The sequence below is a fragment of the Chiloscyllium plagiosum genome, unplaced genomic scaffold (assembly GCF_037043375.1).
Source record: "Chiloscyllium plagiosum isolate Xiang-an unplaced genomic scaffold, Cpla_swu_hap1 HiC_scaffold_5, whole genome shotgun sequence".
Classification (NCBI taxonomy): domain Eukaryota; kingdom Metazoa; phylum Chordata; class Chondrichthyes; order Orectolobiformes; family Hemiscylliidae; genus Chiloscyllium; species Chiloscyllium plagiosum.
In genome coordinates this window covers 3,368,050-3,597,558 of record NW_028270143.1, presented here as the reverse complement: position 1 = coordinate 3,597,558, position 229,509 = coordinate 3,368,050, and the positions used below count along the sequence as shown (strand labels likewise).

At 40.8% G+C, this 229,509-nt stretch overlaps 1 protein-coding gene and 1 long non-coding RNA gene across 4 annotated transcripts; one reads left to right on the top strand and one right to left on the bottom strand.

Moving 5' to 3' along the window:
* The first annotated feature begins 9,253 nt into the window (after window positions 1–9,253).
* On the top strand, window positions 9,254–58,526 carry LOC122549669 (uncharacterized). The gene is made up of 4 exons (XR_006311633.2): window positions 9,254–9,367; window positions 15,099–15,235; window positions 56,268–56,320; window positions 58,483–58,526. It is a non-coding gene; the product is annotated as an uncharacterized LOC122549669 (long non-coding RNA).
* cmc1 (C-x(9)-C motif containing 1) lies at window positions 41,492–119,348 on the bottom strand. 3 transcript variants are annotated; one of them, XM_043689496.2, is made up of 4 exons: window positions 119,282–119,348; window positions 98,390–98,482; window positions 58,776–58,866; window positions 41,492–41,930 (listed from the first exon to the last, which is right to left on the bottom strand). In XM_043689496.2, the coding sequence occupies exons 1-4, from the start codon at window positions 119,298–119,300 to the stop codon at window positions 41,810–41,812; spliced, it is 324 nt and encodes a 107-aa protein (XP_043545431.1). In that variant the 5' UTR covers window positions 119,301–119,348; the 3' UTR covers window positions 41,492–41,809. The 3 variants fall into 3 exon arrangements, with proteins under 3 accessions (XP_043545431.1, XP_043545430.2, XP_087843054.1); XM_043689495.2 differs by lacking the exon at window positions 119,282–119,348 and adding an exon at window positions 119,218–119,238; XM_087986928.1 differs by lacking the exons at window positions 98,390–98,482; window positions 119,282–119,348 and adding an exon at window positions 61,861–62,234.
* Between the last annotated feature and the right edge of the window lie 110,161 nt (window positions 119,349–229,509).

Here is a 229,509-nt window from a genome sequence, read left to right as displayed (position 1 = left end):
TATAATGGAACCAAACTTAATCTACATATATAAGGAAGTCAGAGGTTTGGTTTACATAATAATTTACTTACTTGTAGTAATGCTTCACAGTCTTTTCTTGTACTGAAATTTAACATTTTAAAGCTTGTAAAGAACTTGATTGTTAAAAGATTCAAAATCTCATCATATACAGCATCACCATAATTTTTATTGTCTTGAACTGAAATTGAGTAACAATAATCAACCTTTTTAACTTGGATATCAAAATCAGATAATATTCCACAATGTAAGGCCACTTTTAGAATACTGCGTACAATTCTGGTTGCCCTTCTACAGGAACAATGTTGTTAAATGTGAGAGGGTTCTGAAACGATTTGACCACGCCTAATTGCCCATAGTGTCACAGGGATTTGCAGGCTAGGTGAATTAACCAGGGGAAATGCAAGGTTACAGGGATGGGGTGGATCTGAGTGGGACGCTCTTTGGAGGGTCAGCGTGGACTCAATAGGCCAAATGGCCTGTTCCAGACTGTAGGAATTCTATGACACTATAAATAGACAACAGACCTTTACTGCTTCCAACTTTAGATGATGGGAAATATGCTTATTTTGTTCTTGAGTTTTCAGTAGGTTAACAAATGGATCATTTTTTTCACAGCCTGGAAAAGATGTTGAAAATCTCCACAGTTAACCCCATTGGACATATTCCTGCTCAAATAAACCATCAACCACTTGCTTTCCCCAAATAAGACCAGAACAGTTTGCAAGTTATTATTCCATTGGCACAATTAGTAATCTCACTGCTTACCAGATTACTTGGTGTGTGAAAATCTGAAATAATTCATACATGTGAGGAAACAGTGGAGAGTAGCTGACATTGAATTTTAGATTTGAATGGCTGGACACCAACTGCTTTTAGACTGAACTGAGTAGAGTGAACTTTCAACTTTGGCCTCCAATTAAGCAGGAAAGCGTGGCATATGAAATGAGCGTTTATTTGCCTTTTTTCTACAGTGACCTAATTAACATTCTCTGAATGTTGAATGTACAGGCAAGAGGAGGAGCAGGAACCAATTTTCACATCTTGTCTTCAGCTGACCTAAAACCAGTTTTTGGGAAGGAGCAAAAAGCTTTGACGGGTTCCTTGGCAATAAGGCCTGAAACAGAAGATGGGTACCTCCTGCTACTCTGCTCTTTTTTGTGAATGGTGTCAGAATGTTGATTTGTTGGTCCAAAAATTGTTTTCAAAGATCAATGTACTGCTGTAGTCTTTAAGCTTTTTAGTGGTAGAGCAAATATTGTAAAATGGAAATCTTAATCTTCTTCCTCTGTGTGACAACAAGGATGTTGCCAGGATTGGAGGGTTTGAACTATAGGGAGAGGCTGAATAGGCTGGGGCTACTTTCCCTGCAGTATTGGAGCCTGAGGGGTCACCTTATAGAGGTTTATAAAATCATGAGGGTCATGGATAGGCTAAGTAGACAAGGTATTTTCCCTGGAGCAGGGGGAGTCCAGAGCTAGAAGGCATAAGTTTAAGATGAGAGGGGAAAAATTTAAAAGGGACCTAAGGGGCAACTTTTTCAAGCAGTGGGTGGTACAAGTATGTAATGAGCTGCCAGAGGAAGTGGTGGAGGGCTGATACAGTATTTAAAAGGCACCTGGATGGGTACATGAATAGAAAGGGTTTAGAGGGATATGGGCTAAGTGCTGGCAAATGGGACTAGTTTAATTTAGGATATCTGGTCGGCATGGATGTGTGGATCGAAGGGTCTGTTTCCATGCTGTACATCTTTATGACCATAACAGTCTGGAAATGCAAAGGTAAAGGAGGAAAACATCCAAGTCCTGGGAACAAAATAAGCAAATTGTAAGCAAAGAACAATACTGCACAGGAATAGGCCTTCCAGCCCGTCAAGCCTACGCCAATTCTTACTTCTTATTTAGACCTGATACCTATTGCCTATACATGGTTTTTATCCCTTTGTTTGCCTCCTATTCATGTATTTATCAAAATACACCTGAAACACTGCTAATGTGCCTTTTTACACTACCTCCACTGGCAGTACAATCCAGGCACCCACCACCCTCTGTGTGGAAAATTTTCTCTACAATTCTCCCCCCCCTCCCCGTCACCTTGAACCTGTTTCTTCTTATAGTTGGGAAAAGCCTCTGACCCTATCTATGCCTCTCATATATTTATAGATCTCTATCAGGTCACCTTTCAGCCTCTGTCTTTCGGGTGAAAACAAACAGAATTTGTCCAACCTCTCCTCATATCTGAACCCTCCAGGAGAAAGTGAGGTCTGCAGATGCTGGAGATCAGAGCTGAAAATGTGTTGCTGGAAAAGTGCAGCAGGTCAGGCAGCATCCAGGGAACAGGAGAATCGATGTTTCCTGAAGAAGGGCTTATGCCCGAAACGTCGATTCTCCTGTTCCCTGGATGCTGCCTGACCTGCTGCGCTTTTCCAGCGACACATTTTCAGCTCTGAACCCTCCAGACCAGGCAACATCCTCATAAACCTCTGAACCCTCTCCAAAGCATCCATGTCCTTCTGGTCGTGTAGCAGTCATAACTGCATGCAATATTCCAAATGGGACCTAACTAAAGTTTTATACAGTTGGAACGTTTATATTCAATGCCCCAACCAATAAAGGCAAGCATACTGTATGCCTTTGTAGTGATTTTAATGAGGTCAGCCAGATGGACCTCAGAGTATGAGTTCCCTGATTGGGGCTGTTACTCGGTTTCAATCAGGGAGCCCTGGCTGACAGATATAAACAGGATTGTCAGAGGTTCTGTTCTCTCTGAAAACTGGGTTTGAGGGAGCTGGATCAGTGTTAGGACTTTCCACATAAAAATTAAGCATGACTTGGTGATGGGGTATCAGACTTTGTGGATTTGTTTCAGAGGCAACAAGAGTGGAATTAATTATATAATTTTGCAAAAGCTGAAGCCCACATGACTTCAAACAGGCGGCGAGTGGAATATATGAGTTGCAGGGTGTTCTGATGGGAGTGGACACCTTCACCAGGCCGACTGAGCTAGGGAACACCACTTGAGTAAAGTCAATTGCATAGCCTCACTCAGGACATTTCCTGAAGTGAGGGACTCTAGGTCAGCCCACAGCAAAACCCAAAACAAAGCCAAGTCATGGCCAAGTGGTTAACCTTTTCTTCAGGATCCAGGTCAGCAAGCCATTGTAGTTGCTGCCAGCATGCAGACTCGAAGCAGCAAGAATCCCACTAGACCTAAATTAAGTAAGAGAACTCATAGACCATTATCTAGGATAATGCACACCGTGGAAAATCAACTTACATCTGGTTTAGAACACTTAAATTGCTGAGCCACATCCAAATCAGAACCAATTGAAACAAACATCTAGGTAAATGGTCACATGGTTCTGTTGGAGGTTGAAAGTGGCGCAGCCGTTTCAGTGATTGCAGAACCAATTAACAAACTTTGCTCTGGACTCCAACCTTTAAGTTTGCATAAGACCTTGGCTAGACTGAGAACCTATACTGGGGACCCTTTCCAGATTAAGGGTACAACTTCAGTTCCGGTCTCGTATGAGAAGCAGCTGGTTCAGTTACCACTCATTGTACTGAAAGGCTTGGGCTGGAGCTTGATGAGGTGAAATTGTTTGAGAAAGATTCACTTGGATTGGCTCAACATTTTTGGAAGTTGGATGTCTGAGTGAAATCCTAATTAAATACCTGGAAGTCTTTCAGGAAGATTTAGGGACTATCATTCGTTTGGCCAAACTGGTCCTCACCCTTAACAATTTCTCCTTCGAATACTCCCACTTCCTCCAGACCAAAGGGCACCCGTATGGGCCCCAGCTATGCCTGTCTCTTTGTTGGCTACATAGAACACCCGAGTTCCAAACTTCCAGCTCAGCACTGTCCCCATGACTTGTCCGGACTTGTCCTACCTGCCTATCTCCTTTTCCACCTATCCACTCCACCCTCTCGTCCCTGACCTATCACCTTCATCCCCTCCCCCACTCACCCATTGTACTCTATGCTACTCTCTCCCCACCCCCACCCTCCTCTAGCTTATCTCTCCACGCTTCAGGCTCACTGCCTTTGTTCCTGATGAAGGGCTTTTGCCCGATTTCGAAGCTCCTTGGATGCTGCCTGAACTGCTGTGCTCTTCCAGCACCACTAATCCAGAATCTGGTTTCCAACATCTGCAGTCATTGTTTTTACCTACGTAGAACAGTTGATCTTCCATAATTACACTGGCACCACTCCCCACCTCTTCCTCCGCTACATTGATGACTGCATTGGCGTCACCTCGTGCTCCCGCGAGGAGGTGGAGCAATTCATCAACTCCACCAACACATTTCACCCTGACCTTAAATTTACCCGGACCATCTCTGACACCTCTCTCCCCTTCCTGGACCTCTCCATATCCATTAATGACAACCGACTTGACACTGACATTTTTACAAACCCACCGACTCCCACAGCTACCTGGATTACACCTCTTCCCACTATACCTCCTGCAAAAATGCCATCCCGTATTCCCAATTCCTCCGCCTCAGCCATATCTGCTCCCAGGAGGACCAGTTCCACCACAGAACACACCAGATGGCCTCCCTTCCCACATGGTTAAAGATGCCGTCCAACACATCTCGTTCACATCCTGCACCTCCGCCCTCAGACCCCACCCCTCCAATCGTAACAAGGACAGAATGCCCCTGGTGCTCACCTTCCACCCTACCAACCTTCGCATAAACCAAATAATTCACCGGCATTTCTGCCACCTCCAAACGGACCCCACCACCAGGGATATATTTCCCTCCCCACTGCTTTCCGCCTTCCACAAAGACCGTTCCCTCCATGACTACCAGGTCAGGTCCATGTCCCCCCCCATGTCCACCCTCCCATCCTGGCACCTTCCACTGCCACCGCAGGAACTATAAAACCTGCGCCCATACCTCCTCCCTCACCTCTATCCAAGGCCCTAAAAGAGCCTTCCACATGCATAAAAGTTTTACCTGCACATCCACTAATATCATTTATTGTATCCATTGCTCCTGATGGGGTCTCCTCTACATTGGGGAGACTGGACGCCTCCTAGCAGAGCGCTTTAGGGAACATCTCTGGGACACCCGCACCAATCAACCACACTGCCCCGTGGCCCAACATTTCAACTCCCCCTCCCACTCTGCCCAAGACATGGAGGTCCTGGGCCCTCCTTCACCGCCACTCCCTCGCCACCCGACGCCTGGAGGAAGAACGCCTCATCTTCCGCCTCGGAACACTTCAACCCCAGGGCATCAATGTGGACTTCAACAGTTTCCTCATTTCCCCTTCCCCCAACTCAGTTCCAAACTTCCAGCTCAGCACTGTCCCCATGACTTGTCCTACCTGCCTATCTTCTTTTCCACCTATCCACTCCACCCTCCCCCCCAACCTATCACCTTCATCCCCTCCCCCACTCACCTATTGTACTCTATGCTACTTTCTCCCCACCCCCTCCCTCCTCTCATTTATCTCTCCACCCTTCAGGCACTCTGCCTGTATTCCTGATGAAGGGCTTTTGCCCGAAACGTTGATTTTATTGCTCCTCGGATGCTGCCTGAACTGCTGTGCTTTTCCAGCACCACTCTAATCTAGACTCTGGTATCCAGCATCTGCAGTCATTGTTTTTACCCAAACTACCAAAGGAGCCAAGGTCACCTTGCAGGCTGACCAGGAAGCAATTCCCTGATTCGGTAAGGCCCGCCCAGTGCCGTTTGCCTTGTAGGCAAAAGTAGAGACAGAAATCAGGAGGCTGGACAGCAAAGGAATCATCAAACCAAAGTGGGCGGCACGGTGGCACAGTGGTTAGCACTGCTGCCTCACAGCGCCTGAGACCCGGGTTCAATTCCCGACTCAGGCGGCTGACTGTGTGGAGTTTGCACATTCTCCCCGTGTCTGCGTAGGTTTCCTCCGGGTGCTCCGGTTTCCTCCCACAGTCCAAAGATGTGCCGGTCAGGTGAATTGGCCATGCTAAATTGCCCGTAGTGTTAGGTTAAAGGGGTAAATGTAGGGGTATGGGTGGGTTGCGCTTCGGCGGGTCGGTGTGGACTTGTTGGGCCGAAGGGCCTGTTTCCACACTGTAAGTAATCTAATCTAAAAAAAAAACAGTCCAGTTTGTGGAATGGGCAGCACCAGTCATACCAACTGTGAAACCCAGTGGATGGATTTGCCTTTGTGGGGCTTTTCAACAAATGCTAAACCACTTTTTGCAACTGGATAAACACCCAATCCCTCACATAGAGGATTTATACATAAACTGGCAGGGGCCTGTCCTTCACGAAGCTGGACAGAGCCAAGCCTAATTGTATTGGCAATTCGATGAGGATTTCCAGAAGTATGCTATAATTAATAATCCTAAGGGTTTGTACCAATACACAAGACTGCCATATGGAGTATGGTGAACCTGTGCAGTTCTTCAGTGGATGATGGAGAACATTTTACAAGGTCACCATTTATCTAGATGACGTGCTAATAAGAGACAAGATGAATAAGGAGCACCTAGTGAACTTGGACATAGTCCTTAGATGTTTCTTCTTCCTTGGGTGTATGCCTTAGAATGCAAAATGGTGTATTTTAGGCACCTCGAGCGACTTACTTGGGCTACAGAGTCAACACGACTGGGTTACGTCCATTGGAAGATGAAGTGAGGGTGATCAAAGGTGCCCCAGCTCCCACGTCTGTATTGAAACTTAGGTTTTCCTTAGGTTGGTGAACTATTACGGAAAGTTCAGACATAACCTTGCCTCCATCCTGGCATCTTTGCCATCAAAAAGAAAGGCTCAGTTTTGGACATGGTTGTGTAGCCAAGTCATTGCTTTCAAGCAAGTGAAAAAAACAGCTCTCATCCTCTAAGGTGTTGACACCATGATCCCAAGCAAGATCTGATACTGACATGCGATGATGTCCTATCTGGCATCAGGCTAGTGTTAGCTTATCAGTACACCAATGGAGAGGAATGTCCAATCGCCAATGCATTCAGGACTTTGGCTAATGCAGAAAGTAAATACGCCCAGGTAGAGAAGGAAGATTTGGCGGTCATATTTGGAGTCAGGAAGTTCCACCAATACCTTTACAGGCATAAATCTATAATAATAATGGACCACAAACCCCTGCTAGGTCTACTTAAAGAGAACAAGGCAGTGCCACACATAGTTTCAGGCCAAATTCAGCAGTGGGCTCTAATATTAAATGCGTATAACTACAAGTTGGAATACTGTCTGGGAGGCCAAGTAGCAAATGCAGATGCATTGAGCTGCCTCCTGCTGGCAGATACACCCCCGGTGGTACCACCACTGGAAGAGTCTGTGATGGTTTTACATTGCCTGGACATGCTTCCAGTCACAGCTGACAATATCAGACTTTGGATGCAGAAAGATCCAGTCTTGTCAAAACTGAAACAGCCGGTGGTGATGGGGGAAAACAGCCAGTTGTTTGAGCCATAGCAACCAGAACTGAAGCCTTTTTGGCCCCGGAGAGACTAAACCACAGTAGAGGAAGGCATATTACTATAGGGAGCAAGAGTGACTGCCCTGAACAAAGGTCGCTGCCAGACACTGACTGAACTCCGTCAGAGTCATCCAGGGGTCTCCAAAACAAAGATGTTGGTGAGAAGTTATGTCTGATGGCCAGGATTGGATGCAGACATAGCAGCATTGGTGGCGCAGTGCCCAGAGTGGCAACGAGGAGAAACATTACCGCTAGCAGCTCCCCCATATTTGTGGTAATGCCCAGGTAAACCCGAGACTCGGTTTCACATTGACTATGCAGGTCCTTTCAAGGGCTCACCATTCTCGGTCATTGTGGATGCCAGGATGTGCATAGAGTTCATTCCTTATTAGAACATTTTGTCATGTTATTCCCCCTTTGATCACATAAATTTCAAGCATGGCTGTGTCAGTGGTGGAGTCTACATCTCAGGCCCTGCTCAGAATTTGAGGGCTGTATCAGTTTTAAGAGAATTTTTCTCACAAACTCCCATGGTATACATGAACTGGTTACCTCATGTACACCTGCCCTGGGGAACACAAAACAGATAAAGACCTTTTTGTGGACCATGGCAGCTCCGTGTAATCACCAAGGGGAACCACCAAGAAACGAAGCTTTAGGTGATCATCACATTTCAAAAAATAAAGCAAGGTTACACTGAAGTCATCCTATGAACTACATTAGTGCTGTCAATTTGGTATTCAATAGCATATAAGCAGATGAACAGCAGGCAAAGCTCCTACAATATTGTCTGTTCAATCTCCTTGCCACTGTTCACTGTCTTAATCCCCTATTTGCTCTACGTCGACACCTTGTTGGATGATCTAGAATAGTGGCCAGACTGTATTATAGTGTGGCCCCTGAATTAGCTGTGCATCTAAATTCAGCCTTAACATACTAATGCTGTGTTCTACAATGATGCTGATAGATGCATCCAACTCAACAAGAGAAAGACTGCAGACTGTACAAAGGGGACACACTGAATAATAGTAATTACCTGAGTGTGTAAAACAAAAATAGCAAATGACCTTCAATATGCAAAGGAAGGAAATGGGTGACATGTATCCATAGGTAAAAATGTCTAATGTGGTGAAGTTGAAAGAGACACAGTAGTACCAATGATCCATAGTTGATTTTAACCTGCCGTCAGCATAAAACCAACATTGCAGATGGGCTGTCAATCATAGAAAACAATCCAATTCTATAATGGGCAGGTTTAGAATTAGAAAACAGGCCCTTTGGCCCAAAAAGTCCACACCAACCCTCCAAAGAGTAACCCGCCCAGACACATTCCCCGATCCTATTTTTGCCCCTGACTAATGCACCTAACCTACACATCCCTATGGGCAATTCAGCATGGCCAATTGATCTAGCCTGCATATCTTTGGACTGTGGGAGGAAACCCATGCAGACACAAGGAGAATGTGCAAATTCCACACAGACAGTCACCCGAGGCTGGAATCGAACCCAGGTTCCTAGCGCTGTGAGGCAGCAGTGCTAATCACTGAGCCACCATGCCACCCCTAGTGACCTACAAGCCAAGTTTCATGCCCAATGACATCAAAAACCGACCTTAACAATTCCAACTGATATAGAGCAGGAATCAATAAAGCCAGTAGACAGTTGAACTACTTAGCCAAAGCAGTAGCTACCAATCAGGAAGTTGTGATCAAACTGTAGTTCTCTAGTCAGACCACATCTTGAGTTCTGTGCTCACTTAGGTCACTGAAACACAGAGAGACATTCACGTATTTGGGGCCATACAGAGTAGAATCACAAGCCTCGTCCCTAGCAAACGTGGACAGTGAGGAAAGACTGGAGAAATGGGGGCTATTCATTCATGAAAGGAGGCTCTGACAGGTGATCTTAAAGAGGTATGTAAAACTGCAAACTATAAATCCACAATTTATTTTAATTTGAGTTGGGAGAACAAGTCAATAGGTTACAGTTCAAATTAAAGGTCAAATTAGGACTAATATCTAAACATTTTAAGAATAAAGAATTTACAATACAGAAGTGAACTTCTAGCTAGAGCTGTAGCATAGACCTCCAGGAAGTATTTACAGCCAAATGGATTGAAATGAGGTGATAGAGGCAGCTTGAGGGTCTTTCTTGATGGATGAACTAAAATGAGTTTGCTCATTGTACTTATCGTGTAACGGAAGGAGAAAGAAATGGACTAGTGAAAGTACTGATCCTTGGACTAGACATCAGGTATCCATAGTATGCCAAGCAGTTCTGTATCTGGTGTGTACAGGATCATGCAAACAGAGGGAGTGATGGATTGATCTCAGACAGAGCAGATAAATATATTTTAATAGAGGACAATGGTCTTTCAAATTGATGGAGCTCTGCTTTGCGGAATGCAAAACAAATATTAAATATAAACAGAGCATTGTAGTTTAGCATATTAGTCACATATGGAAATTGTTAAAGTGCAGTCTTTACTCATTTTTAAGCTGTCCAATAGTTGTGTTTGTTTCTCATCTTAGTTAGTCAGATTTAAATTACAGTGATAATAATGAAGCAGCATTTTCTGATTTTGCTCCAGTATAATTTTAATAAGATCAGATCAGATATGGTTTGGACAGAATAGAAAGGGAGCAGATACTTTCAGGCAAACTTGTCTCAGAACTGTGGGACCCATGAAGGAAATATCATGCCAATGATATGTTAGCCCATTGCCGATAACAATAAACCTCTGAAATGCTTCCACATTTTTTATATTCTTCCTTAAATAAGGAGACAAATACTGTGCACAGTACTCCAGCTGTGATATCATTAATGCCTAGTATAATTAGTGTATAACCTCCCTACTTTTGTACTCCATTACCCTCGCAATAAAGAGTAACATTTCAGTATCTTTCCTAATCACTTGCTGAACCTGCATTCTAAAGTTATATTATTTATGCACTAGGACATCTAGATCCCTTGTCTCATTGCTATTTTCTCTGGCCCTTGGCCACCAACACTGTTGTCATTTAATCTCTCCTCTTTCAGTCTACCATCGAGCTTTCCTGTTGTTCTTTCTCTAAACTTCTTCCCTTTCACTTGTTTGAAACCTCAAATATCTCTAACTGCTCTCAGTTTTGACAAAGGTCATTGAGCTGCAACTTAAGCTCTGTTTTCCTCAACTCTGGCTGACTTGTTGAGTATTTCCAACATTTTCTGCTGTTGCTCCTGTATAATTTGAATACGGTCAGATCAGATGGTTTAGCCAGAGTGGAATGGGACCTGATACTTTCAGGCAAATCTGTCTCAGTACAATGGGATTCAAGAAGGAAATATTGAGAGTAAAAGGCCACCATGTTCCAATGAAGACAAAGGGCTGGACCATCAAATATTGTGAACCCTGATAGATTAAGAGGAAAAGGGAGGTTTGTGACAGATTCCAAATACTCAAAGCAGCAGAAGCTGGAGATGAATATAATATGTGCAAGAGGGAACTTTAAAAGATTAGGAGGCCAAAAAGGAGACATGAAAGGATATTGGTAGGTGAAATAATAGAAATTCTTAAGTTGTTTTACAAATACATTAAGATAAAAGGATAAAGGAGTAGGACCCATTAAGGATCAGCAGTAATTTGTGCATTGAGCCAGGGGATGTAGGAGAGTTCTAAATGAATAACTAGTGTGTGGTGCTCACTGGTGAGATGATGGTATAAGTATAGAAATCAGGGAAAAGATCTGTGATACAATTTTTAAAATTAGCATAGACAGGGAGAGGTTTCTGAGTGGGCTGACAGGCTTAAAAGTAGATGAATCTCCATGGTCAAATGTCTTGTATCCCAGGTTGTTGAGAGAAGAAAGGGAGAAAATAGTATGGATGACTTGCAAAAATTTTCAATTCCTGTCTGGTGTCAGGAGAGGTGCTGAAGGACAGCCAATGTGGTACCATTATTCAAGAAGGCAACAAGGTATAAACTAGGAAGTTACAGGCCAATCAGTCTAACCTCAGTGGTGGAGAAATTATTGGAAGAATTCCTGAGGAACACAATTAATGTGCATTTGGAGAGGCAGGGATGAATCAGGAAGAGCCAGCATGGTTTTGTTAAGGGGAGGTCATGTCTGACCAGCTTTTTAGATTAAATTAGATTCCCTACAGTATGGAAACAGGCCCTTCGGCCCAACAAGTCCACAACAACACTCGAAGAGTAACCTATCCATACCCATTCCCCTACCCTATATTTACCCCTGACTAATGCACTTAACACTGTGGGCAATTTAGCATGGCCAGTTCACCTGACCTGCACATTTGTCTGAAGTTTTGGAAGTGTTGACCAGGTGTGTATAAGAGGACAGTGCTTTTGATATAGTCTACTTGGACTTCAGCAAAGCTTTTGATAAGGTCCTGCATGGGAGACTTGTAGCTAAGAGCCTGTGGGATCTAAGGAAATTTGGTAAAACTGGATCCATAATTGCCTGAGTGGCAGGAAAGCAGAGCGTGATGGTGGAGGGAGATTTCTCTGACTGGAAGTCTGTGTCTAGTGGAATACCACAGGGATCAGTGTTGGGATCCATGCTATTTGTGGCTTACATAAATGATTTAGACTTTTAATGTAGGAAGGTTGGTCAGTAAGTTCACAGATAATACAAAAATTGCTGGGTGGTAAATAATGAGGAAGATAGTCTTAGATTGCAGGAGGATATGGATGTTCTGGTCAAACTGGGCTGATCAGTGACAAATGGAATTCAATGGGAGAAGTGTGAGGTGATGCAATTGGACAGGACAAACAAGGCAAGGGAATACATGAAGAGCATTAGGATTCTGGGAAGAATTGAGGATCAGAGGGACCTTGATGTGTATGTCGCCTGGAACTTTAAGGTATCAGGCAAGGTGGATAAAGTGGTTAAGAAAGCATATAGTATACTTGCCTTTATTAGCAAAGACACAGAGTTTAAGAGCTGGGGTGGTTATGCTGGAACTGCATAAAATGTTGCTTAGGCCTCAGCTGGATTTTTGTGTGCAGTACTGGAATCCACATTAAAGGAGGGATGTGATTGCACTGGAAAGGGGGCAAAGGAGATTTACCAGGATGTTTTCTGGGCTGGAGACTTTCCGTTATGAAGAGTGATTGGACACACTGGGGTAATTTTTCTTTGGAACAGACGAGGGGACACAATTAAGATGTATAAAATTATGAGGGACATAGATAGGGTAGACAGAAAGAAATATTTCCCTCGGCGGAGGGATCAGTAACACAGATAAAGATTTAAAGTAAGAGGATGTGAGGAAAAGCCTTTCCTCCCAGAGGGTGTTGCGGATCTGGAACTCATTGTTTGTAAGGGTGGTTGACGCAGAAACTCCTACAATATTTAAGAAGTTATTTCGATGTGCATTTGTGATGCCAAGGCATACAAGGCTATGGGCCTGGTGCTGGTAAATGGGATTAGAATATTTAGGTGGTTGTTTTTGATCAGCGTGGCTATGATGGGCTGAAGGACCTTTTCTCTGTGCTGCCGACCTCTATAACTCTAACTTCTATTACTACTATTTTGTTTGATTGATGTTGTTGTTGTCAACTGGCTCTGTATAAGATTCAGGGCACCTTTCTAACTAAAGGGAGTGACAAGAAAAGGTTAACACTTGATGGTGGTTACACCACTTGTTGCAATATTTAGCTCAGAAATGTGTATCTTTTACTATTATGCAATATACAGAAACTATTATTGCTTATTGCTTAACACTTATCTAACCACCTGTGATTGCATCACAATCATTAACCTTCTCATAAATGCCAGTGTGCTTTGGCTTATAGTTGTTCTTAGCTGCCACCTACCTTGTAAGCAGTAAACAGATTAAACAGGAAATGAAATAAAAATGGCTTCTTAAATTTTGCAGTATGAGTTGAAAAAGAATTTCTTTTTTTTTTCTGCAGTAACTTCGAGAGAGCAAGTATCTGGTCTCGCTGATGCCTGAAATTTATTTGAATTTTGATTACACAGATTGTGCCCTTTCATTGTTAGAATAAGATTGAAGCTTCAAAAATCACATTTATTTTCCTCTTTGTAATCAGATACATGGACTGCTTTGATATCAGGGTGTTGCTGATCATTAGACTAGATAAAAATATGTTGTAAAGCTGTTTCATTATATAATATATTGGATTATTTACAGTACTGTATAAGATTAGTGATCAGAGTTTTAGCAGCTAATAGCTTCTATACAATATATGTCATTGTATAAACACTGTCATGTAATCTTCTTCATTTATACAGCATGTTTCATGCAATGAAGCAAATCAAGGTGTTTTTCAGGGGGAACCAAAAGGGAAGTAGGGGGGAAATTGGGGAGTTTGTTGAAATCTAATCATTCAACTGTTGACTTTTGCTTTTACAATTTCAACTGATCACTTCTATTGAAGGATAGACCCAGTGTGAAAAGCAACCTCCCACAGATCTGAAAAACACATCATCTGACTCAATTTATCTCTCATTTTGAAACTTGGCCACATTAGTCAATGCATGGACTTCCATCACTAATACACAAAGTGTTAATTTATGGTTCTTCATAAATATTAAAAGAATGACTAAGAATATTTTCCACACAAATGGCAATGGTAAACATACTGTAATGTCATAAATGTTTCCATTTTAGAAGAGGCCTTCTCTACTTTTGTCAAACAGCAAGTAGTTTCAATAGATTACCCACAAAGAGAATCCTCTAACCTGGACACTGTGTAGAAATCCAATTCATAAAATTTCAATTTTCTTTAAAGAGAAGAAGCAGGAACATTGATACTGATTTCCAGTAGAACTCCATGCTTGTCAATGCATGATAATGACAATCTATTGACTGATGAGCCATTAATCAATGAAGTTCTATAGCACAATGGGCAATTTTCTGTTTGGTCATACTGGACAGGAAGATTCCAGGTGTGCGCTAGCTTGGCTGATCATAGCCAAACTATCAGCAGAATCTTACATTTATTCACAGTGCCACTGGACTTTGGAGGAGGGAACCACTACTAGTATTTTATGCCTCTGTCAAGAAAGAAAACTGTGCATAAAATAACAGTAAACTGACAACTGATTAGATTATGAGATGTTTACACTGTATTAAAAGCATTTGGTTAACAGTTAAAAGCAAGAAATATGGACAGCGGGGTGGATCTTGTGGACTCTATGCCTGCTTCATTATTCAATCTCAACTCTACTTTCCATTAACTTCTCCATAGCCATTGATTTCATGAGAGATCAAAAGTTCCTCCATTGTTGCTTCGAACATAATCAGCGTTAGAGCATCCAGAAGCCTCTGGGTTAAAAGTCTAAAGATCCACAATATTTTGAGTGAAGAAAATTCTCCTCATTTCAATCCTAAATAATAAATCTCTTATCCTGAGATGGTGGACCCACCGTGTTCTAGATTTCCCAGCCTGTCAGGAAACATCCTGTCTGTCTTTAGCCCATTGGGCCCTTTCAGTTAGACCCGCAAATGAATTGTAGAACGATTACTGTACAGATCAAAGTCATTCATGCCAGCTCCCTGGAAGAATGTCTGTCTTGTCTAATTCCTTCTGAAAGTCATTGTTTGATCGGTTTTGTATCACACTGTCATAATCATGTATGTTTCAATGAGATTTCCTCTCATTCTTCAAACCTCCAGCCTTTCATCATAGTTGAACTGTACCATCCCAGGATCTAATCTAGTGAACATTTCATACCACAATCAGGGCAAGCATCTCCCGAGTGACCAAAACTGTGCACAGTTTTGTGGCATAGACGAAGGCCTGTACAATTGAGGTAAGACTGTCTGGTTCTTTTACTGCAGCTCCTTACAATAAAAACCATGTCATTTGCCTTTTTAATTGCTAATAACATCACACTTCCTCATGTTATACTCCTTCTGTCACCTTGTTACTTACTCACTGTATCTACATCTCTGTAGCCTCCTCACAACTTACAATCATGATTAATATTGTATCTTTAACAAACTTAAATATTTTACTCAGTCTCTTTTTTTAAAAGTAATCGATTAGATTGTAAAATAGCTAGGCCTTAGCACTATGACTATGATCAGTTTGGTCCCCTTATTTAAGAAAAGATATTATTTCATTGGAGCCATTTCAAATAAGATTCACTGGTATGATCCCTGATGTCTTGGATTTTCTTATCAGCGAAGGTTAAACAGGATGGGATTCTAGTCATTGGAGTTTAAAAGCACGAGAGGTAATCTCATTGAAACATATAGGATTCTTAAGGGGCTTGAGAGGGTAAATGCCAAGAGGATGTTTCCCCTCATGGGAAAGTCGAGGACCAGAGGCATAATCTCAGAATTAAGTGGTGTCTCAGAATTTAAGGCTGAGACAGATCCTTGATCAAAAGGGGAATCAATAGTTATGGAAAAGGGCAGGGATGGTTATAGAACCGGAAAGTATTGGTAAACCATAACCAGTTCATCCACTATCTCTGCAATGCTTTCTTTTAGAACTCTAAGATATAGGACATCACAGTCTGCGATTCAGTTAGATTTTAGACCTTAACTTATGCCAATACATTTTCTCTGCAAATGTTAATTATCTAAATTTCCATACCCTTATTACTCACTTGGTTATCTTCTTCTGGTATATAATTAATGCCTTCTACTATGGAGACCTCACAAAGTATTAGTTCCATGTCTCTCTATATTTTGTTTCTCTTCTCGCTATCTCTAAGGGATCATTATTTTAGCTACTCTTTTTTATTTACTTCTAAAAGTTCTTACATTCCTTGCTAGTTTATTCTCAATTATTCTTTTCCTTTCTTATCAAATTTTTGGTTGTCCTTTGCTATCTTCTAAAACTCTCTCAAATCTCAGGCCTAATACTGTTCTTCGCAATATTATAATCCAATACTACCTTTAACTCCGCTTCTAAAGTACACACAGATCTCTCTCACTGAGGCTTTATTTTGAATGGAACATATTTTAGATAAACATTTAGAATCAAGTTTGGAATAGTTTCCCTAAATATTTTCCACTGTTAATTTATTACCATGCCTTTAAATGTATTTGTCCAATCAACATTAGCTGACAATCCTCTATGTAGTTGGATTTGTTCATACTTACAACTCCTATTCTACGAGTGACTTAAGAATGTCACTCAAACTTCATACAAAATTAAACTGTACTGTGATCATTTTTCCTCCAGAGGCCCTTTTAGTATTATATTATTAATTAAACTAAGCTCATTACACAGTAGTTTATCTAAAATATTTTTGTTTCTCTATGGTTTCACAGAGTTGATTCTGGGAAGATCTCATGAAAGCATTACATAAACTCATTTTTGCCAAATTGGTTTTTAGAGTTAAAATAAAGATTATTGCATTGCATTTGTTACAAGCTGCAATTATTTCTTGCTGATCGCTCTGCGCGACAGCACAATTAAATTGGCTTATAAATTAGTCTCACCAATATTTTCTGGCCCTTGTTATTCCTAATATCCATCTATACTGGTTCTACTTGCTCATCCTATGAGCCAGGATTCCTTCTCATTACTGTCCTAACGTTATTCCTTATTGTAAAGGCTACTCTTCCTCCTTTTAACTGCCTTTTGATGTTGTTCATTGTGCACACTTGAATATTTCTTTCCTAACTATAAATACTTTGCAGTCAGGTTCCTATAATGATGATGATTAGCCCTAAATCATTTATTTGTGCCAGTAGATTGTATCTTTTATAATGAATGCTTTCAGTTAAAGAGATGGTAGTTTTATATTTTTAGGATTCTTTGCACGGACCTTAGCGTTGACAGGTTCTGTCTCATTCTGCTTGTATTTATGTAAATTGCTACACCTCTATTTTGCCTTAAAATACTTCTTTCAATTTCCAAATTTCCCTTCACTTACCCCCTTTTAATTTAAAGCTCTCTTCATCAGTCCAATTCCATGACTTACAGGACTCAATTGTTGCTCATTTGTATGGTGTCTGCCTGAACAGGGTGTTAAGGTAAATCATATTTAATATTTTTGTGGGCTTGAGATTGATACCTAGATTGCTTTTTTAAAAGGTCAGTGAAAAGATACATCAGAACTATATTATTGTACAAGGCATTTCTTGGAAACCACATGGTTCCAGATAATTACTAGTGTTGTTTGTTTGAACTCATTTCAGGGAAAACACCTAGCTGTTTGTACTGGGTTTATGATGGTATGGTGGTGGTGTCTGGTTTGGATATTGTTTGGGCTGAGTGTTGAATGTCTGTTGAAGAAGAGCTACCCAGTTGTCCAGACCCCTTTCTGGAAAAAATTCGTCTTTGTGAACCTAATGAAAAACCTGATTGTTCTCTGTCAGAGAGTTCAGGAGAATCCTCGATAGTGTGTTCCCTGAGGAAGATCTCAAACATAACTGCATGTGCTTGGTGGCAGCACTTATACATGTCAGAACGCCAGAACAACAGTCATCTGAACGTTCAGCACCCTGTCCTTTTATTTTCCTTCAAGATCTAACCCTCATTGGCCGAAAGTATTTTTTAAGTGAATCTCTGCATTTATATTTTCATATTACAAACTCTGTGTGCCTTGTTAATTAATAGTGGCATTAGCACAACAGAGACTGGCGATCTAAGTTCCAGAAACCAAGATGTGGAAACAGTTTTGATAGCCTAGGTTAGGAGCTTATAGAGATTTTCAGGATACATTTCTTAGAGCAGAGTACTCTGGAGCTAATCAGACATCAGACCACACTAGACCTAGCATTGTGCAATGAAAAAGGATTATATAATCTCACATTAAAGGCATCCTTAGGTAGCAACTACCATAATAAAATTAAATTTACAATCAGTTTGAGGGAGAAGAGTGGATATGAGACTATTTTTTAAAACTTAAAAAAGGGCTGGAAAGCACAGAATTAGCAATATAGGTTGGGCTGACAAGTGGCAAATCATATTTGTGCCACACAATTGCCAAGCAATGACCATATCCAATAAGAAACAACCTAACCACTGCCCCTTGACATTCAATGATGTTACTATCACTGAATCCCCCGCTATCAACATCCTTTGGGTTACGATTGACCAGAAACTCAACTGGACTCACCACATAAACACAGTTACACCCGAAATATTGACTTCACCCCCTGATGCTGCCTGCCTTGCTCTGTTCTTCCTGCCTCCTGCTTGTCTACAATGGATTCCAGCATCTACAGTTGTTTTTTTGTCTCTAACAGTGGCTACAAGAGCAGGTCAAAGGCTAGGAATAGTGTGGCCAGTAAATCACCTCCTGACTCCCCAAAACCTGCCCATTACCTACAAGGCATAAGTCAGGATTGTGATGGAATACTTCTCACTTGCCTGGAATTTTCACACCATCCAGGACAAACCAGCCCACTTGTTCAGCACCTGATCCACAAACATTTACTCCCTCCACCACCGATGTGTAGTAACTGCAATGTGTGCTATTCGCCAACGATCCTTAGACAGCACCTTCCAAACACATAACCACTTCTATCTAGAAGCACAAGGGTAACAGAAACATGGGAACACCACCACTTGCAAGCTCCCATCCAAACCACTCACTAGCCTGACTTGGAAATATATCACCATCCCTGGATCAAAATCCTGGAATTATCTCCCTGACGGCCCAGTGAGTGGGCCCAGTGTGGATTCATGTCACTCAGTGAGTGGGCCCAGTGTGGACTCATGTCACTCAGTGAGTGGGCCCAGTGTGGACTCATGGCACTAAGTGAGTGGGCCCAGTGTGGACTCGTGATATTCTGAGCAGGCCCAGCACGGACCTGTGGCAGTGGTGGTGGAGGTGAATTGGTGTTCCTGGCTGTGTCCAGTGCAGATTCATGGAGCCAGTGGTGCAGGTGGGTGTGGGTCCACTATAAGACTCTGCAGCATCAGCAGTGGCTGCATTGGTGAGGTGGGCCTGAAGCAGACTCATGGCGGTAGCAGAGTTGGGTTTGTGCCCGTGCGGTTACAGCAGCATCGGTGGTGTCTGCACTGGTGAGGTCTAGTGCGGACATGTTGTGGTGAGGGCATCAGTGGAGGCAAGATGGTGCTGAAGAGTGGCAGTTCAGAGTCCAGGGGTGACAGTACCTGGCCACCTGACCTATTGTGGAGCACTTAACAAGAACAGCTTTAAGGTTGAACACATTTTCTTTATTCTTCTGCCTTTAGATTCTATGTTTTGGTTTATTTTTCTATGTTTTAAGATGGTGCCGGAGAGTGGCAACACTTATCACAGTATTTTGTAACAAAATATATGTGACAGTAAATAAGTCCAAACAAATCAAATATTAATAAGGATGAAAATACATCACCATTCCTTCACTGTCGCTGGGTGAAAATCCTGGGATTCCCTCCATAAGGACTTTATGAGTAAACCTACAGCATGTGGATTGCAGCAGTTCAAGAAGGCAGCTCACCACAAGCTTCTCAAGGTCAACCAGGAATGGGTAATAAATACCAGTGCCTGTCAGTGTCACCCACATCCAAAGAGAGAATGAAGAAAACAAATGGTACCTAGTGAATTATTAGAGGTGTAGGAGGACAAGATTGGATCTTGGTGGACTTCATCTTGGCATCTTAAAAGAAGTGGCTAATGAGAGTTGCTGCTCTGGTTTAATTTTCCAAAGCGACCCTGATTCGGGAATGGTGCCATTAGATTGGTGCCATGGATATAATTAATTTATTCAAACAGGGAGAGAACCAGAAAGTAGGAAACTACAGGCCAATTTGTTTAACCCAGGGAAAATGTTCAAAGCTATTAGTGAAGCGATTATAGCAGGGCACATAGATTAGTTCAAAGTATTCCAGGCATAATCAACATGGTTTTGTGAAAGGGAAGTCATGTTGGACCGGTCTGTTGGAGCTTTGTGAGGAGGTAAGATACAGGAATACGGTAGTGGTGTGGGCCCTAGGTGCGATGCTGTTCGAAAAATCAGTGTGGACCTGATGGGCCACATCCTGGAGGGATCCCAACTCTGTAGGGACTCTATGATTCTATATAAATACTCTGGACAAATGAAAAGATATGGTTATCAACTTTACAAATGAAATTTGAAAAGAAAGTTATGAAGAGGACACCACGCAGTTGCAAAAATATATAGGTATGTTATGTGAGTGGTCAAGATGTTCAACAATGGAATATTATGTGGGAAATGGCAAAATTGTCCATTTTTAACAGATAAAACTGAAAAGAAGCATACAATGCAAATGGTGAGAGATTGCAGAACTTGGATACAGCGTGATCTGGATGTCGAAATGCATGGATTACTAAAGGTTAGCATGCAGGTACAGCAAGTAACTGGGAAAGCTATATTGTCAGTGATCATGTAGGAAATTCAGTGCAAAAATAGGAAGATTATGCTTCCGTTATACAGGGCACAGCTGAGGCCATCGGTCACTTTATTTAAGAATGGATATCAATGTGTTGGAAGTAGTTTATAGAAAAGTGTGTAATAACAGTTCTGAACAGGTTGAGTGGGGGGAAAAAAAATCAGTGAATAACAAACAAAAGCCCAGTGAGTTGAAACTTTATTGCTGGAGCAGCACAGCAGGTCAGGCAGCATCCAGGGAACAGGAGATTCGACGTTTCGGGCACAGGCCCTTCTTCAGGAATGAGCACAGAGTGTTCAGCAGGAGAAGATAAAAGGTAGGGAGGAGGGACTTGGAGGAGGGGCGTTGGAAATGTGATAGGTGGAAAGAGGTCAAGGTGAGGGTGATAGGTCGGAGTAGGATGGAGGCGGAGAGGTCAAGAAGAAGACTGCAGGTCAGGAAGGCGGTGCCGGGCTGGAGGGATTCGGCTGAGACAAGGTGGGGGGAGGGGGGATGAAGAAACTGGTGAAGTCCAAGTTCATCCCCTGTGGTTGGAGGGTTCCCAGTCGGAAGATAAGACGCTCCTCCTCCGACCGTCGCGTTGTTGTGGTTTGGCGGTGGATGAGTCTAATGACCTGCATATCCTCGGTGGAGTGGGAGGGGGAGTTGAAATGCTGTGCTACAGGGTGGTTGGGTTGGTTCGTCTGGGTGTCCCAGAGGTGCTCTCTGAATCGCTCCGCAAGTAGGCGGCCTGTCTCCCCAATATAGAGGAGGCCACACCGGCTGCAGCGGATGCAGTAGATGATGTGGGTGGAGGTGTAGGTGAATCTGTGGCGGATATGGAAGTTTCCTTTGGGGCCTTGGAGAGAAGTGAGGGGGGAGGTGTGGGCGCAAGTGTTGCACCTCCTGCGGTTGCAGGGGAAGGTGCCGGGAGTGGAGGTTGGGTCGGTGGGGGGTGTGGATCTGACAAGGGAGTCGCGGAGGGAGTGGTCTCTACGGAAAGCTGATAGGGGAGGGGAGGGAAATATATCCTTGGTGCTGGGGTCTGTTTGGAGGTGGCGGAAGTGACGGCGGATGATGCGCTGTACATGGAGATTGGTGGGGTGGTAGGTGAGGACCAGTGGGGTTCTGTCCTGGTGGCGGTTGGAGGGGCGGGGCTCAAGGGCGGAGGAGTGGGAAGTGGAGGAGATGCGGTGGAGGGCACCGTCGACCACGTCGGGGGGGAAATTGCGGTCCTTGAAGAAGGAGGCCATCTGTGTTGTACGTATTTTGAACTGGTCCTCCACACAAAAGCCCAGTGAGGTCAAGGAGACAGAGCAGCTACATTGAAAAGTTCCAGGAATTTTTCCTTTGTGTATAGTGGCCTGAAGAATAGCTATACAAAGTCCATCATTAGAGGTAAAACAGATTTGTTAACCTGAAATATCATCTGGGGATTTGGATAATCTGAAGGTGGTGTTCAATAAGTCTTCTCTGCCTGAGGGTCAACAAGCCAAGAGTTAAGTAAAGTAGCCCAATGGATTCAAAGTGAAGTTTAAGCTGAGGGAACTCCAGAATGCTGCCATATTAGAAGTGGCAGTCTAGTGAGGAAGTGGAAGCCTTCCCCTAGACCTGCAGACCAAGAGTGATAGTGCTTCACTATACTACTCAAATATCAAGACACCGTGAGAATGACCCATGAAATTCCTATGGCAGTTTATAGGAATCTGGAAGGTCCAAGTATTTATAGGGCCTGAGGAAGAATCAGTGCGGTTTGTAAAACGTCGCCATATGTATCAGATGGTTGGAAAACCACTACATGCAGTCTAATCAACAGCTCTAGTTCCCATTCCAGTTCTTGGGTAGCCACTTAATAGCGTTTCATTAGACTGTGTGGGACCATTACCAGAAACAAAACAAGACCCTGGTGTGTTCTTACCATTGTGAATATGGCTACTCAATTCCCAGAGGCAACTCTTTTGACAACAGGTAGTGGTAGAGAAGTTAACTCAATTCTTCACTCAATGTGGATCAATTATAGAGATCAAGGCAGATCAAGGTTCCAATTTATATCTAAAAGATTGAAGGAAATTATGACAGTTAAGGTCATGAGCATTGCACCCACAGGCACTAGGTGTTTAAGAGTGTACCATTAAGCCCTCAAAATGAAGATGAGGGAACACTATAATGAATATCCTCATGATTGGGGACCGAGAGCTGGAAATCTTTGTTTGCCACCTAAGATTCACCAAATCGGTCAACCGGGTTTAGTCCTTTCAAATTAGTTTCTGGACACGAACAAGACTCTGATGAAGAATCAACTAGACTCAAAATGTTAGCTAGCTCTCTCTCCTCGCATGCTGCCTGACCCAGCATTTCTTGTTTTCAATCATGAATGAGGCCCTCTGAAACTCAGCAACCATTGAAATCACAGTTCAGAATCCATAGAGTGTCAAAATGATTGCTAAAGTAGTGATTGACACGGCAGATGGCCTGAAAAAGGATAGATTACATCATGTGTTGAAGCATGATTGTCAACGTGTCAGGGAGGAAGGACAGTGGGGTCTGAGAGGGATGGTAAGGATGAAGAAGGACGAGACAATTCTTAAATTAAACCACCTCCTATCCAGTTAGCTAACACTGAACTGTCAGGGAGGTTAGACCCATGCTTTTAGTTAGAGCTGGAAGAACATGAAGACCCTAACAAAGGAATTAGAGTCACAGAGTTGAAAGGCGTCTGTAGAGACAAACCAGACTGTAATAACATGATGGAGACAAGTGAGTCCTGTACTACAAAACAAGATCTTTAATGGTCAGGTCCAGAGAAACTGGCCCAGGTGAAAATAGAAATCTGAAACATGTTGCAAACTTGAACCAAGTCAGTGTGTACACGTTCATAGTGCTGTTAGTGCCTAAACCCGATAGTCCAACCAGATTCTACATTAAATACAGAAGTCAATTCCTACCCAGTTTCTCACTCCGATGATAAACAGGGCCAGATTTCTTAGTAACAGATTTGTTAAGGAGATACTGGTAGGCATCACTAAATTAAGCAGGGACCAGCCTTTGTCACATCAGACAGTCTTTTCGAATGCTGAATGATGCCATTTGAGTTAAAACATTCCCCAGCAGCATTCTAGTAACCGATAAACAAATGGGAACCAGTGTTCATAACTATATAGTTTACCTTGACCATGTACTGGTGAAACTTAGAAGGACCACTTGGAACAATTAGAAGCTCTATTTAAAAAGTTACAATCAACTGATTTAGTCAGAAACCTTGCCCAAAATTGATGTACAAAAATGTGAGTAACCCACCTGCGGGGGGGGGGGGGGGCAAGGAAAATGCTGCCAAGAACAGCAACTGTCCAAGTATTAGTGGAGTTTCCTGCTCTGAAAGCTGAAAGAGAAATCACAGACGTAATGGTGTAGAAGGAGAGCATTTGGATCATTGTGTCTCTACTGCCTGTCTAATGAGCAGAATTCCTGCCTTTTTGGTTCCACATTGTTTCTATTCAAATAATCATCTAATATCCTCTTAAATGCCTCAATTGACTCTGCCTCCACCATATTTCCCGGCAGTGTGTTCCAGGTCCAAACCACTCATGTTGTGAACATATTTCTTCTTACCTCACGTTGATGACGGTTGCATGTCACTTTACATCTGTGCCCATTCATTCTTGATCATTTTATAAGAGGGAAAGGTTTCCCCTGATCCACTATATCCAACCCCCACAAGATTTGAAAACTTCAGTCCCAAAGTCTTCATTCTATCTGATCACTGACATTTCTCATCCCTGGAACCATTTTTATAAATCTCTTCTGTACCCTTACAAATGCAAATGCTTCCTGTTAATGTGAAGTCCAGAACTGTACACAATTCTGCAGCTGAGGTCTACAAAAATATAAATTCAATATCACCCCTTTCTCCTGTATTGCATGCCTCTATTCGTAGAACTCAGGATCCTTTATACTTTATTAACTACTCCCAACTCCTGCAAGTGAGGCAAGATATCAATCTGAGACGGGTACAGTTGAGAACAGAAGTGAGTCAAACAGTCAGGGCAGGCAGGGACAAGATAGGGCTAATAAATCAAACTGCATTTATTTCAATGCAAGGGGTCAAACAGGGAAGGCAGATGAACTCAGGCCATGGTTAGGAACATGGGACTGGGATATCATAGCAATTACAGAGACATGGCTCAGGGATGGGCAGGTCTGGCAGCTTAATGTTCCAGGACACAAATGCTACAGGAAGGATAGAAAGGGAGGCAGGAGAGGAGGGGGAGTGGCATTTTAGATAAGGGATAGCATTACAGCTGTGCTGAGAGAGGATATTCCTGGAAATACATCCAGGGAAGTTATTAGGGTGGAACTGAGAAATAAGAAAGGGTATGATCATCTTATTGGGATTGTATTATAGACCCCCGAACAATTAGAGGGAAACTGAGAAACAAACAGGGTGGTTATGGTAGGAGATTTTAATGTAGACTGCAACTGCCATAGTGTGAGGGGTTTGGATGGAGAGGAATTTGTTAAGTGTGTACAAGAAAATTTTCAGATTCAGTATGTGAATTTACCTACTAGAGAAGGTGCAAAACCTGACCTATTCTTGGGAAATAAGGCAGGGCACGTGATTGAGGTATCAGTGGGGGAGCACTTTGGGGCCAGCAATCATAATTCTATTAGTTTTAAAATAATGTTGGAAAAGGATAGACCAGATCTAAAAGATGAAGTTCTAAATTGGAGAAAGGCCAATTTTGACGGTATTAGGCAAGAACTTTCAAAAGTTGATTCGGGGCAGATGTTCGCAGGTAAAGGGACGGCTGGAAAATGGGAAGCCTTCAGAAATGAGATAACAAGAATCCAGAGAAAGTATATTCCTGTCAGGATGAAAGGAAACGCTGGTAGGTGTAGGGAATGCTGGATGACTAAAGAAATTGAGGTTTTGGTTAAGAAAAAGAAGGAAGCATATGTCAGGTATAGACAGGATAGATCGAGTGAATCCTTAGAAGAGTATAAAGACAGTAGGAGTATACTTAAGAGGGAAATCAGGAGGGCAAAAAGAGGACATGAGATAGTTTTGGTAAATAGAATTAAGGAGAATCCAAAGAGTTTTTACAAATACATTAAGGACCAAAGGGTAACTTGGGAGAGAATAGGGCCCCTCAAAGATCAGCAAGGTGGCCTTTGTGTTGAGCCACAGAAAATGGAGGAGATACTAAACGAGTATTTTGCATCAGTATTTACTGTGGAAAAGAACATGGAAGATATAGACTGTAGGGAAATAGATGGTGACATCTTGCAAAACGTCCATATTACAGAGGAGGAAGTGCTGGATGTCTTGAAACGGTTAAAAGTGGATAAATCCCCAGGACCTGATCAGGTGTATGCGAGAACTCTGTGGGAAGCTAGAGAAGTGATTGCTGGGCCTCTTGCTGAGATATTTGTATCATCGATAGTCACAGGTGAGGTGCCGGAAGACTGGAGGTTGGCTAACGTGGTGCCACTGTTTAAGAAGATTGAGTTTTTTGAAGAAGTAACAAAGAAGATTGATGAGGGCAGAGCAGTAGATGTGATTTATATGGACTTCAGTAAGGTGTTCGACAAGATTCCCCATGGGAGACTGATTAGCAAGGTTAGATCTCACAGAATACAGGGAGAACTAGCCATTTGGATACAGAACTGGCTCAAACATAGAAGACAGAGTGGTGGAGGGTTGTTTTTCAGACTGGAGCCCTGTGACCAGTGGAGTGCCACAAGGATCAGTGCTGGGCCCTCTACTTTTCGTCATTTATATAAATGATTAGGATGCGAGCATAAGAGGTACAGTTAGTAAGTTTGCAGATGACACCAAAATTGGAGGTGTAGTGGACAGCAAAGAGGGTTACCTCAGATTGCAATAGGATCTTGGTCGGATGGGCCAATGGGCTGAGAAGTGGCAGATGGAGTTTAATTCAGATAAATGTGAGGTGCTGCATTTTGGGAAAGCAAATCTTAGCAGGACTTAATGGTAAGGTCCAAGGGAGCATTGCTGAACAAAGAGACCTTGGAGTGCAGGTTCATAGCTCTTTGAAAGTGGATTCGCAGGTAGATAGGATAGTGAAGAAGGCATTTGGTATGCTTTCCTTTATTGGTCAGACTATTGAGTACAAGAGTTGGGAGGTCAGGTTGCGGCTGTACAGGACATTGGTTAGGCCACTGTCGGAATATTGCATGCAATTCTGATCTCCTTCCTATCAGAAAGATGTTGTGAAACTTGAAAGGGTTCAGAAAAGATTTACAAGGATGTTGCCAGGGTTGGAGGATTTTAGCTATAGGGAGAGGCCGAACAGGCTGGGGCTGTTTTCCCTGGAGCGTCAGAGGCTGAGGGGTGACCTTATAGAGGTTTACAAAATTATGAGGGGCATGGATAGGATAAATAGACAAAGTCTTTTCCCTGAGGTGGGGGGAGTCCAGAACTATAGGGCATAGGTTTAGGGTGAGAGGGGAAAGTTATAAAAGAGACCTAAGGGGCAACATTTTCACGCAAAGGATGGTATGTGTATGGAATGAGCTGCCAGAAGTAGTGGTGGAGGCTGGTACAATTGCAACATTTAAAAGGCATTTGGATGAGTATATGAATAGGAAGGGTTTGAGGGGATTTGGGTCGGGTACTGGCAGGTGGGACTAGATTGGATTGGGATATCTGGTCAGCATGGACGGGTTGGACCGAACGGTCTGTTTCCATGCTGTACATCTCTATGATTCTCTCTCTTTAATTATTCCACCCCATTGGTTTATGGAGCTTGTCCATGCTCTTCCTACCCAAATACATCACCTCACCCTTCTTTGTGTGGACCTATATCAGGCTGGGTATTGGGATCAGGCAGAGATCTATATTGGGCTGGGTGTTGGGATCGAGGTGGGGGAGTTTAGGGCTGGAGGTTGGGATTGGGTTGGGGGGTCTGTTTAGAGTTGGGTGTTGGGATTGGGGTAGACAGGGTTTGTACTGGGATGGGACTTTGGTTGGAATCTGCATTCCTACATGGCAGAGTACAGATTCCAAACAAAACCCCAACAGAAACATAATCAAAAGGTTAATGGAAACTTATAAAAATGAATGCAAGCTGATTGAATCAGAACTGATCTTCATTCTTGGCAGCAGTTTTCTTGCCCTACTCTTTGCCCTAGGTGGATTACCCACATCTTTGTTCACCAATCTTTGGCAAGATTTATGACTAAACCAGTTGATTGTAACTTTTTAAATCTGTTATGATTTAATCTGTTTACATTCATTTTTATACATTCCCATTAACCATTTGATTGTGTTTTTGTTAGACTGTCCCATCAGGGGCTGTGTAACCAGTTGAGGATTTGTTGTTTTAAAATAAACAAGAGGAATCCACTTGGGGCATCTCAGGCCTTCAGTAACTGGTGGGAACATCGGGTCGGGGGTGAATGATCATATCCCCAAATGACATTTTAATGTATACTGGTAAGTTTCTATCATAATTTTCCCCTTTATTCAGGAGCACTTCAGGGCCTGAAAGTCCTATGTTTATTTAATTTGGATAACTACTTTGCTTTAAAATAAAATAGAAAGGGGTTTGGTGTCAGTCCTCTACCTCAACAATAAGCCCTTTTCCCCTAGTGGTTGGTGCTGCATCAGAGAACAAACAGGCACAAACTGCCTCTTATACCTGTCTGCTTTCTGCTTCCTTTTGCAGATAATCTCAGTCTTTTTTTTAAAATGGGGAATTATGTTTCAACTCAAATTTGTGAGAAACTAACAAGAGATTAATCCTGAACTCTAATCCTGAACTCGTTTTGAATGACTGAGACACAGTCATTTTGCTATCATTAGTGATGAACAAGTTTCAGATAGCAACTTCAGTTCTTGGATGGTGACACCTAACCCAATTAGTGAAATTTCCCTTCCTATGATCACATATTTGAACAAGGTGATGTTCCGTTGTTAATATGGACTTCACTCTATATTACATGTACTGCTGCACTAAATTCTGAAATGTTGAAATGCTGAGGTCACTTCAGCAATATTATGGAAATAACTTGATCCACAGTCTTGATGATAATAAAGGTGTCTAACCCACTTGAAGTTTAGCAACTTTTTCCTTTTGAAGTGCGATGGAAACATTTCTATTTGAGTTCAGCTGAGAATAAATGCTATAATTTTCTGCCCAAGGCCTCCCCTCTCGATCCAAACCCATTCACACTGCAGTGTATTTTACAGTATGGTGTCTACACTATCTGCTGTCACAGAACAATTTCAGACCTTTTTATCTTTGCCATTTCTCATCTCTGTATAGTCAGTTGAACACTGGATCTCAAAACACAAATGGCTAATCACTGGATTTGTGGAAAACACTAAATCGGGGGAAAGGGGTTGGGGGTAAGGGAGGAGATAATACTGACAATTGCAACAGAAGGCCACTAAAAAGCTCAAATGGATATTTAAGTTGCAAATGAATTTCAACATAGATAAATTATGAGCTATTATACACTGGCAAAAGGTTGAATATTTAAAAAAAGCTAAGTGAGGTCACAGAACGAGGTGATCTGGAACTATACAAATCTCTACAAATAACGACACGGGTAAACATAGTCATTATTAAAACTAAGCACTAGGGCTTCTCTTACAGTGATGGAACTGTGATGTAAAGAACTTGTGTTAAATAAGTACTGAACCTTGGTCAGATCATATCTGGATTCAATTCTAGTCACCATACTATAAAAAAAGGCAAAGAGGAACCTTTCTCTTGAGAGATGACCTAATAGAGGTCCCCACGTAGCTAAAGTTTTCTTGAGTAGGCATGTGAAGAATATATCCACTTTTTGGGAGTGAGATTATCACCAAGTCAAATATTAAACTCTGAAGGGAATTCTTTATCCTGTGTGTGGTGAGAAAATGGAAATTGCTACCAGGGGAGTGGATGAAGAAGTTATTATAGCTGCATTTATGGTGGGCTAATAACATGAGCAAGAAGGGAACAGAGGATTATACTCGGAGAGAGGGATTAGATTCCCTACAATGTGGAAACAGGCCCTTCGGCCCAAAACGTCCACACCGACTCTCTGAAGACCCAGACCCATTTCCCTCTGACTAATGCACTGTTGGCAATTTAGCATGGCCAATTCACCTGACCTGCACAGCTTTGGACTGTGGGAGGAAACTGGAGCACCCGGAGGAAACCCACACAGACAGGGGGAGAATGTGCAAACTCCACACAGACAGTCACCTGAGGCTGGAATTGAACTCAGGTCCCTGGCGCTGTGAGGCAGCAGTGCTAACCACTGAGCCACTGTGCCGCCACATAGGTGGCAGCATTAATGATGGCATCAACTGGTTGGCCTGTTGCTGTACTATGTAATATAATTCAGGTTATGTACTGTACAAATGATTTAAAATTGATCAAAATTTCAGCTGTCATTAAAGATTCTGCCTGTGAATAATTTATATTCAGTTCAATACACAGCTTCCAAATTAAAGAGGGAAGAAATTGAAATTTTGTAATTAATTTCACAAAACTTTTAAGAAGAATCAGATAATGATACTTCAAAGAGTTACCTCTGTCCTAAAAATAAGTTTTAAAATATAGGTGTGTCATCTGATCAGCAATGAACTCAGGCAGGTGTTTGTAAGTCTCATTCCCATTAGGCTGATACCTAATGAAAGTGGTTTCTGCGTAAATAATTCCTTACACAATAGGGAGTGTTTCAGTATGAAATGCCTAATTCTGCATGTAACTTCTTTCTTCAAGGCTGAAAGTTTCACCTGAAAATCTACATCAGACCACAAGACCATAAGAAATAGGCTCAAGAGTAAGGCATTCAGACCCTTGAGCCTGTTCTGCCATGCTTTAAGGTCATGGCTGACATTCATCATCTTGCTTGAGGATTACCTGCTTTTCCAATTGCATTTACCAGTGTATATACCTCACCATTGATCATGTGATGCAGAAGCAGAATAATCACATGTGTTTTATTCTGCGATTATTTGGCCAGTCCTTAATAAAATTGTTTTCCTGGTGTTGAAAGTATTTACCAACCCACTGAGTAATTCTGCCTGCAGTCACCAATCTTCATAATTCAAAGGGGAGTTATCCACTCTGTTACAAACAATAGTGGGAATGACATTAATTTTGACAAAATACAACAGGTCATTGATTAAGACAAAGAAATCAAATGGACCCAAGCACAGTTATTCTTAGTCAAGGCTGCCAATGGCATATGTTTTAAAGATGATGATTCAAAGAGCATCACAGTACATTCATATCAAACATGGCAGCAATCTGCCAGAGTAGATCAGTCGCCTGGCTAATATGCATAGTTTGAAAATCAGGCAGTTGTAACAGACAGGTAACACAGACACTGAAGAGGAAAATTTACCTTGTCTTTCATAATTCCACGTAAAAACTGCCTTCCATTTAAAACATACCTCAACACATCTTTCAAAAATGCATGAATGATTCACACACACAGTGGATCACTGAGGTGCAGTGACTCATATGAGCAATACTACATAGACTGAATTGAAATCTTTCCTGCCAAGATCCAATTAAAAAACGTAGAATTCAGCGTGTTTATAAGCTGTAAGAAAGATTTGTGGGCAAATTTTGAAGCATTTATCATGTCATTGCTTACCTCTAGTACATTTTGCAAAAAGCTGGTGAATGTTAAAAGGTTGTTTTGCAGAACTGACTTTTTACAGTTTTAATGTGCAATCTGCCTGGGCCAGCGCAAGCCATACTGTTGCTTTCTCACATTTAGTATGCAGTGGCATAGCTGTACATATTAAAGTTAGAAGCATAACTTGAGAAAGGAAAATTATGCAGCTTGCAAGTCAATTAATCATCAAATTGTCAGCATTAATGACCAGAACAAATGCAAATACTTCAAAATAAATCACTATTTTTAGTTTATTTGTGCCACTGATTCAACCTAGAGTTACATTCACTAAACTAAAATATGCATTTAAAAAAAATATCAGATTTCACCTGTGGATACTTTTGGAAATGTTATCACGGGTGTTGGTGTGAAAGCTTAGACTTCACAAGGAGGCGTTACTTAAGTGTAAATTTATCACTCGGAACAGACTGGAACACTCCATGCAGCTGCCATAGATTGCAGAATTATTGTTGAGCTTTTAAATCACCCCCTTCTATCTCAGACATGCAGACAAATGTGTATCTGTAATTGTTACATAAACTGGACATGTCAGTTTTATAGTGGGGTTGAATTTGGTTTGGAAAACTGTCCTTTCAAATGTGTGCGTTTTTGGAGGGGAGGGAGCTTGCAACTTTCCCTACTCCTAAACATTACTTCAGGTTGATTTCAGGTCAAGGCATGCCTTTTCTGATGGGCATGCAACTTAATGCTAACATTCTGCAAGAATCAGGTTTTCATCATCCAACGAGACACATCATTACAGAGCATTACCTGAGTTCACACCAAGGATACAGTTTTGTCAGTTCACTCCATTCCCAATCGTGGAACTAAAAGTGTCCACTACTTGTGTTTTTCCTTCCCCTACTCAATTAGTTAAAATTTACAGTCCCATTGGTGTGCATGGAAGAGATATGCAATTCCATAGTTGGGATACTCTTCAGTGATGAAATCTGCCATCTGCTTACAATATGGCAGCAGCAAATAGATAAATAAATCTCCTGGTCAAACAGAGTGACCTGTGCATTGTGGCCAAACTCTGTCCAACTCCATTAGAACATAGAACAATACAGCACAGAACATTTGTCCTCGCTTAAGCACCTATCCATGTACATATCCAATTGCCGCTTAAAGGTCACCAATGATTCTGACTCCGCCACTCCCACAGGCAGTGCATTCCATGCCCCCACCACTCTCTGGGTAAAGAACCTACCCCTGACATCCCCACTATACCTTCCATCCTTCACCTTAAATTTATATCCCCTTGTAACACTGTTGTACCCGGGGAAAAAGTCTCTGACTGTCTACTCTATCTATTCCCCTGATCATCTTATAAACCTCTATCAAGTCACCCCTCATTCTTCGCCGTTCCAATGAGAAAAGTCCTAGCACTCTCAACCTATCCTCATACGACCTATTCTCCATTCCAGGCAACATCCTGGTAAATCTCCTCCGCACTCTATCCAAAGCTTCCACATCTTTCCTAAAATGAGGCGACCAGAACTGCACACAGTACTCCAAATGTGGCCTTACCAAGGTCCTATACAGCTGCAACATCACCTCACGACTCTTGAAATCAATCCCTCTGCTAATGAACGCTAATACACCATAGGCCTTCTTACAAACTCTATCCACCTGAGTGGCAACTTTCAAAATCTATGAACATAGACCCCAAGATCCCTCTGCTCCTCCACCTTACTAAGAACCCTACCGTTAACCCTGTAGTCCGCATTCTTATTTGTCCTTCCAAAATGGACAACCTCACACTTGACATGGTTGAACTCCATCTGCCACTCCTCAGCCCAGCTCTGCATCATATCCAAGTCCCTTTGCAGCCGACAACAGCCCTACTCACTATCCACAACTCCACCAATCTTCGTATCGTCTGCAAATTTACTGACCCACCCTTCAACTCCCTCTTCCAAGTCATTAATAAAAATTACAAACAGCAGAGTACCCAGAACTGATCCCTGCGGAACTCCACTTGTAACTGGGCTCCAGGCTGAATATTTACCATCTACCACCACTCTCTGACTTCGACCGGTTAGCCAGTTCTCTATCCAACTGGCCAAACTTCCCACTATCCCATGCCTCCTGACTTTCCGCATAAGCCTACCATGGGGAACCTTATCAAATGCCTTACTAAAATCCATGTATACTACATCCACTGCTCTACCCTCATCCACATGCTTGGTCACCTCCTCAAAGAATTCAATAAGACTTGTAAGGCAAGACCTATCCCTCACAAATCCGTGCTGGCTGTCCCTAACGAAGCAGTGTCTTTCCAGATACTCGTTAATCCTATCCCTCAGTACCCTTTCCATTACTTTGCCTACCACCGAAGTAAGACTAACTGGCCTGTAATTCCCGGGGTTATCCCTATTCCCTTTTTTGAACAGGGGCACAACATTCACCATTCTCCAGTCCCCTGATACCACCCCCGTTGACAGTGAAGATGAAAAGATCATTGCCAACTGTTCTGCAATTTCCTCTCTTGCTTCCCACATAATCCTAGGATATATCCCGTCAGTCCCTGGGGACTTGTCTATCCTCAGGTTTTTCAAAATGCCCAACACATCTTCCTTCCTAACAAGTATCTCCTCTAGCTTACCAGTCTGTTTCATACTCTCCTCTTCAACAATACGGTCCCTCTCGTTTGTAAATACTGAAGAAAAGTACTCATTCAAGACCTCTCCTATCTCTTCTGACTCAATACAGAATCTCCCACTACTGTCCTTATTCGAACCTACCCTCGTTCTCGTCATTCTCATGTTTCTCACATACGCATAAAAGGCCTTGGGGTTATCCTTGATCCTACCTGCCAAAGATTTTTCATGCCCTCTCTTAGCTCTCCTAATCCCTTTCTTCAGGTCCCTTCTGGCTATCCTGTATCCCTCCAGCGCTCTGCCTGAACCTTGTTTCCTCAACCTTATGTAAGCCTCCTTCTTCCTCCTTCCAAGACATTCAACCTCCTTCGTCAACCAAGGTTCCCTCACACGACCATCTCTTTCCTGCCTGACAGGTACATACATATCAAGGACACGTCGTATCTGTTCCTTGAAAAAGTTCCACATTTCAACGACATCCTTCCCGGACAGCCTATGCTCCCAATTTATGCTCCTCAGATCCTGTCTTGCAGCATCATATTTACCCTTCCCCCAATTGTAAAACCTGCCCTGTTGCACGCACCTATCTCTCTCCATAACCAAGGTGAAAGTCACAGAATTGTGGTCACCATCACCAAAATGCTCACCCACTAACAAGCCCATCACTTGTCCCAGTTCGTTACAGAGTACCAAATCCAATATGGCCTCCCCTCTGGTCGGACAATCTACATACTGAGTTAGAAAAGCTTCCTGGACACACTGCACAAACACCGCCCCTTCCAATCTACTTGATCTAAAGAGCTTCGAATCAATATTTGGAAAGTTGAAATCACCCATGACTACTATCCTGTGGCTTCTGCATCTTTCCAAAATCTGTTTCCCAATCTGTTTCTCCACATCTCTGCTGCTATTTGGGGGCCTATAGTAAACACCCAACAAGGTGACTGCACCTTTCCTATTTCTGACTTCAGCCCATACTACCTCCAAAGGCAGATCCCCCTCGAACTGCCTTTGGTGAGACTGGAGGCTTAATTCAGCGCCCTTGGCCCGCTTGGCCACACTACCAGACCCTCCATTGCTACATAAAGATTTATTGGAAGCATAAAATAGTCCTGCTGTTTTTCAAAATTTAATGTCAGTTATTGCTACATTGATTTTACTTTATTCATATGTGCATCATCACTATTTATTGGTACTTAGAGAGCTAGATGCACTTATATGTTTCATAATTGGTATGGACTGATTGTTACAAGTGAATGAAGGGCATTTCCTTCATTGTGGGAAAAGCAATATTGCGATTTTTTGTTTACTTTATAGCAAATGTTCAAGCTAGTATCATACTCTCTACTCTGTGGGGCATGGTTGAACTCAAGAGTTTCAGCTGGCCTAGCCTTCTATGCATTGTAAATACTGTTAGCCAAGATCACTCTGTGGGATAACTGAACTGTTACATGCTGACCTCAGAGCCCTGTAAGAATCAACAACAACCTGAGATACTCAGACATTTGGATAGCGCTGGCACTGCTTTGCATATCAAAAAGTGTGGTGCTGGAAAAACACAGTGGGTCAGGCAGCATCTAAGGAGCAGGAGAGTGCTGTGTTTTTCCACACCACACTTTTTGTCTCTGATCTCCAGAATCTACAGCCCTCTCTGCCTTTCATGTATTGACTGACTAACCCCATCACCCCATCATTCAAAGGGTGTCAAACCCTCACTCCTCCTGAACCCACCCCACATTCATCCCAAACCCCATGACTGACTCACCATTGCCAGTTATAGCACATAGAACATTATAGCATAGTACAGTCCCTTCAGCCCTCAATGTTGCACCGACTTGTGAAACCAATCTGAAGTCCAGCTAACCTACACTATTCCATTCTCGTCCATATGCTTATCCAATGACCATTTAAATGCCCTTAAAGTTGGTAAGTCTACCACTGTTGCAGGCAGTGTGTTCCACGCTCCTATGACTCTGACATCTGTCCTATATCTATCACCCCTCAATTTAAAGCTATGTCCCCCTCGTGCTAGCCAACGTGATCCGAGGAAAAAGGCTCTCACTGTCCACCCTATCTAACCTTCTGATTATCTTATGTCTCAATTAAGTCACCTCTTAACCTTCTTCTCTCTAACGAAAATAGCCTCAAGTCCCTCAGCCTTTCCCCGTAAGACCTCCACTCCATACCAGGCAATATTCTTGTAAATCTCCTCTGCACCCTTTCCAAAGCTTCCACATCCTTCTTATAATGCGGTGACCAGAACTGTACACACTACCTCAAATATGGCCCTCAGCAGAGTTTTGTACAGCTACAGCATGATCACATGGTTCCGAAACTCAATCCCTCCACTAATAAAAGCTAGCACACCGTATGACTTCTTTACAACCCTATCAAACTGGGTGGCAACTTTCAAGGATCTATGTACGTGGACACCGAGATCTCTCTGCTCATCTACAGTACCAAGAATCTTACCATTAGCCCAGTACTCTTTATTCCTGTTGATCCTTCCAAAGTGAATCACCTCACACTTTTCTGCATTAAACTCCATTTGCCACCTCTCAGCACAGCTCTGCAGCTTATCTATGTCCCTCTGTAACCTACAACATCCTTTGTCACTATCCACAACTCTATCGACCTTACTGTCATTCGCAAATTTACTAACCCATCCTTTTCTGCTCTCATACAGGTCATTTATAAAAATGACAAACAACAATGGACTCAAAACAGATCCGTGCGGTACCCCACTAGTAACTGAACTCCAGGATGAATATTTCCCATCAACCACCACCCTGTCTTCTTTTAGCTAGCCAATTTCTGATCCAAATCGCTAAATCACCCTTAATCCCATGCCTCCATATTTTGTGCAATAGCCTACCGTGGGGAACCTTGTTAAATACTTTACTGAAATCCATATACCCTCGTTCCCCATTTGGTCACCTTCTCAAAGAACTCAATAATGTTTGTGAGACACGACCTACCCTTCACAAAACCATGTTGACTATCCCTAATCAAATTATTCCTTTCTAGATGATTATAAATCCTATCTCTTATAACCCTTTCCAACACTTTACTCACAACCAAAGTAAGACTCACAGGTCTATAATTTCCAGCGTTGTCTCAATAGACAATAGGTGCAGAAGTAGGCCATTCAGCCCTTCGAGCCTGCACCACCATTCAATATAATCATGGCTGATCATTCCTAATCAGTATCCTGTTCCTGCCTTATCTCCATAATCCTTGATTCCACTATCTTTGAGAGCTCTATCCAACTCCTTCTTTAATGAATCCAGAGAGTGGGCCTCCACTGCCCTCTGTCTCTACCCCGCTTCTTATCCAAGGGAACATTTGCTATCCTCCAGTCTCCTGGCACTATTCCTATAGACAATGACAACATAAAGATCAAAGCCAAACGCTCGGCAATCTCCTCCCTGGCTTCCCAGAGAATCCTAGGATAAAACCCACCCAGCCCAGGGGACTTATCTATTTTTACACTTTCCAGAATTGTTAACACCTCCTCCTTACGCACCTCAATCCCATCTAGTGAGTAGCCTGTATCTCAGTAGTCTCCTCGACCACATTGTCTTTTCTAGTGTGATTACTGACAAAAAGTATTCATTTGTAAAGTAAGCATTTTCCCATCTCCTCTGACTCCACGCACAACTTCCCACTATTATCTTTAATTGGCCCTAATCTTATTCTAGTCATTCTTTTATTCCTGATATACCTATAGAAAGCCTATCCGCCAACAACTTCTCATGTCCCCTCCTGGCTCCTCTTAGCTCTCTGTTTAGGCCTTTCCTGGCTAATTTGTAACTCTCAAGCATCCTAACTGAACCATCACATCTCATCGAATATAAGCTGCCTTCTTCCTCTTGACAAGAGATTTATCTTTCTTAGTAAACCATAGCTCCTGTGCTTGACCACTTCCTTCCTGCCTGACCTGTATATCCTTATCAAGGACCTGCATTAGCTGATATTTGAATAAGCTCCACATTTCAATAGTGCCCATCCCCTGCAGTTTCCTTCCCATCCTATGTCTTGCCTAATTGCCTTTCCCCCAGCTATAACTCTTGCCCTGTGATATATACGTATCCCTTTCCATCACTAAAGTAAACACAACTGAATTGTAGTCACTATCACCAAGTGCTCACCTACCTCCAAATCTAACACCTGGCCAGGTTCATTACCCAGTATCAAATCCAATGTGGCCTTGCCCCTTGTTGGCCTGTCTCCATACGGTGTCTCCATACGGTCTCCTGCACACATTGGACAAAAACTGACCCATCTAAAGTACTTGAACTAGAGTATCCCCAGTCAATATTTGGAAAGTTAAAGACACCATAACAACTACCCTGTCACTCTCACTATCGAGGATCATCTTTGCTATCCTTTCCTCTGCCTCTCGGGAACTATTCAGAGGCCTATAGAAAACTTCCAACTGGGTAATCTCTCCTTTCCTGTTTCTAATCTCAGCCCATACTATCTCAGTAGATGAGTCCTCAAATGTCCTTTCTGCAACCGTAATACTGTTACAATGCCACACCTCCCCCTCTTTTACCATTTTCTCTGTTCTTCACGAAGCATCTTATGATGCTTCATGCAAACTGCAATTCTCCCCTTTTTCATGCTGTAGAGGTCAATAAGGAAAATTGCAGATCTCAGATAAAGTTACACAAAACCAATGGGTGCACACCACTTTTACATTAAGGCAAACTAGATGGCACAAGATTCTCATGCACTGCTATTATTTTCTTGAGGGTAGAACTTGATTTTAAAAAGAACTTGATTATGCATTCATAACTATTCATAGCATGTAAATGTGTTACACTTAAGAGCCCACCACATACTTGTGTAAAGCCTGATATATACTGAAACTATACCACAGACTTTGCATCTGCATCTCAACCCACTGTTGGAAAATCGCTATTTTTTACCTAGTTCAATGTGTAGGCTGCACATTCTGCTCTTGCAGATTCCATAAAATCTCTCTAATCCCCCACAAACAAATGAGCGTTCCTTTTCCTAAAAGACTATCATGGCACATGGAACGATACATGAGAAATTTGCAAAAATTTCAAAAATATTTATTTTATTCAAAGAAAATCAAAATTTATCAATGGTGCAACTTTCAACATTTTCTTACCTGGTCTTGCCCCTCGTGCCTAACTCGGTCTTCTTCACCCCTCTCTCAGGTTGTGTGGAAGGGCTAGGTGCACATTTGGCTTCTTAGGTTGTACAAAAGGATCAGGGGCTAAGGCAGGCCCCACCTAATGGCAACTGACTCAAAGAGCTAATGATGGCTGCACCTCTGCAGGATGTCCTGTGCAGCCTGTCTTCACCCCCCACCAAATGTGTCAGGGCACTCTGAGGTGGAATAGGCAAAGTTCTCGTATATACTGCTGTCATGATATACAGCACCATGGCCAACTATGGACTTGAGCTATTACCATCTGACATTTGTACGTCATTATTCCTCCCCCTGTACACATCCCCTTCCCCCCACCCTCATCCACACACAGAGACTGGAGGGGAGCTAGTAATAGAGATAGCGGTCAGGGTGGAAACCGGAGGGTTTGGCTTTGAGCATTAGGTCAACAGTGCTCTATGGTCTGGTTGTTTTGTCTCTCTTTTTCTATTTCACCCTCTGGTGATTGTCTGACCTCAAGACCTCCTTTAGTGCTGCCTTATGTAAACTCATATTACAGTTGGGAAACTGTAACGATGGGATGGCAGAAGGTACCTCAGAACAAAGCTAAAGAGGCTGACGTTTGTGTCTTATGGCGATAAAGCAGTTAGTTGAGTTGCATGTGACAGTTGTGCCAAGAGGTGGAGTGAAGCAAATGGTGTGCAAAGATGTGAAAGTGCACAAAAGTGTTTTGCATTTATTAGTTATCCATAGAATCCCTAAAGTGTGGAAACAGGCCCTTCGGCCCTACAAGTCCACATGGATCTTCTGAAGAGTATCCCACCCAAACCCATTTCCCTTTACTCTATTTTTGCCCCAACCTACACATTCCTGAACACTATAGGCCAATTCACCTGACCTGCACATCTTTGGACTGTGAGAGGAAATTGGAGCACCCGGAGGAAACCCACACAGACACGGGGAGAAGGTGCAAACTCCACACAGTCACCCGAGGCTGGAATCGAACCCAGGTCCCTGGCGCTGTGAGGCTGCAGTGCCAATCACTGAGCCACCACGCCACCCTGTAAGGGATTTGTTAGGGACTTGCAGGTGCCCTTACACAAAGTGTTGGTAGGTCGAATATTGATTTTGAGGGTGAAATGACAAATTGTTGCCTGGGGTCAGTGAGGAGGAAAGGCTAGTGATCACTTCTGGCTGTCATGAAATATTTTCTGCAGTGTTTAATCAGTGTTGAATGGCTGTGAAGGAGTTGGGAGTTCGTGCCATGGCCAACTCTCTGCAAACAGGATAACTAATGTTAAATGCCCTGTTTGGCAAAAGAAAAACCCAGTATTCTAAGAGTCAGATTTCCTACTACTTCTGCCTATTATTTGGCATTGCTCCCAGTGGGCACAGCTAAGCACGATGGTGTCAGTCTGGACTGATGCTGTGGGTGAGCGATGCTTTCAAAGCATTTGGTAATAATTGCCAGCAATCAAGTTGAACAGACTGCTGTTGATCACTGTCCAGCTGAGCTGTCCCTTGTTGAAGTTTATACAGAATCACATTCTTCCTGTTTCTCAGGGAGAATGGTAGGTACAATATCTATACTCAAATATCATCAGGGTTGCAGCAAAAACATTTAAACTGACTTAGGCAAGAGACTTTGTGGAACCATACCTAATGAAGTAATAACAGTACAGTCAGACTGAAATTGACAAAGAAATTCAAATAATTCCTCCCTCATAAAGTAAGATCAAATCCTAAGTGAAACTGAGAATACCATATAAGGGCACAGCAAGTTCAGCAAAGAGAAGTCATTCCTCTCCAATGATCTACTTCTCCAAGGTGCAATGTTGGTTGGATTCATGGACATCCTGCTTAAAGTTCCAATGGCTGAGCATATGGGGTCCTAACATTGAGTGATACAGGGTGAGTTTGGACTACTGGTTTTTATTGCAGCAAAATCCCCATCTCAAAACAACTGAAGCAATGAGATCTGTCTATACAAAAGGGAAAAAAAAAGTTATGGAGTAAATGAATAAGTCACTCAAGTAAGCAGCAGTTACAAGGTAGTAATGACAAAGCTTTGGTACCTTCTGCCTGCCAAAAACTGAGAGATTGATTGGCTGAACAACTTGGGGATGTGAACTGCATAGTGAGAAGCCTCCAGATCTCCACCAACTCAGGAGTTCTCACATTTCTCTATGGTAAAGTGTACAGTAAAACTTTCTTCCTGAAGATAACCAGTTTATCTTTCCTTCAGCAGTTGCTGTAACCAGTGACTTTTAATTAATATGCCAGAGATCCTTTTAGGAGTGTGAACCAGCCAACATGTACCTCTTGCAAAACAGTGAAAGCATCCAGTGAAAAAAGACAGAGAAGCTACATTCTGATCAGCACAAGATATACTGACATTTAGACAATTTAATTGAATCACATGCCTTAGTCTATAATTATGGAATTCTGCATGAAAGAAACAATGTAAAATAAATTTAAGAAATATATGCTATAAAATTTGAAAAGTGCTGAATCTACAAACAGTAATAGTTCAATTTTCTAATTTAAAAAATTCCAAAAATCAATCTGACATAATATAGCAATTATAAAACTGTATTTGTCAAACATGATGAATGATTCTTCACAATGAACAGATTTCTGTAAATGTTCCCTCTTCAGTTCTGGCTTCTTCAATTGGCTTATTCTACATGCTGCTGGGTACTTTCTGCTGCCTTTTCTTAGAAGGAATTCCAGTTTGACGGAATTCTTCCCTCTCCTTTAGGTATTCTTGTTTACATTCTTCATATAATGCTGAATCTTTATAACTTGTAAGAACGAGAAAAACAACATCCGTGTAAGATTAATTTATCGTAAAATGAAATGAAAATTAAACTGAAAATATACATGTAGACCATATGACTGTGAAACATGCTTTTAAGATATAAAAGAACTTCACATTGTGCACGCAGCACTGAAAGTGCTTTCCCTGTTTTACCAAAAATACCATTTTCCAGGAACTGTATTTTGGAAATCCACACATTCAATTAAATTAGCAATTTGGTTGCAGAAAAAGAATCCAGGTGAAGAAGTCTTCAGGTAACAAAGTGGCAGTCAGAGTGTTAGATGGTATCTAGCATTCTCACCGCTACTACTGATAAATCTTGACCCATCACATGCCAATAATCAGAGCTTACGCTTCTCAGCGAATCACAGGTCTTGAAACAGTTGCTCTGGATTGTCATAAATTGTTCACGAATCAGAGGCTTGCAGCCTCTGGGTACTGAAGACCAGGGAGGTGACAGATTAAAGTCCTAAGTGGCCATTAATTAGCAACTTAATGATCTTAATTAGTGTCAGGTCAAAAGTCACCAGGATCTTATTTCCCAGAATGTAATTAGTGAGGTGGAAATGAAAGTGTGAGCTTCTCTCGAGGGCCAACTCCCCCTCTTCAGGGAGGGAAAAATCACGCCTTCAGAGAGTTACACACCACAAACTAAAAATAAAAAGCGTCTGAATAGTGAAAATCAAAACAATTATGACAGTCATGGGTAGACACGTTTTATATGCCATGCACAGTAACATATTGTATGCTGAATACATGCAATAGATGGTATGGCAATGAATGGATTTCATAAATGTCAAGGCATATTACATATTATCTCTCAAAAATGAGCAGCATGCAAGTACCATGAGAATCTGAAATTTGGACTCCATTTGATTTCAAAATACAGTGAAGCTAATGGGCTTGCTATTATTTATGAAAGAATGGTAAAGCTACTTTAGAAAAGGGGTGATGTATGATTAAATCTGTATATCCAGAAATTGGTGTCCAAGTTGCACTATTACATTGTAAAACCACATCGTGTGCTCCTACCTCAATGCTGACATCCAGTAAACGCCATTAAGTGGCTGTAATATTAACAACCAAACACACCACAAAAAAAACCTCATGTAATTGTCATTTTAATTGTCAGCCTTAATTACTATCAATCAATTTCTATGGCCCTGAAAAATTAACTATTACAAATGTGAATTCGCATTCCTTCAGTTTTAATTGTTGAGACAAAAAGCATACATTTTTGATTTAAAAAAAAAATGTTCCTGTCTTTTACTTTTGTCTCCTCAGCCAGTCTTACATTTCCACCTTTTTTTTTACTTCTGAATCAATATTAAATTCACCTATTTTAGTTTACACATCATTTCAGTCCTTGCATTGCTTCTTTCCTAATTCTATTAGCTGACTGGTTATGGAGGTACACAGTTGCTTTCCATGTTCCCTGTAGTTCCAGATGCTGTTTCTACCATTATCACACTTCCAACATTCCATGTAAAACCATTTTAGAGTCAGAATGTCCACGGACAAGAAGAATTAATGGAAGGCACCATATTACACTTCTTTATTCAGATCTCCATTTTTAAAATTTTCAATGTGTCAGATAGTTATTTTGTACTCCAAAGTGCATTAATATTGCACTACATTTTAATGAGGAGTTCCAATATCAAAACTTATCCAGCAGGGCAGAAGATATTTGAATTTAGGCTGGAAAGACTCAAATCAAAAGAAAATCAATTTTCTATAATGTCTATCTTTTATATCATTCACTATGCCATGATTAATTTTAAAATAACTTGAAAATTTCCTAACCCTCAAGTGTAATGCAGACTTCACTCTTGGTCAGAAACTAACAAGGACCACTACTGATTTTCAAAATTATGAACTACAATATTTGTACAATGTGAATACATCTCAAAATTTTCATGTGCATTACAATTGCTATCTATGAAAAGGGGTTAAATTAGACTGGTTCAAGAAAACTAGCTCATGTAAGTGAAGTGTTAAAATTACTTATCACTTTTTAACACGTAACATTCTCCTAATAAAAAAGATATTTTAAGAAAATGTGATCCAACAAGGTGACAGCTGTTGCACGAAAACCAACTTTAATCCTTATTTACAGTCTGATTAAATTGTTATTTAAATTAGAGACTTGCAACAATATTAATCCTTCCAGGATATTTGAGCCACATTCAAAATGGTATAGCACAAATAATGGGATTCACAAAGATGATTTGCATTGATTCTAAAAATTGAATTGAGAGCACCTTACTGGATATATTTTTGCTGACAGTCACGGGTTACCTCCTTACCACGGGGTGGGATGGTGACTCAGCACTGCGGTTTCACAGTGCCAGGGACCCAGGTTCGATTCCAGCCTCGGGCGACTGTCTGTGTGGAGTTTGCACATTCTCCCTGTGTCTGCGTGGGTTTCCTCTGGGTGCTCCAGTTTCCTCCCACAGTCCAAAGATGTGCAGGTCAGGTGAATTAACCATGCTAAAAATTGCCCGTAGTGTTAGGTGAGGGGTAAATGTAGGGGTATGGGTGGTTTGCGCTTCGGCGGGTCAGTGTGGACTTGTTGGGCCGAAGGGCCTGTTTCCACACTGTAATGTAATTTAATCTAATCTAATCTAATCTAATCTAATCTGTAATGTATGTAGACCTTATTTTAATTTTCTTTCACTTTTTGAATTCAAGTCAAGGCTACTGACTAAATAAAAATAAATAATTATTCAACTGTAAAGATGTAACTTTTTCAGTTTTACTACTCTTTGCTTTTCTCCCTTTTCTGCTGAAAGCAGAGTGCATTCTAATTCTTGAGTCCAGAAGCCTCTATTCCAGTGGTTGCCCCAACAGGAGTGGAGACACTGGTGTAATGCACTGGACGAGACATTCAAAGGCTCAGGCTAGTGTTCTGGGGACCTGAGATCCAATACCGTTACAACAAACAATGGAAATTAAATTCAACTGAAAACTGATATATAAAGTTGGCATGACAATTACCATCAATTGTTGCAAACACCTATCTGATTCACTAATATTCTGTTGGGGAAGGAAATCCACCACCCCTATCTGGTCCAGCCTAGATGGGACTCCAGATGCGTAGCAATACAGTTGACTCTTAACTGCCTTTCGAAATGGCCAATCAAGGGCAATCAGGGATGGGTAACAACTGCTGCCCATGTCAGTGATGTCCACCCGTCATGGAACAAGAGAGAAAAGAAACATTTGCTTTAAAGATAGCTTCCCAAAAGACTGGAATTATGAAAATAATAACACTTCAACACGTTAAAATGTATTTGGTCATGGAATACAGTTCAGACTGATATGTGGATGTTACAATAGTTTTGATAATGAAGTAGTTGGCATTCACCATTGTTAAAAACCTGTAACTGACAGGCTTGTCATACAGACATAGAAACGGACCTTTCAGTCCAACTCTTCCTGCCAACCAAATACCCCAACCCAATCTAGTCCCACTTGCCAGTACTTAGCACATACCCCTCTAAACTCTTTCTATTCATATACCCAAGTGCCTTTTAAATGTTGCAATTGTACCAGCCTCCACCACATCCTCTGGCAGCTCATTCCATACACACACCACCCTCTGCGTGAAAAAGGTGCCCCTTAGGTCTCTTTTTGTATCTTTCCCCTCTCATCCTAAACCTATGTCCTCTAGTTCTGGACTCCCCGACCCCAGGGAAAATACCTGGTCTATTTACCCTATCTATGCCCCTCATGATTTTATAAACATCTCAGCCTCCGACACTCCAGGGAAAACAGCCCCAGCCTATTCAGCCTCTCCCTGTAGCTCAAATCCTCCAACCCTGGCAACATCCTTGTAAATCTTTTCTGAACCCTTTCAAGTTTCACAACAAAAAACAAACACAATGGATGCGATAAATCTGAAATAAAGAGAGAAAATGCTGGAACTGCTCAGCAGGTCTGACAAAATCCATGGAGAAAGAAACAGAGTCAATGTTTCCGGTTGAGGACCAGAATTTCTAGAGTTAGACATTTGCATTTGAATGTGGGAATCCAGAAGATGTCATTAGTGATTCAGCACTCTCCCAGAAGGTGCACTGTTGAAAAGCCCCCAGACAACAATTAGTTAGCAATCACCACATGGACAAATCTGCCACTGTTAGCCTCTTAGCTTGCCTGTAAAAAAACGTTTTACAAAATCTTTACACTTTGCTGAATGAGGTATAACTTGGGGTTTATGGAATTCTAAGTTCAGACTACTGCTAAGCAACTTCACTGCCCCTGAAAGAGCAACTGTATATTTGTTGTCAATGTCACAACGATTTAAGAAAATCCACATCTTAAATGTTTCTTATAATCTTATTTTACTTTGCATTGTGACATCATATGCATGTCTCAATCATTTATTTTGCATACCAGAGCAACTTAAAAATTAAAAGCAAAGGAATTTTAGTGTTTTTCTTTACTTCCTGGTTTGCTTTCTAAGGTAATACTTGCTGGTGGATGTTTGGAGATCCCCTTAGTATCACATTCAAATTGATATCAGGAATCGGGAAGTGTGTGCCAAAGATGTTTAGATCTTAGTGGTTAGCTCTCTTCAAGGATAGTGACAAGTGCCATTACTTTGCCAGTAACTACAAAATCCAAATCACTGCATTTACCAACAAGACCATAAGAAAGAGGTACAGGAGAAAGGCTGTTTGGCTCCTTGTGCCTGCTCTGTTATTCAATAGGATCACGGATAACCCAACATTCCTCATGTCCACTTTCCAGTATTTTCCCTCGATTACCCCTCTGATCAAGAATTTATCTCAACCTTAAAGGTACACAAGGACTCTGCCCCCAAGGTCTCTGTGGTAAGGAGCTCCAAAGACACACAAAGCTCTGAGAGAAAGAATTCTAGCTCATCTCAGAGGTCATCTCAAATTGGCACCCTTTCATTCTGAAACAATGACCTCTGGTCCTAGATTCCAAACTCAGTTGGGGTATCAGCAGGTTAGGAGCAGAATGAAGCTAACTGGGGTGGGGTGGGGTGGGGAGAAAAGCCTGAGGTGTGAGGCCCAGCACAAGCCCAGTCGGCTCAGCACAAGCTCAGTCACAGCAGCAGCTCGACATCAGTGGAGCAAACCTTCACTGAATCCAGAAGTGGAGCTCCTTAGATGACAGGAGGGTTCAAAAACTGACACAAGGCTAGAGGATTAGCTGCTTAGGAAGCACCTTTAGGCACTGAGTAAGTAATACTGGGAGGGGGAGAGAGTGCGAGCATCTGGGTAATGTCCTTATTTTTGTATTTGTTGTTTGTTAGGAATAGACAGCAAGAAATCTGATCTGATCAATAGTAGGTAAAGTTAAATACTTTGTTCCTAGTTTATTGTTTGTATTTGGTAAAGTTCACAATGCCAGAAGAATTAAGCCCTGTGGAATACTCCCCTTGCAATATGTGGGAGATGTTTGTGTCGCAGCTTTCATAAGTTTTTCTCCATTTAAATAATATTCTTGTCTTTTGTTCTGCCTTCCAAAATGAACAACTTCACATTTTCCCACTTTACACTTCATGTGCCAACCTTTCACCCACTTAAATTTTGAATACCTCTGTATAAACTGTTTGTATCACACTTATAACCTGTCTTTCCACCTGTTTTTATGTCATCTGCAAATCTGGCTACAGTACATTTGTTTCCTTTCTTCAAATCGTTTTTATTGTAAATAGTCATGATCCCAGCAATGATTCCTGTGGAACCCCACTGTTCACAGGTCACCACGCGGATTAAAAAAAAATCCTTATCCCCACTTGCTGTTCACTGCCCATGAGCCAAATCTCTATCCATACCAATATACTACCTCCAACAAGGTGGGCTCTTTTCTTATGACTTAACCTTTTGTGAGGAACTTTGTCAAATGCGTTCTGGAAGCCCATCAGAAGACATCTACTGATTCCCCTCTATCCATTCTGATTGAGACTTCCTGGAAAAACTCTAAGAAATTAGTCAGACACGATTGTCCTTTCATGAAGCCATGTTAACTTCTGCTTAATTAGATTATGATTTTCCAAATGTTCTGATTTTGCTTCCTTAATAATTGATTCCAATACTTTTTCAACAACAGATGTTTGGCTGATCAGCCAATAGTTGCCTGCTTTTTGACTCCCTACCTTTCTGAATAGGGGTGCCACGTTAGCAGCTTTCCAATCCTCTGGTACTTCTCCAGATGTTCCCAGTAGTGTGGGAGTCAAGTTTAGCAAGGGTCATAGTTTAAGAGTAAGGGGTAAACTTTTTAGACTGAGCTGAGGAGAGATTTCTTCGCCCAGAGAGTGGTGAGACTGTGGAATTCAGTACTACAGCAAGTAGTTGAGATGAAAACATTGCATTTTAAAGAAGGGGTTGGATATAGCTCTTGTAGCTAAAGGGGTCAGCCATGTAGGAGGGAAAGCAGGATGAGGGTATTGAGCTTGATAATCTACTATGATCATATTGAGTGGCAGAGCAGGCTCGGGGAGTCAAATGTCCTACTCCTGCTCCCGCCTTCTATGTTTCTATGAGAAGGGAAACAAAATGACAGTTGCTGTTTAGCTGGTGTGTGAATCAAAAAATTCATAATCCTGTGAAGTATTTGATTTGTTGCACAGAATGGAAGGAGCCATATTTTGGATTTTGCCACATTAGACTTGATCTCAGAATACTTCAAATTCAATATTCCTGTCTGACTTAAAATTCATGCAGGTCTGCAGGGTAGAAGAGAACAAAACTACCATCAAAAACATTGTTGAGAAATCTTATTATCAATTATTTTGTGTAGTATATAATATATCCACAGAAAACACAGGCACAGTATAGTACATAATGAAAAGCTATTTCTCAAAAACTGGTTGTAAATAAGAAAATCTGATTTTAATAGCAACATAGTTTTGAACAGACAAAGAGAAAAAATGCATACGTTGGGTTTCACACCATATCAAAGTTGCATCACACACTTCAACCTCTTTTGACACTGGCAATGCTCCTTTGCTGGATTCTGTATGCAAAGTGAAAGTTTCTCATTTCTGGCCATTTGCAGACAATAGAAATTTCATACATTTTCTCCTTACTGTCTCACACCTGGTTAACCTTTTTACAAAGCCTTTACTATTCATGTGATTGAAAGCAGTTACATTTTTCACACTTTTTAAAACCTCTCAACATAAAATTTCAGAACTAACCAGGATTTATAAGTTCAGTATTTTTAACCTTTAGCCTGGTGAACTGCAAACCAGAAATATGCATTTAGCAGATTGTACATGAAGTAAATGTGTAATTCTAATCAGCATACAATTCAAGCACAGAATTTAAAATGTAGGGAAAATGGTTAAAAGCTCTTTGTTAATGAAGAAAAATCCTAAAGGGAAAAACACCATTCTATTTTTGTGCTTCAAATGACAACGTTTCAATAAAATACAATGGTCTCGACAGGGACAAAGTATTCCATGAGTGAAGCGTGAGTTCTGTAAAGAGAGTCTCTACTATCATCTATCAAACTCACAATGTTAATTTTAAATTAATGATTCCACAACCAGATGAAGTAATCTTTTCATAGTCACTGCCATCAAACCCACTCATAATAGGAGAAATTCCTAATAGAGTTCTTAACTTTACAAGCAGAAATAGTCCCTGTACTGTCGTTTAGTTCTGAGGAAACTAAAACGATTCCGTTTTTATGGAAAACTACTATCTGGATTTTTTTTTACATCAATGAAGAATGATTGGTGCTCACTCTTCATTATACTTACACTTAATCTCAGAATCTTGGTAGACATTAGACAGCTTAAATAGTGCAGCAGCTCTGCAGTGGTTCTGCCACCATATGAGCAAGTCAAGCAACAATGTGTCTCCTCTAAAGTGAATGCAGAATGCAAAAGCTGAACTAGAAAACTAAAGTTAGAATGTTTCATTTTCTACAAAATCATGCACAGAAAGCAAATACAGGCTCAAAGAAATCAAAGTTAGAGACAAAGAAAAACTGTAGATGCTGGCATCCAAAGTAGACAAACAGGAGGCTGGATGAACACAGCAATCCAAACAGCATCAGGAAATGGGGAAGTCAACGTTTCAAGTATAACCCTTCTTCAGTCCTGAAGGAGGGTTATACTCAAAATGTTGACTTCTCCACTCTCTGATGCTGCCTGGCTTACTGTGTTCTTCCAGCCTCATGTTTGTCCACCTTAAAGAAATCTATGAGATAACTTAAGGGGAGACAGTGATTTAATGATAATGTCACTGAAACAGTAATCTAGAGACTGAGGTTAATATTCTGGGGATCAGAGTTTGAATCTCATCACAAGACCATACTACATAGGCCAATTAAGTCTGTTCTGTCCTGAATAAGATCACAGCTGACTCAATAACTCTTAACTCCACTTTCCCTTAATTCTCTTACTGATTAAATATATTTGAAGAGCTGAATTAGATTTTCAATGAACAAGTCTCTACAGTTCTCTGCAGTAAAGAATTCCACAGATTCTCTATCCAAAATGGGTAACCCCTAACATTGAGATCATACCCTTTGGTGTTAGATTTCTCACAGGGACCAACAACTTCTTTTCATTGATCCTATCAAGCCCCCTCAGAATCTTATACGTTTCAATAAGGTCTCCTCTCATTCTTCTAAACTCCAGTAAATACAGGCCCAGCCTATTCAACTAATCCTCATAAGAAAATCCCTCCCACACTCTGAATCGACCTAGTGAAACTTCTCTGGACTGTCACCAATGCCAATATATCTTTCTTGAGAGAAGAGAATACTGTTCACAGTTTTCCAGGTGCTTTGTGTGGTTTTAAAAAAGCTTGACTATATTTATACTCTATTCCCTTGAAATAAAGGCTAACAGCCTGCTTGCCTTCTCTATTATCTGCTGAACTTGGACGTCAGCTTCTTGCGATTCATGCACAAGAACCTTACATTTCTGTAGTCTCTCTACATTGCAAATACTTTGGTTCTTCTTCCTGCCAAAGTGCATAAACTCACATTTTCCCACATTGTATCTCATCTGCCAAGACTTTTCCCAATCTTAATCTGTGGGTCCCTCTGCAAGACTCTATGTGTCAACCTTACTATTTGCCTTCCTGCCTATTTTTGTGTCATTCCACAAATTTGGCGACAGTACATTCACTTCTGTCATTCCAAGTCATTAATATGTATTGTAAATATATTAAGCCCCCTCAGCAGTGATCCCTCTGGCACTCCACTAGTTACAGGTTGCCATCTTAAAAATGCCCCCTTTATCCCAACTTTGTGTCTGCCTGTCTGCCACAGCAGATGCTGGAATTTGAATTCTAAATAGTTAGGAATCATAAGTCTGATCTTGACCATGGAAGCAAAGTCAATTATGCAAAAACCCATTTGGGTCACTAATGTCCTTTTAGGGAAGGTATTCTGCCACCTCTTACCAGGTCTGGCCTACATGGGATTCCGCATTCACATCAATATGATTGACTCTTAACTACCTACTGTTATGGCCTTTGTAACCCAATCAGTTCAAGGGCAACAAGGTATGAGGTACAAATGCCAGCCTGGCCAGTGACACCCACATCCACACAAGAATGATGGAAAAGGTAATCTAAAAAAAAATTGCAATAGTTGAAATCTGAAGGAATGAGACTCCACACTTACAAAAGTTAATTTTCCGTGTTGGAGAATTTGTTTGTCAATAGTTAGAGCTAGTCACACTGTTCATTAAAAAAAAAGCACTAACATTTGAACAGATACCTGCTAACCTTTTCTCTGGCACGTTTAGTGTGTATCAAATGCTAAAGTGCCATAACTTTGTCGGCTATGTAATTCAATAGTGAGTCATTTAATGAAATAATGTCAGAGCAAAGCTTATGGAGGGACATTGTACCTGTGACAGCTACTGCCTGATTTTCACATTTAACTATGTATGTATGGTTGCTGAAAATTGCTGTCCAATTTTCTGCATATTAACACCACTGATAGCCTCCTATTGTTCTCTTGACAAAATCCAGCCTATCCGTTTATTCTTATCATTGCTCATCTACACTACTATATTTAATCTCATTACAAAAGAAACTTCTCAGATGTAAGTGAACAGTTCTCACAATAGTGGTGATTATGTCGATATGTCCAGATTCTGGGAGCCACTTCTAGTGCAGTTAGTTCAAACTTAAAAATCACACAACACCAGGCTATAGTCCAACAGGTTTAATTGGAAGCACACTAGCTTTCGGAGTGACGCTTCTTCATCAGGTGATTGACAATCACCTGATGAAGGAGCGTCGCTCCGAAAGCTAGTGTGCTTCCAATTAAACCTGTTGGACTATAACCTGGTGTTGTGTGATTTTTAACTTTGTACACCCCAGTCCAACACCAGCATCTCCAAATCATTAGTTCAAATTGAAATTCTTAATTGCCAAGATAGTCTTCCCCCAAATCAAAATTCTTAGTTTCATTTACATTCTCATACTCTATCGCCATATTCTTTTTCTTTGAGTGAGTGCAAAAGGATTGCAATTTCTATTTTTCATAACTCAATAATATTTCAAAGAGATGCATGTTCATGTTAGCTACTATTAGAAATATCATAGCTGGGTAGTGACAGTGAATCCCTGACTGCGTTAAAGTTTCAGTCCCAAGCTAAGCAATTCTATTCCAGGAAATCCCAGATGTTCTCCTACTTCAAGGACCGCAATTATCAACAATGCCTTCCACCACATCTCCTCCATTTCTTGCACCTCTGCCCTCAAACAACAACCCCCCAACCACAACAAGGACACAGTGCCCCAGGTCCTTGAATTCCACAACTAATCTCCAAGTTCAATGCATCATCCTCCACCATTTCTGCCACCAGCAGTCTAACCTCACCACCAAAATAGTATTTCCCTCCCCACCCTTATTCACTTTTCATAGGGACCATTCCCTCCGTGATTCCGTCGTTAGGTCTACACTCCCCACCAACCCCGCCTCTGCACCTGGAACCTTCCTCGATAGCAGCAGGGAGGTGCAAATCCTGACCCCACACCTCCCCGTCACCTCCGTCCAAAACCCCAAAGAATCATTCTATGTCAGCAGAGATTTGCGTGCATCTCCTGTACATTGGAGAGACCGAACGCAAACTTGGGAACCAGTTCAAGGAATATTTATGGTCCGTACATTCCAATCAACCCTACCTTCCAGTTGCCAGCCATTTCAACTCTCAAGGGCCCCGACAACATATTCATCCTGGGCCTCCTCCACCCTCAAGGCCACATGCAAACTGGAGGAAACACTGCATCTCCCACCTCAGGAGCTTACAACCATACGGCCTTAACGTAGAATTCAGCAGTTTGCAAATCTCCCCACCTCCCACTTCAGTCGAGACCCAGCCCTCCCTCTCCACCCCGCCCCCCCCCCCCCTTAACCTGACCCTACCTATCGATCTTCCTTCCATACTATCCGCTCCACCCTTCCCACTGACCAATCACAGCCACTTCCTACCTGCATTCACCTATTGTCATCCCTCCCACCCTTCCCTCAGCCCACCCCCTCCCTCTATTTATTTCACACCCCCTTCCCCTCCCTAAGTGCTGATGAAAGGTTCCAACCTGAAATGTCGACTCCCCTTCTCCTCTCATGCTGCTTGACTTGCTGTGCTTTTTAATGTGTTGCTGGAAAAGCGCAGATCAGGCAGCATCCAAGGAGAAGAATCGATGATTATGGATAAGCCCTTCTTCAGGAATGAGGAGGGTATGCCAAGCAGGCTAAGAGAAAAGGTAGGGAGGAGGGACTTGGGGGAGGGGCGTTGGGAATGCGATAGGTGGAAGGAGGTTAAGGTGAGGGTGATACACCGGAGAGGAGGAGGGGGCGGAGAGGTCAGGAAGAACATTGCAGGTCAAGAAGGCGGTCCTGAGTCCGAGGGTTGGGACTGAGATAAGGTGAGGGGAGGGGAAATGAGGAAGCTGGAGAAATCTGCATTCATCCCTCGTGGTTGGAGGGTTCCTAGACGGAAGATGAGGTGCTCTTCCTCCAGGCGTCATGTTGCCATGGTCTGGCGATGGAGGAGGCTAAGGACCTGCATATCCTTGGTGGAGTGGGAGGGGGAGTTAAAGTGTTCAGCCACAGGGTGGTTGGGTTGGTTGGTCCGGGTGTCCCAGAGGTGTTCTCTGAAACGTTCCGCAAGTAGGCGGCCTGTCTCCCCAATGTAGAGGAGGCCACATCGGGTGCAGCGGATGCAGTAAATGATGTGTGTGGAGGTGCAGGTGAATTTGTGGCGGATATGGAAGGACCCTCTGACTCAGCACCGCCTTCTTGACCTGCAATCTTCTTTCTGACCTCTCCGTCCCCACCCCCTCTCCGGCCTATCACCCTCACCGTAACCTCCTTCCACCTATCGCATTCCCAACGCCCCTCCCCCAAGTCCCTCCTCCCTACCTTTTATCTTCGCCTGCTTGGCACACTTCATTCCTGAAGAAGGGCTTATACCTGAGGTCGATTCTCCTGCTCCTTGGATGCTGCCTGACCTGTTGCGCTTTTCCAGCAACACATTTTTCAGCTCTGATCTCCAGCATCTGCAGTCCTCACTTTCTCCTTGCTGTGCTTTTTTCCAGCTTCACTCTTTATCCGCTCTGACTCTCTAGCATCTGCAGTTCTCACTATCTCCCACTAATTTAAACATCAGCCACCTCAATAAGACTAGACTGGAAGCAAGAGTGGTCACAAGTCTTTTCAAGTTATTAGGTAATTGCTTATAATCTTCGACAAATTTTAGTTTTGCGCATGAAAGGAGCAAGGGAGAAGGACACTCAAAACATCTTTAACATAATGAAGAAAAATTATTTTTCAATTTATTTTCCAAATAGCATCAGGAGAAAGACTAATGTATTAAATCCATCCTTCACATGAACTGGGTGTGTCACTGGAACAGTAGTCCTTTCACCTGTGAGACATGGATTTGTACCTAATAAGACCTGGATAGGTTGGATGAAAATCTAACTTAGATGAATAGTTTGTATTTGACAAGTGCTGTATAATAACAATCCATTTTTTTATTTTGATCTATAGTACCGAGTGGCCAAATTTCCACGGCTATTCTCACTGACAGATTGCATAATTTTAGTGCGTAAAATAGAAATGACTTTGTGCTGCAACAAGGAATGCAGAACATACAGATCTGGAAAAGATCAAGTGGGTGCATCATTGCTCAGAAGGACAACTTAGTTTGAAAACATTTTTAGTTTCCAAAATAATGTCCTCTACCTACCTCTTCCTTTCAGTCCATGCAACAGGTGCTAGTCAAAGAAAAAAGCCACACAAAATAGAAGACTGTCTGGGTCAGTAAGAGTTACGAGAATAAATTCAGAGTGTGCTGCTATAAACCATCGAAAATCTGAAAACCCAAATGAATACACTTAGGTTCCTCATAGAATGTAGAGAAAGGACTCTGATCTCAGACCGGCCTCAGCTAAAATCCACATTAAAGCCTTGAATCTTGTACATAAACTCAAGTCTCAAATGCCTACAATCATATTTGTGTTCTCTAAAGCCATTTTATACATTTGTTTATACCACACTTATTGTTGGGCAACATCAGTGCATGAAGACTTCTGGCCTTGCACTGGGAACAATGAAGGTTTGGGAACTGGAGCAGTTTGTTTCTTTTCAACCTCTGGTGCTTAGTTGAATTAGGGACCTAAGGGAAGTCTAATCAAATACAGTCATCTTTCTTTGTCTGTGTAAAAGGCTCCAGCCTTGGGGATGAGAGCTTTTAAAAGGAATGGACTACTCACAAGGGGTATCAGTCTTCAGATCCAGATGATCTGATCTGGAACTGCCCCATATCTGCTTCAGAAAATTGAAGATGCACTCTTAAATATAGCTTACAAACAACAATGCTAGCCTATCTACTCATAAACAGTACCCAGAAGCAACTAGTTGGTTGCTGCAGAATGGCAAGAATGTTTGTCACATGTCCTAGAACAGTGTCTGGATTATTTTTTAATCCTCATTCACAGAGCATTTGAGTTGCTGACAATAGCAGTAGGCAGTGAAGAATTGGCAATATATTTCCAAGATGATTGTGACTAGATGGGGAACGTGCAGTTTGTGGTGTTCTCATGGATCTGCTGTCCTTATTCTTCTAGTTGATTAATGTTATGGATTCGGAATTTTCTGTTGAAGGAATATGGAGTTATAGCAGTTCATCATCCAGATGGTAAACATTATTGTCACTGTGTGCTGGTGTTGGAGAAAATGAATGTTTAAGGTGATAGATGGTGTGCCAATTTTGCTTTTATAGAGCTTCGCGAAAGTTATTAGAGTTGACCTCATCTGGGCAAATCAGAAGTATTCCATCGCGCTCCTGACTTTTGTTTTGCAGACAGTGGACAAGATTTGAAGTGTCATGTGACAGAACTTCGTAGTCTTCTGCAGGTGGGTGGTCTGTTAAATTCTGTGGGCGCCTTCCTTGCTGTGTACATTTCACTCCCCAACCTGAGCATGTAAGGACCACACCCCACCCAGCCACCAATGTTTGGCCAGAATAAGTGGGCAATGGGTCAGATGCCTGGCACATATGCTGGCTTGGGCTTCAGTGTGAAAGACTGGAGAGGGGTATGTCTCATTTATGGGCACCCTTTCCTGATTGGATATCTCTCATAAGGACTGTTTGCCACATCCTCCTGACTGAATACCACTGCACTTTCATCTTGGTGAGTGGGGGGGGGGGGGGGGGGGCTCTATCCTGCTGATGCACAGGCCAAAACCAAAGAATGATGACAGAGGTGTCTGTGCCTTTAGATTCAAAACTTCTCACCATATTGTTCATGGTCCAGTCTGTGGGACAATTGTCCCAATTTTGTGAAACGGTAGTGAAGAGGATTTACAGGGTTAACTGCGCAAAATGTGCCATCATTGTTGTGACTGAACTCACATCTCCACTGTATTAATCCAGGCATTTGGATTACTAATTTAGTAATTGAACCACTCTGCTGTGATCCATCCAGGAACATGCAGGAGGATACAGCTTCTGGCTTCAGCCCTTCCAGGAGTATTCTGGTATAAAGAATGCAATGTACTATACTTCTGAGATACGTACAAGTTGAGACTGTTGAGCTAGGTGTTTCCCAGGCTGCCACACAAGAAACAGGGAGAATGCATCATCAGCTAAACTGGCTGCTCCACAGTAATTTGACACTTCAAAGAGTTAATTGGTTGGCAGATAGGACTTCCAGCCTTCCCATGGGAAGGAAGTCACACCTCAATAGAGTTGTCAGCCAATCTAATTGACTTCAACTCTGTAGTCTTAGTAGTGCCACAAACATCAGTGGACAGGAATAGGCCTGCAAATAATCCTCAGGGTGTAATTACCAAGACCATGTCAAGTATGAAAATCTCAGATTGAGGAGCGGAGGTGAGGCCAGAGGGAGTTGGAGATTGGGAATGGAGGGGAATTAGCGAAAAGAGGTGTTTGTGTAGTTGCGTGCTTCAACTGCAGGAGCCAGACATAGTCTAAGGGGCTGGCTGATGCTGGAAAGAAACCAGTGTCAGACACAACCCCAATCTCATTTTGGCTGAGTCCTCAGAAGGATCATGTTCCAATCATCTCCCCTTATCAATAAACTTATTCTGCCAGCCTCAATACAGAGGCCTCCAAGAAATGGTCCTTAAAATGATCCTTAATTGGCCACTTAAAGGCAGAGGTCAGTGGGCCAACTTAAGCTGTGCCCATTGTACCACTATATTGCAAGAGGCCTATGGGGGAAAACTCCCACCTGCAAATTCACCAACAGGGGGAAATGTAATATTCTGCCTTTTAAGTAGAATTAATATTCTAATTCGGATAGTAGTGTTGAGGAGATTTTATCTCAGTTTGCTATCACATTTTCTATGCTAGTATAAAGAGCCATATTGATCTGCTGAATACACTAGGGAATGAAGGTAGCAATGTGTGTGGTTAGCCTACAGCAGATTCTGTAAGGCATTTCTGATAAAATGTTATCCAAGATTGAGAAGGGGTCAGTCTAAGTTTTGTGGATGATCCCTTTTCTATTCACAGGTAGTTCTCCTATAACATGTGATTACTAAATGCAAATTGGCTGTAACAGGATTAGTGAACTGCAGACTTTTTAAAAATAAAACTACCTCCTGTTCGCTGTTATGCAATTTCATCTCTGACACTTACCTGAACAGCAAAGCACAGCCTCACGATCCTCTGTCTGCAAAATGCAACTTCAGTGTGTTCAGCTAAAACAGGAATACAATCAGTTCTACAAGCCTTGAAACTGAGCTTGAAACTGGGAATTGTAGTCTACATTTAAAAGGAACTTAATTTCAAACCGGGACAGGGGAGGGGGGAGTCTTGAGGAGAACTGGACTTTTGCATCAGCATCACGTGATCAGTCAGCATGTGCACTTTCTGGTGAAGAGATTTGTGAAGAGGTACAGTGCTGTAGTCAATGATTTTAGTGTTAAAGTGTCAAACTTTACTGTATTATTTCATTAAAATATATGATTTCAAGATATACTTAGACGGTGCAATTGTTTGCGTTAGGCTAACTATTATTTGTTTCGATTTTTACTGATATTTTTGGCAGTTCACCCCAAACATTATAAATATTGGGACCTGTGGGAAAATAACGTACAATTTTCCACAATATGGTGTTGCACAGGAACGTAACTACCATGTTACAGGAGAACTACCTGTACAAGATGTCAAGATCAACCATTCTCTTCAGAGTATAATGGAAAACGGATTCAAATAATAACAGATTTGCATGCAAGTATTAAAAACACAACAAATATATTTACTATGATGGTGAGATATTGAAGCAGTATTCTTGATAACATTGTTAAACATTAATCTATCATCGCACAGTATAATACTCACTGGTAAGTAAGACATTCCTTAAGTGCAGCATTTTCTTCTCTGCATTTTATAACCATTAAAAATCCTTTCTCCTTGCAGCATTTGGTAAACGCTGTAATGACATAGGAAGTTTTAGTCAGTCAAAATATTAATGCATTGGTTCTTGTGATATTTATAACAGATATAAGTTAAGATGTTATCTTAAAGTTGATAATGTGTATGGATGAACTTTTAAAGGGGCTGATGGGTCAAATGCAGCCTTAAGTATTATAATTCGGAAAAAGGGAACATGTGAAAATCTTTCTTTTGCTTCTACATTGATTTAGATGGTAACTAAGTCCTTGTTTGGGGCTATTATTAATTCAAGGAAAGTATCAGTTTGATTTAGGTATTTTACAACACTGACTTGTGCAAGGTAGATGATGGACAGGCATGGGTGGGGTGGGGGTGGGGGTCAGGGCTGACGTAGAAGAGTTACTTTCCAGAAAATTCCTAAGTTCTGACCTGCTCTTACCGTCACAGAAATTACATGGCTAACCAAGAACAATTTTTGTCAACAGAAATCTGCAGAATTTTAATACTGGGTGATTCAACCATGGCAATGTCATCGAATGTCAAGGGATGATGTCAAGAGTCTCTTGGTTTACATGGTAAATGCTTGGCACTTTTGTGGCATAAATGTTACTTTCCATTCATCAGCCTAAGCAAGGATTTTGTCCTTTGGTTTGCATATGGGCACTGGCTGCTTCAGTATCGTGACTGGTGCTGAACACTGCAATCACCTCTGAACATCCCACTTCTGACAATAACCACAAACATCTTCATTTGTACCAGATCATTTAATGTCTTTTGCATAAAGATGTTTTTGATGGCGACTATTTATACACGAATCACTCATGATTGTAGTTTCGAAATTCCAACTGTGTTTTCATTCTCCATTCACCACACTATTTCTACAACGACTGACATATTCAACAACACCTTCGCTTTCATCACTGATGAACTCTTTTCTGTTAAAACCATTATTCTTTTTCCACTGGACATTCTTGTAAGTACAGCCATTATTTCTACTCCCAAACATGAAGAATGGATATTTGAATAAGTATGATTGACAGCTAGTTTAGCTCTCCACCATCTGGATCACCATCAGGTACTGCTTGTCAGCCAAAACTACTCACGATTTAATTTTCATCCAGGAACACGAAGAAAATCTCTAAACCATAGTCTTAAACTCCTCTACTATCTCCTTGACTCTTACATCAAGGAATTCAAGGAACTTGTGGATTCTGTTGTCACTAAGATTAAAATCATTTAATCAATTGATACTCTACTAGCCCACTGGGTTAAACTTTTTCTAAGGCATAAGACCTTCACACCTTTATCTATCTCCTCATGCCCTTTCCAAATTCATTGTGCAACTGGAATCCAACTCCTGCATCTGACAGTCTATTCTGTCCAAACTACTGACCACCCAACTTCCATTCCTGGCTCCCAACTTACCTTACATAGTCAATTGTTCTCTCTTCCTTCAGGTACTATTCCCCCTTTTTAAAAACATGTCATAACCATCCCTCACTTCCAATTTAATATTTGAGCCTACTGTTCCTACGTATTACTGCCCCACTTCAAACTTCATTTCCTCTTCAAAGTCTTTGAGCATCTGCAAAATCCAAATGCATCTCCCTTGGAACTCAATGATTGAATACCTCCAATCAATCTTTCTAGTGTTGCTCATGCCATGGTACAGAATTGAATCTCATAGGTGCAAATGACATTTTGTGTAACTGTAAAAAAGGTAAACAAGCCTCCTCATCGTCCTCCATCTGCCTACAGACATTGACACAGTTGACTACAGCATTGTTCTGCAAAGTCTCTTCAACATCATCCAGCTGTGTGGATTGATGCATAGCTGGTTCTCATCTAAGCTAATCATAAGCCATACTCAAGAGTGTCACCTACAATAGTTTCTCTTTTTGATCCCATACCATTACCTCAGGTGTTTCCCAAGGATTTATTCTTGGCCCCTATGATTTCTCACCTACAAGCTGCCTCCAGAGATATCATCAGAAAATAAATTATCTGAAAACAGGTTGCTGATAATAGCTATCTCCACAGCATCAGCAACCTCAATGCCTACACTGTTTTCAATAGTCAACAGAAACATTGTTCCCCAGAAAATAACTCCAATCCTCTTCCCTAGCAACTGTTTGAACCAATTCTTTGTCACTTTGGTGACACATTTAGTCCTCAGGAGAGCCGTCGAGTACATATCTGCAACATCCCCCAATTTCCACATTAACTTATCTCTTAAAAATTCCATTACATCTTTGAATGGTTAAATAAATGAAAGCATACAAATTCATTTTAACATTAAAATAAAATTCACATTATTTCTTATATTTTAGGGTATTTTCATTTTGTTGGGAAATGCATTTTAAGTCAATTTATGTGGTCAGTTAAAAAGTCACGAGTCAAAGCTCATAAATACAGAATTTACATATTTTGAATTATCCTTTAGCTCAAATTTGGACAGTGTAATAAAAAAACCTCCTGCATTATTTAATCAACTTGTGGACCTTGAACTACTGAATAATTCAAATGATGTTTCATGCAAAAACAACTTTGAATTAACAATAATTATGTAACGTACATCCACAATCAATCATTCCTTTCGCATATTTGTTCTAGTGTCTTCTTTGTGCAAATACATGCACTAACATTGAATTACCCATCTGATTCAATTTTCATACTTGGAAAGACAATATTATAAAACTTTTAATGACCTAGTTAATACTGTGTATATGCCAACAGCAGATTTTAAGCCTTAAATTAGCTATTATCAATGTTTTGTCACTTGTTTAACAAGAGGCTTTTAATTAGATTTTTTCAGTAATCTGATAATTCGTTTGCTTGAAGATGCAACAAGACTGTAAACCAATTACCAAGATTATACACTCCATGTTAATCCAATTTAAAATCCAGCAAATTAATTGCTGTCTGATTAATAAAGAATGCTAACAAATCATGTAGTTTCCATGTCATTTACTAACAGTGTTCTTATTGCTTCTTTCCTTCTTACACTTCTCCTAATTTCATCCAAATTTACCTGAATAAGGCAATCTATTCTGGACCTCTGACATTGAAATAAATGGAGGAGTAACAAACAGAGCAGGCTGATTTTTTTGCCAGTTTCCTCAAGTTCCTTTTGTTGGTCACCTCCTTTTGGTGACCATACCAGAGGAGTATTGAACAACGTGAAGTTATTTGTGTGATCAAGACATTTTTCTTAAAGAGTTTGTAAAATTCATCCAATTTAAAAAAAGCTCAAGCAGGAGTGTACAACCATAGCTATGATCCACACTCATTGTATAGACTTTTGCGTGAGAATGGCTACTTGGAGATACCAAAAAATCATCATTGTCTGGAAGTCTTTGCAAGATTTACTGCTAGTTTCTCATTTTCACTGAAATGAAGGAAAGCAAGAATTAGCAACCATTATTATACAGTAATTTTCAACCAGTATTACAAACAGAAGGAAATTCAATTCAGTCAGGATAAAGTTCTGACATTGGGATAATGATGAAAAACAATATTCTTCCATTCTATTGTCCCCTAGTGTCATTTACTGTTAATTACAGATCTTTCGATTCAATTTAAAGCAACGAAAGCTTTTGTAAGTAGCTCTTGATATAAATTTCCCTTTCTTTAAATTTACGTCTCACCTGTACCTGATATTATTTACCAAAACAGAACTCCAACTACAACACCAGACAAGTCATTGCTTTCTTTTAGGTGTCAAATTTAATAAAAATCCACAATTCCTAATTTAAAATACAATATTTAATATACATGGGCTATAAAAATACACAATTTACATATTAATTCAAATGTGTGAAATATGGAATTTATTTCACATGCAAGGTTACGATTTGATAAGAACTAATTTCCTGCATGGCGTTGACAGTTTAAAAATATCAACCAGCTGCAAGTGCATTATTTACAACGAAGGGAACATGTTTTTTCCTTTATAATTTGAAACTTAATATCTATTTCTTTCACCAAGAGGGAACGGAATATGCCATTAAATACATCATTCATTCAGTCTGCTACAAGGATAATCTTACAAAATATGAAAGTGAATTTTTTTTTAAATGCAGTACCAAACTGACAGTTTGTACCTACCTGATCATACCTTGGAAATTTGGGAAAACTACTGGAAATTCGGTTACCTGACTGGCTTTATACTAACCGCACTTCCTCTGATCCTCACTTATAGTGCTGGATGCATGAAAAAAAAATGCACTGGATTATTATTATTTTTAATAACTTATCTAAAAAATAAGTTATTACTTCTCATGCAAAATTCATAGAAGTGTGTTCACAAGGGGAAAGCGGTAAACACCAAGTATTAAGTAAAAGAATTTTGAAGACAATAGCACAAAGAACAAGTTTTTAAAAATGTTTTTTGCAGAATATTGACCATTTTACGTGGCTGGCAAAGATTGTACAACTGAGACAAAGTAGAAAGATTTGAAAACAAGGATCTTGAAGTTGACTCACTGGGACACAGGTCCCAATAAAAGTAGATGAAAATGACTATGCAGGACTTCAGGGAATAATAAATGCACAGGAATTTATACAAAGAATCGTACTATGTGAAGGATAAAGGCTGACGAGAATGCATTTTAGTTCTTCAAGGTCAATTAGGGCACAGTAATGGTTTCAGCAGCAGTAGTAGTTTGGGAGGACATTAAGTGAATACTAAGCCGGATGTGGTAACCAGCAGCTTTGGTGACAGACAGAATAAGAGGTAGAAAGCTTGCTTCAGGATGAAACATTGTAAGACAATGAGGTTAGCCTAGATATGTAGCCTAGAAGTGTGGTGCTGGAAAAGCACAGCTGGTCAGGCAGCATCCAAGGAGCAGGAAAGTCGACATTTCAAGAATAAGCTCTTCATCAGGAATGAGGGGGTGGCCCAAGGGGACTGAGAGATAAATGGGAGGGGGTGGGCTGGGGCACATCTTCACCACTTCCCACACCGCTGCCCTTGAACCTCACCCCTCCAATCACAACAAGACAGATCTCTCCTCGTCCTCACCTTCCTCTGGATACAATGCATCACCTCCACCATTTCAATTACCTACAAGCAGACCCCACACCAAGGATGTACTTCCCTCCCCACCCCTAGCTATGTTCCGCAGAGACCATTCCCTCCGCGACTCCTTTGTTAGGTCCATGTCCCCCCCACCAACCCACCCTCCACTCCCGGCACCTTTCCTTGCCACCGCAAGAAGTGCAAAACCTGTGACCTCACCTACCCCTCACCTTTGTCCAAGGCCCCAAAGGAGCCTTCCACATCCGACAGATTCTCCTGCACCTCCAAACACACCATCTACTGTGTCCATTGCTCTCGATGTGATCTCCTCTACATCGGGGAGACAGGACACCAACTTGCGGAATGTTTCAGAGGAACACACGCACTAAACTACCCCACCACCCTGTGGTGGAACACTAACTTCTCCTCCCACTCCACCAAGGATATGCAAGTCCTGGGCCACCTCCATCACCAAACTCTAGCCATCAAACGCCTGGAGTAAGAATGCCTCATCTGCCACCTTGACACCTCCAACCACACAGGATCAATATCAATTTCACCAGTTTCCTCATTTCCCCTCCCCCCACCTTATCCCAGATCCAACCTTCCAACTCAGCACAGCCCTCTTGATCTGTCCTACCTGTCCATCTTCCTTCCCATCTATCTGCCTCACCCTCCTCTCCGACCTATCACCTTCAACCCCCCCCCCCACCCCACCCACCCCCCACCCCACCTTCATCTATCGCATTCCCAACTACCTTCCCCTCAGCCTAACCCCCTTCCATTTATCTCTCAGACCCCTTTGGCCATCCCCTCATTGCTAATGAAGAGCTTATGCTCAAACCATCGACTCTCCTGCTCCTTGGATGCTGCCTGACCTGCTGTGCTTTTCCAGCACCACACTTTTCGACTCTGATCTCCAGCATCTGTACTCCTCAATTTCTCCTCAATGTGTAGCCAAACAGCATTGAAGTCTGAGGCACAAGCCTGTTGGCAACTGCTTACAAAATTACTTAGCTATGTTTAAATATGATGATTCAATTTTAATATTTCACACATACGAAATAAAACAATTCTTTCCCATTTTGGATCTTCAGCCTAAATATAAGAAAATACTTAGAATGATTTCAAAACAGTGACAATCGACAGATACACTCTGACAGCATTGAAACAGTATAATTCTCAAGATTATATTCATACTCAGCCAGAATTTGGGCAGGGAGCATTTACAGATTCAACCACTAATTCACGTATAGTGGAGTGGTTTCACAAGTTATACTTGTAAAATAATATCAGTGCAAAAAAGGCCACCACATACCAATTTCCTTGCTGCACACAGGAGGTACAGATTCTGTTCCCACAATTGTCAATTTAAAAAACAAAATTAAGGTAGCAGGGAGACAATCATAAGATTCGCCAAAGATTTAAGTTTTGACAAAGTTTTTAAATAAAGAAGAGTTTAGGGAGGGCATTATAAATAATAACATCCATGCAGAAGATGGGTCTGTCATCAATGATGGGCCAAAGGTTGAGGAATAAAGCGTATGACAGAGTCAGAGGAACAGAATTTCAGAGTAGTATATAAGGTCAGTGGAAATTGCAGAGATGGGATGAAAAAGGACTTATAAAAAATAGATTTATTAAAAGCATGACTTCTAAATTAAAGTAAGGCAAACAGGAATTAGCTCAATGAGGAAAATGGGTGATCAGAGTAAATGTGTTTTAGTCAAGTTGAATCTTAGAGGTTGCAAGTGACACGAGGAAAAAGGAGAGGAGCTTGATGTTTGGCTTGGTGGATATGGCAAAGGGACATGCAGCAGAGCCATTTAAATAGATGGTCTCAATTTTAGTGGCATAGAGTAAATGCACTGCTTGTATTTGATTCTGAAGCGAAGGGGCATGTGATTGAGGGGGACAGTTTACAATGGAGAAAGGAAGCCAGGGTCTGTCTTTTTATTCAGGATAGTCCTGAAATATTGAATGGATTCTGCTGAAGACAGCACAGCCCCAGAGTGTTTGATGTGATCCAGTCAGATCAAGAGGTGCATGGTCAAGTCAGCTTTGTAGCAGATGAGTTTTACCTGTGTCTTGTGAACACAGCAGTGCAAAGAGGCAGGGTCACGTTAGGGGTACAACAGAGTGGGAGGAAGTAAGAATTTTGCTCTGCACACAGGCATTGCAGATGGAATAAAGCAAATGTTTGTGGATAACAAAAAAAAGGACCAAAAGCTAGACAGTTAGAAGCTTGCAAGTGACTTGGGAAAAGTCCTTTTTTTTCCAGGAGAGCGCCCAGACATACATTTGAAGAGGGTGTATGTGACTGGAGCAACTGTATCTGTGATTAAGGTGTTTGTACAGATGCATGGCAGAGTTAACAGAGAAAACTGTAAAATTAGGAGGTGGTAAGGTAAGTTGAAATGGCGATTGAAATCAATGAAGATGAGGAGATGATCGTAAGGGGAAGTTGGTGGAAGAAAAGTCAAAACATATTGAAGATGCGCCTGGAGTTTTGGGAGCATGCAAAAGAGAAAAGATTTTAAAGAAGTGAAACGGGGTGGAATGACGCAAGGTCTTTGAAGGAAAAGACACTATCAGACAGAGACCAGATGAAGCTGCAATTCAATGATAAGGGTCACAACCTCCATTGCAACAGTTTTCGAGTCAGAAACACCAGGAGATACACGGACAGTATTGCCACCTATCAGCCAAATTTAATTCATTGACAGGAAACTGAAGAACTAATTGATTGTTACTCAACAGATAGTCTAAGACAGCAGTGAAGACTTGGTGAAATGTGAAGGGAAGATATGTGGATATGTCAGCGAGACAGAGGAAATGGGCCATTTGGTTTGAAGTTCATAAGAAAATAGAGACTGCTGCCAGATAGGCACCATGGAGAATGCTTTGAGAGATACAGATGGCAACCACAGGTGCATCAGTCAGATAATGATCCCACTTAATGGTGTGAGTGGACAAGTCAGATCCCAGAATGAAATCTGGCTTGATTGACTTTTTCGGAGTTAACGTGGTGGTAGGTACCTGAAACAGCATTGCATGTAATTGCATAGTTTCTTTAACACCAGAAGTTTATTAAACAAAAGAAGAAATAATCTTAAAAAATATAATATAACAAAATTTTCAACTTATTTCCCCACACCATCAATTCATAGGGATTCAAATCCAGACAAAGTACATCCGATCTCTCGGTTACTTAACTGACTCACAACAGTTTCTCTGCAGGAACATGAAAGCAATTCAATTATTCTTGCAAAAAGAACTTTCACACATGTAACCAACATATGCCACTATTTTGAATTCCAAACTCTCAAAATAATAAATATATTAATCTATGTAAGTATATAAATATGTATAAATCACACACCTTTCATCACAATAGGACATTTGAGACTTGACCAGCTTCGGAGAGGAGAATGGCAAAGGAGTAATGATGAATTGGCAAAACAATTAGGCCTGACAAAGTTCACAAGGACGAAGTAATGAGAGATGACAATGACATATTAACAGGAAGGGGAGGAGACTGTTCACAAGGTTCCCAAGCAAAATCAAGAGTGTGATAATAAGAAGGGCATAGACTGAGTCCATAAAGGCAAAAATATACAGAAGATTTGGGAATTTGGCATGGCAGGGTTTAAAAAACACTTATCCTAGTTATGAACACCAAAAATTAAGGTAATATATATTCTGCAAAATAATTACAGATGGGCATTTGTAAATCAAGCTGCCAACAATGGCACAACTTTTTCCTTAAATGTGTTAAACTAGATGATCAGAAGTAAGCCATTCGATGCAACAAGGCCGCAGCTCTGCCATCATTGAGATCACGGCTGATCAATCCTCAGTGCCACTTTTTTGCACTTTCCCCAGACCTGGGATTCCCTTTCTAATTAAAATTCTGTGAATCTCAGCCTTGAATAGTTTTAACGATTGCGCTTGATAGCTCTGTGCTATACATAATTCCACAGATTCACTATCCTGAGAAACTCCTCCTCATCTTTGTTTAAATGGGTAACTCTTTACTTTTAGAGATTATGCCCTCTGGTCCTAGCACCTCCAAAAAGGTAAAACATCCTCTGAATCCACTGTCAACCTCCGCTATATTTCAATAAGGTTGTCTCACAATGTCTTCTCATAAGAAAATCTCTCCATAGCCAGAATCAACCTATTGAACCTTTTCTGGACTGCCATCAATGCCAATATATCAACAAGGAGTATGTGCTAGAAAAACTAAAAGGTCTGAAGGCGGATAAATCACCTGGACCAGATGGACTACATCCCAGAGTTCTAAAGGAGACAGCTGAAGAGATAGTGGCGGTGTTAGTGATCATATTTCAGGAATTACTAGAGTCAGGGAGCATCCCAGAGGACTAGAAAATTGCTAATGTGACACCCCTGTTTAAAAAGGGAGCAAGGTAAAAGATGGAAAATCACAGGCCGATTAGCCTAATCTTAGTCGTAGGTAAGATTTTGGAGTTCATTGTGAAGGATGAGATTTCAGAATATTTGGGAGTGTATGGTAAAATACAGCAAAGTCAACGTGGTTTCATCATGCCTGACAAATCTGTTAGAATTCCTTGAGAAAATAATAAACAGGTTAGACCAAGGAGAGCCAATGGATGTTATCTACCTGGCCTTTGACAAGGTGCTGCACAGGAGGCTGCTGAGTCGTGACCCATGGTGTTATCATGGCAAAAACAGAGAGTGGGGATAAAAAGGTCTTTCTTAGGATGGCAACCAGTGACAAGTAGCGTTCCACAAGAGTCAGTGTTGGGACCACAACTTTTCATTTTATACATTAATGATCTAGATGAAGGAACTAAGGGCATTCTGGGTAAGTTTGCAGACAATACAAAGATAAGTAGAGAGACAGGTGGTACTGAGGATGTGGGGAGGCTGCAGAAGGATTTCGGCAGGTAAGGAGAGTAGGCAAAGAACTGGCCGATGATGTATAATGTGGGAAAGTGTGAAGTCATGCACTTTAGTAAGAGGAATAGAAGCATAGACTATTTTCTAAATGGGAAGAAAATTCAGAGGTTTGAAGTGCAAAGGGACTTGGGAGTTCTAGTCCAGGATTCTCTTGAGGTAAGCTTGCAGGTTGAGTTAGTAGTTAGGAAGGCAAATGTAATGTAGGCATTATTTTGAGAGGACTTGAATATAAAAGCAGGGATGTACTCCAAAGGCTCTATATGGCTCTGGTCAGACCACATTTGGAATATCGAGCGGTTTTGGGCCCCATATCTCAGGAAGGATGTACTGGCCCAGGAGCGTGTTCAGAGGAGGTTCACGAGAATGGTCCCAGGAATGAAAAGCTTAACACATGAGGCATGTTTAAAAACTCTGGGTTTATACTCGATGGAGTTTGGAAGGATGAGTGAGGGTCGAATTGAAACTTTCAGAATACTGAATGGCCTGGACAGAGTGGATGTTGGAAAGATCTTTTCATTGGTAGGAGAGACTAGAACCAGAGGGCACAGCCTTAGAGTAAAGGGAACACCTTTTAAAATAGAGAGAAGAAGAAACTTCTTCAGCCAGAGAGTGGTGAATCCATGGAATTCACTGCCACAGAAGAGTGTGGAGGCCAGGTCATTGAGTGCATTTAAGACAGGGATAGGTAAGTTCTTGATTGTCAAGGGGATCAAGGGCTATGGGTAGAGAGCGAGAGAATGGTGTTGTGAAAATTATCAGCCATGATTGAACGGTCTTGAAAGACAAAAAAAAACTGCAGAAGTTGGGAATCCAAAATGGACAGGCAAGAGGCAGGAAGAACACAGCAAGCCAGGCAGCATCAGGAGGTAGAGAAGTCGACTTTTCAGGGGTAACCCTTCTTCACGACTGGGGGTGGGTGTGGGGAGAGCTGCAGATAAGGGGGAAGGCAGGGGCAGGGTGGTGAAGCAGGGAAGCGAGGCAGGGGAACTTCTGCCTCACTTGGAAGGACTGTTTGGGGCCCTGGATGGAGGTGGGGTGTGCTGGTGTACTAGCAGGTTTTGCATCTTTTCCGGTTGCAGGGGAATGTACCTGGGGGTTCGGGGGGTAAGTGGGGAAGAGTGGTGCAAACCAAGGACTGTCGAAGGGAACGGTCCTTGTGGAAGGCAGAGAGAGGTGGGTAAGGGAAGATGTTCTTGGTGGTGGGGTCTAGTTTGAGTTGGTGGAAGTGTTTAAGGATGATGCATTGGATACAGAGACTGGTGGAGTGGTAGGTGAGGACAAAGGTGACTCTGTCTTTATTGCATTGGGAGGGGGGTGATTTTATCTCCACTGCTCTAAACCCCAACATGACCAACCTTGGCCTCCTCCATTGCCACAATGAACCAAATGACAAATTGGAGGAACAACAGCTCATCTTCCACCTGGGAAGACTACATCCCAGAAGACTCAACATTGAGTTCTCTATTTTTAAATAACCTCTCTTCTATCCCCCAACTCCCTTCCAAGCCTTCCACTGCTCCCTGCCACCAACCGGATTCATTCCTCCTACTGACCAACCAGGTCGTACCCTCTACCTGTCTTCCCCTATATCCACTTCACCACCCTGTCCCTGCTACCCCCTTTATCTGCAACTCCCCCTACACCCACCCCCAGTCCTGAAGAAGGGTTACACCCGAAACATCGACTTCTCCACCTCCTGATGTTGCGTGGCTTGCTGCGTTCTTCCAGCCTCCTGCCTATGATTGAATGGTGGAGCAGACTTGATGGGCTGAATGGCCTAATTTCTGTTCCTATCCCTTACGGTCTTATCTTTCCTTAGATAAGGGGACCAAAACTGTTCACACTACACCGAGTGTGGTCTAAACAGTGCCTTAAATTACTTTAGCAAGACTTGCTAATTTTTCTACTCTATTTCAAAAAGGCCAATACTTCCTTTGTTTTCCCCATTAATCTCTGAACTTGGATGGTAGCTTTTTGTGATTCATTCACAAGGGCCCCCTAAATCCCTCAATGCTGCAGCTTTTTGCAGTCTTTCTCCATTGAAGTAATATTCAGCTCCTCTATTCTTCCTGCCATTTTCAACATTCCATTCCATTTGCCAAATGTTTACCCACTTACTGAACCTGTCTATATCCCTCCATGGAACCTTTGGCTCATATAACCTTTATCCCAAATGTGTCTTCTGTTAGCTAATTCTCTATAGTATTCCCAACATTCTGTATGGGTTCCATGTGAATTTTGACCTCTCTCTTCCCTCTTATACATATATAAAGAAGCCCTTATTCTCTGTTTTGTATCATTTGCTAGTTTACCCCTAGTTTATTTTCTTCCTCTATTTTTCTTTCGTCATCTTCACCTAGCTTTTAAACCAGCCGTGAAGTCAGTGCAGTAGACTTTACTCATGATCTAGAACAAAGACCAAGTATCACAGCATATCCGAGCCAGACATTTAAGCTAGAAATTCAATACATAAATGGTGTATGTAAAGCACAAATGCTACTTGAAGATTTGTATGCTTAATAGTGTTCTGAGAATATCTCATTAAATCAAAGAGGATTATAATTAAATATTTAAACACAAAACTGAATTCAAGAATCTCAAAGTAGTATACTAAATATTTTATTAACTTATATGCTCAATTGAGAGTTTACAAATCAACTACAGTAAATGCTTCATCATAAACATCTTGGATCTTGAATTCAATTCATTTAATTGTTTCATCTTGCATTGTTACATCATTCAGTCTTGCAACTACTGATAAGTAGCAGCATCATAAATCTGGGAATAATTCTTTCATTGTACTACCTGATGGACTAATGATAATACGAGATCAAAAATTATGATTGCACTGCTTACATTCTGCGTACTAAAATACTATTTATTAACTTAAACAGCCTGAGTGCATATAATTTAACTTTAAAAACAAAAGGTATATTTCAGGATAATGAGCGAAACTTAGCATTCTCAAAGAACGCACTTAAAACGGTCTCAAGTTTGAAACTGTTCTGTTTTGATGCTTAAAACTTGCAATACTAAAAAGGTGTACATCTTGCTGAATGATAAATTTGTTGGGTTTAAACAATCCGTAGTTCAACTCATACATTACATTGTTACATTACAGGGACAATACCCCCAAAGTATTCAAGTTGCTGTAAAGCACATGGGGCTTCCAAGGTCATCAAAACTCCCACATAAAGCAAGGTTTGCATTCTTAACCATGAAACCTTATTAATAGCAGCAAATAGTGCCAAATAAGCACTTTTTAAAAAAAACAGCATTAAGCCATCTTTTGAGTGATTTCTGAATGGCTAAAACACCAGACGCACTTTACATTTTGCTTTTCTCTCCACTGGAAATGATTGCTTTGCCAAGGCAGAGGCTACCAAAGAACATGATTGCAGTCAGTGGTTTATTAGCACCCTTACCTAACTAATTTACAATGTTATGATTCTACTTATGTTGACTGATCTTCTTTCTCCTACATATACTTTCTCCTATAGAGTTTTGAGAAGATTTGTAGCTCAGCTTAAGGTTTTGGATGTAGGTTTGCTCGCTGAGCTGAGAGGTTCACTTCCAGGCATTTCGTCACCCTACTAGGTAACATCTTCAGTGGGCCTCAGGCGAAGCGCTGCTGATAATTCCTGCTTTCTATTTATATGTTTGGGTTTCTTTGGGTTGGTGATGTCATATCCTGTGGTGAAGTCACTTCCTGTTCCTTTTCTCAGGGGGTGGTAGATCGGGTCTAACTTGATGTGTTTGTTGATAGAGTTCCGGTTGGAATGCTATGCTTCTAGGAATTCTCATCTGTGTCTTTGTTTGGCTTGTCCTAGGATGGATTAAGCAGACCTCGTAATAGAGAAGAAGTGAAATGGTAATTAAAGCAGCAGCTTCTCCTATGTTGGGATAAGTCTGGGTGGAAGTTAAAAGAAAAATGAACTTCGATTCCACTCAATCAATTTCACACATTGAGGAATGGGACAATGAACTAGTGAATCTTACTTGTTGCATCACTGACAAGGTGGTGGTTAGTAAAAGATTCTGTATCTCAGCCTGGCTATAGCCACATTGTTCTTATACGCGCATTCCCTGCTGACAAACCATCCCATTTATGACAGATAGTTTAGTAAGAAATAAAATGCTGATATCTTAAAAGAGCAGATTGTTTTGGAAACATTTCTGTACATTTAGAATGTTTGATATATTGTGTTCCACAAGTTTTAAAATGACCTTCTAATTTTAACTAAATTAATAGCTATGGGCAATAGAAATGGGCTTAGAGCATTTCAGAATGCAATCTGTTCTTGAACTAACAACTTAATTCTTATTCCCATCAGCGACACCCCAATCCAGTGAAACCTGCAATATGATCCTGTCTTTTAAAAGCTGTTTATAGCAAAACTTCCGCACAACAGGAGGTCTCTTTTGCTTGTTAAGTAGAACTGGACCTCCTCCCCAGTCTCGACTATATGGCTGTGCTTCCACCACAAACAAGGCCCAAGACAATACATTTGCTCTTCATCTCCAGAAGGCACTGGCTGTTGGTAAATAATCGAGACTGTATAGAAGCTGATCACCCAATGAGTTTCAGATCATTAAAACATGATAAAACACCTCCAAGCTATAAAGGAAAATAATAATCAATGTCTCCTAAAAAAGGATGCATGCTGCAGCATACAAACTCCCTGCTGCTTTAATTACTCATTTCACCACTTCTCTATTACGAGGCATGCTTAATCCATCAGATGGTGGCTGAGGAACAATCATTGTAAAATGAGCTCATTAACAAATGGTAATCAGTAGTCAAGAGGCTAGGGCAAGCCGATGAAATATCACATGGCAGAACAGACTTATTTTATCCAGAATATTTATTTATTTCATGAATTAACAAAATCATAACTGCTGCTCACAATTAGAAATCTACCTAATGTCTTTTCATCTAATGGATTCATCATCAAAATGTGAATTGTAATGACCCAAGAAGAACAAAACCTCTATATCAAATAAGATACTCCAAACCTGCAAATAATTTAAGTACTCCGCACAAAATGTTTCCATTTGATGCTCTCAGTATAAAAACATATTGACACTTCTGACAAAATGTGTTTGCAGTGATAAGTGAATAAATTTCACTAGTTCATAATTTTGGCTGTTTTTCCCATCAGGTTATGCATCTCAACATTTCTTTATGAGAAAGGATTGTATTACTATTCTTAATGTTATTAAATTGCATTTAAACACCACAAATAATTTTCAACAATATTTATATTGCTATACTAAATTCTGCATAGCCACTTGATATAGGGAGCCAGTCATTTACAGCGGAAATGAACTGCACTAAGTTAATAGTGAGACTTTAATTTACAATGTATATCATTTACTTAAAGATCACCTGCTAACAAATACTGCACCTAGTTAGAGGCTGAAAAACAAAGTTTTAAAATATAAAAAAAATGTTGTTGATCAAGTTTCTCCACGCTAAGTGCTTTAGTGGAATGATTTAAATAAATAATAAACTAGCTTCAGAATATTTTTTTAAAATTTACCCACTAATTTAAAAGTGACATGGCGCTTACTGAAGAAACACAAAAAATAATTACCGCTGGCCCATAAGGTACTAATACATGAACGATTATTACATACTACACCGCAGAAGCTATTTGGCATTTACAATGCAACAACAATCATAGCTTCTCGATTGATCAAGGTTCAGTTAACATCACTGAATATTTAATACTCAGAGTGTATTAATTCTCACCTGATGAAAAACAAGAAGATATTCAAACTAAATCAGCTCTCCAGTCAAGTAGAAAAGGATATTTCTGATCTGGCTTTTAAATTAACAAATAATATCTGCTTGTTTGGTATGGCTTGAATGGTGTTTCCTATTTTAAGTTATCATAACATGCATAAAGCTTATTACAAGACTGAAAGCTAATTTGAAACAGAATGAAAGACCAGAAGAAAAGACTAATTTGATTGAATACAAAAACAGAATTGTTACACTCATCATGCAAAGAGCCAAAGCAGAAAATTAATAATAAATCCAACTGTGCTTATGACAAATAAATCTCATGTAAATAAGGTAACTTCATCGTTACCAAACATTCTAGCTTCTCAAAAACCAATTAATATTCAATAGGTAATGATAGGAGCTGCACTGTTTATTCTCAGTAGCATTTTTACTAAAATACACCCCAGTGAGAATTTCTAAACTAAAATTCAATTGTTAAGAGGACGAAAAACAACATTTTAACCTTCAATATTTCAATTAATATTGAAGGGAAAATGATGAATTTGGGTGAGAATATTTTTATGGCTCACCTTAAATAACTTATTTTAAATACAAATTCTTACTTATCCTTTTTTGATAACCAGATATTCCAAACTTACTATTTAATGAAGTTAAAAATTTGAAGGGGGTTGTGGTATACCCCTAAACATATCATATCACATTGCATAATAAATAGAACAATTAAGCTAGCACAATTTGCATACACACTAATTATAATTTAGCCTAGTTCGAAACTGAATCAACTCATGGCTAATTTTTTTTCCAAAAGGTGCCATTTCATAAATAATCTATGCCAGGAATCAGTTTAATACAAAATAACATATCAATTTCAGTTATGTTTCAGCTTGTATAATCAAAAATTAATTTTCCAAAAAATATAACTTTACAACTGCAGAATTGAATGAAGGTATGTTACAAATACCTATCTAGATCCATTTGGAAGCTTGAATTTTTTTCAGTAATTTTTAGATGTTTGTAAAGCATCTTTAGGTTACCTCAACCCAAGTACAAGAGGACAAGCGGGAACACTGCTCAAGGCCTCAGCTACTCTAATAGGTAAAAACAATGACTGCAGATGCTGGATACCAGAGTCTAGATTAGAGTGGTGATGGAAAAGCACAGCAGTTCAGGCAGCATCCGAGAAGCAGTAAAATCGACGTTTCGGGCAAAAGCCCTTCATCAGGAATACACAGCTGCTCTAATACCAAGATTCAATCTACGTGCAAGGTATGCACCGTTTGGATTTCATTTGTGTTTTTAAAAGGAAACTACCTGTTCCCTATTTATCCTCCCCTCAATTTCAAAAACAAAGTTCAATAGAGGTTAGAAATACACTGGCATCTACCATACGTCTTCCTTAGCCATATGTAATTTTACCTTTTTTTATAGAAAACATCTTCAAAATTATTTTTCACCCTTTAATAAAGTATTCAGTGCTATGTATGTTAAATAATAAAGCATTATAAGCTGGCTGTTAATACAAAAATAGAATGCTGGTGAGACAGAATAGGTCTAACAGCATCTATACAGACAAAATAGAGTTAACATTTCAAGTCCAATCATCCCTCATGAGAATGCTTCCAATTCCAGAATTACCTATCTGACTAGCTGGAAAAATCTCCAACAACAATGCATTGTATTTAACATCTCACTGAGAAGGGAACACTTGCCACAATGCAAGACTTCTCAATTACTGAATCTAAAGCGCCCATACTATTAAAAGCTCAAGTCCACAGGGGAACTCAAAATAAAAACCCCTTTCTGAAGGCATTTTTAAAAATTCATTTAAAGGATAAGGGCATCACTGGCTAGGCAGCATTTATTGCCCTCCCCAGTTCCCTAGAGGTCAGTTAAGAGTCAATCACATTGTTGTGGGTCTGGAGTCACATGTAGGCCATTGTCTTCTCCAATGGCACAGAGTGTAGATTGACGTAAGCATACACTGTAGACTGACACTGTTGTAGTGTTGACATAGTTATGTACTCTCACAATACTATCCCTCAGAGGACATGTTAAATTTCTTTTTGCCCTCGTGGGTAGACAAGAGTGACAAATGACCATAAAGCCCATACACGTCATGGACACTGCAACTACATACATCATTCAGACCTTTTCTAATTATGTCCAATTGAGCTAAGCTGAGTTAAGCCCACTTATTCCATATAGTTTACTGTGAACTCCTGGAATTTATCTGATTGACTTAGAGTGAAGGAAAAATAATTTTTTTTGAGTTTTTTTTCTTAATTGGCTAATTTTCAATAAATAAGTTATAGTTTTTTTGCCCCCAGATAAAGCTTGAATCTACGACCTTCACACAAAGTCAAATGTACTACATCAGAGTGAAGGCAGGTAGTTATCTGGGCTGAACTATGAGACGTAACAGGCAATGCATTGACATCGAGTTTTTTGCCCTTCGGAGTTCACATGGTGTGCTAGTCAAGATTAATTCCTCAATTTGGCACTTTTTAAAATCGCGACATATTATCTTTTGTGGAAAGTTAGTATATCAAATTGATTTTGCCTTGTTTACTACAATAAATACACTTCAAAAGTACTAAATTTCACTATGAAACACTTTGTGCATTCCAAGGATGTGAAAAGTGTTAAATAAATTAAGTTTTTTCTTAACACTAGCTACATGGGTGCAAGTGCATCACAAGCTCAGGCAATTAAGTGTGTGAGAAGCATATTGCAATATTCATTTAGTGACAGACAAAGTTTGCTGATAATCAGAAAAACAAGCTTACTGTATGTTCTTGTGTGATGTGTTGTGTATAGAAATCACTTTTTTTAAATCAGAGATGAGCAGATAACTGCTGGGTCCCTTGCTGAGATATGTGTCTCATGGACAGTTACAGGTGAGGTGCTAGAAGACTGGAGGTTGGCTAACATTGTGCTACTATTTAAGAAATGTGGTAAGGACAAGTCAGAGAACTATAGACCAGTGAGCCTGACGTCGGTGGTGGGCAAGTTGTTGGAGGGAATCCGGAGGGTCAGGATGTACATGTATTTGGAAAGGCAAGGACTGATTAGGGATAGTCAGCATGGCTTTGTGCGTGGGAAATCATGTCTCACAAACTTGATTGAGTTTTTTGAAGTAGTAACAAAGAGGATTGATGAGGGCAGAGCAGTGTACGTGATCTACATGGACTTCAGTAAGGCATTCGACAAGGTTCCCCATGGGAGACTGATTAGCAAGGTTAGATCTCATGGAATACAGGGAGAACTAGCCATTTGGATACAGAACTGGCTCAAAGGTAGAAGACAGAGGGTGGTGGTGGAGGGTTGTTTTTCAGACTGGAGGACTGTGACCTGTGGTATGCCACAAGAATCGGGTGCTGAGTCCATTGCTTTTTGTCATATATATAAAAATGATTTGGATGTGAACATCGGAGATATAGTTACTAAATTTGCAGATGACACCAAAATTAGAGGTGCAGTGGACAGTGAAGGTTACCTCAATTGGATCTTGATCAGATGGGCCAATGGGCAGAGGGGGGCAGATGGAGTTTAATTTATATAAATGTGAGGTGCTGCATTTTGGAAAAGCAAAAAAGAGCACTTAAAGGTAAGGTCCGAGGGAGTGTTGCTGAACAAAGAGATCTTGGAGTGCAGGTTCATAGCTCCTTGAAAGTAGAGTTGCAGGTAGATAGGATAGTGAAGAAGGCATTTGGTATGCTTTCCTTTATTGGTCAGAGTATTGAGTACAGGAGTTGGGAGGTCATGCTGTGGCTGTACAGGATATTGGTTAGGCCACTGTTGGAATATTGCGTGCAATTCTGGTCTCCTTCCTATCGGAGAGATGTTGTGAAACTTGAAAGGGTTCAGAAAAGAATTACAAGGATATTGCCAGGGTTGGAGGATTTGAGCTATAGGGAGAGGCTGAATAGGCTGAGGCTGTTTCACCTGGAGCGGAGGAGGCTGAGGGGTGACCTTGCAGAGGTTTATAAAATCATGAGGGGTATGGATGGGATAAACAGACAAGGTTTTTTCTTTGGTCTGGGGGAGTCCAGAACCAGAGGGCATAGATTTAGGGTGAGAGGGGAAAGATATAAAAGGGACACAAGGGGCAACTTTTTTCATGCAGAAGGTGATGAGTGCATGGAATGAGCTGCCAGAGGAAGTGGTGGGGGCTGGTACAATTACAGCATTTAAAAGGCATCTGGATGGGTATATGAATAGGAAGGGTTGAGAGGGATATGGGCCATGTGCTGGCAAATGGGACTAGATTGAGATAGAATTTCTAGTTGGCATGGGCAAGTTGGACCAAAGGGTCTGTTTCCGTGCTGTACGTCTCTATGACTAGAACACCACTATAGAGCTTTTCATGTGAACAAATCAAATTATTCAAATAGTGACATATGTAGTTGCGCATCCATCTAAACAGGTTTCCTAGACTGTGATCAATTTTTTAAGACAAGAGAAAACTGTTTCTAATGACTGGTTGTACATATTCTTAATATAGGCCTTGATAATCCAGGAGAATCGACGTTTCGGGTATGAGCCCTTCTTCAGGAAGCCATTCCTGAAGAAGGGCTCATGCCCGAAACGTCGATTCTCCTGCTCCTTGGATGCTGCCTGATCTGCTGTGCTTTTCCAGCAACACATTTTCAGCTCTGATCTCCAGCATCTGCAGTCCTCACTTTCTCATTGATAATCCAGGAGTCTAATTTCAGCAAATGTATATAGCTAGTCATTGCATTGCCTAATCTATGACAAAAGCATAAAACAACTTACAATACAAATCTTAGATTATCCAAAGGATTTTGATAGGTGCTTAAACATTCAACTCCTTGCTCTGACATACACCATCAGGTTCACGGAATCATGTTTGGGCTAATACTTTTCTCCATATTAATTCCTGCTGTAATCCGACTAACGTGTACACATTTTGTGGAGCGAGAACTAACTAACTGCATCAACCTCAGCATGAATGGCAAAAAGAAGCAGCTCAATCATTTCAATATTTAATGCTGAAATATTTCTTCTGCAAAATAATCTACAGGGGACTAAATTAAGAAAATCTCCAATTCTTTATTATTGATGATGCTATTACATTTTCATTGGAGAAAAAGTTTATTTCATTATCAAAGCTTTTTAGAAATAGTCAGTTGCTTATTCTCAATAATTTATTTTGCTTATTGAAGGCATTGCTCAATCCAACTAGTTGGATGAGCAGGCAAACGTTAGCCTTAGTGGGCCCAGAATTTGAAAACTGCAGAGCAAAGAGAGTACAACTCTCAGATATTGACCTTTTAAATTATAAAGGAAGCATAGAACGCCTTTCAAACTAGCTGTTAACAGTTCAAATATAATCCTCTTCAACATGTGACGTGTCTATTCACAGCATAAAGAGCGTTCTCCCTCTTTTCTTTGCCATCAGTAACTTCTCCAAACTAACCTGGCTTTTTTTAATGACAGTCACCAGTATAGATCATCGCATAAGGAGCTTTTTTAATTGTTTATGGTATTAGCTAGTATAAAAGAAGGGAATTGTTCATTGCAATTTTTAAATTCAAAGACGTGTAGGTGAATTTTACTTTAAGCAGTATTAAAGGAAAGTTGCTTGAAAAACCTTGAGAAATACAGATGATGGCAGAGTAAGACACTCCTGCCAGAGCTCCTCTGTTCCACCTGCTTTTTTTTTTCCCTTTTTTTCTCTTTTACTCTCCCCTGAGCCCTGGAGGCAAATCCCCGAGCAGCGGCAGGCGTGGGCATCGAGCCCCCACAGCAATGAGTCATAGAGGTGTACAGCATGGAAACAGACCCTTCGGTCCAACCTATCCATGCCGACCAGATATCCCAACCCAATCTCGTCCCACCTGCCAGCACCCGGCCCATATCCCTCCAAACCCTTCCTATTCATATACCCATCCAAATGCCTCTTAAATGTTGCAATTGTACCGGCCTCCACCACATCCTCTGGCAGCTCATTCCATACACGTACCACCCTCTGTGTGAAAAAGTAGCCCCTTAGGTCTCTTTTATATCTTTCCCCTCTCACCCTAAACCTATGCCCTCAGATCCTCCAACCCTGGCAACATCCTTGTAAATCTTTTCTGAACCCTTTCAAGTTTCACAATATCTATCCGATAGGAAGGAGACCAGAATTGCACGCAATATTCCAACAGTGGCCTAACCAATGTCCTGTACAGCTGCAACATGACCTCCCAACTCCTGTACTCAATACTCTGACCAATAAAGGAAAGCATACCAAACGCCTTCTTCACTATCCTATCTACCTGCGACTCCACTTTCAAGAAGCTATGAACCTGCACTCCAAGGTCTCTTTGTTCAGCAACACTCCCTCGGACCTTACCATTAAGTGTATAAATCCTGCTTAGATTTGCTTTCCCAAAATGCAGCACCTCGCATTTATCTGAATTAAACTCCATCTGCCACTTCTCAGCCCATTGGCCCATCTGGTCCAGATCCTGTTGTAATCTGAGGTAACCCTCTTTGCTGTCCACTACACCTCCAATTTTGGTGTCATCTGCAAACTTACTAACTGTATCTCTTATGCTCGCATCCAAATCATTTATGTAAATGACAAAAAGTAGAGGACCCAGCACCGATCCTTGTTGCACTCCACTGGTCACAATCCTCCAGTCTGAAAAACAGTCCTCAACCACCACCCTCTGTCTTCTACCTTTGAGCCAGTTCTGTATCTAAATGGCTAGTTCTCCCTGTATTCCATGAGCTCTAACCTTGCTAATCAGTCTCCCATGGGGAACCTTGTCGAACGCCTTACTGAAGTCCATATAGATCACATCTATTGCTCTGCCCTCATCAATCTTCTTTGTTACTTCTTCAAAAAACTCAATCAAGTTTGTGAGACATGATTTCCCACGCACAAAGCCGTGTTGACTATCCCGAATCAGTCCTTACCTTTCCAAATATATGTACATCCTGTCCCTCAGGATTCCCTCCAACAACTTGCCCACCACCGAGGTCAGGCTCACCGGTCTATAGTTCCCTGGCTTGTCTTTACCACCCTTCTTAAAGAGTGGCACCACGTTTGCCAACCTCCAATCTTCCGGCACCTCACCTGTGACTATCAATGATACAAATATCTCAGCAAGAGGCCCAGCAATCACTTCTCTAGCTTCCCACAGAGTTCTCGGGTACACCTGATCAGGTCCTGGGGATTTATCCACCTTTAACCGTTTCAAGACATCCAGCAATTCCTCCTCTGTAATCTGGACATTTTGCAAGATGTCACCATCTTTTTCCCTACAGTCTATATCTTCCATATCCTTTTCCACAGTAAATACTGATGCAAAATATTCATTTACTATCTCCCCCATTTTCTGTGGCTCCACACAAAGGCCGCCTTGCTGATCTTTGAGGGGCCCTATTCTCTCCCTAGTTACCCTTTTGTCCTTAATATATTTGTAAAACCCGTTTGGATTCTCCTTAATTCTATTTGCCAAGCTATCTCATGTCCCCGTTTTGCCCTCCTGATTTCCCTCTTAAGCATATTCCTACTTCCTTTATTCTCTAAGGATTCACTCGATCTATCCTGTCGTACCCGAGTTAATTGTTAATAGTTGTTTTAAGTCTGTCCAAAAGAAAGGCTGCAATAGTGGGTACAGTGGATTCTTTGAAGAGAAAATGAGGTCTGCAGATGCTGGAGATCAGAGATGGAAATGTGTTGCTGGAGAAGCGCAGCAGGTCAGGCAGCATCTAGGGAACAGGAGAATCGACGTTACGGGCAGCCTGCTGGACAAACTTTCCTCATTCCTGAAGAAGGGCTTCTCCAGCAACACATTTCCATCACAGTGGATTCTTTCTTGATTATATGTTTTTGGAGGTAAGTCTCTTGATTAAACTTAAAATATAAGCCATAGCTATTAATTTAACCTGGGGCACTGTTTGTAGAGGAATAAGACGGTGTTATTTTCTGGGTCTGTAGATTGTGAAGGAGCAAAAATGGCCTTTGCAGTGATATGTACTTCTTGTCAGATGTGGGAGTTTAAAGAGAGTTTAAGGGTTACTGCGAATTATATCTGCCATAAATGCTGTTGGATGCGAATCTTATCAGATCGAGAGTATGGGAAAGATCGGCATGGGGGAAGCATTCCCGGAACCTACCTGAGAGCAGCCGAGTGCCATTACAGAGCAGCCTGGAAGCTAGGAACGGAGCGGGGACGGCTGTTGGACTGGAGTCTGGCAGAGGTGGTCAGACCACGTGCAGAGGCCCTGTGCTGAGCTGCTACAATGTAATATTTATTTGAAATTTTCTTTTAACCTGGCTGTATAGTCAATTCTTTAACAATGTCTTACTTCTAACTTATTTCTTTAAACTCTATGAAATAATGCAACTACCTCTTATTCCTCTTTTATATCCAAGATTTGGACAAAGGTACTTGTACCCAAGATGGTGCCATAAAGCAGACATTGTAAAAGCTTTTCATTGTACTTCTACAACGGAGTACACGTGATAATAAAGGACTTTCTATTGTATTCTATTCAATAATATGAGGGGAAGAATTTTTGTTGATTGCACTGCCTGGTATGATCATAAACTTGAATATTTCATAACTCATGACCAAAGAACATGGTTGAAAATGCTCCCATTACTGAGAACTCAATGCAAATAGTAATGATAGCAAGTGATAATTAATCAAAAACCATACATAGAAGTGACATGTAAAATAAGGTAGGGAAGAACGCACAAAAGTAGGAATGTCTTCTTTAAAAATTAGGTACCCTAGAACTTAGTTCCTAGTTGAACTAAAAATTCTCAAAATTATGAAAATAATGATGAAGGCAGAAAATTTGAAACAAGTAGAAAGTCGGATTTTTAAATATATTCTATTCCTATAAAGAAATTACTGCTTTCTAGTCAGCATTTTTGAAGGAGAAAGGTTTCACTAATCTAGAATCATCATACATTTTCTGTGCATAAAATATTGACTCTCGTGTACTTTTTGGAGGGAGGAGTGTGTTCTGGTGCTATATTACACATCATAAAGGATAAAATTTAATTTCCTAACCCCTCTAAGATAACATCATTTTTAAAAAATCAACGAACAACATTTTACCCTGCAATATTAATGGGAATCTTTTAAAAAACTACAATTTGGTACCTTTCCATTCATGTTATTCTAAAGTGGCAACTTTCTTACAAAGAATTCTGAGCAGTATTTCCTGACAACAACAGCAATGTTGTCTTCTGAGGTAAAGGGTGGGGATTTCCTGTATATCATAAATACCCATGTCACTAATTGCACAATGTGCCCATCGCTGCAGACCTAGGCTCACTTTTTTTTTTCAATGACTTAGAGTTTAGTTTTGTCTTTCCATTAAGTAATGAAAGTGTTGAGCATCATTTGCACCTGCGGATCCTGCTCTGTTTGGCAAGTTTGGTACAGCACACATCATAAAGGTCCAATGCAAAATATTTCTACTCCTTGAAGTTATTTATTCATCCTTAGTCAAGAACTTAGTGACAAATATATTTTCAAGCATTTTCAATTCTGGGCTGGGCTAGCATCCCAGAGTGAAAGGAGAAAAACTCGACCTTCGATCTTTTTAAAAATTTATTCAGGGTGTTGCTGATTAGGCCAACATTTATTGCCAGTCTCTAATTTCCCCAGAGGGCAGTTAAGACCCAACCACATTGCTGTAGGTCAGGAGTCACACGTAGGCCACATCAGGTGGCAGTTTCCTTTTCGAAAGGACATTAGTGAACCAGATGGAATTTTCCTGACAATAGACAATGGATTTATGGTCGTCATTGGACCCTTAATTCCAGATTTTTTTGCAGTTCAAATTCCACCGTCTGCTATAGCAGGATTCGAACCTGGATCTGCAAAACATTCCTGGGTCTCTGGATTAACAGTCCAAAGATATCATTACTAGGCCATCACCTCTAGCTTTCCTAGCTGAAAAAATAAAAAATAAACTGCTTTCATCACCACCATACTTTCATTTTCCAAAATACAGATTCTTAAATATCAATTTTTGTGTGCGCTTAATACATTTTCTGTGCAAAATTTATCCAACACACCAGCAAAAAAACATTGTTAAGAACATTTATTGATGCTGCAACTACTAGGTAATCACCTGTTTTTTTTTTGCTCTCTAATTTTATTTTGTGCACATAAAATATGTTTGAGACTAATTTGAAAACATGTTTCTGTTAAAAAGTAACGATGATTCCCTGGTTATTAAGGTAAAATATGTCTGTTGCTACATTTTATTGTAGGAAATGCTATTGCGCCACATTGCCCCCAGAGGGCAACAGAGGATCAGTTGTTTGTGTTCCTCAGTTTTTGCTTCTGAGCCGTGCCAAGTTTTCAGCAAATATTTTACGATTTATCGAAATTAACGTCTCAAATGATTAGATTAGATTAGATTAGATTACTTACAGTGTGGGATAAATTCTCATACATCATAAAAATGTCGCATCTTTCTATTAAGTACATGTAAGATATCTTGCAGGAGAAAGTGAGGACTGCAGATGCTGGAGATCAGAGCTGAAAATGTGTTGCTGGAAAAGCGCAGCAGGTCAGGCAGCATCCAGGGAGCAGGAGGATCGACGTTTCGGGCATGAGCCCTTCTTCAGGAATGAGGAAAGTGTGTCCAGCAGGCTAAGATAAATGGTAGGGAGGAGGGACTTGGGGGAGGGGCGTTGGAAATGCAATAAGTGGAAGGCAGTTAAGGTGAGGGTGATAGGCCGGAGTGGGGGTGGGGGTGGGGGAGGAGAGGTCAGGAAGACGATTGCAGGTCAAGAAGGCGGTGCTGAGTCAGAGGGTCCTTCCATATCCATCACAAATTCACCTGCACCTCCACACACATCATTTACTGCATCCGCTGCACCCGATGTGGCCTCCTCTATATTGGGGAGACAGGCCGCCTACTTGCGGAACGTTTCAGAGAACACCTCTGGGACACCCGGACCAACCAACCCAACCACTCCGTGGCTCAACACTTCAACTCCCCCTCCCACTCCACCAAGGACATGCAGGTCCTTGGACCCCTCCATTGCCAGACCATAGCAACACGACGGCTGGAGGAAGAGCGCCTCATCTTCCGCCTAGGATGAACTCAGATTTCTCCAGTTTCCTCATTTCCCCTCCCCCCACCTTGTCTCAGTCAAATCCCTCGAACTCAGCACACCTTCCTAACCTGCAATCTTCTTCCTGACCTCTCCGCCCCCACCCCCACTCCGGCCTATCACCCTCACCTTGACCTCCTTCCACCTATCGCATTTCCAATGCCCCTCCCCCAAGTCCCTCCTCCCTACCTTTTATCTTAGCCTGCTTGGCACACTTTCCTCATTCCTGAAGAAGGGCTCATGCCCGAAACGTGGATTCTCCTGCTCCTTGGATGCTGCCTGACCTGCTGTGCTTTTCCAGCAACACATTTTCAGCTAAGATATCTTGAAGTCAATCACTGGCTGAATACTGATAACATATTCACTTCTTTTTTGTAATTTAAGGTTTAATGCAGTCTGAAGTCTTAGGGAGAGCAATGTTTAATATAGTACTGTGCCTTTGTTAGACCACATTCCAAGTTAGAAAATGAAAAAAATTTCAGAAATGCATTTCCATTGCAAAAATATATTAAATTTTATACTGCGATTTGAACATCTGTTTCAAAATCATTTGAGAAAATTTACAGTATCCAGACTTAGCCCCCTATTTACAAATACAATAATTCTAAAAATTAAAAATGTTGGCCTTTCAGCTCTAAAGTCAAAAAGATCACCCAATGGGGCAAGTTGATTTAAAATATTTTCTCAGAAGTTTTGTCGCAAAAGAAAAATCAAGACTTCAACAATAATAGAGAAAACAAAACAGTGAAAAATGCAACCAAAATTCATTGCAAGGGCAAGGCCACTGAAACAAACCTTTACCAATGGTCAGTGCCACATATTTACGATAAATAAATCAGTCTAATTCCATGTGTAATAAATTGAATTTTTAAGCAATGTTTAGGATTGTATTGTCAATGTTCACAATCATGTGTTATGAAGGCTGAAAACCAAAGACAAAGGGTCTAAATTCAAAACAATTACATCTACAGTTTCTTTTTTCTGTCTAAAGATGCTAACGAGCTTGCAGAATCAAATCTCAGTAGATCTACTGCCATGCAGGTTATATTCATATATGCGAGCAGTGACTTTTAGTGACTGCAAGTCTATAGTTGTCAGAGGAATCTTCAGCCTAAACATCAGCTTATCTGCATTTAGTGCAAGACACCACCTTGATAAAGGGTTAGAATGCTTGAAGGCTTGGTAAGGGACTAATTTCTGAATTAAACTGACTGTTAGTATTCATAAAAATATCTGGTCCATAACTCGTCTTAAAATATAACCTTTAATTTAGGAATTAATTTTATTAACTGTACGTAAATAGCAGTACCTAGTTAAGAAATCAGGGAAGATCTCAAATGAATACACTTCAAATAAGTGTGAAATTAATTAGTTAAAAGCTGATAGATGCTTATAAGGTCTAAGATGGAAATATAAAACTTAAAACAAGCAATGATCCATTTCTGGACTTGCAATGGAGTCAGAACTTCTACATTTATGTCAATAGAATTCTTAAAATTTAGCCTGCGGTTCCCAGAATAAAGCAAATTAAAAACAGATTACATACATCAGAGCTCCTTAACAGAATCAGCATGTTTGAGAGAGAAGTTTGTAAAATTTCCCTTCGGAAAATAAATTATTCATGAGTTGAAAAATCAAAGAGTTGTGTTGAAGGTAAAATAATTGCTATTTGAAACATACCAGTTTTCTGTATTGCCATGTGGATGGGCTAAGAAAGTAGAGGTTTTTTTTTGTTTAGACTATACGTTTGTTTGATTGTATGCATGTGTGTGCACCTATTTACATGTGAGGACAGAAGTAGGCAGATCAATTGGGGACAGAGGCAACTATGGCTTTGCTTTATTAATAGACTGCCTCAAACCAAATTGAGAGATCCAATAAGTGTCAGTTAGGCTGCCACAAGCAAAGAAAACACTAACTTAATTGCTCACTACAGAGAACATTGGTTCTTATTTTGACTTAGATTTCATGAGAGAAAAGCAGAAGATCTACTCTAATTTGAAGTAAATGCATTCAGCCAAGATCTGCTGCCTGACAGTCAACACAAGCAAATATTCTTCTCACTATGTTGATGAGGTAGATGTCTCAATAGGTGGTGCAATCACTGTAGTTGCTCTTGCACAGAGTCTCAATGTTTGTGTCACACACATGCCGGGGAACTCTCCCCTCCTTCCGTAGACAAGTGCCAGTTTCCTGCACTTAAGGGTTTAGATGCATCCACATCTGGGCTTTATCCATTATCAGTGAGTGAGTTAGTACTTAGCTTAGCTCCTCTCCTGTGGGTTCAATATTCTTCTCAGCTGTGACAGACAGGCTTTCTACGGTGTTAAGAGTTTTCTTGGTGACCATGTTCTCCCTAGTGTATCTAGCAAAGGTGGTGCTCCATCCATCTCTCCAAAGGTTTGCTACAATCAGTACTGATCTCACCCCTGCCTTTGCTTTTAATGAAATTGCTTTTTTTGCTGGTGGACCTGTGGTCTTTTGATCCAGCTGCACAAAACTGTGCCTAATCATCACGTGAGTGTGAAATCTGCAGATGTCTAGTTTAGCACCGCCGGGCAAATTATGGTAACCAGCAATTAGGACCAAAATTGTGTGCAGATTTCAGATTTTCAAACAGGCTAGTCTTATTATCACAGTGCCCATTTAACACCTGCTTTCACCCTTTGGCCAAAATAACAAAGGATATAAATTTTTAAAAGAAGCATGGCTTCTGTTATTTACAATTTTATTCTCTAATTTATCTATACAGATGTGTCATAAATCCCATTATTTTGAAATGCAAGGTACAGTGTTCACTAAAATCTTGTAAGCAATTTCTGTTTGCTTGTTTTGACAAGCTGTATCCTTGGTTGTAAGATGGAATTAACTTATGGATCTAGCCATTGAGGTTTTGAGTTAAATTCGCGATTTGCACCCATAATAATCATTGATTGAGATGAGTCAATGATTTAACAACGTTGGAATATGGATTCTGTTGGTGGTTTGCTCCTATTCACCATCCAAAGTTTTCTGGAAAGTCTGTATTAAATAACAAAAAAATTAAGGAATGCTAAATTCTACTCAGCAAGGCTGAAAATTGTAACAGTGAAAACATAAAGCAGTTATTTGAAACAGCACCTGAAGCTTAAAGCCTGATATTGTGGAGAACAGGGAAGACTAAGTGAAATAAGAAGTTTTATAGTTCTGAAGGAAAAGAGAAAATACAGAAAGAATTGAGCTATAAATGTGTATTCACTGTTGACAGCTGAAAAACAACACAGCCTCTGTAGCAGATGTAATTCTTGTTAAATTTCTTAAATGCAGTGGAGATGCCTCCCAACACAATCTCATTAGCCTCATCTGAAATTCACCCAAGATCTTTAGACAGGTTCTTAGAGAGCACCTTCCAAATCCCTAACAACGTCCATCTAAAAGGACAAGGGCAGCAGATATATGGGAACACCATCACCTGGAAGATTCTTCTTCACACTCAGTGGCATCCCTCTGGGATGCCCGCACCAATCAACCACACCGCCCTGTGGCCCAACAGTTCAACTCCCCCTCCCACTCTGCCGAGGACATGGAGGTCCTGGGCCTCCTTCATCACCGCTCCCTCACCACCCGACGCCTGGAGGAAGAACGCCTCATCTTCCGCCTCGGAACACTTCAACCCCAGGGCATCAATGTGGACTTCAACAGTTTCCTCATTTCCCCTTCCCCCACCTCACCCCAGTTCAGCACTGTCCCCATGACTTGTCCTACCTGCCTATCATCTTTTCCACTCCACCCCCTCCTTCCCCCTGACCTATCACCTTCATCCCCTCCCCCACTCACCTACTGTACTTTATGTTACTTTCTCCCCACCCCCACCCTCGTCTCATTTATCTCTCCACCCTTCAGGCTCTCTGCCTGTATTCCTGATGAAGGGCTTTTGCCCGAAACGTTGATTTTCCTGCTCCTCGGATGCTGCCTGAACTGCTGTGCTTTCCAGCACCATTCTATAAGACCATAAGACCATAAGACATAGGAGTGGAAGTAAGGCCATTCGGCCCATCGAGTCCACTCCGCCATTCAATCATGGCTGATGCGCATTTCAGCTCCACTTACCAGCGTTCTCCCCGTAGCCCTTAATTCCTCTAGACAACAAGAATCTATCAATCTCGGCCTTGAAGACATTTAGCATCCCGGCTTCCACTGCACTCCGTGGCAATGAATTCCACAGGCCCACCACTCTCTGGCTGAAGAAATGTCTCCGCATTTCTGTTCTGAAATGACCCCCTCTAATTCTAAGGCTGTGTCCACGGGTCCTAGTCTCCTCGTTTAACTGAAACAATTTCCTAGCATCCACCTTTTCCAAGCCATGTATTATTTTGTACGTCTCTATTAAGTCTCCCCTTAATCTTCTAAACTCCAACGAATACAATCCCAGTATCCTCAGCCGTTCCTCATATGTTAGACCTGTCATTCCAGGGATCATCCGTGTGAATCTCCGCTGGACACGTTCCAGTGCCAGTATGTCCTTCCTGAGGTGTGGGGACCAAAACTGGACACAGTACTCCAAATGGGGCCAAACCAGAGCTTTATAAAGTCTTAGTAGTACATCTCTGCTTTTATATTCCAACCCTCTTGAGATAAGAGACAACATTGCATTCGCTTTCTTAATCACGGACTCAACCTGCATGTTTACCTTTAGAGAATCCTCGACTAGCACTCCCAGATCCCTTTGTGCTTTGGCTTTATTAATTTTCTCACCATTTAGAAAGTAGTCTATGCTTTTATTCTTTTTGCTCACGTTAAATTCCATCAGCCATTTCCTGGACCACTCTCCCAACCTGTCTAGATCCTTCTGTATCCTCCCCACTTCCTCAGTACTACCTGCCTGTCCACCTAACTTCGTATCATCGGCAAACTTCGCTAGAATGCCCCCGGTTCCCTCATCCAAATCATTAATATATAATGCGAACAGCTGTGGCCCCAGCACAGAACCCTGCGGGACACCGCTCGTCACCGGCTGCCATTCTGAAAAAGAACCTTTTATCCCAACTCTCTGCCTTCTGTTAGACAGCCAATCCTCAATCCATCCCAGCAGCTCACCTCTAACACCATGGGCCCTCACCTTGCTCAGCAGCCTCCCGTGTGGCACCTTATCAAAGGCCTTTTGAAAGTCTAGATAGACCACATCCACTGGGTTTCCCTGGTCTAACCTACTTGTTACCTCTTCAAAAAATTCCAACAGGTTTGTCAGGCATGACCTCCCTTTACTAAATCCATGTTGACTTGTTCTAATCAGACTCTGCTCTTCCAAGAATTTAGAAACCTCATCCTTAATGATGGATTCTAGAATTTTACCAACTGAGGTTAAGCTGATTGGCCTATAATTTTCCATCTTTTGCCTTGATCCTTTCTTGAACAAGGGGGTTACAACAACCATCTTCCAATCATCCGGGACCTTTCCTGACTCCAGTGACTCTTGAAAGATCTCAACCAATGCCTCTGCTATTTCCTCAGCCACCTCTCTCAGAACTCTAGGGTGTATCCCATCGGGGCCAGGAGATTTATCAATTTTAAGACTTTTTAACTTTTCTAGCACTATCTCTTTCGTAATGGCAACCATACTCAACTCAGCCCCGTGACACCCTTTAATTTTTGGGATATTACTCATGTCTTCCACTGTGAAGACTGACGCAAAGTACTTGTTAAGTTCTCCTGCTATTTCCTTATCTCCCATCACTAGGCTTCCTGCATCAGTTTGAAGTGGCCCAATGTCTACTTTTGCCTGTCGTTTGTTTCTTATGTACTGAAAGAAACTTTTACTATTATTTCTAATATTACTGGCTAGCCTACCTTCATATTTGATCCTCTCCTTTCTTATTACACTCTTTGTTATCCTCTGTTTGCTTTTGTATCCTTCCCAATCTTCTGATTTCCCACTGTTCTTAGCCACTTTATAGGATCTCTCTTTTTCTTTAATACATTTCCTGACTTCCTTTGTCAGCCAAGGTTGTCTAATCCCTCCCCGGTTAATCTTTCTTTTCTTGGGAATGAACCTCTGTACAGTGTCCTCAATTATACCTACAAACTCCTGCCATTTTTTCTCTACTGTCTTCCCGGTTAGCCTCTGCTTCCAGTCTATTTTAGTCAGTTCCTCTCTCATGCCCTCATAATTACCTTTATTCAACTGTAACACCATTACATCCGATTTTGCCTTCTCCCTTTCAAACTCCAGACTGAACTCTATCATATTATGGTCGCTACTTCCTAAGGGTTCCCTTACTTTAAGATCTTTTATAGAGTCTGGTTCATTGCAAAGCACTAGGTCCAGAATAGCCTGCTCTCTTGTGGGCTCCATGACAAGCTGTTCCAAAAAGCCATCCTGTAAGCATTCCATGAATTCCCTTTCTTTAGATCCACTAACAACATTATTTACCCAGTCCACCTGCATATTGAAGTCTCCCATGATCAATGTAACCTTGCCTTTCTGACATGCCTTCTCTATTTCCCAGTACATGTTGCGTCCCTGGTCCTGACCACTGTTAGGAGGTCTATACACAACTCCAATTATGTTTTTTTTGCCTTTGTGGTTCCTCAATTCCACCCACACAGACTCCACATCATCCGACGCTATGTCATTCAATACTCTGACGCTATGTCATTCAATAATCTAGACTCTGGTTTCCAGCATGTGCAGTCATTGTTTTTACCTAGTCACGAATCCCCACTATCAACATCGCGGTGGTTACCACTGACCATAACAATCTAGGATGCATTGTGATAACCCATCAGAAAAGTAAAACCTTTTTGACAATTTTTCCAGATTCTTACTGAGGTTAACATGAAAGGAGCTCTTCTATTGTTATGTTCCTTTATTCTTCATAAGTGAACAACTATCTCCCAAACCCTAAGTAATCCGTACCTTTCGAGACAGTGATCAGTCATAGGTAAAGTTAAGAGTATCTTAGAATATGTGGTCATAATGACATCACTGTCAGTGGGAGCTTTTGGAGTTTAAATTAGCACTTGCCTTTCCTAGTACAACAGCGATTACATTTTAGAAAGTACTTAACTTTTAATAAAACTCCTTTGTAAAGGAATTAAGTTACTTTATAATATTATGGAAAATATGTGAATGAGTTTAAGCACAATGACTGAATTTAAAATATATAAAATGATGTGGACAGGACATAATACACCTGTTCTCAGTAGATAACAAAAGCAAAATAAAAGGTAAAGTCCCCAGTCCTGCTCTCATTAGAAAGAGTGAATGCTGGTGGTTTAGAGAGGGATTGAGAAAGACAGCCCTTCGTGGTAACTTCACTGAGCCCACACTGCATCACAAATCAGCTATCCAGCCAACTGAGCTAACCTGCATGCTTCTTCATTGGCAGTTCGGAGGGTAGTATTTTATCAGATTCTGACCATCACTAATTTGGGACAGTGAAACCAAGATTTCGCTGTTTCAATAGGAAGGGATTGTGAAGGAGTTTGTACAAGCTCATCTCAAAGTGATATTGATATTTGTTTTTTATCGATTGTCCAGGTAATTTTTTTTAAAAGAAGAGTGTATGTGAAAGAGAAAAAAAATGGACTGCAATAATTTCAACCTCTTTTCCACTTTTTGGCTTTTATATTTCTGAATTTAACAGAATAGGAAAAATAAGTGTCTTTCACAATCAGTTCAATTTTGACTGAAAGCTTCCATTAATAAACTAATTATTAATTGTGCTTTGTTCATACATGTAAAAGTTAAATTACTGATCAATGAACACAGCAAGGACATAAAGAAATACTTCAAAGATTCAATCATAAAGCTAAATTTAATAATTATAGAGATCTTTTACTGTGATACAAACTACCAAACTATTGGTCTCATTGTTCTACTTTACCCCACCCCCAGTGCCATACATCAAATCAACTCTGCCACCCTAAACAACCATTTCCCAAACAGTTTCCTCACCTTCCCAAAATGAAGTTCATGCTCTCCACCCCTTCACAAAACATGGATTGTTCTATCCCATGTTTCCTGGAAGCACCCCTAGTCTCTGCCTTCTACCTGAGGACACATCCTCTCAGCCTCAAACGCCCAACTTTTCAGCATCCACTCTTGTTCTTTTTCTTTCTCAAGATGCCAGGACTTTCCAGGATTTGTTCTCAACTTGTGCATTATTAAAATGTCAATCCTTGGTCCCAACTGGTTGTATTGTTACAAAAGATTCTACGGGATTCACAGACTCTTTCCAAGAAAGGCAAATAAAATTTTCAAAGGAAAGAGACCTCATTACTGCACTCAGCAGCAATTACTGGGTATCAAAGGCGTTCAGTTACCACCGCTGGAAGGTATTGATTTTGACTTCATTTAATTTGTTAGCATTAATTAGTTTCTTTGTAATGCAGACAGTTGACGTTCACAGTCATAGCTAGGGTAACCTAATTAGGATTGAGATTGGAGGACAAAACAAGGTAAAGTGTAAGCCTTTATGCTTTCAGAGAACACCAGCTGGTAAGGTTCAAAAACACCAAATGCAGCCTTTTCATTTTGAGAGTGCCCTAATGAATACATATCAGCAGATTTTAGCCAAATATTACAAGGCGCTTACATTCAAAAGTGATTTTATTCCCTCAATTTAATCCTGTTACATTAAATGAAAGTCAAACCTTGATTATAGGGTTTTCTTCTTTTAAACATTTACATGAAAAATAATTGTACCTAAATAGAATTCTCAGACAAAAATACCTGTATTTGTTTAGAAAACTATATGCTAATATTACAATAGTAGTATAATGATGCAATGCATTAGATCACATGCTGTATGGTAGACAGTCATCCTGTCAACTCCCCATGAATAATTTTACATTCTTAAATGTCCTACAATAGAATGGTGTCAAGCAAATGCACTTCCAAACAGAGAAAGCTAACTCCTTGATAACCTAATAACTGGCTTTAGAGCACCACTGACAGAGGCCTCCTAGTAAATCTTTTATCGAACCTCATGGCTATCATGAGTTTGGGAATCTGAGCAACTCTGGGATTGAAATGGGGATGGTTGCTGGAATCAAAGATGACAAAAAATGTTTTAAAAGGAATTCCAAATATATATTGGCATTATTATATGTTTTATATTCTTGATCTTTCTAATGGTTCTTTTACTTTTTTTTATTTGGTATGAAAGTATAAAGGCTCATAAGTTTTTGAACAAAGTTCTTTCAGAGGGTACAGACTTCGCTGGCCAGGCCAGCATTTATTGCCCACCCACAAGTGTCCTTGAGAAGTCAGTGATGAGCTGCTACCTTGAACTTCTACAGTCCATGCAATGTAGGAACTTAGAATTTGTACTTTGAATTAGTTATATGTGGGATTCGGTCAGTGTATATGAAGGGGTTTAAAGATTAACTTGTATGGCTTGAGATACTTGATCTCCAAAGATAATAATATTTATTTGTGTCAGTATGATGCAAATGAGCAGGGCATTTTCCACTGGACTCCGACTAGTCCTAATTTTGCTACAGTTCCTTGCTGACATACTTGTTCAAATGCTGCTTCAATGTCAAGGACAGAGACCTTCATTTCCCCTCTTGAGTTCAGCTCTTATGGCAGGTTTAGACCAAGGCTGTAAATGAGGTCAGGATATGAGTGGGTTGGATGCAATCCAAACGGAGCGTCAGTGAGCAGGTTCTTGCTGAGTAAGTTACACTTAATAGTACTGGCAATGACACCTTTCATTATTTCACTAATGATTGAGAGTAGACTGAGGTAATAGTGATTGATCAGGTTGGGTTCATCCTGTTTTTTGAAGGTAAGATTCACGTTAGCTGGGTAGATGTCAGTGTTGTGACTGTGCTACAGTAGCTTAGCTAGGGGACAGCTCCCAGTCATCCTCCCTTGCTCCAGGGACTCATGCCCAGTACCCCCTCACCCTACTCCTGGGCTGCAACCACACCCCATTCACAGCCACAACTTGTTTAAGCCTGAACACAAATCTGTCAAAATGTGCAAATTTATGCAGTGCATAGCATGCATATGTTGGTGTGAGCAAATGCAAACCTAAACTGATAGCATTCTTTCCTTTTTGTCTATCCCTCCCAAATCTAGAATATCCTTACACATTCAGCTTCCAATCTCAGTTACCTATAGCCATGTCTCTGAAATACTAGTTAAATCATATCAGTTGACCTCAACTTGAGTATTCAAACCAAATGTTTTGAAATACTACATGTTGAGATAGAGGACCTTTAATTCAGCCTTTTCACTTTATTCTCCATTTTTTATTCTATTTCATGCTTGACATTGCTCCAACTATCCTCTGGTTTTGCTTTCTACTCACCTACTTCCTTTTGTTAGTTTTGTTTCCTTTGAATCGGAGCTCAGTCTTAGGGTCCCTTCACTGCCAATTCAGTTTAAACCTCCCCAAAAGCATTAGCAAATTTTCATGAAAGCAGACAAGCCACATTCCTACCACAATGTAACCTACCCATCTTGTACATGCTTTATCTGCACCAGAACCAGTCCAGTGACTCAGAAATCTGATGCCCTCCCTTCTACATTAATTTCCCAACCATACATTCAATTACTCAACTCTACACTCGCAATTGGAGATTCTGCTTATCAATCTCCTTCTTGCTCCCCGAAATCTTCTTTCATGACCTCATCCTTCTTCCTGCCTAAGCCACTGTTACCAATATGGGCTTTTCACCCAGAAGAATGCTCTGCAGTCATTTGGTGACATCTTTGTCACTGGCACCAAAGAGGCAACTTATGCTCGAGTCACATTTTATAACTACAAAATTTCTGTCTGTTTCCTTAACTAAAGAATCGCCTAGCAATAATAGGCTTTGTATCTTCTAATTTTGCTTCTGACTCCTGCACTACTTTCCTGGTTCCCTTGGACAGTCTGGCAGTCGCCCAGGCCTTATCTGACTGCACATCCCTAAGCTGCAGAATGACTATCTTCCTAAATGTGCTGTCCAAATAGACTTCTGCCTCGGGGATGCATAACACTAATGATCTCATAGTAAAGGATTTTCTCAGTAAAACTGATCAGAACAATAAAAAGGTTTCATATTAAGTTTGAAGATGAGAGACTTGGGTCTGAGGCTAGTAGCTTAAAGCGAAGTAACTGCAATCATAAATGTATGATGACAGCGCTGGCAACGTAGACTGGGAATTGCTAAAAGGTAAGGCAGTAGCTAAATAGCAGCAGATATTTAGGATATCTCATGCTGATCTTTTGAATCATTTCCCTCAAGAAACAGTTGAAACTGGGTCAATGAACATAGAATCGAGACAGTGTGGAAACAGGCCATTCGGCCCAACAAGTACTCACTGACCCTCCAACGAGTAACCCACCCAGACCCATTCCCTGACATCTACTCCTGACTAATGCACCTGACCTACACATCCCTGAACACTATGGGCAATTTAGCACGGCCCATTCACCTAACCTGCACATCTTTCAATTTTGGGAAGAAACCGGAGCACCTGGAGGAAACCCAAGCAGATACGGGGAGAATGTGCAAACTCCACACAGTCGCCCCGAAGCTAGAATTGAACCCAGGGCCCTGGTACTGTGAGGCAGCATGCAGACTTTGATTTATGTAGGAGTCAAGTTATGGGAATCTGGCAGGAAAGTGAAGTTCAAACTACAATCAGATTATCCACGAATCTTACTGAATGGCAAAGGCCAAACAGTCTATGTCTGCTCCGATTTCTTGAGTTTGTGTGTTCTTAATGAAGGAACATGATGCAAGTTATGACAACAGCTTTAGATTACAAAGCTAAAAAGAGAGAACATGGCCAGAGAGACTTGAAATTGTTGAATCTGGAGATTACAGCTTGAATGAGGGTTTCTATAGCAAAGAAGCGGTGACGAGCAGAGATAGGTCTTAGTAATGGGAAAAATATGGGATCGAAAACTCAGAAGTTCAAATAAGATACCAAGATTGAGAATAATTTTGATAACTTTGAAGAAGTAGCGAGGGACGTAGATAAAAATCAATGAGAAAAAGGAATGGAGTTGGTGGCAGGGACTGAAGAAAACAATTTCAGTGTTCCTAACTTTGGAGGAAGCTACAACTCACCCATCCCTGAATACTGGGCAGGGCAAGCTGGCTGAACAAAAGTGGAGGGATTGAGAGATGTGACATGAGACACACAACTGGATATAATATGTGGAACCTGACAGCATACCTTCAGAAGTTGTCATCAAGGGATAACCAGTCATCAAGAATGCAAATTCTGGCTGATTTTTTTTCCCCTCCTTAAGCCTCCCACCTGTCTAAGATGAGGCACTGAGTGGTGGTGTTCCAACTGTCACACTGATTGAGAACAGCGAGACCAAATATCCAGGAATGGATGTGTATGACTCAACATCTCATCACAGTGTGCACTTATAAATATGGTCATGGAACCTTTTAATGTTGTTGTTGAATAATTTAGCATTGAGTCACAGTAATGTGATAAATATTACACCTTGCTTTATTAGTGCTACTGTTTCAATACACTGCATACAACTAACATAGAAATACAGTCAAAGGATTAATTATGAGCAGGAAGGTAAGCACGATTGGTGGATGGCCAGAGCGATGTTCAGAATAATGCCAAGAATGTAGTTTTGATTCTTGTTCCCTGTCTGATATCTGAGATGGCAAACCATTGACAAAAAAAAATTGACAAGTAAACAGCTCAGGCCGAAGCATCAGCTGACAATGAGCCAAGGCCCTGCATTCAGGCATATCTCACATGACATAACATGATAAATCATTACCTTCAACCTTATCTGAACAGAGTTCTCTGGCCTTCTCTCTCACCATTTTGGGAATAAGAACATCTTTCTCCACATGCCGAAGTTGATTCCTCTCTGGAAGATATAAAATTGGAATCCTTAGTGCCAATTTAGTAGATAGCAGAAAGTGGATGATTACTGGGACATTCTCTAACATTTGGATTTGCTAATTAGGATACTGAGATTAGTAAATCATAGACCAGATACTCAAATATAGCTTCACAACCACACTGAAGGGAAGTCAGCCATTATCCTGTTCATCATAAAAGTTTCAATAATCTTTTACTGGATTGTCTTTCCAGCCCACCATCATCTCATCCACTTAAAAATCCCAAAGACTCAGTGAGGAGCATTTGTGACCAAAAGAACCAAGTACTTTTTCTCCTGTGATAATTACTCATCTGAACTCTATTTCAAGGTTTTTCTAAGTTCCAGGAGCTGGACAAAAAGTGACTTTCAAAATATATCAATAAAAATAATGAATTTTAATGATTGCATAAAACATAATACATTGGATTAAATATGTAGATAGATATAGCAGGATATGAAACTGGAGCATTGTGTGGTGTGCATTATATTGACTTACAGATCAGGCAGGGTGATTATATATCTCTGAAGTGCACAAATCCTTGAAACACAAGTGCAATCCTTGAAACACAACGGTGCACAGCTAAAGAGTCAACTGGGTGGACATTTGGAAGATAACACATTTTCTGGGGCTGATGTTTCATTCTTCATTAGGTTACCTGGGATAATATAAGCTATTAAAGGACACTGGTGAGTACCTTTACATAGAGGTTAGGGAACAACAAGAAACAACATATGAAGGTCAAAAGGAGCTAGATCTGTCCAATGTATATACCTATTTATGTGGCAGTAATGTGAAATAAAAGGTGATGTACAGAGGAAGTATAATTCATCTGTAAAAACTACAGATGAATGAATAGGTTAACAATGATTGTAGGGAATTCTACTGTCAATGGCTATATAACATCCTCTGGTCAATGAGATCCATAGTCTCAAATGGTACGTCGTTTCCCAGGTGCTATGATTTGAACTATCACAAAATAAACATGAAAGGCTTTGGGATGTGAAGACTAAGGAAGTATGCTTCAAGCCTAGTCACAGATGCAGTGCAGAAAATGTGGCAGCCTCAGCTGGAAATTGTTTCCAATTTTGCATAGCCCCACTTCGGAATGATGTGTAGGCACCAAGGATGAGATTTTTTCAAGTACACAGATAGATTAACTAAGCTGAGGCTGTTCTCCTTAGGAGATGTTTGAGGGGAGATTTGATTTTGTTGTTAAAAATAATGAGAGATCTAGACAGAGTAAGTAGGGAGAAACTATTCTCAGTGCTGGAAGAGTGGAGAATCAGAAGACGCCAATTTAAGGTGAGTGGTGGAAAAAAACACTTTTTATGCAATGAGTGGTTAGCAGCTGGAATTAAATACCTAGAGAATTGCAGCTTTTAAAATGGAATTGCATAATTAACTGAACAGATAAGAATTGCAGAGCAGACAGCTAACAGAGACACAATGGGCCAAATGGCCTTCTTTTGCACCGTCACCATTCTGTGATTCCAGTGTGTGGTTCATTTGGAAACTAAGGTCATAGATAAGAGTAAGTTTGAAGATCTGCAAAAGAACTTCAAAATCTTAAGGCCACATTGTAGGTTTGCAAATTTTATTAAGATACGGAGATATAGACAGACATTCAGAGGTTCTTCACAACAGGACTGCTGGCATATGACAATGCATAATGACATTAAAACATTGTGTGGCCAGTGGAAAACTCGCCACCACAGTAACATGACAAAAACAGACAGTGCTAAGAAACACTTCATAATTGATTTATCTTAAAGAAGGAGTTCCAAGTCAGTGCCTGTGGGAGACAAAACCATCTCCACTGCTAAACAAAGGCAGGAAATCTGAGGCCAAGAAGGGCTTATGCCCGAAACGTCGATTCTCCTGTTCCCTGGATGCTGTCTGACCTGCTGCGCTTTTCCAGCAACACATTTTCAGCCAAGAAAAGGAATAGCCCTGCCTGGACATTTTTAGAGGTAGTGAAGCTCACCTTTTCTACAATGAGCCAAGAATCGTTCAGGCTTGCAATCTTTCAACTACCAAAGTCAGAATTGAAAATAGAAGTGACATTTTGAATGCTTAGTCAATCTCAGTGCATTACCTCTTTTCTTGGAATTGGAACCTACCTACCATTTTTAATGGGTTCCCGAGTCACCCCAATTTGACGAAAGTTGAGATCTTTACTTTGTGCTTTATTTGACACTGAATTACATAGTCTTTCTAATAATTCCTGGTTCAAGCTTCAGGTTGCTCATGAATAACTCTTCTCTCTGATTCATTAAGGAGATACATAGTTACTTCCTCTTGCACAGATTCTCCAGAAGCTTTGGAGAGGATGCTCCAACCTTTGGCTAGGAACTTGCAATGCAAAGCTCAAAGACAATGGGGAGCAGCAGTATGACATTCACTGCTGACCGCTATAATCTGGCCCCAGGTGTTTTGCAGCCAACGAGGAATCTAGACACACTAGAATTAATAACAGATAATGGGCCAAAATTAATTGACAATCTGACAGTTGCAGTATATCTTACACATAACCACCACATGACGACTGACTTGGATGTTATACTTGAGAGGAAAGGAGAATCATCACCAAGGTTTCCAAATTTAAGCTTCTTAGTATGAGAAATGAATTAACCTCTGTAAATGATGTAGACTGTCAAACAGCAAATCTACAAATGTCAGGATATACTCAAAGAAATATTTTTAAAATTATACAAAAATCTATAAATATGCTTAAGAGATAAGGTAGTTAAGTAACTGTAGTGAACTAATGAGGAGGTGATAATATTACACTAAAAATGTTCACAAGAGTGTTGCAAGCTGGGACTGAGAAGTCAGAAGGGATATCAAAAGCAACAACAAACACTCTTATAAAATGTATTGAGAGAAAATAAATTGAAAAGGAAATATTCTATTAAATGTAGTTATAGGAAAGCCTATAGTAAATTATAAGGAAACTTATTTTTGTTAATTGAGTATTCAATCTGTTTTACAATGAAAGTAACAAACAATCAGGAGCACACGGGAATCTGGAATAAATTCATGGGAGAAAGCGATGAATTTAATAAGTAAATAAAATGGTGTTGTAGGTAATAATGGAAGTCAAGATTGACAAATCTACATGAAGAAAACAAAGGGTGGTGGTAGAGGGTTGCTTTTCAGACTGGAGGATTGTGACAGCAGTGGTGCTGCAAGGAGCAATGCTGGGTCCACTGCTTTTCATCATTTATATAACTGATTAAGATGCTAACCGTATCTCCTATGTTTACTAGTGTTCAGATGACACCAAAATTGGAGGTGTGGTGGACAGAGAAGAGGTTACCACAGAGTACAACAGGACCTTGATCAGATGGGCCAATGGGCTGAGAAGTGGCAGATGGAATGTACTTTAGATGCATACATAGATGAGGTGTTGCATTTTGGAAAGGCAAATCAGGTCAATACTCGTATATTTAATGGTAAGGTCCTGGGGAGTGCTGCTGAACAAAGAGGCCTTGAAGAGCAGGTTCATAGCTCCTTAAAAGTGGAGTTGAAGGTAGACAAGATTGTGAAGGCAGTGTTTGGTATGCTTTCCTTTCTTGGTCAATGCATGGAGTATAAGAGTTAAGAGATATTGTTGCGACTGTATAGGACATTGATTGGGTCACTTTTGGAACAGTGTGTGCAATTCTGGTCTCCCTGCTGTAAGAATGTTGTGAAACTTGAAAGGGTTCAGAAAAGATTTACAAAGATGTTGCCAGGGTTTGAAGGTTTGAGCTATAGGGAGATGCTGAATAAACTGAAGCTATTTTCCCTGAAGCATTGGAGGCTGAAGGGTGACCTTGTAGAGGTTTATAAAATCATGAGGGCACAGATAGGTTGAGTATCCAAGGTCTTTTCCCAGGTGGGGGAGTTCAAAACTAGAAGTCATAGGTTTAAGGTTAGAGTGGAAAGAATTAAAAAGGGAACCAATGGGCAACGTTTTCATGCAGAGGGTGGTGTATGTATGGAATGCGCTGCCAGAAGAAATAATGGAGGTGCATACAATTGCAACATTTTAAAAAGGCATCTGGATGGATAAATGAACAGGAAGAGTTCAGAGGGATATGGGCCAAATGCTGGCAAATGGAACTAGAATAATTTAGAAAATCTGGTTGGCATGGATGAGTTGGACCGAAGGGTCTGTTTCTGTGCTGTACACGCCGTTCTGCTAGAATGTGACAATTGTGTTGTTCTGCAACCTCGCGCTATATAAAATCCCGCTGTTGAAAACTGCTATGGAAAATCACCCTGTAGAAGATCGCTAATAGGAAATAGCTATATCTGTTCAGTAGAAAGTTCACGTTATAGCAGAATTATCTGTACTGTTGGAGGGCCATGTTGTTGTCACCCATGTTAAAAGACTGCAAAGGCATTCAGAAAGATGAGAGGAATAGCTTACAGTGATCAAAGCAGTGTCATGTGTGACTTTAATACAAGAAATTCCAGACCTGTTGTGGCATTAGAAACCTGGCCATTGGGATCAAAGAGTTTTGGAGAAGGTGGTGATGGATCTGGGAGGCAACAACAGGTTCAAGGACTTTAGAGGGAAAATGGAACATGAAGATGGTGTGGCAATTTGTAAGAATATGGGGAAAAGAATGTTTTCATTGGAGGACTGATAATGGCAGATTTATTGGGAAGGAATAAAATACCTGAAATGTGAGAAAACTAGGAATGACATTGGCTAACATGATACCTGTAAGAAAAATTGGAAGAACAGCAATTTAGTGGAAATAGGGTAAAGTAGTAGGAGGTTGGTCTCTCAAACAAGATGAGTTTCAAGAATAAATGAGGGAGGCAGAATTAAAAGCTATACAAACTTACAAATGCACAGCTAAGATGGGGGAGAGAGTTTAGAACATGTTTGGTCTAATGGAAGGGAGGGATATGGCAGAGCCAGCTGTCTAAGTTCTAGGCAAACTAGTGGTATAGAAATATTTGAACTTAATGTGGAGGTAAAGATGGAAGAGGGCTTTAAGATGATGTCCTGAAGTGGCAATTTTTTTGAAAAACTAACTGTATTTGTGTATTAGTCATCCATTATACTAAGTTAGGATTTATGTGCTCATGTGATAAAGGTTATTGGGTACCAATCAAACTCACCCAAAAAGGAAACTTCTTTTGAAACTGTTCAGTCTCATTTTCCAAAAAAAATTTTTTTCTTACATTCTCCTTCTCACCTTTTCTTCCTCTCTCAACCTAATCTTTCTTTCTCTAACTGTATTTTTCTTTCCGTACCTGATCTGAATTCTAATTTATACCCTTTTTCTTTTTAATTTTATACAATTCTAACTCAATTAAGACCTTTATGCCCCATTGGTTAAAGACACTGTCGGTTCACTCAGTAGGCTCCTAGATGTTCTATTATCCCCACCACACTACTTTCAGTATATATCTAGCAAAGTATAGGAAAAATTATACTTTCCAGCTAAAGGGTGCAAGAAATGGTCTAACATCACAGTCTAAAACATACTCCCAGTCCTGCAAGGTTTGGTCTATGATCCCATGTCATAGATTACAACTTCAATCAAACACAAAGTATCAATGCTTCACTTCCCACTCTAATATAATACATATTTATGATGTTCAAGAGTACTTTTTGACAATATACTTTGTCCAAGCAATTTTTTCCCCATTTTGCTCAAGACAGTTTTCAGAATGGTTCATAAGCAAAACTATTGTTAGATATTACAACCAAATGGTTGTTGCTTTCATGTATGTTTAGATAGTATGAACTGACAGGTTATTGGTATTAACTACAAAGAGCTACTCCTGATAATTTGCTCAGTAATCAGTTGCTTGCACTTTTGAAGGGAGAAGTGGAGATCATTGCTGGTTTTCTCTTCCCAAAGCAAGCAAATTTTGATTGGTGATGCTATTCAGCATTTCAACTACTACCAAGATGAGATTAGCTAACTCAGGCAAACCAAGACCTTCTTACATGGCTAACTATCACGTTGTAAGGGCTTATATACAAGAGGCATTAGGTATGAAAATTCAATTTTAACTCAACAATATAAAACTGAAGTTTGTCAAATTGACAAACTGGCACACTTCATGAACCAAACTACCATCAGCACATTTGAAGAATATACAAACTGAATTCATTCAAACATTTTAAAGTGCAATGTACACAATTTAGAAACTGGGGATGAGGAGAAAAAAACACAAGTTTTGAACTAACCTTAGATATACAGCATTACAAAAACTGCAGTCCATAGAATTATCCAGTACAGAAGAGGCTCTTTGGCCCATCAAATCAGTACTGCCAAAAATATATGACCTAGTGTACTAGTCTCACTTTCCTAAACTAGGCTCAGTGTCTTGTTAGTCTTTGAGTACCCATTATCTTATTAATTCTTCCATGAATTCAAAGTCACCAAAAAATACAAAGAAACGCAGAGCATCTATTCATCCATGAGCAATGGTGGTTCTTGGTACTGTTACTAAATTCCATGTTCAAGCAAAATAATGAAATATGACTGGTAAACATTTTACACTTACTCAAATGATGTAAATAATGCTTTACAGTGCAAATATTGATCTGACAGGGTTTAAAAATAGTAGGAAAAGCCAATTACTCAAAAAATGAATGTGGCAGACAACTTTAAAAAAGTTAAATAAAAATAAACTCAGCAGGTCTGGCAGCATTGATGGAGAGAGAAACAGAATAAATATCATGTCCATAACTCTTCTTCCTAACTACTGCAGTTATTTTCATAGAAACAAGAGTGGTGTCCTGTCTTACTAGCTGTATTCCCTTCTTCTTGATTTTACATTTGCTTACTGCCTAACTTTGCCTGCATGTGCACAGTATTCGTTTTTGTTTCTTTAAAGCATTGTGCAATAGTTTACTACATTAAAAGTGTAAATACACGATGGAGAAAGTAAAGAAAGGAAGAAAAAAAAATCTACTGTTTTGTTATGACTCTCAGGATGTGCCTTTGTACTTAAAAGGCACCCAAGAAATTATTTAAAATTAATTTCTAGTAACTTCTCAAAATATATAAATGCAAGTGATTGTAATTCTATAGAAAAAAAATAAAGAAACTCATTTCCTTTTTAGAAAACTAATTTGTGTAGCATTTAAATTGCTACATTTTAATTAACAGAAGTGATATAGGCAGCAGTTACAGTGCGAATACTCTCAGAGGAACAGGTTTATGTTGCATTGATGCGCTCACAGTTCCTTGTTTATTATTCATAGCTAGGGTAAGTATTTTTAATTTAAACTGATCTAAAAAAATGCATCCAGGAGAAATGGTAGACAAACTTCATTTAGCGGTGATCAAAATGACTTAAATGCATAGTGCTGAGGAGAGAGATGACTGGAAAACAGAATACAGTCACAAATCAAAAAATAATTGTTTTTAAGTCATCTCTAAAATGACCAGTCACCATGATGTGGTCTTACTAATAGGAACAACTTGGTATTTTGTCACTCCATGTAAACAAAAGATTCTACTGATAACATTCTTTTAAAGCAGCTCACCAGAGAGAAACACTAAATAATTAAAGAGATGACTAAAAAATGGAAACCTAAAACAGAAAATGCTAATAATGTAGAAGGAAGTTGATAAATATTGCAAAGGCGAAGCTAAATTACAATTTCATCAGGTGAACACCTAAATTCAAGATCTTATTTAAACAGTACCATTGCTTGCTGTGAATTTTCAGAAAACTTAAAAAAGTGTGCAATTAGATGTGATCCATTTTTTTAAATTCAGCGAGCATTCATAATTGCTCTGCCAATACTACTAAATTCACTTGGTGAATGTTAAAACAACAATCCATAAGTGTTAATTTTATCATTTAACAGTCTGTACCACTTCCAATGTTCTGGAATTAATTTAAACATGATGTGAACAATTCCCATGACATAAACTGTGTGTCATGATTGGTGATTTTCCTTGATGGATGTTGATTAAGATAAATAAAGTTAGTTTATTGTTTCATAAAGTGACTTTATGATATTCATTTTTAAAAGGTATTTTTAATAAATGCTAAATACTCTAATGAACATTGTACACCATGCAGCACACACTGTAAAACTATATTGTCAAACTGTAGAAACATTTCATAGAACTCAAATTAATTACCACTTAATCATCACTTTCAATCAAATTTTCACCTTTCTCAGTACTGAATGTATTACATATCTCGTTCTGAAGGAGATCCATAATTTGGTCAAAAATAGATCTTGACTATCCTCAACCTAACTCAGCAAAGTGTTCAACTTTGTACAAAACACTTTCAGAATGTGCTCAAATGACAATTTAAGGATCAAATTGATTTTATAAGGATGATTATTTAAAGTGACATCTAGATTGGTTTAATATTCAATAGGGGAAGCAAATCCAGTTAGTGAAATTACAGAAAAGCCTCCCTGCTGTCGATCACATGGAAGATCATTGCCAGGATCCTCCTCAACTGCCCCTTCCCAATAGCTGGAAGCTCTTCAAGAATTACAGTGCAATTTCCACCTATCAAGAGGCACCGCTGACAGATACAATCTTCATTGCATAGTAAAATAAAAAAATGCAAAGAACAGCACCACGTACATGTCCTTTCTTGAGCTAACAAAAGCTTTTGACTCCTGTCAGACATGAGGAATAATGGAGTGTCCTTGTTCAGTTTGGCTGTCCTCAGAAATTTGTGACTACCTGCAGTGCATGGCATAAAAGCCATGGACCTCACATATGGAAACACTGCAGAACTTGCAATACTGTACCTCACCTCCAAATTCCATGTAAACATGCAAATAATTTACAAAACAAGCAGCAAATTGTTCAACAAATATTTTCTACAATCTACAACCAAAGTCACTAACTTCAAATCATTGAGCTTCAACAAGCTTGTCTGCTCACTGAAAAACTGACCTCCAGATCATTGTCCAATTTTTCTCTGAAGCATAAGAAAATGGACCTTCTCCCTAAACACCTAAAAAACTTAAGTTCCTTTTTACAATCAGTTCCCACAGTACAAGATTACCCTGATGGATTTATATCAAAAAGGAGAACCTGGAAAATGTAATCCATTTTCTGTATTTCTGAACAATCTCTCAACAAAGGCAGATAATTGCAACAAAATTCATCACCACCTTCAGACTTGGTTCACCACCCCAAGACTAAGATCAAAGCTTACCAGGAGGACTGATGCCTGCACTCTTAGTTCTTCAGAGACTTGAGTAACTTACAGCAGACACCTCAAGCATTGGGGGAGTACCATAGGTCCTTTCGCAAGATCCTTCAAATTCAGCGAGAAGAAATATAGTCCAATTGCAATACCCTCTATCAAACCAACATGCCATGCTCAGCATCAATTTGTTAAATCACTCAAAGCCAGGTGAACTGGACAAAACATGTCACACCTAAAACTAGACTCTTGAAGCAATCTTCCCCATTTGGAACTGGGTTGCAGTAGTAGACTCCCAGTAGACATGCAAACATTTTAGGAATGTTCTCAAAGTGTCTTTGAAGACATCAAAATTCCTGTGTCGCACTGAAATTTCTGACTTGTGATCAAAGAGGAGGTGGTTAGTTTGGAAAGGCACCAAAAACATTAGAGGTTTGTTAGAAATACAAGTGGGGTGAAGTTGGGAAGTTGGAGAGAATTCGTAAAACTCCAAATAACTCATCCACTTGCGCCATCTTAGGCAGTGTGCAGATCATGCATTGAACTCATTACCAATCGTACCAACCAGAGTGAAGCAAGTCATCCTCAATCCAGAAAGGATGCCAAAGAGAAGAAAAAAAAACTCATTTCCTCACAAATGGAATAAATGAGTAGTTAAGGAGATATTTAAAAATTGTGTAAGGAAATGAAGACAACTTACAAAATTAACATGTGTTATTATATTTACCAAACCACAATTAAATGCAAAAAACAAAAAGGAGCTTTGCTTCACAAAACATTCTGGCCTTCAATAGGTTTTGCCAAATACAAAAGGCATAACATATAATGCAAAGAATGAACTTGCACTTAAATAATGTCTGTCTGAGGATAGTACGTCAATGCTAAAAATGCTTTTTGAAGTCTAGCCACCATCTTTACGTTGCAGTCAACTTATAGACAGCACAATTTCACAGACTGTAATATGGTAAATGAGCAATGAAATCATTTTATTTATTTTGTGCTAATTACTGCAGAACTACATATTTTTCAGGGTAAAACAAAAGCAATTTAATGGAGGCTTAAGGTAGAAGAAAAGCAGTTAACGTACTACATGTAATATTGAATCTCAACTCATATGACATCATGAGGTTGCAATGACACCAAATTTACAGAGTCCAATGTTACCATTCACAATATCGCTTGTATAAGTCCAAGTATTTGGAGGGGTGGGATATGGAGAGTTTCTCACAGAATCTTTAATTTCAATATATAAAGTACAGAAACTAGTTTTTTTTCTGGTTCTAGTGTAGTTATGGTAAGTTATGTAGTGTCAAGAAATATAAACTTTGCAAAAATATGTTTTTGCAGTCCAAATGTTAGGTCAGGAAATAAGGAAACATGTCTTTTGGCCAAAAACGAATACCAAGCCATTACAATATTAGTTTGATATTCCAGGGCAATCCTGGCTGGCTTATGAAGGATTCCCAAACACAGAAAGGGTCAGTGTCAGAGGCTGGAGTAACCTACCAAAGTGAGTATCAGCAATGTACTAAATGGTACTTTCAAAGCATCAGCTTGGGAACACAATAGGTTAGTAACTTTACCACAGATTTTAAGACTTCACCAAAAATAAAACAGTTTAAATATAGACAGAGCTTCCTGTGGCTTTCTTGACATTAGTGATCATGTCAAACTGTCACTAACCTAGCAAGCACCAGGTCTCATCATGAAGCATATTCATCCTTTCACTCTTTGTTAGTCACACACACAGCTTTCTATGAATCTTCTCAGAACACTAGTTCCCTGGGGAACAGGTGCAAAGATAAGACCGAACAACTGATTTGTGCTCTGCATCGAATATGTATCTTGCATAACCTACTGAAATGAAAAATACTAAATTTATTCAAATGTATCCCTACACATAATATATTTATAATGAAAATTTCTAGTAGGACACCTGCTTTAAAACATGTTAATAACTGAAGAGAAAGAAAATAGAAGTCTATCCAAAAAATAGTTTCTTATTACAGCAGTACAATAAGATGTACTCACATTAAACTTTCAGGTTTACTACTTGTAAATTGCTTCCAACTATAACATTCTCAAAAGAAAATATTAAATGATGATAAAGTATTATTTTGTGCTTAAGAAAATCTGAGTTGACTAAATTCCTAAATTGAATTTACTGACAGCAAATAGCTTACTTTAAAAAGGTGGTGGGTCCTTAAGAAAATGCATGTTCTCGAGGTTTCAGACTCTTCACTAGCATATAATCAAATTCATTAATTCCTTTGCATCAAACGGAATGATTCGCTCAAAGTTATCAGCTGAATTGCAAACATATTCTTTAGGTTCTAAAACTGTCAGTGATTTAAAAGACAGTTGGTACCTGAAAGAGTTATCTAAAATTCTAAGATAGGCTTTGCCTGTCAGGATAGAAAGGACTGTTCCTGAGAGAAGCTAACCAGCACTTTGCCAATGTCAATTGACCAGAGTTGCAGTGATTCCATTTTCTGAGATGTAGACCAGAATGTGTCAGCAACAGAAACGTGTAATTATTATTAAGTTGAGCCTAATGTATCACAAGGGATCATCATATGTCTTAGATATTAAGTAGATTTTATTTCTCTTTATTCTTTCACATAATATGGGCATTACTGACAAAGTGTAGATTAGAGTGATGCTGGAAAAGCACAGCAGCTCAGGCAGCATCCGAGCAGTAAAATCGACATTTCGGGCAAGAGCCCTTCATCAGAAATACAGGGCTTTTGCCCGAAACATCGATTTTCCTGCTCCTCGGATGCTGCCTGAACTGCTGTGCTTTTCCAGCACCACTCTAATCTAAACTCTGGTTTTCAGCATCTGCAGTCATTGTTTTTACCGCATTACTGACAAAGACAGCATTGATTGCCCATAAACTGAATGGCTTGCTAAGACATTTCAGAGCGCAGCTAAGAATCAATCACATCATTGTGGGTCTGGACTCTCACGTAGGCCAGGCCCAATTAGGATGGTGGAGATGGGTGAACCAGATGGATTTTTTTCCTAATCACATTTGAAATAATTCCTGGTCACAATTACTGAGGCTAGCTTTCAATTCCAAATATATTAAATTAATTTAAATTCCACCATTTGTAGTAGAATTTGAACTGATGTCACCAAAGTATTAACCAGGGCCTCTGGATTATTAGTCAGGTGAAATTATTATGTCAACAGCCACACCAAATCACAGCTGGTGACATTGGTGTGGATTTTACCCAATTATTAAAAATGATATTATAAAAATTATAATTTTTAACATTATAAACATTTAAATAGGTGGGAGAAATTGTGGATATTTCAAGATTAGCTTTGGGGATAGGAAAATTAAGGATATTCTCTCTATATCTATACTATATAAGCTTTGTTATTATGCCATATTTTATTATAATGGCATATTATGCCACACAGTGCTCATACTAGAATTATAATATTGGAAGTGAACAAAATGATGGAACATAATAAAGGCTTAAGATACAAGATCCAAAAGTGAACTTTGAAGTGTAAATGAAGCCTAATGACTTACATTCTGTCATTTAAATATAGGATGTAGCATTCTGTATATCAAAAAAGGGTGTGGGCGAGTGTTGTCAAACTCAAACCACCACTGTTCATTCTAAATAAACCAAATAACCTGAATACAGCATTTAAACAAGATAATTTAACACGTCGAGATATCTTAAGTGATACTATTTACAAAATTCATAGATATCAGTGCAATGGCACGCAATGTGGAATGAGTTATAACGTTGTCCCTTTATGCAAAAGCAATATGTCACATTTTTCAGGAGGACAGTTAGGCACAAATAAAAACGTAGGAGCTTGAGATCACTTAGCGTGTTAATTTCATCGTTGGATGACTAAACCGCTGTGTTTGCTATTTACATTTCAGATTGAATCTACAACACCACTATTTCCCAACCTCAGGCGACTGACTGTGTGGAGTTTGCACATTCTCCCTGTGTCTGCGTGGGTTTCCTCCGGGTGCTCCGGTTTCCTCCCACAGTCCAAAGATGTGCAGGTCAGGTGAATTGGCCATGTTAAATTGCCCGTAGTGTTAGGTAAGGGGTAAAGGTAGGGGTATGGGTGGTTTGCGCTTCGGCGGGGCGGTGTGGACTTGTTGGGCCGAAGGGCCTGTTTCCACACTGTAAGTAATCTAATCTAATCTAACCATGGAGATCACAATGGATCAAAACCTAAATAGAACAATCAAATCAATACCAAAGAATCTACAAGGAGAAAACGTAGGTTGCGAGGTGCAACGGTTTAGGGAGGGAATTCAAGAGCTTAGGGTTGAGGCAACTTAAACACACACCATTGATACAGCATTTAAAATTGGGGATGCTCGAATGACCAGATTCCAGGAAATGTAGATATCTCAAAGGGTTTTGGACCTGAGGAAATTAAAGTTAGGAGAGTTAAGCCATGGATGGATTTGAAATCAAGAATGAGAATTTTAAAAGTGAGATGTTGCTTAATGGAAGCTAATTCAGGCCATGAGGACGATGAAAATGAACAGGACTTGGTGAGAGTAAGGACATCGGGGAAACTTCATGTTTTCAGAGGGTAGAATGTGGAAGCTCACACAGAAATGCAATGTTACCTTTCAATGCGACTATTACAAAGACATGGACAAGGGTTTCTGCAGCATGAAAAATGTCAGTTGCAGAATTAAGCAATGTTACAGAGGTACGAATAGCCATTTTGTGGTCACGTGATTACATAGCCGAAAACAGTCTGGTTCAGCCTCAGACAGCTTTGATCTTCCAAATATTTAGTTAGATGAAACTCCTGTTCATTTGGTCAGACTAGCAATCTGCTAATTCAGAGACAGCAGTAGAACTGAGAAAGATAGTGGTGATGTGGAGCTGAGTATCATCAACATTCACATGGAATCAGACTGTGTTTTGGATGGCATTGCCAAAATCAGTACCTAGATGAGAAATGAGAGGTGATCGAGGATAGGATCTTTGGCAATGTGCACAGCTAAGAAGAGAAACAATCAAAACAGACACTCTAGCTGTGATTAAATAAGTCAAAATGGTACCAAGCGATCACAATCTCAACCTCTTGAGCACAGCTGGAAAGATGGCATGGTCAACCATGTCACAGACTGCAGACAGGTTGAGGAGAACAACAACACTGTGTACTTTGGTTGCAGTGGCAATTAGAACTCTAAACCTCAGCATAAAATCAACTTTATTTTCAGTATAACTGGCAAAACATAAAAGCAAAATTGAATGCCGAAAATCTGGAATAGAAAATATGCAGCAGTTCTAACAGCATCTGTGGAGAGAGAAACTGAGGTACATTTCTGATGAAGTCACAGACCTGAAATATTAACTTGGTCTCTCGCACAAGTGCTGTCAGTGCTAGAGTGTTTACAGTTTTTATTATTATTGACCAGTACCTGTAACAATCAACTCAATATCCAGTACCTCCACTGTGTCTTATTCACCAAGCAAGAGTTTGATGACAGCTCAATCCCACACCTCAAACATGGAGAAGGGCAATAGTATCAATATCAGCAAAATCTTTTAATGCACAATCTATCCTGACTTGTATGCCTTCATTACTGCTTGGTTAAAGTTTTGCCCTTTTCTCCTTATTGTTACTTTCGGAGCTCTAATTAAAGATCAGCAGCTATTCTAGGAAGTCGAGCAGCACCTCGGGTGGATTTGAAATTGGCTATAAATGAGTCATTGCCAATACTGCCCATGTCTCAAGAACAAAACCAATCTGCTGTACTTTCAGCTGGTTTCCTTTCTTCTTCCTTTATCTTTTTTTTCTCACTTTGTTACTATTTGGGCCTTTTTCATGTCTTCTCATCTTTCAGTATTTTGTTTTGCACTTGTGTCAGGCTAACCCACAGATGGCCTTTTATTTTATTTAATGAAATTTGAGATGAGTTATTAATAGAGAAATTTGACAAAAGTATTCAAATTCATGAAGGGTCAGCATAGAGTAGATAGGTAGGCTACTGTTGGGAAAAGAAAATCGAGAATGGGAAGGCATAGATTTAAGATAACCAAGAACAGAAGAAATTGCAACATGGGGAGTTCTTTTTTTATTCAGCAAATACTTGACATTGTAATGGAGGCAGGATTATTCAAGGCATTCAAGGAGGAATTTAATTGCTATCTGCAAAGGAAGGATGTGCAAGGTGACAGGGAGATGGAGAAGCACTAGGTAAATTGCTATTCTGAAGAGCTAATACAGACAGGGTGGACCAAACAATCAACTTCTATGCTGTAACTATTCTGTATTTCAATTATAGGATGTCTTCTCTTAAAACCACAATACTGGTTATTGAAAATCTTGATTTAAAATAAAATGACGAAGCCAAACATGGTTTCCCATAAGAATCTATGTTAAAGCCATGTTATATTTCTGAGGACATTTTTTGCTTGGAAAAGCCAATCTACAAAGTATAATAAATAGTAAAACATAAAAGGTTACACATATGCAGCACCAATCATTCCAAGCTAAATTCACCTGCAAAGCTTCAGTGAAGGAAGCAGGTTACTTGCTTGCAGACAAGTCTTCAAAGTAACTTACAGTACAACTACATATTCCTCAACCATTATATCTCCAGATGTAGAATACTGTACAGTACAGCAGAAAATTACTTTTAAGAAACAAAGGTCGACAGCAGTTCATTTACCAGTGCAGGTAAAACAGAACACAAATTTAAAAATCAAAGACTAAAAAAAAGTCTATTACTTGAGCAGGGAACGGTTTAAAAAAAATGATTATTGACTGCAGGATGCACATACAATGGGACCAAATTCAGAGGCAAAATCAGGGTACCTTACTGATAGAGATAACACATGGGGCACAATGCCACAATAAATGATCAGGAAGTAAGGAATGTTAAAATGAGGATGAATGAGGAGATAGGACATGAAAAAAATTAAAGTGAAAAAAAATTTTTAAAAGGGAGCCTTGCAGTAACTTCTCACACAGTGGAGAAAGTGAGGACTGCAGATGCTCGAGATCAGTCGAGAATGTGTTGCTGGAAAAGCACAGCAGGTCAGGCAGCATCCAAGCAGCAGGAGAAACGACGTTTCAGGCATAAGCCCTTCATTAGGATTCATTAGGAATGAGCATTCCTGATGAAGAACTTCTGCCCGAAACATTGATTCTCCTGCTCTTCAGATGTTGCCTGACTTGCTGTGCTTTTCCAGCACCACACTCTCATCCCTGTACATAGTAGTTGGTAATTCACATTTCACTTGCTCGCTATGATTGATGCTTTTATTAATTCTTCCCCTTTCCCTAATCATATTTTCTCTCAACGTTTTATTACAAAATGTAATTGTGTGAAACACTATTTGCATCTCTGTGAAATTTTCACTTTGTACCAGCTCAAAGCGTAGAACGCAACAACCTCTACAAAAGTAGTTTTCTGGAATACAGCATACTAATGTCACTTGCAACATGACTATTTATAAAATATAGTCATGTTAAAAAACTAACTAAATTAAATTATGGCTCAATACACAACATCACCATATCATGTGTATTTAGAACCTCAGAACCATTGAAATGCTACAGCACAGAAGGGGCCCATCAGTCTCATCTTGTCCCTGCCAACCCAGGAGCACTTTCTAATCCCAACTTCCTGGACACAACCGATTTAACATTTATTAACTTTTGCTGTCATTTCCAAACATGTACATTCTGAAGACATCTGTTTTGATGGATTAACAATCATCTACACAAGTTTGTTTTACTAATCTACAGTACTGTAATCCAATTTGCAGCACAGAGCAAGAGACTACTTTTTTTTGTAACAAGCAGAAGCGGAAGTTGGAATGGTATATAACTGAAATACAAGGATGTTGCCAGGGTTGGAGGATTTGAACTAAAGGAAGAGGTTGAATAGGCTGGGGCTGTTTTTCCTGGAGCATCAGAGGCTGAGGTATATAAACCTTATAGAGGTTTATAAAATCATGAGGGGCATAGATAGGATAAGTAGACAAAGTCTTTTCCCTGAGGTGGGGGAGTCCAGAACTAGAGGGCATAGTTTTTGGGTGAGAGGGGAAAGATATAAAAGAGACCTAAGAGGCAACCTTTTCACTCAGAGGGTGGTACATGTATGGAATGAGCTGCCAGAGGAAGTGGTGGAGGCTGATACAATTGCAACATTTAAAATCTGATTTAATATGCATTGTTTATTATGTTGCAATCTTAAAATGTGTTATTTAAGACTGTAAAATGCTCAGATCAAGCTGAGGAAGGATTTGCGATGGCAGAACACTGTTCACATTAACCTATTTCTTAAGATATGATTTCCTGACCACTGGGGTGGCATCTGGTAGAAACAAATCACATTCTTCCCCAGCTATTGTGTTTATGGTGACTCTCTGCAAGAACTCAGCAATTATGTACACACTTATCTTTTATTATAAAATGGAGATGTAACTTTATCATTGTCTCAATAAGCCATGAGGGTACTCAGCAAAATTGAAGTTCAATCATTGGTCTTCTCTTAGCTGATCTCAGCCAGCGTAGCAATAGGAAATTTTTTAACTGATTTTAGTGGACCTTGGTTAGGAGTTGGTGGGAATACAGAAAAGTAGGGAGTGATTGGAGGTTTGGGAAAAGGGTGTGGACCATACAAAGTTCTTCCTCTCAAATGTTATCTAATTACTTTGACTAGGAAGTACTTGCGAGTTGATGTTCTCGAAGAAGTCAGCATTCTATGCTGATGTGTGTCAAAAAGATTAATGCATGACATTAATAGCCAGGTACTCGAGATCGGATGGTTCATAGAACAGCAACCAACATAAGGTATTACATTTCCCACTAAAAGGAAGAAACTTGGAAAAACCTAGAATTTCAACAAGTTAATGTTAGATAAATGAGGAACAGCATTCCTTTAACTTGAGGTAGAACCAAAAATAGTGACGTATTTATCATTTTAAGTGATAAATATTATAACAGAATCATAGAAAAAACTACAGCACAGAAGGAGGCTTTTTGGCCCACATTTTGCTTTCAGATAATTAACCACTCCCTTTTGACAACCACCACTGAACCTACTTCATCAACATTCTCCAGTTAGGGCATGGCGGGGGAGGGACTAAGGTGCCAGGTAAGATGTCATTTCGTTAGGGTGCAAGGTAAGTGATGCGATGTTTAGGTTAGGTCAGGTGGATTGTAGATGTTCGTCCAGTGGGGTGGGAGGCAAGGGGGGTGGGGTTTAGTGTCAGGCCTGGTCTGCAGAGAGTTTCAGGCTTGGTCCACGGATCTGGTGCTAGTGCCATGTCAAGTAAGGTCCAACAACAGGGATGAGGAGCATTAGGTTAGGTCAGGCAGAGGGGGGGCCATCCTGGTGGGGCATTGTATTGGGTCAGGTCCAGTCCAAATGGGGAGTAAAGGGCACTGGGTCATAGGATGAGGGTGAGGTTCTAGGATATGGGGGTGAAAGGGGTCTGGGTGAGTGTAATTGAGGGTGGTTGATGTACATATGGGTTCAGATGAAATAGTTACTCAGCAGTCATCTATTTAATGCACTAATGTTTCCTGAGTAACTATTTTACTTAATTTCATTGGAACCAATAGGTCTCCTATTGAAATGAAGACTTATAGAGGAAGTGCCCAGCAGAAAGTTCAATTTCCTGGGCAATTCAAAGTCAGTGATAGGAAATCTGGAGGGTCTCCATGGACAACACCCATCAACACTGACGTAATGGCTGGCCAGTGGAAATCTTAGCAACAGTACAAATATGTTCTTCATTTTTCCTCAGGTTCTTTTGCCAATCACTTTAAATCAACATCCTTTAGTTATTGGCATTCTAAAAATGGGTAGTTGACTTATCTACTTTCCTCAGATTCCACTTGGAACACCTCTTAAACATTTCAAAAGAAGCTACTCCCAGTTTCAGCAAAGTACCAGGTAAGTGAATTTTCGTTCCTAATGCTTCCATATCCTTCCAAAAGCAAGGGAGGATACTCAGAATTGGCCACAACATGAGGCTGTAACATCTACTTCTTATCAGTAAAAAGACTTCAAGACTACTCCATTGGTTATAAAGCATATTGGGACATCATACGTTCTCTAAAAATTATCAAAAAATGCGAGTTCTTTCTTATTCATAAGTAAACCACAACCGGGAAGATACATGATCGAACTGCATCAATATAGAGAGAATTGTATTCAGACCCCAGTGGGGATAGGGGGCTGGAAAGGGGGGGCGGAGAGAGACAAGGACTGGCAGAGGGTGGGAGTGTGGGGACGAGGACTGGCAGAGGGGGCGGTGGGTGGGGACAAGAACTGGTAGGCGGGGGTGTGTGTGGGGGACGAGGACTGGCAGGTGGGGGGGGGGAGGAGTGTGGGGGACAAGGACTGGCAGGCGGGGGGGGGGTGTGGGGGACAAGGACTGGCAGGCGGGGAGGGGGTGGGGGATGAGGATTGGCAGGCGGGGGGGGGGTGTGGGGGACGAGGATTGGCAGGCGGGGGGGTGTGGGGGACGAGGACTGGCAGGCGGGGAGGGGGTGGGGGACGAGGACTGGCAGGCGGGGAGGGGGTGGGGGACGAGGACTGGCAGGCAGGGAGGGGGTGGGGGACGAGGACTGGCAGGCGGGGAGGGGGTGGGGGACGAGGACTGGCAGGTGGGGAGGGGGTGGGGGACGAGGACTGGCAGGCGGGGTGGGGGTGGGGGACGAGGACTGGCAGGCGGGGTGGTGGGGGTGGGGGACGAGGACTGGCAGGCGGGGTGGTGGGGGTGGGGGACGAGGACTGGCAGGCGGGGTGGTGGGGGTGGGGGTGGGGGACGAGGACTGGCAGGCAGGGTGGTGGGGGTGGGGGACGAGGACTGGCAGGCGGGGAGGGAGTGGGGGACGAGGACTGGCAGGCGGGGAGGGGGTGGGGGAGGAGGACTGGCAGGCGGGGAGGGGGGTGGGGGACGAGGACTGGCAGGCGGGGAGGGGGTGGGGGACGAGGACTGGCAGGCGGGGGGGTGGGGGACGAGGACTGGCAGGCGGGGAGGGGGTGGGGGTGGGGGACGAGGACTGGCAGGCGGGGAGGGGGTGGGGGACGAGGACTGGCAGGCGGGGAGGGGGTGGGGGACGAGGACTGGCAGGCGGGGAGGGGGTGGGGGACGAGGACTGGCAGGCGGGGAGGGGGTGGGGGACGAGGACTGGCAGGCGGGGGGGTGGGGGTGGGGGACGAGGACTGGCAGGCGGGGAGGGGGGGGTGGGGGACGAGGACTGGCAGACGGGGGGGTGGGGGTGGGGGACGAGGACTGGCAGACGGGGAGGGGGTGGGGGACGAGGACTGAGGACGGTCCTTTGGAGGGAATAAGGACATGGGGGGGGCAGCAGAATGGGGTCACTCCCGTGGTGGTGGTGGTGGTGAGAGGAGGATGAAGTCACTGCGCGCTGTGGGGTGAATGAGGAAAGTCCAGGAGGGGTTCATGAGGACCACTCCTTTACCGCCACCGCCACGTGCCGGCGGCGCCCACATTTAAATAGCCGGCTGTGGGATCTTAACTTCCGTGTAACTACCGTGGGGTGGGGGGGGGAAACCGCCCTAATTCACCGTGAAAGGCGTGTCGGCCGTGCCCAAAGCCGGGCTCCAGCTCACAGGGAAGACTCCGCTTTACCTTCAGCGCCGGCATCCATGACCCCTCGGCGGCGGCGGCGGCGGCGGGCCCCGCCCCTTCACCTTTCACCCTGGTAACCGGGCCCCCACTTCCGGTGTGAGCGACCGACCCTCGCGCTGTGCCCGCTGCCTCAGGTCTGCGGCTGATTTTCTGATCCCGCGGTGTTTGTGCTGGCTCAGGGGGAAACTGTTCCGAGTTAATTTTAATCTCTGTCGGAGGGCAGAAAATGGAGCAGCTGAAAGTCTGGGCCGAGGGCTGGGGCTGGGGCTGGGGCTGGGGTTTGGGCTGGGGTTTAGGTGTGTGGGTCGTCCTGTGACACACGCAGCTCAGGACCTGGCTCAGGACTATAGCAATAATCAAAACACAACACAATGTGAAATGTAAATCTGAAACAAAAACAGAAGACGCTGGTCACACCCAGCGGGACTGGCAGCCCGAAAACAATTATATTTAAAGTCATGATTTGGAGATCAATTTTTCAATGTATAATTTCAGTTACATCACACTGTAAATTTTTGCTATAAATTCTGTTTTTTGCTATAAATTCCACTACCACCTGATGAAGGAGCGTCGCTCCGAAAGCTAGTGTGCTTCCAATTAAACCTGTTGGACTATAACCCTGGTGTTGGGTGATTTTTAAATATTTAAGGTCGTTGACCTTTCAGCAGAAATTGGATAAGTTGGAATGCAATACACATTCAGCATTTTTAAGGATGGAGTGGGGATAAGATGAAAGAGAAAGTCTGCAGTAGGGTGAAAGACTTCTCAACAGTTTTTAAATTCCTGGCACTGTCTCCTTCTCACCATCGATGTGCCTCTTTCTGCACCTCCATCTCTCACTACCAACCAATGCACCATTGAGCTCCACTTGGCTAAATTCTTTCTCATTTTGAATAACTTCTTCAATTCTACTCGCTACAGCTATAAGGTGATCCGATAGCTAACACACATGGATCTTAGATCACATCTTGTTTTCATGATTGTTCCTTGTCTCATTCCTAATCAGGGCCTCTCAAATTTTTTTGTACGTTGTTGATTGCATTGGTACTGTTTCTTCACAATAAAATGGAAAATTTGAACTTTGCTTCCATGCTTCGTTTCCTATTCTTTCTTAACCGTTTCTTTTATATCTCTTGTGGGCGGCACGGTGGCACAGTGGTTAGCACTGCTGCCTCACAGCGCCAGAGACCCGGGTTCAATTCCCGACTCAGGCGACTGACTGTGTGGAGTTTGCACATTCTCCCTGTGTCTGCATGGGTTTCCTCCGGGTGCTCCGGTTTCCTCCTACAGTCCAAAAGATGTGCAGGTCAGGTGAATTGGCCATGCTAAATTGCCCGTAGTGTTAAGTAAGAAGGGGTAAATGTAGGGGTATGACCCGCTTCGGCGGGTCAGTGTGGACTTGTTGGGCTGAAGGGCCTGTTTCCATACTGCAAGTAATCTAATCTCTGTTTCTATTTCAGGGATAAATTATCAATAAATATTTATTATAAATTGGTTTCTATTTCACTTTATCACATCCTACTTCCTGTGAGGGCATTGAAAAAATTTTTCAGTTTCTCTCTTTTTCACATCTGTTCTAATGATGCATTCATAGAAGAATACAGCACAGTACAGGCCCTCGATATTGCGCCAATCTGTGGAACCAATCTAAGGCCCATCTAACCTACACTATTCCATTGTCATCTATATATTTATGCAATGACCATTTAAATTCCCTTAAAGTTGGCAAGTCTACTCCTGTTGCAGGCAGGGCATTCCTCGTCCTTGCTACTCTCTGAGTAAAGAATCTACCTGTGACATCTATCCTGTACCTATCACTCCTCAGTTTAAAGCTATGTCCCCTTGTGATAGCCTTCACCATCCAAGGAAAAAGGCTCTCACTGTCCACCCTATCTAATCCTCTGATTATTTTGTATGTCTCTATTACATCACCTCTTCAACCTTCTTCTCTCTAACAAAAACAGCCTCGAGTCCCTCATCCTTTCCTCATAAGACCTTCCCTCCATACCAGGCAACATCCTGGTAAATCTCCTCTGCACCCTTGCTTAAAAACACTTCCTAGTTTTGAGGGATCATAAGAAAAATTTGACAGTATTTTTTATCAAGCTTTGGAAAGTGGATAAGGGGGTTAGTTCAAGGTTGTTTTGGATATGTTCACTATAATTTTCAACGTTGTAGCTGATTCAAGGTTAAGCAGTGGCTTATTGTTAAATCAGGGACAACAGGCATACTCCCTAAGCTGGAGAATCAACAGGAGGCATCTATACCAGCTGAGGTGGGGTCTACTGATTTGTAGATGGAGAAACAGGGAGAAAGCCAGGCCAACATGGACCAATGGCATGGCTGACTGAGAATCCCAGGTAGGGCACAGCTAGGCCTTAATAGATCCTGTAATTCTCCGTGGTTAACTGCCTGCCAGAAATCCAGACCTGAGCACCCTCATTGAAAATTTGTGCCAAAGGCAGAATCATTACAGCAAACCAGTGTTGCTGTAAGGCAAATCATTACAGCAGTGCCAAATTGTGTGCCTACATTCTTTTGATTTGGACCTCATAATAATTTAAAATTTCTGGCCACTACTCCTTGCACTCCACAGGTGCTGCCAGACCTACAAAGCATAGGAATTTGTTCCAACACTTTCAGATTTCCAACATTTGTAGTACTGTATTTTATTTTTGTGAAAGGTTAAGGAATTGAATGTTGATTGGATTTGACAAAGATTAAAACATAATTTGAGCCACCTTGCTCTCCATAACCTATATAAATTATTTGATTTTTGAGACCATAGTGTCTGATAGAAAACCTGTTAATACTATCTCCGTGGATGGGGTTGGGGATGATATTGTTTGGCAAACTTTAACAAATATGATGTAAGCAGGTCAGGAAAACAAACAAAAACAAAAATTGCTCAACAGATCTTGCAGCATCTGTGAAGAGGCATCAGAGTTGACATTTCAGGTCCAGTGATCCTTCCTTAGAACAGGGAAACAAGATGATGTTTGGAACGTACAGTTCACCATCAAAAAGTGAAATGATCCAGTTGGAGAGGAAGAACAACGTGGTAGTAGAAACCACCTGGAAAACTATTTAAAGTAGCAAATCAGCAAAACGATAAGGTATTAAAAATGCAGATAGGCACAGCCACAAAAAAGAAGGCAACAGTATTTTGGATTTTATAAATAGTGGTGTAAAGTACATGGATAGTCATATCCAGTTGTGGTTATGCCCCAATTAGCAAGAAGAGGAACTTGAGCAACTGTAATTATTTCACAGAAACAAAGCAGGCTAACAAGAAATGACCTTAACTATGAAGGGTTTTGACCCGGTGAAGACAGAAAAACCTCCCCAGGATGGGTGTCAATTATCAGGGTCAATTGAAAAATAAGGGAAAGGTTGGGAGAAGGTTCTTTCTCAGAGTTTTTGGAGTAGGAAATGTTTTGCTGAAAGGGGTATGTTAAGACAAATATCACTTTGTCAATTAAGAAAAAAGTTTTTAAAAATCAAAGAAGTTTTTAAGATAAGACAGCAGAGAAGTAAGGTTAATTTTTTGTTACTGCATCAAAGAACCAGCACTAACATTATAGAGTCGTAGAGATGTGCACATTGGAAACAGACCCTTTGGTCCAACTTGTCCATGTCGACCAGATATCCTAACCTAATCTAGTCCCATTTGCCAGCACTTGACCCATATTCCTCTAAACCCTTCCTATTCATATACCCATCGAGATGCCTTTTAAATGCTGTAATTGTACCAGCCTCCACCACTTCCTCTGGCAGCGCATTCTATACACACATCACCTTCTGTGTGAAAAAGCCGCACGTTACGTACCTTTTAAATTATCCCTCTCTAATCTTAAACTTATGCCCTCCAGTTCTGGACTCCCCACCCCAGGCAAAAAACCTTGTCTATTTACCCTAGCCATGCCACTCATGATTTTATAAACCTCTATAAGGTCACCCCTCAGCCTGTGACGCTCCAGGGAAAACAACCCCAGCCTATTCAGCTTCTTCCTATAGCTCAAACCTTCCAACCCTGGCAACATTCTTGTCAATCTTTTCTGAACCCTTTCATGTTTCGCAACTTCCTTCCAATAGGAACAAGACTAGAATTGCGCACAATATTCCAAAAGTGGCCTAACCAAATGTCCTACACAGCTGCAACATGACCTCCCAACTCCTATACCCAATGCTCTGACCAATAAAGGAAAGCAAACCAAACGCCTTCTATCTACCCCTGTGACTCCATTTTCAAGGAGCTATGAACCTGCACTCCCAGGTCTCTTTGTTCAGCAACACTCCCCATTAAAAAGCCAAAATGTATAATTTACTGCTGTAAACAATTTTGATTCCTGAAGTGGAATATGTGATAACTATAACCCCAATGGAAATGTGCCTCACTTCAAATATATGTAAGTTCAACAAATTGTAATATTTCAATGGCAAATCAGTTATTCTTCCGCAATAAGAATTCAATGTTTCCTTCATTATAGAATATGTAGTTTACATTTTCTTCTTGTTTTAGAGACATGGCAGACATTATTGGAGGAGGAGTTATGTCTAGACATGTTTTGCTAGTTCGCTATTTCTTAGCAAATCTTGTTGCATCTACATCACCACAAGCTACACTTCTGCAAATAGTTGCAGGAAAGGGAGTAAAACAAAGGAAAAGGAGAAAGTTTACCAAATCATCATCCAATAAAAACATTTTTAAGAAAAAGCACTTGACTTAAATGTTTGCAATCAGTACTGTAGACTGAGATTTCATTCAAAACACAACATTCCGAGCTATTTACTGAATTATTATTAGTTCATCTTTTTGTGGAGTTCAGGAATCTTAGTTTTTGTATTTAGTTCTTTGGACTCACTTGAACTACTGGCTAAATTACATGACATTGAGGCAACAGGTTGGTGTTCATACCATGTTTCTTGTTGTACTTGAATGATACCACAAAAGGTTGGTGCCTATCCCTCCCAAACGTCCCTGCAAAAGTGACTACTTTCACAAAGTGTTCTAAGTCAATTACTCTGAGCAACTGAACACCTTCATTCTAGAATAAAATGTGCTTTGCATTCCTCTGTTGATGTCAAAGCATGCCAGCCTCCTGAAACAATCAGTGCAGAAGCTGTATACATTGGTTCTAAATCCAAAAAGGTTGATTGGAAAATATCTAGAACACATTGTGTACGTGATTCTCTATCAAGGTATTTTTGAGGGTATTTAGTACTGGTATTTACAATTACAACTCTGTGAGCAAGAAAGCATCAAAAGTTCCCAGTGTCAGCTGCCTGGCACCTAGGGTAAAAATCCAGACCTATTCCCCATGTAGTTGATAGACACGGACTAATTCATGCTTGATAAGTTTGCTACCAAGCACAAATGTGCTGATAATCACAGACTACTTCATGAAAAACATTTTGGCATTGCCAGCCAAGAACCAGATGGTCACGATCACAGCCAAGGGCCAGTGGTCACACATCTTCCAACCGTATGTTTGCCCAGTGTAGTTGAATTCCGACTGACACAAAATTGAAATTGAAGCCCAATGATTTCCCCAGTTGCACTGTAAAAATATACAATATATATAAGTCCATTGATATCCTCCTGTAGTTTCCGGTTATCCTCCTCATTAGTTACTACTCTACCATTTGCAGGCTGTCTGTACACTTATTGATCATGCCCTCTACATTTAAGTTCAATCATTAATGAACACTGCAGACAGCAAGGGCCCCAGTGTGATGGCCTGCAGAACCTACAAGTGACCTCCACTAACACAAAAACATCCCTCTGGCATTATCCTTTGCTTCTTGCCTTTCAGCCAATTTTAAATCCAATGTGTCACTTTGCCTTTGATTCCATTCGATCTTACTTTTGGGACCAGTCTGCTATGAGTTCCCTTTTTAAAAGCCTTGCTGAAGTCCATGTTGACCACACCAAATGCTTCTGATTACTTTCTCAAAAGGATAGATCAAATTTGTCAAACATAACCTTCTTTTAATAAGTCCATACTGACAATCCCTGATTAATCTCTGTGAACTTTGAATAAAACCTTAATTTCTGTAGCAATGCTGGGAGAAGCCTGGATAGTTTGAGAATCAGCACACTTTCCCAAGTAGATTGTAACAGTATAAGTTCTTTTTTTCCTCTGTATATCAACCTGTGAACTCGTGAGGGAATACACATGCTAGGCAAGCCTGCACCTCCTAAAACAATGCTGTATTCAGCAAAGTAATGTAAGCTTTTGGGTTGAAAGCTAGAATGTAAGGATTATGTGCATTGGCAAGAACAATGATCAACTTTCCACAGGAAGTGTATGCAAGACATCGCAGGTTGACTTTGAGCTACATAAGCTTGGTGTCAATATTATTGCTTGACAGGAAACCAAATTAGCTGACATAGGATTTATTGATGAGGTTACTTACACTTTCTACTGGCTTGCAAAGAGGGCTGAAGATCAGCGTGAGCATGATCCAAGCTTCACAGTCAAGGTCAGTTGAACAGTCAATGGCAACCTTGGAGGACCTCAGCTTTCTGCAGCTATCTCATTATAGAGTTGCAGTCAACATCATATACCCCTATGCACCAAGTTGTACACCAGCACCACAGTAAAAGCAGATTCTTCATGACTCTACATGACATTGTGATGAAATTTCCAAATATTGAGAGGATATTAATCCCAAGCATTGTCTTAAATCTGTTGAAAGCCTTTTTCATTTTTTTTTTAAAAGGTGGCTAAACAAATGCCAGTGACCATGTGGGTTTTGTTGATCCAAACGAAACTTGTAAGTAGAGCTAGTGAGGTATTTGCATCATTATCAGAAAAGGTATCTTGGACACAAGTGGAGGTGAAGAAAGCCTCCTTAAGTGCATACGACCTTGTGCCAGAAACCTACAGACAACGTTTCAGGAATCTAAGGAGGCACCTTGGTCAAATTTACATTGAGTTTGAAAGGATCAAACAGTAATTTTGATGGGTGGACAAAGGCATTAAAATCAGAGCAAATCTATGATCCTCTTGGAGAGATGATTAATTTGGAGGAGTTTAAAAATTCACTTCCTGAAGTAGTGAGAACTCATGTGGAAGACCAGAGAGTGAAATCGGCAGGATTATCAGCTGAAATGGCTGATGATTATGAGTTGGTCCATAAATCAAAGTTAAGCTTCCACAATCAATTTCAATCCAAGAGAGATAGAAACTGGGGAAAAGAGAAATCCTCATGTGGAAAAGGAAAGGTAGATCTCAATGGAGATCATAAGGATAATTTACCACAGAGTAAAAAGGAAACCCTTGAAGGGGGGAAGAGAAAGTAAAAAGCCCTGTGTTTTCACTGCAATAAAGTAAGCCACATGAAATCACAGTGTTGGCGGATTAAGAGAAACACTGGGAAGCCAGATATAGGAAAACAGGATAAGCCAGTGAATTTTGTTGGAGTGGTAATGGAAACCAAAGTGGTGGCTAGAAAGCTGCACCAGAATGTACAAGCTGGTTGCAGGTTGGTTAAGGAGGAAGTGCCAGATCTTCACAAACCATAAATGCGAAGGTAAAGTTTATTTGCATAGGCCAGTAGCAGCAGATAAGGAGGTTACAGTATTAAGTGATACAGGATCCTCTTAATCTGTGATATTGAAAGATGAGGAGATATGTACCTCTGAAATACATTGCTAGAAAAGGAACGAGTAACAGGAATTCACTGAGACAAGAAGCGCTTAGTTGTGTAAAGTGAGGTTACAGTGTCCAGTGAAGACTGGAGAAGTCGTGGTAGGAGTACTGGACAAACTCTCAGCTCCAGGAATATAATTTGTCCTTGCTAATTATATAGCTAGTTCACAGGTAAGAGTGATGTCTAGTGTAATTGAAAAGCCAGTAGAAACTCAGGCAACTGAACTATTGCAGGACACATCCTGAGATTTTTCCTGACTGTGTGGTAACGAGGTCACAAAGTCACCAGTTTAACCTTCTGATTAGATTATCTTCTGATTAGATTACTTACAGTGTGGAAATAGGCCCTTTGGTCCAACAAGTCCACACCGACCCTCCGAAGAGCAACCCACCCAGACTCATTCCCCTACATTTACCCCTTCACCTAACACTACGGGCAATTTAGCATGGTCAATTCACCTAACCTGCACGTTTTTGGACTGTGGGAAGAAACCGGAGCACCTGGAGGAAACTCACGCAGACACGGGGAGAATGTGCAAACTCCACACAGACAGTTGCCTGAGGCGGGAATTGACCCAGGTCTCTGGCACTGTGAGAGAGACCCGTTTGATCAGATGGTGGAGACAAACCAGGAACACATAGTTGAAAATTTAAAACAATTGTATCAAAAAGCATATGTAGAAAAAGAATCTGAATGTTATTATCTTATAAATGATATCTTAATGAGGAAATGGAGACCATCACATATTCAGTGGATGAGAAATAGGCAGAAGTTCATCAAGTCGTATTGCCAGTAAGTTATAGAATGGGGGTGTTGCAAGTGACGCACGAGCTACCACTAGGGGTCATTTAGAAGTGAGAAAAACTCAAGCAAAAATACAAAAACATTTTTACTGCACAAGGATGTAGTTGGATTTTGCCAGACATATCATATGTGTCAGGTAATTGGAAAATTACAGGCAGTAGTAAAATCTGCACTTTTAATACCTCTTCCTGAATTTGAGGAACCTTTTTACAAGAGTCTTGATTGACTGCATTGGACCCCTATTTAAAACAAAAAGTGGGAATCAGTATTTGTAAACAATAATGGCCGTGTCTACTAGATTTCCAGAGGCTGTTTCATTACACAATATTTGAGGAGAAAGTGAAGTCTGCAGATGCTGGAGATCAGAGCTGAAAATGTGTTACTGTAAAAGCGCAGCAGGTCAGGCAGCATCCAGGGAACAGGAGAATCGACGTTTCGGGCATAAGCCCTTCTTCAGGAATGAGGAAAGTTTGTCCAGCAGGCTAAGATAAAAGGTAGGGAGGAGGGACTTGGGGGACGTCGATTCTCCTGCTCCCTGGATGCTGCCTGATCTGCTGCGCTTTTCCAGCAACACATTTTCAGCTCATTACACAATATCGCAGGTAAAAGGATTGTAGAGGAGTCATTCAAATTTTTCACAAGATATGGACTACCCACTGAGATACAATCAGATCAGGGGTCAAACTTTGCATCAAAACTTATTCAAGGAATTTACAGACAGCTTAGAAATAAAACAATTCAAATCTACTGCGTACCATCCAGAATCACAGGGAGTGCTCGAAAGATGGCCTCAGACATTAAAGACCATGTTGATGGCTTATAGTCAAGACTATCCAGATGATTAGGATAAAGGAATTCCATTTGTGCTTTTTCTGATCAGACATGTATCAAATGAATCTACCAAATTCAGTCCATTTGAATTAGATTTTAGGCATGAAGTGAGAGGACCGCTAAAATTGACTAAGGAGAAATTGGTAAGTCAGAATTCAGAGACCACATATTTGGACTATGTGTAAAATATTCAGGAATGATTAAATAGAGCAGGGGAATTGGCGAGACAGCATTTAAAAGTATCATAGCATACAATGAAACAGGAAGCAGACAAGACATCAAAAACTTGCAATTTTGCTATCGTGAATAAGATTTTAGTGTTACTTCTGGTGATAGGTGAACCTTTAAACGCAAGGTTTAGTGGACCTTATCAAGTCGAAAGGAAATTGAGTGAGATGAACTATTTGACAAGGGCTCCAGACAGAAAGAAATCTCACAGTGTGTGTCATGTGAATATGCTGAAAAGGTATTTTGACAGGAAAGGAAAGTCAAAGGAGACTGTGTTATTGGTTACAACACAGAGGGAAGAACCAAGTTCAGAGGATTCTGAATTGAACATTCCTCAAATTAAATTGGACAATGAGGAGGTTGTCAAAAATTGGAATAAATTCAGGATGTAAGTTTGCTCGCTGAGCTGGAAGTTTCATTTTCAGACGTTTCGTCACCATACTAGGTAACATCTTCAGTGAGCCTCCAGATAAAGTACTGGTGGTATAGCCCATTTTTTATTTATATATTTGGGTTTTTTTGGGTTGGTGATGTCATTTCCTATGGTGACTTCATTAGCTCTGGTGATGTCATTTCCTGTTCTTTTTCTCAGGGGGTGGTAAATGGAATCCAAGTCAAAGTGTTTGTTGATAGAGTTCTGGTTGGAATTCCATGCTTCTAGGAATTCTCGTGCATGTCTCTGTTTGGCTTGTCCTAGGATGGATGTGTTGTCTCAGTCAAAGTGGTGTCCTTCCTCATCTGTATATAAGGATACTAGTGCGAGTGGGTATTAAAAAAGAATGGGTACCCAATGAACACAGACTGCCGAATTCTCAGCAACAAGCCCAAACAAGCAGACAAAACACATCCAGAAACCCGAGCCACTCTCCCCTACATCAAAGACATTTCAGAGATGGCTGCCAGATTACTCAGACCCTTGGCATTATGGTAGCCCACCAACCCACCAACACACTAAAACAGGAACTAGTGAACTTGAAAGACCCTATATAGACAACAAACAAAACTAATATAATTTACAAAATACCTTGCAAGAACTGTAACAAACATTACAGAAAATTAGCCACCAGGACACATGAACATCAGCTAGCCACGAAAAGATGTGACCCACTCTCACCAGTATCCTTACATACAGATAAGGAAGGACACCACTTTGACTGGGACAACACATCCATCCTAGGACAAGCCAAATAGAGACACACACGGGAATTCCTAGAAGCATGACATTCCAATCGAACTCTATCAACAAACACATTGACCTGGATCCCATTTACCACCTGCAAGCGGGCATCAGAGCCGCCCCACATTTGCCACGGGACTATGCCTACATCGGTAAAACTATAGGAATTCATTTTGTGTTTTAAAAACGGCAGCCGCAGCTTAAACCCACAGAACTCAACAGCTGCCGGTCCGCCCACGTGACTGGGAGATGGGAGCCAGAGGACAGATCAAATCCACACTAGGCCAGACACTAACCATGACTCATAGACCGAAACTCCGGACCTAATTAATATGGAAACCCATCTCCTAATCAAATCAAGAGACTGACTGAAACACACCCATATTCATCAATACAGAACCATCCTGACACAAAGGACAGGCATCCACCAGACAGGAACGAACAGACTAATACACACCAGGACCCGAAGAGAACAAAGGGGGGTGCTAGCCCCTAGCCCTCACAGAGAGAGACAAGCAGATACTACCCGGACCCGTATACATAATCCAATTAGCACCCTATTGTGTGTACACTGCAACTCTCCTGGGACGGCAGGAAACCCACCATTTGCACCTACTCCAGCGATGATGGGGAACTATCATCCCGTTCATACTCAAAATCCTCACATCCTGACAAAGAAAGGTATATAATGTGTAGCAGCGCGCGGGAACAGCAGAACAGCCGAGATTCGGACCTCGGTTGGTCTCCGCCGGAGTTACTGTATCAATAAACGTTACCGATTGTTGAACCGCACTCTGGGCTCGGACTGATATCATTTCATCCGTGCTAACACCACCCCTAAGAAAAAAAACAGGAAATGACATCACCAGAGGAAATGACATCATCACATGAAATTACATCACCAACCCAAGGAATCCCAAATACATAAATAGAAAGCTGGCTATACCACCAGTACTTCATCTGGAGGCTCATTGAAGATGTTATCTCGTATGGTGATACAACGTCTGAAATCGAACCTTCCAAGGCCCCGGGGAATGTTGCTGAACAAAGAGACCTTGAAGTGCAGGTTCATAGCTTCTTGAAAATGGAGTCGCAGGTAGATAGGATAGTGAGGAAGGTGTTTGGTATGCTTTCCTTTATTGGTCAGAGTATTGAGTACAGAATTGGGAGGTCATGTTGCAGCTGTACTAGGCATTGGTTAGGCCAGTTTTGGAATATTGCATACAGAAGAATGTTGTGAAACTTGAAAGGATTCAGAACATTTACAAAGATGCTGCCAGGGTTGGAGGATTTGAGCCATAGGGTGAGGTTGAATAGGCTGGGGCTGTTTTCCCTGGAGCGTTGGAGGCTGAGGGGTGACCTTATAGAGGTTTATAAAATCATGAGGGACATGGATAGGATAAATAGACAATGTCTGTTCCCTGGGGTGGGGGTGTCCAGAACTAGAGGACATAGGTTTAGCGTGAGAGGGGAAAGATATAAAAGAGACCTGAGGGGCAACTTTTTCACACAGAGGGTGGTACATGTATGGAATGAGCTGCCAGAGGAAGTGATGGAGACTGGTACAATTGCAACTTTTGAAAGGCACCTGGATGGGATATGAATAGGAAGGGTTTGGAGGGATATGGGCCGGGTGCTGAGATTGCAAAAGACTCAGACTCCAAAAAGTCTTAATTTAGTAGGGTTTTAGGTCCAGTTTGATTATAGCTAACAGATAGTGCCTCAGTCAAACGGTTTTCAAGTTTTAAATAAGCACTTGTACAATGAAAGGGGAGTTGCTGGTTCTCCCAGCTCAACATTTCTCTGGTTTGATTTGGGTTTTGGCAGTCTGGTTATTCACTGAAAGCAGTCAGGCAGGTTTTGAAGCTGCTGGACCCAATGAAGTAGGTCCACGCTAGTACTCTCTCTCTCTGACTTCTCTTCTGTAAGACATTGTGTTTGATTTTACCTTTTGTGCCAATCTGTGTTTATAGGTATTGTTGCAAGCATTTGGAATAGCATCATTAAGTTGGTATAATCTATTTTGTTTTTAGACAGGTTAAATTATTCGGTATTCTGTTCTCATTTGTTTGTGTTTCACTCAGTAATCTTGTAAATAAATTCTGTTTTGTTTGAAACTAAGTGGTTTGATCAGTTGCATCCCTCCTGGAATGTACGTGTGAGGCCTGCTTAAAACGACTAGCAAAGTCAGAGTCTGGGCTACTTTCTTGAAATGTTTTGAGGGGCTCTGGCCTGGTCCGTAACAGACTGCATCAAGCTTTTTTTTTTAAAACATCCTCTTATTTCTTCCTTAATATCGACATTTTCCAGCAACAGATTTTAGGCTACCTGTCCTATAGTTCCATGCTTTTAGCTTCCCTCCGTTCTTGACTAGGGACATCACATTAGCAGTTTTGCAAATCACTGGAACACGCACCGGAATCCAGTGAGTTATGGAATATTTCAACCAGTGCTAGCTCTGCAGCCACTTCCTTGAGCCCTTTGAATCATAGATCCCTACATTGTGGAAACAGGCTATTCAGTGCATCAAGTCCACACTGACCCTCTGAAGAGCATCCCACCCAGACCTACCCACCTTGTTGGACCTCATTAGGTGAGAATCCCTCCAAAAAACCTAATGCAACAAACTTCAGACCAAAAAAGTAAATTGCAGCCTATGTTTGTTGTTTTCTAGGGGATCTTTTACTAATGATAATTTAGGAGATCAGAGTCGAGAATGCGCTGCTAGAAAAGCACAGCAAGTCAGGCAGGATCCAAGGAGCATAAGCCCTTCATTAGGAATTACATTCCTGATGAAGGGCTTATGGCCTGACTGATGATCATTTATTATAGCTGCCTTATTACCAATTCCTATATCAAAAATAACTTGATCTCTGGTTGGATCTACATGATATTCTAGGAAACTGTCCAACATGCACTCAGTCGACTATTCCTCGTGACTACCTCTGCCAATTTGTATTTTCTGATGTATATGCAAATTAATTTCATCCATGATTAATGTGCTGCCTTTTTACATGCCTTCATTATCTCCTAATATATTTTCTATTCTACTGTAGCTACTTAAGGCATATAGACTGCTCCTAATAGTGTCTTCTTCTCTGTTATTTCTTACATCCACCCATATGGCGTCTTCATTTCTGATCTAAGATTATTTCTTGGCATTGTACTTATTCACCCCATTTTCTTTTCTGCTATCCTTTTGAAAAGTCACATACCCCTGGAAATTTAGTTCCCAGCTTTGATCTCCCTGAAATCATGTCTCTGTAACAGTTATAAGATCATACCCATTAACCTCTACTTGTTCCATTACTTTATTTATTTTGCTCCTAATGCTATGTACAGTTAGAATTAGAGTCAAACAGCACGGAAACAGACACTTCAATCCAATTTATCCACGCCGACTAGATGTCCTAAATTAATCTCGTCCCATCTGCCAGCACCCAGCCCATATCCCTCTAATTCCTTCCTATTCATATACCCATCCAGATGCCTTTTAAATGTTGTAATTGTAACAGTCTCCACCACTTCCCCTGGCAGTGCATTCCATATACACACCACTCTTTGAAGAAGTTGTCCCTTAGGTCCCTTTTATATCTTTCCACTCTCACCCTAAACATATGCCCTCTGGTTCTGGACTCCTCCAACCCAGGGAAAAGATCTTGTCTATTTAGCCTGTCCATGAACCTTATATAAAAAACCTTTTTCTTTCCCCATCTGACTCTATTTGCTGTTGTTTTTCAATGTTTGTACACTCTACCTCTTCTTGTTCTGATGTTAGTATCATTATCCAAATAGCTGCCCTGCAATGCAGCTTTATCCTTTCACTTTGCATGCCTCCATTTCCCCTCTCCCAAACCCTGTCCCTCCAGTTAGATTAAGGCCTTCTCAACAGTTTGAGTTACTCAATTTGCCAGGACAGTGGTCCCACCTCAGTTCAAGTGAAGCCTGTTCCACCATACCAATTCTCTTCCAATTTGCGTTGTGTTGTCGGAATGTTGTAGTAGGTCCAGAACAAAAATGCTACTCTAGGAGCAAGGTGGTTTATTAAAATGGCAAGCAACTGGATGATTTGGGTTATTTCTTTGGTCAGAGTGGAAGCATTCCACAAACAGTACTCCACTCTATGTTTGGTCTTGGCATTGTAATGGAGACTGCATTATGAGCGGCAAATATAATAGATTAGATTAAAAGAAGCACAACTTTAATGCAAAGTTAAAAATCACAGAACATCAGGTTTTGGTCCAACAGGTTTACTAGCTAGTGCTTCCAAATAAACCTGTTGACTATAACCTGGTGTTGTGTGTTTTTTAACTCTGTACACCCCTGTCCAACACCAGCATCTCCAAATTAAGTCTATTGCAGCTTGACCTGAAGGTGTATTTGAAGCCTTGGATGGTTACTTTACCACATTGGTGCTTTACGCAATGCATGAACCTGGACTTTTCCATTTTGATACTTTACAGCTTCTAGTACTCAATATTAAATTCAACAACTTTAGACTAAGACCTTTGACCTACATTTTTCTTACACCTTCCCCCCCCCCCAGTTGTGTCTTGTTATCTTTGTTTTCAGAAGAGCTTTCTCCATTTTGTCTGTTTTACACCTTTTATACACATTCATTTTACATTTCTGTCTCTGCTTTGCCACCATTATCATTCCCTTTATCTTCTATCCTGGACATCCTCACAATCGGTTCAATTAGCTCCTCTTCTCCTCAATAGCACAAAATGCACAATATTCCAGCTCCTTTCATTTTTGAAAAAGATTTATACACGACTTGAAACATTAGCTCTGTTTTCTCTCAACAGATGCTGCCAGCATCTGCAGTACATTGCTTTCATGCCTATATCAGGGAATGGTTGAGATCTCATGTGGTCCTGGAGAACAGAGAGATCCATCTTTATGAATTCCACACTCGATGAAGTGTGAAAGACAGCAGTCTTGTCATTTTCTGCCGTAACATAGCTTGGACCTCCTGTTGTACACTCATCTCCTCGCAATGAATGGCTGCAGACATATAGCAGGGGCACAAGTTACCACAGCAAAGTCGCTGTGCTGCTGCAATAATTATTACATGTGGCTCCTCAGTTAGTTTGGTTGCATTCTTCCTGCGTTAGTGTATTCATATTTTGTCATTACCAGAACACACACACCTTCAGGGAAAGCACAAAGAGGCAGGTGCATGTCAGGGAGCCAGACCAACATTTTGCAACACAACGTTCTTGTCCTCCGCATTGTTCTAACTGTCTTAAAAACCACATCCAAAGGATTAAGAACACACTGTCCCACAAGCCTGGATGGCTCCTGCCCCATTTATTCTGTTCTATATGACTTGTGACAAGCCTTCTGGAATATTGTCAGAAACCTTTACTGTTTGATTTTTCACATTGTTCAGCTTTACCTCAGAGTATCAGGTTCCATGTGTCACAGAAGAATCATTGACACTCCTAACAGTACTAATATGCCTTTCCATTCTGAAATACAGAGTCTCTTTAAAATGGCTCCCACCACAAATAGCATTGGGTCCACTCTTGATGCATGCCAGTAACAAACAATGGGGGTGGTACTGGCTCTGTGAAACAATCAATTAAAACAGCAACTGGTATAAATTTGACTTGCTGCCTGCAACACAGGCATTAGTTGGTCACAAAATAGAATTCTCAAGGCAATTTTCCAAGGTTTATCTGAGTTAACCTCCCATTTTAATATTTGGTCTAATAGATGAAAAGCAGTAAATATTAGAATGACTTAAGATATTTCAGGGTTTAATCGATATTGTCATATTATCTGTTCTGATGATGGTTTTAGTTTGCAAACCAAAGAGTTATAGAATGGTTACATCACAGAAGAAGGCCATTCAGCCTGTCATGTCTGTGCTGGACCTCTGAAGGAGCAATTCAACTGCTATCACTCACAATAGACCTGCAATTTATTTTCCGTTTCAGATGGCAAAAGATTTCATTTTAAAAGCCTCAGTTGGTCTTACCTCCGTCACATTCTCAAACAGTGCATTCCAGATTTTAACCACTTATTTCTTTAAAAAGCTTTTCCTCATGTTCCATTACATCATTTGCAAAATGCCTTTACTCCATGTCCTCTGGTTCTGCATCATCCCACAATGGGTCACTGTCTCCTTTCTGCACTCTCTAAACGCCTCATGAATTTGAATATTTCCGCAAATCTCCTCTCAAGCTTCTCTTCTGCAAGGAGAACAGTCCCAGCATTTCCAAGAAAAACATAAAATGCTGTTGAATACTCAGCAAGTCTGGTAGCATCGGTGGAGAGAGAAACAGAGGGTAGAATTTTCCCATCTCTATTTAAAGCATTTTATTGTGTGAAATTCAATGTGTCTGGTGCACCATGGCTCAGAGAGATTTTTCACAGGCAAACTTCTGTTCTTCACCTCACTAATTATGCACCCGGACTCTTTAACACCCTTCCCGTAGATTTGCAAACATTGTCACCACTCACTTCCATCCTTCAGATATCTGATGCCATATTTAGAATCTAGATGCACTCCACAATGCCAAGAACTAGCCCTTTACACTGTAGTTCTGCACTGTTTCAGTTTAAATCGATGATTGTCCAAGGTATGTTTGTTTGAAAACACAGATAGGAGCACACAAGTACTTGTTTGTTTTGCTGACATTTATCCAGAGTGCTACCTACAAGCCTTCCTCCTTTTCAAACGGCATATAGTAGGGTAGCATTGTATTCTAACCACATTCCCTCTTGAATCATGCCAATATTTTCAATCTTAAAGATTTTTAACCTATTTTTTCAGCATTATAATTGGGATCCCTAGTACCATGCATAACGTATTTCCTGGGATTCCCTTGCAGTCATTATCAAACCGGACCTTGGTTGGTTGGCTGTAACTAGAAATTTAAAATATTGAGACGGCTCTTCCCGCAGAATCAGTGCTCTACTTGTTCATCGCTGATCAAAAATTGAACCTGCCCATGGCTAGCCTGCTCAAGGTTCTCCCTCAACTGCGCTATTAGATTACTTACAGTGTGGAAACAGGCCCTTCGGCCCAACAAGTCCACACCAACCCGCCGAAGTGCAACCCACCCATACCCCTACATTTACCCCTTCACCTAATACTACGGGCAATTTAGCATGGCCAATTCACCTAACCTGCACATTTTTGGACTGTGGGAGGAAACCCTTTTGTTTATTCTGATAATTGCACTTCAGGATTCAAACAAGCTGCATCTTCCAGACTTAAATAACCAGAGTGACTGAAGCTTAGTTGAGAATCTGCTCCCACCAGAAAGTAAGTTAACAGCTATGGTTAATTGAACAGATGTAATTGAAGAGCCTTACTACAATATAAGGCTATCATGGATAAATATTGCCAAATGTTACAAAGTTTTCTTTCATAAAATCTCTTACATAATATTTTATACATGTTTATAACTTTGTGGAATCTATATGTTAAAATATCATAAGGTCATCCACTGCTCACAGATACTACACAGGATTTGATTCTGCTGTCATCATCTATTTTTCCTTGGACAATTTCATTTATTATCCTGGTGTGCCCTTCTAGTACCATTACTAAGTGTTGGCTAGCCTGATTCTCTTTTAATTCCCCTATGACATCTTGTCGATTGTCTTTTTTTAAATTCATTCATGGGAATTGGATTTCGCTGGCTGGCCAGCATTTTATTGCCCATCCCAAATTGCTCTTAAGAAGGTGAGGGTGAACTGCCTTCTTGAACTGCTGCAATCCACATGCTGGAAGTTGATCCATAATATGTTTAGAGAGAGAATTCCAGGATTTTGACCCAGCAACAGTGAAGGGATAGTGATATATTTCCAAGTCAGGATGGTGAGTGGCTTGGAGAGAATCTGATGGTATTCCCAGGTATCTGTTGCGGATGTCCTTCTAGATGGAAGTGGTCGAGGGTTTGGAAGATACTGTCTGTCTTCTATGCTTTGGACACTGCCATTAATTGTACCTCTTATGTTAAAGAACACTTTTCTCTGAATGAACCTGCTTCTCATTCCCCGCCTGAGTTGTAAACTCAAGTCAGCAAAAACCTTGCAATTAAATCTTTTTGGAATGGTGAAATTGCTAATTATTTAGCTAAAAATCACGTGATTACTTGGAAGTGTTTTTAGTAAATAATTCCAAATGACTTTCTGACCTTTCAAAACACCTTCTCAGAAATTAAAACTGAAATCTATTGTTCTTCCACTTGAGAACGCAAGTTCACAAATAATGATACGTTATGAGCCTTCATCACAGTTTATATTTCAGATTTCTAGCATCTATAGTATTTTTCTTTTGCACCAACTAAACTCAAGTCAGCTTGCTAAACAACTTCAGCTCATTAAATATCTTCCAAAACATGTTGTCAATGCTTTCTGAATTTGAATACCTGCCAACTACTTTCAGAAGTAACCGTCTGTCATTCACATAATGAAACAAATGCGACAGTAAGTATTGACCCTCTATACAATCTTTCAGTCGGAAAACAAGAGCAGACTCTTCTTTTTAACATATGTATACAATTAAACTGGGACAGGGGATTGAACTTCACAATTTTTGGGGGGATATTTTCATTGAGTTTCATTGAGGGTTCCTCTCTGCAAGAGATGGTGCAGTTTGTCACGCTATTGTCCCAATCTCATTAACGACCTAACCTGCTCCCATGGTGCCTCTCTCATCTGATGTTCGCTGGATTTTATCACTTGCTCCAATTAGAAGAATTGCTTGGATAGCCCAAAATGTATTCGTATATACCCAATTCCTTCGTCTCCGCCGCAACTGCTCCCAGGAGGACCAGTTCCAATACCGTACAACCCAGATGGCCTCCTTCTTCAAAGACCGCAATTTTCCCCCAGACGTGATCGACGATGCCCTCCACCGCATCTCCTCCACTTCCCGCTCCTCAGTCCTTGAGCCCCGCCCCTCCAATCACCACCAGGACAGAACCCCACTGGTCCTCACCTACCACCCCACCAACCTCCATATATATCGTATCATCCGTCATCATTTCTGCCACCTCCAAACGGACCCCACCACCAAGGATATATTTCCCTCCCCTATCAGCGTTCCGGAAAGACCACTCCCTCCGTGACTCCCTCGTCAGGTCCACACCCCCCCACCAACCCAACCTCCACTCCCGGCACCTTCCCCTGCAACCGCAAGAAATGCAAAACTTGTGCCCACACCTCCCCCCCTTACTTCCCTCCAAGGCCCCAAGGGATACTTCCATATCCGCCACAAATTCACCTGCACCTCCACACACATCATTTATTGCATCCGCTGCACCCGATGTGGCCTCCTCTATATTGGGGAGACAAGCCGCCTACTTGCGGAACGTTTCAGAGAACACCTCTGGGACACCCGGACCAACCAACCCAACCACCCCGTGGCTCAACATTTCAACTCCCCCTCCCACTCCACCAAGGATATGCAGGTCCTTGGACTCCTCCATCGCCAGACCATAGCAACATGATGGTTGGAGGAAGAACGCCTCATCTTCCGCCTAGGAACCCTCCAACCACAAGGGATGAACTCAGATTTCTCCAGTTTCCTCATTTCCCCTCCCCCCACCTTGTCTCAGTCAAATCCCTCGAACTCAGCACCGCCTTCCTAATCTGCAATCTTCTTCCTGACCTCTCCGCCCCCACCCCACTCCGGCCTATCACCCTCACTTTGACCTCCTTCCACTTATCACATTTCCAATGCCCCTCCCGCAAGTCCCTCCTCCCTACCATTTATCTTAGCCTGCTGGACACACTTCCCTCATTCCTGAAGAAGGGCTCATGCCCGAAACGTCGATTCTCCAGCTCCTTGCTGCCTGACCTGCTGCGCTTTTCCAGCAACACATTGTTAGCCCAAAATACACCAGCACCCTTTGCATCGATGTCATTTCGGATTCCTTACAAAATACCAAGACAAGCTTTAGCAGTCTGGAGTTGCATTTCACCATCAAAATACTGAAAACAGCAATAACAAACCCGTGTTTCCTATGGCAAACAAGGGGCACGGTTGACTCTTCATTGCATGTATGATTTTATCTTCTTATTCCAGAGACTGCTTAATTACCAGGTCAGACAGCTTACTGTCCCTGAGCCACATCCCCTCTTGATGCCTTCTAACTTACCATACATCTTTCCACAATGCCCAGTGTAGACCAGTATTGATACAGTGGAGGACCATCACCTACGGGGTAGCCTTCAAACAAATTCAAAGGTTATCCTTTATTAACAAATTCCAAAAATCAGCAGGAATAAAATGAACAGAAGCTGCATTGGTTTTGCAGTTACAAACAAATTGTTTCCTCTTAACAAACAGGGACAGTAAGTTGTCTGACCTGGTCATTTCATATGAGGTAAGAACCTAGAATGAGACCCCATTTCCCATTCCCATGAATCCATATAACATTTTATAAATTCCTACTTTGGAAATAGAACCAGTCTGTCTCAAGATTGGGATACAGACAGACTCTAACCTCACACCTTTAACACATTGTCTGAGCTAAGAAGTCACTTTTTAAATAAAACCTTAAGTTAGCTCAAGAATATGACTTGAAAGAAGTTCTGGAATTTACATATTAATGAAGCGAAACCTGCAACACATTCTAATAGATGAAAGATTTAACAGTAATCTAGTTTGTTGCATACAACGTTTTAATTGCATGGCACTGTGATCTTTTGCTATAAATTCTGTGTCTTATGACCATGCCCCATTAATTATCGAATGAAAAAGCAGCATTCTGAAAGCTAATACTTTCAAATAAGCCTGTTGGACTATAACCTGGCGTTGTGTGATTTTTAACTTTGTCCAGGTTGAAACTTTATTGCTGGAACAGCACAGCAAGTCAGGCAGCATCCAGGGAACAGGAGATTCGACGTTTCGGGCACAGGCCCTTCTTCAGGCCCAGTCTGACACCGGCACCTTCACATCACAATAGAGAAGAGATAGATTGAGTAATATAAACTGAAGAAAGGGCAAGGCACACCTGGGAAGGAAGGGAGAGAATAACACAAACCATGCAGATCTACAGTTGATGTTGGCTGTGAAACATACTATGTTGTGTTTCATTGTGGGAGTCAGGCAGATTTTAGTGTTTCTGTCTCACTTCTGCCTTACCGCCCTAAAGCTGACTTTCAATGGAGAGAGACAGTGTATTGAATTTGATTTTTTTTGTTAATAAATTTCCATGTGTATCTTATAAACCATACTATGACTATTAAAAATGATTAAAATTATACGGTAACTTTAGTAAGGAGTTGCTTATACAGTTATCATCCCAATTGATGTTATGACTCAATAAGTTAAATTCCCTGTAGGAACCTGGATTGACAGATCATGATTTTATTTATTTTATTTTGACCGAAGTGGTATTGCACTAAACCATAAACACAAAATGCTGCAGATTTTGCTTTTACAATTCAACTGAAGTATATTACAAGGAGAACACAGATAAAATTGAATAATCCAAACTATCCACTTCTAACACAAATTCAAAGGTTTCAATGACACAATAAAACCATAATTCCATTAACCCCCGAACATTACTTTATAAACCAAAAAGAAGCAAAACAGTTTTTGTATAACACCCAGGACACCACTCCTAGTATGCTTCCCAAAAATACCAATCATAAAATTCTAAGATTAGAATTCCTATATCTAACATGTTGGTATGTTTAAATCAGTTGTGAGCTTCATTATACTCACCTTTAGATTGTCTTTTCAGGGTTTCTGGTGTGGGACCATGACCAACTCTTCACTTAAAGGTAATCTAAATCACTACCTCTGTCATTCTCTTCTCAAGAGAATTGCTCTGCACAGTCATCTTGTGCCAAGGTTTTCACAGGACCAACAAACACAAATTTAAAAGTGATATTAAATGTCATTCAGTTATGGGTATCCCCCTTAAAATTAAAAAAAAATAAACTCCAGAATTCTAACAAACCTTTGCGATTACATTATTTACCATGCTGAGCTCTTTACCATGCTAGACCTTCAAACTAAAAGTACCCAATGCTGCACAAGTCCATTCCGGCAAGGTTCAAAACATGTTTCAAAAATAAATCACCATGGTTATAGAAATACCTATGAGTTTATTACTAACTTCAGACACACAGAAAAACCTGTTGGTTACTAACTCAAAAACCAGACCCAAACTAGCATCAAATATATTTCAAAGTTATACTTGAAAACGCACTGTATGCATTCCAGTACTGATGATGATTATGTTGAATTAGGAGTACTTTCTTGACTTTTTCATTATAGAAGTTGTTTTTATTTGCTTGTGTAAATTGTTTTTAAAAATATATAGAAATTACATTACCCATCTTAGTACAAAACAAGAACAACAAAATCAAATATGTTATACAAGGCTTGGATGTACTAAATCACTCAACAATTGTAAATATAGCAACATTTACAAACTATGAACAAGTGTCATGTGGTCAAATATCACATGAGCTCTGTTATTTGATCAATGCTCTGTGATCAAATTATCAAGAATGCATCAAACCAGCTTTGATCACTCTAGGTGAGGGAGGAATTACAGAGATACAAAAAAGCCCATTTCAAGGTCCTGAAAATAGATGTGATCTGGTGCGGCTGGAAAATGGCCAATGTTGTACTCATTTTTAAAAAGGGAGACAGAGTTAGCATTTGTATGATTACTGGCTAGTTAGCTTAATACTTGTAATAGTGAAAATTGTTGAGGTGTTGGTTTGTTTTAATGATATGCTTACATAAAACCTTAGATGAGACTTCAGGTAGAACAGAGTGAGAACACATTTGACTTTCGGTTTTAGAAGGATAATGAAGCTTTAAAAAGGTTGCAGTGCAGCATCTTGAGAATGTAAAACAAAAACAATGTGCTGGAGAATCACAGCAAGTTTGGCAGAATCTCTACAGAGAAAAATAGAGTTAATGTTTTGTGTCCAGTGACCCTTTTCCAGAATTCAAAATAGCTGGGAAAAGATGGTATTTAAGCTGATGATGGGGTCAGGGTGGGAGTACGGTGTTGGGGTGTGGCTGCTGAAGGTGGAGGAGTGAATAGAATATATGGAGATGCAACTCAGAGAAGGAAGGGGGGGAAAGGCGAACAAAGAAATAGCTGAAGTTAAGCCAAGAGAGAAATAAATACATAAGAGTGCTAACAGATGCTACCAGACCTGCTGTGTTTCTCCAGCACTTTCTGTTTTCATTTCAGATTTCCACCATCTGCAGTTCTTTGCGTTTATTATCATGAGAATGTTGCTTGGCATGAGGAAATATAAATACTGTACAAGATAAGCATGCAAGAAATTTTTCAATTAGATCTGCACAGATGACATATCAACTAAGCTGAAGTTTTTAAAATGATGTTAGGCTGAGACAAGACATACAAACAGATTGTCTTTATTAGTTGAAGGTTGAAAACTATTGGCTAAAGATATAAGATTAAATGTAACAGATTTCGAACCGAGGGCAGGAGAAACTTTGTCACACAGAGGGTTGTGAGGCTGTGAAATTCACTCCCAGGATTAGTGCTTGAGGCAGAAGTTATCTCAACATTCAAGATTAGAAAAAGCAACGCTCACCAGAGCACCAGCTGTCAATATCCATTTTTGCTTTTAAACGTCAGTGCACAAAGATTAAAGAAAAGCAGGGTTGTGATTCTACAGCACCTTCCATTAACTCAGGACTTTGCAAACAATGTTAAAGTCAATGAGGTACATTTGGAGTAGAGTCATTATTGTGGTGAGATTGCAAATAATTTGCAAGAACTTGATAATTTAACAAAGCAAAGAGGCAGTGAACACCGTTGACGCAGTGTTGTTCGGTAAAAAGGCAGGTAACCTGTTTTATATTACAAGAAAATAAAGTCTTCAGTATGCATATGAATCTGCCACAATAGGAGGGCCACGTTGAAAAGGTGAATGAACAAAATGCCACTATAATTGTCAATTGACATTTGGATTTATGTTTATTTGTAACATTATTTATGAAATCAAATTAAATGGAACTTTCCAGCATAGAAAGAGGTATTTAAACACCTGATGTTTATTGTTGATGTTTATGTTTCATTGGAGCTTCCTTTCATCTTTATTTTAGACTTCAATGTATCCAAATTTGGAAATAGTATACTTGGCCCCCAAATCATTGATATATATTGTGAATAACTGGGCTCTACGTACTGATCCTTGCAGTATGCGACTTGTCATGGCCTGAGAATGCTAGAATAACCATTTATTCCTATCCTCAGTTTTATATCTGTTAGCTACTCATTAATTCATGACAGTACACTACCTCTGTTACCTTATACTTTAATTATTTTGAACCAGCCTCCTGTGAGGGATCATCAAATACCTTCAGAAAATATAAGTATACCATTTCTATCAGCTCCACTTTATTAATTTTGTTCATAACATCTTCAAAAATCTTAAAGGTTTGTCAAACAAGATAACTCATTCACAAATCCATGCTGACCATATCCAATCAGATCATTATCAACCAAATGTCTAACTATTCCATCCTTTATAATAAATTCCAGCATTTTCCCTACTACCCATATGGAGCTAATCGGTGTGTCATTCTTTGTTTTCTTTCTTGCAGCATTCTTAAATAGTGGTGTGACATTTGCTACCCTCCAATCAGCAGGAATTATTCCAGAATCTGTAATATTTTGGAAGATAATGCATTGACTCTTACTACAGCCACCTTCTTCAACACTCTGGAATGTAGGCTTATCAGGTCCTGTGGACTTATCAATTTTCAGTCCCATTAATTTCTTCAGTACATTAGTTCTACGGATGCAAACTTCTTTCAACTCTCATGTTCCCTAGCTACTTAGATATCTAGATATTGTGCAGTTCCTGGCATCCCCTCATGAACTCCTTATTGAACCAGGGTTGACTTCCTGGCTTCAGAGTATGGGATATGCCATGAGGTTACAGATTATAATTGAATACAATTCTGCTGCTGATGATGAATGCATAGTTTTGAGTTGCTAGATCTGTTTGAAATCCATCCCATTTAGCATAGCTGTAGTGCCACACATTGGAAGATATCCTCAATAGAAAGATGGGACTTTGTCTTCAAAAGGTTATGTGGTGATCATTCCTGCTGATACAGTGATGGACAGACCAATCTGCACCAGGTAGCTTAATAAGGATGAGGTCAAATAGACTTTTCCATATTATTGGTTCTCTCATCATATTGGCAGTTTAGCAACTGAGTCATTTATGATTCAGCCAGCTCAGCCAGAAGTCATGCTACTGAGTCACTATTGGTGACCAATCTTGAAGTTCCCTCAGCCAGACTATATTCTAAGCCCTTGACACACTCAGGACTTCCTCTGAATGGTGTTCAACATAGAGAAGAAGTTATTCATCAATTGAAGGAGTGTCAATGCGTGGTAATCAACAGGAGGTTTTCTTGCCCATGTTTGACCTGATACTATGAGACTTCATGGTATCAAGATTGAGGACTCCTTGTTCAACTCCCAATTTAATATTGCTATGCTGCCACCTCTACTGGGTATGTCCTACTGTAAGGCAGACATAGTCAGGGATGATGATGGTGGTGTCTGGGACATCATCTGCAAGGTATGATTCTGTAAGAATAGCTATCTAATGATGTTGCTTGACTAGTCTATGGCTCAAATCTCCTAATTTTGGCAAAAGCCCCCAGATGTTTGCAAGATCAACAGGGCTGTGTTTATCATTCTCATTTCTGATGCCTACATTGAGGCCAGGTATTCATCCAAATTCATTCCTTTCTTTAGATCTTGTGGCAGTTCGATACAATTAAGTGGTTTGCTAGGCCATTTCAAAAGTCAGTTAAGAGTCAGGCATGCATCTGTAAATCTGGGGTCACAGGTAGGTCAAATCAGATATGGATGGCAGATTTCCTTCCCTAAAAACATTACTGAACTAATTAATGGTGGTGATGGTGGTGATGGTGGTGATGGCTGGCTCTCAAAACTGGAGGGCCAGTAGGAAGCTCTTCAGCTTGAATGCAGCAACTACAAGCTTGTTGTAAAAACTCTCTTGGTTCACTAATGTCCTCCAGGGAAACAAATTTATCCTCCTAGCTCTGATTCCAAATCCACAGCAACGTGTTAGGTTCTGAAATGGCCTACCAAGCCCCCATTCATATTCCAGAAAGAAGCTCAACACCATTGCTTTTCTTTATTGGACAGGGCATTGAGTGTAGGAGTTGGGAGGTCAAATTACAGAACATTGGTTAGGCCACTTTTGGAATATTGTGTGCAACTCTGGTCTCCCTGCTATCAGCAGGATGTTATGAAACTTGAAAGGATTCAGAAAAGATTTACAAGGATGTTGCCAGGGTTGGAGGATTTGAACTATAGGGAGAGGCTGAATAGACTGGGGATGTTTTCCCTGGAGCATCGGAGGTTGAGGGGCGACCTTGTAGATGTTTATAAAATCATGAGGGGCATGGATATGGTAAATTATCAAGGTCTTTTCCCTGGGGTGGGGGAGTCCAAAACTGGATGGCATAGGTTTAGGGTGAGATGGGAAAGATATAAAAGGGACCTGAGCGACAACGTTTTCATGCAGAGGGTGGTGCGTGTATGGAATAAACTGCAGGAGGAAGTGATGGAGGCTGGTACAATTACAACATTTAAAAGACATCTGGATTGGTATATGTATAAGAAGGGTTTAGAGGGATATGGACTATATGTTAGCAACTGGGACTAGATTAGGGTTAGGATGCCTGGTCGGCATGGATGATTTGGAGTGAAGGGTCTGTTTCTGTCCAGTACATCTCTATGACTATTTCTTAAGGGTAATAAATGAATAATGAATGCCTATCTTGCAAGTGGTACCATGCTCCAAGAATGAATTAGAAAAAAGGTAATGAGAAAATTTGGTTGCAAATTTTACCGTTACCATCTTGTCTGAGCACTAAAGCAAGGACAACACAACTGTTACTGTGGTCAGAGTACCACATTACATAAAGTTTCAGTTATGAGCGCAATGGTGGTTTCCTGTCTTACCCACTCCATTTCTTTACATGACCACAATCATTCCACAGGTAAAGTGAATACACAAATACTTATTAGGTATAATGATTACATTTACTTGGTGAAACTCTATGACATGTCTATTCTTACAAATGTAAGGGATACGCAGTGTTGGAGTTGAGAGTAGAATAGACTGGATTATGAAGTGAACAGACAAGAGTGAAAGCTAACAACCACAAACTCAAAATTATGGAAATGCGTATTAGGGGATGAAAAATAACAAATGATTAATATTTTAGGCAAGAATCTTCACTGTAACTTGTGATGGAAGGTTTAATGTTCAAGTTGTTTTTCAGTTTTTTTGTTCCATCCCCAAGAGGTTTATTCATATTCTCAGCAAGACAGAAATGTCGATACAGATGTTAGTCTGTCTGTGTTTAACAACTAAACTTTAATTGTGGTCTGTTGCTTATTGGGGAACAGGTGCAACGTTCACCATGGTCTTCTGTCACTTCAAAGCAAAAAATAGCCACTAGACTCATGTGCACAAGTCCCGCCTCAGGCAACTGACTTGTGGAGTTTGCACATTCTCCCTGTGTCTGTGTGGGTTTCCTCCGGGTGCTCCGGTTTCCTCCCACAGTCCAAAGATGTGCAGGTTAGGTGAATTGGCCGTGCTAAATTGCCCGTAGTGTTAGGTGAAGGGGTAAATGTAGGGGAATGGGTGGGTTGCGCTTCGGTGTGGACTTGTTGGGCCGAAGGGCCTATTTCCACACTGTAAGTAATCTAATCTAAACATAACTTGGACATGAGTCAAGTAATGTACAGAAACCAATACAACAGCATGATAGTAAGTATTTTAATAACCAACATAAAATAATAAACTATACAATTTTGAAAATCAAGATAGCCTGTATCTTTCCATCTCATGAGACAATGGTTTGTGTTGTGGTGGCTGACTGTGTGTTTTTAACATCATCTGGTGTGGCTTAGGAGCCTCACTTTGTCAAGGCAGTCACTGCAGCTTTCACACAGATAAAAATAGTGGATTGAAAAGGTGCATAATTTGCTGGCCTCTGTTTTCACAAAGTCCTCTTCTCAGCCAACTGAACTATTTGTTTCTCCTTGCTACTTCCAATGTTTCTCCAAATAGTCAGCCTCCTGTGTACCCAGATACCAGTATTTATCTGTGTCAATTTCTGTCATCTTTCCATATTGCCCTTTTAGTGAAAATATGGCTACCCTTGAGGCCATTACATAATTACTCAGCTGTACAGAAAATCCTGGGTATTGGGCCATTATCCATCTATGAGACATTGTTGCTGTAGCAACAAACTTATGCTATCTGAATTCACAGGCTCCAGAACTTCTGAGTTGGTGAGCTAGACTTACTAAAAGATGCTAAGGATACCTTTGAGACAGAAAAGGTTGAAACTGTTCAGCCTTTGCCTCTGCCGAGCAAGTTATCCAGGTCTCACTACTGTGGAGGAATGTGCAGGCTTTGCAGATTCACAGTCTGATGTTCTCCATCCAATTGTTCTATACTCTCTAACTCAGCTTGGACGTAATAGCTACAGCTTTTACAATTTGCATGTTGATGTCAGCATTAAGTGACAGATTGCTGGCAAATGGGGAATGTGGAGGGTTTTGATTTAGTGGCTAACCAGCATTGTCTCAAAGATTCCAGTGCTATGGACCATGCTGAAATCAATGAGATTCTTATTGTAGTAATGCAAACTCTACATTTCGGTGAGTGAGGATTAACAGATTTTATTAATATAACTACTTATGTGGTAAATGACGACATACTGCTGAGCCTTACAAACTAAGACTCCAGTTCAATGTGATCTTATGTCACTATGACATAGTTGCTTTTCCACATGCTAAGTAGCTCTCCTTGGAATAAATTTACTTTGAATCTATTATGGCACAAATAATTAATTGCGCTGAGAGTTGCATTCTGTCAATGGAAACAGTGTTGTTGGAAAGCAGTTGTTACCCTTAGTCAATATAGTTAATTCCTGAAGAAGGGCTCATGCCCGAAACATCGATTCTCCTGCTCGTTGGATGCTGCCTGACCTGCTGCGTTTTTCCAGCAACACATTTTCAGCTCAATATAGTTAATAACAAGTGGGCATAATTTTAAAGTGAAAGGCTGGAGGTTTAGAGGGGTTTGAGAAAAATCTTTTTCACCCAGACGGTGGTGAGAATCTGGAATGCCTTCTGGGAGGGTAGTTGAGGAGGATAATCTCGCAACCCTAAAGGTATGTGGATGACCGTTTGAAATGTCATAGCATTCAAGGCTATGTGCCAAGTACTAAAAAGTGGGACCATGTAGACTTAGAGTAGTATATCTTTGTCAGTGCACACCTGATGGGCTAAAAGGCCTCTTCTGTATGATGCTATGATTAAATATGATAATAGAGGTGCCAAAACAGTATAGAGTGTATTCTAAAACCCATCAACAAGTGGAAAAAAATTGTCATAAATTTCATAGAGGTGCAAAACCTATATGGTGGTGATAATCAGGGATTTTAATTATCCTAAATTTGAATGAAATAATAATAGTGTGAAGAGCAGATATGAGGAAGAATATCTGAAGAGTGTTCCGGAGACTTTTCTTGATCAATATGTTTCTGGCCCAATGAGGAAGCAGACATTGTTGGCTTTGCTTTAAGAGATTGAGATAGTGCAAGAGGATCAAGTGTTTGTGGGGAGCATTTAGGAAATAATGATTAAAATATTCTCAAGTTTAGGTAACAATGATAAATGAGAAGGAGCAGCGTTGAGTGAAAAATAAATAATTATTTGGGGGAGCAGTAATTTTAGTGGAATGAAAACCGATTTGGCCAGGATAAATTGGAATCGGAAATTGGAAGGCAAACATTTGCATGCAATGACAGCCTTTAAAGAGGAGATGACTGGGAGCAGTCTAGATATATTGTCCTAAGGGAGAAAGTTAGGCACCCAAAATCAGAACTCCTTTGCTGCTGGAAAACATAGAGAATAAATTGAAGCAGGTGAGAAGCAAACTGAAAATACAAAGTTCAGAAAAGGGCAAAAAGAGAGGTAAAGGCATTGTCTGAGAATTGAGAATCGCTAACATAAAAGGCTTCCCGAGGGAAGTAGGGACAGAAATTGTAGAATTTTTGATCACAATTTTTCACTCTCCTTCAACATGATGCCAAGATGGAGAATTGCAAATGTTATAGACAAGGATGCAAGGTAGACCTAACAACTACAGAGCAAGCAGTTTAACCTCAATGGTGGAAAACCTTTAGAAATGGTCATCCTGGACAGTCATTTCAATAAATGCAGATTAAAAAATGGAAAGCCATCATGGATTTGTTACAAGCAAATTCTGATAAAATACTTGAGTTTTTGGATAAAGTAAAAGAAAGGGATAGTGAGGACAATGCGATTATAATGATATATACAGACTTCCAAAACATTTTAATTAGTGCTATGTATTAGACATGTTGACAAATTTGAAGTCCATGGAATATAAGAGGCAGTGGTAGCATGGATATGAAATTTACTGAAAGACTAGAAATAGAAAATATCGATATAGTTTTGTTTTGGACTCGGGGAAGGTATAAAGTGGGGTTCCTTATCACTTGGTACTGCGAACCTTTGTTTTCTTTAATATATGTTAATGACTTAGACTTGGGTGTATAGGCCAGTTCCAGAATTTGCTGATGACAGAAAAATTGGTAGTGTGATATACAGAGAGGAGAATATTAATAGACTTAAGGAAGATATAGACAGCCTGGTGTAATGGGCAGAGTCCATTATTTAATGGAAAGAATTGTGAAGAGATATATTTTAGTAGGATGAAAGAGAAGAGCCATTAAAGGATACAATTCTAAACAGGTAGGGAGACAGAGAGACTCCGGACACGTGGATATTTTGTGGAAGGTGGCTGGGCAGATTGAGAAAGCTACTGAAAAGCAGGTGGGATATTGTTTTGGTCACTGAACTGTAGGAAGGTTGTGAACTCTTCAGTGAATGTAGAAAAGCTTTAGTAGAATGCTTCCAAGGAAGAGGGATTAAATTTATGTAATGGATCGGAGAAACTGGGATTGCAGCTGGAGAAGCTGAGCTGAGAAGGTTGCAAGGAGATTTAGAGGGGAGTTCAGAACTATATCTATTGGCAGAATGGTTTACAACCAAAGTTCACTGATGTAAGGTAGTTAACAAAGGCAAAATGAGAAAAAAAAAAACTTCAGCAGTGAGTGCTTTTGATCCATAATGCACTACCTGGAAGAGTACTGGAGGCAGATTCAGAAATGGTTTTCAAAAGGGAATTAGCTATGCACTTGAAGGCCAAAGGTCACAGAGTTTTAGAGTAAGGGCAGGAGAATGGACTACCTGGGTTGTGTTCATAGAGAGCTGGCATGGACTCAATAAGTTGAATAACCTCCTCCTGTACTGTAACACTTCTATGAATCTATGATGCACTGCACCCCCACCCTTTCACCTCAACCCTGTCCTTCAGACTTCTTGCTTTCACATACTCACAACAACCATGGGAAGAAGAGAGAGCAATAGTGCACCTTTGATGCAGAAGCATCATCACTTGTTCGAATATTAACAACCATCAGTTTGGATGCTTGGCAGTATGCATAATGAACAGCCAAGTTTAGAGGTGGGATCTACACATGATGAATCACCAAGCATGAGTGGGCTGTAGAGTGTGAGAGACCGTAATGAGTTTGTTGGAACAGTCAAGTACAAAGGTACCAAAGCCATGGATGTGCGCTTCAGCAGCAGATGAGCTTGGATGGTGGCAGATTGAGCAATGTTACAGAGCTTGAAATAGGAAATCTTAGTAATGGCACAAATATGTAGTTGGAAACTCATCTTAGCATTGGATATGACATCAACATTACAGACAGTGTGGTTCAACCACAATAGTTGCCAAGGAAAGATGAAGGCAGTGTCCAGAGAACAAGATTTGGTGTAAGGATCAAAACCAATTACTGTTAGGTTAGCATAAATGGAGGAGTGGAGAAAGGTGGTGGTGAGGCAGATATGCTGAATGCCTAAAACAAAAGCAGAAATAGATGGAGAAACTCAGTAGGTCTGGCAGCACCTGGAAAGAGAAAGTAGAGTAAATGTTTTGAGTCCAATTCTGAATGGCAGTTCTGAATAAGGGTTACTAGACTCAAAACATTGACTTTGCTTTCTTTCCACAGATACTGCTGAGTTCTTATAGATATTTCTGCATTTGTTTCAGATTTCCCGCATCTGCATTTCTTTCTTTTTTGTTTAGAGCTGGATGTCATCAGCTTCATATGAAAACTGTTTTTGAATGATGTTGCTGGGAATCATCAGAGCTGGAAGTGGAAGAAGAATTAATCCATTGTAGGCACCAGTTATAAAGGTGTAGGAGTGGGCAGTGAGGCCATTGCAATTAATAATCTGGCTGTGATTACACAGATCAGATTTGAAACATACAAGTGCAGACTCACCCTGCTGAATTTCAGAGGAGAGGCATTGAAAGAAAATAGGTAGTCAACGACATCAAAGAAGACAGAGAGACAGAGAAAATTAATCTTTGTCAATATCATGTGGGAACATCCTTGTGACTTTGATAAGAGTTATTTCATTATGCTGGCAAGGATGGAAACCTAATTAAAAGAATTCAAATTTGATGTCTGTAAGTAACAAAGAGGATTGATGAGGGCAGAGTGGTAGATGTGATCTGTATGGACGTCAATAAGGCGTTCGACAAGGTTCCTCATGGGAGACTGGTTAGCAAGATTAGATCACATGGAATACAGGGAGAACTAGGCAGTTGGATACAGAACTGACTTGAAGGTAGAAGACAGAGGGTGGTGGTGGAGGGTTGCTTTTCAGACTGGAGGCCTGTGACCAGTGGACTGCCACAAGGATTGTGCTGGGTCTAATGATTTTTGTCATTTATATAAATAATTTGGGTGTGAACATAGGAGGTATAGTTAGTAAGTTTTCAAATTACACCAAAATTGGTGGTGTAGTGGATAGGAAAGAAGGTTACCTCAGATTACAATGGGATCTTGATCAGATAGGCCAATGAGCTGAAGAGTGACAGATGGAGTTTAATTTAGATAAATGTGAGATGCTGCATTTTGGGAAAGCAAATCAGAGCAGGACTTATACACTTAATGGTAAGGTCCTGGGGAGTGTTGTTGAACAAAGAGACCTTGGAGTGCTGGTTCATAGTTCCTTGAAAGTAGAGGTCCAGTTTGATAGGATAGTGAAGAATACGTTTGGTATGCTTTCCTGTATTGGTCAGAGTATTGAGTACAGGAGTTGGGAGGTCATGTTGCGGCTGTACAGGACATTGGTTAGGCCACTTTTGGAATGTTGCTTTCGATTTTGTCTCCCTCCTATAGGAAAGATGTTGTGAAACTTAAAAGGGTTCAGAAAAGATTAACAAGGATGTTGCCAGGGTTGGAGGATTTGAGCTATAGGGAGAGGCTGAACAGGCTGGGGCTGTTTTCCCTGGAGCGTCGGAGGCTGAGGGGTGACCTTATGGAGGTTTATAAAATCCTGAGGGGCATGGATAGGATAAATAGACAAGGCCTTTTCCCTGTTGTAGGGAAGTCCAGAACTAGAGGGCATAGGTTTAGGGTGAGAGGGGTAAGATATAAAAGGGACCTAAGTGACAACATTTTCACACAGAAGGTGGTGCGTGTATGGAATGAGCTGCCAGAGGAAGTGGTGGAGGCTGGTACAATTACAACATTAAAAAGGCATCTGAATAGGTATATGAATAGGAAGGGTTTAGAGGGATATGGGCCAAGTGCTGGCAAATGGGACTAGAATAGGTAGGATATCTGGTCAGCAAAGGGTCTGTTTCTGTGCTTACATCTCTACAACTCTGTGACTGTATGGTGGATATAGATTTAGGAGTTTATGACAAATTCAAAGATTTTGGAGAGGAAAGGAATTTTGACATATGGAGGTAGTTTATGAGGATTGTGGGGTCAATCCTGAGGGAAGTATGATGGCAGCAGTTAAACAGCTCTTAACAATATCAACTAACATGGAGATCAGGATTGGAATTAAGGTGATCTGCACTGTAAAGGAATAGGGTTGAGAGGTCAGGAGATGGATCTCATAAATGAGGTCAACTAGTTATGAGCATAAGGGATGCGGAGATGAGGGATAGTTGCAGAGCAGCTAGAGGAAGATAAAAGAGTATGGATTTTGTCAACTGCTTTTAGTACAAGGTTTTGGCCAAGAGATGCTCTGATAGAACATTACAAAGGAATGGGAGGGTCAAATAAAGTAGAGTAATGGTTGTGAGGTGATGCTGTTCTAAGGAAACCAGTGTATGAATACATGCTCAGGTAGCTCATTGGGAGCAAACATGCAATCTTTGCTCTATTTAAAAATATTCAACTCTTCTATTCTTCCTGTCAAAGTGCATAACCTTACATTTTTCCACATTACATTCAATCTGCCATTTTTTTGCCCACTCACTCAACCTATCTATATCCCTCTGTAGACTCATTGTGTCATTCTCACTGCATGCCTTCCCACCTATTTTTGTGTCATCTGTAAACTTGGCAATAGTACATACACTTCTGTCATCCAAGTCAGTAGCAATACAGATAAAAATAGATATGGATAAGTTACATAAGATATTACAATTTCAAAGTTGTAAAGTCACTTGGGCAGGATGGGATGTATCCTAGGATATTGAGGGGGATAAGGGTTGAAATCGCAGAAGTTCTGACTGCAATCTTTCAATCCTTCATTAGAGGTACTTGAAGATTGCACATTTTAAATCCCTATTTTGAAAAGGAGAAAAGGAAAAATCCAGCAACAGTAGTCAATCAGGTTGGTGGGAAGGCAACTTCTGATGGCAATAATCCTGGAAGAAATTGGTATTTGGAAAAGTATAGCTAATAAATGAAGATCAGCAAATATTTGTTGAAGAAAAAACCATATGTGACAAGCTCAGTTGAGTCCTTTGATGAAATAAATGTGATGTGAAAAACAGAAATACAGAGTGTTATTTAAATGCTTCTTTGGGCATTGTGGATGAACAAAGGGATTGGGGTGTCCTTGCAGTCAATGAAAGTAAACAGGCATAGACAGAAAGCAGTTAATGGTATGTTACCCTTTATTATAGGAGGATTTGAATTAGGAAAAGGGGATATCTTACTGTAGGTATGCAGGACCTTGGTGAGATTGTACTTGGAGTATTGTGTGCAGTTGTGTGCCATAGTGAAAATGCAGTGAAAGTTCACTAGACTGGTACAGGTGATAGCAGTATGTCTAGAGAATGGCTTGGGCGGGCCTGTATTCACAAGAGTTTAGAAGAATGAGAGGGAATTGATTGAAATGTATCGAATTGTAACAGTGTTGGACAGACCAAGTGTAGGGAGGATGTTTTTCCTGGCTGATGAGTTTAGATTCAGGATTTGGAATAGGCCATTTAAGATTGAGATAAGGAAGATGTCTTCATCCAACCTGTGGATTTCACCACCATAGATGGGTGCGGATGCCATGTCACTGAGTATGTTCAAGAAATAGATTTTTTTACGATATTAAAGGCATTGAGGAGTATAGAGAGGCAGCAGGAATATGGAATTGAGATAAAGGATAAGCCATGATCATATTAAATGGCGAAGCAGGCTAAAAGGGTCAGATGGCCTATTTCCGTTCCTAATTTCTATGTTCCTATACAGCTGCTTCCATGGACAGGATATCATAGACACTCTGTCCTTCTGAGCACAAGTCCTGAATCAGGAGGTGACACTGTTCGGTGAGGAAGCCCCAGAACTTCATTAACTTGTGCTGGCACTCTCTTTCCAAAAGCCATAAAAATTGACAGAGAAGTCTGTATATGTAGAATCACATCTCTGGATTTTGCTATCCCAGCTGATGATTCTGAAATTGCTCTCTACTTTGATATTGTCTTCAATGTGAAACAACAGCCTCAGATACTCAGCCACTGAGATGTCCATGTCAGATGTGTGTGCAGGTACTCTGTGCATGGACGCTTCACAGGTGGTCAATGTCATACCTCGAAAAGGAGCTCTGAGATGTGTAATCTTATCCAAACGTACGTTGCAAAACCAAAGTGTTCATGTTACTTTCAGGGAATGCAAACTTGATAATAAGCAACCATGATAGAGCCCTTGCCCTCTATCTCCCCAGGAGAAAGTGAGGACTGCAGATGCTGGCGATCAGAGTTGAAAACTGTGGTGCTGGAAAAGCACAGCTGGTCAGGCAGCATCAGAGGAGCAGGAGAGTTGACATTTTGAGCATAAGTTCATCAGGAATGAAGTGGGTGGGTGGGAGTGGTGCCCAAGGGGGCCCCCTTGACCCCCCTCCTAACTTCATTCCTGATGAAGAACTTATGCTCAAGACGTTGACGCTCCTGCTCCTCAGACGCTGCCTGACTGGCTGCGTTTTTCCAGCACCACACCTCTACCTCCCCAGAAAAGTTACTCTTATACATCTTAGACCATGTCTTGTATGTAGAAAATTTATTCAGGACAAATGTAAGCCCGTACTGTCTGAAATTGGAGAATCAGTAATAGATAACAAAAGAAAACTCAGAGCAGTTTAACAACACTTTAGATCTGTCTTCAAAGAGGAATACACAAATAACTTTGTAGAAATGTTCGTGAAGCAAGGATTATTGGGCAGGAGGAAGTGGAAGAGATTGTGAGAGTGAGTTCGAGGTGTTGAATGGCCTACTCCCGTTCCTATGTTTCTAAGTTCCTGTTCATATTAGCAAACAACAGCACTGGAGAAATTAATGGGTCTGGAAAATGATATATCCCAGGGACTGGTCATCTACATCCCTAAATACAAAAGGAGGTGGCTATGAAAATAATGATTGCTTTCATTGTCATCTTCCAAAATTCTCCAGATTCTAGAACAGCCCTGACCAATTGACATTTTGCAGCAGAGTGATACGGTCTCCCCTTTCAGATGTCCAAATGCTTCTGGCAATACTATTTCCACCCACAAGCTGTTCAGCTATCCAGGAGCCAATCACAAAGCTCTTGGCAGGTAGGAAGGCCTTTGTCGTCCCCAGAACCTGTACATCATCCACAACACACAAGTCAGGAATGTGATGGAATATTGCCTCTGGCCTGAATGAGTGGACCTCCAATAATACTCAAGAAGTTTGACACCATCTTGAACAAAGCAGTCCACTTGATTGATACCTCATTTTACAGGGTCTTCAGAAATGTTTACCTTTTTTCCTGAGCTGAGGATTCCCCACCATTAATATCTGACCCATTTCCCACACTTCTGCCCTCATCCCTTCTCTTCATTTCCCTTCCACAACAACAACAGGGTTCCTCTCGTCCTCATTTTTCACCCAACTAGCCTCTCCATCCAAAAGATCATACGCTGCCATTTCCACTGCCTGCAGTAGGATGGCACTATAGACACAGATTTCCCTATCTCCATTGTCAACACTCTACAGGGATTGTTCCCTCCAGAATACTCCGATCCACTCCTCCACTCCCAACACCTCCTCACAGTCCTCATAGCATCTTCTCATGCAATCACAGAAGGTACAGCACTCGCCTATTTACCTCCTCCCTCTTCACTAGACAAGGCCCAGGCATGCCTTCCAAATGAAGCAGTAATTTACCTGTACTCATTCAATCTGGTCTGCTGTATTCTTTGCTTACCATGTGGTTTTCTCGACAATGTGGCAATGAAACACAGGTGGCATTGCAAAACCTCGGTTTTGACTGTAAAACTGCTCCCATGCTTCCAATCACCTGCCACTTCAATACACCACCATGATCCCACGTCAACATTTCTGTCTCAGCCTGCTGCTGTTCTCCAGCAAAGCACAATGCAAGCTGGAGGAACTTCATCTCATCTCCCGTCTAGGTATCTTACAGCCTTCAGGACTCAGTGTTGAGTTTAACAATTTCTTGTTAGCACCAATTCAGCTCTTATTTCCCTTTTTATCAACAATCCTTTTGTTTGCCTCTCATTTTTTCTATCTGTCCCTTGACACCATCTCCATATATTTGACCCACCCCTCTCCCCAACGATGCACCCAAGCATCAGCATAAATAGTTCCAGCTACTTTTAGTTCTGATGAAGGGTCTTGGAACCTGCAATGTTAGCTTTGTTTTTCTCTCTACAGATGGTGCCAGATCTGTTGAGTTTCTCCAGCACTTTCTGTTTTTGTTTCAGATCTCCAGCATCTGCCATTCTTTGTTTTATTTTAGACTGGAACCAAATGTTGGTGGGAAAAACCAAAGCGTTTTAGCCAAATGGAAAAAATACGGATTCACTTGGAATGATCACCATGGAATTATTAAAGGAAACTCTTGCCTGACTAACTTGCTGGAATTTTTTGAAGAGGTAAGAGAGCAGTTGTTGTGGGGAAGGCTGCTGACGTGATGTACATCGTCTCCATTGACTTTCAAAAGGTTTTCGATACAGTGCCACACAACAGACTTGTGAGGTAAGCAGTAGGTCATAGAATAAAAGGGACAGCAAAAATGTGGGTTCAAAATTGATTCACCGAATCCTACAGTGAACAGGCCATTCAGCTCATCCAGTCCACACCAACCCTCTGAAGAGCATCCCACCCAGACCCACCCTATCCCTGTAACCCTGCATTTCCCATCGCTAATTCATCTAGCTTGCACATCCCTGGACACTATAGGCAACTTAGCATGTTCAATCCACCTAACCTGCACAGATTTGGACTTTGGGAGAAAACCAGAGCATCCATAGGAAACCGACAGAGATATGAAGAGAATGTGCAAATTTCACAGAGACAGTCGCCTGAAGCTGGAATCAAACTTGGGTTCCTGGCACCGTGTGGCAGCAATGCTAACCACTGAACGACTGTGCCATCCCATGTTAAGGAGTATGAAATGCAGAAATAAATGATAATGCATGGTTTCTGGGCTGAAAGCTTTGTGGCAAATTTCCCCAGTCATTGTTTTTGGGACCTGTATTTCTCCTGGTCACTTTCAAACTGTGCAGACAACATGAAACTTGGGAAAATGGCAAACTGTAAGAAGGACAATGTGGAACTTCAAAAAGACATCAAGTTGGATTGGCCAGAGAGGTGGCAGATGAAGTTCAATGTGAAATGTGACATGATACACTTTAGTACAAAGAATATGCAGACATATATCAAGGTTATATATTTAAATAAAGGGTACTACTTTAAAAGGTATGCAGGAGCAAAGAGACATGGGGTGTACATGTACATATGTCATTAAAACAGTTAGGACATTAGAGAGAACTCTTAATAAAGCATAAAATATTCTAGGCTTCTTAAATAGGAACATAGAGTTCAAAAGCAAGGGGGTTATGATGAACTTGTAGTAGAGACTGTTTGTACATAGGTTGCAATTTGGGCTCGGCACTATGGGAAGGGCATGCTTGTATTGAAGAGGGTATGAAAAAGGGTTGCGAGAATGGTGACAGAGATGAGACTCTTCAATTATCAGCAAAGATTGGAGAAGTTGGGATTGGTTTCCTTAGAGAGGAGAAGCTAAGAAGAGATCTGTTAGAAGGGTCCATAATTATGATGAGTCTGACAGAGTAGTTGGGAAAATAGTTCTCACTTATAAAAGGATCAAGAACCAATGGACACAGTTTTAAAATGTTTTGCAAAAGATGCAAACTGCGAGATGAGAAAAATCTTTTTTACGCAGTGGGTAATTCCCTTATTGACTCTCCCTATCAACAGCAGCAGAAAAGAAACAGCCTCTGACTGGAAGAGCAGCACGCTGTGTGAATGTCTTCATTTCCATTCAGCCTGAAGCCCGGACTACTGGAACAACAGTGGTTCTGCTGTATTGGGCTGCTGTCGGGACAGGAAGTTAGCTGTGCGCATGGGTGAGTGGGAAAGCAGTAGGAGAGGTGGCCAGACACATCATCAAGGTAGCCTGGCCCTGGGGGCTGTGGCAGGGCTTGAGACTAAGTTGACAGGTGTGCCTGGGCACAGGGTAGTGGTCCGGCTATCGCCCAGGGCTATGTGTTGGATGAAGCTGGGGCGATGGTTGAATTTGGTGCTGAGTTGGTGAGTAGAACAGGGTTGGCAAGTGTGCCTGGATTGAGATGCCAACTAGGCTTGGGTTTATGGCTGGGACAGTTTGTAGGAAAATGAAACTTCTTCACAAATGGATGTTACTGCATTCAAGACTTTGGAGTAGGCCTGCTGAGCCCAGGTGGAGTTGTAAGAGAGACTGCCGCGGAAAACAGAGAGAGACAGTGTGTTTGTGCGTGTATGTGTGGGAAGGAGTGAAAAACACAGAAAGTGTGTGTGGGAGGTGATGAAAGGCAAAGAGACCGTCTGTGGGAGGTGGCAATGAAGGAGAGAGTATGTGTGGGAGGCTGTGATGGAGAGAGTGTGATTGTGTGATGAATGGAGGGGTGAGATGTGTATGGGATGAAATAATGGAGTGGTAGTGTGTGTGCGGGGGAAGAAGGGAGCAAAACACACACCCACCTTGTCCCTCCTCCTCTTATCCACAAAGCAGTCTGGGTGATAAGGAAACCTCAGTCTGAAAGAACACCTGCTTCACACCTCCACTTTCACATGAACTTCACTGAGGCCTACACAGTCTGTGCATCAGTAGAGTGTTAATTAAACTGATGCATTTAGCTTAGTGTTGGTCCCCAGACCACTTCCCTGGTGATCAGAGTTTGGGGTTTGGTCAGTCTCTCTCTAGTACTGTTTCCTAACTGAAATGGTGAAGAAAGATAATTATGAGGTAGATCTGCTGCTTGGCCATTTTTACTAATTATTCATTAATTTAAATTATCAATTTATTGTTTTGATATTATAAAAACATCATGAAAACTGCTGTGCTAAAATTTTATCTTTCCAAAGTTGGCTCACGGTGCCCCGATCCTTCTCCTCCCCGGAGTAAACGAAATAAGAAAATATGGCAACTACATAAATGGACTGACTGTTGATCTGGGTAAGATGTTTCTTCTGGTTGGGGAGTCTAAAATTGGGGGAACCATTTTAAAAATAAGGGAGATGCTGTTTAGAACAAAAATGAAGAGAATTTATTTACTCAGAGGGTTGTGAATCTTTAGAATTTTCAACTCCCAAAAAGTGTAGAAACTCAGTTGCTGGGCAGACTTGACATCACAATGATGTGGGCTATGGCAATATGTGTAGCAAAATCAGGCGCCAAGTGTGGCAAGGCCCACCTTATTGTCGAGAACATCTTGCTTCTTTTTTTATGCTTTTCACGATTGGTGTGGCAATCTTCACTAGGCAGCACCCTCCAATGCCAATTGAGAGGGATTAACTCTTGTTTAAATGCCTTGTTAACACCACAATTCACCTCAGTAATATTCAAACTCCCATTTTACCAAACTTGCCAAGCAAACTCAGCATTGGGAAAACTCAACAAGGAATCCAGACTGAGCATCTGACGGATTTACCTTGCCTCTTGCTCCGATGGACCTCCACGTTGATACCCGGGCACCAATGTTTCAAGGCATCTTCCACAGGCAGAGGCCACATGCACCCCCCATCCAACATGTGTCAGCTTCTAGGATCCCTCATGTAATAACTTAGTGCTGGTGCCCAGACCACTTCCCTGGTGATCAGAGTTTGCGGTTGGGTGAGTCTCTCTCTCTATCTAGCACTGTTGCTTAACTGAAATGGTGAAGAAAGATAATTATGAGGTAGATATGCTGCTTGGCCATTTTTACTAATTATTCATTAATTTAAATTATCAAGTTATTGTTTTGATATTATAAATATGTCATGAAAACTGCTGTGCTAAAATTTTATCTTTCCAAAGTTGGCTCACGGTGCCCCAATCCTCCTCCTTCCCTGAGTAATAGAAACAAGAAAATATGGCCCCTACATAAATGGACTGACAGTGTTGATCTGGGTAAGATGTTTGTGTTGTTCCTCAGCAATCTGCACAAGGCCTCAGCTGTTTCATCTATGTTCTATTGCCTTGGATGAAAGTATAAGGAGTTATAGTTTCATTTTTAAGTTAGAAAATACAGTAATTACTGTAGGTAGATGCACAAATCTCCTCAAAGAACACTGAAAGACCATAATGAAGAGGAAATATTGTGGTAAATAGAGTACTGCATGAGAAGATATGAGATCAACCACCTTGGATTCAAGAAAATAACAATATTTTCTTTAGCAAGGGACAAAGAACTGGAAGAGCGAAAGGATTTGGTGTCATTTTACACATAGCACTAAAATGGGATTCGTATTGGTTTAGAGACCCGGGTTCAATTCATGCCTCGGGCAACTGATTGTATGGAGTTTGCACATTCTTCCCGTGTGTGCGTGGGTTTCCTCCGGGTGCTTTGGTTTCCTCCCACAGTCCAAAGATGTGCAGGTCAGGTGAATTGACCATGCTAAATTGCCCGTAGTGTTAGGTGGATTAGTCAGCAGTAAATGTAGTGGGGTGGGTTGCTCTTTGGAGGGTCAGTGTGGACTTTTTGGGCCGAAGGGCCTGTTTCCACACTGTAGGGAATCTAATCTAATCAATCAAACTGATTTTTTTCATGAGGTCTGAATCTCATGGGAAGTAGATCCAAGATAGCATGGGTGGGAGTTGAGACATGCAGTTGAGACATTGATCTGCCATGATTTATTTGAATGGTGGGACAAGCTTCAGAGACTGAATGGACTACTTTTGTTAGCATTTTCTTATTCTCCTTATGTTAATGCGGTTGTGGAAACTATAGTGGAATTATTTCTCTATATGTATGGCAAAGGATTTTGGTACACAGTTGTTATTAATTGGTTAACAATTCCCTTCAACATTACAAACATTCCACCCATATCAGCACTGTATTGGATTCAGTTGTTCACATTATTTATTATATAATTTTACAAATCAAGTAAATGTGGTCATAGACAGTTATTTCTAGTATTAGGACCCATAGCTTTAGGCTTTCACTGCAGTGAGAAGTCAATAAACAGATTATTTCTGCAGCGCAGATGGAATAATGTGTTCAGTTCTGGTCACCACACTATTGGAAGGAGATGATTGTACTGCAGAGGGGGCAGAGGAGATTAATCAGGATGTTGGAAAGTATCAGGAATGAGGAGAGACTGAATAGACTATCTTTGTTTTCCTTGGAGCAGAGGACGCTGAGATTTGGTGGGGACCGGGTGTGAAATCTGATTCAGGTATACAAAATTATGAGTGGCATAGATAGGGTACATCGTGAGAATCTTTTCCCTGTGGCAGATCTGTCTAAGAGCAGGGCATACAAGTTTACAATGAAGAGGAAGTGGTTTAAAGGATATCTGAGGACTTTTATTTTCCTCTAGATGGTGGTAGAAATGTGGAACACACTGCCTGAGAGGGTGGCGGAGGCAGGTACTCTTATAACATTTATTTAGCATATGATTGAGCACTGAAAATGCCAGGGCATGGTAGACTATGGACCAAGTGCAGGTAAATGGGATTAGTATAACTTGATATTTATTGGTTAGCATAGACGTAGTGGGCTGAAGGGTCTGTTCTATGCTGTATAACTCTATGTATCTCTGTACATTTATCTATTTAATAATATGCAAATTAATATGCAAGTTGATTCTCTCAATGTCTCAGTGTAAATATCTTGTGTGTCTATTAAATCAGGTCTTCCCAGGCATTAGGAAATCCAGTGAGAGTTTACAGATTACTTTAGTTACATGAGACCTATACCTGGAGAACTTTGCACCCCAATAAACCGCACAAAAACAATGAACAGCACATGGTAGCAACATTTCATTTGTGTTACAGTGCTGCTTCTAATCGTAATGAATATGGCACAAAGCACAGGATATCTGATGTCAAAGTTTGATTTGTCAAACATATTACCTTGTACCAGGTTAAAAATGACCAGGATTGGGCGGCACGGTGGCTCAGTGGTTAGCACTACTGCCTCACAGCGCCAGGGACCCAGTTTCAATTCCAGCCTTGAGTAACAGTCTGTGTGGAGTTTGCACATTCTCCTCGTGTCTGTGTGGGTTTCCTCTGGATGCTCCGGTTTCCTCCCACACTCCAAAGATGTGCAGGTTAGGTGAATTGGCCGTGCTAAATTGCCCATAGTGTTAGGTGCATTAGTCAGGGGTAAATGTAGGGGAATAGGTCTGGGTGGGTTGCTCTTCGGCGAGTCGGTGTGGTCTTGTTGGGCCGAAGGGCCTGTTTCCATACTGTAGGGAATCTAATCTAATCTTGCCCATGCTCCCTGGCATGTGTACTTTTGCATATAGATATAGACAGTGGCTTATAAGCATTCCTAATAATACAAGATTTTTTTACATTGATAGAAATTCTTTCCATCCCCCACCCTACATTCATTTCTATTTATGTTACAAAAAAGCAGTTCAACTCAGATGGACATTTTTCAGCTGCAGGGACCTCCAGTGATCATGAACCCTTTTGTCCTGTCACTTGTATCATTATTCACCCATAATTGAATGACAAAAGCCTCAGAACATCTTAACAGTCTTAAATAGCAAAAATCAACAATAATGCTTTTTCTCCTACCAATAGCACACATACAGCTTGACACTTCTAAATGAGATTTCTTACTTTTGACTTTCAAATTTTGCTTTATTTGATATGATTGCTGCAGCTTGTTTTAAATTAAAAGAATTCAGAAGTAGTAATGATTATTGTTTCTTTTTAAATGATAAAGAATATGACTATAAGAAGAAACTCAGTTGAAATTAAGAAAACAGTTTGGAACTATATCCAGTTTTAAAAGGAATTATACATATTGTGCACAGTGGTATTTCTTTCAGTTATAAAGCTATTTTACTTGTTAATTAATTGTATAGTCTAATACATAGCTTTATTTCCTATTCAATCTACTATAATGACCTGAATTTTGAGTAATCAACATATGAAGTAAGCAAGAATGTTTGTAATTTGATATAAATATCCTTAATATGATATTTTAATGCTTGGTGTGTCATTCCTGAAAAGTTACATCCCATGAATTATCTGCCTGGCTGACATTATTTTCCAAAACAGCACTTTATTATATCAAATCAGATAGTGTAAGATGAGATAAACCCAAACAGACAAAAAAAAAATCACATAAACCTGACATAACCATTTTAATCTGTAGTGCCTGCTCGGATATTTCTCCAACAATCTCTTGTCAGCAGCTGGCTTTCCACATAAATAAGCTTCACCATTTCTAATGAAAGGATGAGTCATTCTTAAAAGGCAGTGACAAGTCCTTACTAATATTTAAACCACTAGAGAGTTGGTCCAATAGGACATGACAGGTTGAGTGGATATTACAATCCATGGGTTATGGTATTAAAGTGACTGGGAATATCAAAGTTGCCTGTGCCCTGTCCCTGCTGGAACCAAGATTGTTTTGAACAGAATGTTGAAACCATATTGTATTGTCAGAGGGCGAGAAGCCAGTCATTCTCACTGAACACTTAGTGCTGACATGCTGGCATGACAGGGAATTGCACTAAAACAGCACAGCTGAGTTACTATTTTAGTCTAGATAAACACGCCAGTTTGTAAGCATAAGCCAGGAATCCCACAGCAAGGATTTTTTTTTAAAAGGAGTTAGCTTATTAAACTGAAAAGCAGCTTAACACAGAATGTGCTGGTGTGCATTGCTTCTTTATGTTATAAAGTTCATTTGGGAATAGGGGCACAATAATTATTTTTAAGGAGATGAGCAAAACAAAAGCCCTGCTCAGAGGACCAACACAATCCGAACCATTGGCCCAGACGATCAAGATTATAATCAGCCATGAAATGCAAAAGAGATGTGATCATTTTTGGAGAAATCAAATCTGAACTTGAGATTCAAATAAAGTTTTTTTTTTAGGTTTCCAAATATGAAAGTTGGATTTGTTACTTTTTCCCTGGTATAGTTTCAAGTTTCTTTTTTTAATTTTTACAACTCTACACCTAAATTGTACTTTAATCAAATGAAACCAGCAGACAATTTAAAAATGGAAAATCTAAAATTATGCAATTTTAACTATTCAAAGAATGTTTCCAAAATCACCAGATTAACTTGGTTCATTCTTTTTTGTTTAAACCAGCCTTGGCCACAAGAAACCTTATGCGTACTTGTCTTAAACCATTCAATAAACTGGTTTGGTTGTGTTTGGAGTCATTAGGCCATGTAGGTGTATAATGCTACTGTTTTGACCCATTACGAGAATACAGCTATCTAGGTGTCTATCATTGTGGCTGGAAGCAAAGCATCAAATAGTTTTATTTGTTGTCAACATATTTGGCAATAAGATACTGTTGGTTTCACAATTGGTGTGCAGCTAACACTTCACATATAAACTTGTTTTTTTGTGGCATTTTTATTTATCTTTATAGATTATGAACTTGGTACGCCATAGTCAAAAATGAAAAATGAAAAGAAAGTCCGAAATATGTGAACAGTTCAGTATCAAGGAGGAAGGAAAGAAAACTAACTTTACTGAAGTTATACAATTTGCATGAGATTATACCAGAGAAATTGATTAAAAATCCAATCTGAAAATTCTCAATTTCTTAACTATAGTGCTAAATGTATTACCCTTCATCACGTTCCCAAAGAAATAAATCTCTCAGATTAGGTTTAGTTCATTATTCCATCAAGTGAGCCAGAGATAGATTTGGAGAAAGTTGTTGACTGTGTCATTCTTGGAATACGTATTATGTTTCACTGGATTTAATTATTATCTTAGCAATCTAACAATACAACTGCTTACACTTCAATGAGATGTTGTCCTCCTAGTTAAAATTGTTCATGCCTCTTTAAAATTAAACAATGCACTTTGCCATTTCAATTTTAAGTTAAACTTAAGTAATCCTTCATCTATTGGTAATTATTTGAAGTGCACAAAACCCTCACAATTGTTGAAATCTTCCCATATAATGCAGCAACCCTCTAGTTACAAATTATTATTTTTGTTGTGCTTCAGCTTTGAGGTATGCATCACAGGCATTAATTTTTCTCACTAGGTCATTTGTCATTGTAATTCATTAGTGCATAACAAAATGCATCAAACTGAACAATAACATTGGTAGACTCACCTAAAATAAAACAACTCAAATTTCTAAAACTTTATCCACTAAATATCTGCTATACAGGTCAAGTGAAGTGAGTTCAATAGTTCAAACTAGGTAGCAAGTAGCTGGCATCATCATGCCTGTTTTTTGAGTGCTAAGTGGGCACCAAATAGGTCGGATAGGAAGCACATGGTAAAAGGATGGGCAGGAGGCCAGAGTTAGAGAATTTGCATTTAGGGCTGTAAAAGATAACAGAGTTGTGTCCAACAGACTGACATAATGTATCAAGCGTGTGGGCGAAGAGAGTTGGTGTGTTTCTGCATTTGTATGTCCAACAGGTTTATGTAATATGTCTGTCATTTGAATGAAGGGAGTTAGAATTATAGAATGGAATCACAGAATTTCCACACTGTGGAAGCAGGCCATTCAACCCATCGATTCCACATTGACCCTCCAAAGAGCATCCCATCCAGACCCAATCCCCAACCCTATCTCTGTAATCCTGTATTTCCCATGGCTAATCCACCTAGGACATCCATGGATGCTATGGACAATTTAACATGGCCAATTCACCTAACCTTGGCTTTCTTTCTACTTTTCTATTATAATTTGCTTCTCATGTGCAGCCTGTACCATCAGCAAAGCAATAAAGAGAGCCAAGTATATAAGTGCCTCCCAGTCAGTGCACAACCTCTCCATCAGCAAGCTATCAGCTGTGCCTCCTCATGAAGACACATGAAAACTGGGTCCCTTCCAGTGCCAAGCTAAAACTTCATAAGTTTATCTCTGAACATGCAGTGAATAGACCCACAGGCATATGGTCACATCCTGGCACTCATGAACCAAGCTCCTAATTGTGGATGAACAGCTCCATTGCTTTATAGAACCAGGGAAAGTTGAAGGCTATGAAAATACAGGCTGACAAATAAATCAGGAGTGGAGCACAAAAGTGAACTGATGCCTACATACATTATCTTTACAGCAGCACTTGAAATCAAGCCAATGCCAAATGGAGTGGTTTTGATTCAATGGAGGATGTCAAGAGTGTGACCCTGACATTTGGACTGCCCCGAATCTCCATATTGTGCCTGGATTGATAAGTCCAAATCAATTGGTGTAGAGAAAGGGCACTACAGGCTTTCACTGATGTCAGGAAAGACTAGTGTAACCCATTGATTTGTCACTGCCCACCTCAAATTGAGCAGCCTCTGACATGAAAGATACTTTACAGAAGTGGAGCTTACAGTCTCTTCTCAGAAAGTGAACAGATTCCATTACACCAGGCAAATAAGCCCAACAAATGAAAGAGGATTTGATTGGCAAGTTGGACATGCAAGGGACTGACAGATATCTTGCATATTGATAATGTATGAAAGGCAATGGTGATTGACATGGAACTTGATAAGCTGAATGAGCATTGACAAAACTGTCATTGAAGCCAATTGGTCAGTTCTCATAATTTACAAGAGACCTTAGCAAGAAGAGCAATGAACTGAGTGTTGCTCAAAGTAAGGTCCAACAGACTGCTAGGAAGTGTGCCAATGACAACTTTAATAGTCATCCAAATGTCCAATGACTTAGGAATTGTAGAAACATGCATGAAGGGGTCATAAAAGCAATAGATCCATCAGCAACAGAATGACTTAATTGAAACAAAGACATAGATGGTCTTCACTAGTTGCAAAACCGATTGGATAGATGGCTAAAGCACTTTAACCAAATGGATTCAAAATTTGCATCTTCTTTCCATAATACCATAATGGGTATAAAGGTCAGTCAGATATGATGGGGCAATGTTGGATCTCTTCGAAATTGCAGTAGGGTCAAACGGAGTTGTGTTCTGGCACTGACACTATTTTTCATATTCTTCCCTTTGCTACTGTTAAGTCCCATCAGGTCAACTGTGGAGAGTATCTACTTATGTAGCAAATCTGACAAAATTGGTCAACCGTGCTTATCTGCAATCCAAGAGAAATCAGAGAGTTGCTCTGTGCTGATGAAATCTCATGAGCATTTCATAGCAAAGAACATGTTCAGCAGAAGTGACCAAATTTTATCTTGACTTAAGGAATTTTGTTTGACCATCGGCATTAGGAGGGTAAATGTCACAGTTCAGGATATTGCCATTCCACAATATATCTACATTGACAATTTGACATTTGATGTTATTGATAGCTTCATATATCTGGGTTTCACAGTCACCAGCAATTTGTGACATGATATTGAAATCAACATAGATTGCAATTATTGTGTATAAGAGGTTATGAAACTGCAAACTGCAGGATAACACCAAAACACCAGTTAATCAAGCCTGGGACCTCAGTGCACTCCTCTATAGTCATAAGATTAAAACAATTTGGTTGGCAGGAGAAAATACTGAAGACCTTATCCTTAGCAGCTCTTGACGTAACAAGGTAATCAACTCAGAGTATCTGGAAGGTCCTCATTCGATCACTAAGCACTCAATCAAAGGATAGCTAATTATTGGCAGAACATCAAGGATTAATCATGTGACCAGCAGAAGGAGTTCAAGAATAATGTGGAAACCTGACAAGTCATCAGTTCAAGTCTCAGAAGGCAAAGGGAAGGCTCCTATCCTCTAGGGGGCAAAGGACAAGGCTCCTATCCTCCAGGGGGCAAAGGACAAGGCTTCTATACTCCAGGACCACATTGCTGCATTAGACTTCCTCCACAAGAACTCCCCTTTCCTGGTTTTATCACTACCCTTTGGCCTCTCATTTATCTCCTGCCTGGACATCATGTCCCCTCCCTGTCACCCTACATTATCTGGTCCTGGACTCCAGGACTTAGAATCTGGGTGACACGTTGGCTCAGTCATGGGCACTGCTGCCTCACAGGGTCAGGGACTCTGGTTTGATTCCAGCCACGGATGACTGTCTGTGTGGAGTTTGCACATTCTCCCCGCATCAGCGTGGGTTTCCTCCCACAATCCAAAGATGTACAGGTCAGGTGAATTGGTAATACTAAATTGCCCATAATGTTAGGTGCATTAGTCAGGGGTAAATATAGGGTAGGGGAGTGGGTCTGGGTGGGTTACTCTTCGGAGGGTTGGTGTGGACTTGTTGGGTTGAATGGCCTGTTTCCATACTGAAGGGAATCTAATCTAAACTGATGCCTAAAAAGCTATAGGGATGACAGATCTGTCAGCCAATCAGGTTACCCATTAACTCTGAGGCAAACGTTTTTGATCATCATTGTATTATTTCTTTTAATGAATTATTCCACGACAATATAAAACTCTTGCTCTTCGTGCTGTGCTTCATTAAAGTAAAATTGTTTAAATAGTGCAATTGTAACATGTATTGAATAGTTGAAAACCTGTCATAATTTGATAAAAAGGGGCAGACTGACACTCACCCATAAGTGGGATATTGTGATGATTTACAGTGCTACAAGTGGCGGTTTGTTGGTTGAAGGGTGCAAAGTAGGGATGAAAGAAACTACCTACCGAGGCTGTACTCAAACCATGAGTGACATATTCTAGTATGTCAGTGCTATTGTGAACTGCAATGTAATTTATCAACCACATCAGAATATCTGTTCTCTTTTGACACTTCATATGTTCAACAAATCATCACAGTTAGATTTTCCAAAATAGCGCATCCAAAATGTTACCAGGAGCCTGGAACCAGCAGTTCCATCCTCATTTCTGACAGATCTTATTTTCCCTGTTAGCTGAACTGCAGTGGGACATGACTCACATTTGAGAGAATCCAGAACCTAGAGCTGACTTCAAACAGAATCTATTTTCATTAGGGTGACAGCCAAATCGTGCAATTTTTAAAAAATCATTCACACAATGAGGGCATTGCTGGCTAGGCCAGCATTTATTGCCCATTCCTGAGGACAGTTAGGAGTTACCGCATTGCTATTGATCTGGAGTCACATGTAGGCCAGACCTGCATGGCAGTTTCTTTCTCTACAGGATATTAGTGAACCAGATGGACTTATGATCACCACAAGAATCTTAATTCCAGATTTTTTATTGAATTCAATTTCCACCATATGTTGAGTTGGCATTTGAACCTGGGTCTCGAGAACATTGCCTGGATCTCTGGATTAACAGTCCAGCAATAATACCGCAAGGCCATGGCCTCCTCACTATCTCACACAATATGTGACTTATGATATTTTAGATTCTCATAAATTCTCATAAAGGCAAAAAAGCCCACAGAACTGTCGTGTTAATTTATTTAAACCTCCTGCCCTTTAAATCATAAAAGAAACTAGCTTACCTGTGTTATTAGCTGTCAACAGCTATTTGTTGACACCATGTTAAGTGCTACGACTTAAGCATTATTATTGTTTGACTGCTTCCACAACCTCTCATTGCTACAGTAGGGTGGTTGGTTCGTCAGCAGGGAGGAGCGGACAGGTAGATGGGACTGTGTAAATTCACAATTTGAATGATAGCTCCAAGAGGTTACTAATGAATTAGCATTCTTTGATGTGAGGAAAACAATTGTATTTTTTAAAGTAAGGAATATAGGGATATCAGTATTTGATGGGATTTATGTGAATTAAATGGGATATTAGGATAATGTTTTTTTATATAGTGAAATCTGCATATGCACTTGGAACTCTATTTAATTTCATTTTATATCCCAAGGTCACCCATGGTGAATGTTAGGTAATTAGCAAAAAGGGTGTAAAGGTGAAGGGTGATGGATGAAGAGACATCAGTTGTCATGATTTGGCCTGGGGCTAGAAGGGGTCATAGGGAGGTAGCGCTCATGAGTTAATAGTAAGTTGGCACAAAAACAACAGAGCATTGGAGCTATAAGGGGTCATGTGGACAAGTGAAGTTGGCATGGTTAGTATGAGCTGCCATTGGGGATGGCTGTAGGGGCATGGGTTGGCATAGATCAGGAGTGGAAGGGAGTTTAGTGGGGGTGGAGAAGACAGTTAGTGAATTGAGGTTTAATATTGCAAACACAAATGGGACAAACTCCCATAGAACCCATGTAGGTATTTAAACCAGCCTACCTTGGTACTCAGCTGCTCTGTATCCACTTCTGAACTGCTTCTGGCAATAGTGAGCTTGACTCTAGTATGAAACAGCCCCCTTGCCCAAATAGAGTCATAGAGAGAGTAATAGAAATGTACAGCAAGGAAACAGACCCTTTCGTCCAATCCGTCCATGCCGACCAGTTATCCCAACCAATCTAATCCCACCAGCCAGCACCCGGCCCATATCCCTCCAAACCCTTCCTATTCATATACCCATCCAAATGCCTCTTAAATGTTGCAATTGTACCAGCCTCCACCACTTCCTCTGGTAGCTCATTCCATGCACATACCACCCTCTGTATGAAAAAGTTGCCCCTTAGTTCTCTTTTATACCTTTCCCCTCTCACCCTAAACCTATGCCCTCTAGTTCTGGACTCCCCGACCCTAGGGAAAATACTTTGCCTATTTACCCTATCCATGCCCTTCATAATTTTGTAAACCTCTATAAGGTCACCCCTCAGCCTCTGACACTCCAAGGAAAACATCCCCAACCTATTCAGCCTCTCCCTATAGCTCAAACCCTCCAACCCTTGCAACATCCTTGTAAATCTTTTCTGAACCCTTTCAAGTTTCACAACATCTTTCCGATAGGAAGGAGACCAGAATTGCATACAATATTCCAACAGTGGCCTAACCAATTTCCTGTACAGCTGCAACATGACCTCCCAACACCTGTACTCAATACTCTGACCAATAAAGGAAAGCATACCAAATGCCTTCTTCACTATCCTATCTACCTGCGACTCCACTTTCAAGGAGCTATGAACCTGCGCTCCAAGGTCTCTTTGTTCAGCAACACTCCCTAGGACCTTACCATTAAATGTATAAGTCCTGCTAAGATTTGCTTTCCCAAAATGCAGCACCTCGCATTTATCTGAATTAAACTCCATCTGCCACTTCTCAGCCCAATGGCCCATCTGGTCAAGATCCTGTTGTAATCTGAGATAACCCTCTTCGTTGTCCACTACACCTCCAATTTTGGTGTCATCTGCAAACTTACTAACTGTACCTCTTATGCTCGCATCCAAATCATTTATGTAAATGACAAAAAATAGAGGACCCAGCACCGATCCTTGTGGCACTCCACTGGTCACAGGCCTCCAGTCTGAAAAACAACCCTCCACCACCACCCTCTGTCTTAAATTGAAGGTCCTGCAATTCTGGCATTTGGGTGCAGCAACCAGAATATTTGCCAATTCTGTGTACCTGCCTCAAAAGCAAACATCCAAGTCCATAACTCTACAAACCAATCAAACTTGCAATGTGATAATCTTGTGCACTAAAGTCTAACAGTCGGCAGAACATATTTTAGAAACAATTGTTTCTTTTAATTACCATCAAAAGAATACTTAATTGTGTAATCAGATTGATCAAAGATTGTCTTGTGAGTTTCCTTTAAGTTCCCCAATTTGATCCATAGTGGAATAAGTTGTGAAATTAATATAAGATTGCAAAAATATTCTTAAATCCACACTGAGGATACATTTCCTTCCATTTGTTCATGTGCATTAGTCAAATACTTACAGATCTGCAAAAACACTGTAATTTATTGAGAAGTTAGTCATGGGTATGCCATGTCCATGCACTCTTAAGAGAAACAGAAATCAGTGATATTTAAGTGCTTTTGTGGGTTCACTTTTTATGATCATAGTTTTGTTGTAGTCCATTTACATGTTCAATATATTCATCAGCACCATGCCATGTCTTTGGCTATAAATTAATGAATAAGTTGACAACAGAATCATGAAATGGTACAAAAATGGCCACTACACAAACAAAGCTATTGTGATTCTGAAGAAATAACTATTATGCTGCAGTTGGCTGGTAATTGAAATTGTGGAGTAAGGATTAATAGCATGAGTTTAAGCAAACATAATATAATGATCATAAGACCGTAAAATATAGGAGCGGAAGTAGATGATGTAAGGTCACATAATCTGTGTGTATGAGAAAGAGATGATTTGGAGAAGCTGGTGCTGGACTAGGGTGTACAAAGTTGTCACAACCACCTGATGAAGGAGCAGTGCTTCCAAATAAACCTGTTGGACTATAACCTGGTGTTGTGTGGTTTTTTTTTAACCATGAGAAAGAGATTTTAGATGCAAGTCTCGTAGCTCACTTTACACCAACAAGGAGATGAAACATGATAGCAGCATGTCGCAGCTCAGGGCAACAAAGTAACACCTAGAAGTCCATTTTGTGGCCAGGAATTACTTACTGGATCAAGGAAATTGTAATCAACTGTCAAATCTATGCCATCAATGGTCAGGAACAGCAAGAACTTTTGCTACCATCTTTATTTCTATCAGGATCTTTAGAGAGATTAGGAATGTAACTGTTTGAGATTCATGGAAAAATATTTATCCTTGTAATTGACTCTTACTCAAGTTGGGAGGAAATAAATTGTCCGTACAATATCCCATTGACATAGTGATAAAAATCATTAAAACTATTCAATTCATGGAATTATTGACATGGTTGAATCTGATAATGGAGTTTAAATCACAAATCTGGCTAAGAAAGAATTTCTGAGAAAACATAATTACATTAATTTGGCTCCACTGAATTATAGATCATCACCATTGAAAAGCAAGAGTGATTTACTACAGGTGCTAGAATCTGTATTGAAAACAAAAATACTGGAGGTCACAGTCGGCCGGGCAGCATCCATGGAGAGAAAGCAAGCTGACATTTTGAATCGAGGTGACTCTTCATCAGAGCTTTTTTTTTGGTTTCACCATTGAAAAGCAGATTGTTTCCAGCAGAATTGTTGATGAAGAAAAGTCTACGAGTGTAGCTGTCATCATTAGAAAAGTTAAAACTTCATACTACCATAGAGGACCATAATGAGTAAGGAAATGTGAGGGAGTCCAAAGAGAAAAACAAATTAGGAACTTCAGTCACTGCCATCATGTGGAAGAGTTACGAATTCATCACGCGAGGGAAAGAGTATGGATCCACGTCTGATAACAAGAGAAACTGTTGTTGAGAAAATTGCACATAACAAATAGAACATATTTGATGGAAATATCACAAGAAGAAATTGGAAGCCTTAGTATTCTGATAAGAAAATCAGCATGAACTTAAACGTTTTACCCTGAACTTGAGAAAGTGTGGAGATCCACTGGAAGCGCTTCAAATATCGAAGAAGTGCACACTCAAGACTAAAGAAGGGAAAGTGTAACACAAACTGTCAACCTCAGAAACAAATCCATTTGAAATCAGAGAGATATAAAACAGACTTAAAGACTAACATTTGTAGCATTTGAGACTTTGGGGAGCAGTTGGGGGAAATGTAATTAACGGGGATAAAGTCTTAGGAAAGATATGGAGTAATGGGTTAACGGCATATGTCTAAGTAATCATGATGTTATAATGATGTAAGGTCACATGACTAGGAGAGAATCTGGAGAAAGCTTTCATGGGAGAGACATTTGAACCTTATGTAGACTTCTAAGCTGAGTAATTGGAACATCTGTTAATAATAGACAATAGACAATAGGTGCAGGAGTAGGCCATTCTGCCCTTCTAGCCTGCACCACCATTCATTATGATCATGGCTGATCATCCTCAATCAGTCTCCTGTTCCAGCCTTATCTCCATAACCCTTGATTCCACTATCCTTGAGAGCTCTATCCAACTCTTTCTTAAACGAATCCAGAGACTGGGCCTCTACTGCCTTCTGGGGCAGAGCATTCCACACACCCACCACTCTCTGGGTGAAGAAGTTTCTCCTCATATCTGTCCTAAATGGCCTACCCCTTATTTTTAAGCTGTGACCTCTGGTTCGGGACTCACCCATCAGCGGAAACATGGTTCCTGCCTCCAGAGTGTCCAATCCTTTAATAATCTTATACGTCTCAATCCTTAGAGGATAGAGCTCTCAAGAATAGTGGAATCAAGGGTTATGGAGATAAGGCAGGAACAGGATCAAATAGTTCTTGTTTAAAGGAACACAGGCTGATGCAGTAGAGTCACTTGAAGGACAAACAGGTTCCTACAACCTCAAAATGGTGAAACTGAAACCATTGTGGTATTTTTACTTCTGTAATTTCTACAAATAGACTGGTAAGAAATTTATTTTTACCTATGATTTTTAATATTCAGGTCTTAATTTGGTGAGGCCACTCAACTGAAACCTCTAAGCTAAGGGCAAAACTGCCCAGTAACACTACTTAACAGTTAGCGATCTTTTTTCTTCAACATAGAGAGTGTCCCCTATTTCCATTCATGCCATTCCCATGTAGCACAACAAATAAAAGTGATTTCAGTCAGGTGGAATGTTCATGTAAGCAGCCATTCCAAATGTAACTCAGAAACAATTTGTGCTTTGTAAATAAATGTAAAAAATCATATTCGGAATTGCAAATATAACTTTGCACTAAGGTTCGTCCTGTTCATACCAACTATAAAATCAGGTCACCAATCCGTCTCTTCACTCTGTTTCCCTTGTCAGAGCTATTTTCCTTACTGCTGCAGAAATCTATTTCGTGATGAGTCTGTTTCAAATTCTAGTGAAGCATACATGCATTGGGGATCTCTGACCTTCCTCCACTGAGACCTGGAATCCAGTTGAAAAACACAGAATGATAGTCCCTTGTTTATAATCGCCCTCTAAGGTGCCTAATTGAAATTAATTTAAAATGTCTTAACCCAGTTCCCAATGGGTATAGATCTAGAGTGCAAGAACTGCTGCAATTATTGACAATAATTTTAACAGCATCAGGACATGGGCACTGTGACACTCTAATTCACTAGATGGTACCTTTCTCAGATAGCAGCCAATATAAGGTATGGGAAATAAATACAATCTACAACAGATATAATTCAAATTAGCTTTAAGTTTGAACAAGAAAGGTATTAATTATCTTGCACTATTTTCTTAATCTGAAATTAAATTAACAAAAGCTTCACCGAAACAATTTATTTAAATTATGGGCATGATACCAGTGTAATGATACCAGATTCCTGAAGAAGGGCTTATGCCCGAAACGTCGATTCTCCTGCTCCTTGGATGCTGCCTGACCTGCTGCGCTTTTCCAGCAACACATTTTCAGCTATGATACCAGTATAAGTCAATGGAGGAGTAATCAAATGTTGATTGCTCAACTATTTCATTGTTGAATTTCATTTGCCATTCAGTTATCAATTTTTATTACCAATGTCTGAATAAATAAAATCTTAACCTTCATTATTTATGAATAAATTATTCTCTAAATGGTAGTAAAAAATTGGGAGACTTTGCGGTGAAATTAAGTTCAGGGGCATTGTAAAGTCCTTTAAAACTCCAATATGATATTTGGAGTCTGCACATACACAGTCCAGGTATGATGCCTGTAAGTCCCACGTTATTAAAGAACTTAGTTTAATGTAGAATTATACCTGTCCGCTTGAGAACTAGCGAGAGCAGTTTGTCACCTTTTTTTTTGGGAAGACAAAAACCCAAGATCCGATGGAAGACTGAGAGCTGACGGTCAATCTGAGGCTGACAGCTCTTTGTTGTTTGGTATGGTGGTGGTTGCTGCTGATACATTATCTCCCCGAATCCCAGGATTGCCAAGTGATTCGAGCAAAAGAGAGTGATGGCAGGAAGAGAGACATAGGACTGCCATCAATTGCAAGAGAGAACAACAGTAAGGAAGGGGAAGTTTTTCTCAGTTGGTATTCTACTTTCCAATGTTGGTCCCTCAATTAGGCACTGAGCACCTTTGAATAAGACCTCCACATGGAAGCCTGCAAACAATGCTAAAAACATTTGCTTTTTGAACTTCAGGGTAGCGAATCTCCCGAGATGATCTCCTTCAGTGGGAGGATGGAGGGGTCCCCACCCAACATTCCCTGTCTCCAAACATGCTGATCTGACTGGCACTGTCATTTTGGAGCATTGTGTTCCAGCTAAGGCTCTCTTTTTACCTCATTAAGCTGAACACATTAAAAAGTCAGGAAGAACCATTTCTTTCAACCTCATCTACAATTTCAGGTTGTTGCTGGTTTATTTCTTCTGACTAAAATTCTTTACCAATTCGTTGGGATTTTCTGTACTGGTTTTGAATTTTATCAGAGTATAAGGAGAATTGTGGCAGATGCTGAAGGATTTATTGTTTCCTTGAAGCTTCTGCAGAGACCAGTTGCTCACCAAAGTGGTCCACCAGCAACACTTTCTCTCAGAGTGAAGCACGACTGGGAGAATAGGCAGAGACCAGTCGGAGCTGATCAAGCTGCTGGAAAAGGGAGGAAGAGAGAGAGAAAGGCCTTCAGCAGATTTCCATATCTATGCAAGATGTTCAGGAGCAATTGTCAAACCTAAACATCAGTCACAAGCAACATTTAAGATACCTGTGTTTCACTGAAGATATCTTCATTGAAATTTTCCAACTATCACAGCCACAACGTCTCAGCTCAGAGCAGGGACAGGAGTACATTGCTGAAAACGGTGACTATATGATGATTTTTTTTGCATCTGACTCCATCCAGACTGGTGCTGTAAATCTATATTTCAAGACAAATCTATAAATTTCATTTCTCACTTGTCAAATATAAGAAGACAACATTGGCACAAGAGTTTGCTTGGATTGCAGGCTTCCTTGTGGAGCAGGGTCAATTGACTCCATGCACATTGCATTATATGTGACTTGACAACTCTGTGCATGTGGCTTACTGAAAGGAAGATCACTCCTTCAGTGATGCGTGAGCATTCGTAGCATGGCATGCAAGTTCATGTCTGGCCTCCTAGGAACTACAATGCGACATTCATTCTGTGACAGTTCACTGTGGCAACTGTATTTCAGACAGTGAAGCATCAGTGATTATTGGACAATTTGTTTTGGTGATGTGGCTGCCATGTGAAATAGCTACCAGTGTGTATTTACAGAGACCATATTACAAGCAGGAGGCACAAAGTAAGTTGCCTGCATTACACTGAATCATCATGGGTTAATCACACATCCCAGTTCCTGTGCCTATTTGAAAACTATCCAGTTTCATCCCATATGATTATTATTAGTCTATTTGAAACATAAAATCATAACAACTCTAGCCTGGAAATGAGATGTCCTGCCCATCTGGCTCACTCATCTTTTGCATTAATCCAGGTAACCGAATTGAATCTAAAGAAACGACAGCCTTTTGTAATAATCAAAAAGCAACACTGCCATTATCTATAAAGTTCAGACTTAAAGTTCACCTTACTTTACTGTATTTTTCAGAAAGCATCCACTTCTGTTTAAAACAATTTTTGCATTGTCCTACATGCTTTTTGGTTATGGTGTCCTGCAGCTAATATATATTTTATGCCCTTGTTCTGAAATAATGCTGACATATACTACTGGACTGGGGTAATAACTTATGATAAATTTATCCCTACGATGTTTTTGGAACTATTATTTTCATGCTTATATGTTCAATACCTAGTTCTCTACCTTTGGAATATTACAACAGTCTTTGTTTTCCCTGCATGGTTTGTAGTCACAAAGAAATCCAGTTTTCGTCTGAATATGAAACATGCAAATTCAGGCCAGAGAAGGTAAAGCCAGGAAACTGCATCCAGAACAAATGCTACAAATAAGCCAAAGAAGCTTGACTGATTAAAAGCCTTTAAGGCCAGAAGTGATTATGTAATGAAGGTGATATCTTAGTACAAAACTGAAGCCAGAATAAAACCAAGGAAGTGAGATCTAATTCATAGCAGTGGGATGCAAGCTTGCAGGGTTTGTGTGAAAAGAAAGACAGAATGAAAAATACAAATATCTTAAAACAGAAGTAAAGTTACATTCCTTAAAAAGGCATGCTGAATGCAATTGAGAAAAGTTGAAACTTAAGCCAAAAATGTGACAGGAATTGTTGTCCAAATGAAGTTGCTGAATTTTGCCAGTACAGAAACAAAGGAATTCAGTCACAGGAGTGCTAAAGTTATTAAAACCACAAAAAGATGATTGATGGAAATCACATTAAAAACAAAGAAAGCAAAACCTTTAAAACCTATAAAAGCAGCACAGCATACATGAGTAGCAGATATAAGAGATGCAAAAAGCCACACAAATGAGTAATAAAAGTAAAAGCAACCAATAGATCAAATGGAGAGCATAGTAGTGAACAAACCCTTTATCTTAGACTGGCATCACGGGCTTAAGAACTTCTCTCAATCTGCAAGAGTCTTATGTGAAATGGATTTCAGTTAAGTTCAGTCCAGTTTCTAACAGCTGTCAAAGCACACTTTTGCACGATGTCAGCAGCATTGACTTTGCCTTAATAATGTTGAATGGAATGCGAAAACTCATAGTACTGTCATAAGAGGTGCTCTTAAGCACAGTTTAAAAATATGGACATTCCCCTTTTAAGACAGAGATGAAAGATTCATTTTTCTTGCAGACTGCTATGAGCCTGTGAAGTGAATGCTCTTCCCCAGAGATATATAAAGGCAAGGTCACTGCATGGATTTACTGCAGCGTTAGTTAGCTTCTAGACTAACCCAGGAGTATCAGGGATAGATAGGAAAGTGGCGTTGAGGTAACAATCAGACAAGCCATGATCTTATTTAATGGTGGAGCAGGTGAATTGCCTACCCCTGCTCCTAATTCCCATATTCATTTGTGAACCTGTAAATTCTTCCAACATTCCTATGACTGTCAGTAGGGGCACTGGAGACATGCTTTGGCGCCCAGTACTGGATGGGGAAGCTTAATGGCAGAACAGGTTTCCGGCTTTAAAATAAATTTCCAAATTCAAACACTGTGGATGAGATCAAGCTGAACAACCAACATTCCAGTGACCTTGTAATACAGGAAAAATCAGGAGAAGAAGAGGAAAATTGGTATCAGAGGTTATAGAGCTGATTTACCACTTGCTTAAATACTCATATAACATCTTTGCTATAATTCTCGAGCTGAAGCCACTCATTCACTTTATTTTTCGGTGCCTATCTTGAGGTTGCCTTGTGATTCCTTGGTGATAATTTGAGGAATCGACCTCAGCAACCAAACCCATGCTTGTTACAGCAGAACCTGTCAAACAGTGGTGCCCTACAAGAGAAAGAGTGAAAAGCAGATTTCGAGTAAACTCAGATTCTCATGTTCAAAGGTAGATTTCCAAGATGTGACAAACAAAAAGGCCAAGAAGATTATGTGAGGCTTAACAGTTTGTCTTGAGACCAAGTTTATTTTTATTTGTCTGATATAATGCCTTAACAAATAAATGGGTAAATCTAACACATGAGATATAATGTTGTTATGCTGTAACATCACTCTTGTTCCAGTGAAGAGATCAGACAAAAGGGACATGTTGACTTATGGCATTGCATGACTTATGCTTTACAATGTCAGGATTGTGGACACTCTATCAAAGACAGACAATGTCCCCTGTACTGGTGAAGACTAAATGAGCACTTGATGCAAATGCAACAAGGGTCAATATATTCTTGTGGATGTAGATCTACTCTTGCTTCTTCCATTAAGCCCTCAAACCAAAGCTGGATTATTTCAAAAGTATCTTCTTTCTGGCAGAGTTAGGTCTGAGGAGGTCCAACAAGAACAATGGATTTGTGGAAATGAGATCCTGATTCTGGCATATACATGATGCCAATTATTTTTTATCATATTCCCAGGCAAGATAATGCACTACTGGCACCACACAAGAAAGAAGGAAATGCCTGCACTCCCAGCTCCATCCAGGCAGTCAGCAAACCCACAATGAGGCAAGTCAGCAGTTGTAAATTGAGATTGATGGCAAGAGAATAATTCTTACCATGAACTTTTAAAAACAAAAATTGCTGGTTTCATCAAAATGTGATGAATCCTTAAAATGGTAAGTGTAATGTTAAACCTGGTTCCACCACTCATGATTTATTAGACATTGACTCTAAACTATTGAATAACCACAACTAGAGTCTACAATTAATCTGAATTTGAATTGCCTTACAATTTTACATGTAGGATGCTGTTTTTGTCCCATATTTGCAGGTAAAATACCAATTGGTATTGTGATATCTCATACAGTCATAGAGTCATAGAGATGTACAGCCCAGAAACAGACCCTTCGGTCCAACTCGTCTATGCAGACTAGATATCCCCGCCTAATCTAGGCCCATTTGCCAGCGCTTGGCCCATATCCCTCTAAACCTTTCCTGTTCATTACCCATCCAGATGCCTTTTAAATGTTGCAATTGTACCAGCCTCCACCACTTCCTTTGGCAGCTCATTCCATACACGTACCACCCTCTGCGTGAAAAACTTGCCACTTAGGTCTGTTTTATATCTTTCCCATCTCACCCTAAACCTATGCCCTCTAGTTCTGGATTCCCTCACCCCAGTGAAATGACTTTGTCAATTTACCCTATCAATGCCCTTCATGGTTTCATAAACCTCTATGAGGTCACCCCTCAGCCTCTGACGCTCCAGGGAAAACAGCCCCAGCCTATTCAGCCTCTCCCTACAACTCAAACTCTCCAAGCCTGGCAACATCCTTGTATTTCTTTTCTGAACCCTTTCAAGTTTCACAACATCCTTCAGATAGGAAGGAGACCAGAATTGCATGCAACATTCCAAAAGTGGCCTAATCAATTTCCTGTACAGCCACAACATGACCTCCCAACTTCTATACTCAGTACTCTGACCAAAAGGAAAGCATACAAATGCCTTCTTCACTATCCTATCTACCTGCGACTCTACTTTCAAGGAGCTATGAACCTGCACTCCAAGGTCTCTTTGTTCAGCAACACACCCCAGAACCTTACCTTTAAGTTATAAGTCCTGCTCTGATTTGCTTTTCCAAAATGCAGCGCGTCGCGTTTATCTAAATTAAACTCCATCTGCCACTCTTCAGCTCATTGGCCCATCTGATAAAGGTCCAATTGTAATCTGAGGTAACCTTCTTCGCTGTCCACTACACCTCCAATTTCTCCTGTCGATACCTGACTTATGCCTCCTCTTTCTTAACCAAACCCTCAATTTCTCTCGTCATCCAGCATTCCGTCCACCTACCAGCCTTTCCTTTCACCCTAACAGGAATATACTGTCTCTGGACTCTCGTTATCTCATCTATGAAGCTGTGTACATAAAGGCACAAACCTAAAAGGTGAATTAAGTGTTTACTAAGTCTGTGGCATTTGGTGTGTGGTGGTCTGACGAAATGAAATTGAAATGAAATGCAATTGTTTTGTTGAAGACAGCATAGCGGATACAATTAACAGAGCAGGAGATCTGTTCAGGGGCCTCTTGTCATCTGTTGGAAGTGCTCAGCAAGGTTCAAGCTTAAACCTTTTCCTTACTTTACACCATGTCCTGGGGAGGCTTTCAAGAAAGAAGTCGAGAAAATGAATTATATTTGAAAAAATTCAGGACCTCAAATAAAAAAGAAAGATCTGATGGTCCATCAACATCTTGATGCAAATAATGTTGAAGTTCAATTTCTGATTTTGATTAACTGCTACAATATAACATTCTTACACATTATGTTAACTTTTAGTTTCTGCACTGTTTGGTTTTGGTGTCATGTATTTTAATGCATTACTGTAAAATTTGAAACTCAGTGCTGTCCAGTTAGGTTATATTTCACAGCCTCATGTATAACATATTGATAATTTCAAAAAATTTAATTATTGGTAGATATTTATTGAGTGGAGAAGGTGAACTTATTTTCTAGAATTTCACATTCACACATTTTCAGTATTAAACTGTACATGACCTTCTCCAGGTTTTAAGGGACTGTCCTTTGGCTGTTTGTCCCAAAAGGAACATCTTTTATTTTGTATTTTGCAGGACAGCCTGTCAGAGACTGATCCCAGGCTGAGTATGAGTGATTCAAATGGGACAGCATGTGAGTATGTCGGCCCAACCATAAAGATTCAACAAGATAGGTCATAAGTCTTAGTGAGAACCCCCTGCCTCAAGAATGCCCTTCTTAATCCACTCTACACTATCTCCCACCATTCCATTCCCTAAACTCAACCCTTGCTCTCTTGTTCATCATCAGGGTGATCCCATCTAGATCTAAAATCGAAGTGTTATTTTTATTCACATTTCAAAAGTTATTCATCAAGCAATTAGTCTCGTATGGAAATAGTTCGGTCATTAAATTTAATCAGCTTATTGGTTACATTGGACATTGCTCAACTGGCAAAGTGAGACAGTTGTCTGAGTTTCCAATTAACAACTAGTTAATTGGATGCTTGATTTGGGGAGATTTGATTTAAGTACCCTGTATTAGGATTAAGGCACAATCATGGAGGGAAAGTGCATTCAGGTTACACCTACTCCTGACATAAGTTCCACATGAAAAACTCATGATAACACCTGAGATGGAGGATGTTCACAAAAAAACAATGGAGGTAGATAAGAAATTAGAAACAGTAAAACTTATTAGAAGAATTAATTTGGGGTGGGAGTAAGTAGTGAGAGGGCTGTTGTTGGAATTATTGATTCTGCATCAGTTTAATAACTTGTATTAATAAGTTATGTTAATAAGTGATGCAGATTACGCTACATTCAATGTCAAACATCATGGATGATACCAAAGTTGAACCTGACAAGTGAACCTGAGAAATAGAAATGAGTTAGTTAAACATCCAGGTAAGTCAGTGATAGCTAACGGCAAAAGCAAAATAATACATGCAGGAAGCAATACAACAAAGTAAAGAATGACTGGTGCCTAAATACATGCACTTGAAGACAAAAGAGACTTAGGATATTATAAAGACCATAGAATCCCAATAGCATGGAAGCAGGCCATTCGGCCAATCAAGGGAAGTGATTTCTGTGCCTTTTGCGGAGATATTTGTATCATCGATAGTCACAGGTGAGGTGCCGGAAGACTGGAGGTTGGCTAACATTGTGCCATTATTTAAGAAAGGTGGTAAGGAAAGCCAGGGAACTATAGACTGGTGAGCCTGACATTGGCGGTGGGCAAGTTGTTGGAGGGAATCCTGAGGGACAGGATTTACATGTATTTGGAAAGGCAAGGACTGATTAGGGAATAGTCAACATGGCTTTGTGCATGCAAAATCATTTCTCACTAACTTGACTGAGTTACAAAGTAATGAAGAGGATTGATGACCAGAGCGGTGGACATGATCTATATGGATTTCAGTAAGGCATTCAACAAAGTTCCTCATGGGAGACTGGTTAGCAAGGTTAGATCACTTGGAATACAGGGAGAACTAGCCATTTAGATACAGTACTGGCTTGAAGATAGAAGACAGAAAGTGGTGGTGGAGGGTTGTCTTTCAGACTGGAGGCCTGTGACCAGTGGTGTGCCACAAGGATCAGTACTGGGTCCACTGCTTTTCGACATTTATGTAAATGACTTGGATGTAAACATAGGAGGTATAGTTAGCAAATTTGTAGATGACACCACAATTGGAGGTGTAGTGGACAGCGAAGAAGATGACCTAAGAGTACAACGGGATTTGGATCAAATGGGCCAATGAGCTGAGGAGTTTAATTTACATAAGTGTGAGGAGCTGCATTTTGGAAAGGCAAATCTTGGCCGGACTTATACACCTAAAGGTAAGATCCTCAAGAGTGTTGCTGAACAAAGAGACCTTGGAATGCATAGCTCATTGAAAGTAGAGTCACAAGTTGATAGGATAGTGAAAAAGGCATTTGGTATGCTTTCCTTTGTTGGTCAGACCGCGAGTATAGGAGTTGGGAGGTCATTTGCAGCTGTGCAGGACATTGGTTAGGCCACTTTTGGAATATTGTGTGCAATTCTGGTCTCCCTCTTATAGGAAGGATGTTGTGAAACTTGAAAGGGTTCAGAAAAGATTTACAAAGATGTTGCCAGGGTTGGAGGATTTGAGCTACAGGGAGAGGCTGAATGGGCTGGAACTGTTTTCCCTGGAGTGTTGGAGGCTTATAGAGGTTTATGAAATCATGAGGAGCATGAGTAGGATAAATTGACAATCTCTTTTCCCTGGGGTGGGGGAGTTCAGAACTGGAGGGCATAAGTTTAAGGTAAGAGGGGAAACACTTAAAAGGGACCTAATGGACAACATTTTCATGCAGATGCATGGATGGAATGCGCTGCCAGAGGAAGTGGTAGTGGCTGGTACAATTTCAGTATTTAAAAAGCATCTGGATGGGTATATGAATAGGAAGCGTTTGAGGCAAAAGGGCCAAGTGCTGGCAAATGGGACTGAATTACGTTCGGATATTTGGTCAGCATGGGCACGCTGGACCGAAGGGTCTGTTTCTGTGCTGTACATCTCTATGATTCTATGACTTGAAGTCCACATTGACCCTGCGAAGTGCATCCTGCACAGACACTCTCCCCTACCCTAAGCCCATAACCCCACATTTCCTATGGCTAATCTACCTAGACTACACTTCCTAGGCACCGTGGGCAATTTAGCAAAGCTAATCCACCTAACCTGCACATTTTTGAACTGTGGGAGGAAACCAGAGTAACCAAAGGAAACCCACACAGACACTGAAAAAAACGTGCAGACTCCACAGTGGAATCAAACCAGGGTCCCTGGTGGTGTGAGGCAGCAATGCTAACCACTGAGCCATTCTATGATTGACAACTCCAGTCAAAACATGCAATATAGCTATCAACAAAGCAAGAAGAATTTTGAACTATGAACACAACATAGAAGAGTGTGTAGAATCATGTACAAGTTGTATATAGTGCCCTGGTCAAAACACGTTGAGGTATCATGTCAGGCAGATATTAATGCTGTCGGAGCAACTTGAGAAGAATGATAAAGATGAAACCCAGCCACAGAACACTGAAGTATGAGAAAAGACTCCTGAAAGTTGGGCATTTTTGCTCTGGAAGGAATTATTTGAGATATATGCCTTTGCAGATTTATGCAAGAACTTTAGAAAATCTGCATCAAACCAAAGTAACTTAGACTGTAAAACCTAATCCATTTAAACCTGAGTACAATATTTCTCGGTGAATAAAAACCGAAAGAACTGCAGATGCTGAAATCAAAAGCAAAAACTGCAGCATCAGTGGAGAGAAATCAGAGTTAAGGTTTCAAGTCAGATGATATTTCCTCAGAAAGGTTGGTTTTTATCTAGAGGATAGGATGGAAGGAAGGAGTAAACAATAAGTTCAAATAGGGATTAAAAAGAGAAGAGCAGTTGGACAGACAAAGGAGTGGATAGCAATCAGCCGAGGAGAATGAATAGCTACTACTGGGGACTATTAGTGGCTAACATTGGGTTGTTTGGAAGAACAGCCCATGTGATAACGAGGTCTGATGTATGGAGGTTGGGGTAAAGACATGGGAAAAGGGACCTCAAACCCTAAAATTGTTTAACTCCATATTGAGTCCAGAAAGCTGTAGATTTCCCAAGCAGAAAACGAAGTGCCATTCTTCTAGCTTGCGCTGAGTTTCTCTGGAGCACTGCAGCAAGCCTGACACAGAGATGTTGGCCAGGGAACAGGGTGGTGTGTTGAAGTGGCGGGCAACTGGATGCTTGGGTCTTTTTTGCAGACAGAACATAGGTATTCTATGAAACGGTCATCCAGTCTACACTTTGTTTCCCCAATGTGGAGGAGATTACATTGTGAGCAATGAAAGCCAAATTTTTCCGAGCTGCTATCAGTTCTGAGGAAGAGTCACTGGACCTGAAATGTTAACTCTGATTTCTCTCCACAGATGCTACCAGACCTGCTGAGCTTTTCCAGCAATTTCTGTTTTTGTTTCCCATCGCTATCTTCAGTTTAGTTCATGACCTTTTAGATCATCCATTCACCTCTAGATATTTTATCAGTTTCTGCACTTCTAATTTATTAAAAATCACATTTATTTGTGCATCATTAAAAAACCACAACAACCTTCCTTAGTACAAAGCAAGACTCCAATCAATGCACGTTTTTTCCTCAATCCCTATTGACTTCAGTTTTGTTAGGATTCCTTGATGCCACACTTGGAGAATTGATGCATTGATGTTAAGGGCAGTATCTTTCACCTCACCTCTGGAATTCAGTTCTTTTATTGATGTTTGAACCAATGCTGTCATGAGGCTGAGTAATCCTGGTGGAACACAAAACTGAGTATCAGTGAGCAAAGTTATTGCTGATTAAGTGCTGCTCAATAGTATTGCAATTGACCAAGAGCAGACTGATTGGGCAACAGTTGGCTAAATTTGTCCCTCTTGTTGCAAACAGAACATGGTTGGACAATTTTTCACATCACTGGGTAGATGCAACTGTAATGGAACAGCTTGTCTTGGGATGCAGATGGTTTTGAGCCATAGCTGATGTATACTTTGAGATATCAACTTTGCCAAATCATACGGCAGCTCTGTCATCTGCTTTATAATGGTTTGCATCTATATGTCCAAACTGATAATTGTTTGACTGTGAAAATAACCATTGCGCTCAACCTTTACAACTTCTCTTGGGTTCAGAGAACAAAAGACAGCACTCCATTGCTTTACTGGTTCCTACAGTACACCCTTCAACAGAAGGAGCATGTATTGCCTCACTCTACATATAGTGTATGATTGTAGAGAATCCTACAAAGAATAATGAGCAGGGCTAGAAAGTCGGAGGGACTGATGATGAGTTGGTGATGTCAAAGCCAGTTTCTGGCATTAGGTAAATTACTTTTTTTTTTAAAGAGGGTCAGTGCTGACATAATGGATCAAATGCCCTCCTTCCATGTTGTAAGCATTCTCTAATTCTGTCATTCAATACAATGCGGGAAGTTGTTGCAATGCATTAATTTGTTGAAATTTGGTCATCCTTGATCGCTTTGGGGAAGAAAATTATGTCATGGGATAGTTTACAGGTGACCACGCATCACCCTGTCTCCTAAGAGTAATGACCACTCCCTCATACAAATGGCCTGAACAGAACAAGAGGAAGACTATAATGAATCATATGCTATTAAAAGGCATCCACTGGTCAGTGAGAATGGTCACAGGTGCACACATTGCTATCTGGACAGTTTGGAAAGCCCTCTGTAATTTACTCCCATATAGTAGCTGTAGTCTGTAGTTCCCCTCACAACTCATCATTCAAAAATAGATGAGTTTTGTCACTGCTGATAGGAAGGCCCTGGCTTCACTGTGGCTCAAATTTGAAGGAAAGCATCACGATGATTATGCTCAGAGGACTGCTCAGTGACTCTACAGGATCATCAGAAAACATCTCATCACTGAACTTTGATCTTCTGCGTAACATAATAATTCAACATCAAAGCCTTACTTCTATTCCTCTACTTTTAAATGAAAGGTCATTCACTCAAACCACTACCACCCACAATGTGACAATTAACCCTTCTTCCCTCTTCATGAACAGTTGTACATAAATATATCATTTTTGAACTTCCTTTCACAAAAACAATATTTCAATGTAAAAAATCTTTTTTTTTTATTGACCTTTCTTGAATCTCAATATTTTTCGCTTAGCTGGTTAGGGAAGGTGATGGATGCTGCCACCATCCACTCCATTTGTAATTACATTTCAAATGTTGGGTTCTTAACGGGATAATCTCCTTCCTCTTAAATGTGACATTTCTTAAAGGGCCAGATGCTCACTTGGAGTTTGGGGCCTTCATTTCCCCCTCTGAACCACCACCAAAAGGGTCTTGTGAGAAAGAGCCACTATTGGCTGTTCCTATGGATCTTTTCTCAGGACAGCATGTTGCTACCTCTCACATTTGAATGGTATGATGTTCTGAGGGGAGAAGCCAGAGGCCAAACATGTGTTACTGTCCTGGCAACAATATCGTACAGATTGAACCATGCACTGGCTGCTTTGACAAACGCCGCCCACACCAGCCCAGTGATTGAATGCTCGGTCTAAAGACAGATCCTGAGTTACAGCAGAATGCCACAGAGTCTGCTGTCTTCATTGCTGGATGCTGCGTACCTCTCTCCTATTGCCATTGGAGCTCCAAATGTCCTCTTGTAGAGATCGAGTCACCAGCTAGTTGTGCAACAGAGAATAAAGCTCCTTTGATATTGCTGCTAATGAGTAATAATTATTAAAATGTTACCACTACAAATCGCTGAGGAGCTCAGACCCAATACCTATGTATGATATTCCTCAAGCATCCTTTTTGTTTATGTCACTATCTGTGATTCATGAATCCAATGTAATGGGTTGCCTTCTTTTTATCTTTTACTAGTAAGGTGGCACATCTCATCAACACTATAGCATTTTCCCTAAGTGAAAGGATCTCAGGTGACACAGGAACAATTAGAAGCAAATCTTCCAGGGGCTATGGAAGAGAAGTAAGGGGAGGAAATGTGTGTGGCAATCTATTGGTGACTTTGATTTCTTAGAACAGAGTGTCTTTTTTAAAAAATTCAATGGCATTTTTAATCCAGTGTAGTCTGGTTTAAACTGGGGATACCCTTCCTGGTGACCCAAGACTTATAGACAGAGGTTTGAGAAAAATGAGTTGAAGAGTCTGTGCCAAGTGTCACAGGATAACTGAAGTAAAGCATTTAGATACAGGAGGCTATAAGTGAACTCAGTGAAAGTGGTGACAAACAATGAAACAAAGATATATTTATTTGGGTTTTCCATTTATTTTCTTGTCTCAAGTGGAATGGGCGTATCTTAAATTTCTGATTCTTGTAATTGCTTGTGGCCACAATCCACTCAGATGTTGATTCCAGAAAGTGGAAGAGGCTACTCAGTTGGATGATCAGCCATTGTCATATTGAATGGTGAAGCAGCCTTCAAGGACCAAATGGCTTATTCCTGTTTTTGTTTTTTTCTTGTTTCTTTGTTGTATTTATATTCATTTGACCCTCTTGGCTATTAGAAGCGTGTCACAAGCCTTATAATTTTTTTAGAAGCTATAGTTTATTTATAACAATTTCATCAAATAACAGAGGCACGGAAGATCTTATTGAAGCAGAGAAATCGTGGCTGCTTCTGGAGATGTAAGCATCGAATTGATCCCTTTATTTTAATCATTGGCCATTTGAACATTAAAACAATGCAAGATTCTGAGGTTTGTGAATGCCATGGGACAGGATACAAGCACCTTCATGACTATATGGGTGATACCAGTAATGTTTTAGACTTTGCAATTCTTCTGCAGGATTTCCCAGTGACGTTAATTTTCCATGTGAAAATATATTTGCCTTGGTGCATTGCACATATCAGTGGCTCATATTGTTTCTTCTATTATTAGAAATTATCAATTGTTGCTAATGTTTTCAAAATGGACTGGTAATCAACTGAAGGCAATCAGGTTCAGCTGTGTGGTCATCTTCAACACTATGAGGAACCGTATCCTTGTGTTTTCTTTATCTTACCTGAAGGCCGGATTCCAGCAGATGGCACAATTTAGTCTCTGTACTGAAGTACAGTCTGCAAAGGCAATTGTGCTCAGATCTTCACGGATAAGCCTGCCTGGGTCTGTACATGTGACTTTTGGGAGTAGGTAATCCATCTTCAGTTAAAAGCAAACCTGCTTCACATCCACCTTACCACCTTCATCTGAGTTCACAAACAAAAACAAAATTCAAATATATAGGTTCAAAGTCTTTGGACAAATGCAATTCCACTGTTACTAGATCAATGAATTCCTCTCAAGCATTTTAAACTGACATCTCAAAGCAAATTTGATCCTGGGCCATGTTAACTCTTTTGTCTGAATTTGTTACGAATGGAAACAGGCTGATTGTTGTGTTCTTTTTTCTCAACATTATCACAGTATCTGCTGTGAAGATCCACTTCAGCTAAAAAAGGATTTATCCACAAATGCAATATCTTGTTTTGAAATATCTGGAGAAAACTGACGTCTCTAATTAGCTCACATCTCCAATGCTGACCTTTTCTGTTTGTAATTAAAAATGCATGAAATTTAGGAAGCAAAAAAAGACACCTGGCCCACTAAACAGAACAGCCTGGTCTGCAATGTACAACTTGATAAGACCATGAACATTACCATTACAGTAACCACAAATGTGTTCTGTGAGACTATCAAAGACTTTTCATTGCAAACTCCACACATCTTCAAAACTCAAGATACCTACAATATTAAAAGTCTCTTAGTATTTCCAGCATTTTAACATGCTCTATTGTTTCCTAGTGCCTAAGTAATGTAGGTTTGAATGTTCTGGTTTTTGTCCGTGACCTGATCCCAGAAACAGAATAAATGCACTCTGTGTTCCTGAGCTAGAAAGGGTAAAACTGTTCAGATTTTGAAACACCTCAATAGTAATGGGATTACGATTCCTCTCATTTTTTAAATATGGGTTTTCCTTCTTCCACAGGAAGAGCATAGGGACTTGCGAATCTATGGTAGTGGCAAACCATTTCTCTGAATCGGGATTTATTAGCAATGTAGGGTGGGTTCCTAGGGAGATCTGAGCCACAGGGAGAGAGCCTATGAAAGCTGGATCAAGAGAAACCTGAACAAGACCCACTTGCAGAAAGAGGTGTTGGATTTGAAATAGAAGAAGCACCTTGAATATTGAAATACTCCTACTTCAAAGTTTGGCTGTAATGCTTTTGCCACCATTATAGAGAGAGAAAAGATTACAGATGGGCTCCTCCCTCTTTTATAAAATCCACTGAGACTGGAAGGAATCTAGCAACGTAGAATGTAGAATGTTAACCAGGTTTGCTGCCATCGCTGACATGTCTTTGGTAAGTGCTAGCCTTTCTGGCAGTGAGAACAAAATTAAACTTCAGAAGACGAGGTGGAGGTTAACCATTCAAATTTTCCACTATCCTTGCCACTGGCCCTTCTGACTTGGAGAAGTAGAGTGGTGGAAAGTGTAAGCCTTTATGTGGAATTTTGGGAGTAGCAGAAATTGGATTGGCTAATGGTGCCTCTTCTATCGTTGGTGACATTAGTAAGAATCGCACATGAGGACGTCATTTGGTCTTGGCAGCAGAGGGCTGTTGACACTCAGTAGAAGGGTTTAGGATAAATTTATGGTACACTTGTTTTGTTGAGCTGGTGAATTTGATGAATGTTTGAACAATATTTCTTTAACTCCACCATTATTTTCTGGGCAAGAAAATTCTACAATTCTTGACCAAACATAATGACAAAATATGCTAAAGCTTTTGGCCATTTAAATCAAGTCTAACAAGGTCCAGTTTTAAATAAAAGCAGTTTGTCCATACCTCTTTATATTGAATGTTTTGAATCAAACCTTCCAATCACACCCCAAGGGGAATGCCGAACAGAGAGGCTGGTAATATTGAAACCACAGATTCGTGGCTGTGGTGAAACACCTGCCAGAGTCTGCGGTGGTTTCTTTTTTATAGCTTCTGTCTGTCAGTAGCAGTTGGACAGAGCTGGAGTGTCACAGACCTGGGAGCAAGCACCCTGCCTCCACAATGATGAATTTAATAAACTGAGCCCAGTATGAAAACAGGGTCTCCCCAGCACTTATCATTACACTAGTCGCGCAGCAGGATCTTTATTGAAGTAATACGCAATGGCTCGAGGTGAGCACGGCAGAGTTATGGTACTTAAAGTTCAATATAACAGAACAGTGGGAAGCTGAGGGACTGGCAGAAAGCTTAGCAAAGTTAAAGCTTGTTATTCCATGCCTGAGTGACCATGCCAACTGTGGCAGTACGCTTTTTATGGCAGATATCACATGCAGAGATAGAGTGTGCAAAAACTAAGATTTATAATCTTTATTACACCATTAAAATACAAGTGCTTTCAGAAAACAATTGCTACATTTGTAGTCCTTCAACTTGGAATTTGTCTGAGATAGCAGTGTCCAAATGATTGCCTTGTTCTCAAGTGAAAGCTAATCAAATGGCCATTCAGACTTACATAATGTAACTTCTTAGTACATCACACATAGCTCTTTGCATTCTTTGTAGTTATTTGTTAAACTGAGCAAGGAGTTTCCATAGCTGTAACTCCAGTGCAATATTAATTAGCAACCTCTTCTTCCTGCCTGAAATTATAAAATGGTTTCTGAGAATTCTCCTGCCTAAGGATGACCGCCATTTCCACATTAGTTACGTTTTAACACATGAATACCAAAACTTTGTGGTTTAAATACTCATGCATACTTTAAAGCACATATTCTTTCATATCTATTTCATTTTTATTTGATCTCCAGTCAGGTATGACTAACACGCTATCATTACTTTATTTGCCTGTGGTTTTAAAGTTCACATTTCATGCAAATAGCTTTACAATCATGATCAAAACTCATCCTTAAAACATGGTTGAGAAGGTGTAAAAATTAAGCTTACTTCAGTCATTTTTGTTATGTGCCAACATGTTATGAGATTACATGTCTCCCCCAAAACAATTTCTGATCAAATGTAATTTCTACAGTAACATTTCATCAAAACCTTGTTCACTTAATAATGCAAAGTATCACCTTTTGAGTGACTGTAAATATGTTACTGCTATGCTACCAATCTGCACTCACTTCTCAAAGAGCTAAACCCTTTGACACTGTGGTTTTTAATTAAAATTACATTATGATTAATCTGCTGGAAGAAGGCTGCTGTCTCAGGCTGATTTGATTGTGGAAGTCCTGTGATGGCCAAGCTGGCTGCCAACTTGTTAAAACCATGCTGCTACATGTCAAGCTCATGTAACCTCAAAGTTCCATTTCAGAGGCAAGAGCAAGGCCAACATCCAATAGAAAGGGGGACAATAAGTGTAAGGCAGGGCTTTATCCACCTGCAAGATTAACCCTTGTCAACCTTTTTTGTTGCATAAATTGCCCTTTCTTAACTGGGCGAAGCACTTACAAAAACCTTCAATTCATATGACAAGGTTAAAAGTATGGGGTAGGAAAATACAAAATTATCATGATGTCAGGAAAAGGAAAGAAAGGTCTGCAATAATTTAGTGCATTTCACAGCCTCAGGATACTGCAAATGGTTTTGCTGCCAATTAAATACTTTTAAAGTGCAGTCTTTGCTTTAAGTAAGAAAGGTAGCAGCTAGATTACCACAGCAAATTCTCACAAGTGGTGATGTGATAACCATTTAATCTGTTTTTAGATGTTAGTTGAGAGATAAGTATTAGCCTGAACTGTGGGGTGAATTCCCCTTGTCACGCAATGGCACTTTTCTAAAGAGTGTGCAGGAACAGAGGACATGAAGATGCCGGTTAATAATCCTTCATGTCACGTGGGTATCATTAGCAATGGCAGCATTTATAGCCCATCTCTAACTGCCCTTGAGAAAGTGATGATGAGCTGCCTTTTTGAATGCAGTAGTCCTTATAGTGTTGGTGCACTTAGAGTAAAGGCAGCAGGACATAGCGCTTCATGAATAGAGGTATTGAATACAAAGCTGGAGGAGGTTGTCCTGAATCTTTATAAATCTCTGGTTATGGTGCAAGTAGCTTTGGTCACCACATTTGAGGAAGGATGTGAAGGTCCTTGAAATGGTGCAGAGGAGATTTACCAAAATTGTTCAGGGTTGAGAAATTTTAGTAACAAGGTTAGAGGGGCTGGAGTTGTTCACCATAGAGCCAAAGAGGTTGACAGGAGATTTGATTGATATGTTCAAATTATTACAGGTTTCATTGAAATAGCAAGGAAATTGTTCCCATGGCTAATGGTGCAAAGAATAGGAAACATGGATTTAAGGTTTTGGGTAAGACGTGCATGGGAAATGTGATGAAGAACTTTTTTCAATGACCTGGAACTTGCTGGCCTTGAGAGTGATGGAAACAAAGGTGATCAATGACTTCAAAAATAAATTGATAGGTAATTGAAGACAATAAACTGAGAATCAAGTTGGCGACCATCTGAAAAGTCTGCTGTGTTGGGCTCTGTGCCATTCCCCAGCCAAGGTGAGCTCCTAAACCCCTCCCCAGTCAGCCATGACTGAGGAAACATTTCAGTACAAAGCAGGCAGAACACCTAGAACTGTTTAAATTAGAATTTGGAGGCTCTGGAGTCTAAATGAAGACAACTAAAGGAAAGGGAGCTAGAGGAGTGCAGCAGGCACAGCACTCCCCTGCTGTGTCGGATGCACCCACAGCCACTACTTCAACTCCCGTGATAGCGCCTTTAAACTCACTGGAGCAGCAACACCTACTCAAGGGGTTTGCAAAGCTCCATGAAAAAACTTGAAACAGCGCTGGAACTGATTACTGCCATGCTGACAAAGCATGAGCAGGAGATCTGGGCATTGGATCAACACTTGGAAGCAGTTGAGGTTGAGCAAAGGACCGTGGCCTCGTAGGCCACGACAGTGAACTCTGAGGGGCGGGTCTAAACCTTGGAAGGCCAGGTTCAAGCCTTGCTGGAACAGGTCAATGACCTCGAAAATTGAGGTCGGAGGAAAAAAATGTATATGTCGTGGATCTTCTGGAGCATGAGGAAGGCGAAGACCTGGCTGAGTTCCTCGAGAGGTGGCTCCCGGAGTTGCAGGGGCTGGAGATTGAGTTAGGCCGGGTGAGTGTGGAGCCGGTCCATCAGGTTGTGACGTCCAAGTCCATGTCAGATCAGCATCCCTGCCTGGTCCTAGTGCGATTACAGCACTATAAAGAAAAGCAGTTAATAATAGAAATGTCCAGAAGGAAGAGAAGAGATCCACAGGCTCTGGTATATAAAGGTTGGAGGATAATGTTTTTTCAAGACTTTTCTGGGGCTATAATTAAGACTTTTGATGATTTTAAGAAAAAATTAAGAGACTTAAATGTTCAATATTCTCTGAGGTACCCGGCAATACTACGTTTTAATTATGGCGGACCTGTCCATAACTTTCGACTCGGTGGAAAAAGCAAAAGAATTTGTGAACTCACTGAAATAATAAACTTGGGCCAAAGGGGAAGAAGGAAAAGATGTGTGCGGACAATGGCATAATATCTTTTTCTCTTTCTTTGTTTTTTTCCTTTTCTGGTTTCAGGCCTTATAGGCTTGGTATTGCTTTGGTGTAAAATCTGGTTTGTTTCATATTATATCCATTTGGTAGTTATCTGTTATTTTAGTGTTCTGCTTTTTTGGGTGAAGGATAGTTACTTCTTTGGTATAAAGATGTGTGGGGTTGAGATGTGGAGGGGGAAGGGAGGGTGTCCATTGGTAACTTACAGCAGTGTAAATAACATTTTTTTCTATTGCCTGGGTTTGGGGCGCGGCATTAACTGGAAGGTGCCAGGACGGCTGTAGGGTTGGGAGTGAATGCCCCCTATGGATGAGGGGGGAGATGTCTGGAGACTTTTCATTTTTGCGTTTATTTGTTCAAGTTAGGAGTAGTGGTTAGTTTCTTAGTTTTCGTAGCGTTTGTAGGAATAGTTTTTAGATTTGATAAAGTCTGTGTTTTTTCCACTTGCCGCACATTGAACGGGCTTCTTCCTCTCGGGGGACCGTGGGTTATAGTGTGCGGTCATGGCTAGTGAACTGTTCAGGTGGTGCACCTGGAATATAGAGGGGACCATTACCCCATTTAAAGGAAAAAGGTGCTTTCAAATCTTAAGAAGGAAAAGATTGACATCGTGCTGTTGCAAGAGACACATTTGACTGATAGGGAACATTTGAAGTTACAGCAGGAGAGTACTATAGGGTATTCTTCTCCTCCTTCAACTCCAAAGGCAGAGGAGTGGCCATACTGGTATGAAGGAGCCTCCCATTTCAGGTGGTAGATCAAATCAAGGATGAGTATGGACAGTTCATCATTCTCAAGGCTCTGGTACACGGAGAAGAGTATGGTATCCTGAAAGTTTACTGTCCCCTGGCACATCATCTCAAATATTTAGTTGACGTGGTCTCTAAATTAATGGCTGTTGAGGTGTACCATATGATTATAGGAGGAGACTTTAATCATCTCATGAACTCTGGGGTAGACATGAATCCAAGGGGTTTGTTGGGTACACTCTGTAGTCTAGACAGTTAGTGGACTTGTGTAAGGAGTTGGGGCGAGTGGAAGCGTGGACATGTCTCCACCCTAATGGGAAGGATTTTACTTTTTACTCCAACCTGCACAAATGCCACACAAGAATTGATATGTTCTTTGTTCCATTGATTTGTTTGGACCTTGTGTTGGCCTGCAGGATTGGGAACATAACCATTTTGGACCACGCAGCAGTGTATTTGGACGTTAAGACCAAGTGTAATGGAATAGACACAAGGCATTGGCGCATGGATCCATTTCTGTTGAGGGATGTCAACTTTGTACAGTACATTGCAAGAGAGTCCAGGGCTTTTTGGGACAACAATTTGGATATGGCCAATAATCCATCAGTGCTTTGGGAGACCACCAAGGCGTATTTAAGGGATCTGCTTATTTCATATTCAATGAGAAAGAAGCAGAGAGGTGAAAGCAATAAACTTGTAGGGCTCTGGAGATACAGTGGGATATTGGCACCAACTGGACTGCCCCATTGGCACACATTGATGGGCAACATGACCTCCTTCAGTGCGGTAAATGCCACTGGGTTTGGATTACCTGCTGAGGGCAGGGTCCCCATCACCTCAGTAATTGTCAGTGGTGAGCCTGCCTCTGGTTTAATTCTTCATCCAGTTGGCCTTTGATTATTATGAAGTCAGACTCCCCCTCCCCCTCAAGGGGACATCATGCCTTACAGTACTGTCAGCAGTTTTATAATACCAGTTGTGCCAATGAGAGTGGTGGCCAATGCTGATACCATGGGGATCTTGGAACCCAGGTCAATCCAAGATCTTGTTGGTGCCACCTTACAGGCCCCAGTGGGGAGACTTTAGGGTCAGGCCAAGGGAATGGTGAATGAGAATTGGAAAACTGTGCAAGGAAGGCCTCTGATTGGAACTTGGGACCCAGAAAGGTAGCACATCCCGTTTCACAAACTAGAAACCTGCAAAGTCAAATCTTCCAGTCTACATATTGGGCACAGGTCTCTCCCACTGGCTGTTAAATTTAAGATGTATCAGATGGCGCTAACACATTCATCTTCCATAAAGCCATTACAGGGTTGGAAGTGGGTGGACAGGCATTGGGCTTGGAGCATAGCTCCCTATTTTACGGGGCAAGCTGTTAGCTCTTGACCCCATGGGTAGCCTGTAAATTCAGCCTGCACGTGACCCTTCAAATACTGCCATGGATTCTATTCTGCCAGCTTGGGAGGATCGACAGATCTTTAGTTTAAGGTCACATCAAAAGGACGTATAATAACTGAACTGACTAAAATATGTGCTCGCTACATATCTAGAGAATGCAGAGGTAGAAAACTGTGTAGGGAAGCCCACTGATTGGCACTGGGACCAAAAAGATAGCACATCTCATTTCATTAACTAGAAACCTGCAAGGTCAAATCTTCCGAAGTAAACTCCCTCTGGTAAAAACACCACATGTAACAGACCCTCTGCAAAAATACACTAAACTGCAACCTACCTGTTTCACAGGGTCCTAGGAAGGATCCCTTAACTGAAAGCAGTTACAATCCACTCCAAAAGACCACTGGACCACTCAAATGAAAGAAACCTGCGAGGAAGCAGGGTAAACATGCTGGCCTGCTAGTAAGACTGAGACTATGTGGTTTCAAGGCCCCCCTTCCTAGGTTACTCCTAGTAAATGTACAATCTCTGGAGAACAAGATGGACAAACTCAGATCACGGCTCAGCTTCCAGCGTGCACTGCAGGACTGCTGTGTGCTCTGCTTCACAGAAACCTGGCTCAACCCATCCATTCCTGACTGTGTACTTCAGGCTGATGGTTTTTCTATCCATCTATCCAGTGTCCTAGAGTAAGACAAAGGGTGGAGGGGTTGCTTTTTAATCAATAACTTGTGGTGCATGGGCATTGCAAGCCTGGGCAGCCATTATTCCCCAAACCTTGAACTCCTCACCATCAAATGCCGCCCCCTTCTATCTACCACGGGAATTTACCATTGCTGTACTGACTGCTGTGTACATACCGCCACAAGCAAGGGTTGAGGAAGCTCTGGATGTGCTGTACTCCACCACTAACACCCTGGAGATGGAACACCCCGAGGCCCTGTTTATTGTAACTGGTGACTTCAAGGATCAAGCTAATCTAAGGAAGGTGTTGCCCAAGTACCATCAGAACATTACCTGCTGCCTGAACATTTTAAGCCACTGCTACACCAGTGTGAAGGATGCCTACCAATCCATCCCCCACCTTCATTTCCAACCACAATGCCGTGTTTCTTCTCCCGGCTTACAGGCAAAAGCTCAAGCAGGAGACCCCCTCGCGGATACAGGTCCAGTGCTGGTCAGAGGAGGCAGAGGATCAACTCTGGTGCTGTCTGGAATCGGCTAACTGGGCCATGTTCAAACAGTCCGCAGGTAATTTGGACGGGTACGTGACCACCATCACAGACTTTATCAGCAAGTGTGTGGAGGACTGCATAGTGAGGAAGTCAATCCTGGTGTTCCCCGACAGGAAACCCTGGATGAATCAGGACATACAGAACCTGCTAAAAACCAGGCATGAGGCCTTCAAATCAGGAGACCCACTCAAATATAAAGAATCCAAATATGGCCTTCACAGCGCCATTAAGACAGCCAAGGACCAATACCGATCCAAACTAGAGACCCAGACAGACACCGGTGACTATGGCAATGACGGAATGACATCACAGGTTCTAAAACGTGACAGTGCAAGATAATAGACGATGACATATCCCTCCCAGATCATCCCAATGCCTTCTATGCTCGCTTTGAGCAGACATTTGGTGTAGAGGTAACCCCTATTCCGACAAGTCCTGATGAACCCATCCCAACAGTCACTGCATCAGAGGTCAGATCAGTTTTCCTTCATGTGAATCCAAGGAAAGCGATGGGATCAGACAGAGTACCAGGCCATGCACTCAGAGCATGTGCAGATCAAGGGGCAGAGGTCTTCTCAGACATATTCAACCTCTCCCTGCAGCAGGCCACTGTCCCTCCCTGTTTCAAGAGGGCCATCATCATCCCTGTGCCTAAGAAGGCTCATGCAGCATGTCTCAATGACTACCGCCCAGTGGCCCGAACTTCAGTGGTCATGAAGTGCTTTGAAAAGCTGGTCATAGCATTAATCAACTCCAGCCTCCCCACTACTTTTGACCCACTCCAATTTGCCTATCGGACCAACAGATCCCACGTCAGATACCATATCACTTGCCCTTCACTCCTCCCTAGGACATCTTGGCACCAAGAACAGTTATGTAAGAATTCTACCCGTTGACTACATTTCAGCCTTTAACACTATTATCCCTCGAGACTGATTACTAAACTTAGTGATCTCGGAACATGCCCCACTCTCTGTAACTGGATCCTCAGTTTCCTGACCCACAGGCCACAATCAGTGAAGATTGGGGACAATATTTCATCTGCACTAACCCTCAACACTGGACGCCCCCCACTCCCCTCCAGGTGTGCATACTCAGCCCCTACTGTACTCACTGTATACCTATGACTGCGTCGCCAAATACCAGACTAATGCCATTTACAAATTCGGTGATGACACCACCATAGTCGGTCGAATCTCAGATGGCGACGACAGACTACAGAAGGGAGGTGGTAGACCTGGAAGAATGGTGCACTGAGAACAACCTAGCTCTAAATGTTGGCAAAACCAATGAACTCATTATTGACTTTCCCGACACATTATCAGCACAGAGGTGGAACGAGTGGAGAGTGTCAAGCTCCTGGGAGTGGTCATCCACAACAAGCTTTCTTGGACTCTTCATGTGGGTACGCTGGTTACAAAGGCCCAACAACGTCTCCTCTTCCTCAGGCAGCTGAGGAAATTTGGCATGGCAGCAAATACCCTTGCCAAATTTTATAGATGTGCCATTGAGAGCATTCTGTCTGGATGTATCACTACCTGGTATGGCAACTGTACCATTCAAGATTGGAGACGGTTACAGAGAGTGGTGAACTCAGCCCAGACAATCACAAAGGCCAACCTCCCAACTATAGAATCCATCTACCAGGCCCGCTGTCAAGGAAAGGCTGCCAGCATTCTTAAAGATCCATCCCACCCTAGCAATGTTTTTCTACAACCTCTACCATTGGAGAGAAGATACAGAAGCCTGAACACACGTATCAGCCGGTTTCATAGCAGTTTCTACCTTACTGTTGTTAGAATACTAAATGGACTCACAAACTCTTAACATTCGCCTGTGCCTGTGTTTTTGTTTTTGCCGCTGTTTACCTATTATTCACTTATCTATGCTACTTAACTCTGTGATCTGCCTGTATTGCTCGAAAGACAAAGCTTTTCACTGTGCCTCGGTACACGGGATAATCAATTCAATTCAATTCAATTCCAGACTACATATTGGGCACATCCCTCTCTTAAGGGAAATGCAAATTGTTAAAATTTGGAATTACAGAGTCATAGAGATGTACAGCACGGAAACAAACTCTTCGATCCAACCCGTCCATGCCGACCAGATATCCCAACCCAATCTAGTCCCACCTGCCTGGTTCAAACCCCTCCAAATCCTTCCTATTCATATACCCATCCAGATACCTTTTAAATGTTGTAATTGTACCAGCCTCTACCACTTCCTCTGACAGCTCATTCCATACATGCACCACCCTCTGCGTGAAAAGGTTGCCCCTTAGGTCTCTTTTATATCTTTCCCCTCTCAGCCTAACCTTTAGTTTAGCCGTCTCATTCTGGACTTACCCACCTCAGGGAAAAGACTTTGTCTATTTATCCTATCCATGCCCCTCATGATTTTATAAACCTCTACAAGGTCACCCCTCAGCCACCGATGCTCCAGGGAAAACAGCCCCAGCCTATTCAACCTCTCCCTATAGCTCAAATCCTCTAACCCTGGCAACATCCTTTTAAATTTTTTCTAAACCCTTTCAAGTTTCACAACATCTTTCCAATAGAAAGGAGACCAGAAATGTATGCAATATTCCAACAGTGGCTTAACCAATGTCCTGTACAGCCGCAACATGACCTCCCAACTCCTGTACTCAATACTCTGACCAATAAAGGAAAGCATACCAAACGCCTTCTTCATTATCCTATCTACCTACAACTCCACTTTCAAGGAGCTATGAACCTGCACTCCAAGGTCTTTTTGTTCAGCAACACACCCGAGGACCTTACCATTAAGTGTATAAGTCCTGCTAAGATTTGCTTTTCCAAAATGCAGCACCTCATATTTATCTAAATTAAATTCCATCTGCCACTTATCAGCCCATTGGCCCATCTGATCAAGATCCCATTGTAATCTGAGGTAACCTTCTTCACTGTCCACTACACCTCCAATTTTGGTGTCATCTGCAAACTTGCTAATTATGCCTCTTATGCTCACATCCAAATCTTTTATATAAATGATGAAAATTAGTGGACCAACACCGATCCTTGTGGCACTCCACTGGTCACAGGCCTCCAGTCTGAAAAACAACTTCCACCACCACTCTCTAACTTCTACCTTTGAGCCAGTTCTGTATCCAAATGGCTAGTTCTCCCCGTATTCCATGAGATCTAACCTTGCTAACCAGTGTTCCATGGGAAACCTTGTCGAATGCCTTACTGATGTCCATATAGATCACATCTACTGCTCTGCCCTCATCAATCCTCTTTGTTACTTCTTCACAAGACTCAATCAAGTTTGTGAGACCTGATTTCCCACGCATAAAGCCATGTTGACTATCTCTAAACAGTCCATACCTTTCCAAATACATGTACATCCTAACACTCAGGTTTCCCTTCAACAACTTGCCCACCACCAACGTCAGGCTCACTGGTCTATAGTTCCCTAGCTTGCCCTTACCACCCTTCTTAAATAATGGCACCACAGTAGCCAACCTCCAGTCTTCCGGCACCTTACCTATGACTATCAATGCTAGAAATACCTCAGTAAGAGGCTCAGCAATCACTTCCCTAGCTTCCCAAGAGTTCTAGGGTACACCTGATCAGGTCCTGTGGATTTATCCACTTTTATGCATTTCAAGACATCCAGCACTTCCTCCTCTGTAACATGGACATTTTTCAAGATGTCACCATCTATTTCCCTCCGTTCTGTATCTTCCATATCCTTTTCCACAGTAAATACTACTGAAATTAACTTGATGAAACCTCAACAGACAAATTACCCCTTATTTTGTGAAGTATAATAGTTAGTAAAATAGTTTCTATGTCAAATGTTCACTTCAATTACTGTACATGCCAGTTGATACGCTTTATGAATCTATAGATTGAGTATCACTAAAAACAGAAAAGGATTTACATTATAGTTTTTTGGTACATACTTGGAGTATCAACAAAGCTGGATTTTTAAAAAAATATTCACCAAAGGAAGGATTTCACAACCAATTATCAAAGCTTGCCACGATTAAAGTATAGGATTTGATCATTTATTAATCAATATTAAGCTTTCTTTCTTCCTCTTTCTCTACAACCACCTTATACTTTTTTTAAGTTAATACAATAAAGCAGACAATTTTAGGTTACGGCCTTTACAGATGGCCCTAACTTTGACTAAGACTAGAATCAGGGTTTCAGCATCAACAAACATAAAGTTGTAACATAGTATTGAGACTGCTGCCCACTGGCACAAACGTTCTGAGATGCTACTTGTGGCTTGTTTCTCACACCCCATTTCACCAATCTCTTCGGTGATGATTTTCTACCTGATTTGCTTCCACCCTCCTCTGTTATTTCAGTCACCCCAGTGAATATGTAAGTGTGCAGTGAGTATTTGAGGGTTCAGAAGTGAACTGATGCAGGATACTGATATATTGTATTGGCTGCAATCTTACCATGAGAGCTGTATTCCTGCTGCCAGGGTGGAAAAGAACAACCTTTTCACGTGGTTTTAGTATTGACAAATTATGCTGCACGTTTCACATTGGAGCACAGCTGTTTTGACAAGTGTGTGCAACACAACCACAATAAGAGCAAAATGCTGTGAATGCTGGAGCCCTTCAAAGAAACAGAAAGGGCTGGAGAAATCCAGCAGGTCTGGCAACATCTGCAGAGTGAAAAGCAGACTTAATGTTCCAAGTCCCATGATTCTTCATTGGAACTGAAGAGGGCTGGAAAGTGATTGTATTTATACTATTGAAAAAGTGGGAGATAGAATGAGTGGAACAGATAGTCAGGGCACCCAGATCAAAGGGCAAATAGAGTCATATTAGTAGGATAAAGTGAAGATTGCAGATGCTGGAGATCAGGGTCGAAGAGTGTGGTGCTGGAAAAGCACAGCCAGTCAGGCAGCATCTGAGGAGCAGGAGAGTCGATGTTTCAGGCATAAGCTCTTCATCAGGAATGAGGCTAGTGGCCTAAGGGGGCTGAGAGATAAATGGGAGGGGTTGGGGGTGGGGGTGGGGGGTTTGCTGGGAATGCGATAGGTAGGTGAAGGTGGGGTGAAGGTGATAGGTCGGAGAGGAGGGTGGAGCAGATAGGTGGGAAGGAAGATGGACAGGTAGGACAGTTCAAGAGGGCGGTGCTGAGAAGAAAGGATCTGGGATGGGGGGGGGGAGACAAATAGGGAAACTGGAGAAATCCACATTGATCCTGTGTGGTCAGAGGGTTCCAAGGCAGAAGATGAGGCGTTCTTCCACTGGACACTGGGTGGTTAGGGTTTGGCGGTGGAGGAGAGTGCTTTTCCAGGCATAGAACAGAAATGTTAGCAAAGGAGCAAGAGGATGCATTGAAGTGGCAAGCAACTGGAAGGTTGGGGTCATTCTATGGAATGAACGGAGGTGTTGCATGCAGCAGAGATCCAGGTCTCACCAATGTAGAGGAGTGAACACAATAGACTAGACTAAAAAACACAAGTAAGATGCTGCTTCATCTGAACGTTGTGCTTAGCGCCCTGGACACTGAGGAAAGAATAAGTAAAATGGAAAGGTTTTTATCTACTGTGATTGCATGGACAGGTCACATGGGTAACTGAGGAATTTGTCAGAGTTATGAAGGAACAGATTGAGGTATCTTGGGGAAATGGTCCCTTCAGAAAGTGAAAGGGAGGGAGGGGAAATTTGGTGGTGGCATCCTGCTGGACGTAGCAAAACTGTGCAACTGAAATTTCGCTGCACATTTTCAAATATATCCTAACGGGTAATGCACAGTTAATTTGAGCTCTTTTGTGGTTATGGTCAGAAAAGAACACTGGAGAAAGAAATTAAAAATGGAATAGAATCATTAAGCATCATCTGAATAGAGGGAACCCCAATTTAAGACTTCATCCAAAGGACAGTGCCTCACTATTATTGTACTTGGTGGTAACTTGCTGAAGGACATCCTGAGGTCATAGAAGACACGATATAAATACAAATCTTTCTTTATTTCATATAATATCTCAATATTAGAGTTGATCTTTCTCTGCAACTGCTCTGTAGCTGTAACAATATATTCTGCGTTTTGTTCTCTTACCCTGATGTACTTCTGTAAGTTTTGATTTGACTGGTTGGCACATGGAACAAAAGTTTTCACTGTATCTCAATATGTGTGACAATCACAAATCAAAAAGAACAGCATTATCAGTTATGTCATGCTCACTTCATGGTTGACACAACAATGAGTCAGAACCCCAAAATACTATGAGTACTTTTAGCCCTAAAATCAAAAAGGTATTTTTTAAAAGGTGGCTGATACAGACAAAAATGGCTGCAGATATAGATTAAGTGGCTGGCTAAAGAAAGAGAATGATGAATTGTGTCAAAAAAAAAGTTCAAGCAAACTGACCTGTGATGTCTGGTGAGTACAAAGATACTAAACAGCTGACAATCCCTCTGCTCAGTAGCATGCCAATCCTTCAGATCTATTTAACTTCATTACACTTTCCTATTGTTTCTAATCTGTGCAGGTGAGCTGCATTAATATTTCTTCTAAAATGTAGTGATTAATAAACTCACTGTTTTGGTTAATTCCAGAGAGCCAAATTAAATTGTTGTCCTTTAAAGCATAAGTTCTCCCATTTGGGGAGAAAGGTATTGCGAATGGAAAGGTTTAAATTAACCTTGTTGCAAACAACTGAGGCGGTGGGTTAATAAAGAAGAGGAGCACTTCATCATCTTCTCACACGTGAGCATAACAGTTTGGCGTACTCCCAAGAGGTACTGTGAGAAATTGGAAACTTCACCCAAAGTCCAGTTGTAATATGGCACAGTTTTAGAAAAATGAGAGAAATGCCAGATGCCCATTCCCACCAAGGAACACCCACATTCTGCTTTCAGAAAAGTAACTCTAGAAGGAGAACATTTGAAGACAACAAAATGCTAAGAATATGGAAAACTAAATTTTGTGAATGATTACTTGAAACATTAAGCAATTAAAATGATTTAAATTTAATTTTTACAAGGCACATTTTTAAAAAAATCAATATGAGCATTTAGCTGTCTCTTTCCTTTGGCTTATTAAATAACTATTATGTTTGGCAGCCTTCCTGATGAGTCATAGAGTCATAGTAACATACAGCACGGAAACAGACCCTTCAGTCCAACTCGTCCATGCTGACCAGAAATCCTAAACAAATCTAGCCCCATTTGCCAGCACTGAGCCTATATCCCTCTAAACACTTTCTATTCATAGACCCATGCCTTTTAAATGTTGTAACCGTACAAGCCTCAAACACTTCATCTGGCAGCTCATTCCATACACACACCACTATCTGTGTGGAAAAGTTGCACCTGAGGTCCCATTTAAATTTTTCTCCTCTCACCTTCAACCTATGCCCCCTAGTTCTGACTCTCCCACCCTAGGGAAAAGACCTTGTCTATTTACCCTATCCATGCCCCTCATGATTTTATAAACCTCTATAAGGTCACCCCCTCAGCCTCCGACGCTCCAGGGAAAACAGCCCCAGCCTGTTCAGCCTCTCCCTATAGCTCAAATCTTCCAACCCTGGCAACATCCTTGTAAATCTTTTCTGAACCCTTTCAAGTTTCGCAACAGCCTTCCTGTAGGAGGGAGACCAGAATTGCACACAATATTCCAAAAGTGGCCTAACCAATGTCCTGTACAGCTGCAACATGACCTCCCAACTCCTATACTCAATGGACTGATCAATAAAGGAAAACATACTATATGCTTTCTTCACTATCCTATCTACCTGCGACTCTACTTTCAAGGAGCTATGAACCTGCACTCCAAGGTCTCTTCATTCAGCAACACACTTCGGGACCTTACCATAAAGTATGTAAGTCCTGCCCTGATTCGCCTTTCCAAAATACAGCACCTCACTTTTATCTAAATTAAACTCCATCTGTCACTCCTCAGCCCATTGGCCCATCTGATCAAGATCCCATTGTACTCAGAGGTTACCTACTTCGCTGTCCACTACATCTCCAATTTTGGTGTCATCTGCAAACTTACTAACTATACCTCCTATGTTTACATCTAAGTCATTTATATAAATGATGAAAAGCAGTGAACCAGCACCGATCCTTGTGGCACACACTGGTCACAGGCCTCCAGTCTGGAAGGCAACCCTCCACCAACACCCTCTGTCTTCTACCTTCATGCCAGTTTTGTATCCAAATGGCTCATTCTCCATGTATTCCATGTGATCTAACCTTGCTAACCAGTCTCCCATGAGGAACTTTGTCAAACGCCTTACTGAAGTCCATATAGATCACATCCACCGCGCTGCCCTCATCAATCCTCTCTGTTACATCTTCAAGAAACTCAATCAAGTTAGTAAGACATGATGTCCCACACACAAAGCCATGTTGACTATCCCTAATCAATCCTTGCCTTTTCAGACACATGTAAATCCTGTCCCTCAGGATTCCCTCCAACAACTTGCCCACCACCGATGTCAGACTCACTGGTCTATAGTTCCCTGGCTTTTCCTTACCACCCTTCTTAAATAGTGGCACCACATTACCCAACTTCCAGCCTTCCAGTACCTCACCTGTGACTATCAATGATACAAATGTCTCAGCAAGAGGCCCAGCAATCGCCTCCCTAGCTTCCTACAGAGTTCTAGGGTACACCTGATCAGGTTTTGGGGAATTACCCACCTTTATGTCTTTTAAATATCCAGCATCTCCTCCTCAGTAATATGGACATTTTTCAAGATGTCACAATCTATTTCCCCACATTTTATATCTTCCATGTCCTTCTCCACAGTAAACATTGATGCAAATTACTCATTTAGTATCTCCCCTATCTCCTGTGGTTCCACATATCGGCCGCCTCGCTGATCTTTGAGGGGCCCTATTCTCTCCCTAGTTACCCTTTTGTCCTAAATGTATTTCTTAAGTCCCTTTGGATTCTCCTTAATCCTATTTGCCAAAGCTACCTCATGTCCCCTCTTTGCCTCCTAATTTCCCTGTTAAGTATACAGAGGAACCTCGATTATCCGAACAAGTTGGGCGGATACTATTTCGTTCAGATAATTGATTAGTCGGATAATCAATTTTACCTCAAACAAGGGAAGCCATACTGATCTAACACCGTGCTGTACCTGAGAGTTTGTTTAAATCCATAATTTTAATGATTTTGCTATTTAAACAAACTAATTTTTGCATTCTGCAAATTACATGATAAACTGAGAAGGACCAAACCCTTACCATCACATAAATACTGTGTATGAAATCCCAGCACTAAACAAAGTCCTGAACAGCTTCTATGATCGTAAGAGCATTTGGCAGTTTCTGGGAACTCAGTCTCGCGATAGAAAGACAGACGCACTGCCTTATGCATGTGTTTCCTTTCTCGGCCATTTTTCTCATGAATGACCTGGTAAAGTGACGGGAATATAAAACACTTACATTTGCAAAGGGCTGTGTAACCAACACTTACCTAAAAAATATCCAGTCGCTGATGCTTGAGCTGCTTGTGTTTCTCTGTTTTTGCCAGGGTTTTCACATGTTCTTCAGTACAGGTAAATCGAATACACTTACCTCTTTGATGTAACATTTTTGCGGCACCTTGAGATCTTCTTTGGATAATCCAATATTTCGATAATCGATATTCAGATAATCGAGTTTCCTCTGTACTGCCACTGCCTTTATACTCTTCTAAGGATTCACCTGAACATTGCTGTCTATACCTGTCATATGCTTCCTTTCTATTCATGACCAAACCTTCAATTTCTCTCGTCATCCAGCATTCCCTACACCTACCGGCCTGGCCTTTCACCCTAACAGAAACATAATATCTCTGGACTCTCTGTATCTCATTTTTAAAGGCTTCCCATTTTCCAGCTGTCCCTTTACCTGCGAACATCCGTCCCCAATCAACTTTTCAAACTTCTTGCCTAATACTGTCAAAATTGGCCTTCCTCCAATATAGAACTTTAAGTTTTTAGATCCAGTATATCCTTTTCCATCACTATTTTAAAACTAATAGAATTATGGTCGTTGGCTCCAAAGTGCTCCCCCACTGACACCTCAGTCACTTGTCCTGCCATTTTTCCCAAGAGTGGGTCAAGTTTTGAGGCTTCTCTAGTTGGTATATCCACATACTGAATCAGAAAGTTTTCTTGTACACACTTAACAAATTCCTCTTCATCTAAACCCTTAACACCATGGCAGTTTCAGTCCACGTTTGGAAAGTTAAAGTATTTTGATGCTGCCAGGTTTGATGTCAATATCAATCATACTCTGCTCGAAAGCTTGTAGGTGACATTCAGTTGGTGAATGACAACTATATTGTCCAAACTGAATGCAATTGGAAAGAAGATAACCTTTAAAATGCAGGTCAGGTTTGTAATGGACCTAATACTGTGACTCCATTCATGGTTTGAAGTAAAAATTGCAGTAGTTGTAATAGTGCAGGTTATTTGCACATACACTATATCTGGTAGATGAAGTTAAGACAAATCGTATAATCTATGCCTGATGCAGAATTGCTGTAATGCATTTAGCTCTATGGAGTGAGAACAATAAGCAAATTTGATGTTAAGCAAGCTCTATGGAATACAAACATAAATACATCCTTTAAAATGAAGACAGAAACTGCAAGCGACTTAAGAATGAACAGATTCTATCTAAATATCTAAATGAAAATATGGAAACATTACTAAGTACTTATGGGTGAGGAGGGATTAAGGATACATATGGATTAATATTGTTACTTACCTAAGTGCAAGTCATTCTCAATTATACTTGTTGAAACCTTGGTTAAAAGGTATTTACTTATTCAAATCAGGTCAGTTGTGATTCTCTAAAATGTTTAAGGTTTGAAAAATGAGCAAAATTTATGTGGCTGTGTTATGAAACAACATAGAATAATATCTGTGGTGTAATCTGGCTGTTTAATACTCAAATTTTAATGTCAAATGTTTTCACTGGTGTACTTGAGCCAAACTTTCCATCAGTTTAACTAAAGCAGTGCCTCACCCTTTCTTGGCAGCATTATGTTTATAGCAGTCCCCTCATGCTTCCCTCAAAAAATTCCCGAGGTCACAAGTTTGTATTCATGGAAGTTTGCTTGAACATCAAGGACAAACCTCAAGAGTATTCCAAAACAGCAAAGCCAAAAATTTTAAAAAGAATACCAAGTCCTAAATGCAACAGTGCATTTGCACTCCCATTCCTACTGACTAATGCCACAGCTTTTCCTTTTTTAATGTATTTCATTCCCTTGGTGAGTAGACCACTCCCAGACATTTCACAGGAGCATTATAGAACAAGCTTAGACCCTGTTACATAAATATTTCTCTCATATGTGTGCTGTACCTGTCTTCCATCCTATACAAGTATTGTTATATCATATGTAAAAGATGAACATTTCAAGATGTGATTACTCTCCCTTTTCAAATGATTGCAAAGGGACTTCTCTCCATTATGGTAGATCATGGAGATTACATATCCACACAGTGCAAGCCCTTGTTAGTTCATGTCTTCTGACTCAGTAAGAAAGCTGACCAACAGGTTTCTTATCATCAATAGGATATGTAAAAAAAATTGTGTCCTGCTTCTACAGTCCTATTTTAATAGTGATAAAATAAATTATTGATTAATGATTGACAATGTTAAATATATGGCAGCTATTCATCTCAAGGTGTTTAAAATTGTGTAAGTTAGACCTTTTAAATGACAAAAGACATTGTTAAAGTATTAACGATGTAGGTGGTACCATGATTGACATTTACAGTGTGATATATCTGTCACATTATGACATACGTAAGGATTTATCAAGCAATATGTTTTTACCAATTAGATCTCCCTCTATCTTTAAAACACAGGCACTGTATCTCAAATCAATGAGAGTAAAATTGCCATGCGAACCTTTTGGGTGAGGATAGTTGTTGAAATAGTATCTTTCTCAACTAGTTCCTGGCATTGAGAGAAATTCTTTCTCTTTCCCAAGTAAACCAGCCAATTAGTTCAATACCTTTGGCCAAATTGCCTCATAACATTTGACTACCACTATATGATAAAGACATGTTTTATTCCTTTGTAGGATGTGGGGATCAATGGTCTGGGCCAGAATTTCCTGCCCATCATTAATAACACTGGAGAAGCTGGTAGTGAGTTGCTCATTTGAACTACCGAAGTAGATTTGTTGCAAGTGCACCCACAGTCATGCAAGGAAGGGCATCTCAGTATTTTGATCCCACAGCAGTGATATAGCATGGAATGTTCAGCTTTCTCTGGTGGCACATTTGGAGGGGGGAAGGGCATCCAATTAGAAAGGATCGGGACCTACATGGAACCTGTCACCTTAGTGCTTTCCCATTTCCCACCTCCACTGGAATTCTAATCCGTGTAGGTAGCCCTATCACCCCCAGCTACAACCCTTACATTGTCAATTAATGACTACCTCAGGGCCTCACCTCACCATTATTGGTATTAAACCAACTTCAAGTGGGCTTGTCACCATGTGGAAAATGCTTGGAAACTAAAACTGTGCAACTGACTTTTCATTTCTGTTTGAATTGACTCCCTCAATCAAAGTTATTCAGTGTCTGATTGAGGGGCTGGACATCAGGAACCCTTTGAGAGGCAAATCCTTTCTGCTGACTGACCTGCACCAGTCTCCACATGCCCCTCATCCCACTCCGTCATCCCTTGAAAACACCTTTATTCTCAAACTATTGACCTTTGGTGCCTGGGTTTCTTTCTGATGTTGAAAACCTTTCAGCATGCCCTCCCCCGAGCGCTCTGATTGGTTGCCAGATCTCAGTGGGTGAGAATTCTGCTCTAGGGTCCTGATTTCAGGAAGAAGGCTAACTGTTGGCCTTGCCACTGCCTGATTGTCTTCTAGTTCAATAGGCCTTTCTAGAAAGAGGCAATACTGGTCACTTACCAAATCTCCAAAGAGAAGACAGCACCCTTGACTCCTGAAGAAATCTCCTCCTAGCATTCCAAGTCAGGATGGTGTAGTTTATAGGACAGCAGACCTTGTATGTGTTTGTGCTTCCTGTGTGTTAGTTGCTCATGCCCTTGTTAGTTATCCTGAGTGAAAAATATTGAGAGTTTGGAAGGTTTTGTTGAAGAAACCTTGGTGAGTGCCTGTAGTTCATCTTATATGTAGTACCCACTGCAGCCACAGCACATTGGCGGTGAAGGGAATGAATGCTTGAGGTGATGGATAGTGTCAAGCTTCTTGAGTGTTTTGGGAAGCTGCACTCTGTCATGACAATGACAGGGCTTGTAACCAAAACACAACTGCAGATGTAAATTCAGTGGCTATCTAGAGAGAGAGAGAGAGAAAGATCCTGGAAAATCTCACTTGAGTTGGTGGTAAGGAAGCTTCAAACAGAAGGACATAAAAAGGAGAAAATGCATTTCAAACTGAGCTGTAATTTTCTGAGGGTTTTCTGAAACTGTGAACATAGTGGAAAAGTAGTCAGCAGTCTGGGCAAGAGACATGTTTTCTGTCTTTGTCCTTCAACAATACGCAAGAACAGGAGTTAAAGTTAGTTCAATGCTGATCTGTATGCGTTAGTGGAAGAAGGTGTACTAGTGAGCTGAGATGCTCAGGTGTGTCAGTAGGTTGAGTTACTCAGGTACGATAGCCTGTTTTTGAGTGCTTGTGTGCTGTGAAGGTCACTTTCAAAACCTACCCAACCAGTCACTCCTTCGTTACAAATAAAGGACCGTTACTTTCTGAGTGCTAGAAATCATTAACCAGCAAGTCTTTTAACTTCCATCCATTTTGGACTCACCTGTCATTTCTAATTATATCCATGTAGGACATCATTATTTCTTCTCATATGTTTTGTAACTAATAAACTTACTCTTCGTTAACTCATTGATGATTGATGGAATTGGCTCTTTTTTTAAAGGTAAATTTATTTCACCTGGGAGAAAGATACTCGAAGGAAGGGGAACTTTAGTAAATTAATCTTGTTGTGACTAACCAAAGGGGTGAGTTAACAATGAATGGAAGTCAATTCATTTGCCCTTACTCAATTTGGGGTAGCCCATCTGGAACTATAATAAATTGGGAACTTTGCCAGGATCTGGTCATAACAACTCATTCAGACTGTGGAAATTATTCCATCACAGTCACTACTTGTGCTGGTGGACAGGCATTGGGGAGTCAAGAGATGAATTGCCTGTTTCAGAATTCCCAACTTTTGACTTACTGTTGGAGCCACAGTACTTATATAATGCGTCCAGTTCAGTTTTTGGTCAATAGTAACCCCGGGGATATTGCCATTGATTGTCAAGGAAGTATGATTAGATTCTTTCTTGTATAAGCTGCTCATTGTCTGGCATTTCTTTGGTGCACATGTGACTTGCCACTTATCAGTCAAGGTCTGGATATTTTCTGGGTTTTGCTGCATATGAATATGGACAACTTCAGATCTGAGGAGTCGCAAATGGTGTTGTGCAATTATCAGTGAATCTCCCACTTCTGACCTTCTGATGGAAGGAAAGCTGTTGATGAAACAGCTGAAGATAGTTGGGCCAAGGACATACCCTGAGGAACTCCTGCAGAGATGTCTTAGAACTGTCTTTACTCTCCAACAACCACAACCATCTTTCTTTGAATTACGTATGAATTCCAGTAGTGAAGAGTTTACCCTTGTTTTGTGACTCTAGTTTTGCCAGAGTTCTCTCATGCCAAACTTGGTCAAAAGCCTCGATGTCAAGGCCAGTCACTCCACTATCCCTACGCATTTAAGTAGTTAAGATATAACTTTTTTTGATGATTTCTTATCCTCTTTAAACTTTGTCCTAACCATCAGCAGACTTGAACTGAGTAAACTTGAATGGCACTCTTCGTGTCATTTGTGTTGCACTGAAGAAGGCCACCCACCTCTTCCGCATTTATCGATTTAAAAGAAACCATCATGCAACGATTTTATCTATGGGCTTGTGCACTTTCATAGTTCTGTGATGTAGCAACTCTAACCACAGAAAGATAACAAAAAGATGGGTTTCTACTGCAAACCAAGTTTATTCTTCTTTATGCCATAGAAACTTAAAGCATGCCAAATTTGACCCATCAACCTATCCCTTCCACAATTGTGGGATAGTTTTCTTTATAAATCCACACTACAGGCAGGAACGTTAGTCAACTTTTTTTTGTTATGAAAAAAAGAAGTGCGCTAAAGAAGTTTGGAAGTACAATTACACTTTTCTTGGCTCAGAAAATCAATGCTACATAGTTGTAGCAGCAAATCTAACCCTTGGTCTTTGTGTGCCTTACTGGGGCCAGAGGATCACATACTCAAAGTTTAATCAGGTTGTCATATCAAATCCTATAAACAGAAGAGAACATAGCAGTTGTTTCATCAATGAGAAGACCAGAGTCCTTCTCGCCCATCTAACCACAATATTCCCTCGGTATATTTCTAATAGCCTTTAATATTATTTGTTGACAAGAACCTTATAAGTTACTTCTTAAAATCCATTAAGGTTCTTTGTTTTACTAACCAGGTCAATAATTTGTTTTACATACATAGCACCCTTTTAGCAAAAACGTTTTACTGCATTTCCTACTTTCTTTTTCACATTGGCGCCAACGACATAGGTAGGAAGAGAGATCTGGATTTCAGGCAGAAATTCAGGGAGCTAGGATGGAAGCTTAGGGCGTGAACAAACAGCATTATTATCTCTGGTTTGTTACCTGTGCCATGTGCTAGCGAGGCAAGGAATAGGGAGAGAGAGAAGTTGAACACGTGGCTACAGGGATAGTGGAGGAGGGAGGGTTTTGGATTCATGGATAATTGGGGCTCTTTCTAGGTAGGTGGGAGGGACAAACAGGACGGACTTCACCTGAACCAGAGTGGTACCAATATTCCTGGGGAGGGGGGGGATATTTGCTAATGCTCTTCGGGTGGGTTTAAGCTAATTCAGCGGGGGATGGGAACCGAAATTGTAGTTCGAGTATACAGGAGATTGAGAGTAAGGAGATTAGATCTAAGGTTTCAAGGTTGCAAGAAGGCACCGGCAAGCAAGAGGTTACTTTGAGGTGTGTCTAATTCAATGCCAGGAGCACCCAGAATAAGGTGGGGGAACTTGCAGCATGGGTTGGTACCTGGGATTTCGATGTTGTGGACATTTCAGAGACATGGGTAGAGCAGGGACAGGAATGGCTGTTGCAGATAGTGGGATTTAGATGTTTCATTAAGAACAGAGAAAATGGTAAAAGAGTGGGAGGTATGGCACTGTTACTCAAGGACAGTATTACGTTTGCAGAAAGGACGTTTGAGGACTCATCTACTGAGGTAGTATGGGCTGAGGTTAGAAACAGGACAGGAGAGGTTACCCTGTTGGGAGTTTTCTATAGGCCTCTGAATAGTTCCAGAGATGTAGAGGATAGGATAGCAAAGATGATCCTGTATAGGAGCAGGAGTGACCAGGTAGTTGTTATGGGGTCTTTAACTTTCCAAATATTGACTGGGAATACTATAGTTCAAGTAATTTAGATGGGTCAGTTTTTGTCCAATGTGTGCAAGAGGGTTTCCCGACACAGTATGTAGACAGACCAATAAGGGGTGAGGCCACATTGGATTTGGTACTGGGTAATGAACCTGGCCAGGTGTTAGATTTGGAGGTAGTGACCACAACTCGGTAATGTTTACTTTAGCGATGGAAAGGGATAGGTATATACCTCAGGGCAGGAGTTATAGCTTGGGGAAAGACAATTATGCGATTAGGCAGCATTTAGGATGCATAGGATAGGGAAGGAAACTGCAGGGGATGGGCACAATTGAAATGTGGAGCTTATTCCAGGACCAGCTACTGCAGGTCCTAGATAAGTGTGTGTACCTGTCAGGCAGGGAGGAAGTTTTCGAGCACGGCAGCCGTGGTTTACTAAGGAAGTTGAATTTCTTGTCAAGAGGAAGAAGAAGGCTTATATTAGGATGAGACTGAAGGCTCAGTTAGGGTGCTTGGGAGTTACAAGTTAGCCAGGAAAAACCTAAAGAAGAGCCAGGAGGGGACTTGAGAAGTCGTTGGCAGATAGGATCAAGGAAAACCCTAGTCTTTCTCTAGATATATCTGGAATTAAAGAATGAACGTAAGATTAGGGGAAATCAAGGATAGAAGTGGGAAATTGTGCACAGAGTCAGAGGAGATAGGGTAAGTGCTAAATGAATACTTTCCATCAGTATTCACACTAGAAAAGGACAATGTGGTCAAGGAGAATACTGAGATACAGACTACTAGACTAAATGGGATTCAGGTTCACAAGGAGGAGGTGTTCGCAATTCTGGGAAGTATAAAAATAAGTATGTCCCCTGGACTGGATGGGATTTGTCTTAGGATTCTCTGGGAAGTCAGGGAGGAGATTGCTGAGCCATTTGCTTTGCTCTTTATGTCCTCATTGCTCTATAGGAATAGTGCTAGAAGACTGGAGGGTAGCAAATGTTGTTCAAGAAGGGGAGTAGAGATAATACTGGAGATTATTGACCTGTGAGCTTTGTTGTGGGTAAAGTGTTGGAAAGAATTATAAGAGATAGGATTTATAATCATCTAGAAATGAATAAGTTGATTAGGGATAGTCAACACGGTTCTCTGAAGGGTAGGTCATGCCTCACAAACCTTATTGAGTTCTTTGAGAAGGTGACCAAACAGGTGAATGAGGGTAAAGCAGTTGATGTGGTGTGTATGGATTTCAGTAAGGCATTTGATAAGCGGCCCCACAGTAGGCTAGTGCACAAAATACGGAGGCTTTGGACTGAGGGTGATTTAGCAGTTTGGATAAAAAATTGGCTAGCTGAAAGAAGACAGAGGGTGGTGGTTGATGGGAAATATTCATCCTGGAGTTCAGTTACCAGTAATTATCGCAAGGATCTGTTTTGGGTCCACTGTTGTTTGTCATTTTTATAAATGATCTGGATGAGGGCATAGAAGGATTTGTCTGTAAATTTGCAGATGACACTAAGGTCGGTGGAGTTGTGGATAGTGACGAAGGATGTTGTAGGTTACAGAGGGACATCGATAAGCTGCAGAGCTGGGCTGAGAGGTGGCAAATGGAGTTTAATGTGGAAAAGTGTGAGGTAATTCACTTTGGAAAGAGTAACAGGAATGCAGAGTACCGGGCTAATGGTAAGATCCTTGGTAGTATGGATGAGCAGAGAGATCTCAGTGTCCAGGAACATAGATCCTTGAAAGTTGCCACCCAGGTTGACAGGGTTGTTAAGAAGGCATACAGTGTGTTAGCTTTTATTGGTAGAGTGATTGAGTTTTGGGACCATGAGATCATGCTGCAGCTGTACAAAACTCTGGTGTGGCCAGATTTGGAGTTTTGCATACAGTTCTGTTCACCACATTATAGGAAGGCTGTGGAAGCTTTGGAAAGGGTTCAGAAGAGATTTACTAAAATGTTGTCTGGTATGGAGGGAAAGTCTTATGAGGAAAGGCTGAGGGACTTGAGGCTGTTTTCGTCAGTGAGAAGAAGGTTGAGAGGTGACTTAATTGAGACATATAAAATAATCAGAGGGTTAGGGTGGACAGTGAGAGACATTTTCCTCAGATGGTGATGGGCTAGCATGAGGGGACATAGCTTTAAAATGAGGGGTGATAGGTATAGCACAAATGTCAGAGGTAGTTTCTTTACTCAGAGAGTAGTAGGGGCATGGAACACACTGCCTGCAACAGTGGTAGACTTGCCAACGTTAACAGCATTTAAATGGTCATTGGATAGGCTCATGGACAAGAATGGAATAGTGTAGGTTAGATGGGCTTCAGATTGGTTTCACAGGTCAGTGCAACATCGAGGGCTGAAGGGCCTGTACTGCGCTCTAATGTTCTATGTTCCATTTTCTATGTTTTGTTGTCTATAATTTGCAATTATGACTCTTACTTGAATTCAAAGAGTCAAGATGTTCCATAACTTTAAATATTATAACATATCCAGTCAGTCTTCTCTTATCAAAAGAAAATAGAGAGAAAAGATCAATGTGGCCAATCTCAATATGTTGTTTCCTTAGGATCCAGGACCAGTCAGATGGCCCTGCAAATGACATCCACAATCGTCAGTTCTTTTCAATGATATTTCAAGGCACATATTTCTTCCTTATGTACCAGGAATTCAATATCCCTGATTTTATTAGGTGCATTTTTTTCATTCACATAAGGACAATTTATTTTATATTTTAATATCAATAACTTCTGAATTATTCATAAACTACGTTCAGTTGTAAAGCCCACTTTTTTGGACTGTAGACCAAAAATGGAATAAGATAATGCCTTAAAGCAAAGACACTGGATAAGAAGATGGTTGCAGTTTTAGGAACCAGTTGCTGGAACATAGCATATTGTGGGCTATCTCCTTATTTAAGCAGGGAGAGAGAATACTAAACAGAGCGGCACTGCCTGGGTTTTCAGGGCAACTTTTCAGAAACAGTCTTTTGACTTTTTTTTTCAGTTGAGACCAGTGTTGTCACTCAGGAGCCCTCAGCAAACTAACAACCACTTGATTGGTTCCTGGGCAGATGGCCCCTGCTTTGGATGTGGTCAAGCCAGCAGAAACAGCCAGCCTGTGAACAGAAAGTATCTGTCTCTCTCTCTCTCTCTCTCTCCGTTGCGTCTGTGTGGAAAAGTAAATAAAAATCTGTAGCAGCTAGCTGTTTTCCCTCACTTCCTCTGCAAGGTGTTTCCTCTGTAAATCCCCTGTTGAAAGGAAAAGAGGTGAAAACACGTTCAGGTACACTGAAGAGGCACTCCCAACAGTGTTGAAAAACTGAGCATTAGTGTATATCGACAAACTTGTATCATCAGCAAAGAGGGGATGGAATTGAAAGGACCCAGAAGAAAACAACTCATTGTTGGAGGCAATCCCGACTGGTGCCAGGACTGTGCTTCCCTAATTTTTTTCTTTTTGTCTTGTTCCTTTGTGTGTCTATTTGTGTGCATATGGATTTTTTTTAAAGGGCAAGAGTTTAAATTGTAGAGTTGTAGATTAGCAATACAATTTGTCTTTTTTGTCATTGTTTAAAAAAAAACTATTTGATTACAATAGATAGTTAAATTGATGAAAACAAAAATTTGGTGTGCATATTCTTTTCACATGAAGGAAACAGTTAGGCAAAATTAGGTAATTAGGTGGTTTAATCAAATTCCCACATTTCTGATAACTCTGGGAATAATGGGGATTAATTTCCTGGGAACTGATCCCGATGAGTCATGATGCTGTTCTGTTTTTCTTCTTGCAGCCATATTTGTTTAAATCCACCACCAATGTTTGGGTTAGTCTTTCTTTGAGCACAATTGTGACCTCTCTAGTTGAGATGATTTTCTTCTAACTAGCACATATTGTTGGCTGTAAAGGATTCATGCTTTTTGCATTCAATAGGTTGCCTTTTGACTTCCTACCCTGGCTCCAGGATTTCTAATTTCCAAACAACAGTGACTCAGACTTTCACAGGAGGCAGTCACAGACTTCTGCAACCTTTGGGCAGCTGACCTTCATGCAAGTAGAGAAGGTGGCGACTCACTGCCTGTGGCTGCCAAGGTCACTGTAATCCTCAACCTTTTCACATCCAGCACCTTCCAGGGACCTGCTGGTCATACTTGTATATGGAGCCCACATCTGCACCACTCAACAATTGCCTTGTTTGCCATGGGCTGTGACTTCAGGCAGATGAGGTGAGTGTCATGTCATGCTTGTTTGTGGTTGCATGCCGGAACCTGCTACCCCCCAGAGCCATCACAGCAGTTATAGATTTTATAAAAGTATGCAAAATTCCCTGAATTACTTTTCTTTTAGTTTTTTTCTTTATTGAGAGAAAGCACAGATCAGATTTCTGTACTTAATCAGAATTAATCTTGTTACAAATAAATAGATTCAAACTACAGATCAAAAATTATGAACTGTCAACATTGAGCTCTTCAAGTCAAAAGTTCTAACCCCTTTATAAAGTGCTCATTACAAAGATACACAAACAGACACAGGTAAGAAAATGAATCACTGGTGTTATTAGTGGAGGGAAAGACTAAAAAGCTGTTCAATGGTCTCTGTCCACAGAGTTTGTGGAGATGATCCTTTTGGCTTATCAAGGTGGTGCTGCTCCTTCTGCAGCTGACTTCACCTGCTTGTTGGAGGCAAAGGTGGTTGGTTGACATTTTAAAATCTCTGGTTTAAAGTTTGAGATCAGTAGCTCACAGTAACCTGAAGGAAAAATAAACTTGCTTTCTTCAGGCATAACATGTTCTTTTATTGCAGACAGATGAGACAGTTCCTTACCTTGCAGCTATCTGCCGATCTTGTTCACACCCATGGGCTGTTCACCTACTTGAGAGCCAGTCACACAGTTGTTAGCAGGCAGAAGACCTTTCTTATTGATAACTGGTCACGACTCCACTTACCAATCAATTACTTGTTGCCAGCCAAACCTCCATTCATACACACCCCCAGCTCTAGCTCATCTGTAGCATCCCTTCCATTACTGCTTGAACAAGCAGCTGTATAAACAGTACAAAGACTGTCAAGTTATTTGCAACAGTCCTTCTGCAATCCGTGGTTTTCATAACTGTGTTTTTCCCATTTCAGTTCACCATCAAAAATAAATAAAAATAAAAAGATGCAGCCTTTGTATGTCTCAACCTTTAAAAAAATTTCAAAAATATGTTTTATTCCAAAGTATGTGATACACAAACAACACAGTTCCATGAATACATCATTCATCCTTACTCTCTCTTATATAACCTTATGCAATCTTAGCATTTCTTAAACATTTGACTTAGTCCAACATTTTACATTTGGAACAATGCATCGGCAATTACATTATTATTTTGAGGAGAAAGTGAGGTCTGCAGATGCTGGAGATCAAAGTTGAAACTTTATTGCTGGAACAGCACAGCAGGTCAGGCAGCATCCAGGGAACAGGAGATTCGACGTTTCGGGCACAGGCCCTTCTTCAGGAATGAGCAGAGAGTGTTCAGCAGGAGAAGATAAAAGGTAGGGAGGAGGGACTTGGAGGAGGGGCGTTGGAAATGTGATAGGTGCAATGTGAATAACTGTTAACAATTAGTTGAAACAAAAGATGCCATCTGAGTAGTTTTGCTTTCCAACCTTTAAACGTATCAATGCAGGCCAATGGGCTATAATTAAAATAAGTTAGTGTTTCTTTGTTACCATGTCAGACATTGACTTAAATGTGGTGAAGATCCACCAACAACCCTGAAGCCTCTTTCTCCATAGGAAATTACTTCTTCTGATACTAGGCTAGCTTCTTAGATTACTGTGCCACTGGCTTCTCTATTTTTGACTCACTATCTGCAACAAGACTGCACATGTCCCCAAAGTCAGGGGCTTCAATTGCCATTTTGAAAGAACCAGATGTCACAGTCTAAGGGTACAGGATAAACCCTTTAGGAGTGAGATGAGGAGAAATCTTTTTTTTTAACCCAGACAGTGGTGAGCCTGTGGAATTCATTACCACAGAAAGCATTTGAGGCCAAAGCTTTGTATGATTTCAAGAAACAGTTGGATACAGCATTTGGGGCTAAAGGGATTAAAGGATATGGGGGAAAAGCAGGAATAGGCTATTGATTGGATGATCAGCCATGATCGACATGAAGGGTGGAGCAGATTTGAAAGGCCGAATGGCCTAGTCTTGGCCCTTTTTCTATGTTTCTGTGAGAAAATGAAAAATATCAAACTCAGGTTCCACTTTTATTCGAACTGCCTTCAGCTTCTCAAAAGGTACCTTGCAATCTGCTGGGTGAAAGTGAGCACTGCAGTTGCTGGAGATCAGAGTCAAAAATGTGGTACTGGAAAAGCACAGCAGGTCAGACAGCATCCAAGGAGCAGGTGTTTTGGGCAAAAGCTCTTCATCGGGCATTCTGCTGTCCGTACCACTTTTGCTTGTTTCTTTGCAAACTTTTTAAAGGTACACTATCATGCTGAAATTACACACAAATTTCCTGTAAAATCCACACATTCCTAAAAATAAAATCATGATTTCTAGCTAGTTTTAGGAATAGGGAATTGTATTACAGCCTTCACTTTCATTGTTCTTGGGAACTAGTCCTTCTCTTCTCATATAGTCCGGGTAAGCTGAGGGGTAACCTTATAGAGGTTTATAAAATCATGAGGGGCATGGATAGGGTAAATAGCAAAGATCCTTTCTCCAGGGTAGGGGAGTCCAAAACTGACAGGCATAGATTTAAGATGAGAGGGGAAAGATTTAAAATGGACCTGAGGAACAACCTTTTCATACAGAGGGTGGTGCGTGTACAGAACAAGCTGCTGGAGAGGTGGTGAAGTTGGGTACAATTACAACATTTATAAATGTTGTAAAAGTGTGGACATAGATACCACCATTATGCGTAGGGACACCTCCCACCATGTACATAGCAGGTACTCATGTGACTCAGCCAACGTTGTCTATCTCATATGCTGCAGGCAAGGATGCCCAGAGGCCTAGTACATTGGGGAAACCGAGCAAAGGCTACGACAACGGATGAATGGGCACCGCACAACAATCAACAGACAGGAGGGTTCCCTCCCAGTTGGGGAACACTTCAGTGGTCCAGAACATTCAACCTCGGACCTTTGGGTGACTATCCTCCAAGGTGGACTTTGGGACAGGCAGCAGAGAAAAGTGGCCGAGCAGACGCTGATAGGGAAGGCCCCAACTGGGACCTTGGGTTCATGTCACATTACAGGTGACCACCATTGCACTATACACACACATAGATACTCCTACACACACACTCTCTCACATACACACAGGCACTCCTATACACACATACACACGGACACACATACACACAGACGCGCACACAGACACCCACATACACCCTTGCAGACACACACATTCCCACACTCACACATGCACCCCCTCACAGACTTAAGACACTCTGCACTCACTACACACACACACATACACTCTCTCACTCTCACACCCTCCAACCCCCAACCCAAACAGACACACACACACAGATAGACAAAGACCCACATGCACACATATATTTTGTGGGGTGAATTTGTACTTGCAGGGTTACATTGTACTTTGCTCAAAAACTGCATGCATTCATGTAGAACTCTGAGCTCAAATACTGCATGAATTCATGTAAAACTCCGTTATCTCACTTTTTAGATTAGAATCAATCTAAACATCAGGTCATAGACAGAGAACACAGGGGGCTAACACCTTCAACATATTGTCTAGCTATCACCATTGTTAACAGCTAACCCGAGAATGCAACTTTTTAAAAAAGGGTTTTGTGATTTACACATGAAAGAAGTGAAACTATCACAGTATTCTAACAGATGAAAGGCTTAACAGACAATCAATTTTTCTATGTATAATTTCAGTTACATCACACTGTAAATTTTTGATATAAATTCTGTGTGTTAGGATTGAGCCCTCCACTACCACCTGATGAAGGAGCGATGATCCGAAAGCTAGTGTGCTTCTAATTAAACCTGTTGGATTATAACCTGGTGTTGTGTGATTTTTAACATTTACAAAGCACTGGATGGGTACATGAATAGGAAGGGTTCAGAAGGATATGGGCCAAGTGCTGGCAAATAGATTAATTTAGGATATCTGGCTGGCATGGATGAGTTGGACCAAAGGGTGTGTTTCTGTGCTGTACACCTCTATGACTCTGAGTTATTCACGTTTTTCTGAATTCACTTTTGACTAAACTTATCACTAGGCCAGCAGATTGTAATTGCTTAAACAGGTCTTCAACTATCTCGTGTGCTCTTGCCATGTATCAGTAAATATACAACATCACCTAAATTAACTACACAAGTATTAACCTCAGCCATGACTTCATTCATGTCCATTGGAATATAGCTGTGACAATGTTTACCCCTCAAAGCATCACCTAACATTGGTATAACCTATTTGGTATAACAGAGGTAGATATTTCTCCAGCCCTTAATGTTATAGCAATTGCTAGTAACCTTTCAGTAAATCCATATTGGAAAGGAATGTGATGCTGCTAAATCTGTCAATGCATTCTTCTAACCATGTAATTGGACGTGAATCTGTCTTTATGACTACATTTACTTTTCTATAATTTATAAAGAATTAAGTTGACCAACGCACTTTAGGAATTAACATTGTTAGTGAACTCCAGCTGCTTTGTCTAAGTCTACCAAGTGGTTTTCCAACATGTACTGAATCTTTGTTTCCATCTGAGCTTATTTTTCTGAGTTCAACCAATAATGGATGTTGTTTTATCAATCCTGGCTTTCACATCATGTCTAGCTAACGTAGTACATCCAAGTGTATCTCTACAAATTATTTTATACCTTCTCAGTGATCTTTCAAGATCCTCCCACTATTGTTTGCCTAATATGTGAACAGTGTCTAATCTTCTATATTGGCTCGTTAAATCATAGGAGGTTCACTTTCAGAACTGTTTGCTCTCCTACCTCACTCTTAATGTTTCTGTCACTTCCACTACTCTTATCACCTGACAGACTTGTTCTTCCTTATCTTCTTGCCAATGATGTTACTATTTTAACATGTTTATGTGTCATTATTAATTCTTCTTCCTCTAGGCAGGGGTATTTTTCTGACAAATCACTTTATTAAATATTTGCTTTGAGGGCTCCACCATGGAAAGGCAACAAGACCAATACTTCTTCTCCATATGTCCTACATCAAGATTTCATGTGCTATTCAGATCTCCTTGTGATATCTGAGCAGTTACACTATTTGGTGCGCAATCATCCCATTCTTCATCTGCAGGTCTATGACGCTGCCTCCATTTTCTCCTCAGAACTCTGATTTCAATACAATAACTCTCTGGAACTCCTTTAGCTTCAGCCCCAGCTTCAGTGTGAGCAGTCTGTGCTAACTTACTTAACTCTGCATTAGCTTCCAGATTCCCAATTAATATAGTCATGCCAAACACTTCTTCTGAATTATCCTCATTTTTAAATAGAGTTTTAGCTATCCTAATAACCACTTGCAGTATAACTGTGATCTCTTGTGATGGACTTTGTTTAGCCATTGCTTGGGTCACTACTAACAATAGAAAAGTATCCATGAAATGTTCTTGCAGTTGTTCCACTCTTTAACCACATTGGGCATTCTGTGATTGTAGGTGAAGCTCCTGCTAAATCGTTTCCAAAAACTGAATCAACCCCATCCATTGCTTTAGTGCCCTGACTATCACTAATCCAGGCAACAAATCATACTGCAGTTGGACTTTCTACATTGAAACTGGAATATACACTTCAGCTATCCCATTTACCAACAGTATGGTTTTCATTGAACTCTCTGGAGGGAAAACTAAATCCTTCTCCAGCAAGAGAGTTTGAGTAGTCCCCTGTATCTCTTAATAGAGTTCTGGGCGTGGATGCTTCCTTGGAAGAAAAAGGGGTTATTCCCATTGAAACCCTTCGTGGCTTTCATCCACCCTAAGGACTTATTCTGCACTTCACAGCAGTGTTTATATTTGTAGTTAATGCTACAAATTGACCCATGGCCTTTTCCATTCTTACAAAGTCCAATAATTTCCATATGTGCCTTGAAACTTCCAGTATTCAGAATGAATATGTCACACATTGTTACAAAGGAAATGTGTCAGCTTCTGAATTTCACCTCCATCCTCAGTACTTTCCCTTCGAATCTGAGGTGGAGAACTTGGGGCATTCCCAACTATCCATTCTTTACACTGACTTCTTCCCTTCCTTTCATGTACCTATTTTAAATCCCTTTCAAGTTTTTGTACCACCCTCCAGCATTTCCTCTGACAGCTCATTCCATACATGCACCACCCTCTGTGTATTCTTAGTAGGGAAAACATGAACAGATCTAAAGTTTGGGGCAAAATCTATAGGAGATAACTTTCTGCTGGGTATGTGTGTTAGACAAGATTCAAGGAGCAGGAGAATCGACGTTTCGTGCATGAGCCCTTCTTCAGGAACATTTGCCCGAAACGTCGAGTCTCCTGCTCCTTGGATGCTGCCTGACCTGCTGCGCTTTTCCAGCAACACATTTTCAGCTCTGATCTCCAGCATCTGCAGTCCTCACTTTCTCCTATATGTGTTAGACAACCCCTATAGCCACAGGAGATCACAGTTCATTTTGTTTTGACATGCCTCTCTCACTTTGAAGGGTTGCCTTTTGAAGTTCCCCTGACTCCCACCAGTATGACATTCAGGGTTCCTCCACAGGAAGCCACTGAATTTACATCTGCAGTCATCTTTCATCTGAATGTTGTTTTAAGAAAAACGTGTGTAATCCGAAGTTCAATATATCTGGAGGTGATAAAGAGTTATGATCTTCACCATGACACTTTCCCACATGATGAATGAAATGAAAATGATTCTCATTTCATTACAAAGGGAGGAAAAAGAATTAAATGTATAAAAGAACAAACACTCTATACAACTACATTTGCTCTCCTAGCCCCAATCAATATTTTCTTTTCAGTTCTAACGGAATCTTTTTAAGTTCTGGACAGAACGTCTGGCAATTACATTTGACTTTTAGATGGTATGATCGAAGAAACAAATTCCAATGGAAAGAGCTGGCATTCTGGGACATAAACTTTCGAAAAAGGCTAATGGGTTGCATGTCAATACAAACGATGGTCTCTCTGTACACCATTTCAGAGATATATTTTAAAGTATTTGAGAACCAGTCATTAACTGAGGGGTTCCTTCTCTACTGTGTCTGTGTCCAATTCCTGGTCAGTCTTTTTTTCTTGGAGAAGTACTCAATTAGTTTCTCTATTCTGGATATATGTTCTTGAAGCAGTACGGTTCAGATCCTGATGTCACTAATATTGATGGCCCTTTAAAAGCTTGACTACAGTTCAGAGCAGCAAGTGTAGGCTCACTTGTTAAAATGGCCTTCCGATTCTCAAACGCTATTGGCATTTTTCAGTCCATTCTACTTTTGTTTGTTTTCTGGAATAGGTCTGTCTGAAGGGCAGTTACTATACTGAAGTTTGGAATACACTTTTGGTATAACCCATACATTCCTAAGAATCTCCTGAAATTTCCTGGGATTGGGGAACAGAGCTACTGCTTGCACTTTTGAAGCCCTGGATAATACTCATCCTCAATCCAATTTATTCTTGACATAAATCATCTGAGTGTTAGCAATCTCACTGTTTGTGAGATGAATGACTAGGCCATCTGACTGTATTTTCTTCCAGTTGGCCACCATCTAGGTTATTAACCTTGAAAGGTGGCAGGGACATTCTGGAGCTCAAATGGCATAACTCTACATTGGTATTGCCCTTCCAGAGTTAGAAAGGTGGAGCTTTCCTTCACATGGGCAGTCAGGGGATCCTGCCAATACTCCTTGAGTAAATCTATCATTGTGTTGTAGGCTGCTTTGCCTATTCTATCCCTGCAATCTTCTCAGATTCTGGTCACTGCATGAATATTTTAGTAGTCAATGTAGATCCTTGAAGAGTCATCCAGCTTGGGCACAAGCACACATGGGCAGTTTCAGACATTATTTAGCCTCAGTTTTCATCTCTGCAAAACCCTACCTGTACTGAAGAAGGGTACCCAGCATTTCTCCCTCAAGTGGGTTCTCAGTTTCCTATTACTCTTCCTATTTCCATCCTTACCAATGGGTTCAGGGTGACTAGATATTGCATTTTGGTAAAATAAAGAAAAGCAGGATTTATACAATTAAAAGTTGGGCCTTGGGTATGTTGTAGAACAGATGGACCTAAAGCTTTAGGTACATAATTCTTTGAAGTTTGCATTACATTTAGATATGGTGTTTAAGAAGATGTTTAGTACTCTTACCTTCATTGTTCATATCTTTGAGTAAAGGAGTTGGGACATCATATTGAGGTTCTACAGGACGTTGGTAAGGCCTCTTCTTGAGTATAGTGTCCAGTTCTGGTCACTGTTATAGAAAGGATATTATTTGGCTGGAGAGGGTTCAGAAGAGATTTGCCAGGATGTTGTCGAGAATGGAGAGTTTGATTTTTCAGGAGAGGTTGCATTGGCTTGGACTTTCACTGGAGCATGGGAGGTTGAGGCATGACCTTATAGAAGTCTCAACTAGGGGGCATATTTTTAAGATGAGAGGATAAAGATTTGAAAATGAAATGTGGGGCAATTTCTTTTTACACAGAGATGGTCTGTGTGTAGAATGATTGTCCAGAGGAAGTGGCGGTTGCGGGTATAGTTACAACATTTAGATAAGTACATGAATAAGAAATATTTGAACGGGTACAGACCTTATGCAGGCAGGTGGGACAAGTTTAGTTTGGGATTATGGTTGGCAGGGACTAATTGGACTGACAGTCTGCTTCCATGCTGTATGATTCTATGACTCTACTATGACTCTCTGACTTGGGAACAGACTTTAATGAAGGAGCAGCGCTCCAAAAGCTAGTACTTGCAAATAAACCTGTTGGACTATAACCTGGTGTTGTGTGGTTTTTAACTTTGTCTACCCCAGTCCGACACCGACATCTCCTCATCATGGTACATACA

What these genes read in the sequence shown, in the direction of transcription:
- cmc1 (XM_043689496.2), bottom strand. An exon ending in CTGTTCAGATAAGGTTGAAG is followed by an intron (nt 58,867 to 98,389) that starts GTAATGATTTAT and finishes ATGTCATTACAG; the next exon opens with CGTTTACCAAATGCTGCAAG. An exon ending in AAGGAATGTCTTACTTACCA is followed by an intron (nt 41,931 to 58,775) that starts GTGAGTATTATA and finishes CGTTCTTACAAG; the next exon opens with TTATAAAGATTCAGCATTAT.